General features: G+C 40.4%; 2 protein-coding genes across 2 annotated transcripts; one reads left to right on the top strand and one right to left on the bottom strand.

The window, feature by feature from the left end:
• Positions 1-6938: 6938 nt before the first annotated feature.
• Positions 6939-73224, top strand: PRIMA1 (proline rich membrane anchor 1). Its single transcript, XM_063293717.1, has 4 exons — positions 6939-7071; positions 30253-30400; positions 50308-50434; positions 71908-73224. Exons 1-4 carry the CDS (start codon positions 6976-6978, stop codon positions 72008-72010), a joined length of 474 nt encoding a protein of 157 aa, XP_063149787.1. The 5' UTR covers positions 6939-6975; the 3' UTR covers positions 72011-73224.
• A 34775-nt stretch (positions 73225-107999) lies between these two features.
• Positions 108000-250631, bottom strand: UNC79 (unc-79 homolog, NALCN channel complex subunit). Its single transcript, XM_063290266.1, has 52 exons — positions 250414-250631; positions 245296-245416; positions 236006-236310; positions 234298-234468; positions 228740-228832; positions 227660-227715; positions 225826-225955; positions 224823-224887; positions 222832-222920; positions 220301-220341; positions 212790-212818; positions 210981-211210; positions 210573-210744; positions 207979-208209; positions 207570-207760; positions 205819-205942; positions 204692-204832; positions 202949-203161; positions 199225-199452; positions 197166-197307; positions 186892-186974; positions 186428-186576; positions 184875-185032; positions 182489-182670; positions 182108-182309; positions 181089-181268; positions 177677-177742; positions 176998-177284; positions 171036-171218; positions 170089-170251; positions 167151-167303; positions 164778-166013; positions 162842-162949; positions 161268-161384; positions 155458-155541; positions 152564-152666; positions 150701-150841; positions 148183-148221; positions 146509-146621; positions 146340-146425; positions 143586-143759; positions 142570-142638; positions 140693-140803; positions 133593-133697; positions 124797-124874; positions 122661-122750; positions 120309-120484; positions 118944-119130; positions 116803-117000; positions 114628-114705; positions 109813-109854; positions 108000-108586 (listed from the first exon to the last, which is right to left on the bottom strand). Exons 1-52 carry the CDS (start codon positions 250433-250435, stop codon positions 108386-108388), a joined length of 8136 nt encoding a protein of 2711 aa, XP_063146336.1. The 5' UTR covers positions 250436-250631; the 3' UTR covers positions 108000-108385.
• Between the last annotated feature and the right edge of the window lie 37727 nt (positions 250632-288358).

Below are 288358 nucleotides of genomic sequence, written 5' to 3'. Positions count from 1 at the left end.
TCTGTACCCTCTCATCTTATGCCCACCATCCATTCATTATCACCTAACAGGATAACTCTTTTCTCCAGATCACATTCATTCAAAATACTATACAATCTCACCACTACCACCCAAACAACACAGAAGTCAAATCTGGTTCTTTTTTATCAACATTCCCTAGAGCACAACATGCAAGTATTATCAATACATTTTAGCTCTTTTATTGAAAATTAAATGTATTCCTTCATTTCTATATATCTAAATTGGTCCACAAGATTGGACCAATTTATTTAGATATCTTATATTCTTCCCCTTTCTTTTAGCTTCTCTTCTCTTCACTTCATTTCATTCTCTGAACCATTTACTTACTCCTCTTATTTTCCAACCCAGAATCTTCCATGTGCCTTGTTGTCATCAGACAGGAGGCCATAAATAATGACCTTCATCACCTATCATGGCTTTGGTCAATCAAAGCTTTCATATAATGCTTTTTAGTAACAGAAGGAAAGAATAGACTAGATTACCAGCCAGTCATACCCATATCCTTGGTCTGTTTAGGTAAATTTTAACCATCATGCCACAGGCAAAAATGCCAGGTTTTACCCAAAGCTTGCAAACCAGATGAGATTATACTAGCAAACCAATTCACACCTGTACAGGCTGTACTACAGTTTGAGTGGAAAATCTAAAAGTCAGTGTGTGATGACTGCCTACTCAGCTTACCATTAAATTCGATTCATACATGGTTAAGTCGAAATCTCTTTAAAGGAGATCTCTTTAAAGGCACACTCTATTGTGCCCCTGGAACAAATAAACAATCATTCTTACTTTAATTATTTGACCACAATATTGATGAAACAGAACCATTTCCTTAATTTAGTGAAATATGTGTCTGATGGAATAAATTCCATAATCACATGCTCCATTTTCCCAGCCTGAGCATTACATACTGTATATTACATAAGATAGGCCTTACAACTTTGACCTAAGTCCCAAACATCTTATATTTCATAGTCTTCTGCAATCCAGATATACTGGGATTGTAGCTGTAATTCCAATTCAGGTAGAGGACACCATGTTGAAGTAAGTTGATTTGAATTATCAAGTTTATAAATTCCTACTGGATTAATCCAGCATCTTGTTGCTATATTAGCCAGCCAGATAGATCTGGGAAGCCAAATCAATCTTGTATCAGCTTTAAGTTTGAGATGATTTGACTGAAGCTGCACTCTGACACAGATTGCAGATTATATCCCGTTAATTATTTTCACGTCATATACTTAATATGTACAGAGCAAATGACATGAAACTGTGACTCATTATTCCTTAGTATTATATACCATAAGATAAATGTGACTTATATAGCCTTAGCTCCCATTCTCACAAAGCAATTGTCTTTGCAATTTGCTCATTACTCGGCTCGCTAAAAACTCAGTTTGTTTTCATTTTCTCCAATTGCTTTGCTTCTATGTTCCTAATGAGTATGACTGTGGTAACACTTTAACAACAGAAGACTTCTATTTGCTTTCTTGCAAGCTCTGTTAAAGGCTCCCAGTGTTTTCATTATTACAAAACTGCAGTACAGATGAAGATCACAAAGTATCTTTTCAGAATACAGTCAGAGAAAAGGGAAGGAAGAAGAAAAAAAACTTTGGCAAGTAGCCTACATGTCACATCCAAAGTATCAGATAGTGCCAATCTAGTGTTTATCCACTATCTATATAAGCTGTTCTTGTTTTGTTGCGTTCAGTATTATTATATGGTTTGTACTTCTTTTGATTCAGAAAGGTCCACAAGCTTCATTCTTTTTTTTATCCTGTAATTTATTTAATTATTTAATTCATTAATTTCTCTGCCACCCATCTCGTACACGACGACTCTGGGCAGCTTACAAAGAATAAAAATAAATATAAAAACATATAAATACAAATATAGAATATAAAATATATTCGAATATTATAATATTTTCAAAAAGCCTAGAACAGTTGATAACACTTTCTTCTTATCTTGAGTCTTACAGAATAATGTAGTGCTCTTTGCAGACCTTCCAACAATAGCTTAGCTATGACATGATCCCCGCCATCTGAAATGTCTAACTCTCATTAGGGTACTATTTGCTTCCTGTTTCACTCCTTAGGTGTTGGCAACTGAGTGAACAATTGTCTGGCTGACCAAAACTAACCAAAATATGCTGCCATTTCATAATGCCCACAGTTAGCTGCCTGAGGCTACTGCTTTATTCAGATATCAAAGAAAGCCCTTTTTTCCACCCAAGAAGTGAAGGAGGCGTGATCCCCACCACCACCCACATTGGACAGCTTGGAGTAGGTTGTCCTCTAGATAGCTGAGCCAGGCTTTACTACACTTTAGCCACCCCAGAGAGGCAGGCAATGGGTGGGCATATAATTCACAACTAGGCACAACAGGCCATCTTATCTTTGGATGTCCAAAAGTTCTACTGCCTGTGGTTGGTTTCTGGCCCGCAGAGTGGAAGTTGCAAGTTGGCTGCTAATTATTTCTATCAGCCTTCCCCAGCCTGTTGCCTTACAGTGTTTGACTACAGATCTCATAATCTTTAGCCAGTTGCCATGCTGGCTAGGGAAGATGGAAGCTATGGTCCAAAGTTTCTAGAAGGCAAGTGGTGGGGGAAAACTGAATTACATTATGGGAAAATCACATAATATTATAATTAAGAGCCATTGTGCTTTTGAAATTGTTTCCATGAAGGTAATTCAAGATATACTCCAGGAAATAAAGCCAGACTGCTCACTTGAGGGAATGATATTAAAGGCAAAACTGAAATACTTTGGCCATATAATGAGAAGACAGGACACCCTGGAGAAGATGCTGATGCTAGGGAGAATGGAGGGCAAAAGGAAGAGGGGCCGACCAAGGGCAAGGTGGATGGATGATATTCTAGAGGTGACGGACTCGTCCCTGGGGGAGCTGGGGGTGTTGACGACCGACAGGAAGCTCTGGCGTGGGCTGGTCCATGAAGTCACGAAGAGTCGGAAGCGACTAAATGAATAAACAACAACAACAATTCAAGATAAAGCTCAGAGATGGTCAATCTTTTTAGATGTTGTAATGAAACAATGAAGGAGAAATAAGCTTTGGGGCTGATATGTGATTAATGTGGGGTCTGCAATGGCTTCATTTTACTGTGTTTCCATCAGAAATGAAATATTTTGCAATGGAGGTATAGGTGGTAAAGTCAAGAGATTTGCAATCTTTATATCACTTACTTTGTGCTCCAGAGGAAAAAAATATCTCTGCTTTAGCCATCTTGGACCCAATTCTCTCAGCCTCTCAGCTAAAGGTGTGTGCGAGTCTGCTGTATACTGTCCCTGTACTTAGAATCTAATTCAAGTATGGGCAAGCAGTAGTCCTCCTTCCTCATGACCCTCCAAACCAGTGGTGTGCTGGTAAATGTTTAAGAACTGGCTCTGCTGGCACTATTTTCAATGCACCACTAGCCACAGAATAACTGATTGGTGCACCAGCTGTGATAGCTTAGCTCCACTGTCAGTCAGCTGACAAAAATCCCGAAAATTTAACAATCAGCTCTCACAAGCCAGTACAAGCTGGGTCCAGCACACCACTGCTCTCATCCCCTCATGACTCCATTGCCAACCAGTAGTACAAGTGGGTTGAAGAGATTGTCTAATGCTGGCCTCTAGTCTAAATCTACCAATCCCCATCCATGCTGTATGGGAAACAAGTTTTTATTAACAGTAAATTTCTATAATGTCTTAGGCAAACAGTCACTTCACAATCTTTACAGCAATATTCCTATAAAATAAGTGATTAATAGAAATGAGGACAGCTGCCACAGGTGGTGGGGAGTGGTGGAGAGAATTGGGGCAATCAGAAGATTCCTCTTTAATGTAGGTAAGGAGATAGGGCATAATTTTCTTTAGCATAATTGAGGACAGCAGTCATAGTGATGTTGTTTTTGTTAATTAATTAGTTAGGAAAGGGGCAGCCATTGAACAGAGTGAGACTGATGTTGAAGGGTAAGGAGCATTGGTGAAATGAAGGAAGACAGAGCTATCTATGAGAGCTTGCTGCCCCCACGTGTCATGGAGGATATTATGGCATTGTGTTGTCAGGGCTGGAAGTCAGAGAATTGCCAGTCTGGTCAGATTCTGCTCATGAAAAGTATGAGTGCTATGTTTAATTTTTTTCTAGCAGTAAAAATGTCTTGGGCTATCTGCAGCTGTAGCTGGAAATGAGACATCTTAGCCATTTGACTGCACGTTGCTCAGAGATCCTCCAATAAAGGCAATATCAAGGTGAGCATGACTTCTAGTGGCTTCATGGACATGCTGTTGTTTTGATGAGAGTATGGATGTGGCTTGCCATTAGCTTCTCCCTGGGTTTCTTTTTTTTTTACTTCTTGGGCTAGCCTACAGACCCAGTCTCCTGTCAAACTACTAGCCAGATGAGCTTCCAAGGCCAGACAAGGCCAGACAGGTGCTCCATCTGTTGAAGCAGTTATATGCAGATTATGTATTATTATCCTATTATCTCTACTTTATATTCCAGGGCATTTAAAGTAGTCAACAGTCTAAAATAAAATGTAAGTAATTAAAAAGTGGTAAAAATAGAAATTATTACTGGAATATTTTCTAAAAAGTCTTGGTTGAAAAGAGAGGTTCAGCCTTCTTTCCAGAAAGGGAAAAGGTTGGATGATAAATACAGCTCTGAGGAACTGCATTTCATAGCCTGTCTCTGCCACCTTGCCTGACTCTCCTCCTTTCTTCTCTGTAGAATCACAGCTGGCTTTTCTTTGGTCTCACTGTGCCGAATGCATCCTCTCTCCCTAGCAGAACTGACTACTGCAGTAAGAAATGTGAGGGTGCAGTGGCAAAAAATAAAATATTAGATTACAGAGAACAAATGTCATACAACTCAAATAGCTAAACAGAACCTCCACGAACAAGTGCAGTATACCATCACAGGAAGATGCAATTATGTGAGTTTAGGGATAGGGTAGCACTCTAAGGTTCTTGTTTATCCACTTTTAGAAGCACTAAAAGTGCACTATTGGTGAACCTATTTCAACTTTGGAAGAGCCATAGCTAACGGGTAGTTTTGGCCCCTGTCACGAGGTTGGTTGGTTGGTTGAAGGTAAGAGGGCAGCTGGAGCGAAAAACGATATCCCAGACCTTGAGAGTTGATACCACTCAGCACTGAGCCGGACGCCCGACCATCCACCGTCCAAGCGCAGCTCTCCCTTCCAGAGTGCCTCCTAGCCTCTGTCTCTAGTCGCTGCGATTTGCCTCCAGCAGCGTGCAAGGAAAGGGGTGTGTATGTCGTGTGCGTGTGCCTGGAGAGCTCTCTAAGAAGCAGCCTGAAAGTGCTTTAGTTTTCAGTCTGAGCTCTGGGGTCTCCCTTCGTTCACGGAGGAAAGCAGGATACGCGCACAAATTCAGCAGCCACACGCTCGACCGAGCCGAATGCCAAATCCACAACGGACTTGCTAGATGGGTATGAAAAATCACTGCAGAAACGGCAGCGCACCAGGCACGGGAGAGATTGCATTGGCAGGCAGTGCAGACGGGAAGCCTCGGGCTTCGCTCGCAGCCTCTTTCCACTCCTTCTTCGTCCGCCCTTCTGCATGTGCAGCGCCTCCGCTCCTCTCCAGCCGAGGGGTCCTCCTCCCCAGTCCAGCCCACGAGTTCCCTCTCTCCGGCCGCTGCTTCCAGGCGTTGCAGGATGATGGACAGCTGAGGATCCGACACAGCGAGCTGTGCTACTAGAGTGGAGCAAACAGTCCTACTACTTACGAGAGGAAAGAGATCTGGAGCGCTTCTTCCCTCTTTCTCCCTTTTCGCGGTCGGAGAGGAGTTAATTTTCGCAAGGCGCCTTCCGTGACACTTTTTCCCTCCAGATACCCGCTTCTCAGTTGTCGTTGCAAAGAGAGGAGGAAAAAGAAAAAAACCCAGCGAGCCAAGAGGAGTCGGGATTTGGCTCTCGTGTGTTGCGCTGGAACGGGGGGTGGGGCTCGTTCGCAAGCGGTCGAACCTTCGGGTTCCCCACTCCGCTTTTCTCTTCTGATCCAGCTTTTCTGCCCCCGCACCTGCCCTGTCGTCGAATGCGTACGAGAGGGCTGGTTTTCCATCAGAATCACCGCCACGCGATTCGTGGGAGGGGGACGCTTCTCTCTTCCGAGAAAAGAGTTTTCCTCTCCGCCTTCGCGAGTGGACTCTATCAGCGCTAGGTGGTGGAGCAGCAAAACGGAACTTTGGACGGATCTGCCCGGTTGAAAAGATCAGCTTTCCCTGCAAACTTTGTTAAAGGCTGTCCTTCCTTCCCCTCCAGCCGGCCGCAGTTCTGCTCCACTATGTAAAAGGAAGCGCAGTGACGGCCTCTTCCTCTCGAGACGCGGCCCATTCCGCCCTCCAGGTAAGGGAATTTTTTAAAATGTCATTTATTAATTTAAGAACGCCTAAAAAGCGATCGCCGCGGTAGAAGCAGAAAACTGGGTTTCCTCTTGGCTGAATAGCTGGCGTTCCTCCTTCTGCATCATCAATTCTCTTCTGAGTCCTTGAGGATCTCGTTTGTCGCCAACGATCCTAAACCGGGGCGGGGTGGAAGAAGCTCCTGTTTGCGTTATACAGTTTTACTGGGTGACAGTTTTGCTTAATAATATACAGCTCGTGGGAGATGAAGTGTGCCTGCCTAATGGGAAGTTTCATTTTGAATGAAGGCTTTCCCTTCACAGAGCAAGTGTACCTCCAAGCCATATGTTTTTATCCTGTTTCTTGTTAAGTTAGAGGACTGCTTTGACCATTACTTTCTTTGGAGAAACAGGCTACTTACCCCCCTCTTCCACTGACCATATAAATTTGAGCTTGCCATGTGGGGGGAAGGAGGCAGGCAGAGGCACCATGTATGGTGGGAATGGGGTGCATTAAAGCACCCTTGCTGTCTGATTTCTTTCTCCAGTTACCCAGATTGTGAGAAGGAGCTCCCATTTCCTCCAGAGCCATGATGCTAGTCCGAGAAGTCCTGCTCTTCCTTCAGTGCTTCTGGCCTTCTTTGCTGCTACACTGGACGCTCCATCCCATGTGGGGCTTCATTCAGGTAATAGAAGAACCATTTTTTTTCTTCTCTTGCCAGGGTGCATTTCTCAGGCTTCGTTCGTGACTGAGTTCTCAAAGCAGCATCAACTTCTGCAAAAAAGTACTTTGCAAACTACTCATGAAGACCTGATGAAGTTACTTTGGCAGCAAAGTACACTTGTTTCAGAGGGCAGGTACAAACACCTGTACTGGTAGCTAATAAGCATAAGTACAGTTTATTTGCACTCCATAGACAGGACTAATAAGGGTTGATAGACCTCCAAATCAGCTGTTATGTGACCCTAACAATGTTGTGTTATTGTAGTCTCTGTGGCCATGGGTACTTTGCTTTCAGGTCTCTCAGAAGACACTTTTGGGATTTCATTGCTATTGAACTTCTTAAAATTTCACCATTGGCATATCTTTGCACACCTGATAGAGTGGACTCCAGCTCATGGACACTGAAGTCTTGATCAGTCTGTTAGTTTTAGAGGTGCCACAAGCTTCATGTTTGTCAGTACAGCTGAATGTGGCTATTACTTTAGAAGCCATAGGTTTTGAAGATAGCTGTAAATAAAGGAAAAGAAACACTTCCTCTTGCAAAATCATCACTGATTGGGTTCAGAATATTTGATGCTCATCTAGATTTGAAGTGCTTGATAGTTAAGGTACATTTTTATTAGTTTGATTGTTAGTTCCCAGGTGATTTATTCCACATCTCTTCCATCAGTGTACTTAAAGCTTTGTGTAGAAATCCTACTTAATGTATCAGAGAAAGTAGGATGTTGAATACCAGTTCTTATGCTACAAACAAGTGTCTGAACCTAAGACACTTATCAGTCTTATACTGTCAAAGAAGGGTCTGCTCCATCTGCATGTGTATCAGCAAGTTTGGATGATGTGCCTGAGCAGGTAAGGAGAAGTGTATTGAACCTTCTCGCACATATTCCTATGCAAGCTGTGATGTTGGTAGTGGAAGCACTGGAAATCAGTCTGGTTTGTGTTCTTGGCAGTGAAGACAGCTCTATTTTCTCTCTGCTAACTTGTTCCTTGGCTTTTTAAACTGCCCTTCTATTTGCTGCTTTGCATTTGAATGGGAAAGGCCCATGTTAAGTTTCAGGCCTGCCACAGTCACATGTAATTCAGCTTTGTTGATTATAGTCCAACTCCTTTTGAGATAGAAAGCAGTTAGGAATGCAGATTTACAGTATATCCCACCTTTTGTACAGCAGCTCAAGGGAGCATGTTTTCTCCTCCTATTGGGCCCCGCAACAGCAACACTGTGAGGTAGGTTGGGCTGAGAGAGTGTGTCTGCCCCAAAGAGGTCTAGTGAATTTCTATGGCTGAGGTTGATTACAGCCTGGGTCTTCCCGCTCCTAGTCCAATATCCCAACCACTGCACTACACAGGCTCTCTTTTAGGCTAAGGAAATATTGGCTTTAATTTTAAGGGAAAAAAATAATTAGTAGCATATGTCCTAATTAGGTTTATTCAGTCATAATTGTCATTGAGCCTAGTGACACTTTCCAGTAAATATAATTAGGCTTGCTGCCTATATGGTGCTAAAGTTCGAAGAACTTATCAGCTGCAACTCTATGCACACTTGTCTGTAAATGACAAACCGAACTGAATTAGACTTATTTGCAAATAAATGTTCATAGACTGTATAAAGAAGAAGAGACAAAGTGAAGGAAAGAGGGGTCAGGAAGAAGTGGAAATAAGATAAAGCAAATCCAGTCTAGAACTGCTATCTGAAAAGGTTTTCTAACATTTGCATTGTAATATGAGGTTCTCGGTGGAGTGGTGGAGTTGCTTTCCTTGATAGGGAAGTGTTTCTGAAAACAGTTTAAGTCTGGAAAATCTGTGTCATTGATAGATAAATTAAGTAATGCAGGTTATGTTTGATTTGGCCCAGAAAGTTCTAAATGTTTTAAAGTTTATCATGATCAAAAGGAGAGTACAGTTAGGAGTTTAAGCTCTGGGTAAATCATAGGAATCTCTTATCTAATCATTTTGGCATTTGCTCTGTCTTTTCTAACTGATCTGTATATTTAACGGAAAAATACTTAATAGTTGAACTAAACATATTTATATTCAACTATAATAGTTGAACTAAACACTATGTTCACTTTGTGGTTGGTGTTACTTGGGGAAATTCCGTATCAGGAAAAGTTTAATAAACTAACTGTATCATACATCTTTTATACTCTAATGATGCTCTTTCCAAATACGTATTTATCTATAAAGCCATCTCTGGCATTCAGTCTTTGTTTTTAGGCTGTGGATATATAATTATATAACTCTAGTATCATGTGATGCATGAATCCATACATAGACAGTATGGTATTATCTGTATTTATGAACAGCCGTGCTTGTATATTTGTGCTTAATTATATTCCTACATGTCCTTCATGTTTTTATGGTAACTATTCACTGTTAATCCCCCCTAGTACTATCCTTTTCCTTGCACCATCCCAAATAATATTCTAAACAAAATCCAAGCCTCAAGAACTACAGCAGTAGTTGCCTCACTGAAAAGGATGCAAGTTACAGTATGCAAGGAATCTAAGTCTTTTCCAGCATATTTAAATACTCAGCACTGTTTAGCTTAGTGCCTACAAAATGCAGTTTGTTCATTTGGAGCAGGACTTCATCCTTGATTGTGTTGACAGGAAGAGGGCTTTCCAAGACTCAGGACAATAGTGGCAGTGTGTACAAAACAAGGTTTCTCCAAATAGTCTAATTTTATTAGCAGTTTGGCACAAGATCTGATGTGACTGTGAATTGAATGCAGACTGAATCAGCTTTGTCAGCTCTCTGGTTTGGATTTGCCATGTGGTTTGACCTTGATATTTATATGTGGTGATGACTAGTGATAATTATAAATACATATAGGGGCAATAGGAAAGGCTGCAGTTATGCTGATGGTGTTTAATTCTTAATAACACCAGTAATATTAAAGTAGCTATCTGTTCAGAATGTATCTGTTAGTAAGTAGGATACTAATCATCTATTTCAGACAGCAGCAGTATAGCCCAATTAATTAGAGTTAATTCCTTGCTTATGATACAGCTTGGTCTTGATGGGGTCACTTACAGTATAACCCGAGTACTTAGAGGACATAGAAAATTGAGTTGTCCTTCTCTTGTAAATTTGGCAGCCTGTACATTTTAGTGTTTAAATTATTTGGCTTAACTTTTTCTCTGTTGATCTTTAGATCTATCAGCTGTCCAACTGCTCAATAAGACCCTCACTTTGCTGTCTGTGATGCTTTAGAATCTGGGTGGCTAAATTAGCTTGCATAATTGAAAACTGGGCATGTTTACAAGGCAAATGTAATTATAAGAAAATAGTTGCTTTTTTAAACCAACTACCCTTCAATCAATCGCTATAACTTACATAAGCAACTGTTACATAAGGTTCGTAGGTAATATACATTATACAAAACAATAATACATTGAATTAGGTGGTTGAATCAAAGCATTTTAAAGTACAAAATATGGGACAATGTCTATTTTATTTGCTTTTGTGCTTCTCAAAATGCATGTACAGATGTGCATGTTATCAAGAAAACTATGCTGAGATATCCGTATCAACAGGCATTAAGCTCAGCTCACAGGACCCTTTATTTTTATGCCAAGGTAATATTATAGACCTTAATGGAATGTATAACCTTAATGGAATGTATATGTGGGCTTGCCTTTATGTATACCTGGGAGAAAAGTGTTTGCATTAGATGTGTGGAGTACTGTGATTTTATCAACATAAACATTTTTTTTAATGTTGGACTATCAAAATAAAATTAACCACCAGTACAACATGAGTATATGAACTAGATTTCTGTAGATTTTAAATGATAGATTATCCCACCAGAGGTAGCAAAGCAGTACTATCTTTCAGATCAGTGCAATATAAGATTGTGTAATTTTCTAGATGTTTCACTTGAATAGGGTACGTGTTGATTAAAAAGAGGGTCAAGGCTGTGAATGCCGGCTCTAACCTTTCTATGGTGAATCTGCAAGGGGTTCCTGCTGTCTTCAGCTGAGTAGTAGAAGCCACCATGCTTTATAAAATCTGAAATAATATCTGTACTTCATATAAAATTTGAAGACCTTTGGAGTGTTGAAATGCAAGTCAACTGCTTGACTTCCTTCTTGCTTCTGTTAACACAACCAGCTGAGATAAAACAGTTGCTTGGGATGTGGATACTACTGCCTTTTAAAAATTTTAGTATGTGGTGCTTCTCCTTCCCTTGTTTGCTGCTCTATACAAATACCTTTTGATGAAAATCATATTCTGTCAAGAACATATTTGTTATTCGGCAAATAAAAAACATAAGAAATATTGAACCGTTTGAAATATGATATCCTCACAGTTAGTGACAAATAAATATGGTATTTTCAGTTCATTCATATCAGTTGAAAATTCATTTAAAACTACCAGCAGGGAAAACCTGCAGTATATAATTTCTTATATTGATATAATAATATAAAAACAACAACAGGGGGCAGTGAATGACTTTCTTGCTTCATTTTATGGTAAAATGTAGCACCACTGCCTTGGGCTGGTAATAACTAAGAACTAGTACCAGCACTAAGTTTGATGAGGCCTTGGACAAGGTGCACTGGTAGATTTCCCAGCGCTTCATTGCAAAGCCTAACAGTGCAGATAGAAATCAGTGGTGATAAGCAGTCATGGAAAGGATGAGGATGGAAATCTACATAGAAGACAAGAAGGGCAAGCAGGGAACTAACTCACTTTGCTCTCCCTAGTTCACTCCCAGCAGAACCCAGAGCTTAAGGCACCTGAGAGTAAATAGCTGTGGCTGCAATACTAATACATTATATTATGGCTGTATTCTGTATTCTGCAATTCAGATTTATTTGCCTAAGCACCAATTCTGTGATGCTGTTATTTCAATTTTATAGATGGCTGAACTGGGGTAGGCAACTCAATACTTTCCAGTGTGGGAAGATTCCTTTAAAAAAAAAAATTGTCCTACAACAGCGATCATTTCTGGAGTCTGGGAACAATAATTCAAAAGATACAGAAAGCACCAGTTCACCTTCCCTACCCATCATTAAACTATATCATAAAATTACACAAATAAACCTGGGATCATGCACTGTACCTGTGCTGCTGCAGAGAGACTAAACATAATCACTTCCATTTTCAGAAAACTTCTTGTTACCTTGAGCTTGTCAAGTTTCCCCTTCTTTGTCCTTCTGTCACATAGCCACAAGAGTGAGAGTAGAAACTTTTACTTTCATTTTTAATAACCGTAATAAATCAACTGGCTCCAGACTGTCATTCCTGGCCAAACGTGTCTCCTGTGTTTTTCCCAAGAAGAGGTGCAAGGGTCCCTACCTTTCATGACATGAAGAGATGGGGACCTGGATGTGCTTCTTGGTGGCAGCCTCAGTGTTTTGGAACACCCTTCTCCTGAGGAATACCTTTCCCCTATAAATCTCTAGAGCTATAAATCTCTAGAGGCAGTCTTGATCTGAACTGCTTGGACTGCCTTAATGAGAGTCTTTACAACTGATATTTGTTAATAAACTCCTCTTTGGAGTTTATGTGTTAAGATTTTTTTAATTTGTTGCTCCCATTGTGAACAACCAATAGTTTCTAGAAGGGGATAGCATACAAGCTGGTGTATAAATGACTAAAATTTGTTTAATTATGATTTAGAGCAAGAGAAAGCAGTTTGTTGGCCAAATGCATTCCCAAACATCCAAAAATCATGCTACTCAAGTTTGCCGAAAGGACAGATTTCATTCCCTTTATATCCATCAGTCTGGTCTCTCTCTCTCTCTCTCTCTCTCTCTCTCTCTCTCTCTCTCTCTCTCTGTATACAGCTGATATAACACAAAATTAAGGGTGCAAGCGGAGGCAAGAGGCTCTGTGAGGCAAACTGCTCCCATTCCTGCTCTTATCCCATCTCCTAAAAGAGCCCAAATAGTTGTTTTCAGGCTGGTTTGGGCCTTCTTGAAGGGCTTTTTGGTTTAAGAGTAGGAATTATGGAGGGAACTTTGTTACAGTAATACGGGGAAATATACGAAGCAAGCAGATTATGCAGGTAGTAGGAAGAACTAGATAAGTAAACTGCAGTAATGTTCTAAGTTGGCACAACCACTTTAGTCTAAGCTGGTCAGAAGTGGTCCTTATCTACAGATAATGAGAGAATGTCATCTATAAAGGATGCAGGCGCTGTGAATCCTCTAAAAGAGCAATGTGCTCTTGAGATAAGGTAACCTGGCTTTCATAATTAATTATATGAATATTAGTTAAATGAGTGTGTGTGTGCGCGCACGTGTGTGTGCGCATGTGTGCAATCATTCTGCTTGTATTTCTACCAAAGGGCTTTATCCCTTTCTGGAGATTGTCTTTCTTTTTGATGATCTTCATCTTGTTAACTCTCTTCAGCTTGTTGCTTGTTTTATTTGGAATATTCCCCAACAGAATGGAAGCCTGGAGACAAATTTCTACCTTCAAGGCTCTAAAAATAGCCTGAATCCTTTCTGGGAAAAAAATGGTGATTTAGGCTAGTTGGGAGGAGGTTAACATGTAAATAGGAATTGTTTGCCTCCCCAAACCATCCCACTTCCATTCTACCCTTAAAACACCATTTGGATCATTTCCATCCATAATAATCTCTATTTACAATGCATCTTTACCACTACACTATTTCTGATATTTGCTGTCATTAATATGGGGACTACCACATGTTGCCAATCACCCATTATAAAGGAAAGCATGCCGTTAATCTGAGTAAGTCATTGCTCAGGAATCGACACCCAAAAAATAGGATATTTACCATTGAGGAAATGGGGGGAGGGGGTGTTGTAGCATTAAAAGTAAAGGTCATTTCCTCACTATAATTTATAGCATCTTCTAGTGTCACCAAGCAAACACTGAGAGAATATAAAGGCTGGTCTCATTACAATTATAATAGTGAAGTAATGGTTGTATGATGCTATACGGTATTATAAATCACTAGTGAGGAAAAGGCCAGAGTTTCCTGTGAGTTGGGTTCAACTTCTGCTGACTATTTATGACACGTTCATGCATGATACAGATGTGCAAGTGGAAGTAATCTTTATTGTCCTATAACATTCTTTATTCCGCTTTTCAGGGCTGTATTGGACATGGCCTTTAATGTGTCTTTGCATTTTAAATGCAAATTATAGCTGCAGGCTGAGATAATTGTTAGGACTGTAGCAGACAGAAAGAGTAACAATGAATGAGCTTACCCCTTCCTTCCCTTACAAAAATGGCTTCTGGGACCTGTTACTGCACTGAAAGAAAATCCTCTATTGATGTGAAAGAGCTGCTTTACTTTAGCAATTTTCCTCAGAACTGCAGCAGCTGATACTTACGTTTTGTAAAAAGTACATACAAAACATCTTTAATTTCATAACTAGTTCAGATTGTGTACACAAACAGAAAACAGTGAGCTGGGAGTGAAGAAAAGCATTTTGGAGGCACTTGATTGAATAATGCTATTCTCTTTTCCTTAAGTTCAAGTTAGTTTCATGGCACAACTTAGCCCTGAGGCAAAAGAATCAGAATTTTGAGGAAGATGTGTTTGCGGAGTGAGAAAAGTCAAGATGGTTGCCGCAATTGTTCAGTCATGGATGCCATCTTGATTTTTTTGACCCCACATTGCATTGCTTCTTGTCATTTGCACTCATCAGTTAATAAATAATGACTGCTTTTTAAAGCTTCTTGAGATATTTGTTCTTTCTAGTATCAAAATTTATGTTGCTGAAATCTGGGGCATTTTACATGGTTCAAAACACCACTTTACTTTGGAGTTTCAGTTCAGGTTGGAATTTCCACTTGATTTTCTCTGACTGTCATTCCTTCAGCTAATCTGCACTGGCAACAGTACACTAACCAGATATAATTAACCCTGTTAATAATGATCTGTTACATTAACCCTATTAATAATGATCTGTTATAGGGTTTATCCGAAGAGAGGATTGCAGAATACAGGAGTTTTAAGAACTTGTTGAGAGAAATGCAGACACATTGGGTGTGCAGCCTCAGATACTGGCTGAGTTATTCTAATATGTGATGAAATCGTAGATTACAGATTACCTGCCATGGGTTCACTTTTTAAAAATGTACCCTACAGCCCTGGCCATTGACAGAGCTGTTCCATGACAGAATCCTCCCGAACATTAGGAGCGTCTGGTAACCTCTTTCTGACTCACACATTTTATTAAAAGGCATAAGCACTCTATGCTGCAGCTCACTTGATCAGATGTGTCAGGTGCTTATGCCTTTTAATAAAATGTGTTGGAAAGGGGGCTACTATGCTCGTTCTAATTTTTGGCCCTCATAGACTAACCTTGCTCATCTCCAACAATGTTTCCTGAACATTGCAAATGAAAGAGTTAACTTGTCAGTACCAAAGATGCTAGGACAAAATGGTAACTGGTGGGTGATGCAGAGGGTGAAGGCAGACATCTGCCTCAGAATAGCCTCCTAAGAAGTTGCAGTAATTTTGAAGAAGATGCCCACTTGACTTCTCCCACCAAGGGACATGGCTAAACACCCAGGAAAGTTCCATGCACGTTCTGTTTAGCTTAAGAAAAGGAGGAGGACAGGGAGACCAGATCTGAGGGATAAAGGTTATGCACGATGTGGAAGGGAAGACATTGGTAGGTATACATTCAAAATGGCTGAGTTCATTCAGCAAAGCTGGAGGGTAGGAGACGAAGGACAGATCCTTCACACAGTACCTAGTTAAACAGTGGATTTTACCACCACAACATGTAGTGATGGCTACCAGTTTTAAAAGGAGTTTTGCACATTAACAGAATAAGATTATCCACTGCTATTAATTCTGATAGTAACATATGACAGAAACAAATATAATGCTCAGTTTTTTTTTTTTTAATTTCTCCCTCTTTATTATATTGTTATATGTCTTACTACATTATATTGTTTCAATACAATGATATTTATACAGTATTAATTAAAGTTTTTGAGATTCTAATAGTTGGATAACTTAGAGCGGTGTTTTTTTAAGCATGGTCCTGGGACCTCTGGGAGTCCCCCCAAGACCCTCTCAGGGGTCTGCAAAATCAAAATTATTTGCCAGCCTATGTTGAAAAATAATACAATGTTAAAATCCCATCAAACAATCATGAGAAGCATTGGTGAATGTGTCAATTTTAATTTTTAATACAGTAAATATCAATATACATGACCCATATAAACAAAAGCTCTTTTGGAGTCCTCCATAATATTTAAAAGTGGGAAGGGATCCTGAGAGAAATTTTTTTTTCAAACACTGACTTAGAGTATTAAATATAAAGAAAAAGGAGAAATATTCTGTCAGTGTTAATTACAGTGTTTTGTTGTTGTTTATTCGTTTAGTCGCTTCCGACTCTTCGTGACTTCATGGACCAGCCCACGCTAGAGCTTCCTGTCGGTCATCAACACCCCCAGCTCCCCCAGGGACGAGTCCGTCACCTCTAGAATATCATCCATCCATCTTGCCCTTGGTCAGCCCCCCTTCCTTTTGCCTTCCACTCTCCCTAGCATCAGCATCTTCTCCAGGGTGTCCTGTCTTCTCATTATGTGGCCAAAGTATTTCAGTTTGGCCTTTAATATCATTCCCTCAAGTGAGCAGTCTGACTTTATTTCCTGGAGGATGGACTGGTTGGATCTTCTTGCAGTCCAAGGCACTCTCAGAATTTTCCTCCAATACCACAGTTCAAAAGCATCTATCTTCCTTCTCTCAGCCTTCCTTATGGTCCAGCTCTCGCAGCCATATGTTACTATGGGGAATATCATTGCTTTAACTATGCGGACCTTTGTTGTCAGTGTGATGTCTCTGCTCTTTACTATTTTATCGAGATTGGTCATTGCTCTTCTCCCAAGGATTAAGCGTCTTCTGATTTCCTGACTGCAGTCAGCATCTGCAGTAATCTTTGCACCTAGGAATACAAAGTCTTTCGCTGCTTCTACATTTTCTCCCTCTATTTGCCAGTTATCAATCAAGCTGGTTGCCATAATCTTGGTTTTTTTGAGGTTTAGCTGCAAGCCAGCTTCTGCACTTTCTTCTTTCACCTTCATCATAAAGCTCCTCAGTTCCTCTTCACTTTCAGCCATCAAAGTGGTATCATCTGCATATCTGAGATTGTTAATGTTTCTTCCAGCGATTTTAACTCCAGCCTTGGATTCCTCAAGCCCAGCTTGTCGCATGATGTGTTCTGCATACAAGTTGAATAGGTAGGGTGAGAGTATACAGCCCTGCCGTACTCCTTTCCCAATCTTAAACCAGTCCGTTGTTCCGTGGTCTGTTCTTACTGTTGCTACTTGGTCGTTATACAGATTCTTCAGGAGGCAGACAAGATGACTTGGTATCCCCATACCACTAAGAACTTGCCACAATTTGTTATGGTCCACACAGTCAAAGGCTTTAGAATAGTCAATAAAACATAAATAGATGTTTTTCTGAAACTCCCTGGCTTTTTCCATTATCCAGCGGATATTGGCAATTTGGTCTCTAGTTCCTCTGCCTTTTCTAAACCCAGCTTGTACATCTGGCAATTCTCGCTCCATGAACTGCTGAAGTCTACCTTGCAGGATCTTGAGCATTACCTTACTGGCATGTGAAATGAGTGCCACTGTTCGATAGTTTGAACATTCTTTAGTGTTTCCCTTTTTTGGTATGGGGATATAAGTTGATTTTTTCCAATCTGATGGCCATTCTTGTGTTTTCCAAATTTGCTGGCATATAGCATGCATTACCTTGACAGCATCATCTTGCAAGATTTTGAACAGTTCAGCTGGGATGCCGTCGTCTCCTGCTGCCTTGTTATTAGCAATGCTTCTTAAGGCCCACTCAACCTCACTCTTCAGGATGTCTGGCTCTAGCTCACTGACCACACCATCAAAGCTATCCCCGATATTGTTATCCTTCCTATACAGGTCTTCTGTATATTCTTGCCACCTTTTCTTGATCTCTTCTTCTTCTGTTAGGTCCTTGCCATCTTTGTTTTTGATCATACCCATTTTGGCCTGGAATTTACTTCCAATGTTTCTAATTTTCTGGAAGAGGTCTCTTGTCCTTCCTATTCTATTGTCTTCTTCCACTTCCGCGCATTGCTTGTTTAAAAATAATTCCTTATCTCTTCTGGCTAACCTCTGGATTTTTGCATTTAATTGGGCATATCTCCCCCTATCACTGTTGCCTTTTGCTTTCCTTCTTTCTTGGGCTACTTCTAGTGTCTCAGCAGACAGCCATTTTGCCTTCTTGGTTTTCTCTTTCTTTGGGATGTATTTTGTTGCCGCCTCCTGAACAATGCTGCCAACTTCTGTCCAGAGTTCTTCCGGGACTCTATCTACTAAGTCCAGTCCCTTAAATCGATTCTTCACCTCCACTGCATATTCCTTAGGAATATTAGTGAGCTCATATCTAGCTGATCTGTGGGTCTTCCCTAATCTCTTTAGTCTGATCCTAAATTGTGCAAGAAGAAGTTTGTGATCTGAACTACAGTCAGCTCCAGGCCTTGTTTTTACTGACTGTACAGATGTCCGCCACCTTTGGCTGCAAAGGATGTAATCAATCTGATTTCGGTGTTGTCCATCTGGTGAAGTCCATGTATAAAGCCGTCTCTTAGGTTGTTGGAAGAGAGTGTTTGTTATGCAGAGTGAATTGTCTTGGCAAAATTCTATCAGCCTATGTCCTGCTTCATTTTGTTCTCCCAGGCCATACTTACCTGTAATTCCAGGTGTCATTTGACTGCCCACCTTAGCATTCCAGTCTCCTGTGATGAAAATAACATCTCTTTTAGGCGTGTTGTCCAGTAGGTGCTGCAGATCCTCATAGAACTGCTCTACTTCAGCTTCTTCAGCATTTGTGGTTGGGGCGTATATTTGGATCACTGTGATGTTAGATGGCTTGCCCTGAATTCAAATTGAGATCATTCTGTCGTTTTTTGGGTTGTATCCAAGCACTGCTTTAGCCACTTGACTATTAATTATGAAGGCTACTCCATTTCTTCTGTGGTCCTCTTGTCCACAGTAGTAGATCTGGTGATCATTTGATGTGAAGTGGCCCATTCCAGTCCATTTCAGTTCACTAATTACAGTGTAGGATATCACTATTACAACCATAACATAATTAGACTTTTTCACATAAGAAAAAGTCTAATATAGTATTAAGAAGAAAAAAAGAAACCTTTTAAACAAAGTAATTGTTGTACAATAAAGATTTCAGTCTTGGTTATACAGTTGCTTAATGTACGTTATATATGTTCTCTCTCTCTCTGTCTCTCTCTCTTTCTATATATATATAGAGAGAGATGATTTTATATATATATATATATATATATATATATATATAGTTATATATATATATATAGTTATATATAGTTAATAAAAGGAATAAAAAGAAAAAATAAGAAAAACAAAATAAAACAAATTTATTAAAGGTTAAATACCAAAAATAATTGAAGAAAAAGGAAAAAGAGGAAAAAAAACTATTGGGTTTCTAACACCCCCCTCCCCTTTTTAAATAATCTGCTAATTTACTACCATATTGTAGACAACCCAGACAGTAAGTGATTAGTTTATTTTATACACTTACTTTCAGCTTCATTTTAAACAGAGAATCTTTGACAGAATGTGGCATTGGCCTTGATTGATATTAGATATTACAAAGCACATTCATTTAAAATATTGCAATAAATAAAAGTGTTTACAGAACATCAGAATCTATACTGTCATCAGCTGGTAACATTAATATATTATGGAGGGCCATGAGATTCAGAATAAAGGATTTCTGTCAGGACAGAGCAATAGAACAAGTTCAGTATTGTTTCCTCTGACAAGAAATGTCACAAAAACATCTAGGGAGCAAATTCTAGTCAGCAGCTAAACACACAGTTGTGACTTCACGCAAAAGAATTTTTGTTTTAGCAGTAAGCTAAATGTATGCTAGTCAAATATTGGCTGTTAGACATTAATAGTCAAAATGAACTATATGATTTGGAACAGACCTATATTTAGTAAAATCTTTCATTAGATGGCAATGCTCTGTGGCCTTCTAATCTGCCAAAACTGGAGACATCTTGTGTGGGCATGAGGGAAAGAAACGAGCAGTGATATATCCTATGAGTCATCATGCTTGGTCAGATTTTCTAGTAATATCATATATTCAGTTCTGAATAAAGAAGCCCACACAGTTTTTTTCACTGTTTAAAAATTAGCAGAAACTGATTTTGCATATACATAAGATTATAGAGTTGGAAACGGTCAGTTAGGCCATCAAGTCCAACCACCTGGTCAGTGTAGGAATCCATATTAAAGAATCCCAGACAGATGGCTCTTTAGCCTCTCCTTAAACACAGGTGAAGGGGACTCTACTACCTCTTGGGGTAACTGGCTTCATTGCTGAATGCTTCCCAATGGCAGGTAGTTTATTCTACATTCAGTCAGAATCTGCCTTTTTTTAATGTAACATGATTGTTCACTTTCCTGCATTCTGGAACAAGAGAGACCAAACCTTGACCTTCTGTGTGAGGTAATATATGCCAGTATTTGAGGTAACTTCTATGTTCTTTATTTTGAAATCTTATCATCACTAGTCGTCAGCTAACGATCATTGGTTCAACAACTGTTCGAAGTCACAGCAGCGCTGAATGAATGGTAGTTACACCCGGTCCCCGAAGTTACAGCTGTTGTAGTGCCCCTGCAATCATCTGATCAAAATTTGGGCGCTTGGCAGCACGCCTGCACCTAGGACCGCAGGGGCACTTCAACTGCCCCCACTCACCTATCTCCCTCCCATCTCTGCCCTTTTGGCTACCCTGCGCTTTGCTGACTCTGCCACCCCCAGCTGACCTTCACTGTCTTCTTCCTCCTGCTGCTGCTGAGGTGTACCCAGCCTGGCCCATTGTGAGGCAGCTGCTGGCTGTGCCAGGCCTTCTTCCCAAGGCTATGTGCGCCCTTGTCCAAATCACATGTGGCCTTTTCCAAATTGTGTGCGGCCTTCCCTTTGGAAGGCTTATTCTACCCGCTGCTGGCAAGGTACACCCAGCCTGGCCCTTTGCGAGACTTTGGAAGGCTGCATGCAATATAGACGAGGCTGTGCTCAGTTTGGACAAGGGAGCACATGGCCTCAGGAAGAAGGCCTGGTGTTGGCCAGCAGCTGCCTCACAGAGAGCCAGGCTGGCCACGCCTTGTCAGCACTGGGAGGAAGAAGATGGTGAAGATCAGCTGGGGCAGCAGAGAGGCAGGGCCAGCAGAGCACAGGGCAGCAGGGGTGACAGGACCAGCAGAACACAGGATGGCAGAGGCAGTGGAGTGCAGGGTGGCCAAAAGGACAGAGATGGGGGGTGGGGGAAATAGGCAGGTGTGGGGAGTTGAAGTGGAGGCAGTCCCTTACCTTAACAAGGCTTGGGGCTGGGAGGAACCAGGCTGGGAATGGCTTCAATCAGGTAGATTGTCACCTAACGACCAGGTGGGATTTGGTTGACAATGGCAAACAGGATTGCTGTTGCTAAGTGATGCGTTCATGTGACATCACACTTTACGACCACGTTGCTTAGCGATGGAAATTCTGATCCCAATTACCACATTAACTGAGGATTATCTGTAACTGTTATGCACAGATTGGTTTAGTGGCTTTTATGCAAGCTGTACATTTCATCTCACTATAAACCTTGCATTTTCCATCATTTCTAAGATTTACACTGCAAGATATTTGTCTGTTGTTGATCATGCGTCTTGTATGTTGCTGTTGTTTTTGCTTAGCATGATGAATCGATCCACTTACAATGGCTTAGTGCTGTAAAAAATAGTCCTGTGTGATTAATTTTTAATGGCTCAGCATTATTAGTCAACCAGGCCAGTACTTCATCCCTTCTTCTAATAAGCTACTTATCAAATATCCATAGCCAATGGTAAAGCATATTCATCTATGTGATGCTGTTGGGGAATATCCCATGTGAAAGAAGCAACAAGCTGGAGTTAACAAAGTGCATCTTTATTAAAAAAAAAGGGGGGGGCAGGGAGGTGATGATCATCAGGCATTTCTCCAGAAAGGGAAAAGGCCCTTGGATAGAAACCAAAGCAGAATATACAATATATGTTTCCAGTACTGTATACATATTCATTTAATATTCATATAATTAATTATGAATAACCAGGCAAGGCTGCATTATGTCATGTGCACATTGCTCTTCTGGAAAATTCATAGCACCTAAGTTCTTTATAGACCTTCTCTCATTATCTGTAGGTAAGAACAAGTTCTGACAAGCTTAGATTTGTGGTTGTGCCAGTCAATAATGTTACTGCAGTTTACTTCAGGGGCTTTCTTCATGGCTATCTAGTCCTTACTGTCTGCATAACCTGCTTGCTATATTTGCCTTTATTAAGCAAGCTCTCTCTAGAGAGTTCATTCCCTGGCAACTTTCATCTAAAAACATCTCAGAGAATCTGGTCTGTGTCCAAATGATGGAATATCTCTGCTTGTTATAGAGGATTATAATGGACTATAGTGCTCTGACTTTTAAAAAATTGTTTTTGTTTGTAAAAGGGTAATATGTGGTTTTGTTGTCTTCATTTTTCCTATTTGAATGACATTAAGTATGCTGATTCGGAATGCCTCATTTACTTAAAAGCGTTTTATCAGCTGCTTCACTAAAAATATTTAAAATAGTTATATTTTTAAAGTATTCTATCACTGGGGCTACGTTTTATAGCTTGTGCAGCATGGAATATAGGATCATGTGGATCTTCCCCACCAAGGTAGGAAGAGAAGCTCACTCTTAGGGAGGGAAATTGGACCTTGGATTTCTGCTCCCAGCTTCCTACATCAAAAGTGAAGAACCATTTTGCACCTAGGAATAAACCTTCTGTTGTATTTATTTTTCAGTCTGCAATATTTGTAGGGACATGATAGTGAACTGATGGCATCACCAAAGAGGTAGGACTAAGGTTTTTAATCCATTTATTTTCATATTTATAGGAGTCTGGATAAGGGATAGGGCAAAAAAGACTAGCAGGAGTGTTATTCAGTACACCTATTTCAGCGAAGGATCATTACCTTGTCGTGGTGCTGGAGCTTGAGCACCTCAATGATGCTATGAGCTAAACCGTGAAGGGCCACCCAAGACGGGAAGGTCATGACAGAGAGGTCAGACTAAATGCAATCCCTGGGGAAGGTAATGGCAACCCACCCCAGTATTCTTGCCGTGAAAACTAAATGGATCAGTACAACCAGAGATATGTCGGTATACCATCGGAAGATGAGACCCCCAGGTCGGAAGATGGTCAAAATGCTACTGGGGAGGAACAGAGGATGAGTTCAACTAGCCCCAGACGTGATGCCGCAGCTAGCTCAAAGCCGAAAGGATGGCTAGCGGCCGACGGTGCTGGTGGTGAACGGCGAATCCGATGTTCTAAGGATCAACACACCACTGGAACCTGAAATGTAAGATCTATGAGCCAGGGCAAATTGGATGTGGTTATTGGTGAGCTGTCAAGATTAAAGATAGACATTTTGGGCGTCAGTGAACTGAAATGGACTGGAATGGGCCACTTCACATCAAATGACCACCAGATCTACTGCTGTGGACAAGAGGACCACAGAAGAAATGGAGTAGCCTTCATAATTAATAGTAAAGTGGCTAAAGCAGTGCTTGGATACAATCCAAAAAATGATAGAATGATCTCAATTTGAATTCAGGGCAAGCCATCTAACATCACAGTGATCCAAATATACGCCCCAACCACAGATGCTGAGGAAGCTGAAGTAGAGCAGTTCTATGAGAATCTGCAGCACCTGCAAGACAACACGCCTAAAAGAGATGTTATTATCATCATGGGAGACTGGAACGCTAAGGTGGGCAGTCAAATGACACCTGGAATTACAGGTAAGCATGGCTTGGGAGAACAAAACGAAGCAGGACATAGGCTGATAGAATTCTGCCAAGACAACTCACTCTGCATAACAAACACTCTCTTCCAACAACCTAAGAGACGGCATTATACATGGACTTCACCAGATGGACAACACCGAAATCAGATTGATTACATCCTTTGCAGCCAAAGGTGGCGGACATCTATACAGTCGGTAAAAACAAGACCTGCAGCTGACTGTAGTTCCGATCACGAACTTCTTCTTGCACAATTTAGGATCAGACTAAAGAGATTAGGGAAGACCCACAGATCAGCTAGATGTGAGCTCACGAATATTCCTAAGGAATATACAGTGGAGGTGAAGAATCGATTTAAGGGACTGGACTTAGTAGATAGGGTCCCAGAAGAACTATGGACAGAAGTTCGCAACATTGTTCAGGAGGCGGCAACAAAATACATCCCAAAGAAAGAGAAAACCAAGAAGGCAAAATGGCTGTCTGCTAAGACACTAGAAGTAGCCCAAGAAAGAAGGAAAGCAAAAGGCAACAGTGATAGGGGGAGATATGCCCAATTAAATGCAGAATTCCAGAGGTTAGCCAGAAGAGATAAGGAATTATTTTTAAACAGACAATGCGTGGAAGTGGAAGAAGACAATAGAATAGGAAGGACAAGAGACCTCTTCCAGAAAATTAGAAACATCGGAGGTAAATTCCAGGCCAAAATGGGTATGATCAAAAACAAAGATGGCAAGGACCTAACAGAAGAAGAAGAGATCAAGAAAAGGTGGCAAGAATATACAGAAGACCTGTATAGGAAGGATAACAATATCGGGGATAGCTTTGACGGTGTGGTCAGTGAGCTAGAGCCAGACATCCTGAAGAGTGAGGTTGAATGGGCCTTAAGAAGCATTGCTAATAACAAGGCAGCAGGAGACGACAGCATCCCAGCTGAACTGTTCAAAATCTTGCAAGATGATGCTGTCAAGGTAATGCATGCTATATGCCAGCAAATTTGGAAAACACAAGAATGGCCATCAGACTGGAAAAAATCAACTTATATCCCCATACCAAAAAAGGGAAACACTAAAGAATGTTCAAACTATCGAACAGTGGCACTCATTTCACATGCCAGTAAGGTAATGCTCAAGATCCTGCAAGGTAGACTTCAGCAATTCATGGAGCGAGAATTGCCAGATGTACAAGCTGGGTTTAGAAAAGGCAGAGGAACTAGGGACCAAATTGCCAATATCCACTGCATAATGGAAAAAGCCAGGGAGTTTCAGAAAAACATCTATTTCTGTTTTATTGACTATTCTAAAGCCTTTGACTGTGTGGACCATAACAAATTGTGGCAAGTTCTTAGTGGTATGGGGATACCAAGTCATCTTGTCTGCCTCCTGAAGAATCTGTATAACGACCAAGTAGCAACAGTAAGAACAGACCACGGAACAACGGACTGGTTTAAGATTGGGAAAGTAGTACGGCAGGGTTGTATACTCTCACCCTACCTATTCAACTTGTATGCAGAACACATCATGCGACAAGCTGGGCTTGAGGAATCCAAGGCTGGAGTTAAAATCGCTGGAAGAAACATTAACAATCTCAGATATGCAGATGATACCACTCTGATGGCTGAAAGTGAAGAGGAACTGAGGAGCCTTATGATGAATGTGAAAGAAGAAAGTGCAAAAGCTGGCTTCCAGCTAAACCTCAAAAAGACCAAGATTATGGCAACCAGCCATGATTGATAACTGGCAAATAGAGGGAGAAAATGTAGAAGCAGTGAAAGACTTTGTATTTCTAGGTGCGAAGATTACTGCAGATGGTGACTGCAGTCAGGAAATCAGAAGACACTTAATCCTTGGGAGAAGAACGATGACAAATCTCAATAAAATTGTAAAGAGCAGAGACATCACACTGACAACAAAGGTCCGCATAGTTAAAGCAATGGTGTTCCCAGTAGTAACATATGGCTGTGAGAGCTGGACCATAAGGAAGGCTGAGAGAAGGAATACAGATGCTTTTGAACTGTGGTGTTGGAGGAAAATTCTGAGAGTGCCTTGGACTGCAAGAAGATCAAACCGGTCCATCCTCCAGGAAATAAAGCCAGACTGCTCACTTGAGGGAATGATATTAAAGGCCAAACTGAAATACTTTGGCCACATAATGAGAAGACAGGACACCCTGGAGAAGGTGCTGATGCTAGGGAGAGTGGAAGGCAAAAGGAAGAGGTGCCGACCAAGGGCAAGATGGATGGATGGTATTCTAGAGGTGATGGACTCGTCCCTGGGGGAGCTGGGGGTGTTGATGACTGACAGGAAGCTCTGGTGTGGGCTGGTCCATGTAGTCACGAAGAGTCGGAAGCGACTAAACGAATAAACAAAAAAAAAACCCCTGAATTATCGTTAAAATTAACAATAACATATCTGACATGAATGTGTGGCTTGTTCCTTTTTTTTTTTATTGGTTAAGAGATGAACAGTATTATATAACAGTATTACAGTCCTTCAGAGTTCTTGAGGACTCCCTAATGAAATAGCTTTTTTATTTACCTTAAGAGAAGGGCTGGCACACTCTTTATGAATAAATTTGGTTTCCATGTGGTTATTAATAGGCTTTAACATGCTATTTAAAGCGCTGAAGATTTTTACATGTGGCGTTTCAAGATTCTTTGTAGTTCAGCTAAGCATGGCCATTAGAAAAAAATTGCCTACTTTCCCTCAGGTACTTAAGATATAAAATGCTACCTCCAAGGGATCAAAGAAAGAATGCTTTAAATTCCTGCATCTGGCCATGTGATGATTTGCATTGTACTAGTGTACTGGTGGATTTGTTAGGTGTTCTTTCTTTTTTCTCCTTCTTGAACAGAGGAATGTACTGCTGTATATATAATTTTGTTGCTGTTAGCAGTGAAGTCAAAGAAATCACAATGGTTCCTTTTCAGGAGATTAACATTATATAATAATCATATAACCAGCTAACTAAAATGACCACAGCAGTAATTGCTAATACTATTCTTCGATTTTTCTACTAATTTTGGTCTAAATTGAGTTGATATGTATGCATGTGTCTATCTCCTATTGAGAAAAGCGATTGGTTTCACACTTCAGTTTAGTAACATACAAATGCATGGTATTTGGTATAGCATAAACTTTAGCAGCATGTGCATAAACTACTTTAGCTATTGATTGTAAACTATAGAAAGACAGATGAGCCTTAAGCCCATTATCATGTGATCCTTACATTATGTTCCTAAACATGTTGATTCAAAAATATTTTATTTAGATTGAATGAGTTTTAGTCTCAGGGAAGTAAGTGTAGGTATACAGGTGTGATCAACTCTGCATGCAATTAAGATCCATTGTTTTCAGAAATTTTATGAATGTGCATCATGCTTCTTGCTCTACTTTCAGGAAGCCCTGCTGAAAGTTGTATATCCATTGTGGCTCTCTTTGTGTTGCGATTGTCTCTTTTCCCAGAAGAGTGATGATTGACAACAGCCTTCCCCAGAGTGGTATCCTTCAAATGTATCATTGGCTGGGAGTTTGGAGAAGGCTCTGTATCTGGAATGGCTAAAAAACCTTAACAGCAATGAAAACAGCACTAACCAGTTGTACATCTTCTGAATATGTTATTTATATATGCAAATATACACAGTACATTCAAACAAGCAAAATAATCTTAAGAGTGCATTGGACTAGATTCTGTAGTTCTGCCATAAATTTGCCATCTGACTTACAAAATGTCAGTTGATTCATGGTGTGAATTTTGGTTAATTTATAGGTGAGAACCTATACTCAGACTAGTATGGAGGAAAGCATTTTTCATTTCTTTCTAGGTGATATGTGAATGTGTTACAACAAGCATTATTTAGGTAAAATATTGTTGACTGAGAAGTAACTCTGCTCCATTTAAAATAGGACCTGCTATTAACTTTTTGTATGTATTTTTATTAAAACATACTTTTTACTTACCATATATACTTGTGGATAAACTAAGGATTTTAGGTGCCAAAACACACCCAAAAAATTGGGTTTGGCTTCTCCATGGATGGGCTTATTCACTAGTATATATGGTACTTTTTAAAAGTACCTGTATATCCTGTATAAACTCATGGATAAGCCCATTTGTGGATAAGCAGATCCTCCAATTTTTAACCAAACTGCCATGAGAAATGTGGGTCAGCTTATCCATGGGTGGTGCATTTTTTATGGTATTTTAATTAAAAATCCAAGGGGCAGCTTATCTGCGAATGGGCTTATACGTGAGTACATATAGTACATTTTAATAACAATATACATTTTATTAGTATATTTTAATCCGTTTTCTATATATATTCTATATAAATATATATAGACACACAAACACACTCCAAAGCAGTGCATAAATAAGAAAAAGAAAAAGAAATAAAGTGCAACAAATATAATCATAACAAGTTAAAAATAACTGATATTAAAATAGTTTACATAAAAACATAAATATTAAACAGGCTGGGAAAAAGAAGAATGAATCTGTAATATTTATACAGGAAAGGCATAGGAGAAAGTCTTCAATATATATCTTAAAGATATAATGGTATCAAAAGGGAGTATTTCAGAGAGTGAGCACCACTGCAGAGAAGGCCTGCTTATAAGTAACCACAACATGGTAACATGCAAGTTGCACTGCTGATCATTTTGGGTATTATCTAGGTACAGTATATAACAGGGACGGTCATATGTCAGTTGTCCTGGTCTTGGTTGTTCAGAACTGTATATACCATAAGCAGGACCACTTGTTCAATAGCCAATAGAAATCCACTATCATAGTTCCAACACTCTTGTAATATGTGCATAGCCAAGTACCCCACTTAACAACCTCCATACACATTTCTCATTAGTTGCAACTTCCAGACCAAGAATAAGATACACGTCACTGGATGTGTTCAAGCCATCTGTCTGAGAAGCTTTGATTTGAATTCTTTCATTGATCAGAAGGTTAGATTTGATGGCCTAATGACCCAATCCAGTGCCATGATTCTATGAATCTGCGATTACTCATCAGGGTTCAGCATTCCATATCATACCAAAGGCCATGACAGCTCATTTCCCTGATCTTGCATGCAAGAATTCATTGTACTTCAGACTGCTAATGGATTCCCTTCTTCACAGGAGGGAATGAATGCTGTGAAACAAAAATTTCACCAGATGATGCTCTGACCATGATAATGGGGTAACTTTAAATTCCTCCTCCCCATTACCAGATCTCTACTGCCTTATCCAAGACAAAGCAATTTTTAGTTTGTTTGGTTTTTTTCAATCTTTTTTTTTTGTTTCTATTATTTTTTCATTAAGTTTAAAGATAATAAAATTTCATTTAATTGTGCTTTTTAATGTGTATTTAGGTGTTATTTCAATCTTTTTGTAATTTGTATTCTGAAAAAAAATCTAATGTTTTTTAAAGGCAAAAACCAGATCAAGTAATAGTCAGACTTGTTCTTTGTGTTTGATTCAGTGACATCTTAAGACAAGGGGACTATGAAATCCCTAGTAGGCATTGCTGGGATGATCTCAGCCTTCCATAACATCCAGCTAGAGTCTATATCAGCCAGGTTCTGGAGTTGTTCTTTTAAGCCGTTTACATAAAGCATTGGTTTGCATTGCATTTGAATCTAGTGAGTATTCACAAATGTCTTGGCTGGGCTTCAGGATGAAGGGTATGGAATTAAACAAAAACATAATGGTCTTTAAATGAAAATGCGAAAGATAGTAGAGCACATCAGATACTTAGGGTGGCAAACCTGAGCATAAAAAAACAGAAAATTGGTGGAAACTATTTTAGAGCAAAAGTTAGGGCAACAGAAAATGTACAGGCCAAATTGGATATGAAGCCATGCAGCAAGTAGCTCTCCCCACCCCTCACCCCCCACCCCCAGTGGCAAATGCAAGCAGCTTGGTCCAGACTGGGGCTGCAGGGGAGATGAAGGGTTAGAGTCTATTTCCCACCCCAAACCCCATCCTGATTCAGATCAGAAGACTATGCCTGCCATTTACCTAGTTGCTAATTGCATAAATGACTTCTTCTATGCTAGGAAATAAAAGCAAAGAGAGACAGTCGGGAACATTATGAAGAGCTTAAAAAGAAACGAAAAGGAGGCTGTTCTACTTCCCCACAAATTGTTTGAATTTAGAGGATAGAAGCTTCACATGGTGTGCTTGCAGGCACTGTGCATCCAAAAAACAAGGAATGAATTGCTAAGTTACTAGACATTTTAGAATTGATCGTTTAAGTGTTGAAGAGAGACAATCAGTTGAATAATTGTTGTTCTTCCTTTGCAGATTACTCAGGGCGAGCTCCAGAAGTCATGTTCTAAGCCTGTAGTAGAGAAAGCTACAGATAGTTGCCAACATATCTGCCAATGCAGACCACCTCCATTACCACCACCACCACCACCTCCACCACCACCAAGGTTGCTTGGGATCTCATGTAAGTATAGATTACCACTACTTCTCTAAATGTCCAGAAAAGCATAGGGGCATCTAGAAGAATATGAAATCACTGATTGGATAGGTGGTAATATTTTTCTAATGGGTGGGTGGTAATATTTTTTCTAATGGAGAATGGGAAAATAATATTGACTCATACAAATTCTCATTGTTTACGGTTGTTTCCTTAAAGTAACTGATTAACATGCAAGTCCTTGAATATTACCATATGGTCAGATTGGTATGTAATGAGTGTGTCATGATCTAGCATGTAAATAAATTTATAGTTTCCCCAATTTATATTCTATCAAACTTAATTTTACACATAACTTTGGGTGTGAATGCACCTGCATCCACATGAGACTCCTGAAGGAAATAGATTATCTAAACCCTTTCAAGTCAAATTTCAGCCCTGCATGACTTGTGGCAGTACCCAGATAGGATTAATTCAGCTCTTCTGGTCCTGCTGAATCTCACAGTGGCTTTTGAGATTGTTTTTCTCCTGGACTGCTTCCAAGCATTAGGAAGTAGAAGGCACTATTTTACAGAGGCCCTCTCCTTTCTGAGAGAGAAGTTCCAGCTAGTGGTAGTGGGGTAGATAGATTATAACTTTCAGTCCTCTGTTGTAAGATGCAACAGGGCTCAGCACTCTCACCTCTCCTACTCAACATTGACATGAAGCTGCTAAGGGAGGCCATCTGTTGGCATGGGATAAGGTATCATCAGTATGTAAATGATACCCAGTTATATATCATGACCTTGAGCCAAATAGGAGATGTGATAGAGGTCCTATCCAGGTTTCTAGACTGCTAGGGTCTGGATGAGGCACAATAGGCTCAGGCTTAATTCCAGCAAGACCAGGAGGTTGTGAGTAAGGAAACCATCCTTTTCCAGGGATATTCCTTATTTGGTTCTGGATAGGTTTGCAGTTGGGCAGAACTGGTTTGTAACCTGGCAGTCCTTTTGGACTGACAGCTCCTGCTCAAAGCATGAGTGGCAACTGTGGCCAAGAGGGCTTTTGTACAGTTATATCTGGTGCACCAGTTAAGACGATTGTTGAATTGGGAGGACCTCCTTATAGTCACTCATGTCTTAGTCACCACCCATTTGGATTATTACAATTAGCTTTACATTAGATTGTCCTTGAAGATCACCCAGAAGCTCCAAATGGTCTGCTCAAATAGTGATGGAAGTATCAAAGTTCCTTTATATAACCTCTCTACTTTGAGAGCCCCACTGCATATTAGTTGGCTTCTGGGTGTGATTCAAAATGCTGGTTCTCATGTTTAAAGGACCTGGATATCCACAGGACCACATTCTTCTGGTGGTTTATGCCCATGTGATAAGGTCAGGAAGCAGGGCTGCAACTATGGGGGGCAAGCGGGGCATGTGCCCCAGGTGCCGCGCTGGGGGAGGTGCCAAAATGGGCACAGAATCCATGTTTGACACAAACCCTAGTTGTGGGCCTGTCAGGAAGGGTAGGCTCTCCCTGGTTCTCTTAGGGATTGTTGTCTCCAGGGGCCATGGAGTACAGCCTTCTCAATTCTAACCACCTCTTCTTTGGAACAACATGTCTCCCAAGATCAGACAAACTCCCATTAATACTTGGCTTTTTAAGAGAGCTCTGGAATGGAACTATTACGTGTAGTATTTTTTGTTTGTACTGTATGTTTGCTTGATGCTTAATTGTTCCTCAGTGCTGAAGGTTTTATAATTGCAAGTGCAACTTATTATGTTGTTTATTCTGATTTTTAACTTTCATACTGTAAGAGGGGAATGGAAGCTGCTCAGAGTCCTTCTGGATTAAAGCGGCACATAAACCCAAACAAACAAACAATTTGGGATGTTTATCCAAGTCTTAAAGTATGAGGTGACCCATTACTTTTAGCTTTGTGTAAATAGTATCGTCTACCTAGGCAAATTATAGGTCAATACTGTAGCTGATGTAATATTCAGCTGCTTATTAGCCTCAGGAACACTGAACTGGTCTTTAAAAAAAAACAAGCAAAAAGGCCTGTTCTATTCAGGAAACCTCTGAATGGTTTAGATGATTGTCATTCACGTTTGGGAGAGTTTGGGATTTAAAGTATGTGACTGGTTCAGTCCTTTCTTCAGTACATTTTTGCTGCCTGCCTCTGGGACTCATTCAGTCTGTTCTATACTGCAAGGCCCAAGTGTCTAAGTTTAATGATATCATTACTTACTTTCAACTTGAATCATGATTTGTTCCTTGGTTTTGTGTTATATCCTTTTTGATAATTTAGCCAGTGAAAGTATACAGTGATAATATACCATGATATCCTCTGTATACCAGCTATTACAAGCCATTGAATTGTTTAAGAAGAGCTTGTCTCAACCTCCAATTTTTAAAAATTCTGTGAGATCCTAAGAGAGAATTCTACAGCCAGGATCCTGCAGAATGCCTTTCCTTTCACAGATTTTAAATGACATGCTTATATAGTCATATGGTAGACTGCAATATTTTATTGTGAAATTCCAATAAACCTCTTCTTTAAAATATTGGTTACATATTTTTTACCATCTACAAGATATAGCATTGCTAATTGTCAGAACTGGAAAATCTAAGTATTTAAATTATATGGAGACATAAAAGAAAAAGTGTTTGAAGTCTTTAGAAACCTGAATTTCTGTTTACTAGACTGTTCACTCCAACAGTCAATGTACAGAAGAATACATGTGCGTAAATCTAGTATCAAAATAGCAACATTGAGAAATCAGTGGGAGACAATCTCAGCCTCCCAGGATATTTCTGTGTTCAACTCAAAGTGGCTGTACTTCAATAAAAATTCCAAAGGGAGGCTGCAGTGCAAAACAGCTAAACCAGAATTTATTTGCATATGTAATTGGGTGGAGTTCCAACACAGATGAAGTGGGAATTATCTTTCCTACTATGGAAAACGGTTGTCCTCTTTTTGGTGTCAGATTAGCATAGTAAGAAAGAGAGTATTATTGTCCCTGATTGCTACATTTGCTTCTGCATAGAGCTGTCAGACTTAGAACTGTGTCTTATGTTTCCAAACTACCTTAATGCATATTTGCGTTTATGTGTGAGAACGAGCAACATTAATAAAATTTCAGGCATCTAGAGCATTGACTTTTCTCACAATGCTTTGTTACTGGATTGTTCTTTGTTTTGCTGACTTGAAATGGACTGCCTCCCTCAATTTCTCACAAACCCAATTTAACTGCGAAGCAATCTTTTTTTTTTTTTTTTCCCTTTGCATTGCTTGTTTTCTTCCTGTGTTTCTGGGCAAGTTTTCATCAAGTGATTCCCATTGCCTAAATAATTCCTCTGTGGGCCAGTATATTTTCTGAACACGGAGATCCTTTATTTTCCTCTATATAATTACCCTTGTGCATAGGCCATATTGTATTTCAAAGAAAGCTATCCAAAAGTCCTGGCTTTTGACTTTCTACCTATAGTCCAAATTTGGATTCCATTTACTTGCATTATCTGCACCTTTCTGCTTTTTTTCTGCTGTGAAGTCTATTTTCAAGTAGCTAATTATCCATGCATATGCCATAACCACAGGATGTTCAATTATGAAGAAAATAAGTGTCTTGATAAAGATTTTATGTACTGACAGTTTAAAGAAATAAGCCAATCAACTTCATTTCAAGGGGGGAAAGTGCCAACACCTATAAAGACTTTTCTTTACACAATATGGAAAACAACTGACAACAGCAAGGGTAGATCTGCCCACATCTGTCTCTTTGGCCCCTAAACAGTTTGGCTAGAGAGAAAAGAGAAACTGCTTATGCCCACTTTGGGGTCATATGCAATAGCAACATGCTCACGGAGCTTTTCCTGGCAATAGAATGACTAGAGAAGTCCTTACTCATGCTGTGTATTAAATTATATACCATGTAAAAAAGAGAGAACTTAGCTAATTATACATATTGTATTTTCATTGGTTATATTTTTCCTTGCATAGGTTATATTTGCATACATTTGGATTAGCATAAAATAGTATTTTAAAACATTTTTTATTGTTTTAAGGAAATAGGTACTGTACATACTGCATCAAGTGCTATTTTAATAATACATTGTACCAAGACCTGTGATTCAACTTGGAGAAGTTACCTGTGGCTATTTTTACAGTGAAAATAATCATTAAAAAAAAAAAAAGCATTCTTACATTAAGAATAATATATGCAATAATAAAATTTAATGAGTAGGCAAACATAGCTGAAAAAAATTGCTAATGTGTAAGTGGAGACAAACCAGTGCCTTATTTGTTGGATGCCTTTTCCTTTCTATATACATTTTTAGCTCTTTATAGAACTATGAATTCTGCAAAGGCCTGTTATGTTCTCTTGGTTAATTAATGAAGTCATTACAGTCCAAAAGGAATTAGATCATTGGCTAGGATTCCTCATCTGTAAACTATAATTGAACTATTTTCCCCTGTTTTTGTTTTTTCAGAAGGAATTCATTTTTGTCCTTAGAATTTAGAATTCAAAGTCTTCAGTTTCAGCCAATATAATGGACTTAAATTGTTAGTTATTTGTACTTGTAGAAATGCCAACATTAAAAAAAGGCATTGGCAGCTATTTCAGAACAAAGTGTACTATTTGGTGGGTTTACCTTGAAATATGTGTGCAGATGATCTAAAAGAAAGCTTAAATTGTTGTCCATCCCAAGAGGCCCATTTTAGAAAGGCCTAAGAGTAGTAACTCTGATGGATGAAGGAAGGGTTGGCCTAATTCAATTCAATTCAGTTCAGTACTATTCAGTTTATTTGATTTAGGCACTGCCCACCTCCAAACTGATTTGGGCAGCTCACAACAAAACAAGATTAAAAAATACAATAGAGATAAAAAGAAAATGAGCTGGAAATAATTCTTGCAGCTGGTGTTGCTTTTGAACCAGGGGAAAATACTGCAACCCATCTTGGGTCCTTGGGATTTTTAAGGAATTTTCTTCCTCTTCCCAGCATTCTTACTTCTTGGAATTCCAATTGCAGGCCTCCAAAAGGCCTTTGAAAAAGAGAAAATGTCAGATGATGGTAGCAGAAAGGGATAGCTTCTGTGATAATGAGATAGTGATGAGAATTTTATACACTGAAAAAAATTCCTCATTCTATGCCAATCTTAACTTTGCAGAAAGTCTCTCTTCAATCAATACTCCAGCGTTTATTACCCAACTATTTGTTGCATGGCCATCTGCTCATAGCTTCTGGTGCCACTTGGCTTCCCATCTAAGCATTATTTTCTCTTTTTTCATCAACTTAATTCCTCCAAACATAGTGCTAATCACTGTTTACCTATGTTATCTTCCTCATTTCTTGTGTAGTTCTCCTCTTCCATACCTTTTCCGTTCACTGTCCTGATCTTAGGCTTAGTTATATTTTCCCACATCAACTCCATTGTCCCTTTTCTAGCTAGCTGTCTGAACTCTTAACTTCCTGCTCATTAGTACATTTAGCTTTTATAAATTTTCTAGCCTTCATTCTGATTGTCTTTCCCTTACACTTTCTCTTACACAAAAACCAGAGCTCTTAAGAGTTAGAGATGTCATGAGTAAGGATGGCGAGCAGGGGGCTCCCATCCTTACTCATGACAAGAGATACTCAAATCTCTAGCTCTCCCTGTCTCACGATTTAACTGCTATAATATAACAGAAATCAAAGATTCAGTGATGAACAGAATGTTATATATCAAAAGTAGCTGCAGTAAGAGAGTATAAGAACTTCTTATTACATAAATGAACAAAAGTGTGATTTGATTTATATTATATGAGTACGGTGACCATAATTTCTTGGAAAAAATAAAGGACAAACCTGAAAAAGGGGCAAATCTGAAAGACGTTCATAATACATTCATCTAATAAAAATATCTAAAATCAAGCAGTATATGTAAATTTATTTTAAAAAGACAATTTCCATATTTTTCACACGAATGTGAAAGACTGCATTAAGTGATACCACTTGTACAGTAAAAGGTAAATGACCAAAATAAAGGACAAAAATGAGTTTTTGAAAAATACTGTTAATCTGAAGGACAGAATTCTGAAATAAAGGACTGTCCTTTATAATAAAAGATGTATGGTCGCTGTACAGTAAATATGAGTTATTAATCTCAGGATAAGGATTTGCTTGTTCTTTTTGTTCATGGCACTCCGCTGTACCCTGACTCATAGTATCACTGACCCCATGGGGTATTTGTTGTTTATTCGTTTAGTCGCTTCCAACTCTTCATGACTTCATGGACCAGCCCACGCCAGAGCTTCCTGTCGGTCGTCAACATCCCCAGCTCCCCCAGGGACGAGTCCATCACCTCTAGAATATCATCCATCCACCTTGCCCTTGGTCGGCCCCTCTTCCTTTTGCCCTCCACTCTCCCTAGCATCAGCATCTTCTCCAGGTGTCCTGTCTTCTCATTATGTGGCCAAAGTATTTCAGTTTGGCCTTTAATATCATTCCCTCAAGTGAATATCCTCATGGGATATTACAATATAGCATATCAATGCGTCCTCACCCTCATTATTTCCTCATTTTTTGAAGATGCCCTGGATTTGACAAAGTTTAATAGTTCTCAACATGAGTTCATTGTTGCCTCGCCTTCCAATATCTGTGTATTGTGAATTCCTGATGTATATGCAGCTATTCCAGCACAAAGCACACTGTTTGGGTATCTTGAAATACGTGTGCAGATCGTCTAAAAGGAAGCCACACATGTGGGGGGAGGGGGGGAGGAAGAGATCAAATAAACGGGAGTTCATTATACTTTTCCTTGAGTGGAATGAATTTTTCTCTGTTCTTTCAATCTCTGTTTAAATAGTTACATAGAATTCCTCAATTAGCTTGCTTTGAGTTGTTTTCTTTTTTCTTTTTGCAATACTATTCCATTTTGGTTTAAAATGTTTCAATTAAAAAAAATGGCTAGCCTGTTTGCTTTGCTCAAATTCTTCAGAGAAAAGTATTGATGAGTCAGATGCTGCTGATTTCCATCCAAAGTAATCTTTAGACTCTCCTGGCAGCAGGAACAAAGCACTGCCTGAGTCCAGCTATTCAGTAAATGGATCTTAATTGGCATAAGGCTAACCCCTTCGAAGCAGGATCCAAGCCATTGTCCTGATTGTCCCCTACCTGAACAGACTGTTCTGGCAGAGGTTCATTATTGATTCAAGCATTAAAAAAATGTGGAAAAAAAACATTATGTCATATTTAAATTCAACAAATAGACTTATAATAGGAATCAAGGTATAAGTGGCATTCTAAAAGTTTACCAAAAATGTGAATCAAAGTGAATACGGGCCCTTTTTTGGGGGGAGTTTTGTGGGAATTTAAAGGTTGTACAGATTTGCCCCATTTAATTAGTTTAAAACCATGATGTCCCGTGTTTCTGCCCAGTCAATCCGTTTTGCTTTGGAAGATTGCCTACAGAACTGGACAGTGAGTTGAAACTGTCTGAAGTGGGGAGGAAGGAGTGGCAGGCCCCTCATCACCAGAGCAGGGAGAGTTAAATCCTTGAAGAGCTGAAATTTTGTTTATGTTATTTAGTTTTTTATGTTGTTTTAAAACCTATTTTTGCTGCTTGAGTTATTTTGTGATTAGGCAGCCTTATAACTCAGATCAATCACAAATAAGACAAAATACATTTTTCAGGAAACAGCCAACCGAGTCCTGGCTCTTAAAAGTCTCCCTGTTTGTGACCATTGGGGAAACAAAAACTGCTCTTGCCTGCCATCTTGGCTGAATCAGGATTGTTGGGTAGAAAGCGAAATCACACAAGCCCAATCAAGAGTGGTGTCCTGCTGCCTGGAAAATGTGCAGGGCCCAGCAGTCTGCACATAGAATTGCCCTTGTAGGCTTTTGGGTGCTCTTCTTATATTGAGGCCTTCAAAGGGCTTACTGTAAAAGTGCAGAGACTAGTCCAGGCAGTCACCAGGAGTCAACACTGACTCGAAGGCAATAATAATAGTAATAGTAATAGAAGTAGTAGTAGTAGTAGTAGTAGTAATAATAATAATAATAATAATAGAAACATTATATGATTGATTGCCAAAGGCTTGACAAAATAAAATTGTTCTTCCCCCCCCCCCCCTTGTGTGTAAAAGATAAAAGAGTAGGCAGGCACCTGATGGATATTTCTGGGAAAGGTATTCTATTCTTAGCAGGAGTGAGGGAAAACATACCTCCTATTCCTTGAAATGAACAATCAAACCACATAGTCTGATTTTCTCTAACTCGGGCTGGCAGTGTGTGTCAGAGTCTCCGATCAAAGGTTCACCGAACCCCTTATCGGAGCATCTTCCGTCCTTCTCTCATCAGTGTGAACAGACTTCATGTCGCCAGATGGGAGAGGGGGCCAGACCGGAGTGCGAACTGAATTGTTGTGGCTAGGGGCTTATTCATCGGCTACCCCAAGGCCATGCAAGCAGGAAACATCAGAGGAGCCTCCTGGTATGGGAAGGGGGGTTGCATGCTTTAGTGGGAAGAGGGGTAGAGGGGAATTTAGAGAATGTAGTTTTAAATGCAGGTTTGAGCAGGAATGGGGCATTCGCAGCTTTTTTCTTGTACTGGTCATTTCACTTCTTTAAAACAGTGGAAAGAGCCTGGTCTCCTGACTGTCATTGAATGAATGCTTGAGTGTGCCAGTGCTTACAGTGATTCAGCAAGGAATGCACTGGCGCCTTAAAGTGGTCCTCAGGTATACATGAATTGTATTAGAACTTTTAACCGCCATCTGGATTCTATTTTATACTCATATCTTGTATTTATATTTATACTTTATGTATTATTTATGGTCTTACTGTATTTTAAATTTTTTAGCTTTGTTGTAAACTGCCCAGAGTCCCTCTTTCCGGAGGAGATGGGCGGTCGCAAAATTTGATAAATAAATAAATAAATAAATCTGGTCTAGTCTAAATATGACATTAAATAAAACCTTCTATTTAATATGTGCTGTTAAAAAATGTAAATAGTGGCAGAAAAGAGGATAATGTCTGACAGAACCATAGCATGAGGAAAAACAGGTTAATCTCACCAATTGTCATAGGTGGCAAGATTAACCCCTATTTTCTCATGCCACAGAACTGACAAAAATTGTTCCTTTGAATCTGTTATTGTCACTGTTAAAAAAAAATCTATTGACATTAGAAATTAGCAGTTCCATTAAAACATGTGCACACAAGCTGACACATGTCAGTTTACCCCATGTGAAAAGTTTGTTTCTTATGGGGCCTTTTCCAGTCCTGCTAAGCCTTTGACGATCAATCATATAATGTTTCTGTTACTATTAAATACTTTGGCTAGAGAGTCAATATTTTCATGAAGATGCTGCTTCAAGACGCCATCTTTATATGTAAACTGTTTAGAAGAAAGTTTGCCATGGCTACCTTGATTTTTCTCAAAAATGCTGCTCAAAAAAGAATATTTCATTTATTAGTGAACCTATCAGTCTAGGTCTAAGAAGGCAGACAGGGATGAGTATTTTCAACTTACTCTAATGCATGTACTCAGGGTTATTCCAGGTTTTGCATGTAGAATAGAAAAAAATACTGCATTTTACTTCTCCCATTAGATTTGAGAGCCCAGGAATATAATCTGGGCTTTTCCTACCTTAGAATATGGCCCCATACACAATCTCCTGGGAGCAAAGTCCTATTGAATATGCTTCTGAATAGATAAGAATAAAACGGGTGGAAGACTTAGGTGTCCATGAGAAGCTATGATCCCATCACTCACATCATCACATAATGATGTTAATTATGAAATTTGCATCATAACATGACATGATCAATGCAAATAACATAATTCAAATATTCTGTGCAATGTCATGGTGTGGATGATGTCACTTTCCTCCACCTCGATGTCCATGCTGGGAGAGCCATGTATATGTCACTAAAGTTAGATCATAATATAATTAGTGAATAAAATACTCTTTGAGCTGTTCAGAATAATACATTATTAGCAGAACACTGGCTCATTAGATCAATAAAAGGATGAAGACTAGCATCTTGAAGACTTAGGAAGATTTATTGATAAGCTTTTTTGCTTATTCCTGCATTGGTTTAGCTTTTCCTGTTTCTTTTTTAGACTTGTGTTCTGTCAGTCTTAAATTCTGCATTATGTATCTTCATTATATCTTGAACAATTACTAATTAATAAAAAAGCAAAAAAAAAAAGATTTATTGTTGCAGAAAAATATGTCTTCAAAGTACCAAAAGCCTCTGTTATTTGTTTTGCACCAGACTAACACTGCTGCCTTTCTGAAAACTGTTTGTATTATGCTTGATACAGTTGTGGGGGAGGAAGCATTTCTATTATTGTTGCTTCTGGAGCCCTGGAGTTTTATACAGTACACTTATTTTTTCTCTCTGTATGTTTGTAAATACCATTCCTTTAAAGGAGGAAAACAGTTTATTTGAGGGAATTTAATGTTTACACTTCTTCCCTGTTTGCTCATCTCTGAACTTAAGGAACATTCTATGTATGCTGCATAGTACATAGGAAGCCTTTAATAAGAGGGATTTGTGTAAATATGGCTATAACTGCAGAATAATTTAAGAATTTACCATATTCCAGACCAGACCAAGCCAGTATTATCCAAATAGGAAAGAGAAGGATGGCAGCTTTGTATCTTCCCTGTTTCTTAAACTGAACAACATGGGCTTGTTTCAGCATGTTACCTTTCTTCAGCTTCTCAGCCGCAGTATCATCCAGTGCATTTCGACATAATTAGTGAAAAGATGCCTAGGACTTTAACTACATTGAAAAGGAGAAGAAACTTTTTCATGAATTGTACCATGGAACTAAAGTGTATTTGTTTATTTTAAAATATGTGCGACTCACTTCTCGAGGTTGCTTCCAGCATAATTAGAATCCTACTGGAAAATACTGCAAAAATAAAAATGGAGGCAACAATAAAAGCAACAGTAAAAATAATATTTTAAAAAAAAACCTTCCCCAGCCCTGCTGTTGCTGTAAGCCAAATTTTCCCAAACTGGTAGAGTCAGGATATTTAAAGATAAAACATATCCCTAGACTGGACTGCTCAACAAATAAGAGTATTAAAATCTTTTGCCTAAAAGTATTTAGGAAATGTGCCAGACTGGGCCCCAGCATCACAGAGCAGGCCAAATTAAAATAGGCCCTGAGCCTAGGATTTGGATTTGTTTCTGAATTTGTGTTGTGTTGGATTTAGTTTCAGAACTTCAGTTACTTGCCTTGTAGTTATCTCCCAGTCTGGTTCATGGTTCACCCTCAGCAGATCAGGCTCAGAAGGGTGAAAGAGGCTGCAGGTATTTTGGTGTGTGGCACAAGTTTTCTTTGTATTCCACAAAGAAGTTACAGTAAGGCTTTAAGAAGAACAGATAGCTAGTTATACAGCTGGAACGTCCTTGACAGCTGTTGGAAATCTTTGCATTTCATAAGAGTAGAATACCATCATTTTAAAATATTCTATGAGCTGAGACTTCTTTGAGAAATTAGAATGTTTATAAGCATTCTGTGACATCACTCAGCCAATATCAAAAGAGAGATAATAAATTATTTGTAAATCATCTGAAAGTTGTGGGGTCTCATTTATTAGATAAATCACTAGTCATTGTATCGAATGTTAAGAAATGTAATCAATAGTTTGGGGATAAGTTTGTAATTTATTGTCTGTCTGTTTCCTCCCTCCCTCCCTTCCACCCCTACTATCCAGGCAATGTCTCTTTTCTGAACTTTGAGGTTCTTTCTCTAAGATTGTAAGTCTGGCACCTTTAGATAGCATAACATTTATCCTTTAAAAAAAGAGAGTGAAATTCCATGTATCATTCATTATATTTATTTTTAGATCCTGCCAAAGGGACTTGCGCCGACAAAAATGGAATCAAGGGATGTCAAAAGTATACTTTTAATAAATGACTTCATATTTGTAGGAAGATTGTAGCACTATATTGCTACATGTTTGGAAGTAGAACTGCCAAATTAATGTCATGGTTACTTGACAGAATATGTAGTTTAATTTAGCCTTCCCTATCAGGGTCCATCCAGATGTATTGAGCTGCAATTCCTTAAATTCAACCAACAGAGTCATGCTGGCTAGGATTATTGGGAGAGTAGTCCAATGCACATGGAGGGCACCAGGTTGGGAACTGGTTTATGGCTTTCCTGGTTTGTTCTTCTTGATATTCAGAACGAATGGTATGCATAATTTCCTAATGATCCTGTAGGATAAATAGTGTGTATTGATTCACAGTTATGAGGGAATATCCATAGCCAGTGTGGCTTCCAGTCTATTCTAATATAGTTTTCTGAATGGTTCTCCATCCATTTATATGCAGTGAAATGGCTGGTACTGCTCTAGTTGATGGATCAGCAATCCATAATATTTTACTGAGCAGTTCTAAATATGCTTCCTTGGATAACAGCCCATCTGTGTTTAGTAGGACTAGTTTTAAGAAGCATGCAAACAGTTCTAAATTGGGAAACACCTATCTGCAACATGTTTGCTCATAATTCAAATTATTTGATCATTTGTAAGATCTGAAGAAATATAAATAAATAAGCCTAAGGCTTGCCTTAATTGAAATCCACATTTACTATTATCTAATTGTTGTTTTCAGGTGGTACACCAAAAGACGCAAATAAATAACTTACCTTTAAACTGTAAACATCCGTTTGAAAACTAACTCAATATGATGCTCTTTCAAACTTTTCAGCTGTGCTTACTTGGTAATAGTTATATGCAGTAGTTATACATTCTTAAGGTTCAAGCAAAGATTTATAGGTAAAGGTTGTAATCAGTATAAAAACCCGAGGATACCAATGCTAAACCTCAATCTGTGATTTAAACTATGTTGCCTACCTGTCCTGTGGATCACGGTGATTCAGCAAAGTTTGGGAAACCAATAATTGGAGATTGGAATGATTGTAGTTAATGGAATAAGAAGCTGGCTATTATTGATGGTTGGATTTTAGAAAACTCATTTGTTAATTTTTGTTCTCATATTTGGCACGTGGAAGTAATTTCCCCTTATGGCAGCGCAGTTAATGATGATGGAGAATGTTCACTTCATACTTGCTTAGGAGAATCTGCATAGGGTTGCAGTTCTGAGTCAAAGAATGTATGTCAGGGGTAAGCAGCTTTTTCATTTTCTAATCATGGGTGCCATTAAGCAGTTGTACATGTGCTGCCCGAATTGTGACACATCAAGGCTTTTATGGTGTGATTTGTAAATCACTCAGAGTCTTAGAAAATGGAGTGGGATATAAGCCGAAGTAATCAGTCAATTAATCACTCTTAAGAATAATTGTAAGAAACTGCCTTATGTAATGGGTCAGGACTCAGCTGTCTAGTTGTGTATTGTCTACTGTGATTGAAAGTGGCCCTCCAGGCTTTTAGACAAGATTTTTTTTTTTAGTCAGAGAAGTAGGGGCTAGAACCAAGGCTTCACATAAAACATGTCCTTTCTCCCTGTTTCCTCCCATCTTGGGGTAGAGACAGGGGTAAACATTTTCCTTTTCCTCATTCTTGTTCATACCAAGGGAGACTTTCTGTGTTTTATTATGTCTTAGCTGTGGTGCCCCAATTATGGAATCCCTCTTCCAGGGAGGCCCATGTGTCATTTTTTCTGCCAAATTAAGAGCTGGCTACTGATCCAAACTTTGTGGATTTATTGGTTATAAAAGATCTGTGCTTTGCCTCTTGAAATATCTTTTGCTTTATTGTTACTTTATTTTATTTTTGTTTGATTGATTGATTGATTATATTATGACCTGAATTACACAAAGCAATGTACAAGTACATTTATATCAAATGTTTTCTGTATTTCACTTCTCTGGGGGGAGGGGGGAAATGGGAAGTAGCAAAATTTGAAAAATAAATAAATAAATAAATTTAAACTTTTCATCTGAATAAGGAAAAAAAAAACCAAACCAATAAGTTGAGAAAAAGAACCAAGGCAAAATGGTGACTGAATAAAGGTGAAGGCTGAATCAGAGTATGTTCCTCCATCAGAAGAAATAACATTGCAGGAAAATTGGGCTCACCTTCACCCCTGTAGTTGTCTTGCACTTTTCTCAAATATGTACCAGGAAAGAGGAACCACCAAAGCAAATCTGTAAGCTCACAGGCAGTGTGGAAGAAAGGAAAACAAGGAAACTCACATTACATGAGTTGGTCTGCTTGTGTGGCGTTAGAATCCCCTTTGTATATGGTGCATGTGTACATGGTACACATGTGTACATGGTGTATATGTGAAGGGATGAGTTTGGAATTTTAACTGGTAGTGCTCACAACCATATATCTAAAGTCTTGTTTTCATAGAGTTTATACTTATATTTGGATATGCCTAATCTCCAAAGATGTATGCATAATCTCCAAACGTGTGATCTATTATTGAAAAATGTAAATTGCACATAAACTATTTATATATGGTTGAGTGCATCTATGTAAACCTTGAATGCACTCCTAGGGAGAAATTTAATTTTCAGTTAGCAAGCAAGACTCTAGTCTCTTCTTTAGAAAAGCATGCATCCATTTGTGCACTTACTAAATATCTGTAAGGAGATAGATATTAGGAAAAGATGATCTCAATATTGTTAAAGCCAAAAGTATGTAGCAAAATGTATGAGAAATGGATATGTGAAAACTAAAGAAATAGAGATTTGTTTTAACTGACTACAATCTCCAGATTATAAATAGATTAGAATTAGCTTGTCAGGTCTTTCACGGTATGTTTCTGAATGTTTCCAACTGCAGATAGACTTTTGAAAAATTACTGTACTGCACTTAAGGCTAATAATAATTATTATATAATCTTTCTTTTAAAGTAATTATAGAGATACATTGGGCAGAACCATCACACATCCAAACTTCTCTTTAATAAAGCTCATATTCATAATGCCTAAAGCTGCTTTTTAGCATAGAAGGAGAGCAATGAATTTGGTAAAATTGTTGATTTTATATACTGTAAAATTTTAATCTTTCTGAGGGATTTCCATGGAAATTGAATAATGTAAATTCCTAGTAGCCACCCAAAGTCATTGGGAGTCAAGCAACACACAAAATTATTGTACTGAGCTCAGTACAATAATTTTGTATGTCACCTGACTCCCAATGACTCTGGGTGGCTACTAGGGATTTACATAAATCCCTCAGAAAGATTAAAAGAACAGTAATTTTACAGTATATAAAATCAACAATTTTACAAAATTCATTGCTCTACATCCATGCTGAAAAAGCAGGTTTAGGCATTTTGAAAATGAACTTTATTGAAGAGAAGTTTGGATGTGTGATGGTTCTGCCCAATGTACAGTAGACTCTCAGTTAACCAGAACTCAAGCAACGGGCACTCTCAAGCAACCAGCAAAAAAAAATCAAATCAATAGTACAGTAGACTCTCAGTTAACCAGAACTCACTCTCAAGCAACCGGCAAAAAAATCAAATAAATAATACTTTAAATAAAATTTAATAGTAACTCTCAAGCAACCAGAAACTACATTTATCTGGCGTCTACCAATCCCCATGGGTGCCAGTTAACTGAGAGTCTACTGTATCTCTGTAATTACTTTAAAAGAAAGATTGCAATCCTTGTGAAAGAGGGATTTCTCTAATAAGAGAACACAAAATGATACCACTATAAATATTTTTCCTGTTATGTTTAAATTGTGTATAAAGTATTGTCACAACAGATGGTAAAATAATCTAGTCCTGTTTAGCTTTGGGAAGTCTTTAGGAATATCTAGGAAGAAAGCAGCTGGCATAGCTGTTCCTTTTTTACTGAGAAAACTTCAACTACATGCCCTCATTGTCACTAGGAATAAAGCTCAGCTTGAGGAATGATTTACCTTTACCTTTTTGTAAAATACACAAAATTGACTGCACAGTTTGTCATTCCCTCTACAAATCTGTTTGGTTTGAGAACCTATTATTTTCCAGATAGGCCTCTGGCTAGCAGAGAAGCAAGCTTTTCTGAGTGCCTAACTGTGATCTGTGTTTTCACAAATAATCGTTCCAATCCAGTGTCCTGTGAAGGATTGTTGATTGTGGCCCACGTGTCTAAAATCTGAATGCTGTTATCAGTCTTTCCTCTTGCTATAAAATTTGATTCCATTCTCCATGTCTTTCATGACTGCTCAGGTGTTGCCAGCTGCACTTCTAAGGGTCAGGAACAATGAAGCGAAGCTGATGTGATGACATTCTGGATATGCCAAGGAGTCACTGAAGTGCATTCATGAATACTTCATAAGACACATACAATGAAATGGATCCTCACTAATACCATTAAAAATCCATTCTTTCTTTAATGCTGAATTCTTTTCTTAGACAGTGGATATTCAGATGGGGCTTTGTCTTTTTATTTGGCTTATAGAACATTTAGACAACAACAGCAGTTATAATAACAATAATATGCCAATTATAATCCCCCCCCCCAAAAAATCCTGCTTAAAGTTGTCCAAATATATGAGTTGTGCTGTTTTGAAACAAACTTTTTATTGTGTATGCATCATGTTACAAATAAGATATTATCTTTGCCTTGAACAGGGGCAGACAATAATATCACTGTTTGTCATAGACAGTAATGACTTGGTGCTATGCAACCATGCAACCTTCTTTATGCCACAGCAGCACCCAATAATGTTGTGGAAGCTGCCATGGTCTTTCACTGCCCCCTTTGTCTTAAGGGGCCCTACATAGCTGACTTCCTGAAGAACTTGCCTTTGGTCTGATCAGGTAGTAAAAATAAATGGAAAATTGATTCATTTGTTCAGGAAAAATGCAACTTGTTTTTCATATATGCTGTGGAAAAATAAAACAATATTGCATTTAGCAACAACACATTTGCTCATAACTTCATGGATGAGTTTTTTAAAAAGTACATTTTATTTCCTCAGCATCTACCAAATAATGACAAATACCTGAGTCCATGGCTCCTATACCATCTGTTATTTACAATAGCCCACAGCATACCAGGATAGCTGCAAGTAAAATAATTTGGATTAGGGAAAGGGATAAAGACTGGTCCAAGGATATACAGGATCAAACCCTCACTTTGCACCATGCAGTATCTTTCAAGCCTTTTTCAAGTAATCGTTATGGAAATACTTTGGGGTAATCTGCACGTAAATTGGTCTGAGAGCAATGAATTAAAGGTATTATGATTAGAAAACTGAAGACTTCACCCCCTCAAAAGTGTGAAGGCATGGCTTTAAAAAAGGCAGGAAAAAGAGTGTTTTTTTCCTCCTAAAATCTAATTTTATTTTAGAAAAATTGAAATATGAATATGTTCTAATTAAATGATACAGAAAAGAATTAAGATGTGAAAGAAATTGGTATGCCTTTGAAATATACCAAATCAAGAAATAAACTTACAAGTCAAGGAGTAGAAAGTTTGTTTCAATAAAGGCAAATATTTCATTTCTAAAAGCCGTTGAAATAACAGAAATGATTAAAAGAAAGAAGCTGCTATACTTTAATTTCAGAAAATGAAATTGCTCGGACAGCTGTACATGTGGCAAAATATGTATATCTAAGCCTTATTTAACACCTTTTTCTCCCTGAAAATTAATGCTTTCTATCTAATGTATCTATCAGGCATCTTCCTTCCTTTAAGTACAATGTTGATTGTTTCTTACATCTGCAGTGTCAATTTTTTGTATTAAAGCTACATTCCTTAAATTAAAACATTGCAAAGTAAATTCAAGCCATAAATTACCTACATAAGCTATAATTTTCATATCTATGTACATACTTTGATAAGCAAACCAAGTTTACATAATGCATTTCATAAAATAAGTGATTAAAGGATGCTTAAAAATAAGCAATGCATGTTTAACTTCCCTGGCTTTTTAAAAAAACAAAGCAAAACCTCATAAGATGTTTTTCCCCCACTGCTTCAAAATTTGTGGAAATTTTACATCTCTACAGTACCTTAAATTATAAACCATATTTATATAAGTGTAATCCAGGGTAATGCTAAAAATTTGACCAATAGCTTTTATTCCCTTATACCTGTATAAGAATCTTTCTCTAGCTAGAATAGTGTGTGGGATGTTTTCTTGTATTCCCAGCTATGCTGCTGTAGTCAATATTTTGTATCTCTGTGAAGTAAAAAAGAAATCAGACCATAAAAGAATGTTCTTAGAACTTTGACCACAGGTAAGCTCCACTGACTCCATTGTAACGTTGTGCATCAGAAGCAGTGGATAGGCAACGTGGCAATCTCCTTGCTTTGGATTTCAGACCCTATCAGACCTAGCCAGCATGGCCAGACCTATATTTATATTTATTTATTTATATTTCGAATTTTGTCCCTGCCCATCTCACTCGAAGAGCGACTCTCAGGTGTTGGAGATGTGGGGATTCTATCTAAAATAACTGGTGGGCAGCAGTTTCTTACTGCTGATGTATAGGATTCCTGTTCAAGACTGTAATCCTATAAGATCAGGCCAAAGACCTATCTAACACAGCATCCTGCATCTTAGGCTATCCAACCAGATGACTCTTGGAAGGCCACAGACAGTATTGTAACTAAAATCTTTAATAAAATTTATGAAAAAAAAGGCAGCCCACAGACAGAACACAATGACTATTGCCCTCTCCAGTAACTGAATAAATATCCAGAAGTTAAATACTAATTTAACTTCATTAATCTAATCCACTATTAGTATCCACTTCTAATCCATCAGATTAGTATTTAACATAATGTAAATTATATAGCCTAATCACAATAAATTAAATTCTGTTTGGGCAACAAATTCTATATGCTGTGTAAAGACTTATTATACACGCTTGCCTGAAAATATTCCCCACTGAACTCAGGTTAATTTTGAATATATTTGTATTACATTAGTTCATGAATTGGGTTTGACTTGGGAAGTCTTGGATTCAAATCTCCTATTAGTTATAAAGGCCTATATTGTGCTTTAGGCAACTGGCTGTCTAATTAACTACATTAATTATCATATATTGGTAAGGACTAAATTCAGTAGCCAAGTTTATTCCACTTAGAGCTCTGTGATAGGATGAAATAGAAATAATCTAATTTTTAATTATTATCAGTACCAATGTATTTTTATGGCTAACCCCACTTCATTGTATATATGCTTTTTAAAACCTAAATTACAGTTGCTTTAGAAAGTGACAAAAGGAAAATAATCCTTATGAACTAAAAGGAGTTTTGGGAGTTGGAGTGGGAGGGACTATCCCTAGAACTACTGTAAAGAAGTCTTCATGCAAGGTTATTATAACAGGCCAGTGATTACAGGGTTTGAAATTTATATTTTATATACACTTTCCTTAATTGAGTTTAATATATTGACACAGCAGCATGCATTTTACTTGGTAAAACAAAGACTGGTTGATTGGCAACTGCCAAGAGATAGTGGCTTCCATCCATGTTAAGTCATTTTAATTCCTGATCTTCATCTCAAGTGTCTTAAAAGCTAGAGAGAAGCCTTTAGCTCAGTGGTAGAGCATCTGCTTTGTTTGCAGAAAGCATTGGTGTCTCTAGCTAGATCTTGGAAAGGTCCTTGCCTAAAACCCAGCAAAGCTACTGTAAATGGGTTCACGTATCATGTTAAGCCTGATTTGGTTAACAGTTGTGAGCCATACTTAGCTGGATATACTCAGCATGTTAAGCCAAAAAAACCAAAATTTATAAACCACAGTGGCTGGATCCACACAACACTCAAATTAAATGTTAATAACACTGAATTGCATGGACCAGTGAGAATTTAAGGCAGCTTTATATGAGCCTGTTGGCTACTGCTGAATTATAGTATTTAGTGGGAAAGCACAGCAGAATATATTACTTGAGGTAGTGGAGAATGTCCTATGGTATAAACTGAGTTTCTTGGTAATTTCCTTCTCATTCTGGGTTAAAAGAGCTCCTCAGTTCATAAACTTTGTGTTTGGTAGGACTCAACTGAGTGTGTTATCTTTTACAGCTCCCACCATTCCTATTTGTCCTGCTGGAGCGCCCTGGCCAAGTCCGGCTATAATTATTGCAGCGTGTTGTGCCATACCAGTGTTCCTCTTTCTAGTTTTCATCATTTGCTACAAAGCCATAAAAAGGTAAGTCTTTGTTAGCATATTCAAACCTGATGCTACAAGATGAGCTCTTTCCTGAATATACCAGCATGTAGATACTGGACTGTTGTAAATGGGTTCAGATAGCATGTTAAACCTGCCTTGGTTAACAGCTGTGAGCCACAATTAGCTGGATATAATCAGCATGTTGAGCCAAAAAGCAAAATTTAGATGGCTGGATTCACAACACTCAAACGAAATGCTAACTGAGTTGCATGGATAAGAATCTTTTAGAGATTGTACAGTTCTCTAAAAAGGATACAGTAGTTACAATTTCTGAATCTACTCATTGCACACAGAAGTCCTCCATTGGCTCTGCCACTACTTCTGACCGAAAAACAAACACAGAGCTATTGATTTCAGGGGGACTTTGGCCAGATAGAATGAGAACACCGAGCCCTGGGGGAAGAAGCTGCAGGCTTGGTCACTGGACTGTTTGGGAGAGATGTACAGTTTGGGTTTTTCGTATGCCAGCATCAACCGCTTGAGCAGAGCTGGCTGGGGAATTCTGGGAGTTGAAGTCCACCCACCTTAAAGTTGCTGAGGTTGAGAAACACTGCTCTAAATGGTTGATACTGGCAGGAGGAGAGACACAGCATGGGCTGCTCCCATGCAGCCTGGGCGTTCTTACAGAATAGTGGAGCAGGTGCTATGTTACAAGAGTCGAGTGCCACTTAGGTTGTGTAAGAGCCAGGCTTAGAGGAAGGGCCCTTCAATGAATTATGCAATTCTACCTGTACCCTGTAGCTGGGAAATCATACATTAGAAATGTGTATGCATTTATATTTCCCACTTGCACACAAAATTAGCATGTCCGTGATGTTACAAATGAAGTGTAATTTGAGTTGTTGCTCTCTATTTATATAGCAGCCAGAATTCTTAGAGAAGGTTAGAAACCATACCTTACAGTACATTCTTACCTACCTTTTTTCACCCTAGAATAGACCACATCTTATTCTGCCAGAATAGTATTCTATATTCAGACTGTTTAGTGGTAGTCCATCTCCTGCAGATCCAATTTCTTCTTCCTGTAGCACTGTCTGGGACAAAGCCAGAGACTGGACCCAGTTAAGATTAGGAAAGTGTTCTGTGGGCTTTGAGTTGGAGACATTAGATTATTTGGGGAAGGGAGAGATACCACTGCAGTTCAACTATTTTGCAGCCAATTTTAGTGTCCAGCTCTTTTCTGGAATAATATTACCTCAGAATATTGATTCACTTGGGTTTTTATAAAGCAATTAAGACCTGCTACAGGGACAATATGGAACACGTGAACCATAGTTGCCCAGGTCTGGTTTAAATTAACATTATGAGGAAGTGAATATGTGTAGCTCAGGGTTGGCATGTTGTATTGTTGGAATTCTTGTAATTGATTTTTGGGATGCAGATATTTCATTACCCTACTAGGTAACATCAGTGCAGAAATTTTAGAGAAGTGAGATTCATTGTTTGGTGGGATTATATATTCTTACTTGCCTACTTTGCCTGTGCTTGGATGGAAAAGTCCTACGGGTAGATATTTTTTTTGCAAATGACTGATGCCTTGTTGGTAATAGATCATCTATTTGATTGTTAAGGTGGTAGATCTGTCTTTCATCTGTGTGTTGGTTGCTACCTGTGTGATTGGTAGTATTGATGGCTGTGTCAGGGGATTGCTCATTGGGAGGGTGTTATTCTTTTCCTGTCATTAAATTCTAGTTGTGTTTGAATTATTAGATTGATAAGGAGATAGCTGTAGTTTATCTAGGTGTCAGCTGATTGCTTTGGAATGAACTAGAATGTTGTATGTTGAGCTGATAAGCTAAAGTTGGGTCTTAGACTATACCTTTGGGTAGACCCATAATAGGGTTTAAGCCTATATGTCTGTGGATCACTGCTTGCTGTTGCAATTTGAAAACAGAGTGAATGGGGTTTTTAATATAAAAAAGAGAATGCATGATTTTTTAAAAAAAAAATTGCAATGGAAATTCCTATAGATAATTAAGTTTTGAGCTCATTTTGTGAGGCAGTTTTTTATACAACACATCATAAGATTAGGCTTAAGTGCCTTGCTATGGCATTGAACCACATCAGATATTTTCATCTTATTTTAAAATTTAGGGTTTAGTTAATATACTGTGCTTCAGATGATTTTAAACCTAGCAAGAACCAGTTTTCTCTTGTCTGAGAAATTTATCCATATTTCGATTGTTCTCTTCCACCTTGCCTTTATGTTACTGAAGATGCATCTAAGTAAAATCCTCTAAAAATTGGCTCATGAATACTGTACATACAAAAGTGATTTATAAAATTTGTATTTTAAATAGACAATGCAATCTGATATCTGCAGAACAAATGGGTGTCCTTCTTATACTTTAAGAAGACCGTGACTGATGCAGGAAATGTTTTTTGCCAGGTGGTCACATATAGTGCAAACTTATGTTGAAAATACTGATGACTGTTCTAGCTTTTCATAATTTGGACTCAGATGAAGTGAATCCAACACATGCAACAGCCTTTTTCAAATCTGTTACAATTTAATGTCTTTCTGCAATTGCAGCTGATCTGTTTGTCATATGAAAATAAGTAAAATAAAAAGTTGGCAGTTGATATATCATTTCCCTGTTTAATGAGAGGCAAACCCTATTTGGGAGTCAAGATTACCTTTTGGTCCTTGGTAATTCTGTGATTCTTAGTGGGTTTGTCAGCTTACAGATGGAGAGTCACTCTCCTTTAAAGAGAAAGGCCTAGGAGCAGCATTTTCCCCCCTCATCCTTCCCTTCCCCTCGCCCTTTTACCTATCTTCTGCTGCCAACCTGGGCTGTTCTTGAAAAGCTGAAACATGACTTGGTTGGTATTTGGAATTCCACGGCTGTAGGCTAGAAAGCCATGACAATCCACTTCTGTATTGCTGCCAAGAAGACTACATGGATGTGTCCATACAGTTTTCTTTGCTTCTTACTCCGTTCTGCAAGCAGAATTCCAAGTATACCACACAGCAGAACGCTCAAGAATGGGTAGTAATCATTATGAATGTGGTGCCTTCTACATAATCAATCACTGCAAAGGCCAGAGAGAATCTTTGAGTTGCAACCTGGCAATCTGTTTTCTCATTGCACAACATTAGAATTACTAAAATTCAGAATCAAACCTCTTGTTTTCATCCATTAAATTAATGTCAATCAATGTTAATGCTTAGGAACAGAAACAATTTATGTCTAAAAAACAAGCAGCATACAAATTATATGATCAAAAGAATTACACAAGCCAGGCAGAGAATCTATATACTACTAAAACTCTTGTGTCTGTTTGTCTGTCTGTAATTGGGTGAAACGGTGCATCATAGGGCAACAGTTTTTCAATCAAGGTACCTCAAATGGGCTAACTTACAGAATGTGTTTACAGAATGCATCCAAAATCCCATCCTGAAATTTGGTGAAGTTCTGGCTGCTTCAGCACCACCGCATTGCTGCCACTTCCACGCTGCTGCCCTGCTGCAGTCAGCTGCAGTCAAGTGATTATGATTTCCAACACTCCCTGAGAGTTTCCCACAAGTCAGTGGGGAAGCCAGCAGGAAGTCTAAACTTGATCGTGATTGCCAACAATCCCTGCCAGCTCCCCACAAGCAAAGTCAGTGGGGAAGCCAGCAGGAAGTTGCAAGTCCAAGGCAGGTAAGTGGCTGCTGCCGGGTGGGGGAGGGAGAGACCAGGTGCGCAAGTGGCACGGCAAGGGTTGGGGACAGTGTGCAGGGGTGTGCAAGAGGCACAGTGCAGGTCAGGGAAGGTGTGCAGGGGTGTGCAAGTGACTGGCACAGTGCGAGTGCAGTTGGATTGAGGGAGGGTGCACGGGTGAGGAAGGAAGAGGGAGGGAGGGAGGGAGGGAGGGGGGAGGGAGGAAAGAAGGAAGGAAGGAACCAGAAGGGATGGAGGGAAGGAAGAAACAGGAAGGAAGGAATGAAGGGAAGGAGGGAAGAAAGGGAAGGAGGGAAGGGGAAAAAGGAAGGGGGGAGGGAGGGATGATTTCTGATGCTTCCTGCCAGTTTCCCACAAGGAAACTCAAGGGGGAACAAAGAAACTCAATGGAGAAGCTGGCAGGAAGTTGGAAGTTACTCCCGCTGCTTTTTTGCCCACCCGTGGTCATTCTGTTTCTCTGTTTAGGTAAGGAAATGCCTCTGAAACAATGAGCCAATGGGTCATGGGTTGTCTAATAGCTCTCTAAAATTGTGGAGCTTCTTTCCTTTTTTTTGTGTTAGTCTAGTTGTAATCTTATTAAACATTTTTAAAAGGGGGGGGCTATGTAAAAGGAAAGGCAAGCTTGTAATAGGTTATTTTCATATAAGCGCAGATATCTGAGCAAGATGATATACTTATCAGCCTAATTTTGCAATGTGTTGCCCTCAAAGCTAGCTAAGAATGATGGGTGTTATGTGTCAGATATGTGTAAAAGGGGTGTTACATATCTGGAAGTCACTACTGTATGATAGGGAAGACTGGCCTTGCTCCATAGTGAAGCTCATCATTCTATATTAGGTATCAAGATGCTGTCAAATCTTTATTTGCTGTCTGTACAAATTGTGGTAGCTCAACCTTTTGTGTCTTTTTATTCTCTTGGGAACATATAGACTGGAGAATAAAAACTCTTGTTCATCTTGTTTTCATACACACACACACAAAAAGTCTGTGGGCAGTATATCAGCACATAGAAAGCCTTCCTCTTATGCACTCTGTGAAACAGAGCTCCCTTTCCTTCAGAGGTACACATTTTAAAAAGAGAACCCAGCGCTCCTTTAGCCCAGGGAAAGGCAACTTTTTGGTGGCCAGAACTAGATTTAATATTTGGGGGGAATGGAAGGATCACAGGGGGCAGATCTTATCACTCACATGGGTGGGATCAGAATTTTCCCATGCTCGGGTTTCCCCTTTGTTGTTCAAACTGTGTACATCTATTTTAGGGTCTGCCCTGGCTTTCTGTGTGTTTCTGCTTTCAAACTGATGGGAATCTGTGGCAGTACTGGTGATGGGGCCATAGCAGAGGTTGCAGAAAAGGGGATTGCGAGTTACCAGAAGCCTTGGGGCCTATACCAGGCCATTTGGAAGAGAGTTCCTATGACAGAGAGCTGTGTGTTTCTTTGGAAGGAGTAGACACTTTGGAGTGGCAGAAGGCAGACATTCCTTAAAGACTTCAAAAACAAAGACATTCCACAGCATTGCTACCCCTGGGTAGCCTTCTGCCTGGTTGGACTTTCCACTGTGTGTCTGGAAGCAAAAAAATACAGAGAAAGGCCTGCACTGATTTTGGTTAAGAGGGGCATGTTCTTGTGGCAGAAAGCAGTCCCCAAACCAGTTGGCAGAGGCTGATGGTTAAACACAGAACAACGAACTGTAAGTTCATCATATTCCAAACGGTGTTATTTTAGCCAGCACCAAGACCAATTAGATCAGCAGGCCATTTTATTCTTGCTTAACGTGCCTTCATTTTAGCAGTGTAAGTATGCATGGATGCTGCATGGATTCAATATTTCACTGTGATAAAGAGATATAAGGAAAAAGTTAACAACTGTAATTAAAATATCATGGTGTCAGAGGATGGTAATTCTCATTACATTACATGAAATATAATTCTCCATTTTAAAAAAAAGTGGTTGCTAAGAATTTTATTGTGATAAGATACTTTAAAAAGACTAATTCCTTACCCTTGCTTTGTAACCTTAAAGGATGGCAGCTGTCCAGAGATACAAAAAAGATAGCAAAGATAGCATGGGACACAACCATCTCTTTGTGTTTAATTGATTTCATTTATTTTTAATTTAATTTAAACTTAAATTATGTTAAGGATGAGATAGTTATCCTTCCCAGAACTTATTGTCACTTAATCCTGCAGCCCAGCTCAGGTGGAAGCATGTAGCTAAGCAGGGTCAGACTGGTAAGAACTTGGATAGAAGATTACCAGGGAATTCTAAGGTTGTAGAAGAGACTAGAAAATCAAACAAAAGTAACTACTTTCGCATTATTGCCAAGGAAATTACATGGACATCTCTGTGTATTCTGTGGAGCTGAGCATAACTTGAGTATTTATCTTCTGCAGTCCTGCATGTGTCTAGTAGATCTGACTGGAGAGGAATTTCATTTCAGTAAATGAAAAATATAATAAGAACCCAGATCACATTTATCAAGAATCACTTATCTGCAGCCAATTTTACTTGGGAAAATGTCTTTGTCATCCTTCAGAATTTGTAGTCAAATGAGTAAGTACTCCCTAATGGTTGATTGAAGAATTTGTTGACAAAGCACGTGGTTGTTGAGTCAGAAGAAGAAGACAGGCATTGTTGGCACGACTGAGGAAGTTGGCATATCTTCATTACTCTAATACTTCTACAGAATTCTACAGGCTACAGAATATCTTCAAGTATCTTTTGGCACAGAAATTACCAATAGCAGGTTTTATCTCCAGAAAATAGTTTATATATTATTATATTATATTATATTATATTATGTTGTGTTATGTTATCTTATCTTATCTTATCTTATGTTACGTTATGTTGTTATGTTATGTTTAGAGCAATATAATGCCTGATAAAGAAAACAGTAATATAAAACTATTTTTTTTAAAAAGGGAGATATTAGTATGTTATACAAATAAACAAATAATAGATTTCATACATTAAACTCACTTAAACCAAAAATTCCTGACTTCTGTGGAGGTACCTTATAGAAATCAAATGAACAGTCCATTACTTCCAATGAGTATAGGCAGCTGCCTTACAAGTCATTCTATCACTGGCCCATCTACCTTAGTATTGTTTATCCTGTGATACCAACTATCCAGGATTTAAGACAGAATGCTATACTCGAAGATGCTGTAAATTGAATCGAGGACTTCCAGCATGTGTCTTAACATTTTCCCCAGATGCTAGGACCAATCTAACCACTTGGCAATGTAATATTTTATTGTAAACTGCCCAGAGTTCCCCAATGGGAGGAGATGGGCGGGGACAAATTACATAAATAAATAAATACCATGGGTCCCATTAAAGTTGTTCAGATTTTCATCTTATAAAGAAATATCTTATTGGCAGACAGCAAAACTTCTTGGACTAATTCAGTTCAGAACTGTCAGGACAATAAACCAGAAGTGCTGTTGGTGAGTGGTTCATCTGCCTGGTTGACTGATGCACAGCCCATCCTGCAGAGGGTTGTACTCTCCGTGAATTACTTGTTACTCTATTTGAGGTGTTCGTAGATAAATCATTGGCACTGCAGGCTTCTGTGGCCTCAGAGGTTAGAAGTGCCTTTTACTAACATAGGCTGGCATACTAGCTGCAGCTGTATCTGACCAGGAATTGCCAAGGGTCAGTTATATATGGTCTGGTGGCCTCTTCATTATCTCACTTTAATGTGTTGTATATGGGGTAACCTTGGAAAAGAGTCCATAAACTTTAGTTAACCCAAAGTAGAGCTGCTAAGAAGCTAATTGTGATTAATCAATATGATAGCATGATGCCAGTATATTGTCAGCTGCATTAGCTCTCTGTGTGTGTCCAAAGCCAATCTGAAGTGTTGATAAAGATGTTTGGCAAATGAATGAAAACTAAGAGCAATTCCATAATACTTAGGGGAAAATACTGGAAATCTCTGAAATACGTATTTCTCTGCAAATGTGATTAAAAACAGGAAGAGGAAGTCTTACTGAAAAAAGACTTTAGCCACAGAAATGTATACAGGTAGTCCTTGTTTAGCAACTGCCTTGTTTAGTGACTGTTTGCAGTTAAAGCAATGATGAAAAAGTAACTTTTATGACCAATCCTCTCATTTACAACCTTTGCAGCTCTGTAAAGCAAAGGAAAGCTGAAGTAAGAATATAAGCACAGTTGCAGTTTCACTTAGCGACCACTTTGCTTGACGACTGAGCTGCCAGTCCCAATTGTGGTCACTAAATGAGGACTACCTGTGTTTGTGACCTATGGTGGACTGTTCAGAGTAAATAGGAGATGCAGTGATACTCTTTTAATTAATTCAATTTGTATTATTTGGTAGTCTTTGAACATTTTATTATTGTCTGGAAAGATCAAGAGAGTTTTGCTGACATTTTAAAATTATTTAAAATTCGCTCCTTTCTTCACTCTACTTGGAATACACACTCCTTGAATAACTTATTATCACCTGTAAAACTTCAGAGAGAGATCAGAAGACTTTTGTTATTCATTTATCTTCTTGTAAAGCTAATCTCTCATATACATGGAAAGGGGTGCAGTTCATGAGTTCATGGCTATCAGGACAATCTTGGACTTACTTTAGGAGATCATGGGCCTGACCCACGTAGGCAGCCACATGTTAGATTTGACTTTTGTCTTGGAGCAGCTGAGATATGATCGGAGGGAGGGGCGCATTTCTATCTGTCATTTGGAACAATCACATCGCTCTGGTTACAATAGCTAGCAGAGGTTACTAGCACTACAAACCTCTGCAGGGAGGAAAGGCTACTCCAGGTACCTAATAAATCATCTCCATTTCCACAGACCACATGGGGAGTTTCCTGAAGCCTGGTAGGGAGTTCTGCTTAGTACCTCACTGATTTCTAGAATAAGAGTTTCCTGCAGCACTTCACAGGATTGCTTCTGAGCAGCCTAATTTTCACCATTGATCTAAGTGATTTCCTCAGGATCTCTAGGGGATAAAATGGCTTAAGAAATGTTTGGAGTGAAACTGGCATAAAAAGAAAAGTTTGTATGACCAAACATGGGTAAGAGCTCAAGTTCAAGTGGTGGTAAGAATGGTGAAGGGTGCTATTTCTCTCTTCTTACTGCTTCTGCATATAGTTGCCCCCAGAGCATTATTTAAAGTGATTTGGTCCCTGTTATGGAAAGCCAGGTCAGAAGATGAATTTGCTGGGCCATTGCAATGAATTCAGAGAGCATCTAGAGGATAAAATCACTCACATGTGCTCAGGGTTTGATGCCAACTGGAGCAGGTCCAGCTGAAATGATGGAGGCCTTGTCTTGCAAAATAGTGGGCTAGTTGTGGGCCTCTGGGTACTGAGGAAGTTCTCTGTGCTGTTAGCTTGGCCATTTATCCTACCTGGCTGGTGAAAGTTGTCATGGAAGTAAGGGAAGGCTGGGTTTAGGCAATGGGAAATGCATACTTGAATGAGGTGTTGCTTCCTCCCTCTTCAGGAAGCCATCACTCAGTTGTACAACAAGTAGTCTGCATTTGGTGACTGCCTTGTTTAGCAACTGTTCACAGTTATGGCGGTGATGAAAAAGTAACTTTATGACTAATCCTTGCATTTATGACCTTTGCAGGTCTGTAAAGCAAAGGAAAGCTGAATTAAGATCATAAGCACTGTCACAGTTTAACCTAGTAACTCTTTTGCTTAATTGAGTTGCCAGTCCCAATTGTATTTGCTGAAGGTGGACTTGTGAGATTCCAGCCAGCCTCTGACTCAGAAAACTAAACTCTTTCTGAGTCAGAGGGCGAAATAGAAACTTACCGGGCTGAAACTAGGAAAGCGAAACCCAGAGATGAGTCAGCAGTGTGGGAAGAGTCACAGATGCTGATTGGCCAGTCTTTGGAGGAGGATTTGAATCCTCCAATCAGCACAAGCCAACGATGGACAGAAAAGCATGCGAAGGAGGAGGCAGCCCGATTGGCTGCAGAAGGGAATAGGCGCGCAAAAGATCAGCATAAAAGGCAGACGTGCAAAGAGCAAGCTGCCAGAGACAACCGATCCTTCGAGCTTGCAGTTCCAGAAGAAGAATCCTTACCCGCATCAGAAACAGCGTCTGTAACCAGAGAGGAATCAGTACCAGTGTTTCCTAATGGAGAGAACTTGGATCCTGCATTCGCTGCCACCGAGGATCTTCTCCTCACTGGACCCAGCAATCCTAGTCTCGCGTCCAGCTTCGGACCTCTGCGTCCTTGTGCTCATTCCAGGCACGCTTCCAGCCTTGCTTCAAGTTTCCAGCTGTGTCCAGAGTCTCCAGTCCAGTCTCATCATGTCTCAAGTTCTCAGCTGTGCCTCGAGTCTCCAGTTCAGCCTTGCCATGCTTCTAGCTCCCAGCCTTGTCCAAGGTTTCCAGTAAAGCTTTGTTGTGCCTTTGATTTCCAGGCTTGCCTTGGAACTTCAGCCCAGTTTGCCGCACCCCGGTTGCACGACATTGTTCCGGAGTTTCACATCTAGCCTGTTGTGAACCAGGTTTGCAACCTTGTCTAGAACCTGTGGTCCAGTCCTGTCATGTCCCCAGTCCATTGCCTAGTCCAGAACTTCCAGTCCAGTCTTGTTGTGTGCCTCAGCCTTGCTTTGAGTCTCTAGTCCAAAGTATCTAGCCCAGCCCAGTGCCTCCAGTTGAGTCTAGTCTTGCTTCAAATTCTCAGCCTTGTTCTGAGTCCCAGTTTCGAGCATCCATCCAGCCTGAGGCACCGAGTCCAGTCCAGTCCTGTCGTTGGAACCAAGACTTGTCCAGAAGGCTCCGTCAGCCTCGCCCAGCATTCCGGTGCCAGCCTAGTTCAAGTGGTGTTCCAGATCGTGGTCATTCGATTCCAGTTCCAGTAGTGCCATGCACCCTAGCTTCTCCCAGCCTTCCAGCCTCCGTCAGTGAATCCTGCTCCGCTGTTTTACTACTGTCTCTCCCTGCAAACTTGCTGGTTTCCTTGTTGCTACCCAGTTGGTCCTGATCGAAGCCAGTCTACTTCTTGATTCTAAGGACTTATTTATTGTAAATAGTTATTTAATAAAGAGTATTTTTGGATATTAAATCTGCCTGCTGCCTCATAGTCTGAACAGGACATGACTACCTGTTGATATTATTGAGTAGTATCCACCCTTCCTTTTATAGGGACAGCTGCAGAGAATCATGAATGAAATAGATTATCTTGATCTTTTCTGGTCAGGATTCAAGCCTGCACATGAGACTGAACCTGTGTAATTCAATCTTGTTGATGACCTCTGGTGAGACTGGAGCAGAGGAGTGCAACTCTCCTGGTCCTGTTTGATCTCTGAGGTGGAAGTTAAATTGCTGATTGTCACCTTTAAAACCCTACATGGCTCAGGGCCTGCATAATTCTGAGACTGCCTTCTTTAAGTTGAGTTGGCCTATCTGGTAAGATCTAGTAGAGAGGGCTTGCTGTGGGTTCCAAATCTGAGGTAAGGGACCCATGCTTAAGCTTCTCAGTGATGGACCCCCCCTTCTGAACCATAATTTCCATGCAGGCCCATTTCTGGACATCCAACCCGCTACTATTTTTTCAAAGAGCTATGAAAATAAGGTTCTACCGAGGCATTTGGAGATGCATGAAGATTCTGCTGCTTAATTTTTTATGTTTTAATTTTATGTTATTTGTAGCTGCTTAGAGTCTTTGGAAATGCAACAGCATATAATCCAAACAAATAAATAAATAACCAGAAAGTAGATTTCAGTTAGGCATCAGGGGAAAAAAAATCCTATTGGCAAGAGCTGTTCAACAGGTAAAGGGCTGCCTCAGGAGGTGGTGGATTTTCCTGCTTCAGAAGTGTTTAGGCTGTCAAGGATGCTGTAGTAATGGATTCCTTCATTTGGTACAAGGTCAGGCAAGTCCCTTCCAGATGTTACACTCTGTGATTCTATCAGTTTAGAGCATCAAAAACCAAGGTAAAAGCAAATGAGTCTTTAAGTAATTAGAGGGTTTGGGGAGACTTATATTAGGTCTCAGTAGAAAATACGGGTGATTAATGAAGGGTCTGAAAGGATATGTAATTAGCATGGGGTTGCAGAGGAAGAGAACAGGTGACTATAATCCAATTATAGTCACAACGATTAATGTGACAAAAGTGAGAAAGTATTAAATACATGGGACACAACCATCTCTTTGTGTTTAATTGATTTCATTTATTTTTAATTTAATTTAAACTTAAATCATGTTAAGGTTTTGCTCTTTGGAATGCGTCCCCCATCCCTGGCATACCATTCAAAGGCTAGGCATTGCCCTTGGCCGGAAAAGAGTTGCATAATGTTACTGTGTATTTCCAGGTTTGGACTATTCTTTATAAATGTCTAAAACAGGACCTGAGTGTTTCAGGTTTTCGGCATGAGGAAAACACACATCTCTGCCTTTTCCCATCCAATATTGCCTAGTGCTTCTCTTCTACCATCAGGTTTAAATGACTAAGTTATCCCAGTCATATGGTCCCAGATCCTCAGTGTCAGGCAGTACTAAATAAATTGTTAGATTTATGTAAGACAGTGCATAAAAAACAAGGAATGAAAGAAAATCGGCATTATTCAGAAATAATTAGATTCTGTTAAGTCCTGTTCTACTGTATTGCTTTCCATGGAAGTAGTTCCAATATCTTTCAGTGGTTATACTGCGAGTCTGTCTCTCTAGTAATTGCTTTGCTGCCTGAATGGGACCGATTGATAGGAATAGGATGTATTTAATTGAACATTTTCTTAATGATATTCTCTTGGCTTTAGGATGCAGAAAAATGAATGCATGTGAAAGATGGAGAGGTTGTAGATTTGAAGTCCTATTTCATTCCTTTGCTCAGCACCATAAAATTTCATTTGTGTAGTGTGAAAATGCTCCTTTCATTTTAAAGCAATTTATACAAAGAGTTCAATCAGTGATTTGCTAATTAGCAAAATAGCTGCATGTAGAAAACTTCATAGTAGACATTTTAATGAGCTATTTCTGCTCTGGCATGAATTTGGAGTGGATTTGCATGGAGTGAATATTATGAATTTAAAGAGCACTTAACATACACCAGAACTAATTGCAAAACAAATGCCAACTTAAAAAAAGATGCACTGGAATGGGGAAAATAGAACAGAATTGGCAAGGAAGAAGACCAAGAATTTTTTTTTAAAAGAATAGCAATATAATTAATTTTGTATATATATATTTCAAAATTAACAAGTTATTGGAGATTATAAAAAAAATTGCAATAGGACAGTAATAAGGATTTTTGATTTTTTTTTCTGATCAATGTGTCTACCTTGTTTTGTTTCCCTAAATATATAACATTTGTATAAATTATATTTTAAGCAAGCTCTAAAACAGAATGGTCAAAAATTAGAAACATTGTTTTTAAAACATGCATACTTTTCAAATACACAGATATTTGACTATTTTAAACAGTGCATGATGCTGAAGAAAAAAGAATATGTCTGATTTATACTTTTAATTAAAATTAATTAATGTATAATTAAGTAAGTCTGATTAAGCAGAAATGTACCCTAATCAAGATACTTAATCACTGATAATTCTTATAAGCTATCTTCGTTTTATAATTTACCTCTGCCAGTATTGAAGCCACAATTAACATTAATAGACCATAGTTCTTATTTGCCAGGAAACAAAAATATTTTGTGAAGCTGAATATATTGTAGCTGAATTTGATTATCATCATGCCAGGAGTCATCTTAAACAATGTATCTGGGATATTGATTTTCAAACCAGTTTAAGGCTAGTATCAAACCCTATAGTTTATGGATTCTTTTCAAATGGCTATGTGCCATCATCTCTTCAATTCTAATTCTGAATTTTCATTGGGCTTTCACCTTGGCCAGGTTGGATGCACTATTCTCTGCAGTTCTGTGGGGGCAGTATAAAAACATCCCTTTTCAGCAGTGCTTATGTCCATGTGGAGATGGCTCTGTGGAATCCCTAAGCCATATGATCCTTTGTTGCTCTCTCTATAGGGAATCAAGGAAGATATATATTTATCCCATGTTAAAGAACTACCCTGGTAGAGAGCACAATGTCTATCTGTCACTGCTTCTATCTGACCAGGACCCTGACATAACTTTCCAGGTTGCCTGATTTTATGCTATCATTTGTTGTATCCAACCTACCTACAGTTGAAGTTCAGCACAAATTTTGGTGATTGCCACTGCTATTTGTACTACAGTTACTATAAAAATGCATTTTATGTTATTTTATTGTTTTAAAAAGTTTTATAATAATTGCAGGTCTATGTATTTTATTGTTGTGCTTTCTGGCCCAAAGGCCATAATAAAGGTTTGATTGATTGATTATCATCATCCAATCAGTCACCATAAATCCTTCATTCTGTTCTTACTGAAACATCATATGTACTGTAATGTCTATGGATTCTCCACTCCATTTTCAGTCTTGTACCTACAGTTAAAAATCAAAGTTTGAAGTGGGCTCTGAAACCTATGGCTTATAAAGCAAACTTGAACATAATTAATTGGTTAGTATTGATCTTTGCACAACTCTAAATTTTATGCATCTCATAAGAAATAGAGAGGTTAAGATTGCAAACAAAGTGTATGTGTAAAGTCAAAAAGGTAAAGGTAAAGGTTCCCGTTTAATTGTGTCCGACACTAGGGGGTGGTGCTCATCTCCGTTTCATGGCCGAAGAGCCAGTGTTGTCCGAAGACACTTCCACGGTCATGTGGCCAGCATGACAGTCACGGAACGCTGTTAGCCTTCCTGCTGAAGCAGTACCTATTTATCTACTCGCATTTGCATCCTTTCGAATTGCTAGATTGGCAAGAGCTGGGGTGAGTGCAGGGGCTCACTCTGTCATGTGGCACTTGGGTCTCGAACTGCTGAACTTGCAACCTTCTGGTAGACAAGCATGGCATCTTAACCGCTGAGCCACCATGCCCCTATGTGTAAAGACAAGCCATGTTTAAATTGTGTCATGTTCACTGATTCAATGTGCAATGTACATCGTAACATTTCACATGCCATGGTGCTGACGCGCGTTTCTGTTGGGAGGGAGCTGCTGTGAAACCTTGTGCCAAGCTCTGTATCTACGTTCATTTCAATGGAATGTGTTTGGGTTATGTGCTCTGCTCAAGGACTTTTCCCGTGGACCAGCAGAAGCCATTAGGAGCACCTGGGATTATGAGCCTGGGAAGATTCTACGGGGGGAGGGATCTCGTTTGTACCAAGGGTTTTTTAGTTTGCATTTGACGCGCTTTTCCCATTCTCAGCTTTCTTTGTGATCCTGCATACTATTCTTTAATAAATCAGATATCTTTATGAACCTGTTCATGAGTCTGATGGTGTTTTAGGATAGGCAATCCTTACATAAAGCTGAGAATCACCAAAGTTGTACCGTTAGCTCCTGCCAAGATTAGTTTCTTGTGAGGGAAAACAGTTAACGATGGCCAAATCCAAACCCACGACTGGGAGACTCGAGGAGCCGACTAGCTTGATGCCCGGTCAGGAGCGAAGAACTGAGCCTCACCCCAGAACCTTCAGGTTCACAGCAGCATTCGAGTTCCAGCCCTGAGGGAGAGGAATCCAAAGATGGGAGAGCACCAGAGCAACCGGCACCCAGCGAATCGCCTGCAGAGTTGATCACCTGGGATGAAATGGGAGAACCCCAGCCAGGGACATCCCAGGCGTCCTGGAAGTATCAGTTCCTGCTGGCCCCAAATGTAGAATCTACCACAGTATCAGAAGGGAGACAGCCTAACGCACAAGGGAGGAAGGAATCTCAAACCCCTGAAAGGCTAAGAGTGGTAGAGGCCAAATTAGAATTGATGGAGTGCATGCTAAAAGCCCTGTCTCTGTCGGGGGGGGGGGGGGAGGGCAGCCGAGGCACGAAGGAGATTCCAGCTCCACGCAATCATCCTCCATCCCCTCACCCGGACCACCGGTGGAGCGGGGCCAGAGACAGAGCCGGGATGAATCTCCACCCCGCAGAGCTCGTCCATCAGTGTCCCCACCTCGAGACAGGAGAACTACTGTAACCTGGGGCCTAACCACTCAAGCAGCTGCTAATTCAGCTCCAACAGGAGCAGAGGTGAAAGACTTTTCTGTCAAGTTTGACGGGGATCCAACTAAGTTGTCTTTCTCCCTCACTAATGCTAAAAGTTATATGAAACAGTTTGGACCCTGCTTCCCTTCCGAAGAGGCTAAAATAACTGCCATTGCCACCAAGCTGAAGGGACGAGCGGCTGACTGGTATGTTCAATTAAGTGAGGCTAGCTCCCCTGAGCTTGAGGATTTCGAGGAATTTATGTGGGCGTTAAAGCTGCATTTTGAGGATCCTCTAGCCAAAGCAAGGGCTAAAAAGGCACTGAAGGATCTTATCCAGGGCCAACTGTCTGTAGCTGATTATGCCCTGGAGTTTAAGGCTTTAGCTGGGAAAATTACCGACTGGTCTCAGTCAACCTTAATAGAACGATTTAAAGAGGGACTCAACAGGGACATCCTGCGGTGGGCGTTGTGTAGAGATGACCCAGAGACATTGTACAAATGGATCTGTCTGGCCAGCAAGGCTGAGCATGCCCAGCATACCTACACGCAAACCAAATGACCTGAAAAGCAACCAGCCACCATGAGGGGACCCTGAAGTGCCGCAACTGCTACCCGGCCAGGCTATAGAGCCTGGGAAGAGGAGAGAGATCAGCGCTATGCGAAGAGTCAGTGTCTCTGATGCAAAAAGGAAGGGCACCAAGCAGTTGATTGCCCAAAAGCCAAGGCTGGAGACCAAGCGGGCAAACTGCCGGCCAAATCACCGCCCTCATCACGGCGGATGACGGCAGCCAAGGGGACGGCCAACGCTGAAGAAGTACCCTACTTCTCGGGAGAGGCTGAAGACAACTCTAAGGAACCAGCGGGAAATGCCAGCCACCTGCCATGAAAAGCGCCTGCGGGCAGGTGGAGGATGATGGGCGCGAAGATGCTATGGTGAGTGCTGACTGTCCCACTCTAGCAGTAAAAGTGAAATTGGGCTCCCGAACAAAGACTACAGAGGTCTGGGCTTTAGTTGACTCTGGGTGTTCCAGGTGTCTGATTCACCCTGATCTGGTTGCTGCTTTGGACCTGCCTAGCTTTCCCCTCCAGCAGCCTTTGATCTTCACACAGTTGGATGGTTCAACGGCGGGAGGGGGGGGGCGGCGGCAACCCATTTCACTGGAACTGTCACAATGCAAATGGGCAGCCACCGTGAGACTTTAAAATTTATAGTAGCACCTGTTGGCAACCCCTTAATGATTCTGGGAATTCCCTGGTTGACTTACTGAAGCCCCCATATAAATTGGGAACACAGAACTCTGACTTTTAAGGATGGGTTTTACCAAGCCCCTGCCGCAGAGAGGGCTTCAAGAGTGGGGGTTGGAAGGGCTGCAGTTGCCATGCTGCGCCCTAGTTTGGCACATTTAGAGGGCTTGCCCGATTGATACCAAGATTTTGCAGATGTTTTTGGAGAAATGGAAGCAGATCAGCTACCCCCTCATCGGAAAACTGATTGTGCCATAGAGTTGGTTCCTAACGCTCAATTGCCCAAGCCAAAAATTCATCCAATGACTCAGAAGGAGCTTGGGGCATTACGGGACTTTATCAACAAAAATCTGTCAAGGGGGTTTATTGAACCTGCAAATTCCCCAGTTGGGGCACCCGTGCTCTTCCGGGAAAAGAAAGATGGCACGCTTCGACTCTGTACGGACTATCGGGGGTTAAATTCCATCTTGATCTGCAACAAATATCCTCTACCACTAATGTAAGACACGTTAGCCCATTTGTCAAAGGGCAAGATTTTCTCCAAGCTCGACCTTCGTGAAGCCTATTTTCGCATCCGCATATGAGCTGGAGAAGAATGGAAAACTGCTTTTAATTGTCCATTGGGTTCATTTCAGTACAAAGTCCTCCCTTTTGGGTTAGCAGAGGCATGTGGAGTATTCATGCAACTGATTAACGAAGTATTACATGATCATTTGTTTAAAGGGGTCCTGGTTTATTTGGACGATGTGCTCATTTACACTGAATCCGAGGAGGAACACGAACGCCTTCTCAAACAGGTGTTAAGTAAGCTTAGAAACGCCAAGCTTTATGCCAAGCTTTCCAAATGTGAATTTCACAAAACCCAACTTGACTATCTAGGCTATAGGGTATCTGACAAAGGCATTGAGATGGACCCTGAAAAAATTCAGGTGATTTTAAGTTGGGAACGTCCCCGCACCCAGAGGCAACTACAAAGTTTCCTAGGGTTCAGTAATTATTATCGACAGTTTATCCAGGGATTTGCTGAGATTGCTTTGCCCCTTACTGACTTGCTACGTACCAAGGGTTTGGGAGAGACACGCAAGGTGAAAAACCCTGGGGTGGTGCTGAATTGGACACCTGAATGCCAGGCAGCATTCGAGAAGTTAAAAGCCCTCTTCACTGCTGAGCCTATTTTACAGCACCCCGATCCTGAACGCCCCTTTGTGGTCCAAGTTGATGCTTCTGACTCCTCAATTGGGGCTATATTGTTACAGAGGGATTCTGACAATCACTTAAAACCCTACGCTTATTTGTCTAGAAAATTTTCTGAAACTGAACGCCGGTGGCATGTTTGGAAAAAAGAGGCTTTTGCTGTAAAAGCCGCTTTGGAAGCCTGGTGTCACCTCCTGGAAGGTGCTAAATGCCCTTTCGAGGTTTGGACTGATCACAGGAATTTGGAAGCCCTCCGCACCCCCTGGCGTCTCAGTCCTAAACAAATTTGCTGGGCTCAATTTTTCAGTCACTTTAACTTCCAGTTAAAATTTATTCCGGGAAAGAAAAACTTTCTGGCCGATGCTTTGTCACGTTTACCTCAGGACTCTGACCACATGGCAGATATAGTGGGGACTGTTCTTATTGAACCACAACTGGGCTTGGTTGCCGTCACCCAGAGCCAGACCCATGCACAGGCAACCCCGCCCCCAGCCCCGTCTGGGAGGCGAAAAATGCAAGTTCCTTGTCAGTTACAGAAGGACTTTCTCCAGGCACTGAAATCTGACACTTGGTTGCTGGCTAATAGAGACAATGATTCTTTTGAAGACGGTCTAGCATGGGTGGAACACCCCCTTTATGTGCCTGAAACTTTAAGGGCTGATGTTTTGCAGTGTTCCCATGGTGATAAACTTGCTCAACACTTTGGTTTTGTCAAAACATTGCATTTGGTTCGCCGTCAATTTTGGTGGCCAACCTTAAGGCGTGATGTAAAGGACTATGTTGCTTCCTGTCCTGTTTGTGCCATGTCAAAGCGAAAAGGGGGTAAACCACAGGGGCTTCTGCAGCCAGTGGCCAGCCCATCCCGTCCCTGGGACAAGATTTCTATGGACTTTATTGTGGACTTACCCCCCAGTCAGAAGAAAACTGTCATTTGGGTTGTAAAAGATTTTTTCTCCAAACAAGCCCATTTCATTCCATATGCATCCATCCTGTCGGCCCCACAATTGGCCCACCTATTTCTCATCCACACCTACTGTCTTCACGGTAGCCCCTCCCGCTTGGTCAGCGACCGCGGGACACAGTTTACTTCCCAGTTTTGGAAATCATTTTTAAAATTGATTGGCACCAAACAGGCGTTGTCCACATCATCGCATCCTGAGACTGACGGATCTACAGAGGTTTTGAACTCTGCCCTCGAACAATTCCTTAGACCATACATAAATTACCATCAGGACAATTGGGTGGACTTGTTGCCCTTTGCTGAGGTGGCTTACAACAATGCTGTCCATCCGAGCACCAGGCAGACCCCTTTTCGTGTGGTTTCTGGTCACGACTTTGTTCCCATCCCTGAGCTGCCACAAACCCCTCCCCAGTCCTGTTCTGCCTCTGACTGGGCTGTTAAGCTGGCTGATTCCTGGCCAGTGATTCAACAGGCTTTGCCTGATGCCCAGGCTGCTTACAAGTTCCAAGCCGATAAACGTCGTTCTTTGCAACACGATTTCAAAATTGGGGATCAGGTTTATCTTTCTACCAAATTCATCAAGTCCCCACAACCCTCGAAAAAGCTTGCTCCCAAGTTCATTGGTCCTTTCCCTATTGTTGGTCTTATCAACCCAGTTACTGTTAAGTTGGACCTGCCTCACAATTTGAAATGCTTGCACCCTGTTTTCCATTACAGCCTGCTCAAGCCTGTCCACCACTCTTCCCGTTGGCATCCCCAACCACCTCCTCCTGCTCTGATCATGATTGACGGGCAACAGCACTTTGAAGTCAAGGAGGTCGTTGATTCTTGCAAGCTTCGGGGCACCCTCCAGTACCTGATCCACTGGAAACACTTTCCTCATCCTGAATGGGTGCCTGCTCGCCACGTTAATGCTCCTGATTTAGTTAACTGTTTCCATTTGGCTTACCCATTGAAACCTTCTGCTTAATGCTTTCTTTCTTTTGGGGGGCAGTATGTCATGTTCACTGTTTCAATGTGCAATGTACATCCGTAATGCTTCACATGCCATGGTGCTGACGCGCGTTTCTGTTGGGTGGGAGCTGCTGTGAACCTTGTGCCAAGCTCTGTATCTATGTTCATTTCAATGGAATGTGTTTGGGTTATGTGCTCTGCTCAAGGACTTTTCCCCATGGACCAGCAGAAGCCGTTAGGAGCACCTGGGATTGTGAACTTGGGAAGATTCTACGGGGGAAGGGATCTCATTTGCACTGAGGGTTTTTAGTTTGCGTTTGGTGCACTTTTCCCATTCTCAGCTTTCTTTGTGATCCTGCATACTATTCTTTAATAAATCAGATATCTTTATGAACCTGTTCATGAGTCTGATGGTGTTTTAGGCTAGGCAATCATTACAAATTGGCAATTTAGCAGTGATAATGCAACTATGTCTCTCACCACACCTTATAGCAAGAAGCTATTTTAAGGAGTGCACATACCAACAGCTGGGTCTGCCAGCAGAGAGGAAAATCAAGGGTCTACCAGTATCTTCCCCCCATCTGTCTCTTGATTTATTCTGCCCAAAGGCAGAAACAACACTATTCTTCATTTGTATATACTTAAGCCACTAGAAAAAAGTAATTGTGTATGGTTTAGCCTTCATGTCTAGATACTTCTGAATACAATAGTTAGGGGGAAAGATGGCAGAGAAGATGGCTTGACCCAGAATTTAAGGAATAAAAAAACCTAGATTTAACAGACTAATAGGGAGTAATGGGCATCTGTAAAAGTAGAATATCTGTTAAATGTAAATGGGATTTTGCTCATGCATAAAATGACACTGGATTTTATGCATGTGTATTTCACATATTTTATTCATTTGCATGTGTAAAGTAGCAAATTTTATGTGTACATAGATGTATCCAGTATTCAGACAGGTCTTCATTGCATCCAAAGTACCCAGAACAAGGTCTGTTAAATCAAGGGTTTATTGTCATGCTGTTTTTCCCTCCTATTTTCCTTGTTCAGGAGCTGGCAACCTGCTGCCCTCTAGATAGTTTGCCATTGACTGATCTGCTGGCATTGATGAGAACTGAACATCTGGAAGCCATCTGGATGCCCAGACCTTCTCTTTTCTATCATCAGAAAAATGTTAACGATAGTAATACACAGCTATTCAGTAATTCATGTTGTAGATAAATAGTCCAGATTTGAAGTTTTATAGAATTGCACAAAGAATCAACGGTGGAATGAGATACAGTATTTTCAGTTTCAGAAATTGTTTTATTTAATCATCTGTACAGAATGTTTTTCAGTATTTTACATAGCTAATGAATTTGTTTTTGTCTCCTTTCTTTTTAAAATACCACTTTTATTGGGCTTCAACAAAGGAAACCTATGAGAACAGAAGAGAATGGAACAAGTCAAGCTGAGTATGCAATGACATCCTGTCAAAACAACAAGACAGTTGATGCTAACAATGCATTGGTGTAATTTCCAAAACCACCTCTTGAATAGTAAACATTAAAAGCACACATGGTATATGCAAGGTGGGTGAAATGCAGCATCAAGAGAAGACTTATGGCCGAGGACTTCATTTCAGAAATAGTGCACGCATCAGATATTCTGAGAAGAAAAGCAGGTGACTCCTCTTTGGCTTGCTGAGTGTCACAAAAGGTGGGATTATACTTGGGGCTACTCTGAAACAAGGATTCACAGAGGCCTACTCACTGCATGCTGGATCTATTGAAAGCAACATTGCAGTGTCTCTTCTTCCTTCCTCATTTTTGATTGACTGTTTATTTTTTAAAAATGCATCAGTGATCCTTTGATGATTAAGAAGGTGATCTGTTCAAAACACTAAAATACCTTAATGGGGTTGCAAATTCAATCTTTGCATTTTTCTGTTTCTTTACAGTCATTATATGACCCATCCTTTATCATGATTATGTTGTTGAAGTGGAAAATATCCATTCACTGAAAGGGAACATCCCTCCCTGCCCAGTTGCATGATCTCATAGAATGTATCCCTTCCCATACAATCTGATGACGAGATGTAGATGCCACTACTACAAACAAAAAAGCATCTCAGAATGTCTTGTAGCAATTAGCTTTACTAATCAAAAGAAAAGTATTATCCGTAATAAACTTTTAAAGTGTTTTCAGTACTGTTAATCTACAGTCCAGAAGCATTTTGAGCCTCAGTGTTAAAAAAAAATCTATATTTGGGTTCATCGGTTATTATTTTGCACAGTTTTGCACACGTATCTGTAGACAGGATCTCTAGAATGATCTGAAAATGTTTGAATCTGGAGGACCACAAACTACAATGGAAACAACTCCTTACAGACTTTCCTGTTCCTTGAGTAGCTCCTCCAAGTGACCGCTGAATAAAGAATTTTCTGCTGTAGGGAAAAAGCTGTGATAGTTCAGTCCCCTTTTTAACAAGGGGCTGCCAACGGTGCCAAAATTGCTCTGTGTCATATCACTTTGTGATAAGGAACCACAAACAGTTTAAAAGCATAATCCAACTCTCTATTGTCACAGTGTCTTGTTAGGCGCAGTCACTTTAATTTATAAAAGAACATCTGATGCTGTTATTTGTCCATATCTTGATTAAGAAGTTAAAATATGATTTCTGTCTTTCCTCTCATATGCCTTTATTTGTCACAGCTGCACCAGCAAAACAAAACAAAAAGTTGTGCCACGATCTGGCTTCTTGTCTTGCTTCAGTGATATTCTGTCTTTGTGTAGTCAAGTAGTCTAAAAGAAGCTGTAGCAGTGCTGTTGCCTAGAATCATGGCACTGTGTTAGTCCTGAGTCCTAAGAAGCTGGTATTCTGGCTGACTGTAGCTAGGATTGTCTCAGAGTAGAATTCCAGTGCATTCTGACTTCCGGTCAGTTTTTCAAATAAGAAGTGAAGAACTCTTAAAAGTGAGGGGTGGGGGCACATCTGTGCATTGGATTCTGGTGCTCCCTCACCTAGTCAAAGTCACTGGATAATGGTGTCCCAGTTAAATATAAAAAACAAAGAATGAATGTTCTATTGAACATTGAACATGAGTTGAATGTTATTACAGCCTTTGGCCAGTCAACAAAATAATACTTAAATAAAATTAACTTAGTACAGTCAGTGCTGTTGCAGCAACAATAACTGGCCTCTTGTCTTAATAGCAATAGAAAATACCTTTGCGACTATTTTAGTTATATCTGAGCTCACATCTGCAAGGCAGTAAGTTACATAAAACAAATCATTTATTCCTGGGAATCTCAAAAGTAGTAGTTATACATGTTCCTTATATCCCAAAAGAGGACACAGCACAAAAAAGCATGTTCCCGAGGAACCAGAGTTAGAGTTGCAGGGACGTATCACTAGAGGATTGGTTCCTTATAAATCTCATCTCTAGGATGGATAAGGGAAGTTCATTTAAACAGGTCTGGGTGAAAGAAATCCTAATCATTCCTGTTCAATATGTTGGTGATCCAAATATCTTTTAATACGATTTCCTGGAACAAGAAAATATTAGTATCTTAGTTTTAGAATATTTTAAAGTTAATTTATTATTACTGCAATATTGTGAAAAGACTGTCATGAATCACTGGAGGCCTAGTCACTTCTGGGAAAGCATAACGGAGTCATCAACATACAATAAAAGAGGCACATGTGGCACAGCCAGCATAGGGCAGCAAAGTCTACAGATTCCAGTGAGGTTGCCAAGTCTTTCATATAAAAATTGAACAAGGTTGGAGCCAAAGCACATCCTTGTCTATCTCCACATGTTGAAGGAATTAAATTAGTTAAAGTGCCATTAGGACTACAGTATATATAATCTGCAAGAAGGACTTAGAATATATACCTTCTGGCAGCTGAGGATTTTCTCAGTGTTTCCCATAGCCCTCTCCTAGAAATAGAACTGAAAGCTGCTTTAAGCCAATGAAAACTACACACTGATCCCCAGGAATATTTCTCAGTGGGATGGTGCAAGACCATACAGTGATCCAGTACAGAGTAGCCTTCTCTGAACCCAGTCTGCTCAGTGCTCAAGATTTTAGGATCCGCCAGCCATGTCTCTAACTCTAGCTCGTTTAAGAAATGCATAGCAGAAAGTTTGCCTACCATTGATAGCCAACTCTTGGGGAATAGTTAGAGGAGTCTTTTGAGGATCCTTTTTAAACATGGGTACTACAATGGAGCTTTTCCATACCTTTGGGGTTTCCCTTTTATTGTTGATAGAGATTTAAAAACAAAACAAAACTAGAAGGACTGGAGCCCACCATTCTGAGTTAATTTTCAAAAATTCTGGAGGTATAAGATCTGGGGACTGTCCCATTTTTTAAATGCCTTATCAGAACCTCAGTTTCTTTTATGGGGACAGGAAGCCTCAGTGGGAGGTTTTCTGTAGTAAGAAAAACCAGATCCTATTAAATTTCAGGGAGAGCTGTAGAAGCGCAAAGGGAGAAGGCAAATGCCACAAAGCAACAGTGGACTCAAGAAAACGATTGTCATTATAAACTGCAGAAAAATGGCTCTCTCAAGTTCCAGCAGAGATTTTACATACGGGATTTTCAGAATATCTTTCCATAGCCCTGGAAATAATTCTCCAATAGATTTGTTTGCCTTTACTTCTAGAAACATCAAAAAGCCTTTTCCAAGTGGCATTCATCTCTTTGTCGAGGTTTAAACATTTTTGTGTGTGTTCTTTTTTTGTCTAGCAAAAAATGACAGGAATCTTCTTCTTGACTGCTCTATGGCTTTTGTCAATGTTACAAACTTGTTATTTAGAAAGCTACATCTCACTTTCAACCAGTTGTTGTTGTTGTTGTTGTTGTTGTTGTTTTGTCTGGGTTATATGGAAAATTTACTTTACAGTGAGCCAGCAAAATATTCATAAAAGAATTAGCCAGATTACCATAAAGAAAAATAACCTCAGATGCCTCAGGCACTGACATGACTCCTTTTGTTTAACCACACCTTCAAGGGAATTGAAAATAAAGACCACATATAGACCATCTCCCCTTGTGTTTCACTGTAGTAAGCTTGTTTTCAGCTAAATGAAATATTATTTTCCTTTGAACAAATTCAGACAAAGTAACAGGGCAGGTGATCACTGCCCATTCGTTTCCCAATAGTGAAAGAAGACAGTAACCTTTCTGTTACTGTCCCTACGCTTGCTGTTGCCACTGGAGCCATAGGAGGATTCTCCAGGGGTGTCTAAGGGCAAACTACCTTTCAGAATTCTATGGGTAAGCGTCCCAACTAGCTGTATCAAGTAGGCTCTTGAATGATTTATACCACAATCCTTAGAATGATGCAGAAGAAAAGGATGCATATCCATCCATTTCCACTGGCTGGATGCTACCAGATTAAATCACCAGATCCACAATTTTAAGTTAAAATCACCCAGCAAAATAAGAGGCCCAGGGAAAACTTACAATAGTATCAATTATTTATGAGTCTAATTGTTCCCAAATACAGCTGATTCCATTGGTAATTTGAGCAAAATTTCCCTTTTCCTGATCTGAACATAAGGGGAAAGATCAGGTAATCTCACGGTTCATATATTCAAAGCCACCCTGCTTTGCATCTACCTTTATTGCTGACTGAGTGGACATGCATAGAGTACATTTCATAACCAAAAGTTTGCAACCTTTAGCTGCTTTATACTACAGTTATTATCCTTGCAAGAAACTTTCTTCAGTATCTTCAAGGCTTGGTATCAAACCAGATCCTATTAAATTTCAGGGAGAGCTGTAGAAGCGCAAAGGGAGAAGGCAAATGCCACAAAGCAATAAAAGGCCTATGCTTGAATGAACGTATTTCTTTCAAAGACAATCAGTGTTGGAATGAGACAGTTCTTGCTTATCTTAAAGATAATGTTAGAGGAATAATATACATGCTTGCCAATTTGATGCCCCTTGTTTCCTTTTAATTAATCTGGTGTGTAAGTTGCATAACAATACCACTTTTAGAGACCTCTCTGTAGATTAGCTTTTAGCAACTTCTCCAGGCCTCAATAAAGCAGCCTTACACGGAGACCTCCTTCTATTTCATTAAAATGACTGTGGGGAAAAAAAAAACTATGAACAAGATAGCAGCGCTAAGATTATAATTGCTGTTTTAAAAAAAAATTGCAGAAGACTGTCCCTAAACATAGGTGGAAAAACAAAAAAAAAGCTATACTGTATCTAGCTCATTGAAACAACCTCCCCAATAATGAACTTACAAGGAGTCCCTCAAGTGTTTAATGATTAGCACAGATAGTTACTAGTAGCTGGAGGGCCTGGTCAATCATTACATTTCAGTGGCAATGTTACTAAGTGGTAGAGTATATGTAAATATGTACATTGTCTAAAAGAGAAAACATTCTTAGGGAGAGATCTGTGGAGTTAGCCTAACCCTACGTTAACCTACTTACCTATCTAAGTGTCCTTCCTTCTAAGAAATATAGTTAGAACCTTTTAAAAGTCAAGCCTTGGTGAAATGGAGTAATCAAGTATTCAGTTTGCTAGATACGGAGTTTTCTCTTCCAGTTAGTTTGGTGTATTATAATTGCACCAGTAAAAATAACATAGTTTGGATTCTTGGAAGCAGAGTTGTTCAGAATCAATTGCCACTTCAAACAATGCTCTTAAAACCATACTCCATGGTCACTCATATTACTCTCCCCTCTGGTTTGAATTTTTCATGGGTGGGTTTGCTCCCCCCAGCCAAAAAAAAAGATTAATGTACTTTTTTTCCATCAGGTCTCCTCAATGTTACAATCTTTAGAAAGTATATACTTTTTTTTTCCTAAAAGAGAATAAAGTCTATATGTATGCAGGTGATAATGATTAGGTCTATCAGAAGAATTTTAGTGAACCAGTTGTTTAAACTTAAAGACTGAATTGGAATTGAATTTAATAGTACTTGCAGCAGCAAAAACAAAACAAAAATAATTCAGCCATAATTTCTCCCACAGGATTTTTTCCCCCTTATTTTGGAAAAAAATGCAACCCTCCTGCTCCATAGTCAGATGAGGGAAAGGCTGAGCAAAAGGCAATTCATGGTATGCAGTCCTGTTATATGAACACAAGAAGTGGGTGTGCTTGTTTGGCCATTGGTCCATGTCCTCTTTCTCTAACCCACAGCAGCAGAAATGGGTTCCTTGCCATGTTATCCCCAAGGATTACCCAGGTTAAATATGGATCATGCTGCAGGCAGCATACCTTCTACTACTGAATCTAGTGACCGTCACCAGACTGTTAGTTGTACAGCTGGCTTAACAGAGGTTAACATGTAAATCAACCAGAATTTCATCTCTTTTCATACCGTACAATGTCCAGTATGGGAAGGAAAAACATCCCCTGCTAATTCCCCTCATATCTTATCTCACCGTGTCAGTGAGGAAAGTTAGGAATGGAAAGAGCAGGGTGGAGCAGGGGGCCTTCTCTCCTTTCCATGAGTTAATCTTCTAAATGATTCAAAAGATCTATACAGTGAAGATGGAAGAAAGGGAGATTGCAGTCTGCCCCCACTTGCATTGCAATTGTGTTGCATTGTTGCTTTCATTCATTAAAAGGCACAGAGTCCTTGAAAAACCTCCACTAAAGCTAACAGAAATTTCATAGCAGATAACAGCCTTAATCTGTTGCATGTACTACATCTAGTAGTAGTTACCAAATGCTCTGCAAGTCATTTTAACTCAAAATACCTCTGGGGTGAATGTCTTATTAGTCCTTTACTCTGAAAGCCTTTTGACTTCCATGTAAGAATGTATTTTCAGAGAGATCTTAAGACATGCTCTCTTTATTATGGTCACTGACAAATACAAAGTAAAATCAGAACAGAGAAAACTTTATTTCGAAGACAAATGTAATACTTATTTTAACAAAAATACATAATTCACAAATCCAACTTAAAATAATTTAACTGTAACACTTTATTAGTTAATAGCAAAGGACAATTTAAAATACACAATAAAGTTTAATGTAAATATATTAAAACAAAAAGAAGAGAACTGGTTTTGGACATCAAGCCAATGGACACATCCAATTTAAAAAGAAGAGTGGAAAACTCAAAACATGGCTGCTAATAACTGCTCTTATTTTAATTGCAATAGAGAGATTTTTTACTGCTTGCTCCAGATGTTTTTCACTGGGGGGGGAGGTTGCTTGTTTTTGTTTTTTGACCCTGAGAGCAATATAGGAGGTAGAACTGTGTAGACTTCCCTGAGATTGAAGTGAGCAGTGGGGATAAAGTGTGTTCTGACATTTCTATAGTAATCACATTCAAAAAGGATACAGTGCACTGTTTCAATATGTCCCAATTCACAGAGGTGTAATCTCAATTCCAGGTTATTTATTTATTTATTTATTTATATATATATATATATATATATATATATATATATATATATTCCTCAAAGTAGCCTTTGAGGACTACTAAGGATATGCAGTTAAACTGGGCTGCTCTATGATGTTGTCATTAGCTCTAATTATATCATTCAATATACAAAACTGCATTATTATAGTCATCAGAATGTTTATTATGTATTCTATCCATGTTAATGAACAGCTTTAAATTATTACAAATTATGCTTTCATTTTATTTTTGCTTCTTTCCAAAGAATTTCAGTGAGAGATAATGGTGTTCATAACATAACATACATACATCCCTTGTCTAGAAGGCTGTGTGAAAGAGGAAGGGTGAGATGTATAGAAAGTTTATATATTGCCGGTATTTTGGGCTACTCCTGTCAGTAGCATAGAAAAAATTCTTCTTACCCTACAGTGAAACCTTAATGGAGTTCTTGGGGTAAGGGGTTTTTGTTATTCCAGAATATCCATTACATCACTGTGAATACTGTAAAATTAAGGTCAATTTAACTGCCTCATATGAATCACTTCAGATGCAACAGACTTGTCTATTATTTTAAGGGGATGTCCAGATAGAAATCTGAGCTTTTCATCCAAAGCCTGCTAAATGAAAGTCCATTAAACTGAGGTTTCACTGTTTATGCTACTGCACAGGCACAATAACACAGGCAGGAGAATAATCACATTATTCGTGTGAGTGGTTTGTACAACTGGTGTTGCTGAAGATTAAATGTAGCGGAAATTTGAGGTTTTTTAGAATCCTTACATCCACCTCTTTCGGCTTGGCACCTTTCGGATACATCAGAATGACTGGGGCTCACAACACATGGCAACACCTAACCTACCTTGATCAATCTAAAAATGTTAAGCTGAATCAGACCTGGCTTATATTTAGATTCAAGGAAAGCTCAAAGCTGCATGATAGAGTAAGAAGTTGAAATATAGAGAGAGAGAGATCCCAGAAGTTAATGACAAACCACAAGCAAACTATGTAGGCATAGATATGTCCATGTTGTCACCAGGAATCACTAGGAATTTACAGGGATTAAAAAGTTTATTAAGGTTTACATACCAACGGCCATGTAGCAAGCAAGTTTTTCCGTTTATTAATATATCTTACATTGCTCTGCTTATATCAAGCTGATTGTACATCACACAAAAGCTGAGATTTTTCTCAGCTTGCAACCTTGTTACTAGAAGAGAGTTGTGTTATAAGATATACATGGAGGGCATGTGGTTCCGCCAAAATTATGATTTGTTGAGTCCCATTCATTTCTGTGAGAAAGTAGATCAAAGCATGTGTTTAAAATCTCCTACTGGGGCTTGAGAGTGCTTCACTTTGGCTGGAACATAGCCATATATAATATATGTATGGAGTTTAATTTCCATTGCCTCGCACTTTGCAACTTGGTTTCTATCATGCAAAATGGGTGTAAACCTATCCTGTTCACATGATATCTTTGTACCTATTTTGCACTTGGCTTTGCACAAGTATGTAAAATAATTCATAGTGTAAGGCAATGGAGAATTGTGACTGTTATAAATATATTTTTATATATTCTTTATAGCCTTTCCTGCATCTCTGCAACTAAAATATATGATTTTTAAACTGCAAGGGTAGTGTGTTAAAAGCTAATGCATGAATGTAAATACTCTTCAAGATCTGCCTTTTTGAGTGTACACCACATTACAGAATAAAACAGCTCTTGTTCTTTGGAAATCTGTACCAGTGGTTAAGTAACTGATAAGAATGGCCATGATCCAAAGAGTTCCTTTAGGAACACGCAAAAGCACCTTGCACGTGTGCCAGGCTGGCTGCTGTGGGAAAGGGAAACTCAGAAAACTCATAGTATACATGGAGTTCTTTGGATCATGGCCAAAGCCAGTTTTAGAATTAATGTTATGTTTCTAAGACAAAGCCATTAACATATATTTACTATTTAAGAATATTGCTCAATACATACATTCTGTACCAAAAAAAACCTGTGTTGCATATAGAGATTGTGCAGTACCCTATTAAAGAGACCATAACTACTTTTTATTTTAAATAAAAATATGCTTATTAAAAGTTTCCTATCTGTTTTTGTTATTTGTTAGTTAGGAATCATTTTCTTGATTTCTTGATCATGAAGATGCTCAAATTTATGTATTCCTAAACTGTCTAGAGCAATTACAAGTGAATAACAGCTCAGTCATAGGAGCATAAGAATCTGTCTTACACCAAATCAGGGCTCTAGGCAATGTACTCTGTACTGAGGCACTGCTTATGTTTACACAATGCTCTGTCTTTATCTTCTGTCACACACTGCTCTGGAACGATGCATCATGGTTTACCAAGTGATCCAAATCCAAGATGGCAACCATTCTAGGTTCAGCCAACAAAGGAAACCACAAAGCTTGATTAAAGTGTAGTCTATGATAAAGAGTAAAATGGTGTGGGCATGCTCATTAATCAAGCATGATAATTTGATTTTTCATGTAATTACAGCCACTGACTGGCAACAGCCTGTTCTGGATTTCAGACAGGGGCCTTTCCCAACCCTGCTTGAAAATGAGCTTGAGCCAGAGAATCTACTACATGTGACAAAGTATGTGTTCCATGTTAAAATATGGTCTTTTCTCATTAGAATAGAGCCCTTGATAGTAAAGGCTCTTAGCTGAATTTTAAAAGGATCAATGCAAAACAATGTACATATATTAGATATGGCTCTGGGAATGCATAGGGTGATGCAACAGATATTAAACAGTATACAGATTATATCCATGTCCGCCCCAATGCTTGCTCAGGAAGCTCTTCCAAAAGGAATGTGGTCATCCCAATAGAGGGTTTAAGGTGAGGATGAGCAGATTGGGATTTCAAAAAACTGAATGGGCAGCAATCTATCCACCCACCACCTGCCATTTTTATGGGACATAGCCAACCATTTCCATATCCTGGCCCTCTTTCCATTACCCTACTCCCACCCACCCCCATCCCAGCACAATTGCTGGTAAAAAGAATGCAGGATATTGAGCCAAACTCATTCAGCCTTGAAATAGCTGACCTCCACACACTTTCTGGGTTCACATATTGCACTAGGCCATGATTCTTTAGCCAGGATTATACAAATTACTATCAGTTACATTCTGAGACCAAACAAAATGAACTACATTGTTGAATCATATAATATGATTATATGAATCATATTATATTGGGATTATATTGGGATCCTTGCAAGCAATTCTTATCAAAATCTTTTATTTATATTCCTATTTGCTGTGACTTTTCTTTTACCAAAATTCCCAAACAAGCTCACATATAATGCAACAGTTCCATTAAACTCATTAAGTTTGTTGTAAGCCACTTTGAGTCACTTGTTGAGAAGGGCGACTATAGAAAAAAAAAAAAAATCCACATGAAAAAACAGTGACGATGTGGTGGGGATCCAGAAAACAGAAAGTGGATACAACTTTTGGCTTCCAAGGAGAGAGAGAAAAAATGGCCTTGTATTAGTATTAATTCTGCTGAACTGTAAAATAGAAAATAGACACAATTTTAACGTGGGTTTTTTTCATACTTCAATTGTGACACATCCACAACCAGCTCTCTGGACTTTCTGAATCATTTTTTTCTAGCTTAATAACAGGGCAGAGATGCACAACTTTGTCCGTGCTGCATCTGACCTATGATGACCTACCGGGAAGCTGCACTCTGAAAAGTTGTGGGAGGAGGCAGGAGGAAAACTTATTACATGTAATAAAGATGAAAGATAGTTAATATGATTGTGCTCCATGCAGATATTTTCTAATTTTCCACTTCTGACTTAACGAACATTTACAATATGATAACAATTGGGGGGAAGTCTTCATTTGTCACCCTGGGGTCTCTTGGACTGTACACCTCTGATCTAAGGACACGGGAAATGGTCTTCTGCTGAGACAGACCACTGACCCTGAATCCTGCATTGTTGATGGTAATGGGGGATCTGAAGGAATTTCTCCCAAACCTACCTGGAATGCCTGGAACTGCTCCTGACATATTCTGGAAGTAATGAATCACTCTAAGACTCTTCCCTTTGTTCACCAAAATCTGAAGTGTAATCCCTGAATGGGACCCAAGTCCACTTCAAAATCTAACTAACTTCTCCTGCAAAAGACATACTCTCACTGAATTTCTTTTTCCACTTTCTCTTTTTCACTGAGGAAGGAACAGTGAGAAGATGAAGTGGCACTGCAGCAGACATGTCTAAGTGAATAAGCTTATGTGCTAGAGACAGCCTTTCCCATTTTTATTTGCAATGTGAAGGTAATTCAGTTAGACATATCAAGCAATTTAAACATTTATGTATTGTCCATTGCCAAACATGAACATTCAGCAGCAAACAAGATTTGACAGTCCTGGCAAGCTAAAATCCCTACGTTTAAAATGGGTGTGTGTCTGTGTGTGTCTGTGTGTGTATCTACAGCATACTCATACGGACATCTATTAAAGAATAAGCCCCTATATAGAATTATATAAATATAGAATCAGAGAAATGTGGAGTTAAAAGGACCACAAGGATCATCTAGTCTAACCCTCTTCAATGTGAAGGAAAACCAATTAAACTATCCTCAGGAGGTAGCTATCCGGCCTCTGTTTAAAAAGCTCCAGAGATGGAGAATCCACAGTAGACTGCTCCACTAACGTAAAAATCTTTCCAGCTTTTTCCTTATATTTAAATGAAATTGAGGTAGTTGCAACATACACCTATTATTTCTGGTCCTAGTTTCTGTGAGAATGGAGAGAAGTTCCTGACCATCTTCCATATGTCACCCTTTTATGTTCCTGAGCACTAATACCATGTCTCCCCTCCATCTTTTCTCTCTTCAGGCTGAACATTTTCCTTCAGCCTATCCTCATAGTGCATAGCCTCAAGTCCCTGTACCATCTTTGCTACCATCCCCTGCCCATAAGCCATTCTTCAGCAGCTTGTCAGTGAGAATGGCATGGGGAACCTTGCAGAAACTGAGGTTGTTTGTGTTCACAGCATTCTTCTTATTCAATGAGCCTTTCCTCCCCATGTGTGAGCATGGAGTTGCAGTCTTTGTCTGTGGTTCTTTATATATCCTCTCAGGGTAAAAGGACTAAATTAAACTGGAATTATTTCTTGGTAGGCTGGCATAGAGAAAAGTTCATCGTTCTCTCTTGGCCCTCCAGATGTGTCTCAATTACTCATGCTGGCTGGGAATTCAAGGCTTCTGTGGGAGCCAGGTTGAGGGTAACTATAATGGATCTTGGACGTTTCTTTCTTAATTCTTTTTATTGCATTTTCATCCCACCTTTTCTCTGGGAGTTTAAAGCAGTTTATATTGAGCTTTCCTCTATTTTTAGCTAATTTTAACTATACAACCATTCTCTAATGGCTGGGTTGATAAGTAATGGCTCAGAGTCACCCACTAAGCTCCATGATCCAGGAAAGATTTGAACCTACATTTTCCTGGTCCAATACTTAAATACTAAACTACACTGGTTCTCCTTATAATCCAGTTAGCTAATTCATTTCTCTTTTGGAGACATTCATTTAAGTAGGTTAGTATGTCTTACTCTGGAAAAAAGAAAGTAAAATCAAAACAGACTGATTCTAAACATATTCCTGTCTTAGAGATACATCAAACAATTACACTATAAATGGAGCATTTCCTCTAGATTGAAAGATAAGATGATTAACTTCTGCAATTAACTGACTAAGCTTTCCTTGAACTTTCAAAACCCCTCAGTGTTACAGTAGCAAACAAGGGCTGCTCCAAGGCTGAATTGACATAGCTCCATCAATGTTGTAGAAGGACCCCAATAAGAGCTGGAATCCCACAGCATCCAGATGGCTGAAACAGAATTAATGACCTTGGTACATCTCTCCCTAGTAACATATGGCTGTGAGAGCTGGACTATAAGGAAGGCTGAGAGAAGGAAGATCGATGCTTTTGAACTGTGGTGTTGGAGGGAAATTCTGAGAGTGCCTTGGACTGCAAGAAGATCCAACCAGCCCATCCTCCAGGAAATAAAGCCAGACTGCTCACTTGAGGGAATGATATTCAAGGCAAAACTGGAATACTTTGGCCACATAATGAGAAGACAGGACACCCTGGAGAAGATGCTGATGCTAGGGAGAGTGGAGGGCAAAAGTAAGAGGGGCCGACCAAGGGCAAGATGGATGGATGATATTCTAGAGGTGATGGACTCGTCCCTGGGGGAGCTGGGGGTGTTGTCGACCAACAGGAAGCTCTGGCGTGGGCTGGTCCATGAAGTCACGAAGAGTCGGAAGCGACTAAACGAATAAACAACAAAAACATCTCTCCCATCATTGCTATAGCATCTTCTCCCATTGCTCTTTGGGGAAAACAGAGGAGGTTGCTGCCATCATTCAAAAATCAAAGATGAATCTCTTCCTTCAGATCTCCACAAGCTTCTCTTGACACCCCTTATGTATATGTCAATAGGCATTAGAACAGTGTTTCTCAACCTTGGCAACATGAAGATGCGTGGACTTCAACTCCCAGAATTGAAGGTGAGGAATTCTGGCTGGGAAATGCTGGCTGGGAGTTGAAGTCCACACATCTTCACATCAAGGTTGAGAAACACTAGCTTAGAAAGTACTTCACTTGGTTTGGGTCTTCCCTGCCTTTTATATGTATTGTGGAAGCTGCCTGCAGACCAAATACAAGAATTTCCATTGCCTTTAGTCATTTGTAATCATCATCATTTATAGCTGAATTCCCATACAGATTAATCCTAGGTCCTTTTCTGCAGTATTTCCTGCCTGACCTGCAATGCAACACACTCACTTGATTCTCTGCTAATTAAATGTGATCTTCTCAACAGCAGCTTCTCTCCCCTTCCCCCCGCCCCTCCCCTTAAAACATTGACTTGGCAGACCTGCATAATGGGGCCTGCCATTATCACAGCTAGCGTTCCATCTCTGTCTAACAACAGCATGTGCTCCTTGCCATCAGCCTCAAGGAAAGGCTGAACATCATCAATTCAAGACAGGGAAGAGCTGACTCAGGTATGTGCTATTTACATATTACAGTGACAGCACCCAGTAGACTACTTGAATGACAGGGCCAGGCTGTGCAATGATTCCTCAAACAGCAGATTTTTACTGCTACTTCAGGGGAAGATGTAGGGACCAATAACTTAGGTAAACACTAAACAGCTTCATTTAGGGGTGGAAGGGAACATTATTAGCTGTTCCAGGTATCATAGTGTCTTAACTGGGGGTTAAATGTCCATAGCATCAACATAATTACCAGTTTAAGGTTCTGAAGGGTTTTTAAACATGCATTTATTTATTAAAAATTTGTAAACACCCAATAGCCAAAACTCTTTGAGTGGTTTACATTAAAATACACTAAAAATACAATTTCAATAAAAAACATCTACAATAAAATGCAAACTAAAGGCACCATATAAACTAGGTAGCAGTATGACAGTCATTCAAAAACTACAACAGTATGAATTAAATACAATTAAAGCCAATTAAAATGTCTGGGAAAATAGAAAGGTCTTCACCTGGCACCAAAATGATGCTAAAATGGGTGCCAATCAAGACTGGGGAGGGAATTCCATAGAGGGAGGGCCACCACAGAAAAAGCTCCCCCCCTTACAGAAGCTAACCTCAGTTCCTTTGGTGAGGGGACCTGGCAAAGCGCCTCCTTAGGTAAGGTACATATAAGAAAAGGCACTCCTTCAGGTAATCCTTCAGGTGTGGCCTTAAGCCACTTAGGTCTTTAAAGGTCAAAACCAGTACTCTGAATTGGGATTGGCAGCCAGTGTAAATGGAGAAAAACTGACATAATATGTTTGTATTGGCAGTCCCAGCGGGCAGTCTAGACACTATATTGGATGGACTGAAATTTCCAGACTGTTTTCAAAGGCAGCTCCATGTACAATGCATTGCAATAATCCAACCAGGAAATTACAAGAATCTGCTGTTGCAAGGCTGTCTCTGTCCAGGTAAGGTCGTAACTGGTAAATCAGACAAAGCTGATAAGCACCACCATGCCACCAATGACTCAGCTGGACAGATGCACCACCCACAACCAGTATCTCCATGTTGTCCAGATTGGGTTTCAGTTTACTGGTCCTCACCCAGTACATTACCCTGCCCAATCATTGGTTCAGAATGTTAACTGTCTCACCTGGGTTAAATGAAAAGGAGAGGTAGAGCTCAGTGTCATCTGCATATTGATGGCCCCTCAGCCCACATTACCAGATGACCTCTTCCAGTGGTTTCATGCAGATGTCAAAGAGCATAGGGGATAAAATGGAGCCCTGAGGGACTCATGTGGTAGAAGAGTAATCTCTCAGCACTACCTTCTGGTAACTGCCATCCAAGTAGGAGTGGAACCACTCTAGTACAATGTCCCCACATCCCAACTCTTTCTGGAAGGTTACCATGGGCAATGGTATTAAAAATTGCTGAATGGTCCAGGAGGACCAAGAGAGTCACATTTGCCCTGTATTTTTCCTAGGCAAGGGACAAGCATACAAGTGGTAAACCAAAAACATCCAAGCACTTTACCCTAACCAATATAGGCCCAATAATGGGCTCTAAGATGTATTTGATCACATTCAACATTCCTTCACTTCTATTCTAACCATCACCCCACTTACTTCATAGCCATTAGCTCAGACATATACTAGCTGTTCAACCACTATTAATGAGAGTTGAGCAATCAAGCAACCACACCTGATGCACATAATGCCAGGCCCAGCTTCAAGAGGGCTCTTCACATTGTGCTCTCGTAGGAACCCTTCTAGAGCAGAGGATCCCACTGTTAGATTTACTTGATTAGTAGCTACAGGCCCATAGCCAGCACTGTGACTTGTAAGCTGATGCTCGTCCTTCTGTATGGCAGGGGGGGGGGGGGCTCCTGAACAATTCACTTTGAGATCTCCAAGTATTCCTGTCTCTTGGAAGACAAAGCAGTGCATGCCACATGATCTGCCTGAGCCTAGATTGCTGGAAGATGCCATCCCAACAACAGCCAGTCCAGGTTACCCCTGTACATGAAAATGGGAAAGAGGAACTACTATTGTATGTCTTTGACCTTCAGCTGTCTTGGGTTAATCCTTCCAGAAGCCACAATCTAATTTACTCACAATGCCAATGATTTTATGAGGGATTGAACTGCCAACTCTTAGCCATTCTAGCAATGTTTGATGTGGCAAAAAACTAGGTGTCCAGTTTTATAGATGCTCTGACTATAATTCCCTCTTAGGTCTAATCCCAAGCAAAGTCAACGGAAATAAAGTAGAGTGTCTGAGATAAATAGCTGTTTACTGATAACATGGTCCATTGCCATGTCATTCTTGGGATTTAGTAGCAACTGTACTTTCCAAAGGGTTAATTGTGGAAAGGTGATCACAGATCAGTCTAAAAGTCCAGGTACATGGTTTGGGATGCATGAACTGTGTCCTCCTTAGGAGGCCTCAAGCTCTTCCCTGACAGCTGATTGGGATGTCTATTGCAACCTCACATTCCCAGTGAGGTTTGTAGGATGTGAGATGGCAAGCTTTCTCTGTAATAGTGCCATCTCATGGAATAGTCTCCCCCCAAAAGTACATGCAGCCCCTATCTTACTGCAATTTAATTAGCAGATTATATGTTTTATTTCAGTGTGCTTTCCGGTGCAGCTGGTTGACTGTGGGAACCTATCTTGGGTTTTATTTGGGGTTTTACCTTTGCTTCCTGGGGTGTTTTTCATTTAGTTTATTCATATTTTTGTCTTCATGTTTAATGTCATATGCCACCCAGAGTCCTTTGGAACTAGTTATAAGTAGTTATAACTATTCCCAAAGTTTTGGGGATAGTTATAAGTAGTATAAAATAAATAAATGACCCTGACCTGACCCGACCCTGACCCTGACCCTGACCCTGACCCTGATCCTGATCCTGATCCTGATCCTGATCCTGATCCAGATCCGGATCCGGATCCGGATCAGGCACCAAATCCTCCTTGTCAGGTGACTTGTTAGAGGCAGACATAACACTAGACTTCAGGATGAGCATCACAGGTGAACCCAGCCCTGCCATGACATTAGGAACCTAACAACTGTCCAAAGCCACCTTGGATAGCTCTGTGTGACCTGCCTCCATTGTGAAAGTATGGATGTTCTGCCTGTGACATTACTGTACAGATTATGCCCTCTCTTGCCTTCTGTCTTTCTCCTCTTATCAAGGCAGCATTATTCTGGACAACAACAAGAGTCAGCTTGGATTCTAAATACTAAATACAGTTACATCATTTCTGATATCATCACCACTTTCACCACCTCTGCCCCTTACAGCCTTGCTCCCATAGTAGATATGTAAATAAAACAACAGTAATTTGATCTCAAGAAGAAGAGGAGGAGAGGGAAACACACAATAACCATCACAAAACAAGATCATGGGTTGCTGCCTGGTGTAGACTCCATTATTTACAGGCTTCAGCAAGTGATTGGTTTTAAGGAGAAGCAAGATCCTATGGATAAAGATTGTTATTGTATAAGTGCTGATAAACTGGCACCTGAGAACTCGTCTGGGGAAGGGCTGCTCTGCTATTTGTGTGATAAGCACTGGAGGGCGGAGAGAGTCAGGGTCAGAGTCTTTAAGGTGAAGACAAAAGGCTCTCATTGCACCATTATAAGACTGTGAAAACCTCCATCAATGAAGTATCCTATCTATGTTCCACCTCCACCCCCACTCTGGGGAGACTCAGACTAATCATGTTTGGCTTGCTTGCTTGCTTATTTATTTATTTATTTATTTATTTATTTCTCACATTTCTGCACCACCCATCTCGCAAGCGACCCTGGGCGGTTGTGTGACCAACCACTGATTCCTCAGTGGTTCCTATTAACCACTTTATCTTCCAGCTTAAATCAGTTCTATACATGCAACAAAATGCTGTGGTAGAATGATGAAATGGTGAACTGCCTTGCTGGATTAGGCCAAGAAGTCTCTTTTAGTCCAGCATTTTGTTTCTCACAGTGGCCTACCAGATACTTCTGGGGTGCTCACAAGAAGGAAACAGAGACATAACTCTCCCACTGTAGTTCCTCTGCAATTAGTATTTGAAGACATGCAGACCTAAATCCTTTGCACAAATCTAGTACACCAATTGCACCCATTCCTGGATTGGGAGGATCTGCTTGTGCTCACTCATGCCTTAATCATCTCTCAGCTGGACTCTTGCAATGAAGTCTCCAAGAGTCTACCCTTGAAGACCATCCAGAAGCTGCAACGTGTCCAGAATGCAGCAATGTGGGTAGTTATGAGTACACCTCGGTATTCCTATGTAACACCTCTACTTTGTGAGCTGCAGTGGCTCCCAGTAAGCTTCCAGGTGCAATTCAAGATGCTGGTTATCCCCTATAAAGCCTTTCATGGCACAGGATTGGGTTATTTCCAGGACTACCTGTCTCCAATTGTTTTGGCCCATCACACATGCTCCACCAGAGCAGGCACACTCCAGGTCTCTTCCTTGAAACAGTGCCATCTGACAGGACCTAGAAGGTGTGCTTTTTCACTTGTGGCACCTGCCCCATGGAATGATCTCCCCTTCAAGATTCAACTAGCCTCAACCCTGTTAGCTTTGACGGAAGCTTTAAAAACCTGGATTTCATTCAGCTGTTGGCACCAGGATCCTAAAAGTATTCTAACTCAACCTTTTTCCCAGATGATACTGTCCAGATATGTTGGATCTTTTTACTGTACTCTACCAAGAGACCTTGGTAAGTGACAGCATAGCAAGTTTCATAACAAATAAATGGCAGGTCCCTGAATATGCTGGATATCCTGGTGACACTCTACATTATGCATGCACATTCCTTGCCTATTCCCCTGCCTAACTGTCTTCAAGGATACATTTGTAGGCTTCAGAAGAGAGCGTGCTGGAAGTCAGCTCCTTGTGTATCTCTTAAGGCTCTAAGTATTTGTGACATTAAGGCTGCATTCCTATTATGCAATTAATTAGACCAATGGTGGGGAATAATGTATCACAGGAACATCAAACAGGGGTTAATTAACTCAGTCTACTAAGCCCAGTGGAATAAGACGGTAGCATTAGACATAACCTTCTTGCATAATTCCCTCAATCAGCCATGTTTTGGAAATAGCTGATAGATGGATTAATGACTCTTATATCTCTTATGATCAAGATGAAGCCCCAGAAGGGCCCTATAACAGTTGGTCTTCCTAGGCATTTAATCTCTATGGCTGTTTCAGTTTTACCTCTCCCCCAAGGGTGGCTACAAATGAACAGAAATTGGTGGGAGATGAATAAGACTCCCTCTCAACTGCTCCACAGCGGCAGTGACTCTGATTGCACTGCCACACATTTTTTCTTAATTTTTTCACCTTGTCATGGAAAAAGGAAAAGAGAAGTGGGGCTGGAAGTGAAAGACACCTACTTTGAGGGACTGTAAAAAGGCCACTGTAGCACCAACCCAGCTGTCCCCAGTAATGTGCTATTGGTGTACAATGATGAATCTACCAGTTAGAAGAGGGGATCATGTGTACTATGGGAATTGGACTTAAAAAGTCACTTACAATGCTTTTAAAAAATTAAAACCAATCTTATGGCTGCCTAAGGCTGGAACTACAGCATACAGGAAGATGAGATTTAAATTTCTTTTCTACATCACAACCCTAGAATAAAAATAACACACATGTATACACCCATGCTTCAAATAGTGATGTGAAAACTCCCATTAGCATCAATAGAAACTTTACAATTGCATTTTGCAGCAAAATGGTGATCTCCCTCACTCTCAAAAATGTCATTTGGCAGAGAACTGCTTAACCCCACATTCTCCATTTGCTGTGAAACCAAATTAGGCTTGTTTTCATTTTCCCCCCAAACCCTTGATGCTATTGCAAAAGGCATATTTAACATCAGTTAGTTCTTAAATTGGCAGTAATGTATAATCTAATTTTGTTTAAATCTAAAAGGCTTCTCAGCCAAGCCTCAGCTCTTCCTATTTACTGTTTCAATTTCTCATCCCATTCAGGGTTTTTTTTGGGGGGGGGGGCAGTCCTGGCTAAATCATAAATTAGCCAGTCTGAAAATAAATTGAGTTTCATAGAAATGAATGGTAACTACAGCTGTTGCATCAAACAGTCCCTGAGAATGTTCCCATTGAAGAATGTAGAACTGCAATCTCTTTGCAGCAGCAACGAGCCAAGAGCCACATACACGGGGTATGTAGATGCTGCAATTATAATTGGCATTCTCATTTGAAAGACCTCTAGATCATCGAGTTTTTCCAAAGGGAGTTACTCTAGCATCCCTCATTTACTCCCACCACATCTCCCATCAACAAATTTCATGGCAGCTATGAAGGAGCATAGAAAGCCCTCTTGATTCCAAATAATGGGACCAAACCTCACAGTGCTCTTTATCACTAGTCTGATGGATGTACAGTGTTGATGTAGTTTTAACTGGTAAGCAGCTTCCATATTTTCTCATTAAAGTGGTAGATAAAAGACCTCTTATTCTTCCTTGATCAGAAGTATATAGTAATAATTCTTGTTTAGGGATTCCCAATCCTTTGAGGCCAAAGGAGTATACTGACATTTTCAGATCACATTGTAAGTACCCAAGAAAATGGCTGCTGTGAGGAATGGTGCAGTCAGAAAATGGCTGTCAGGGGTGTGACTACAAATGTTCCAATTTATCAGAAGGCAAAATCCATAAAAATACTCCCAGCCATCTTAGTCTTTTTTCTAAGCACACCCTTATGGGGTAAATGTTGAATTCAAAGACATTCTTTGCCACGTGGCAGCTTCATTTTTTATTTTGTTTCAAATCAAACCTAATTTTAAATGTAAATGAAATACAGTGAAGTGGGGACCTGTCAGATGCCAAAGAAAGTGTCCAAAGGCTCATGGCTACCCCAGGATACTAGGTGGGGATCCCAGTCAAAAGGACTTCCATTTTTCTACATGATTCAGACCTATACATGGGCATGGCCACCTAAAGCCCTGGCCAGAGCTAGACACAGAAGCTGGGGAGAAGGTGGCCAGGGAGGGGGCAGAGATCCGAGGAACTAAATATCCACATGTGAGAACACATGTGACTTCAGTTCCGCCTGACGAGTGATGCACTTCGATAATGTAAAGCCAGGACCTAATGGTTTTATGGTGGAAGGTCTCTAAAGTATAAGGGGCAATATGACATGGGGTGAAGGTATTGGACTAGGACTGGGCAGACCCACACTCAGATCTAAAATCAAGCATGGGAACTTGCTCAGCCCAATCTACTCACAGCCGTTTTTATTTTAAGGAACAGTTAAGGAGGAAGTTATTCATACACTATTCTGAGGATATAAATCTAATTACATTTGAACAGATGATGATGATGATGATGATGATGATGATGATGATGATGACGGTGGTGGTGGTGGTGGTGGTGATGGTGATGATGAAGAAGATACTTTGGCAGTGTTTGGAGAGCTTCTACCTGAGTGGAGCCTTGGATACCTGCCCCGCAGTCTTGCTCCTCTAGTTCCACTACTTCTACACAGACAGAAACTTGAAGTATCAATATTCTACTTTTAGGAAGCCATCATGTTGTTGATCAGGAAATGACAGACACAGTGAAAGCCATTCATAAGCTAGGTCAAACCATCCCCACAATGGTACCTTTCAAATGTGTTGGACTGAAGATTTCATCTTCTTCATTCCCTCTATTTTGAGGTCAATGAGCACACTGATGTTCTGAAACCATGTTGGGAATGCTCAAGGAAAATGGCTGTCATGCAATAGACATACCCATTCACTAAAGAGCTGCTCTACTGAACAGAAGGCAAACCAGTATAATTGCCACCTCAGGAGTCCCCCAAGATTCTAGCTACACATCACTAATTTAGGAGTGATCGGAACTGTAATCAAATACATCCAAAGAGTATTGGGTAGTGAGAGGCTGGACTAGCTGATTGGACTTGGATGTGGTGAAAAGACTTGTTCAGTGTTCCTATATATTTTGCTCAGCCTTAGGGAAAAATTGCTGCTAATCCCCACAGATGCTTTCATACCAATCTGTCCCTCTATTGAAAAACTGAGGGCCAGATTTCCTTCAGATGTGGTCCATGGCAGCGTAGAAGCTAAGTGACTGAACTGTAAATGAGAAAGTCAGTCTTGACTTTATTAAGTGATTTAGGCAAGCTACCCTCTATTGACTTCAGTTACACCCAACAGCAAACGTAGGTAATAATACTGACATTATGGCTTACGTCAAAAGAATAATGACATTAATTAACATTTGCTACATCAGTGTTGTTATTGTAGTTACTCAGAGGTAGAAGGAGCCTTGGATTCTGTCCCCAAATCAGAAAGTTCCCACACATGGGAACTGCTGGGTTTGCTGTAGGAACAGTATAATGGCATTTCCTGAAATATAAAAGGCACCAGTATTGTGGGTTGTTTCCAGTGCCAGGATAAAGCACTGGAGAGGCAGTAACATTGTGCAAGTCTGCTTGGAGTCACTTCTAGGCTTGAAAGGTAGAATGAGTGAAAGAAAAAAAATGATTTCCAGGTATTAGGCTATATCTCTGCCTTTTGGATTTGAATCCAAAAATGGTATTTTGGAGTATGCATTGGCAAGACTACCAGATCCAGGCTGCAAAAATTCAGATGACCACTAGATGGTGACAAAATAATACACTAAACTCTATGCTGCCATCTAGTGGTATCTGTTTTTTGTTTTTTGTTTAGCACAGATCTCCTAACTGGCGTTGCAACAAATATAGCCTGGACTACAAGTCTTTAAAAGAGCCACATCAATTCCAGGGATCCCAGGACAGCTGGAAAAGGTATGGCTCCCATACCAGGAAAAGGTATGGCTACTTTAAGAAATGGCAGATAAAGGCCATATTCATCCTCCTGGGTGCTTCAAAGCACCTATCTGGAACCAGAGCCAGACAGGTGCACAGCCCTATTCATATCATTATGAAACTCGACCTGAATTGCTCAGATTTATTTACTTTTTTAAAATAGCATTAGCAGTTTGTCCAAACACAGTAAAAAAAAAATGGTTCAACTAGACTAAATTGTCAATTGTTTGATTGATGATATGTTTAAGTTTTCAAAATCTCTACTGATCAGAACAAGGGTTCGAGAGAAGAATCCTGCATTTTATTTACATTTTCAGTTTTGCCCAAAATGATCAATAACATTTCATAGAACTAAAATCCTTTCTCTGTGTATAAAAGTTTGCCCAGGGAAGCTTTAATTGGTCCACTGACAATCGTGTTTTAACTTGGAGGGGAAAAAAAGTGCTTTCTGTTTTACCCACTGCTGGTTTTCTCTCTCCTAATCTCTTCCATCAAAATTAGTGCTTTTACAAAGACTCGCTCCCTTCTGCCACAGGACATTTGGCCGCTGTCATTCCCAATGAATCTAATCAACCTTCTGCAGTGAGCAAAATTGTTACGAATGTGAGGCTGATTGAAATTAGTGATCTGGGTCCCAGTGTGAGCAAAAGCAGCTTTGCATTCTTAAATCTCAGGCAATGTTCAGGAAGTCAAAGGGAAATAATAGCCTGAAAGGAGACAAGTGTTGTACTGATGGGGTTGGGTGGATTAATATGGCATTTAGTTAACCAAACTGGTGCTAATTTATTGCTAGGAGGGTTTTTGTTTCTGGGCCTATGAAATAATTATAGCTGTCATATTCACCTCTCTTTCTCGATTAGTGTTTCTCAACCTCGGCAACTTTAAGATGAGTGAAATTCAACTCCCAGAATTCCCCACTCCAGGACTTTGTAGATAATCCCTCTTCCAAGTACTAACCAAGACTAACACTGCTTAGCTTTCTCGGTAGGCCGAGGTCAGACAGGTGCTACCTCCTGTCTCCAACATGGGAGCTTGCTATAAATAAATTGTTCTCAATTTGTCATGAGTAAGGATGGCGAGCAGGGGGCTCCCATCCAGGCTGTAAAGCGCATGCGTAGCACTGAGGAATTGGTCAGCCATTCAAAGAGACACAGATCGGGACCGCCTTAATCTTTGGGGTTTATATGTCTGGGTTTTTCCCACGCTTCTTCAGTTTGTTAGGATTCCTGTTATGTACTAGCAATAAACATTAGAGACCAGTTCCTTGTCTCAGCGTGTTTCCTGGCTGTTAGGACACAATTTGTGTGAAAGTATCTGCAATCTCTAGTAATAAAAGTCAAGGGGCACAGTGAAAAAATGATACTAAAATTATTTTTTTAAAATCCATTCAATCATGTCCGATTCTCAGAGACTGCCTGGACAAGTCCATGCAGTTTTCTTGGCAAGATTTTCAGAAGCAGTTTGCCATTTCCTCCTTCCTAGGGCTGAAGGTGACTGGCCCAAGGTCACCCAGCTGCCTTTGTGCCTAAGGTGGGACTAGAACTCATGGTCTCCTGGTTTCTAGCCTGATGCCTTAACCACTACACCAAATTGGCTCTCAAAATTAAATATAAAGAACACCAAACTAATGACAGCAGGTACAACAACCAGCCTTAGAACTGACAACAAAAATATCAAAGGGGTGGACTTTCTGCTTTTTAGGATCAACCATCTACTACAGTAAAGGAACAAGCAGTCAAGAAATATGCTGCAGATGAGCATTTGGTAGAGCCTTGGAAAAGAGATTCAAATGTGTCTCTACCTACAAAGATCAGAACTGTGCAAGCCATGGTATTCCCTGTGATACTCTATGAAAGTCAAAGTGGAACTTTGAAGAAGCAGAATAGGAAGAATATTGATACTTTTGACATTTGATGTTGGGGAAAATTCTTGGGAATACCATGGACAGCCAAGAAAAAACCCCAATGGATCATTGAACAAATCAACCTCAGTCAAGGCACAAATGGCCAGGCTCAAATTATCCTGCTTTGAATACATTATGCGAAGACCTGGCTCTCTGGGAAAGGCTTAGTGCTGGGAAGGGTGGAAGGAAAAAGAAGAAGAGGACAACCAGCAGCAAGGTGGATAGACTCAGTTATAGTGGTGATGGGTGCGCTGCTGGAAGACCTGAAGAACCAGCTTAGGGACAGATTGTCATGGAGAAAATCTATCTTTGTAGTCACTAAGAGTTGACAACAACTTGAGGGAACATAATCAATCAAAACTATAACTCAGGCCTGAGAATGCCATGATTCATTATAATTGTGCAGAATTAAATCCCAGTTTTGTCAGCCCTCCCAGGTAAAACAGACAGGAAACACAACCAGATGAGCTACTTGTACTTTATTGTTAGGGTACATTAACAGAATCTTGCAAGTCTAAAAGTACAAATTTCTCACTGTCCCTTTACCGCCTAATCAGAGCGGATCCTTTCTAAGTTTCTTTCTCTGGCCGTTACTAAGTTGTGGGCTCCTCCCCCTTTTATCTGATTGTTCCCTAGGCATCTCTTCCCCCCATCTTCCAAGGTCATTCTCACATTTCATTACACGTTTTGACACCTACAGGTTCATAGTGCACAATAAAATGTTCAGTAATAATAAAACAAATGCTACCTTAGAGCATTATTCTGAAGTTCCCTCTGAGAGCTGGCCTCTGGAAATCAATTACATCTGCAACATCTGAATGGCTGCCACATTTTAGGCAAATTGCAATATGCTATAAATCATAGTAGTTCATTGCTTCCTGTGGAAAAAATACGGCCAAGATTACTAACAGGTCCTCCTGCAGTATTGATAACTCTGGTGACATTGAAACTTAGTTCCCTTGATCAATGTGTCTTTAGGTAGGGGCAGTAGTTTAGTTGAGCTGTGTTGTCATACATTTGATTCATAAAGGATTGTCATTAGATTATATCAGAGACCCAACACATAACATTCTAGATTTAATTCTTTCTCAGTAAAGAATGGCATTGATACTAACATTTTTTAAAGTTTAAAGATTGTTTTGTTAATTGTCTATGTATAGATAGATAGATAGATAGATAGATAGATAGATAGATAGATAGATAGATAGATACTAATTTTCAATAGTGTACATAGATCTGGTATTACATATTAGTTAAACAAAATATCAAGTCCATTATTTTCCTCAACTGTAGAGTTAATAATGTTTCATAGGTCAAATATTTCTTTTATGATTATGAATTGTGGATTTTATATATTCATTACTGGAACTAGATTTTCTCCCTTTTTTTAAAATTCAAATCAGGTATGAGGATATATTTTGATATTTCATCTGCTGCTTTTTAAATTTTTGAATATTTTGGAGTGTTGTAATAGGCAGAAAAACAAGTGTTAGTTTGTAAAACAGCCTCACTTCCTCAAAGCAACACTGCACTGTTTTGAAAGGTTCCTAACTTTGGGTTTTTCCATATTAATTTGCTTCCAGCTCAGTTATTCCAGCCTGCCTAATTATCTATTCAGCGTTAACCCAAACAGGGTTAAGGTCTTCTAACCAGCAGCCACCAGTCCTGAGAAGCCATTAGCATTCAATAGGCCTGCATCCTTAGCTATTAGTCATAAGCCACTTTTTGAATTTATGTATCAGTTTACAAAACAAACAATTAATTAATTAATTAAATCAAATTGTCCCCAAACCCCAAGAATTTGTTGTTTTACTATGTATAACAAATTTTTGTTTCCTAAACTTTCCTTCTTTCCAGTCCTTTTCCCCTTGGCTTTCTATCATATCCAGATTCTCCTTGTACTGGAACATTTAAAAAGCAGCAAGAATGCTTTTTATTTACCAGATGTTAACATTATTTTCCGTTACATCATTTTTACTGTGGTCATAATTTTTTTTTCAGTTATAAGAATGCTAGTCTCCCATGAAACAAGTCATTGCTCATTTCTCCCAGGCGACTGTTGACTACAAGCAGACTGAAGGCTATTCCATTCCCAGTATAGAAGACTGACCTTGATGAACTGTCTGTACGATTGTTTTTAAAAAAATCCATCAACTGCAAATCAAGTTTAAATCATGAAATCTAATTAATGAAAGAGAAGATGAGCAAATAAGTTTGGACAGTGGAAAAGATGTTCAGGAAGGTGGACTGAGCTTCCCTGAATAATCTGCAAGGCTACAGTCATGCTTCAAAAATCTAATTCCTTCTAATTTCATTTGAAAGAATGGGAGAGACAGGTGGAGGAGGGAGGGGGAGGGAAGGAGGAAAACAATCTAGGATTTTGCTTAGGTTTTGACAGATACATCCATCTCACATGTGCCAGTACTGGCAGAAGCAACTCTTCTCTCCTCACTGGTGCAAAACAGAATAAAAGAAAAAGCAACACAAGAGAAGGAACTGACTCAGCAACTCATCCAGTGTTTTTGTCTACTAAGAAGCAGATGATTTGGAGGTTCCCTGCTGATGAATTAAGTCTTGATTGTCTTAAGAACACGGTGATTTTTTTAGTGCTTCAGCCTTGATTACATTCTGATTTGTACCTATAACAAGCAATCCAGCAGAAGATGAAATTGCTTTTTGCTCTTCAAAAAGCCAGGGGAAACCTCTTGAAATTGTGGTGAAAAAAGAGGCAATGCAACCTGTAGTAAAAGTGAGCAAGAACGGCTGATTTGTTTTTATGTATTTAATGAAAATAAGGCAGGCAAAGCACTTCTTAAAAGGGGTGATGGTGCTTCAGAGAGGACCCTGCATCCTTCTTATGGGAGCAGCACCCAATGCCCTCCAGACAAGGTTTCTGCCCTCCAAGAATCTAAGGTTGGCCAGTCCTATACATTAATTTTCGAGGATGTTATTCCACACTTCTTAAAATGAATTTCTGCATCTGGCATATTAAAAGCAGTGAGTCTTAAGTTATGTCTAGTTCCCCATTTTATGCAACTCAGTAGTCTGCCCGCTGAATCATAAAGTAACCACATAGGCTGAGTTCATGTAACACAGAAAGCTAAAATGTGGTTGGTTCAGGATCTTGGCAAGCAGAACCATTCAGGGTCATGTGACATGAGAACACAACCAGTATATTTTGCACCACTTTAATTGCTTAGGGAGCAACCAAGTCCAATCCTTACTGCTCTTCTGAAACAACAAAGCTCTCACAGACAGACTATTTAGATGAATCACATGAATAACAGAGAGATACTGGTGCCAACATGATTTCCTTTTCAGGACCAGGATAAACCCAGGTATTTCCCCCTGTATTTGGGACATTCAATAGGATATTCAGTATATTTTATAAACTGGAAATATGTGCCTCCCTAACTGTTGTTTTATATTGTGGTCACTGATGTGTTAGTCTTTTAGTCTTTTATATAGATTTATTTCATGATCTTGTTTGTTGTATGGATTTTTATGAATAGTAACCCATACCCCGATATCCTTAGGACATGAAGGGCTATAAATATGCAAATAAATCTCAGTTAATTAACAAGTGGGCGTCATTACAGAAACTGGGTTTCATTTCACTGAACATTACAAGGCATTATGATGTTACTAATTAAATCAATAATATTGATTGCTGAGATTTGGAATAAAGCCATGATTATATCAACACTCTAGGATTCATAATTAAAAAATTGCAGTCCAGAAAGGACTTTGTTTAATAAGAGAAAGTTGGTTCAGAAGCATTAACAATCATCCAATGAAAAATCTCCCTTCTCCTGCACCCCCATCTTACTAAGGAAAGGGAGGGATATTATTGTGAATCCTTGAGTGCCATTACAAAATTCAGTTGGCATAGCAAGGAAATTGCCTCCCCTTCAAGCTGGCAATAAAAGCCATAAAAAAGTATTTCAAGTGTTGGATTAAGTAATTTGCTGCCTAATGCTATGGCTTGCTGTGCCAGCAGGCAAAAGTTTAGAACAACCCATTCCAGGAATACAGTGATCCAAATGATTCACCACCATTCTTCTGGACAGTTTCGCTTTCTCCTTGACAGATGCCATATAGGTGGAAATTGGCAGGAGCAGTTTCCTATCTTTTTCTTGTGGGGGAATGCTAGGGACCATTGATCCCCTGCCCTCTGATGCTGCTAAAAGGCCCATTGTCTCTTGCAGGGACAAAAGTCAGCAAACCAGCTATTCTAACCATTGAACAGAGGGAGATTCTGCTTGTGCAAATGGACGGATATAACTGTTCAAGGCAGAGGTGGATAACTTGGTGCCTTTGGGATACCAACAGCTACCACTCCTCTTCCTCTTCCCTTCATCTTCTTGAGTTGACTCTGGTATCACCACTAAATGTTAGTGGCAGGATTGTAAAAAAATCGGCATTATGATTCCTCAACCTGCTGAAGTCAGAAATGAATAAAATTGCAAACTATGAACTCTACCACCACCACCACCACCACCCCCAGCAAAAAAAGAAAACAGGGGGTGCAGGGAGAAAAGAAAATCCTATTTCTGTCTTCGGAGTGAGAGATGTTCCTACCACTTATATCACCAAACTCTCCACTGTGGCTCCCATGCCACCCCTACCACCAATTTAAGTATGATTTTCCCACCATGAAAAAGTTCTCCATGTCTAGTTTAGAGCATTATATGATGATGCATTTTTAATATTAGTCTGCTTTCTTTACAAAAAGTGTTAATAATGTGCTAATCTCAAGAACTCTTTAAAGGAAGATCTAAAATTCTCAGAAATGGGAAACAGCAATCAGCAAGGTATATTCTAGAAAGAGTAGACTGAAATTTCCCATTCTAGTCTCTTTCTGAGGCATCCTTCAGGAAGATTCCCATAGTTTTCAGAGAGCTCCCCTTCTGATACAAAATGGGCAACTGAACCATCTCCCAGCTCCAGACAGCCCAGGCCATCAATTCAGTGGATGGTCAGAGGAAGGGATGGCCACCTAAGAAACAGAATCGCTATTCACAGTTGGGTGGCCTTCTAAATCCAATAGACAAAGAAATAAATTTTGGTGTTCAAACTTAGCCTGTGCAGCTAGCTTATGGTTCAGAGTGTTGTAAGGTTCCAGACAATTGGTTAATTCCATAAGCCACAATTCACAGTCAACTAGTATCTATCTTCCTCTTCCTTTAAGCCATTACTCCATAGCTTGGAGTCTGGGATGATAAAGAATTGATCTTGACCTTCTTGTGTGTTACATCCTTCCAGGTATTTGAAAAGAACCCTCCTATGCCCCTCAGTTGTGTTTATTAAGGCCAAATAACTACGGACCTTCATTCTTGCCTCATACAATTTAGTTTCCTATCCTCTAGACATGCTTTCAGTATCCCCTTTGGGGAGAGGGAGGAAATATTACCTAGCTGTCTTATGCTTCTTTTCCTAAGATCATCCTGTCATGGCATTCTACTAATTATTCCTCTGAAAATATGTTTTCTTGAAGGCCAGGGAATGCATTTCATAACCCTCCACTTTAGTTTCTCTTAATAATAACCCTAACATTTACATGGTAATTTTTTACCAAAGTTCTCACTGTCTCCATTTGGCCACTAAATCTCCCTGTTGGCTAGGTTTAGGTCAAACACAGTCATATGTTCTACAACCTTTTGAAGGAGAAAGTTGGCAATACGATAGGTTAGGAACTTCATAGAGAGATACCTGGGAAAGTTTGTCTCCCAAAACTTATTGCAGTAGTTCTTCTAGGAATGTTTAACTATAAATGTGTTGCCTACTGTATTATTCTGCTTAATGGTAGTGTTGCGTTGCACATGTTTATTGTTGTTTTTCATGTTATTTTGGATGCCTTTCAGATAGAAAAGCAATTTCTAATTTTTATTAAAAAAACCCAGGAACAAAGGAATACATTCATATTTAGACACTAAGATCCCTAGAAACCCTTTTGCACCCTCAGTACTAGATAACATTGCAGTCTGGAATTGTATTTAGCTAGATCCTATCAAAGCTGGCAGACAAACCATGATAGCAAATTTGATAGATGTAATGGAACACTAGGTCAACTCTTTCCATATATAATTCAGCAGCTGGACAAACAAATCATTTATGGCTTTTAAATATTTTATTACAAAGCATTCAGTAGGATGTCTGCAACGTTTTTACATATACTCATAAGGTACCCATTTCACTGCATCTTGTGGACTCTTCAGCAGGTGAATGAATTGAAAGGATTGTGAAGACTTTGGTTCTTATGTATTAATTTCCTTGGCTGTGCCTTATGCCATAATGGATGGCTTCATGGTGGATGCAGCTGCTTGGTGTTCGTAACTATCCTTTCTGTTTGTGAGAAGGCTCTTGTGCTGGTCAGGAGAGATAGCATCAGGAACTCTCACACACAACATTGCAATTTATATTCTACAAGTAAGACAAACTTAAAAAATCACCCAGGCACTAAAATGCATGAAAATTGCAAAGTGTGTTTACACAACACACATGGTTGTGTGTATGCTCACCATGAGTCTGGCAGCTGATGACAAATCATTTTGACTGCCATCCCAGTCTCCTTAATGGTATCTGGCTGGGTGACAATTTTTTTAACAGTTTTCCCCCAGTAAACAAACAAATAAAATGGTAGCCTGGTCTAGGGCAAAGCCTCCACCCCATTTCCTTTGTTCCCCTGTTTTAATAACAAGGGGACCTAAAATTAAGTAACTCTTTTATGAAACTTGGTTAAAAATTGTGGTTCTATTTCAGACACACAGTAGGCCTCACCACAAATTGGCTTACCTTATGCAAACCATACTTGGTGTTGTACAAACCATACTTGCAAGTTAAAGCATGCAGCCATATAAGCAATAAACTAGGATTTTATCCTGAACTTAATAAATGTAAATCCTTGATACACTTATCTGAGAATAAGCCTTTATTAATTGGGTTTACTTGTGAGTACATGTGGGGTTTTATGCTAAAAAAAATGTATTAAAATAGTGGGCATTTGGATCCTTTACTTCTTCTGTTTTCAATCATTTCAAACTTCAGACCCAGCAAAAAAATCCAGCCTCCAGTACGGGAATCATGATTAATTTTATACTACATATATTCCTTTGTTTTCTTCTATTTTGCATATCCTCCTTAAAAAAACAAGGCAATAAATGACAGATATAGTTGTGACCCTCTGTGTGTCCAGTGTTAGATTTGGCATTATACTCCTTGGGGTGCAGAGCGATGATCCACCGAAGAAATGAACAGTAGCTAAGTAGTCCAATCTGGGGCTGGCCTACACAGCTCATCAACTCCTCCTGCTCTCACCTGCCCAGCAGCATTGCCAAAATGTCTAATGAATGCCAGGTTGGCAAAGCCTTGAAATCAATGGAGAAGCCATTTGTTTAATCGAACTAAGGTAGCACCAGTCACATAGATGGCATTATTGCTCTGAAGTCTAACAATACAGATATTTCCATATTATCTATAGTTACCCAGCACTGATATTTTAGTTTTGGATCATTTTGAAACCCTGTCTGCTTAATTGTGCATTTTGGCACTAAGAGAGACATATATGTACGTGTCCGTGCATGTGTGTTAATTTTATAATGTCGGAACAAAGAAGAGCCCTTGGATACAATACACTAAAAAGGGGAATGTCCATTTTGCCCTGACAATCCTACTTAAGACCTGACAGGAAGCTGTATTACTGTATGGCAGCAAAAAATTAGGAGGGGTCTGATTTTCTGACTAATACATTTTATTAAATGGCATAAGTTTCCATAAGCTGCAGCTCACTTCATCAGATGTGTAGAGTGGCTTGACTGAGGTAAGTTTTAAATTGGGATGGGGGGAGGAAAGGTGGTGAAAGATTTAGTTATGAATGTGTAGGCTACATGTGAGACAGACTGCAAGTAGTTTATCAATTGACAACTGTAACGTGTTAAAAACCCACTGTATTTGTGGAGACATTTTGAGATAGCCTGAAACCTCTTGCTGTATGTGAGTCTGCAATTCTCTTACTCAGTGGTGCTGTTAGACTTGTTTTTTCCAAAATGGTCACTTTAAGATTTTCGGTAGAGTGTCATGGGAGGTTCAAATGCTCTCATGTAATTTAGAGACTACTTGCAACCTTTGTTAAATGCTTGGTTTTGCTTAAGATTAAATAGTAATGATTTTAAATGGAGTTTTAGTAATAAGAGTTCCTATAGCCATGGCCACTGAATAAACTAAAGGGCTGTAAATATACTAGATCCCTGTACCCAGTTCTTTCTAAAAAATACATTTCTACATACTTAAGTTTTTTTTTTTAATCCATTCATTTGTGTCCGATTCTCAGAGACTGCCTGGACAAGTCCCTGCAGTTTTCTTGGCAAGATATTTCAGAAGCAGTTTGCCATTGCCTCCTTCCTAGGGCTAACAGAAGGTGACTGGCCCAAGGTCACCCAGCTGGCTTTGTGCCTAAGGTGGGATTAGAAGTCATGGTCTCCTGGTTTCTAGCCTGATGCCTTAACTACTACATCAAACTGGCTGTCATACTTATGTGTAAATCACCTATTAATTCAACATTTTATATTGAATTCCAGATCTTTTTATGCATAAATCTTATGAATTTTATGAATTGCTGTATATTAAGCTTTAAGCTTAGTTTAGATGACTGCTGGGAGTAAATGGGTGGTAACTTCAATTTACAAAATATAAATATATAGATTTGGGATCTCACACTATCAGGTTCTGATGAAGAAATCACTAACCCATTTGAATATTTTAACTGTTATGATGCAACTGTTATGATGCAAACAGTTTTTAATAAATATTTTGCTGCTTTATTTATTTGTCATGTTTGTACACTGCCCAACTCCCAATGGCTCTGGGTGCCTCACAACAAATATTTTTTGCTCCTGAAAAATTATTGTTCTGTACTGTGACTAGAGTTGTTTTGTTTAATATTTTTAGACTTTAAGATGTTTAATAAAGTGCTGTGGAAAAACTGTTAAAGGATAGCACTTAAAAATAATAAAGTGAATAGAAGAAATAACCTGGTGCTTTCCTAGAGATGTTCAGTTTTATCTTCTTACTTTCCAGCTAGCATGGCTTTTGAAATAATAGGAGTTTATAGAAGGTCTATCAGATCTGGCGAACATCTGGTTAGGGAAGAATAGGAAAACTCCAGAGCAGAAGGCAATGTTGTATGAGGTTGCTGTTAGATTCTTCTTCCTAGGGTAAGTAGAGAACTCCCCAAACAGCTGGCCTGTTGTTTCAGAATTGAGTGCCCTGTTCCCCTTTCCCACTAGCACGTGAACTAGTTCTCAGGGTGTTCTGGCTATACTTTTCAACTTCTCCTGCATCATATTTGAGAACTAAAAATTGAGTATCTTGCACAGTACCGAAGGACAGGGTTAGATGGTGTGCCGTGCATAATCTTATTATTCCTCCAGATGCCCTGCTGTACTGCATGGGTATATTGTACAATCACTCTGTCTTATTCACTGAATTTCAGTTTGTGTGTCTATCTTTCATTTGTAATCTTCCAGTATTTTCCATGCCTTTTTTGACATTTTTCTCAGGTAAGAGATGGCCCTGATTACTGATTAAGGGCCATCAAGTCAGCTCTAAGCAACCGCATAGACTTACTTGAAGATGAAGGTGAAGCCATGCTCTTGTAACTGGGCCCAGCCGCCTAGCTGCTGGTCATCCTCTTTTTTCCCCACATTAGACAGGAAAACATGAGACAGCTGCACAATGTTTTTGCCTTTTGTGGGGGGTTTTTTGGCTGATGGTGGCAGGATCTGTCTGTCTATGAACACCTTCTGTTTTTCCAGATGAGCAACTAAAATATACCACTCATAAACCAGCTCGTGAAAGCCCTGCAAGTGATTACTAGCAAGACACTCTTTGTTTGTTCACATCACTATTGTATGGAAAAACTGGTGCAGCAAAAGTCTCTCTCAACCCAACCTCCACTCCTGGTGACTGCAGGAGCAATTCACCCCTGTCGTTTTCTTGGATACAATACGCAAAAAGCCTTCTCCCAGGTTTTCTTTGGTTTTGTGTTTCACTTCCCACTAGACGTAAAAACCCTGTGATTTCCAATGGTCTCTCAACCTAGTATCAACCAGCTTCAGGCCTGCTTTGCTTTTTTTTTTTTAAGGTCAGCCAAGGTTCACTGGAGGTTCATAGGAATAATAATGAAAACCAGTGCCGCCTAATATGCTAATGAATTTATTTTTTACAGAATAATAACCAATGTTATTCAGGGTATTAAAGAGTTATGCTTTTAATAGCATTTTCATATAAAGCTTAAATCTTTACTTCAGTAGATTACAGCAATAAATACAATATTTTTCAGTTATGTATACCCACAAAAAAGTTCAGTTTTAATTACAAGAAGTTCTGCTATTCAAAGGTGCTGATCCAAAGCCCACTGCGACCAGTGGCTAGTCTGTACATCTCAGTGGATCAGTCTCTCTCAATGCTATTAAAATTCACTTTTAAAAAATATTTAACATTGCTTTTTATGCAGTGTTTCCATATATATTTTCCATTTACTGTATGTAAATTTATAACCCGAAACCAATTCCCCCAGGAAGCCTGAAGCATTCCATGTTCTCTCTGGCAACCATATGAATGGGACCTATTTCAAATCTTAGTGTGTACAAGTATATAAGAAGGAATAGAATACAGTATATCATACAGGTAGTAATATGCAGAGAATTACCTAAGAATTGCAAGAAAAAATACTGGCAATGAAACCAAGTTAAAGTACTTAAACTTACTCAATAGTTCTTTTTAAAAAAGACAAGTTAACTGGCATAGTTTACCTACCTAATTTCTAAGTGCACTTTGTAAGTAAGCAGGGTTGGCTTTGGATGTCTCTGTTCCCCTGGGCAAAATGCCAGCATTGACCCCAGAACAATACCGCTCCTACCCCAGCTTGCAAGGGGTACCTATCAGCCAAGAGGCGCATATCATGAGTGGAGGGAGAATGAATGTTTAATCTGGAAGCCTGCCTGCCTGCCTGCCTGCCTGCCTGCCTGCCTTCCCTTTTCTTTCTTTTGGCACTGGCCATGCTTGCAAGTTGCTGATAGAAATTGGAGGGGGAAATGGATAGGAAAGCCTGGGAAATTACTCACTGCAAGGTCACTATTTATAATGAGAAGAGTTCTGGCTTCCTCAACCTGGTGGCCTCCAGATGTGTTGGACTGCAGCTCCCATCATCCAAACCCATCACATCCACATTAATTTGTAGTCCAAACCATATGGAGGACATGAGGTTGGACAGGGCTGATTTATTGCATTACCAAGTTTAACTCTGAAGACAGCAAAAATGCAGCTTATAATGTAAAAAACAGCAGCGTACATAGATATCTGAACATACACAACTCTCTCTTTGTGTGTGTACACACACACACACAAACACACCTGTGCATGTGTGTATATAAATCCTAACAGGGAAAACAGTCATTTTCTTTAATAAATGAATATTTTCAAATACATGTATTTAAACAGCTTGCTATATGCATCGGCTCAGGCTTCAATGAGCAAACCTCTCATTTCAGAGAGGAAATTTTATGTCTCTTACGCATCAGCCAGAACATGCTTTTGGTTACTGATGGACACAGCCAGCCCACTATCTTTAGCCATTTGACTTTCTTCTCTCTACAAGACCAAAACAAAAATGTAGCTACAGTACTGTTATATGGTTTCTAAAGATGGCCTTTTGCCTTATAGCTTTAGCCCTATTATTGCTAGACTAACAGGTTCTCAGAACATTCCATCCAACTCATAAAGGATAAAACTGAGATGCTGCTTCCGATGACTGGATTTCCACTTGAGCCATTTTGAACTGGGTACACTGCAGCCACTTGCGGAGGACAGAGGTGTTAGTGTTCATCTGAACGGATCCCTGTAACATTCTAAGGCTATGATGGTTCACATTGTTCTGAATAGCTTGCAGGCGGAGCTGGAGACCAGCAGATAAATGCTGTTAAAATATGCACAAGTTTTACGGTCAGTTCTCTATTTTTTAAAATCAACTCAAAGCAATTTAAACAGCGATTAAGGCTAACAAAAGGCCATAATGAGATAATCCAGTAAGAAGCATTAGCATTTAATGAAAGGCCATTACAAACCTGAAAAAACTACCACTTGTAACTCATCATACTGAGCCACATCCATAAAGGAGGGAAGGAAGTTTCATAAAGAAGGGGCCACTACAGAAAGGTAACTTTCTTCAGTAGCTGCAAGCTCAAATTTAGAAGGCTGACGCCTTTGGAACCAGTGTTAGTTCACACTATAACCACAAGTAGGACTTTCAACATAATGTTGGAATATATCCTCAGCCCCTGATCAGAGTGGCCCTGTATTAGTCATTTCCTCCAGTTCCGTATAAACTTTGAGGAGTTCCCTCAAGCCAATCCATTTTCTCCTCCCTTCTTTTTTTCCTCTTCCAGCTATCACAGCTCCTTCTGTGACACCAGTTCCTGAACATGCTTAATCCTCATTCACTTGGTTCTGTTGTGGCTGTTAAGAGGCTTGCTTCTTTTTGGTATTCGATAAACCTCGGGGTATTCAGTCTTTTCTCTCTCTGGCTCTCTTTTGTCTGCTCTGGCTATTTTTATATATTTATGTAAATATAATCCCCATCTGACCATCTCAGGTGAGTCTATGCTGGTCATACTCTGGCCCTTTAAAAGGGAAACCGCCCATTCTGCACACGTTCCACCCAATGTTATTGAAGACAGAAAGCTGGAGTGGATCCAGAGCAGTGTGGAGAAAAAGGAAGATCCCAGGGGCAAAAGGGATGCAAGCTGCGCTTCCCAATTGCTCCCTCTCCTTGCCCTTGGAAATCTCGAGTAGTGAGGGAGGTGGTGCTGGGGAGACTGCAAGGAAGAAGCGGAATTAATAATGACTTGCTTTCCCATTCCTTCAGCAGAAAACTGCTGCATTCTGGTTTATTTGGCCAATAAAAAAGGCCCCTGCATTCATGAAGGAACAGTTCATGACCCAGTTCAGTGCTCTTCAACGATATCCAAGCATGCCTGTATTTACTAGACATCAGTTAAACTATGTTCATGTGTATGCAAACCAGGTCTCAGAGCATCGTGGTTGATGAATCAAATTTGGAATGGATGCATAGTTTAATGTACAGTACTTTTATTCAGTTAAAACAAATGTTAACATGCCAGGAACACACTAAGGTGAACCTACCTTTAGATTGGATTGAATCATTGGTAGCCACATTGGGATGAGCTGACAGAAAGGAACAACTCAGTGTTACTGTACTCAGCTTGTCCATAATGTATTTATAACAACCACCTTATTGTTATATTATACAATAACCCTAGTAATAACATTCATTCATAATGTACACAAGCAGCTTTGTTAAAGCATTATATTTTCCTAGAAATAACTTCCAGGATTCTAATATATTTTACTGCTCAAGTATAAATTTAGAAGCTTTTATATTTATCAAACTATTCAAAGTACCAACAACTATTTAAAATGTTGTATTCAAGAATTAATCTAAAACAGGGCATGGATCACATTTTCAAATAGTTTTCAACTAAAACAATCTGATATAAACTTCACATAGTGTCTGTTGCTATTTGTATGACACAACAGCAGCCAGCGTGTCATCTAGATTAAGGCCGCTGTCTTCATGGCACCAGCATTGACTGGAAAAAGAAAGATTTTCAGTTGTATCCAAAACGTGGCTCCATGAATGTGGCAAGCAACTACAAGTGGAAGCAGCTTGGATATGGAGGCTTTGTATACACTGTCTTTTAGAAGTGATGTGTAGCAAAGATGTCAAAACCCTAATGAATTTTGCCAGGTTCGGTATCAAAAAATTGACTTCTGCTTGAATCTTTCATTCATCCACATTAGGGATAGGGGAATAGCCTAGTGCAGCCACACCCAGGCTGGTACTGACTAGATAGTTTGGGATTTCAAATCCTAGAATTGCCAAGCCAACTTGTTCAAGCATTTGGGGGGGCACTAGGTTTAGGAAGGGTTGCCTTAAAACATTCAATTCCAGTAATCCTGCATGCCAACAGATGCTGCTTCTATCTATCTTTTTATTTCCACAATGAAAGGCTCTCCCTCAATTTTGATGGAAACTTTGGCCACCTACTAGCTGTCCCTTCCTTCCCAAGTAACAGTTTTCAAGCACAAAACTCACAGAGGAAGAGAGCCAAGAAAGGAATCTGGCACTGAAAGCTAATTCACACCATTACTTCTCTTTCTATCTCTCTGTAATAACTATCCCTCACAAACCCAGATAACTTCAAAACTTCCTTCTCTTACTGCAGAGGTTTTCAATGCATCATATAAAGGGGAGGGGAGGGAACTTGTTGATCTCCAGTGGTTGCCGAATTGCCTATTGGGAGTCCAACAACATTTGAAGGGGCACAGATTTCCCCATCCTTGAAAGCCGTATTCTAAATGGATTAGCTAGACATTCATGAGACTTGTTTTTTGGTCAAGAACACAGTCAACAGCATCATAAAGTTCATATGAAAAAGTGACCTTTGGCTGAAAGTGCCATATTCTATGGCATTTCTGAAGTGATAAAAAGTTAAATCTTTTGCCATTTCTTTTCCTCCTGCAAAATGTTAGTGCTGCAAGAAAGCAAATAAGGAAGATATTCATTACAGACAAGTGGGGAACCAATGGCTCTCCAGAAGTTGTTGGACAATAACTCCTCTCATTCTTGAGCATTGGCCAAAAATGATAGAGAGATGAGATGAGATGAGATGAGATGAGATGAGATGAGATGAGATGAGATGAGATGAGATGAGATGAGATGAGATGAGATGAGATGAGATGAGATGAGATGAGATGAGATGAGATGAGATGAGATGAGATGAGATGAGATGAGATGAGATGAGATGTCTGAACAGCTACAGGTTCCCCATCCCTGCAGTTATGTCAATCTCACACAGGGAACCAGGATTTCAGATACCGTAGTAATGGAAAAACCAGGTAAATTAATAGTACATTTAAGTCACTATTTAAAGATTAAACTGATCTATCAACCCACACATTTCAGTAAATAGTGACATGATCCAGAAATGTCCCATGCAGTTGGAATATATAGTTCTTAACAATACAGCATCCTTTAGAAGTTAACCAGGGAAGTAAGGCACCTATGGCTCACTATGGTATGAGTTTGCAGCACTGAATATTTACATAGGCACTGTGTGAGTTGCTTTGATTCATACAGTACTTAAAGCAAATAACCTGTAATCTTATGTGTTTATCTATTTTCCTACCCCAGGAAGATCTGCCTGAAGATAATCTGTTAGCTGCAGTTGTTTCTGGCATTTACTACTTCAGATTCTCATTTTTGGGATAGTGGAAGAAAGTAAAAAAGCTGGTAGCAATGTGTTTTAACTGTAAGGCAGATTTATTTTAAAAGTGAAGACATTTTTGATATGTTATCTACGATTATTTTAAAGGCTGGACATACTGTTCTAAAATGTTCCTTTAAATGATATCAAGTTTCACTTTCTTCCAATTAAGCTCCTACCAGCAACATGCAAAATTGAATCAGTATTAACAGGATGAGCTAAAGCACTATTCAGAGAACATGATTTCATTGGCTAGAGTAGATGACATAATATTTGGCTGGGTTCCACCGATGGGGTCAGGGCCAGTCCTTATTTCATGCACCTTACGAGCAATGGCATTGTTTAGGGAATCCCAGTGAAGGAATAAGCATTTCAATAATGTGCTCAACCACATTACAATTAGAGTGATTGTCAACTATCCACAAAGGTGAAGCTAGAAGAAACATTTCTTCCTACTGTGCAAGAAGAAACCCAAACAGCTTTGAGAGATACGCAGTTATAACCATATCTGGATTGTTCCTGACATAGCATGAATTTGTTATGGACAATATTGAAACTGTGCCAACTTTCTTATTAGAGAGGACTTAGACATCTAAACTTGTAATCAAGGACACTTTTCATTAGAAGCAGATTGGATTTACCATCAATACTTCCTAACCATGAAGGCTAAATAGAAACTTCAGATCCCAAAGCAATATACCTTGTTATTTCTGATGCCAAATAACAAGGTAAGGCCATCAATATTCTGTCCTCTTTGAGAAAAAGCAGAACTAGACAAAATGCTGGAGTAGATGTATTTTGATCTGATTTAGAAAGGCAGTTCCTATGCTCACAAATTTTCTTTGTGAGCATTATCTTTGCCCTGTTTATGATTAAAAAAATATATTGAAAGCACACACACAGTTTTGAAAAGCATCACATGAGTGCGTTCATGTAGAAATATTGAAAAATAGTAATGCAGCTATTTTTGGAGCCGTGTCTATGAATCCAACAAAGTTCTAGAATCCCATTCATGGATATATGAAATGTACCTATTTAATGTTTCCACATGAATTGTTTGCTTATATAATCACTTAAAATAAGTATTTGTGAGCAAATGCTTCTCATCTTGATCTTAAAAAGCATGCAGTGACAATGTAAGCTTGCATCCTTAGGTAGATGCACATTACCTTTGGTTCTCATCTTCCCAGAAGGTAAGAACTATTTTGTATGTTCTTCCAACCAAAACATCGGGAACCAAATACACTGTTGTACAGACATGCTCTTTTTAATTCTCCTATCACTATTACATATTTCAAGGTACATCCACAGTGCCATTGTTTTTACTCCCCCAAACCCTGGGAAGCCAATCCAGATTTATTCCATGCAGCTAACCTCTAACCCTTAGTGGTTTCTCCAAGTGAGGGATTGTGGTGTGGGATGGGGGGAACATTCAGACTGTTTTTATTCATTGGGTGATTTGTATAAAATTACTGCAGTCGCTATGGAAGAGGCTAAAAGCTGCCACAACACTATATCTTGCCCCCTGCACCCCTACCCCCCATGTATACAATAAGTCTAAAGCCTTTGAAATGGTGAAGAGCAGGGAGAACTTGGAGGCAGGAGTTCTTACCAATGAAAAATTGATCAGTCCTCCAACTTTGTGGATCTCCAGCATCTTAAACCAGCTCTTTGGGGGACACTAGTATAATGGCAGCATGCAAGGGTGACCAGGGATCTGAGGGGGCAAGCCTGCATCAACCTGATGCAGCCAATAAGCCCTGTTCTGATCACCACTACAGAACATCTGCCTTTGACTCCCAAGTAATGGATGGTGAAGTATAACAGATTTTATACACCATGAAATTCCCATCAGACGCTGTTGGCTTAAGGTGGAAAACATTACTTTAACACTAGTACAGCTAAGGATGCCTTAAGCTTGTCTCATGAACTAGAGATGAGATGAAAATGATATCATGGGAACCTGGCAGAAAAAAGATGTCACCAGGATGTCTTGTTTATACTGTGATTAGGTGCAAGTGAGTAAAAGACCACAGGGCTTCCTCTAAAGAGGGAAATGGCTTGAGGCAATCTTACTCTTGCCAAATATAAAGCAGAAGGGAGGTACAAGTGGGAAGCTGTGCCAAACCTATTAGTTCTTCCTGCAGCACTCCTGAGAATTCTTTCTGATATAACAGGGCAAATACAAAACATCCTTCATCCATTGGCAACAGTGCTGTTTTGTGTAATGTAATTCTTTTCTCAGAAATTATTAGAACAAGCCACAAAGGAACCAATGATAATATTTTTGTCTCTATCTTGTTAATAACTACATCTGTTTTGGACAATGTTATAGCCAAGTTATATAAAAGCAGCACTGAAAACTACTTCAACAGCTGCATTTAATTATTATAACTTTTTTTTAATCCCTGGGAGGTCATATGTGAAGAATTTCTTTCAGATTCCCATCCTTGCTCCAGGATAGGAAAAAAATCCAGTCTTATTGACATCTCACTACAACATTTTATACTCCGTCAAAAGCTATTTCAGAAAGCCCACAAATCTCCAAAAGCCTTTTTCTGGGAACAATGCAAAGGGGTGCTTGGAAGACCAGGAAGCACACACACAAAACCCTTTAGATTGCAGTCATTTTTTAAAAAAAATTCTGCCTTCCCCCAGAGGGCTGACATACCTTGACAAAGATAGTGGAATTACATTCTTGCAAAGCCTCCATTAAACTGATCACATGGAGACACACCATTTCTACCATCTGGGAAGAGAGAGATGTACTGCACTAAAATGAATGTCCACTATAATAATACCATGAAAGCAAAAATAAACGTTTCATACAATTAATCTAACTTGATCACTATTCAGAGAGAGAGAGATTTCACATTAAATAATCAACAAAATGCAAATTTAAGTTTACCTTGAACTACAGTACAGGTATGCATATCTGTATGATATTTATTCAGAATTAAATTCTACAGTAAATGTAGCAAAATGATGCTCTACATCTTCCAACATTTGCACAACAGATGCCCTAAAATATTATTAACAAAGTTACTTTCTTTCTGAACGGTGTTCATCATTACTTAGAAGGACCAGTTAATTACATTTCAAAACACTGCAGCCAGATACAGAGAAAGTATTTGAAAGTTAAATCAGTCACAACAGTCACTATAAAAACATGATTTATATGTTAGGCATTCCTCATGCCATGAGTTTGACAAGTGATTGCTTCCAGATTAAATGGAACCGAGCACATCTGTATTAGGAGTTACACCCTTTTCTGCCTATCCTCCATTATAAACTGCTACCCAATCATGGTGGTATTCATTTACAACTCACCATGCTCATGTAGTGATTTTGCGAATGGGATAAATATCATTACTTGCTGTATTTTTATGAACTATTGTGCAAGCATCATTAGTAACACAGCACAAACATGGACCTGCAAAAGAATCTATAATGATAGAGCAGCTACAACAGAAGAAGACTAACCTTCCCTTTTACCCATAGTTCCCCGTACTTAAACAGGCTACCTAAATACTAAACCCATAAAGCTGGCTACCTAAAGGGCTTGCCTTCCTTCTATTTCAATGAATAGCATTGCCCAGGAGAGAGAGAGAGAGAATAATGATTAAAAACAATAAAGAATGGGCACACACAACTTTGGGTCCTTTGAAGACCACATCAAGCTTTGCATGCTGTTCCAAAAGTGGCTAGAACCAGGAAACATTGGGGCAGTTTAAAGTACCCGTTTTTTCTATAAGCTCTCCTCCCCCAAATGCAAAAAAAAAATAGTTCACATTTTCTTTATTTCATTCTTGATTAAGACAACCTGGATGAATTTGCAAAACCTGCCTTATACCAGGTTAGATCTTTGAGCTGAGTTTTTAACAGAAGTATCTTCTAGTCTATCTGAAGATGCCTATGACTGTGGTGTCCTTGGTGCTCTCTGAGCTTGGTTGTTTGCTTGCAGACGTTTCATAACCAACTAGGTAACATCATCAGTGTTAGTGAGTGTGGGGTTTTGCTCCCTGTTTATATACAGTAGCTTGCCCTGCCAGCTTTGGTGGGGTGGGGGTATGGTTTTATCCTTGGTAGTTCCTTGATTAGGATATTGTTTTCTGCTTGACTGTTTGTCTGGTATTAATCCCTGTTTATCTGGATGTAGGCTGTAGGATGGGTTCTGGTCTTTTTGTTTCCTTCTTAGCTTTTTTATTGTCTCTTTTGAATGGTGTGTAAATGTGGTTTATCTCTATATGTCTATTGATGGCTGATTTGTCTGAATGCCAAGCTTCCAGGAATTCCCTAGTGTTTTTGGATTTGGCCTGGTCTAGGATGCTCACAGTTTTCCAGCTGAAACCATGGTTGAGCCTGTCCATGTGTTGTGAGATTAAGGAGTTTTCATTGTGACTTCTGACTGATAGTTGATGTTCGTGGATGTGCTCTGCTAGTCTTCTTCCTGTCTGTCCTACATAGTGGCTGTTACAGTCTTTGCACTGTATGTTGTAGATGATTCCTGTTTTTTCTTCTTGGGCTACTGGGTCTTTTGGTTTGCTTAAGATGTTCTGGAGGGCTTTGGTTGGATTGTGTGCTATGGTGATACTATGTGGTTGTAACATCTGTCGGTTGTTTCTGAGGTGTTTCTGATATATGTCAGTGTTATCCTATGAATAAACAAAACATGTGAACTGCTATTGAAGTATGCACTTCTGCAAGTCTGTTTCTCTGCTGTGAGGTGCATGGTACATGTATTTGAATGTGACTGTGACTGTGAATATATAGCCATAGATTTTTAAATAATTGTTTATTGGTTTAGATTCAGTAAAATGAGTTGGGATCATTATATCTGACTTACCACCTTGTTATGTGCCATCAGCTGGAGGATACTTGGTGTTACTCGGCTCCAAAATTCCAGAGCTGTGAGGACTGCTGTGAAACTAAATTCATTTTGATTTTGGACTGTAGGAGCAACTGCGGCTTGTTCACAATATACTGTCCACAGCTGAGCAAATATAAAGGCATGGAAGAGAGAACACATATGCAAGACAGATGTCTGCAGGAAGAAAAATAAGGAAAACAAAGCTTTTGTTTTGCTTCGAATGTGTATATTGTCTCTCCGAATACAAGAGCGTAACAATTCATTGTTCCAGTACATACACACACATATACATATCAAAGTAATCTGAAATTATAATGAATCTGTCAAGAATTCTCTCAGACTCTTTCCTGTCAGTAGAGTGATATGACATTCACACTTAAATTATTAGTTTATATTCATGTACTGAAATAAGGCAAAGAAATAAACAAGCTTGAAGACTATGGGTTGGAAAATAAAAAATGGAAACATTCTCATTAATGTGGGAACACCACAGCTTTTGTTAGCTTTGACAGTAATTATGCAGACCTTGAAAATAGAGGTTCCAAGGAAAAATGCTGAGCGAGGCCAGTTTGGTCTAGTGATTAAGGCAACGGGCTAGAAGCCAGGATACTGAGAGTTCTAGTCCTGCCTTAGGCATGAAAGCCAGTTGGGTGACTTTGGGCCAGTCACTCTCTCCCAGCCCAACTCACCTCACAGGGTTGTTGTTGTCAGGGCCTCAACTAGGGTCTGTGTCACCCGGGGCAAACATGGATTCCACGCCCATTTTGGCACACCCTCCCAGTGTTCATTTTGGCACCCCCCCCAGCGCGGCGCCCAGGGCACATGCCCCACTCCCCCCCCCCCCAGTTGTGGCCCTGGTTGTTGTGGGGAAAATAGGAGGAGGAAGGAGTATGAGGTATGTTCCCTGCCTTGAGTTATTTATAAAATTAATAAAGGTGGGATAGAAAATAAATAAAATAAAATAAATAAATAAATTTCCTGACTAAGCTTGTGATGCCCTTTTCTGAAGCAATGTTGTTCTTGCTTGTTCACAACTAGGGATTTGATATTTTTCTTACTAGATGCCCCAGGAGGGAGGAGAAAAATTGTCCTTACAGCTCCCACTACTGGTTGAAGATTGGGAAGCAAAGCTTGTTTAAAGTGGATTGCAAAGAAGCTCATGGAAGATCTCAGACTGGAAGCTGGCTTCTCAAACTCATGATGGTTTTTGCATCAGAACAGTTCCACAATTCATACTGGATGTCAGTCTAAACCTGACTGGTGACTGATCTGTTCATGATAAGAGACTCACACAGAACTCATCCGTCTTCAGATTACCAGCTCCATCTGAACCAAATCTAACATGTACTGTGCTGCATGTGTAAAGCCAGATACCACCTGGCACTTGTCCAAGTATAAAAGGCTGCAGTTCCCTTTAAGTGTGTTTGGTGGGGAAGGGTAGCAGGGATGATGGAAGAGACTTCCTGCAAAGTAAGATTTTGGATGATCTTCAATGATTCATGACTGAGCTGATCTGAACTGTTGGACTTTGGCAAGAAAAATGCAGTGAGGCCAGATGTCAGTGAGTTTGTTCTTGGACTCTGGAGCAGAGAATGTGACTGGGATGGCAAGCAAGAGGGGAAAAAAAGATCTGCTCCTGAACTAAAGGCTGCAAAATCCCTTCTTGCCATGTTTCCAAAAACTCAGATACTTTAAGAAACAGCACCTTTGAATGGTGTTGCTTATTATGAATAAAATTAAATTTCTTTTCAAAAATGAAATAAACTACTGGCAAGCAAATAGTTCTTTGAATCCCACCAAGGGACAAGAACTCTAACAATGAGCTTCATTAACCAGGTTAATTCACAAAGGATAATTAGGCTGCAATCTATATGTGCAGTTCAGAGGGGCTGAGGGCTAGATTCAACTTCGTGTGGCTTGCAGAGGTCTAAAAAATAGATTGGGCAGACTTACTATAAATACTTTTCATATAATTAATACTTTGCACCATCTGTCATATTAAACATTACACTTTGATGGCAACTTCTGGAAGAGTTTTGGAACCATGCTCAGGACTGTACATTCCTGTTGTATAGTGGTATGTCATACTCTGATCGTCTCTTGCAAAAGTCTCTTACCTTAGACTGCTCTGGAAACCCAATCAGGATCACAATTAGGTGATCAGCGACATGGGAACCTGCATCCAGTGGAATGGGCATACAAGCTGAAGGGGAATTTGGACAGACAACATTATGTGTCAGAGACCCCAACAGTAGCCAGGAGAGTAGCCGAATATGAGACACACATTCAATGAATTCTTTGGGCCTGTTAGAAAAGAATGTAAGTTTTAGTTTTAATTTTATCAAATATATATTATTTGAAGAGGTACACATTAAGAATACAATTCTAGACAATCAATTAATGACAAACAGTACATATACCATTATTAGTATTCTATTGCAGATGTAGATATCTGCCCTTGGGATATCATTTTTGTTGAAGAGACATGCCAAGGATGTTGAAACTGTGGTCCACCAGGTTTTTCCATTTTTAAAAGTTTATTCAATTTGTATAGCTGTCCCACTCACAGATGCAACTCTGGAAGGCCAAGATTGGATTAAAACTGACCAAAACAAATTCTAAAACAACACAGAGAAAAACAGAACATGTCCAAGGCCAATCTCAGTCCATCCAGTAGCTCATAAAAACAAGAATGTTTAGGTACTTAGCACCTTGGCACAATGTCTGAGGGGAAAAACAAGTTTTAAGCACCTTATAAAATGTCAGCAAGTTCAGAGTCATCCTAATCTTGAGGGGGTATGCTGTTTCACAAGGCATGTCCTTTGGGATGTATATCTCTGGGTTTCCATGAGATGGTGTTATTTAAAAGAAGACATGCCCACCCCATTGGATCTTGTGGGATGGGCAGAAATAATTAGCCAATCCCACAAATAACTTGGACCCTGTGCCATAAAGAGCTTTATAGGTAATAACCAGCATCTTGAATTACACTGGAAGACTACTGGAAGCCAGTACAGCTTCTAATTACGTGGGTGTACCATAGTGTACCCATAGCTACCTGTGCTGCTGCATCCTAGACTAGCTGTAGCTTCTGAGTGATCTTCAAGGGCAGCCCGAGCCCCAGGTACAGTATGCTGTTTAACTAGAATGCCCAGTAGCTCCCATCTTTGACCATGTTGGCTAATGATATGATAGTTTGGCAACATTAGGATTCCCCCACAAACACACACAATCCCCTGAAGGAGATTCAGTTTTCCTAGTAGTCAGACCGCAATACTTTGTCACTATGTAGTTCCTCATCCCTATATCTTCCAATTTGATATATAAATTGTGAAGATGATGGCTGTTGGAACTATGGTTCAATGTTAAGAATACCTGTGTCTATCCTGGTCATAAATGCGCAAAGTTTCCCCTTTGGTCCACCATTTGGTGACCTATTTCAAGTTTGTATTTTTATTCTAATCATGACCACAGCTTTTTACCCTTGTTGCATTGCAGAGGGAGGATGGTACAGCCAAGGCAAGTAACGAACCACAGCCTTGTTATCCCTGTGGTTGCCCCGTGAGATTTCCATTGCAGCAATCTGTGCTAAGCCCACTTTGAGATGTCCACCAAAAGTATCCTCATGCAATGGCTGGGAACAGGTTTTCATGTGACTCTGTAGTGGAAAGATATCAAAAGTATTTTAAAGGTCAAGGAACTTGTGCAATTCAACTGAAAATACACTATTTATTTACCTGGGACCTTCCAGTAATGTTGGGAACTGCAATTCTCAGAATTCCCAGCCAGCATCAGAAAACAGTTTATACCAGAAAGTGAATACTGGATAACTTTAAATATCTTGGGAAAGCCATTTACAAACTACTATCACATAATGAAGTAGACAGATAATTCTGCTTTGCTTTTTGTCCTCATTACATATTTTTTTGTAAGAATGATTCCATCATTTTTTTTCTTTGCTAAACTGCTCAAAAGTAACCTAAGCCAAGAGAAAAATAGCCCTAAGAATCCACATCACACCTGTTCCCTCAATGGATCTGATCACATTCACTTCCCTCCCCATTCATTTATTCCAATTATGAATTGCTCACATTCAGGAAGCATAAAGCTGAATGTTAGGACAGTTAAAATGCCCATCATTGTATGGTGGCCATAATTGAGATAAAGAAAATCTGGGAGTTGGTTCTTCCCATTTTTTTTTAACATTTTAAAGGTATTAGTCTAGCTCAGTGTTTCTCAACCTCAATAACTTTAAGACACATGGACTTCAATTCCCAGAATTCCCCAGCCAGCAGGGAAGTCCACACATCTTAAAGTTGCTGAGGTTGAGGAACATCGAGCTAGCTTAAATGTATTAGTCTAGTAGTGGCTCCAAGTAGATATATCAGTCTTGAAATAATCCTCACTTTATAACATTTATCTTTCACCTTATACTCAGTGGTATCTATAACAATATACTGCATTTATATCAGTTTTTATGTGAGATAAAATATTTTTACATTTATTTATTAAACTGCACCACAATCTAGTGATTTTCAGCAGCTTACATAGTGTACACTATAGCATGAAATGTAAATATCCATGGTATGATAAAAATAGAAATAACAATCATGAACCCCCTAAAAAGAATGTTAATAGAACAAGTAAAAAAAAAAAAACAGAAATAAAAAGGAAAAGGATGGCACAGTACTTAAGCTTAGGAGAATACCCTGCAATATAACACCATTTTTAACATTTTTTCTGAAGGACAACGAGAAGGAGGCCAGCCTGATTTCCATTGTGAGGCTATTCCAAAGCTCAGTTCAGCTCCCTTCACTTCTTGGAAGCATAGGACTATACGTAGTTTCACCCTGGAAGATCTAGTGGGATGGGACAATTCTGGTTGCAGCAAGTGGTCCTGCAGGTACTCAAGTGACAAGCTATAAAGGAGTTTGTGAAAACCTAGAGCTTTGGCTAGAAGTAGAGCCAAGCTGCTGCCATGATATCAAAATATGGATGCATCTCCATTTATGATCTGACCACACTCATTCTGCTCTATGCCCTGCTCACTTTGAATTCTACAAATCCAAAGGAGGCTCTGCACCCAAAAAGGTTTTGCACATTAATGACTTGAATCAGCACAGATGAGGTGTTAAAAATCTTAGACCTATAGACTTCCGGGGAGGAAATGGAGAACTGAGGTCGGCTCCACTAAAAGAATAAAGAGCTGGCAAAAAGACTGCCTCTTCATAATTCCTCTCTGGACAAGAAGAGATCTTGAAATCGCCTACAAACTCACAGCAGTCTCTGGTGGGTTTAGAGTTCTGGGAGAAGAGAGAAAGCCATCTTGCTCAAACTATGGTCAGCACCTTTAAGGAAACTACATTTGCATATTTCCTTTTCTAATCACTATCAGAAATTGCTTGTTAACTGCATTTTTGTTTTCTTTTTTTCTTTTAGTTTGTATTAGTTTGTTGTTGTTGTTGTAATTTTTAATAAAATCACTATTTAAAAAATCTTAGACCTATAGAGGTACTTGTCTAGTGCTGAAAAGAAACTAAGTTTGATAGTAGATTAATTTCCTTGGCAGGTGGCATGTCACAATCAAGATACTCCTATACCCATCAGATAAGGCTGCTAGAAAGGTGGTATAATTTAGAGTGGAATAGTGGAATTCACAGGAAGAAATATCAGCAACCATAACACTAGCACACTTTCCATTTTATGGAAACCTCATTTTAATTTTAGGTTTTCACAAACATGATACCTAAAAATCTTCCTCCTTATATAGATAATAATATAGAACTCCATAATAATGCAGTAAACTAACACTGAGTTGATTTTTCTGAACTCACCTTTAATTTGGTCAAAGTATGCATGTCAGCAATAAAATCCAAAACTTCACCAATGTACTGCCTCATGCATTCCATTGCTGCTGTTCCACACTAAAATATGAAAAATAAATAAATAAATGCTCAACTTTACCCCAAAGTACAATAAAATAAAACATCCAATACCAGTGGAATTCTGCCCACCTTAAACCAGGTGGCCAACCTCCTCCCCTTCCATTCAGATCACATAATGCTTCTGGAAAATGATCACACCACAGTGGAAAGGAGCAGACCCTGACAGCTCAATCTACCAGAATCACAGGCACACTGGAATTATCCTAGTGATACCAATAAGACAACTTTCTCAATTTTGCATCCTCCAATTGTATCAAATTTCCCATTACCAAATACTTGACTGAAGAAGCTATCTGTTCTTCACAGGGCTGACTCAGTGAAGAGCTGACTCAATGAAGAAGGCTCAAAATCTAAAGTTCCCAGGATTTTGGTGCAGGGAAGTCATATAATTAAATTGAAACCAGCATTAAAGCAACATGGACTTTGTAGTGCGAATGCCTCTGAAAAGTAACTTCAGTTCTTATGGAACAGGCAGCCATATGATTCCAACTAGGTTCCTAAAACCTGTTGCTAAATACATTTACATGGAAGGTTAAATTATCTTTAAATCATATTATCCCATGTAAACATGGTGGAGGATTAACAGATTGACTCTAATGCCTTATTCCTCTATGAACTATGCTTTGTTTCTCTATGTATATGTGTGTGAGAGAGAGAGAGAGTGTGCAAGACAGGTTCACATGTCAACACAGATTAGTCTCATCTCCTGCTAGCATGCAAGCCCAGGGTGTCTGAAAGAGAATTACTACACCTGCTTTAAAGTGTAAAATGACAACATCTATTCCTACATTCAGTCATTACATGTTCATAAGTTAACCAGTATCTCCTGTCCACAACTGCCCATATGTAGAATGGAGCTACGGAAAGAATCAATACTTTAAGGGTTATAAAGCATTTATAATATCTGATTAATCTTAAGAGGAATATTGCTCAGTTAGGAATAATTCACAAATCACTGAATAGCTCCACTGACTGTAGTAAGAATAAAATCAAGCTACTGTTACTATATTCTTAGTGATAAGTTTGGGGGTAGAGGGAAAAAAGAAATCAGAAGGCACCTAATAAATTTCGCAATAACCCAAGATAGGCAGTGTATGGTGAGAAGGTATCACACCTATTCGACAAGCATTGGTTTGAATTCACAAACTCACTTGGAGATTAGTTGCTGAAAATTAGAAGCAGAAAATAAGGAAGCAACAACAAGAGTTCCAGTGTCGTATTTAACAACTGACCCAAGTGCTTCTCACTTCTCTGTATTAATATAAAAAGTCTACATGAAGATGAATGACACCTCTTTCTGTCTTCTCCACTGTTCTGCCGATCAGTTTACTTGACAGAACAACAAACAGTAAAAATAAGGTCACTGAGAGCCCTGTCAAAGTATTCTGCATCTTCCAATGAGTTGGATGAAGAATTCCATACACTGCTTCTTCCAGGCTGAGCAATTTGGTGATAAAAGAAATTGGGCACTGCGCCCTCGAATACAAATTATTCCAACCCTGATGTTCTTTCTTGCATTCTGTTTTTCTACATTGCAGCAAATACATCAAACTGAGGTTGGGATTGCAATTGCCAGAATTCCCCAGCCAGCACTCCCATTGCCCCATATTGGCTGGAAATTCTGGAAGTGGTAGTCCCACCAGAACTGAAGGGTATCCGTTGGGGGAGTCTATAGAAACCCATATTCGTCTGCAACACATTCTGTGCCTAAAAGGAGTGCCCTCACATGAAGACAAATAGATTTCCACTTCATCAGGTTAAGACAATCCTTCAGTGCTATCAAAATAACCAGGGATTCTTGGAGCCATAATCTAACATTTTGCGGGAAAGCTGGCCAACAAATCATCAGCCTAACTTTGTAATGCTAATAGCAAGCTACATCTTTGTCAAATTTATTCCATGGATGTAATCCAACATACAAACTGGTAATTTCCAATGACTGCTGCAGAGGAAGAATGTAATGTCTATATCTGGCTCTGTATAAAAATTGGAGTGGAAAAAAGTGGCATTTGTCTTAATACTTACTCCAGGGAGAGAAGCAATCATTTGCTTGTGTAAGATCATTGATTCAGCTAGCTTTGTCCCAGCATCTGCGCAAACAAACTAATGAGAAATAAAAGGCAAAATGCAATTATCAGTGAAGTCTCTTCTTGCTGATATTTGTGGTAAATCTGCAGAACACAAATGGATATACTGTGAATGGGAATCATATTATGTCAGTTACTCAGATTGTTTTTAAAAACGGACTATATAAAAATTAGCACATATTATTTTTCCAGTCCTACATCCACAAGTTTAAAACAAAAGATTTTTCATTCAGCCCCATTACACAGGCATCCAGTCCTGGTACCATTGTGTTAATTGTAGTTGTAACAACATCAGTACAGGTTTTCATTTCAGAACAAAATATCTGTATTTCTTATCCATTTTCATGTATTTTGCTTATTGAGGGCTTCTGATGTTTTTCTATACTTGTTGAAATTAGTAGTAGTATTGTATTATTGGACACAGTGTTAACTAATATTCCACAGTCAGGAGAAAACAGATTGTAGAAGATGCTTTCCACTTTCTCTCTTATTTTGAATCTAAAAAATGCAGCAAATAAGGCACTTATTCAAGGATAGATTTGTTATGCTAATGCAGTACATAAACACTACATACAGTAAAAGCTGACTGCCTACTAAACAGATGGGAGGAGGATTCTTCTGGATTCTTCTACCCAAGCCAACCTAAGACATTTTGTGCCTGAAGCAAAGGGCAAAGTGGTGCCCCCCACATTCTACCTAGATACACCCAGACTAGCAGCTATACAAATGATAAGCCACAGTTTGATTTAAGAGGTTCAGGGCAGCAGAAGAGAATGGTGTCAGAGGCCTGGAGCTGTTTGTCCTCTCCATAAGGTATAGTATTTGGTGTCCATGTTGACTACTTTACCTCATGATCTTTTGGTTCACCTATGTATTCTTTGTCTTCCTCCCTTGACAGAACAAGGGATTTTCAGACTGAATAATACTGAACACATGGAAAGAGGAAGAACTGTGTGAGATTTACCAATTTTCTAACAGAAACCGCAACAGATTCTTAAGGCATAACTGCCCTAAAATACTGTATATGGAGTAATAAATGTTGCTGGAATGTGCTATTAATTAATGCCATGATATTTCAAATGATGCTGGTGGTGATTGCAAACTCTTGCCAGTGAATACAAGTATTTTGTGAATGACAAAGATGAAAGAATCGTAACATTTCTCAATGAGTGCATGTACAATACCACTGAAGCACGTATTTGCTCCTTTTTGTCCTATCATGGGTCAGTAATTAAATTAAACTAAATGTGTTTCAAGATCATTCAAATGTGAACAGGCAACACCTACCATGCTTCTGTAAAAAGCAATTTACTTTGATATTATTATTTTTCATAATGCTATCGCTGTCCTTTCAGGAAGCAGGTAGATTTCTACCTGATAACATAAGGAAAAGACTGGGCAGACAAATGCCTCATACTTATTTCCAATATGCCTCATCGTTGCCCATATCAACTGCTTCCAAAGCACCAAGACATCATAGGCAACAGATTTAATGCCAGTGGTATAAAGGAAATCCACACACAATTGAACAGAAAAGAGATAAACGTCTGCTGTGCTTCTTCTTGAAAATCTGTTGCCTGAGATAAATGTTGACAAAGGCTTCAGTGATAGGTGGATGAGCAGTGGCCAGGAGGCCATTCAGTGCAGGTTTGAGAATGGAGAGAAAAATTCTAGCAGTGAGACTGAGTCCAGAGAGAATAGTTTCTGCCATAGGTAGATTAGGGTGTACATGAAGATTTCAAGTTGCATTAATCCTAACTTGAAATCTCTCTCATGCTACCTTCCCATTGCTAACTGTTGCTAAATGTCTGGAAGGCACCATGCTGGGGAAGACTGCCTTAGAGGGTAAATTACAGGTCCGGTACAAGAACAATGACACACTGGAATGTACTGGGGAAAGACAATTAATATGATGAAGGGTCTGGAGAATATGGCAGCTAAGGAAAGATAGAATGAGATGTGCATAATTAGCACTGAGAAGAGATAACTAAGAAATTATGTGATAGCCATCTTTAAATTGTTGAAGAGTATGCTGTCATATAAGTAATATATCATATTTGTTTTCTACTGCAGCACAGAGTAGAACTCAAATAAATAGGTTTAAATTACAAAAATTACAAAAGAATTTAGCTGAAATATTAGGCAGAAGGAGTTTGGATGGTCTCCAGTCAGGTATGCCGTAGGAATGGATTGCTTTTACCAGCACAAGTTTGAACTAAATGACCTTCTGAAGTATCTTTCAATTGTTTGACATTATCCTTTCTCTTGACCATCCACAGATAATGTTCGTGTTGTCAGAGAATCTCAACTAGCAGAGTGGGAAAAGATATAGCTTTGAAATATTGGAGAGATATCACAATCAGCATTTTTGGTTTAAATCTTCATAGAGTAGTATGATCAGCTTTCTTGTCCTAAATTTAGTCATATTTACTTATAGGATCACCTCCTCTCTTCTTTCAATGTGGGAAGTTCAAGCATAAATAAGAATTTGCCTCCACATCTTTTTATTTACCAAGACACAATATGTAACCTTTAGTATAACGTTGTGAATCAATAAAAGAAAATTGGCAAGAACTACAACCTTGCCAATTTACTTATTTGATTTATAGCCCACCTTTCCTCAGGAGCTCATTTCACAAGAAAGAAGAAGATAAATCGTACTCTTTAATGTTTTTCCATAAATGTATGAATTAAGAACAAAGAACCTATGACAAGCTTTAATAATCCAACATGTTATGTCTCACAATATATTCAGGATGCTCACAAACATAGGTAGTAGGGTGGGTAGTTGCTTCTTAGCAGTTGGTAATTAAGCATGCTGCTCGTGATTAAGAAAGTAGTAAACAACCATAAACATTACTAACAATCAATAGCCTTATCTTTAATGAATTTGAGCCTCCTTGACAGAATACTTGCTCTGGGAGGACTAAGTCCATTGCACAATTAACAGAGGTGGATGTTCTTCCATCTTTGTGGTAAACATCTTTTTGCAATCACAAGAATGCAATTTCCATCTCCTCTTGTCATCCTTTGACCAAAGGCCTATCTAGCCCAGATCCCATTTCTAACAGTAAACAACTGTTGGCTTTGTTGTGGGGGACATTCATACTTCTTAGAGGTAATATTGCAGGACAGTAGACTTGAACTGATTGTAAATCTGGAATTGTGAATGCAGAACATAACCCAAAATTCTGTGCAATTGCACTGCTGTGGCTCTATATAAAATGGTACACGTTTCCTTCAAGAAGTGTGTCAATCTAAAAAATACAAATAGCTCCATCCCAAAAGGTGTACTGAGGGCTGTCCATATTTGGTAAACAAGACTCTACCCATTGCCACCTTCCTTCCTTGGGACCAAAGGATTCATATTACAAGGGCTGGAATGAAAGAACATAACAGATGTCACTTATTCAAGGGAAATTGTTTTACATTTTAAAATACAACCACCTGTCAGTGGCTGACCTCTACTGCAGAATGACTGGTCTGGTACTTAACTATATCAAAACAACAACCTTCTGAAACAGAAGTGACCAAGATGGCCCATGGCGTGATGCACAGCTCGGTAGACTTGCCCCTTGGGTCACGTTCAGCTCGACATAGCCAAAACGAAGCAATTACAGCACAAGAGCACACCACAAAAAGCAGTCTTTTGTTTTTAATAGAATATCTTCAGCAATTAGGTGAATCTTTCAATTTCTTCCTAAAAAGCAAAAACCAATACTCGTGTTAATTTTTATATAAACATGTTAATATTTTTGTTAATATTGACTTATTAGTATCAAAAATTGTTTTCCATTGGTATGGATGTGATGGGCACTCCAGTTCTCTATTCCATGCCTCCTGAATGTGCAAAACTGATCAGTCCAGGAACTGACCTTTTTGAAGAACTCTAGAAACTTCTGTTACCTCTTTGGACCATGCCAAGCCTCCTCCTGGTACAGTTCCAGGATAAGAAAACATACTTGCCAATATCATCTGTTTTTAATGCATCCCTGCTTATGAGAAAGAGTAACTTAGGTAAAAATATGTGTAAGCACAGCCAGGTGCTTCAAATGGAGAAAAGAGGCTGTCCGTCATGAGGAACAGTGGGTGACCCTAGGAGCAAGTCTGCAGAGCTCTGCGTCGTGGTCGCTTCTGTTTCAGCTGATTGCCATCTTGACATGGTTAAGAGCCAGTGATTGCCAGACCAGTCATTCTGCATTAGAGGTCAGCCACTGCTAGGCTGCTGTATATAAAAATGTGAAACTCAATTTGCCTTGAGTAAGTGACATCTGCTGTGTTCTTTCATTTAGCCCTTGTAATCTGAATCCTTTAGCCTCAAAGAAGAACCGTTGAGATGATCAGGGTCTTGTTTACCAAATATGGAGAGCTCTTTGGGATGGAGCTTTTTCTGTTTTTCAGATTGACACACCTATTGAAGGAAACTTGTACCATTTGGTGTGGAACCACAGAATCCTGGGATAGATTCTGTGTTCACAATTCCAGATTTCCAATTAGTTCAAATCCACTGCCCTACACTACCACTTCTTACAGTCTAGAAATAATATTATTGTTATGTCTAGGAGCAATTCTGACACCGTTTTGAAAATATATGGGGAACCTGTGCTTCTTTTTCTTCTTAAAGAAGAACATAGTTAAAAATCCTAGAACCATTTACGTTACTGTAGGTGCACTGACAGTACCTCCTAAACCATGCAAGTTGGGCAAAAGGATATAAATGAAGTTTAATTGTGAAATATTTCATTATTTATTAGATTCATATCTAGACTTGTTATGTGTTTAAGAATAACACACCTCAGGTTTGACTTGGGAATCAAATAATTTTTAATTCTGCTAGTACAGTCAGCTTGGGGAAAAAAGAAGATGAAGGGGAGTTATGGTTCTATACCTGCCAAATTGTGTAGTGCCTCAATCACATAATCCTTGGTCTGATCCAGGAAAAAATGTTCTTATATTTTATTCAATGCTGTTCTATAGTCATGGGAGGTTCTGGGTATATAGCGATCACATTCGGTTTCTTCAAGAGTACTGGAAATTTTCACTCTTCAATGTTAGTTTATTTTTACATAAATAAACTAACTGCATGGGGAACAATAAGTCTTAAAAGCTGTCTTCATTTCTTGTCTACTTTGGAAAAGATATTTTCAAACATAGTTGCTAATAGTTGCACCTCATTATTTTTTTTCCTCTTCTGCTAGACAAATTGGAATAGCTAGATTTATGAATATCAGGTGTGTTTTAATCAAGAAGTGGATAGGAAGGATTTTAAATGGGAAATTCTACTGTATTATCCTTGGAGATCATCACATTTGTAAACTGCTTGATCTTGGTTCTAGCTGAGAATTAAAAACATGAGAGACAACCAACAACAAATATATATATATATATATATAGGATGAGGAAATACACTGGACATTCAGCCATAAATATAACAGTCTTGAACTGACATTAAGATGAAATACTTCACAGCATGAAGTTATTTATTCATTCATTCATTCATTCATTCATTCATTCATTCGGTTTGTGTAGCCCCCCCATCTCAAACCAGTGATTCTGGGCGTTGAACAATCATAAAGGTTTTGCGGAAAGGTGAATTTGGCTGCTTCAAGTGGCAGTTTAGTTGGATGGATGACAGCATGTAACAGTGCTTCAATGGTGCAGCAATTTTTTTTAAAGCATTTATTTATTTATTTAATTTATTTATTTAATTTAATTTAGCTACCACCCATCTCCCCCCAAAGGGGGGACTCTGGGTGGTTTACAACAAAGATAAAAGCATTAAAATACCATAAATAAATATAAATACAAATATAATATTAAACATAAATACAATATAAAATCCAGATGACAATGATAGTTGGAATATCATTCATGTGTATCTAAAAGGGCCATTTTAGGGCACTGACCATCTCCAGGTGTGATTACTTCCCTTCCAGCCCCAAGCAAGGTGGCAGAACCAGGTCTTCAATTGTTTTTGGAAGGCCACAAGAGATGGAATCTGTCTTGTCTATGGGGGAAAGATGTTCCAGAGGGCAGGAGCTACTGCAGAGTAAGCCCACTTCCTGGACCCCGCCAGATGGAATTCTCTTACAGAAGGGGTCCATAACATGCCCTCTCTGCATGATTGGGTGGGATGGGTTGATGCAACAGGGATGAGACAGTCCCTCAGGTACCCTGGACCCATGCCATGAAGGGATTTAAAGGTAATAACCAACACCTTGAATTGCACCCGGAAGCAAACTGGTACCCAATGCAGCTTGCAAAGCAATGGTGTAACATGTGTCGATCTAGGGGCACCAAGAATTGCCTGTGCAGCTGCGTTTTGGACCAGCTGTAGCTTTTAGATACTCTTCAAGGGTAGCTCCATGTAGAGTACATTGCAGTAGTCTATATGGAAGATGACCAGGGCATGAGTGACTGTATGAAGGGCCTCCTGGTCCAGGAAAGGGCATAACTGGCGCACAACATAAAGTTGCGCAAAGGCCCTCCTGGCCATGACTGCCACTTGCTCTTCAAGCAGGAGTCATGAGTCCAGCAATTCGATCTAGTAGGTTGGGTATGCTGTGGATCCCGTCAGCCAGGGAGTGTCGGTTGGCAGGAACTAGAAGGCGTGCCTTCTCTTCCTTAGCGCCTGTCCTCTGGAACATCCTCCCTCCAGAAATTAGGATGTCCCCAACCCTGTTGGCCTTTCGTAAGGCCGTGAAGACCTGGCTTTGTGCCCAGGCCTGGGGCCTTGAGCATGTGGATGGTCCTGTCTCTTGGCTGTATTAACATCCATGCATTGCTCACTTGGCAGCCATGTATATTTATTTTGTATTTATTTTATATTTTAACTGTTTTAATTGTAATTGTTTTATAGTTTTATTGTTGTAAGCCGCCCAGAGTCACTCACTGAGATGGGCGGCTATAGAAATCAAATAAATAAATAAGGCCCCCAGATTCCGCACTGGGTCTGTCTTGGGCAGTGCAACCCCATCCAGACCCAAGATGTTAAATTCCTGGATACCAAGGAGCCCCCCACCCACAGCCACTCTGTCTTACCAGGGTTCAGCTGAATCCTGTTGTTCCCCATCCAGATCCCCACAGTCCCCAGGCACCAGGAGAGGATGGTAACAGCATCACTTACTTCACTCAGGACAGAGATGTATAATTGAGTATCATCGGCATATTGATGATACCTCATCCTGTGATGACGGATGATCTTGCCCAGCGGTTTCATGTAGATGTTGAAAAGGAGTGGAGAGAATACTGAGCCCTGTGGCACCCCTCAAAGGAGGGGCTGCAGGCCAGATTTCTCACTCCCTATCAACACTGATTGGGACCAGCCCTGGAGGAAGAAGGTGAACCAGCGCAGAACCACACCACCCACCCACAGCCCCTGAGCCGCCCCAAAAGGATACCATGGTCGATGGTATTGAAAGCCGTTGAGAGGTCAAGAAGAGCAAGGATGGATGCACTGCCTCCATCCTCTCCTACCAGAGATCATCCATAAGAGCGACCAATGCCGTTTCCATTCCATATCCGGACCTGAAACCCGACTGAAAGGGGTCTAGATAATCTATTTCATTCAGGAGCCTCTGGAGCTGCAGCGCCACCACTTTCTCAACCACCTTCCCCAAAAAGGGGAGGTGGGAAACTGGACAAAAGTTGTCCAAAACAGTAGGGTCCAGCGATGGCTTTTTGAGGAGGTGGTGTGCCAGCGCTTCCTTAAAGGCTGCTGGAAACACCCCCTCTCTCAAAGATGTATTTACCATCGCTTGGACCCAACCACATGTCACCTCCTGCGCTGCTTTCACTAGCCAGGAGAGACATGGATCTAGATGACAGATGGTGGTGTTTACAGTCTGGAGGATCCTGTCCACTTCCTTGGGCCCAACAGGATCAAACTGCTCCCAGATAACAGGGTAAGTCCATTCCCTTGGCATCTCCACAGACCCTGCCTCATGCTTAGAGTCCAGCTTAGAGCAAATCTGAGCAATTTTATCCTGCAGATGCTCAGAAAACTCCTCAGCACAGCCCTGAAGATGGGTCACCAGGCCCCTCTTTCCCAGAAGGGATTGAGTGACCTTAAACAGGGTCGCTGGGCAGCATTCTGCGGATGCAATAAGAGTGGAGAAATATTGACGTTTCTCCTCTCTTACCGCCACAAGGTAGGCCTTAATAGGGCTTTAGCTTGTGTTTGGTCAGGTTCAGTCCTGTTTTCCTCCAGCAGCACCGTGTTGTTTATTCGTGACTTCATGGACCAGCCCACGCCAGAGCTTCCTGTCGGTCGTCAACACCCCCAGCTCCCCCAGGGACGAGTCCATCACCTCTAGAATATCATCTATCCATCTTGCCCTTGGTCGGCCCCTCTTCCTTTTGCCTTCCACTCTCCCTAGCATCAGCATCTTCTCCAGGGTGTCCTGTCTTCTCATACAGTGGCAGCACTGTAGACATGTCTTAATCCTCTTCAGAACCCTCAACTCCTCCATAAACCACGGGAGTGCCAGGTTCAATGAGACAAGAGAGGTCGCAAAGGCGTGATCCTGTCCAAGGCCCCGGCCGCCTCCCTATTCCAGGCAGCAGCCAGGGCCTCCACTGTACCATGCAGCAGATCCTCAGGTATAACCCCCAGCTCCCTCTGAAACCCTGTCAGGTCCATCAGTCATTTAACTATACCTCAAACCTTTTAAACACTGGAGAGGTATAAAAGACAAAAATATTCACTGTGAAACTGTTATTTTATTGTTTGTACCTGGACCAAGAGCAGCAGATTGGTGTCTGGCAAAGGTGACTTTAACTTCAGAGCTTGCAGTAACTCTAAGATGACACTGCGGGATAAATAGAACTTATCCCTTTCCTAAAACAAAGGAAATGAGTGTTAGCCATACTTTTAGTATCATAATATTGTATGTGTGTGTGTGAATATGGACATCTATATCTATCTATATCTCTCTGCATATACAGAGTATATCCAAAGTCAGGCCCCATGGACAATTTATTATAAAAATTACATTAAATATTTGAATTGGTGGCCATTTTCTTCTAAACCCTCCTTACTAGCAGATGATCCTCCTTATTGATTGATGATCTTTGAACATTCCTAAGTACAGTAACATTTTCTTTGATGTTCACAAATTTTAATGTGGTGGTCTCCTTTAGGTCATCTACTGGCCTGTGGGACTTGGCTTTTGCTACACTTTATTTTTGTGCTTGTACATATATATCCCTAGGTAGATGTTTGGATCCTGAACATCAATCTATTTCCCTTTTCCCTATCGCTTCTGTGACAACTGATATTCTGTTCTAGAAGTCCCAGAAGTTCCAGATCAAATATGGGGAAGGAGGACAGAGAGGCTGCAGGTGGAAACAACCATTGGTGGAGACAACCTCTTTCTTCCATCAGTGAAATATCAAAGTAGAGGAGTTTCAATCCTGATAATTTAGGATCTCAGCTATAGAATATAAATGAAAATATTAAGCCAAAATTGAATTGAAAGAAAGAAAAATTGAAATTGAAAGAAAAAAAAAGATGGACCCTGAGAGTAATCCATACACTATAATATATCCAAGTGGGTAGGGTAAGGGAAACAATATTTTGGCTTGCAATGTAGTTCCTATAAAATTCAGCTTTGGTTGCATTTGTGGCACACTGACGAAAGTGTGCCAAAACTGACAGGTATTATCTATACAGCAGGCAATGCTTCAAGTTGCATAGATATGACTAAGTCTAGTAACTTAAACTATACTCTCTCAATTTTATTAAAATTAGTAAAAATTAGTATTATATTAAATCCTCAGTTGATCCAAGCCACTGTGGTGATGGTCTTCTGGTGGCAACTGTGACATATGGAAGAATACACCATAGAATGTAAGAGGAAAAAATGGCAAAAAAAATGAATTAATGAACAGAATTAGAGAAAGAAAAAAATAGTTATGTGGTGTGTCTGTGAAACTAAGAGAAAGGGGAAGGATCATATGAATGAATGAATGAATGAATGAATGAATGAATGAATGAATGAATGAATGAATGAAGAATAAAGTCAATGAATGTATAATGCATAAAGGGAAGTGAAGGTATAGATTTAATTATGAATGGAAAGACTAAAATATATGTCAGAAAATATGAATTGGTGACTTCTAGGTTATTGTAGGTTTGCATGAAAGTAAGAATCCATAGAGTGTTGACAGTTACGTGTTTCACTCCAGTGAATGCTAATTATGGAAGAGCCAGGAATGAATTTGGGGAAAAATCGTGCAACATTCTGAATGGGGGAAAGTATTTTGTTATATGACATAAATGGATGGTTAAGAATGAGACAAGAGAGTACAGAAAAAGTAATGAGGCCCTACTGAGGCACAAAATAAATGGGAATGTGACTGGTGAGCATCAGTTTAGAAAAAGTGTTTTTTTAAAAACCTAAATCTCTTCATACAGACACATTGAAAAGGAATGTATCAAAAAGCACATTGGATTTGATTGTTCATGGTGAAAAACTGATAGAATTAGTGAAGAGCAATGAGAGGCTCTGAATGTGGGACAGACTACATTTGGTAGTTTCAAGAGTGGATCTTGGGAAAAAATGGACATGGAATCAAAAAGAAAAGAAATAAAAGCAACTAGAGTGAAAGCAAAAAAACTGTAGGAAGAGAAAGCACAAGAGCTGTATAAAAAAGATTCTGGGTGGGTTACAAAGTTAAAACTCAATCGTTATAACCCAGCATCAGAAACAAAAGATAATGAAAGATACCCAAATGAAGCCATCAACATTAATAATTAGTCGCTGAAAGCCCACTGAGCAGGTCTGTTTGTCGACTCTGTGGAAAGTCTGTAAGAAAGGCACCTGTGCCCGCTGGGGAAGGGTGTTCTAAAGCAGGGGGGCTGCTATGAAAAACCTTCCCTTTTCATTCATGCCAGTATTAGAAAATAATCTCCCAACGTAAGGAGACAAAAAGAAAGAGGATGTGGAAGCCACTTGGAATAAAGTGAAAAGAAGTTTCAGAGTGCCATTGAAGAACACGAGAAAAGATGTTTGGCAGAATGAGACTGTTAGCTGCTTCGAGCCTTTGAGGATTGGGTGTCATGCAAACTGTTGTGGTGGCTGTTCTTAGCATGTGTCCCACTTGATTGCAGGGTCTACCTGTTTGCACTGCACTTGCCTAGTTCACATGGAAAGCCATCAATGCATGATGGGACAAGGAGCCCAACACCATTGGGGGTTGAGTGGGAGTGACTGGCCAAAGGTCACCCAGCTGGCTCCTGTGCCGAAGAAAAAAATTAAAACTTGGGTCTCCCCACTCCTAGTTAACCATTATGCTATGTTGGCTTTCTTGAATGGCATATAAATAAAATAAGGTAAATAAATAAAATGATAACATGAAAGAGGCTGTGGAAGAAAAAATGTATATAAGAGAATAACTGCTGTCTCATTAATAATATGTCACAATTATTTGCTCCAGCATGAGGTCCCTTGGGAAAGTTGCACTTTCAATTCCTAGCATCTTCATTCAGATGATGCTTCTAACTGAAGATGCTGGGAACTGAAGGAGCAACTTCTATGATCTATGATCAGGAAAGTGTGAGAAGCTGCCTTCTAGCACACCCTTTTCTTAGATTTGTTCAACTAACCCAGTTTTGTCTGCCCCGTGTGATGGGGTATCTCTGATTTTTCATGTCTCTGCACAAAAATGGGGCTATGTCGGCCAGATTGTTTCATATCTAAATTATTTTTCTGTGTGCAATGATGGAGCAATTTCCCATCCTTTTTCAAGAAAAAAAATTAAATGGTATATAATCCTACTAAGATTAAAATACCAAAGTCATCAGAGAAATCCTGCCTTGGCAAATTGATACGCAATATGAGATTATTACCCAGCCTTTTGTGGTCTTTGATTACTAAACAAACAAATAAGTGTGTGTGTCTCAGTGTGTTCTTAAACAGAAGGCTTTCACCAGAGGTTGCTCATTTTTCCTAGATAATAACTGGTCAAGAGCAATCCTGGGTGTGTCAAATTGAACTGGGCCCTAATCTGTTATTTTAACCACTATCCATGCTAGTTTTCAGTGGATTGGATGCATTATAGACCCTTGTGATGTGTTAGGAGAAAGCTAAATATTTCATTATCATCCACTTCCCATTAAAAATCAGTACCAAATGCAAAATAAGTGTAGGACAGCATCTACAAAGCCTCTGGAATGGAAATACAAAGAAGTATATATATTACACTTTTGCAGCATTAACATCAGATCATGATACTTTTATCCCAAATTCATAAACGCAGTCTGTCACATGATATACAGCTCTTGCTGCTATTGTCACATCCTGATATGTATTTAACAGGATGTAAGTCCTTCCCTTCAGCAAAGGATCGTTACCTTGTCGTGGTGCTGGAGCTTGAGCACCTCAATGATGCCATGAGCTAAACCGTGAAGGGCCACCCAAGACGGGAAGGTCATGACAGAGAGGTCAGACTAAATGCGATCCCTGGGGAAGGTAATGGCAACCCACCCCAGTATTCTTGCCGTGAAAACTAAATGGATCAGTACAACCAGAGATACGTCGGTATACCATCGGAAGGTGAGACCCCCAGGTCGGAAGATGGTCAAAATGCTACTGGGGAGGAACAGAGGATGAGCTCAACTAGCCCCAGACGTGATGACGCAGCTAGCTCAAAGCCGAAAGGACGGCTAGCGGCCGACGGTGCTGGTGGTGAACGGCGAATCCGATGTTCTAAGGATCAACACACCATTGGAACCTGGAATGTAAGATCTATGAGCCAGGGCAAATTGGATGTGGTTATTGGTGAGATGTCAAGATTAAAGATAGACATCCTGGGCGTCAGTGAACTGAAATGGACTGGAATGGGCCACTTCACATCAAATGACCACCAGATCTACTACTGTGGACAAGAGGACCACAGAAGAAATGGAGTAGCCTTCATAATTAATAGTAAAGTGGCTAAAGCAGTGCTTGGATACAACCCAAAAAACGACAGAATGATCTCAATTCGAATTCAGGGCAAGCCATCTAACATCACAGTGATCCAAATATACGCCCCAACCACAGATGCTGAAGAAGCTGAAGTAGAGCAGTTCTATGAGGATCTGCAGCACCTACTGGACAACACGCCTAAAAGAGATGTTATTTTCATCACAGGAGACTGGAATGCTAAGGTGGGCAGTCAAATGACACCTCGAATTACAGGTAAGTATGGCCTGGGAGAACAAAATGAAGCAGGACATAGGCTGATAGAATTTTGCCAAGACAACTCACTCTGCATAACAAACACTCTCTTCCAACAACCTAAGAGACGGCTTTATACATGGACTTCACCAGATGGACAACACCGAAATCAGATTGATTACATCCTTTGCAGCCAAAGGTGGCGGACATCCGTACAGTCGGTAAAAACAAGGCCTGGAGCTGACTGTAGTTCAGATCACGAACTTCTTCTTGCACAATTTAGGATCAGACTAAAGAGATTACGGAAGACCCACAGATCAGCTAGATATGAGCTCACTAATATTCCTAAGGAATATGCAGTGGAGGTGAGGAATCGATTTAAGGGACTGGACTTAGTAGATAGGGTCCCGGAAGAATTATGGACAGAAGTTGGCAGCATTGTTCAGGAGGCGGCAACAAAATACATCCCAAAGAAAGAGAAAACCAAGAAGGCAAAATGGCTGTCTGCTGAGACACTAGAAGTAGCCCAAGAAAGAAGGAAAGCAAAAGGCAACAGTGATAGGGGGAGATATGCCCAATTAAATGCAAAATTCCAGAGGTTAGCCAGAAGAGATAAGGAATTATTTTTAAACAAGCAATGCACGGAAGTGGAAGAAGACAATAGAATAGGAAGGACAAGAGACCTCTTCCAGAAAATTAGAAACATTGGAGGTAAATTCCAGGCCAAAATGGGTATGATCAAAAACAAAGATGGCAAGGACCTAACAGAAGAAGAAGAGATCAAGAAAAGGTGGCAAGAATATACAGAAGACCTGTATAGGAAGGATAACAATATCGGAGCTAGCTTTGACGGTGTGGTCAGTGAGCTAGAGCCAGACATCCTAAAGAGTGAGGTTGAGTGGGCCTTAAGAAGCATTGCTAATAACAAGGCAGCAGGAGACGACGGCATCCCAGCTGAACTGTTCAAAATCTTGCAAGATGATGCTGTCAAGGTAATGCATGCTATATGCCAGCAAATTTGGAAAACACAAGAATGGCCATCAGATTGGAAAAAATCAACTTATATCCCCATACCAAAAAAGGGAAACACTAAAGAATGTTCAAACTATCGAACAGTGGCACTCATTTCACATGCCAGTAAGGTAATGCTCAAGATCCTGCAAGGTAGACTTCAGCAGTTCATGGAGCGAGAATTGCCAGATGTACAAGCTGGGTTTAGAAAAGGCAGAGGAACTAGGGACCAAATTGCCAATATCCGCTGGATAATGGAAAAAGCCAGGGAGTTTCAGAAAAACATCTATTTCTGTTTTATTGACTATTCTAAAGCCTTTGACTGTGTGGACCAGAACAAATTGTGGCAAGTTCTTAGCGGTATGGGGATACCAAGTCATCTTGTATGCCTCCTGAAGAATCTGTATAACGACCAAGTAGCAACCGTAAGAACAGACCATGGAACAACGGACTGGTTTAAGATTGGGAAAGGAGTACGGCAGGGCTGTATCCTCTCACCCTACCTATTCAACTTGTATGCAGAACACATCATGCGACAAGCTGGGCTTGAGGAATCCAAGGCTGGAGTTAAAATCTCTGGAAGAAACATTAACAATCTCAGATATGCAGATGATACCACTTTGATGGCTGAAAGTGAAGAGGAACTGAGGAGCCTTATGATGAAGGTGAAAGAAGAAAGTGCAAAAGCTGGCTTGCAGCTAAACCTCAAAAAAACCAAGATTATGGCAACCAGCTTGATTGATAACTGGCAAATAGAGGGAGAAAATGTAGAAGCAGTGAAAGACTTTGTATTCCTAGGTGCAAAGATTACTGCAGATACTGACTGCAGTCAGGAAATCAGAAGACGCTTAATCCTTGGGAGAAGAGCAATGACCAATCTCGATAAAATAGTTAAGAGCAGAGACATCACACTGACAACAAAGGTCCACATAGTTAAAGTAATGGTGTTCCCCATAGTAACATATGGCTGCGAGAGCTGGACCATAAGGAAGGCTGAGAGAAGGAAGATCGATGCTTTTGAACTGTGGTGTTGGAGGAAAATTCTGAGAGTGCCTTGGACTGCAAGAAGATCCAACCAGTCCATTCTCCAGGAAATAAAGCCAGACTGCTCACTCGAGGGAATGATATTAAAGGCCAAACTGAAATACTTTGGCCACATAATGAGAAGACAGGACACCCTGGAGAAGATGCTGATGCTAAGGAGAGTGGAAGGCAAAAGGAAGAGGGGCCGACCAAGGGCAAGGTGGATGGATGATATTCTAGAGGTGACGGACTCGTCCCTGGGGGAGCTGGGGGTGTTGATGACCGACAGGAAGCTCTGGCGTGGGCTGGTCCATGAAGTCACGAAGAGTCGGAAGCGACTAAACGAATAAACAACAACAAGTCCTTCCAGTGGATTCCTTTTATCTCTTAATGAGTTATCTTAAATCTGGAAACAAGGAGGTCAACTTAAATTTGCCCAACTGTTTAAAATAATTGTTCTCAAAGTTTCATCTAATCCTAACTAGAGGATTATAGAATCCTTCATTTTTTAAAAAATACAGATTTGCCTAGTAAATTTCTGTTCTGCTGGAAAGAACAATAATGTGCATGTTTACGTGGAAAGGTACTATTTTCACCTCTCTCCAACGAATTTTTAAAATGTGTACAATTGAATTACCTTTGTGAAAGCTCGGTGACATAAGCCACACAGTTCAATCAAATAAGCCAGGGTAAAGATGGCATTCTGAATGACAAAGCTCAGCAATTTTGAAAATGGCTCCAGCAGACTCTGTAATGATAATAATAACAACAATAATCATAATGATGTCAGAACATTTCCATGCCTCAGCAAAATGCACAATGCATGTATTATGAAATTTTCCATCATAACAAAGCTTTTACTTTTCACTTGGAAGGTGCAAGGCTGTGACTGTCCAAGCTGATTCATTCTAATGGCTGATACTCAGGAATTTCTCTGCCAATACCTTGAATGAACTCCTGGAGGATGTTTCAGGGGAAAATGGAACTTTTTCCCCTGTGATAGTCACTAGATAAATGTAGAAAGTTGGCTCATACTGCTGGCCTCTCTCAATGGAAAAGCAAGCCACAGCACAGAGAGATCATTTATCCCACTCTTTTGGAGAGTGAAGGCTTCAGAAGCTTCTGGATTCTTCACAGCGTCTCAACCACAATGCTTCACAGTGAAGGCAGATCCACAGCAATCATACATCATCAAGTTATAGACATGCATTGAAAACTGCCTGTAGTCCAGATGGACTGAAGCAGTGTATATATTTCATAAATAAATAAACAAACAAATTAGGGGTAAAATAAAATTCTTCAGAAAGAGCCCCTCAAGAGTGGTTTGGCTAAATTTACTAATTGCAGATTCTTGTTCTGATAATACATCTGATGTCAAATTTAAGCATCACCAGGCATGGGGGTCAGGAGGTGGGGTCAATTGATCATGGTATCCTTCTGGAACAGTTAGGGGATTGAAAGTGGGGAACACTGTGTTATGGTGGTTCTTCATCTGGTTCAGTTCCAATTCCAGTTGGGGGGTGGGGGAAGAGATCTAGTCCAAGGCCTCGTCTTTGTGGAGTTCCTCAGGGCTTGACACTCCCTGCTTCTGTTCAACATCTACATGAATAAATTGGGTGAGTCTCAATTTAATCTGCTGGCAGGGGGTGAAGTCTCATCAATATGCTTATTTATATGTTCCCTCCCTGTGCTAACCAAGTGATGCTGTTGAGATGCTTTCTCAATGTCTGGAGACTGCAGGGGCCTTGATGGGAAATAATAGGCTTCAGCTCAACTTTGCCAAGACCAAGTGGCTATGGATTTTAGGCCCACCTGGATCCAATAACTTGCTCTTTAGTTCTGGATGAGATAGCACTATCTCATATAGAACCAGTGCACAGTTTAGGAGTTCTCCTGGACTGCTAGCTCTAGTTTGAGGAACAAGTGACAGCCATGGTCAGAAAAGCTTTTGCATAGCTACTATTAATTTGATCCACAAAGTGGATGTTTATTTATAGACATTGTTGTCATCCTCGACTGCCATTATATTATTATTATTATTATTATTATTATTATTATTATTATTATTATTATTATTAGGCTGTATTGAGTTTTAATTCTATGGTAGCTGCCCAGAGTCACTGCTGAGAGATGGGTGGCCATATAAATTGAAGTAACAAGGAAACAAACAAGTCCCTCCCGCTTAGGAGATCTTTTCCAGATTAATATGACAAATTTCATTCATTATAACTTTTTCTGCTGAAACAATAATAAACAAGAATTAGTGATGGGAAGTAAGAGAGGTTTATCTAACTTGGGAGAGAAAAACTGCAAAACAAGTATGATATAGGACACTTGTACTGATTCTATTTTATGCTTCAGTTAATTCCTTTATCCAGGAGAACTTTAAATGTACTGTAAAATGTTGGCCAAACACATAGGAGAATAAATACAGATACTCAATGCAACACCTTTAAAAAATTTTTTACTGTATTAGTAAAGCTGTTTAGTTCCCTACTTTTTTTCCTAACTTACCCTGGCAGCGCTACTGGTGGGAATCTTCAGCAAACAGATCATTATCCTTACACTGGAATCTAATGAACACTTTAGGTAAAGGAGAAAGATACATAAGAATTACAAGCCATTCTTCACATGTTCATTCAGGATTTGATAAATGTCAGATTTATCAAAGAAAGGCAGAGCTACCCAATGAGGAAGCACAGAACGGGGCATTCAGCATAATTCCTACTTCCAAAAGAACCTATGTGTTAATTTAAAAAGAGAGAGCGAAACCAAGTTCCTAGCTCTCATGTTTGCAAAAAATGAGTGAAAGCATATGAGTAACACTACTGAACCTTCAGCAACCAATGGCGCAAAGTTGTAGGGTTGGAGCAGGCTGGGCAATTGCCCTCGGTCACCTTCTCAGAAAGCAATGGAAGTCTTTCCCAGGTGCCTACATCTTGCTGCTTGCTGGATAGCAGATAAACTATGATACTGGCAAGGCACAGATACTGGCCAACACCAACAAGGTAAAGATATGCACATTGGGGACTGGTATAGCACATTAACCTGGCAGCACTGGCCAGTGCGCATCCTTAGACAAGGAGGAGTGTTCAACTTTGCACCCGGCTTGGTCCACAGTACCTGGTGCCTAAAGGTGGCACTAGGGAGAATCCTTGGTCCCCACATATGCACTGGAACTGCCTTCTTAATGTCATCAGCCAGAGCAAAGGAGCAGATCCACCTTTGCATCATTACTTCCTGCCTTTTCCATCATTTTTTTTTTCAAGAAAAAAAAATCTGGTGGCCCAGTCAGGAATGGCACCACTGCCCCATCCCATTTCTACTTTCATTTCAACCCCCCAAGTTCCCACAAGCATTAAAAAGAAACAGTTTGACCAAAATACATACATATAAGTCAAGCAGAAGAACAGTTGCCTTATATGTCTCGTGTCATTTACAGTGACTGGCAGCAGGGTTTGCTTCTCAAGAATTTCAGGCACAAGTCTTTCCCAGAACATATCACAGTGGAACTAGTTTGAATAAACTACCTTAAGGGGCAAAACACATGGTAGCTTGGTAAAGAAAGTCTGAAACTGATTGCTGATCGTAGTCCAAAGATTGCTTGGGGAATCCATTGGCAGAGCTTCCATGAATGTAGCAATGTTTTCCAAGCAGCGTAACATTCCACCTCCTGCTGGCAAATTCTTTTTGTTGTTTAAGCCCTAAGAAAATAAGCAAGCCATTCAGGCAAAAGATGTGAAATAAAAATAGCAAGGACTTTTCATTTTGTTTAAAATATGTATATATCTAAGCTCTTATTTCAGATTTCTTCCCACAATCAGCTACAATAGGCACTGTCTTTCTGATTCACACGTAATAGAGTGTATGTTAAGTCTCTTAAGAGGAGAAATATTTGAAGGTGCATATGTGGAGAAAGAGATCTTTCATGTGCATCTGTCCTGGTTCTCCTTGATCATTCAGTGGCCATTGATACCACTGATAACTGTATCCTTCTAGATTGGGTTTGGGGATTAGGAGTGGGGGGCACAGTGTTGCAGGGTGCACCTCTTTCCTCCAAGGCCCAGTCCAGTTGGTGTTGATGGCAGGGTGGGATCCAGCCCTAGATCCTTGCTTTGCAGGCTTCCTCAGGCCTCTTAATGGTGTATACATCTCTACACTGGATCAACCAAGTGATGCCATCAATGTTCTATCTCAATGCTGGAGGCTGTGGGGGTTTGGATGAGGAAGAACAAGCTTCAGAACAACCCAAGCAAGACTGAGCAGCTGTGGGTTATAGGACCTCCTGGATCTGGAGACTTTTCATCTTTAGTTCTGGATGTGGTTGCACTTCCCCAGATAGAATTTGTGTGCAGTTTGGGAGTTCTCTTTGACCCAAGGCTTCTTCTTGAAGAGTAGATGGTAGCCATGTCCAGGAAGGCTTTTGTACAGCTCCAACTTGTGCACCAATTGCATCAATTCCTAGATCAGGGGACCTTTCTCATAGTCACTCATGCCTTGGATTATTTGGATTATTGTATTGCACTCTACACAGGAATGCCTGTCTTGGTTTCCTAGAAGTCAGAGAACTCAGATGCGGAGAAGCCTGCTCCAGATGAATGTCAGCCTCAGGAATCAGGGAGTAAGCAAGCACCTGAGGCTGACTTCATCATCAGTCATCAGGACAAAGGTGCCAAAAGCTTTAATTAGGCCATATCCAGGAGCCAGACTATACCAGCTGGCTAACCTTCCATGACACCTGAACTGCTGGAGAGTTTCTGGACTATGCTTCTGTGTGCTGATTCAGCTTTCAATTCCTTCAGGCAAGCTCCTGTTTCTTTGTAAGCAGCACTGGAGTGTGCATGTTCTTGCACACACATTCTGCCTGCCATTGCCTGTAATTGCTTGCAATTCAAAGTAAACATCTTGAAACTCAGTGCTACGTGTGTGGAACAGGATTCTGCCCTTGATGACCATATGGAAGCTATAATTGGTCCATATTGCTGTGGCATTGGAAGTTATGGGTGCACATGGTACACTCATGTAACAGCATGACTTGACAAGCTACACTAGCTTCCTATTGGCTTCTGGGTGCAATTCAGTTCAATATCACTTATATCCCTTCATGGCAGAGGCTAGGTTATCTGTGCCTGCTCATCCCATGAAATCTAACAGAATGGTCATGTTTCAGGTTCCCTTTAGGAAACAATGTCATCTAATGACACCTAGAAGGTATGTCTTCTCTGTCATGGCACCTGCCTTTTGGAACAGTGTACACTACCCAAGATCTCGATGGCCCCAACCCTGCTGGCCTTCCAAAAGGCCTTAAAAGCTTGTTTTCCCCCCAGGCACTGGGCTAGAATGTTGAATGAGCCTGTCTGATATATGGTTTTGGAATATGAATATGCTGTGATTTAGCCTTGGTTGTATGTTGTTTCATGTCACGTTTCCGTGCTTTTTATGTTTAATGGCTATTTTGTTCTGTGTTTTAATGTTAGCTGCCCAGAATCGCAATTTGTAAGTTGGGCAGCTGTATACATGCCATAAATACATGCAATACTGTAAATAAATGCACCAAATAAATAAATAGAGTCTTATCTAATCCATCTAATGGGATCCACTCCAGGAAATTGTTCAACTAAATCCTTGCAAAGAAGCCCTGTTGATTTCAAGAGGCTTTATTCAAGAAATCTGTATAGGATTACAGCTTGATACACACACTACAATGAGCTACTTCCACTTCTTTTCCTTCCCTAGCCCTGGCATTTGCAACCATCTCTCTAAGTGAAAGGGAACAATGCAATGCCTGAGCGATTGCTTTAGTGATAGCATGTTCCTTCAGGGTTTGTGCCATACCAGATAGAAATGAATGACTATTTTCAAGAGTTCTGGGGAGCAACACCATGGGGGAAAAAAAAGGATGTTCACTCCATCACAACAATGGGCAACTTCTTTTTCAGTCAAGTCCTGCATTTCTCAAAGTAATTTATCTGGGGTTGCATGTTCTCTTTCTTCATTTTACTCCCTGCCCATTGCTCTGCTGGAAAAGGAACAGATATCTCTAGCCAGCAATCTGAATTGCTTTCTTGCAGAAGGATTTGGAAATTACACTAAGGGCTAGATGAAGCCATAGGGCAACAGAATGCCCACTCCTGTGTTACACAATTGAATAAATGTCTTGAGCTTGCTTCAGTACAAGCAAACTTTAGAATGAAAAATGTAAGGGTAGAAAATGAAACACTTGTAAGATACATCTGGTGGGAAAATAATACTAATAGTGCACCTTAAAGAAGTGACAGACTGACCTCTAAGAGTTGACTCAATGCAGCTATGGAACTCAGTTCACTGAAATCCATAAGAGAGGTGGCCAAGGTCCGTAAAAAGCTTCCATCTGCAAATGACAATTTTTTTAGTGGGATTTCATGTAAACATAATGCAGAGTCTCAGAAATAAATTATAAGCACAGCATATTACCCTTGATGTTGCTCTGAAACAGCTGTGGAAATATACCATTGGGAGCTAGCTGATGGAAAATACAACGGAGAAACTGCTTGGCCACACCTGCAGCATTCCCTGGAATCATCATACTGTGGGGGGGGGGGGGTGTTAAAGTAAAGGAGGAGAGAAAGGAGAAAAATGTCATGATCTTACTAAAATATTTCATCATGAAGGAACCAATAAGAACATATCTAGGCATTCAGTAAAAATTAGATTATTCATATTTTGCAGCACAAAAAGAATAAGAACTAGGAAAAATAAAACAACACTCCTTTGAAAGATCTGATATAAAGCTATTGCTATTCAGTCTAAATGGCAGCCACTATATCCACCAGTGTGAAGACTCTTCCATCATACAAACTTCTTTTTAATCCATACACAGAAGTGTTAAAAAAAATCACTTCACACTCCATGCCGCAAAAGCTAGGCATCCTGTTGTTTTCCACATGTTTTGACTATAATTCCTATCAGCCTAAACTTGCATGGTCAATTATCATAGATAATGAGAACTGTAATTCAAATGATGATGAAGAGGCCAATTTTATTTTATTTATTTATTTATTTATTTATTTTATTTTATTTTCTATCCCGCCTTTATTATTCTTATAAATAACTCAAGGTGGCAAACATACCTAATACTCCTTCCTCCTCCTATTTTCCCTACAACAACAACCCCGTGAGGTAAGCTGGGCTGAGAGTGACTGGCCCAAGGTCGCCCAGCCAGCTTTCATGCCTAAAGTGGGACTAGAACTCTCAGTCTCCTGGTTTCAGAAGGAAATAAATATTCAGTGCATATGTGCCTTCAGTGCCAGGGTTCTGAATGATGTGGGCTGCCTAAATAAGTAGAAAAGGTTCTCTGGTTCAGATCTGAGGAGTCTGATGGCAGGGGAGAAGCCAGGCGAGCAGATTTGTTCTTCCTCTCCCAACCCTACTTTTCTGTTGGTTAAACACATAAGTAGGGTGTCATATGGGATAGCACAGGTGTGATCTACCGACAATAATTTCCTGTCATATCTTTTATATCACTACAAAATGTAGCACTATATTGAATTTGTACTCTGTGTGGTGGGAGATATCCTCAAATAGTGAATAAAGAAATTATCACAAATCAAGAGATGTTGGTACCCATGTAAATTTTCCCTTTCTCTAAGAGCATCTTCTCCTGTTACAGTCATGATGTGCAATTGCTGTGGGATGGCTTCTTTCTGTGCCACTCAGTTAATACCAGAAACTCCAGACTACCAAGAATAGGTCCATGACAGGTTCCTTCTCAAGGCAGAATTGCCATACGCTAAATACAGGCATGGGTGGAACTGTGTTATTGATTTCTCCTACAAGATCTGAGACTTCAGATGTTATCTGACAAAAGACATCATACCTTATAGGTCCTTAATTAAATGTATGATTATGCCAAAAAGATATTCATGAGTTCCCCATTTCTTTCAACATAGTTCCCTATCTCTGTACTAAGCTATGAAAAGATTGGTTTTATACTGTAGTGCATGCTCAGATCCAAGATATTTAAGCATCTAATATTGCTGCTTTGTTTTGTTTCAAAATCAAACATTCTAGCATATAAGGAATATCTGTTTTGGATTTTTTGTTTTTTCTGTAGGCCTGTGGCAAAAAATGATTTTCATTATACTGTACCTTTCTGCTTGATTAGAAAAATTGGTACTTGAAGCCAGCCTAGTGAGAGGAAAAAGACCGGGGGATGGGGGGGAGAGAATTAAATAAAAATGTTATTTTTTTAATAAAACAGAACAGTTGGAATTGGTTGCACAATCAAATCAAAATCGAGCTAAGATGACTTTATCAGTCTTCTGTCAGAGAAAAACTGCCACTATGGTTTCGTAAAAGGGCTGTATTGGGGCACTCTCTGATAAGTCTACTTGCTTTTCCTTATCATGACAATGGAGAAGAGTCACTGGCAGAGCATATTGTTTGTATGCAGAAGATCCCAGTTAAGTCAACAGTATTTTCAGGTAAAGCTGGGAGATTTCCTAGAATGGTACTCTAGAGATACTAATGCAGGCAACAGTGATCTAAATTGTGAGGGTGCCTGATATAAGGCACCTTCCTATGCTGTTCCTCCTTTCTGAAAGGTATCAGTTTCCTATCTGCCTCTTGGCTAAAAGCACATATACTCCTTCCCTGCACATCCTTTCTATCCTTTACATTTGCAACAAATGTACATTATAAATGAGAGAAAGTGTATTAGTCTTTCTTAATGGTCTATAAACAAGCAAACCACTAATCATTATTACAAACAGTTGTTTGCACCGCTACTGAAGTATTACTAGTGCATCCTCTTATTCATTCCTAGGAAGCAGATATTCCAGAGCATCATTATTTATGATTTTCCAAGGCCTTTATTACTGCCCAATCTATGAGTACCAACGAAGATGGGCAGCATCACTGCAGATTAAGAAAACCTCTCCAAAATTCAATTCACTTGCAACATGAAATTAAAGTGTCAAAATGGGTGACATAAGGACTGAATTTGTGTAAATGCATCCATTCATAGATGTTAGTTATGATTTGCTTGCCACAGCTAACCTGTCAAGGAACAGCTTCAGTCTAAGAGCTTTTTACTCTCAGCAGCCCATCAGTGCTGGTGCACATGTCCATAAATGTGTCCTGTCACAGGACAATAACAGTATATTATCCCAGATATATGGGGTGGCTTCTAAAGTTGGTTTCCCCATGTTTTCTCCTACTTTACCATAATATAGTTTCACATATCCCATTCCACATCATTGCCTGGCAAGGAGGATAGATACCCCGAACTGCACAGGTAATGAAAGGCATACACTTTGTTAAGAGACAAAGGGAAGAACATGACCTGGGAAAGCAATTTTCACTGAATTCTCCTTCTCTTGAACAAAGCACATTTCTGACCCAATATTTCTTACTATCAAGCAGTCCTCTAAAGAATACTCCAGCAGCAAGCTCTTGTCATAGGACCAATTGAGGGCATAAGATACATTCATGACCAGGCACTAAAGGGTTGGAAAGTTGTGAGATCTGAAAGTATGAAGTATGATTGTGCAAGAATATGTCAAGATACAAGGTGTGAAGGGATAGAAAAATCTTGAATATATCATTCTTGTACGCCCTGCTACCATGATACGGTCATGACAAAGAACACCTTGATGACTACCCAGATGACAAAATAAACAATCACTAAAACTGATGAATGATGCTGAGGAAGCCCAGCAATCCAGCTGAGGTGATCCATCATGGCCTATAACAGAAAGCTGGAGGGAAAAGAAGTTTGGAGTCCCATCTTCCATTCCACTGAATAACAACCCAGAGGGCTCTCAAGAGACTTTACATACCTTTCCTGTTGCCTGGAAGGGTCCTTTGCATGCATAATAGTGAGAGTGAATGTTAAATGTTTCCCTTGCTAAAATAACACTTTTAAAATCTACCAGTAGCCTCCTAGTATTGTTTGATGCTGTTCAGTGACTTTGCTCTGGTGCCACATAAAAAGATTCCTAAATCAATAACAGAGTGTTAGCCTTATGTAACACTCTGTTTTTCAGTTGGTGCAGTTTTTCATATAACTCAAGAATGGAGACCTTCAGCTCAGTGGCCTAATTTAAGCCACAAACTAATCACGACAGTTTATCCTTACTCAGAAACATCACTGCTGGATCTGTCTTCCCTTTCTTCCTGTAGGTGAAGAATGAGGCACATTCAAAATAGGAGCCATCTGATATGATCTCCAGTTGGGCTCACATTGAGTAGCTTGTAGCTGAACTGGTTAACCTGGCATAAAGCTTCCCTGTTCAGGAAAGTCTGAGCAGCAATTGGCTAAGTCAGTTAGCTCATTTAGGCAAGGTGCTCATCAAATATCATGATGGTACCCTGTGTCCTCCTTCAAACAGAAATGGAAGATATGGGGGAGAGGCTTAGATGATGTGACAGTGTAAAATCAGTTAAACCTGCTTCCTTGCTGTCATTCAGCTGGCTGGGACAAGTGAAGGAGCTGGACTGGGGATTTCAGCCCAATCTACTTCCCCTGAAATAAACTTTCAGGCACTTTAGGTTGCTCAAATAGCAGATGCATTAGCATGTGTAACAATGCTGAACTCACTCTATTTGTTAACCATTTATCTGCAGAAGGAAGGAAGATGTGAGGGGAAAAAATGAAAGCATATACCTTCCTACAGATTGCATGATATCCAGCAACAAAGGAGCAGCCAGATCTGGGCTGAGATGGATGAATGTGGAGAGAACTACTATGGCCAGACCCAGTGTTTCTTCATCATACTCCTCCAGGATGGCTCCACAGTCATGGCATCTATAAGAAAATTAGAGGGGGAAAAATGAAATATTAGTATTTTAAAAAATCACATTACATTGCTGCAGTGATTATTCCATACGTGAGGGACATATGGGTTGCAAGGAAGGAGACAAGTTAATTTTCCATCATTAAGAAGTTTATTTTTGATTCCGTTTTGGCCACTGAATGGCATGTTGCTCATGTACTGCCAAGAGACTAATTTCAAACCTCTGCCAAGGTTCTATAATGTCTGATCTTAAGGGATATGTCAAATGCAGAAGAGATGAGGCAGAATATTACTGGCTGTATAAAAAGACTTGGAAAACCAGTATATCCTGGCCCACTGGGGATGTTTGGTTAATTTGATCAACCACTCACTAATGTCTCCAACAGATTGTGATGTTTGAACTTAATAGGATTGTACAGACAAATTTCTTTTTCCTTTTCCACAACAGCAGGAGAAAATGCCAACAAGGTCATGAAAATCAATCTCATTTAGCCCAGTTTACTACCTGCTGCCAAACCTTTTAGAAAACAACCAGACCAACTGACTGAAATAAATTAACCTTACAGGATACTTCTCATTTACCAACCATGCTCCCCTTTTGACTGCAGTTCCACCAACAAATTATATAGTCAAGTAACCTTCATTATTAAATATTTTCTTCTTGTATTTGGAGGTGCATAAAATGAGATATCAAAGCATTGTATTTGAATCCATATGAATTTATAATCGATATTTGGTTTCTTTTTTTTTTAGAAATTCTGTCTTATGTTTCTATTAAAAATAATCAAGGAAGCTGATACACATGAAATAATTCAACAGTAAACCAGTGTCTAAAAGCAAAAGATAGTAAACGTTTTATATACAGTATATTTAAATATAAATTCTAAGCTATGTTATTCATTGTTGATTGTACTGTTTTTAACTTTATGGATTTTAGCATTGTATTGGTGTAACTGTGATTATCTCAATACAAACCATTTTGAGATTTGTGTTAAAATGAAAAGCAGTAGAGAACGTGTTATATTAATAACTAAAGGTTTTGGGAGAGATGTTTGTGGGCAGCACTCTATAAATGCATTGATCAAAATAAGGAAAGATAAAGGCAGGTGCCTAAAATCTAGTATGAAACTTAGGTTTATAACTTCCCTATCAATTACTTAACTTTCTCTTTTATTTTGGGCAGAATAGTGTTCTTTTTAACCAAATGGCTGAAAAATTAGCATTATCCTACAATTTTCATTTCCCAACCCTCTCTTCTTTTTTGGCTTTCTCTCTTCAAGCAGAGAAGATGGATTAAACCTCTGCAACAGAGAAACACAATATGCTCACACTAGACAGTATTTTTATAAATGTCTAGCTCCGACTTATTCTATCTTTTAATGCGCCAATATTATATTCCCACTAAAATTAGGAATGTGCTGTTTTGATGTTTTTGCCCACTTCTGGACTAAAAATAATTAGCAATTTTTTAAAACCCAATAGTGTAGATACAAATAATCCCTTATCTATCTTCTATCCCTACATCTTGAAGAATTTCAGTCCTTTCTGCACTGCCATTCTAACTTTTCTTACTTTAAAGCATTGACAAAATATCCAGCCAATTATTCTGGTTTCACTTCAACTACAAAATATTAATTTCCTGCAGCTGTTGTCACTGTCATTAATAAAGCAGCCCTTTGGACCTATCACTGGTCTTAAATGGCAAAACCTCAAAGAAATGTAAAAGTGTTTACTTGTCAGTCATCATGGTAGGCTGGTCATCAATAAAATCTTCTGGTGCGGGTACAAACATACTAACTATACTAGGTGCTGACAGCAAGCTTGATTTTGTGGTTCCTAGGGAAGGAGAGATGGCATACAAGAAAAAAAGAGAAGAACTCTATGAATAAATCAAAATTACCTATTTTTTCTGATTTAATTATATATAAAGAGCTACAATGCTTTTAAAATAAACTTTCAGATATTAAACAATTGCCACAAAGAAGAGCTGTATTCATAATTTAAGACATCTTTTCAAAGAAATATCTTTTGATCTACCTAAGCTTTTGTCCTCCTAAAAATACCAAAACAAAAAATCAAGAGGATATAGCAATTTCCATTTGCAATTTGTTTGAATTCATTCTGTAACTTGAGGAGAGATCTTTCGAACAACAGGTTTTCTACATGTTGTTGACCTGAAACATTTTTCATCTTTAAAGAATCAGGAAGGACCAAAAAGTTTGCTCATCAAGAACTGGCAAAAGATTTTGATTAAATCTCAGGAGTTGAAATAAATCTTAGTATTGCTTGGCAGAGATCTATGAAAGTAAATTCAACATTTGTATGCAGAGTGCTTAGAAGCAGAAGAAAAAATGCAATTACAAACAGGTCATTATTATGCCAGCAGAATGCTTCAAGAAACCAAGGACAGGGTGACCTATATAATCCTAGGGGAAAAGTCAGTTCTTTTTTTCTTTTTTGTTTTTAACTGAGGTTAAGAAAATTTATCCAGAAGTTTGCACATTTAATGTTTGAAGAAGGCAGGAATGCTAACATATATAAAGAACCCATAATCAATGCTACTTGTACTGGCATAATTTTATAAGTCCCCTTACATAAACAAGACTGAAAATTATTCCCTGTAATAAATTGAATAAATAAATAATAAATTGAATGAATAAATAATAAATTGAATGAATAAATAATAAATTGAATAAATAAATAAATAAAATGGTTTACTACCATATTACATTGTCTGGAATCATATATTAACGTATGCTACTAAAATGGGCAAAATAAGAATTTCAAGCAGTTATTTATTTATTTATTTATAAATAATGAATTGAAGAATTCATTCATTCTTCAAATTTCTATCATCGCCCAACTCTCCCAATAAGGGGACTCTGGGCGACAAAAATATTTCTTGTCAATAAAAATATTCTCCATAAGAAGCTGTCAAAGGTCCTTTTGAACTTCCCAGTAAATTCTTGATCTTCAGAGTGCTTTAATAATAGTAGCCATCCATTCTGAAAGTCACGTTGATGTATACCTTGCCTTGCCCAAACTATTTCTTTGCAACACTGCTCTGGCTATTTGACTGTTTTTGGCAAGACATTATGTGACTAGTTGCTACATTCAGGCAGAGAATAGTAAATGCATGAAGACTGTGGCTTACAGAACTGGGGTGGAAAGGCAACCATTTCAAAAGAGTATATATTCTGCACATTTATGCCAATGAACAATGAAATAAAGACTATTCAAGATCCATTACAGAAGTTAGAATAGCTTTGTGTTTGAGAACGAAAACAATTCAAGTCAGTTTCCTATTCTTTCAAAAAGAAACAATAAATTTTGTCAGCAATCATTATAATTTCTCAGAATACTGTGATTTAATTTCCAAGTTCCTCCAGTTCAGATATAAAAACCTTGCAAAATAAATAAATGGTTCAGTTCAAAAAGAATCAATACCCTGATGATATCAATTGTACATCTCCATCCCAGGTGAGGTAAGTGATGCTGTGACCGCCCACTCTCAGTGCCCAGGGGATGTAGAGGCCTGGAGGGGAAACAACAGGCTTCAGCTGAACCCTGAGAAGATGGAGTAGCTGTGAGTTAATGGCCATTCCATATCCGGGACGTTGTCATCTTTGGTTCTGGATGGGGTTGCACTGAACCAGACAGACCCAGTGTGTAATCTGGGGGTCCTCCTGGACTCATGGCTCCTGTTCAAAGAGCAGGTGGCAGCCATGGCCAGTAGGGCCTTTGCGCAGCTCTGTGTTGTGTGCCAGTTATGTCCTTTCCTGGATCGGGAGTCCCTCCGGTCAGTCACTCATGCCCTAGTCATTTCCTGTATAGACTATTGCAATGCGCTCTACATGGGGCTAACTTTGAAGCATATCCAGAAGCTACAGCTGGTCCAGAATGCAGCCACGTGGGCTATCTTTGAAGGGTGCATATTACACCTCTACTATGAGAGCTGCACTGGGTGCTGGTTTGCTTCCGGGTCCAATTCAAGGTGTTGGTTATCACCTTTAAAGCCCTACATGGCATGGGGCCAGGCTAACCGAGGGACCACCTCTTCCCTGTTACATCAACCCGTCCCACCCGATCATGCAGAAAGGGCATGTTGCAAACCCCGTTGGTAAGAGAATTCCATTTGGTGGGGTCCAAAAGGCGGGCCTTCTCTGCAGTAGCTCCCATCCTCTGGAACAACCTACCCTCAGAGGTGAGGTTAGGCCCATCACTCCTGGCCTTCTGGAGGAATTTGAAGACCTGGCTCTGCCACCTGGCCTGGGGCGGGTAGGGGAGTAGTCATGTTTGGGGATGGCTAGTGCCCTAGAGTGCTCGTCGCACACAAGGACTGAGTTAGATCATCTGCCATTTGGATTTTATTTTTATTTATATTTATTGTCTACTTGTAATTGTATTTTTATATATCGTATTTTTATATATTAATTATATTGTATATTGTTTCATTGATTACTTTGTTGTAAACCGCCCAGAGTCCCTCTGGTGGGAGGAGATGGTTGGCGACAAATTTGATAAATAAATAAATAAATAAATACAACAATTTCAGTTCGTGTTAACTAGGAACCTTGATTGTTAAATCTCGACAGCAAAATCAGGGTTGAACAGATACTGAACTAACCTCGTATTCTTAGTGGTGGTCCCTCCAGGTCAGGGTTTAAGCATACTGAGACATTGCACGGCCTCTTCCCATGCTGTATCTGTTCTGTGGATAAACATAGAACTTCAGTCCCTGCTAGGTTTCACTAAGAATTGGCCATGGAGCCATTCCAATAATAAACACACCAGCTACATATAACAGTTAAAAGACACAGCTCCCATAAACCAACCAGAAAATGAACAAAGGTTTAGAAACACAGGAAACTGTCCTACACCAAGTCATACTCATCCATACAGCCCACCTTGTTCAAATGGACTGGCACGGGATCTCCAGCATTTCTGGCACAGAGATTTTCACATTTCTTGTTACCTAATTCTTCTAGTTGAATATGCTGGATGTCTGATCTTGGGTGTTGTTGTTTTTTTGGTTCAATATATATGTGCTCTTCAGTTAAGCTATGGCCCCCCTCCCAAGATGAATCAATTTTCTAACTTGCAAGCTCTTAAATATAAACAAGAAAGAACATTAGAAATATCAACAGTCCCAGTCAAATATAAAGATCTGATTATTATGGATCTAAAATGCCTTTGATCTTTGGGTTTGGGTACTATACTATTCATATCAAATTCCAGTAGTGATGAACTAGGCAGAGGTTTGTTTTTTAATCACAAATTAATTATTGACTTAGGAGTTTAGAGAGCACTTTAGTTCACAAAGCACGGAACACACAAAGAGTAACAAGAAAAAGCCCAACAACAACAACAAAAAAGAATGAAGGGTCTAATCATAAGGGCATAGTACACACATAGGTAATTATTTTGTATTGCAGAAAAAGAGAAAAGTTTGGAATAAAGTATGAAAAAAGAAAAGCCTGAGGCCATTAAGTCATCTCAACAAAACAGAATAATTTTTCTGAACTGAAGTCAGTTGGGGAAAAAATGACAGGCGAAGAAAGATAACCAAAATGGAAAGATGATTCCCTATAATAAATATAAAAATAGCTTCCCCTACAAAAAGCAAGCTAAGTGACTTATATTGAAGTGTTTTCTTCTATATCACTTTTTAAGGGGGAAAGGTGTTTTAATTGCTTAATCAGATTTATCCTCACCATATCTTTATGAGGTAGGGTAAAATGATACTCATTCTGAAGATTACAATGGAGCCTGAAGATGATAGCTTTCCCTCAGCTGTCCAGTAGAGCCCGGCAAAACCAAATGCCCACATTATAGCTAAAGACTCCATCTAGCAATCTAGGCTGATTCTAACAAGAAAATTAAGCAACCCCTTCCCCACCACCACCACCACCAGTAAAAAAAACCCAGTGCTATCTCAGTTTACTGAACAGAGCCAGTTTGGTCTAGTGATTAAGGCACCAGGCTAGAATCCAGGAGACAGTGAGTTCTAGTCCTACCTTAGGCACAAAGCCTGCTGGGTGACTTTGGGCCAGTCACTCTCTTTCAGCCCTAGGAAAAAGGCAATGGCAAACCACTTCCAAAAATCTTGCCCAAAAAACTCAGGGACTACTCAAGGCAGTCACCAGGAGTCAACACTGATTTGAAGGGAGAAAAAAAATGCAGATTATTATAAACCTATCAAATTTCTTGTAGAATCTAAGGCATGACCATTTGGAAATGCTTTGAAATTTCTCTCCAATTTGTTACAGGGCTGGGGAGTTTCTGAATTACGTTTTTCAAATGATGCCTAGGTATCAGCAACCCTTTATTCCTGTGTTCTTTTTTTCCTGGACTTTTAAAATGACTTATTTATTTCTGTAAAAGATTTGTATACTACTGTTCATTTAAAGAGTCTTGAAGAGATTTATAATAAAAAGTGTATCACACAATTAAAAACAGTAAGTTAAAATAATTGAAATATTATTTCAATTTATATATTTATTAAATGTATAAAAGAAGCAATATAATAAACAGTAAAATAACAGCAATATATTATTTAAAGGCTTGGTAGAATAAGGATATCTTTGCCTATTGCAGAAAAGATAAAAATTGGGCAAGTGTATACTGCTAAGGAAAGTATTCCAGAGTCAGGTGAGGGTGGCTATCACTCTCAGGTAGCCACTCAACACATTTAAGTATGGGAAGGCAACTGGAGTAGGCCTCTGAAGGTGATTTTTGGGCTTGCTTTTAGACTTTCTACAAATATCAAAGGTTGCCTGTAACAGAATCCAAATCCCTAGCCACCCTATCATTAGTACTTTATAAACCCTTTCCTAACACGCTGCCTTTGGGATGTGTTGGACTACAGAATTATGGAAAATACACATACTCAAGGACACAAGGTTGAGGAAAGCAGTTTCCTACACCGTTCAGAAACCAATTACTGCCATCATCACATCCCCTCCAAAGCCTCACTGAAGGCCCTGTTCCATCATTACTTAGCTTAGGAAAAAGCGGAGAGCAAGTAATAGTTCATATAATAGAAATGTACAAAATTATACATAGTATGTAGAAAGTGCATGTATGGAATCTGCAATCACAAGATGTAGTACTGTATGACTCTCAATACCATCTGTGAGGAAATGAAATTGCTATTTCATCACATCCTGTTTGTAAGTTCCACATAGGATTACAGCCATCTTGTTTGCTACAGTAGGAACAGGATGATAGACCAGATAGACCTTTAGTTTGATCCAACATAGATCCTCCTATATTCTTAAGAATCCTCAATATTTCAGTTCTAATTAATAGATTGCCTGTTCATTATGTCCAGTAGAAGCCCTCTTGCAAAGCTCCTCATGGCAAGCATGCATAAAGGGGCTTTCTGCTGCCTGCAGAATTGCTGCCACTCATTGATTTATTTTTATGTAATTCATTCCACATCACATTGCAAAAAGGCAATAAAAATATTCATAATAAATACAGTTCTGCATATAACTTTGCTATTCATGTATGAAGATGGTTAACTTATCAAAATGACTGGTAAGTTAAATATCCATTTCTGAGCCTTAGATATCAAGATTTGATATAGGAAACATTTCAACTCTGAAATTATCTTAGTGCTTTCATTTTATTGCTGAAGTCCCAGAATTTTTTGGCAGATAACTGCAGTGAAGCATCTGGTCTCTTAATGTGCCAGAATCAATCAAACTGTAGGATCTTCAGTGAAGTGGGACACACTAGTATTTTTACAGAGTGTCAAAATATGTAATAAAGGAATACTGTAATTAGTAGGTACAGATTTCATATTTTTATAGCCAGTATGTCTTCATTTCATTTTTCTTGAGGATATGGAAAACTTGATATCCAGTTAGCGCATTTTCTCTATACTCTAGCCGAGTCAGAATGATATATTCCTCTATTTCAAGTATGTATTAATAGCATATTGTTAAACAGTGGAATGTGCTACCATAAAAGGTAGCAATGATTTTCAAGGATTAAAATAATTTATAAAGCTATCAATGGCTATCAGTCATAAGGATTGTATATTACATTGAAACAATTGGCCTACCATACTATTCATTTGGGAATAGCAACAGAATGGAAATAATTCCATTTATGTCATGCTTTCAAGCATCTCTAGGCATCTAATTGACAAGTAAAATTATGAACTGATTCACCATGGCCCTCATTATATCTGGAGAGTCCAAGTGCATTCCTGTTTTAAACAAAATATATATAAATTAGCCATTCACAAAGAAAAATAGCTATTCTATCAAAATGACGATAGTTATCTTGCTGACATGGTATTGTGAGGTTTCTTCTCTACACTGGAAGTTTTTATAATACCAATTCCACACAACAAGCAGCCACTGGCTACTCTATGGAACAAGAACAGCAGAAAAATAAATACACATATAAACACACACACATGCGTGTCCATAATAAAAATTAAAGACATCCATGACACAATATGTATAAACAAAAATTAAAACATCCATGACACAATATGTATAAATATGAAAATGTCCAGGATAATAAACTAATGAACACCAATCAGTAACATCCTAACACAAATATATTACAATTCACAACAAGGCGCCTATCTCACAAAAACATAGTAATATCTCAGTATTAAACATCAACATTTATCAGGAAGATGTATTCACAGTTGCCCAAGGCCCTCCAAAACAATCCAGTTTTTAATGATTTCTGGAAGGCTGTCAGAATTAGGGGCAAAGCTGATAGCTAAAGAAAAGCCACTACATAATATCAGAGCCATGACAGAGAAATATCATTACGGAATTATATGGAAATGCATGATCCCCAAGAGCTTCTCCCATGATTGACTGACTGATTGATTGATTCAATTTGTATAGCCACCTATTTCAAACTAGTGACTGAACAAGCTAGTTCTGGGTGAAGAAGGTGGGCCTGAAAATTCTTTGCCATCAATCCACATAGAGCTTTATAGGTCAATACAAGTACTTTGAATTGTACTTAGAAGCTTATTAGGGCCTTGACCACAGGTTTATGTGTTCCTGGTAGTTCAAATGTGCCAGCAAGTGGGCCATTGCATTTTGAACCAATTGCAGCCTATGGGTGGTCTTCAGAGACATCTCCATTTAGAGTCCATTGCCATAATCTAATTGTGCAGTGATGAGAGCATGAGTTGCTGTTTTGAGGTCCACACAAGTGACACACCAACCAAAACTGGGAAAGAACCCACTAACTGCGGCCTCCACCTGCCCATCTAGCAGCACTTGTGAATCCAGGAGGATCCCCAAACCACAGCTAATCCTTCAGGGCTTGTGCTTCCCCCTCAAGTGACAAGATTGAAGTTAGATGAGAACTTCAATTTACATATAGCAGCTCCATGTTGCTTGAGTTCAGCTTCAATTTGTTTTGTCCTGTCCAGGCCTTGACAGCCTCCTGAAACCAAGATAAGACTTCCACAGCATCACCAGCTCAGCCCAGAGTGGTGAAGTAAAGCTGGGTATCTTCAGCAGACTGATATGACCTTTCCCTGTACCATTTTACCTGCACCTGTATCAATGGATGACCTTGATACTTCACATAGATGTTCAATAATAGAGGAAAGAGTACCAAACCTTTCAGCACTCCACATATGAGCAGCCACTGGGCTCACCTCTTTTCCTGTATAGCCCCTAAATGAAATCAGGAAAGAGTAGAACCACTGAAGAACAGTGTTTCCGATCTCCAGTCTCACCGGTGATCAATATAATACTGAAAGCCACTGAGTGGTTGAGAAGGACTAGAAAAGGCACACTACTCCATTTGACAAAGGTATCCATTAATGCAGCCAATGTTGTTTCTGTCCAATGCCCAAGTCTGAATCCTGACTGAAAAGGATCCAGATAATCTTCTTCCGTGGGGCCTTGTAGATGGCATTCCACTTTGTTCTCTGCAACCTTTCCATGAAAGGGAAGGTTGGAGATTGGACAATAGTTGTCAAAATTAGTCTGACCCAGTAAGGGCCTCTTGAGGAAGGAATACACCAGAGCCTCCTTCAAGACTGCAGGTAGTACCCCACACACAGAGTCTGTGAAATGTTGACCCCCCTCCTCAATAAAACTAGTCAGGTGCCCCCCAAAGGAGCCATATAGAGCATGGATCTACCCCACATGTGGCAGAAAACTCACTATATATTCCACTATATAGTCCACTTATTCACAGTCCATAGACTAAAAGGGGTCCAATCTAACATCACAAAATGTTCCAATCACCACTGCAGACTCTGCCCATGAAAAATCAAGATCTGAGTGAGCTACAGGACCAGATGAGGGGACCAGACCAACCAAACTAATGCACTCCCTTCTCCTGTAATGCTTTATCCTGTGGTCCCCATCAAAACTGTCGTGACCCATCACTACAGAAATTTGCTCACATTCACTCTCTACATTGTGGAATACTTACCAGTGTCCCACGTGCTAATATTATGAGGAGCACTAGACTGATGTTCCAGCTGCCTCTTCATTAACTGGTTCATGGTCAGTGCACCCAAAGAACCTCTTTTCATCTGTCGGAACTGAGCTGCAAGTGAGAAATTGATACATCTGCATGATTTTCAGTATTGTCCATTTGCTATTATTTATAATTATCTATACCCAGCTTTTTCCTCAGAATGAACTTTTTCTACTCAAGAAGTTGCTTTGTAGCTATTTTGTAGATGTAGCTGTACATCTCTACACACATTCAGCTAATGGGTTTGTATCCAATGATGTCTTCTCACCAGCAGAAGGGATGCTGATTATGGAATAGATCTGCAATTTCATTTCTGTCCCCCAAATTTGCTCCAGAGTGTGAGTACAACCTTTGGATTCTTATGGCGTCTTATTGATGAATGTCAATAAGTATATTATACAATACATTTCTGTATAAAGGGTTGCCCTTTACTTCAATCTTTAGTACTCCAAATCACTTTTAAAATGTGAGATTGATTCTGTGGCTGAATTGTGGAACAGATCATAATTCCAATTCCAATTGATACAAGATTTTTCATTTTAAAAATGTTCTGCAACATCAAATTAGAGAATAACATAACTTTCATCTCTAATACTATGCTTAAAATCAGTTTATCAAACACAGAATTTCTCAGTAAAGTACAGCAATTAAAACTTTAGAGCAGACAATCTTGCCTGGGGCCTAAATGGTTGCCAAAAACCAGAGGAAATTGGTTGATTTTCTTTCTTAGCTTTTATAATGAAAATCAAACCCTTCCAGGCACCTTCTTCCTCATGGGAGCACTAGTTTTGAGAGTTACTATATTTATCTGAATTGTCAAGGACAAGTTCCATTTTAAATATTGGAGTTGGGAGGGCAGAGTTATTTAAAAATCTCACTAGCATTTGAGAACCAGGTGGATCAATAAGGTACACACAGATTTCTGATTAAATTATTTTCTCCACAAAATATTTTATTCAGATTTTTTTTTCCTATCAGTTACTTTTTAAAATGTCTGTAAATATATCAGATTGAGGGAGATCATATGGAAATCTGAGTATCTGACCCTGACATGGATCAGGAAGGACCTAAAAGGAGCTGCCCCTAGATCCTCCTGCACCTTCAGTGCATCTACATCTGAATCAGGAAGGAATATAGCTGAGGATAATTAGGTATGCCATCAGTGTATCAGGTAATTATTGAAATACAGCTATCCTACCCCACAATACATGAACATTAATACTTAAGAAAAGTGTATTTATCTAAAGACAGTGTTCTGATAAAAGGATAGATGGGGAACAATAATATAAAAATGACTCCTCAGCTCTTAAATGTTACATGAATATAAACCTCATTATTACAGATTGCCAATTCCATTCTGTAATAATACCATTACAGTACCATTCTGGTACTTTTAGAGTTAATTAACACAATACACATAAACATTTATGAGTGGAGAGAAGTAATGCACCAGATGGCAAAACATACTAAGAAGCACAAATGCAGTAAAAATTGGTTTCTTTCCTCAAAGTCAGGGGAGAACTTACTTGACATGGAAGAGTGGCTACTTATCTCTGGTACACCTGCTTCAAGTGTCGGAGCAGAAGACGACTCCCTTGGCATTTCTAAGGTTGAAAGTACTTTAGCTGATACATCTGCAAAAGGAAATATTGGTGAAACTCACAGACTTTTTTTTTTTTTGCTTTTGAAATCAGAGAACAATTATTCATCAACTCTCTTTCTCTTTCAAATTTTCCATTTTTTTCTTCCTGACATGCCATTTTACCATCTTGGCACTGAAAATAGGAATTTGAAGAAATGAGATATTTTGTGAGGAAAAAAACATTTATCTTCCTTTGTATCACACTGAAATTAGATTTACGCATACATCTACTGGAAAATCTTTTTCAATATACCACTTTACTTTCTCTCATATAAATGTTCAACTGCCATTCATCCCCATAAAGACAATTGCGAAATTATGATTTACAAAATGTCCTCTCACTTTTTCACCAACACAGGCCATAAGAGAAGGTAATGGATAGATGCAAACTGCACCTCCATGGGATCTCTGAATTACACAAACCCTGCCTTCCTATGGACTCATATTTAACATGCAATTCACCATCATAATGGGTATGTTGCCACCATGATGCATATATGCAAAAATTTCTTAACACTCTGTTATATTTTCCTTACATCTCTAGAAGGCAGCAGGTTAGAAAATGCTGCTATAAGGGGGGACTTGTGGGAGAGATATGGCAAACTGAAGACGTTTCCATGAAAGTGGACCTGATGACCACTGCAAAGACCAAGGAACCAGTGAGTAGACCAGTTCCTTAAAACCTCTCTGGATAAGGAGAGGATGGGAGATTGCTCACGTGTGCTCCATATAGCTGCTCCTCATGAGGAGACCGCAGGACAGCAGTTTTCTGTGGGTTTGAGTGCCAGGAGACAAAGGGATGTCAACCCATGGCTGACAACCATGGTGGAGCCTTTTAAAGGATAAACATCACTTTCTAATCACTTTCAAAAATTGCCTATTAACAATCTTAAAGCTATTAGAGAACTTTGGGGCAAGTTTGAAAAGTCATCAGGTGAGTTTTATCTTCAACTGTGAACAAAAGAAAAATTAAATATAAGCTTAAGAATTGAAAGAATTGAAATCAACAGCAAAAATCAAGAGAATGATCTGGAAAATGTTTTCTTATTGGAGCTATAAAAGAGGTTTGTTAAACCCTTGAAGAAATCTATGCAATGGGATAAAGAAGAATTGAAGAGAATTCAAATCCTATGACAATATTTGCTTGAATTAAAGATTAAGACTGTTAAAATTAAAAGGAAAGAATATAAAGTAGGTTTATTTGATCAACAATTATCATCTACTTTGGTTAATACTGATCACCAGCATGCTACTCTTCCAGTTCATTATTCCACTGGAAGACTTGCAGAATATATATGAAATAAACAATAACCTTGATTTTTTCAAGGATTTTCAAGTACCAGGAAAGTGGCAAATGGAAAATCTGCACAACCTGCCATGAATCATCTCCTTTCCACACCCTTCACAAACCCTTTACTTTTGAGAAAGGAGAGGGGTTAGCTGATGGCAAGGAGAGCTCACTAGAGACAAATGATGCCTTACTAATCTTCCAGCTTTCCTTTCTCTCTCATAAAGTCTTTAGTTTAGTTTAGTTTAGTTTAGTTTAGTTTAGTTTAGTTTAGTTTAGTTTAGTTTAGTTTAGTTTAGTTTAGTTTAGTTTAGTTTAGTTTAGTTTAGTTTAGTTTAGTTTGGAAAGAGATCTGGCAGAAATGCTGACCTTCAGTGGGGAGGGACCTTATTGTGAATTTTACTCAAATTCAAGGTTTTCTATTTTTCCCTACTATTTTACAGTCAACCAATTTTGCTATGCTCTTATTCCTTTAAAAAGTTGGGTGAAGATCAGATCATATCCAAATGCATAAGCAACTGGTTTTGCTCACCTGTTTCTTTCTGTTCTCCCAGCTTATCTAAGATGTTGAAGGAAATATCCAGGTATTCTCTCTGGATGGCACTCACAGCAATCTTCCTCTGCTTCCTCTGTCTAGGAACTATTTGGATCTTAAATTCCGACTCTTCGGCTTCCTCCTCTTGCTTTTGTTCTGTACTTTGTTCTGTATCAGATTCTGCACTGGCATCAGGCTTTTGACTTTCAGCTTGGCTATCAGAGTCCTCAGGGACCTTAATGAAGACAGTTTTCTCATTTGAACTCGGAAAGGGTCCAATGGGCTTAATTTCTTCTATGCATAATTCAGAGTTATCATCAATGGACATCTCTGTGAGAGCAAATGATTTTTGCAGCATATCCCGTTTTTGCTTTAGTGTCAGGGGGCTGCCAGGAGGTATCCCTTGAACATCTTCTGGCTTAGCTAGCTCATCAACATCCTTTTGACTTTCAGGAGTAGTTGAGGGAGTTTTGTCTTGTGCAAATGATACCAGATGACTTATTTCACAAGGGGTTATGGCTTTGGAGCAATCTTCAATGCTGAACTGCACAAGTGGAGTTATGCTGAGGCTGAGGATGGAAACACTGGTAGGACTTGATGGAGAGGAGGCGACTGTCACCCCAGAGTCACCATCATGCAGCCGACTTGTGATATCAGTCTCTTCCTCATCACTTTCCACTATTCTAAGAGGAGGAAGTGGCTCAAAAACCAAGGAGTCACTATCTGAATTGGAAACAACAGATTGCTTTTCGGGCCCTGACATTGAATCAGAGGACAGATCTATGAGATCCAAGTCCTCCTTTGAAGGAGAAGTTTTAGCTGGGGAATCTACATTCACTTCATAGGGTTCCATGCAGTTTAACCTGACTTCTGGTATGATAGGTCTTCGCCTTGTTTGACTTCTCTCTGGGATGGCTGGGATATTTTCCTTCTCTCCTATATCCTGTTCTTCTATTCTGGTGGAAGAATTTTGCTGTGGTCGTCCATAATCATTCTGCCTCTGTGTGGTGTAAGTGGAAGCGGCAGGTGGCTTCTCTAAGTCACAGCGGTCTATGCATGATTTTCGACGGTGCTCATCTAATGTAAACAACAGGGAGTCTGCATTTCCTATGTCAAGAGATTTTTGTTTTAGAGAGCGCAGTTTCTTTTTCTGAATGCTTTCTTCTCTCATACAGCGCAGAATATTGTCTTGCAATATGCCAGTTTCTCTATATTCAGCAAGTTCTATTTCACCTAGAATAGAAAAAGCTGGTACTATTTCATTCAATGTCATTCTGCATTTCCATATTTAAGCTATATTGGCATTTCAGACAAAATTCCTGTCTATAACTTCAAGACTGTATTGTGTGGATGCAGATAGTTCTAGTCCTAGCTCAAGATTTACTGATAAAAGATTCTCCAGGGTGAATTTCATGAGACATAAAATCGGTTAACAAAGAACAAGAGGGCAACATTAACACACTAATATTACTATTAATAATATCAGTTGATTATATTAATATTAATGACCCTTAGGCTAGCTTATCACCTTTCTTAAATTTAGTAATTCAGGCCTCAGTTCATGGTAAGAGTTCTAATAACATTTCCTTTTATGGGAAGATTGTAAAACAGAAAGTCTAGTGCAGATTTCACTTTGTTTAGCAGACTAGATATTGAAAGGAATAAAAGAAAAATAACGTTTATGATAGTCAAAATTATAACTGATTCAACCCTACAGGGCTGACAGCCACACAATAAGCTGTAGCTTAGTATTTTATAGGTAGCAATTTTATCACATTTCGTTTCCCAATATCCCTGATAAAGACTGTAATTGAAATGCATCGGGCTAAGGGATTATGACTGAATTGGCCTTAAAAGTTCAGACTTCTTCAGGCATACAGCAGAGTTAAGAGTCAGAGTCTTATGTGCAGGCTATGCCTCCTCCAGTGTGGATGGGGAAGGTCTGAAGAACAGTTAAAACAATATTTGGGTGTAATACTCATCGATCCAAAGACAAAATTAATTCTCGTGTGCTTCTGTTACAAAAGGATTGGTTTCCATTGAACACTACAAGAAGCTACTTTATGATAAGAGCAGCGGGAAAGTGGAACCATTGCCCATAAAGGTGGTAGATTGTCCTTCTCTGAGAACTTGATGCTGTTCTTTATTGGGTACTGTCTATCCCTGGAATTTCTGCACTGAATAGGGGGCTGACTGCAGACAACCCACAAAGCCTCACTGGTTCTAGGATGAAGATTTTGATATGCTTGCTCACCATATCCCAGTTCAAGGAAAGTCTATTCACAATTTCCCAACATGCCCAAGAAATAATCATAGTCCTTCCATGCACAAGCTTTGTGTCTAACTTTCCCCCCCCAATGGTATACATACTTCTTTGAGCATTCATCTCAACTGGCTGATATTTCACCATTTTGCTGCCTCCAATTCTTTTCAGCCTTGCAAAGAAGGTTTGTGATTCTTTATTGCCTGTTCCAGTGGGTGTTTCATGAATGTCAGATTCATCAAAGACACTGTCTTCCTCTGCTTGAAAGAGAAAAAGTAGGCAGATGTATCACAAACCTTCCATTCTAATAAAAGGTCAGCTATTTTCAGACAGCTTAAAGCTAGTATATCACAACAGCATTACACAAAACAGACATCTTCCTGCATGGTAAAGAGGATACATACCATACTATGGGTCAGCTGAGATTAAGCATTTGAAAAAAAAAAAAGCTGTGTGATTGTTAAGATAACTGTTGAAATTATTTTAGACAGAGGAAGAAGTGTGGAGAGAATTTTGTTTGCTCCACATATTAAGCAAACTTAATTTGCATTGGTATGCAGATTTGAACAGAACAATGATTTGGATTGCACATTTCTTTGAAATTTGCAATGCAGTTCCCAATTCATAACCTGCATACAAAAATGGAGCCATAAGACAAAGTTGCATGCTACAGTACTGCTGTAAGAGAAAACTGCATACAACAATGCATATAGTTGCAAATATTATGCAGTAATAGGGAATATTGCATATGAATATACATGTTTATTTTTGTTTTGTTCATTTAATTGCAGATTCATGCAAAAATTTGATAAAATTAACTTAGGATTCAATTTATATGAAACTGCCACTAATTGAAAATACAGTGATTTTGACATTTCTAGTTAGAGTTACTAATCCTCTGTTAGATTAAAGTTAAACCTAAAATATTTGAGTTTCTTTCATTAAAAGTTGTTATCTGTTCTTTGTTAGAAGCTAACACTTCTGAAACCCTATTAAAATCTCATAGAAATGCACTCTGACACTTCAGAAACAGTATTTGGTAAATGTCTGCCTTACTTAAGGTAATTCTCTCTTTCCTTAATAGAGATCAGAGGAGAGGAACAATCCCTCCACCCCTATTTTGTCTTTGCAATGTTTCCTTGAGAGATGATGTAATACAAAATTATGTTGAATGATTATGATAGGGCCAAGGTCATCCAGTAGTCTTCATGACCAAATAAGGAATCAGTTATACAGAATTTCCTTATTTTTCCATATCTGAGATTATCTCATGTAACTGTACTAACTTTCCCCAAAACCAGTGTCCTTCATATATCAAAGTACACTTGTCATTCTTAGCAGTGCTGGCTACAAGATTAGAGGAATTACAGTTTGAGCCATCTGGAAGACTCCATGTTGGAAAGGTATACTATATACCCTGCTGGCTTTTCAAAGTAATGACTTAGTAAGTATAGGAAGTCATATAGACCCAGTGCACTTTTAGGTATAAAAAGTGGACTTGGACTGAGAAGCCCTTCAAATAGAGGATACCTTCCAACAGAGAACTTTCTTCAATAAAATAGGACCCATGTTCATCATAATAAGGCAGCATCATGTATTCCCAATTCCACCAAATCAGCCTAACAATCCAGCTGGGAAATATAAAACTGCCTTCCAGATTGCACATGGACTACTGTTGTCTCAACTCAAGTACCACAATAACTCCAGAACTTTTCTTTTCCCCAGATTGCTGAAGACCTAAAGCAATGCATTCAGTGATATTGTTGATCAAGGTATTATTAAATGTAATCCTAATATTGTATATGATTTTGTGTGACTTCAGCTACGAACAAATATCCTGCTCATCCTCTTCCAAACCACAGTCATGAAATAAGCTTACAGCAAAGTAGAAAAGGGACTGATTTAAAAAATGACAGATGAGCTCCCCCACCCCAATTACTTATTTCTGCATTTTTGTCCATGTCCTCCTAGGAAAGTCTCTCATGAAAATCTTTTGAAAATGTTATTGAAAATAACACTTAATTAGTCTCCAGTAGAAGAGAATATACTGTATGTATCTCAGGGCTGAACTGTGGAGTCCTTGGAGCTCTCTGAGCTTGGTTGTAGTGAAATCATATACAGTAATGAAAGCTACTACATATAAACAGGGAGCAAGCCCCACACTCACTAGCACTGATGATGTTACCTAGTTGGGTAATGAAATGTCTGCAAGCAAACAACCAAGCTCAGAGAGCATCAAGGACCTCACTAGATTAGTCTGTAATATCAAGTTTAAAAATAAAACTACTTTTCAAAATTCTCCTGAAAAAAATATGTGATTGTATGAAATTATAGTGTTCCCAGAGACAAGATTGTGCAAAACTTGGGAGTAAAATCACAAAAAATGAATAAGAGTGACAATCTCATGAGATTTTGGCCATTAATATATTTCTAAAAATGAAAAGTGGATTTTTTTTTAATCTGTCCAATCTGTCTATTCTCAGAGACTGCCTGGACAAGTCCCTGCAGTTTTCTGGGCAAAGTTTTTTGGAAGTGGTTTGCCATTGCCTTCTTCCTAGGGCTGAGAGTGAGTGACTGGCCCAAGGTCACCCAGCTGGCTTTGTGCCTAAGGTGGGACTAGAACCCATGGTCTCCCAGTTTCTAGCCCAGTGCCTTAACCACTACACCAAACTACATTAACTAAATCACCAACCACTGTTCTAATGACTGTGCATAAAAAGAGTGCAATTATAGGAGTAGGCTGACTCCAGTTATGCCTTCTCACAACCCTGAGAACTCATGCAATATAACTATATCACAGATTATTTTCATAAGATTAGAAATGCTTGAAAAACAGGGTTATTCATTTACAGGGTTATATGAAGAAAGCCAGTTTCCATTCTGTTCTCTTGCATGTATGAAATAAGCTTTTGAGGCTTTTATTTATTATATTCTATGGAATGCATATGCAGCAAAAAAAAAAAAATCTAAAAACTGCAGGTAAACTAAAGGATGAAAATGAAAAATTCCTTCATAACATTTGGTAAGGATAATATGATGTAATACCTTTTTCTTTCTCACTGTACCGGCTTGCATTGCTGTTGTCACTATACAAAGGACCTGCTGTGGCATGAGGCTTGCAGCTGTGATACTGGGCATTTAATGTGTTGATGGTTATATGGACGAGATTCAACACAATTTTACTGATATCACAATCTCTGTAGGGATACTGTGGAAGGAGGGAGGGAGGGAGGGAAGGAAGGAAGATCTTTTTTAAATATTGTGGTCGGTTTCATCTATAATATTTTAATTTATTTTCAAAGTCTGCTACTTTTATTTATTCTTTTATCACTTCATAATCTGGAGCAGGAACAATTCTGATCAACAGTTGTAAGTATGAAATCATGTTGGTACATTACTGGGATGAGGGAATGGTAAGATAACTTTTAAATTACTTTTGCTTTTAAAAGTAGTGTCTGATCTATCTATCTATCTATCTATCTATCTATCTATCTATCTATCTATCTATCTATCTATCTATCTATCTATCTCAATGATAAGCAATCCAGGGCTCACAGGTGACCCCAGAAGCATCCCATTTACAGTCCCTGGTAGAGCTGGCAGAGCCAAATTCCTCAAAAAAAAATATCTATAAGTTTGAAGCAGTAAAAGAACAGAATCATCTGCAAACCCAATTCTCAACATTTGGGAATGACTTAAAATGCACAGTGGGTACTGTATACCTCTACAAGTTTAAGGAACCCACTTTGTCTCTTAAAATCCTTTCCATTTTTTTAAAAAAGAGCCAAAAACATTAGCCCCACACTTCAGTGTTTTCCTAAATCAAAGGCCATGCCTTCTGAAGCCAAAACCAACATATGGTCAAGGTCAAGAAAAGGTTGGTATAACCCACCCCTGGTATAAAACTATAACTGACCTCACAAAGCAACTATACTGAGGTTCTGTTGATGCCTGGATTTGTTATAACTGAAAGAAATAAGGGAAGCCCTTACCTTATATAGGATGACAAGCAGGGCCTTCAGCCACATCTGTCGAATGTGAGGCTTAAGGGACCAGAGGGAACAGCGGGGGGGCTGCTGGAAGTAATGTCTAAGCTGAGGGCACGTGCAGTACTTCAGCACCTGAGCCACCAAAGGAAGAAGGTGCTTCCCTAGGTTAATGTTGTAATCCATCACCTAAAATTAACATTAGATTAGAATTTAGAGCATGCTTTAAAAAGGAAAAAACCCTATTTGAAGGCTCACATCAATAAATTTTCTATAAAATCTTAGCAGTGATTGAAGAAATAAACCTACAAGGTTAAATACAGTGCCTCAGTCAAGTAAAATTTTAGGCAAACCTATGCTCCCTTAGCTGTATTAAACAGCACATTCAGTACAATAAAGTTGTATGCATCTTGATTGATAGGAGTTAATAGTAATCGGTGCTGCTGAATGTGAATGGAAATTAAAATTTGCATTCTTATGATCAGCTGGAAGTTATAATAAAAGATGGTTAGCCGTTTTTGTTAGCCACTTCCACTGCATCAGAGTGAGGAGTCATCTTCCATAACACTGTCAATTTGAACTTCAGAGTTCCCTGTAAGCAAAAATGTCCCATTCCCATTGCTTGACAAAATATAAACCAATGCTCACTATGATTAGCAAGCACCTTTTCATGAATTAAAACTATATGCCTGCAAAAGAATGTGTCCACATAAGTGACCATTTGTAGATGCATACCATCTATACCATACTATACCACCATACCATACTATTGAAAGAGTCATTTTTAATTGCCAGAGACCACCACCATGCCTGCCACTTTACAAGATACATGTTCTAGCAAAGTTGAATAAGAGTGAAAAAATGTCCTCCACCACCCCCAAATGGTGTGGAAGAATAAAACAAAAGCTGTAAAGCCAAACAGATGAACAACGATAGCTCTGGTTTTCAAGATATTATACTATAACTTTTCACTTAGCTATTCAGTGCTCATAAAATGTGTGAAAAGGATAGTGGAAACAAATAGGGTAGCCTCAAATTCCTGATCATAAACATGTATTCTAGCTCTCCTGACTTACATTCAGTCCTTCATTCTGAAGGAGATTTATGAACGAACATAAACATGTAATTCCCTGCGTAGTCTGCACTTCCATATACATCAGGACACTTTAAATACCAACATAAATAAATATCTTAAGCTGATACCTTATATCTATCTTATATTTATCTTTCTTTTCTGTAAGTATTGCAAATATCTCAAGTTGTGTTCTTACATTGGGAATCTTTCTGGCAAATCCCTGGGTAATTTGCCTTGGCCTGAGCAGAAATGGGGAACACAGGGCACTGCATATATTGCTGAATTATAACTCCTAGCACCCCACACTACTATCCAATGTGACCACGGCTGCTGCAGACTGTAGTTCAGCAACATCTAGTGGGCTACAAGTTCTTTACCTTCAGCCTGATAATTAATTTATTCCCGCTAGAGCTTAACACTGTATCATTTTGCCAAATGCTACCCAGTCACAGTGATAGTCTCTTTCAAGGAAAGATATACAACAACACCATCTGCTGGTTTAGCATCCAAAACAATAATTTGATTATTATATAGTGTATCAGTTCTTACCACTAGAACATTCCTTTCAAGAATATTCTGTTACAATAGTAATAATGAAAAAGAAATATCTGAGAAACCGAATTCCTTGAATGAAACATTTCAGAATTAAAGTAAGCACAGAGCACTGCATCTATCTTGGGAATATCCTTCTGTCTTGGTCTTAACCACACTCTCCTTGGCATGTAGGCATCCTTTGCAAGGATTGTTAGGAGCATTCTACAAACAGCCAACTGTAGTTGCAATTCAGCCATACTCACAGCTTAATGGATTGGCCCCTACAACAGCTTGCATTAAGAGAATGTTTGGAGTATTTATTTATTTATTTAATTTATATGGCTGCCCAACTCATACATGGTGTATTAGTATTACTCATATATTGGTATTACTAATATATCATCTAAAAATTAACAAAATGAAAAATTAATGAAGTAATAACAAATTACAAATGAAAATGCATAAGGCATCAGTCCCTGACCCCACTGTCAAGGGAACATAAATATTTCTTCTCCTAACAAGCCTTCATATTTCACCTTCCCATCTTTGTTCATGTGCTATGAGCAACCTGGATCTTTAGGGGATCAGGAAAAGTTACAAAATAATATAACATTAAAATGTGGCAAAAACAATGACAACACAAAAAAAACTATACCTAAGGAACAGCTCACAGTTTCTAAATCAGGAGGGTCTCTTTTATCACACATCTACTTCCAAGGCTCTTTGGAACCAGATTTAAATGCCTTTCTTAAAAAAAAAAAAAACCTATAGTAGAAACCACTTTGATCTCTGGAGAAATGCTGTTCCAGGAAAGAATGGCCATGACTGAGGATACTCATTCCCATGGTCCCTAAAGATGACATTCCTTAAGGGAAGGGTCCCAGAGATTTCAAAAAGTGTGTAGAATTTAGTAACTGCATCTTGCTGTGAGATGTACTAGTGCTTGTAAATGGTTGAGTAAAGATGACAATTAGTTTACATGTCTATATGTGAACTAGCCTCCATGAAGTGTTATCCCCATTTGGTCATATATATACATGCGTGCGTGCACACACACACACACACACAAAGTGGAAAAATGTATATGGAAACTGAAATCCCAAGGCAAGTAAATGCAAAAGGTATCAGCATAGTGAATATCTACAGTAGCAGAAACTGGTGCTAATCTAGTTATCCAAACACTATTTATTTATTTTTCAAATTTATATACCCACCCATCCCATATATATGACTTTGAGAGGCTTACAAACAGTTACTTATTAAGTTAATTAACACATGTAATAAGACAGGAAACCATTATCCTAAATGATGCCCAACCAATGGAATCACATTTTGTTAGTACAGGTAGTCCTCAGTTAACAACAATAATTGGGACCAGAATTTCTGTCGCTAAGCGATGTGGTGCAATGTCATGTGATCTCATTGCCTAGCTATAGAAATCCCAGCAGTCCCCATTGCCATTGTTAACTGAACCCACTGGTTATTAGGCAAGGACCCACGCTGATCCAAGCCATTTCCATTTTGTCCCTCCCAGCCCCGAGCCTTGGTAGGGTAAGGGACTGCCTCCTCTTCAACTCTCCCCACCTGCCTATCCCACCCACCCCGCATCTCTGCCCTTTTCGCTGCCCTGCATTCCTCAGCAGTAGTGGTAGCACTGGTGATGCTGGGGCTGAAGTAGAGGCCTGGGGCCTTCAGCAGTCTCAGCCAGCTGCTGCTGCCCCTGGGCCTCTACTTTGGTCCAAGTGCTATTGGCACTGCCACCACTGCTGAGGAGTGCTGCTGTGCAGGACAGCCAAAAGTGCAGAGATGGGGAGGGGAGATAGACAGGTGGGAAGAGTTGAAGTGTCCATAAGTGCAGGTAGGCTGCTAAGGGCCCGAATTTCGATCACATGACCGTGAGGGTGTTGCAACAGCCATAACTTTGAGGACCAGGTATAAGTAGCAGTCGCTGAAGAATGGTTAACCAAGGATATCTGTAGTTCCAACTCTATTTCATACTGGAACTTCTTAAAATTCTCCTACAGAAGAAATAGTACAACTATATTATGCATCTTCAGATCGTGTTATTCCTAACCCTGGCTATCTGCTATTAACACTGCTGCAGAAAAGCTGCTGAATAGCATTTTTTTAAGTAGCTGGAATCAAGAGTTGCCCAAGTTCTATCAAAAGAAGAAGGTGATTTTTTCAGATACCATTTGCAGCCCTCAGAACTACATTTCACATTGTTCTAGACATTTTTGTTGTTGTTGTTGTTACACAACTTTAGAAAGGCAACTGATAAAAATACAGATACCACAACTTGCTGGAATTTTCAAGGGAAACAGAAGATTGCAGGAGAAAAGGAAAGTTCTAATTGATTCTAAAAATGTTTAAACATGTTTGAATGTAATAAATTCAAAATAAGAAAAAAAAGGGAACATGGAAGGTGCACCTGGACATCCTTCCAGGCACTACATCTCCTTTGGCAGAAATAATAGCTTCCAAACATTTTCTACAGCCAGCTATGAGTCTCTTTATTCTTGTTTCAGGATTTTCCCCCAAACGTCCTTACAGAACTTTTCTACTTCAGAAATATTTTAGGTCTCCCTGCATGCACTACATGTTTGAGATCTCCCCTCAGGTTTTTAGACACATTCATGCCTGGAGACTGTGAAGGTCATTCCAGGCCATTATCTTTCTTTTCTGTAAGTATTTCAAGCTTAATTTGGAGATATATTACAGACTGTTGTCTTGCTGAAATATCCAACCGCTTTTAAATTTCAATTTCCTAATTGACTCTATGGGCATTTAGCTTCTAGAAGAAGCTAGGTAATTTAAACGATTCTTCTTTCCACCCTCACAGTATTTCCTCTGCCATGTCATGTTCCCAGATCAAACGTTCCCAGAACATCTGACCCGACTCACATGCATGAATGGAATCAACCCGGGTTGAAACTTGCGAGTCAGTAGAAATGGGAGGGGGGACAAGCCAAGAGTGTGAAAGCATCTTGTTTGGACTATCTCTGGCATCCAAGGTCAGCCGGCAGAGACATCTACGCAGAACTGAACAGACTGGCACAAAAAGGGGGCTGCATACTGAAGAAGGGGAAGGGGTGGAAGTCATTGGACTGTTTTAACTTGGGGAAAGCACGGAAAATGTTGGCAACATTTTCTCTGTATTGCACATTTCATTATCATTAAAGAGATTACTACTTAACATGTATGAATTGGATTTAATGGTGGAATTACATGCCACTGGCTGCCACGCAACCCCAAAACATAATAGAGCCACCCCAGTAGCTAACTGTTGGCAAGGTATTCTTGCCAAAATGATTCAGGCTTATCAAGGTTTTCTACTGCATAATTTAGATGATGACTTTTGTGATGGGATCAGAGGAAAGGTTTCCTTCTGACAACTCTTCCATGCAGATCATTGTATGAATAACACTACAGTCGGCTCTTTGGACAATTCCTCCAGTGTCAGCTGAAACTTTTCATCAGGTTGTTGGCAGTGAACTGCCAGTTCTGTTTTGCTTATCTGATGAGTTTTCAGGGAATTCTAGCAGATATTTGTCTTCCAGATCTTGCCTTGACTTTAACAGTTCTGTGTTTAATTAAGTTCCATATCTTAATAATGTTTGCCATAGTTGAAATTGAGAGCTAGAAGCATTTAGAGATTTTTTTTGTATAGCTTCCCCCTGCTTAGTATGAGTAACATATCTATGTTTTCAAATGCTGAGTCAATTGCTGGGAGGAGCCCATGGTTACTGAAAGTAGACTATAATCTGTCCAATCACAACCTGAAAGTTCAGAAGGATCAAAGTATTTGTTCACCTATAGAACTGTCTTCTCCTGGCTTATTGCAAGCCTCATTAGATAATACGCTTTCTGAGCCTTATGAAGAACTTTACGGTAAAGGAAAATAAACCTGCATCCATTGGGTGTTCAAACTTTGTGAATTTACCATATTGACTTTTTTCTTTTTTTTAATCTGTAAACAATTGCTCATACATAAAAAAGTTCCATTCATTCAAATTTGCAAAAAGATGTCTTTTCATGTGTGGAAATTGTATCAATTTCTGTTCACTTAGAGACCCATTAAAATATATAATTTGACCTTATGTGCCTAAATGTTTGCACAGAACTCTAGATGTACATAAGTATGTACGTACATAAATGAGAGATTAGGACTTTTTAGAAAAAGTGCACATAGCAGTGCCTTTTTTCCTTTTCTTAGAAAAAAATGCCCCATGTACTATTGAATTCTTCTGATTATGGCTATAAATTTCATTTTCAGGAGGTGCAATAGAGCTGCCAGCCAGACCATGAGGGATAACTTGACAGGTTGTACCAAATGCAAAAAGCATAAAGTTAACTCACTTGTGCAATTCCTGCAATAAAAGCATTAAAGCAGGTTGAAAGACGCATCTTCTGAGGTGCAATCATGAAGCACCCTTCCTGTTGATCGTAGCCCAGCAAGACATATAAATGGCGCTTGACTGTATTGAAGGCTTTAGCACTGCTGATATCTGATTCTGCACTACTCTCATCCTTTGCCATAAACTTCATCAGCACAGTAATGAGTTGGTGGACTGTTTGATGATCAATGCCAGCATCCTCTGGGAGAAGGTCCTTTATGGTATTATCATTCTCTGGAGAAGGCTGCCCTGTTACCACAGAAAAGTTTTTTAAAAATGTAATATAGAGATTATCACTGATAAGAAAGGCTAAATGTCCCTTTTAAAGGAGGCTTGTAATCTCCCATGGCTGCAAAACAGGAGTAGATACCATTTTTTGTGGCCAGGGGACAAAATAATAATAATAATAACAACAACAGCAGTATCAGTAGCAGCAGCAGCAGCAGCAGCAAATAATAATAATAATAATAATAATAATAATGCTCCAAAAGCAGCAGGTACAACTATATTCCAAGCATTAGTGCTGTGACCCTTTAAACTGAACCTTCTTCTGACTCATATATATGACTATTGGAAGAATATTCAAAACTAAGAAACACTGTTTTCTCATTTATGTAGCTATATATAAATGCAGTAGTCACCTTGTGTTTCTTCTGGTGTACCACCAAGGGCTGGGGCAGACTGTTCCTGTCTGGTCAGCCTGGCTGCTTAAAAAAAAATGAAAAGCTACGGTTAGCTTGTGGCATTATGGCATCTTCAAGAGCCATTACTCAATGGAGGGTCACATATACTGTGTGCAGATAGTCCAGGCGTATTCTAGTGAAGCTGGAGAAACTCCTAACTTTGCCAGTCAGTGCCACCAATGCTAAGTTAGAAAGCCACTGCCAGTCAGCGTGGGCAATACTGAGTTTGATGGACCAGCGTTCCCACTGGATATGAAGAAGTTTCCTTATTTAATAATAAATAATAATTTATTAAATTTATATCACCCAACTCACAGCCACTCTGGGCGGTTTACAAATTGTTAAAAACATTTAAAGGTGTAAATTACCTAAATCATCATAGTGTCAATAATCTCTGGTTAATACTGTACAAATATCACAGTGCCCAAATAATATAATGTATTACTTGCATCTTATAATAATACAATAAAACAATATTTAAAAACAAACGTTTAAGAACAAGGAAACAACAAGACAGCAAATAAAGGGTAAAGATAGCAAAAATGACAAAACTGGATGGGAACAAAGGAAAAACAACTTCCACAATCTAACGGGGGTTTCAATCAACCTCATCAAAGGTTGCAAGCTTATGAAGCAGAGGTGTTACACAGGCATACGAAGGCATGCCCATCATTGCCTGTGCTGCTGCATTATGGGTGGTCTTCAAGGGCAGCCCTGTGTAGAGTGTATTGCAGTAGACAAGCCATGACCAGAGCATGAGTGACTGTCTGAAGGGCCCCCCAATCTAGGAAAGGTGCAACTGGCTTACCAGAGGAAGTTGTGCAAAGGTCTTCCTGGCCACAGCTGCCACCTGCTCAATCAAGCAGGAGCTGTGAGTCTAGGAAGACCCCCAAATTGCACATCACCCGTGAATGGGAAAATGTCACCTCCGGGCAGCCCAAACACTCACAGCCACTCGGTCGTGGTAGGATTGAGTCAGAGATGGTTCCTCCCCATCCAAATCTGCACAGATTCCAGGCACTGGGACAGAACTTTGACAGCCTCATTTGGCTGGCCCAGGGTTGAAAGATATAATTGGCTATCATCAGTGTACTGATTATACCAAACCCCAAACCAGTAGGTAATGTCACCCAGCAGTTTCATGTAGATGTTAAAAAGATGTGTTTCTTTACAACTTGCCCCAGAACTTTGAGGAAAAACACAGCCCAGTAGAACAGCACATACTTTGAATTTAGAAGGTCTCAAGTAAAAATTGTAAACAATGCTGAACTAGTTGTCAGCTGTCTTGTACAAGCTTCCAGGAATTCATATCTCTATACTTAGGAAAAGTGACTGAAGACATCAAACAAAAAGAAAGACTAGATACAGGAATACTTCCTGGAAGGAATTTTAAGACACAGTTCTACTAAAAATCTTCATGTGTGGAGAAATCTAGGATCTGCCTATATTTCTACATTACTTGAGGAAGTTGTTCTATTCTCCACCTTGCGAGAACAAAGTTCTATTAGAGTGAGTATAGTAATGCTGTCTATGCATAAAGCAGTCCAGAAGCCACAATTTGCACAGAATGAAGTAGGCAGATTACTGACTGTGTATAATAGTGAATTAATATTACACTTCAGCTAAAAGATCAGTACTGGTTGCCAGTTTTTTACCAAGTCGGATACAAGACAGGGATATTAGTATGCAAACTCCTAAACAACTCAGGACCAGATTATCTTAAAGAAATCTCCAGTTACAAAATTAGCCCCTCAGTACCTACCTTTTGGGGTGAGGTCCTGTCCTCCATGCTGTGGCCTGCAAAGTTCTGCTTGGTGATGATGGGGAAATGGATCTTCTCCATGGTGATACTGGTACCTTGAAATGACCTCCCCTCTGCAAAATGTCAGGCTCCAACACTGACATATTTTAGGTATCAAGTTTATATTTTTATATTGGCCTCCCCTTGGCATAAATTCCACCTGGCATTTCTACATTAATGGATTGCCTTCACTCTGTTTTAAGCTTGTCTTTGTTTTTACACTAGTTGTACTCTATCTTATAAATAATCCCATAGCCTTTCTAAACCATTTCAAGATTTTCTCTAATGAGAAATTATATGGAAATACTTTAGATAAACAATGAAGAGGAATCTTGTGAACATAATGGCTCTCTAGGTATCCTTATATTCCATTGGGATGGGAAGAAAGTGTTCTGTCCTTAAGCCCTGCATCTACATTGCTCTTAAACTGTGGTCTTAGGCAAGTCACTCGATTCAGCCTTCTTTACAATATTGTATCACAGTAGCAAATATAAAGAGGGTGGAAAGGGTTATGGTGGCATATCTGCCTTGTATTTGGTTGGGTGGGCTTTTGTTTCACTTCCACTTCTTGTTTCTTGCATGGGGCACAAAATATGCTATGTCTTGTCAGCTTTTTGTTTTTAACAGTGGACAATAATATGCATCTGGGAAAAAGATGAACATGAAAGGAACAGTATTTTCCCAGTGTTTAGAAATGAAATGTAGTCAGTGATATATTATAATAACAGAAAACAAGAAACGCTTATATGCGTAGATCTGAACAAAACAGATTGGATGAGTTTGGTGTAGATCGATCTCAATAGTAAGAATGGTTAGCTGGTGTCACTTGCCAAATCCTTGTTCTCTAGAGTTACCAGTCAACTATAGTTATAAAGCCAGATTGTTATTAATTTATTAGTGGAAAACCATGATTATGGCATTGCCTAATAATCATGTGTGTGTATTTGTGTGTAGATGCACATACACACACATATATACATAACACATATACACTAAGAAGTATCACATACTTTGATTTCTCCTTTTGTAGACAAGGAGGCACCACCCACAGTGTACACAGAAACTGTGGTAAACCACCAGAAGTCTAGGAGAATTCAACAGCATGCAAATTTAATAAAACAACCAACAAAAATGGCTTAAGGAAAAAGTTCTATAAACAGCCAATGAGAACTGAGCATACCCCTTGGCCACAGAACAATATTGTAATGATAGTGGGGATACTACAAACCAGCATCAGGTTGGGAACAGTATGGAGCATCCTGGAAGAGGACAGGATTCCAACCAATCAGGCAGAAATAGGAATATGCTATATAGCAATATTTTGTTGTAGAACTAATTTATAAAATAATAGTAGCAAACAGAAATATATGGTGGATTATATATATTTTATTATCCCATAGGTTGCTGCTAGAGATCTTTAGTAATATGCTATAAACTGTGAATAAAACAAGCAGTTAAATTAACTGTTTTATCAGTTTAAAAAAAATCTGGCCAAATCCTATATTTCATCTCCACCTAGTGGCAATTGTGCAACAGAATTAAAATGGAGAAAAAAATAAAATACTCAACGGATTTTGGTTGTTAAGGTTTCTGGAAGAGAAAGTGCCCTCTTGGACTCCACTGGACCTTTCACACTGTCCCTCAAAGAACGCACACTCTTCTGTCGATTCCGAGCAAACCGAGCTCTCTTGATCTTCCACATTGCTGTATCACTTAAGTTGGCAACATTTGTCCGGACAGCTGTGATTGCTTTTCAAACAGGATTAAACCAAATTTCATTTCATAGCATGCTTCAGACTAAGTTGTAAATCCACACCTTCACAGCACACTCTGTAGTTTTCATACTTGGATTCAGAAATGTGCATTTAATTGTAACACAGGGCTTTCAAACAGTGTGCCATATCCTTTCAATGTATAAGCACAGAGAAATAATTCAGTGTACAAAAAATGCTTTGCCCAATATCAGCACATACTGCTTAAAATGATATAGTGGTTTCATTCAAAAGAAATGATCTTAGGCTGGTAAATATTGGTCCAAGAATAAGACATGTGACTGCATGCTTCTTCCACAAACTTTTCATATTCAGTTTTCACAAAGTTGTCTTATTTATTCAAACCACAGGTTCCATGAGAGCCAGTTCTCTGTCTTGGGTATAATAGGAAACCATGATTTAAGTAATAGATAGTATCACTGAATTTGGGCACAAAAAGAAAAGGAGGATCATGAAGGAACTTACAGACACATACCTTGTTCTTAGTTTAATAAACTATAGTTTATCAGGCTAAAATCATTACTTCTGAACTAGGTCAGTTTTTTAATGCATGTAAATTCTTTGAAGCAGTAAATGTATTTCTTTTGTGTTGCTACAGCCAGGCTAATGTGTGGTACCATAATCATCAGTACCACACTAGTAATTGGAGTAACTGACCAAATATTACTAGTTATTTCCACAGAGGGAACATAAGATTTAATAGGGTTATTCATTGCAGATATGGACCTCTTTTTTTCCACAAAGAAGAGACATTTTAGTTTAGGAAACTAAATGTTAACATTATAAAAAATAAGTCATGCTACCAAGCATTCTTACTTGTTGGGAAGGGAAATTCCTTGTTGCAGTCCAAGTGAAGTTGTGCCTCAAGAGAGAGTGTCTCAAACCGATTCACAAAGAATTCCCAGCTCAACGCTGGAATGTCTTGCTTGAGAAAATGGAGCAGCAAAAGCTTGCTAAGAATAGTGGGTCTGTCCTTGACTACAGTATCAAACTGGAAATCAAGACAAAGACATAGTCCCTAAGAAGAATAAAACATATAACAACAATTACTCCAAGTTATCAGAGAAAACCGTATTTCCCAATATCATCAAAAAGTTTGAGAGTACATACTGTAAATGGATTTAACTTTAAATCTACCAAGAAATTCCAAGTCTGCAACTATCTGGGACCGTGTTTGTTTCTTTACCATTAACATACCTGCAAGGCTGGCCTTTTTATGGTGTCTAAGAGAAGACCTGCTCTGGTGGCCACAGCTGGATTGACATCCTCCACAGCAGTCAGAAAACAACAAAAGGCATGTGCCAAAGAATATTTCAGTAGATGGTTTTTGGTCACTGAATGAATATCCAGGAATCTACACAAAACTGCTACTTTCTCTACTGTAAGTAGACAGCAAATAAAGAAAAGAAGCATGTTAACTGAGACATTGGCACCATGTCAACTTTTGTGAGAGAGCAACCACGAAAGACAATCTAAATGTTTGTCTCTGCATTCCATCTCTGCATTCCAGAGCTTGACCAGTTGTATGGAAGAAATGTCTGCCAGATCATTGTGAAAAGTCACCAGGTTCATAGGTTCCTAGGGAAGACCATTCTAAACAGTCCCCACTATTGCATAGGTCAGTAAAGGTGATGAGCTGCATAGTGACTAGGAAGTGACCTGACCATGGCAAAGAACTAACATTTCAGATTGCAAGCCAACTGATCCAAGCTAAAAATGTGCAGCCACATTTTGTTGGGCTGGAGGTCACCAGCACTAAAAGCCAAGGGATCTCCAACACCGGTTCTGCAACAAGGACAAGTAAGAGACACTGTCAGGCAGCAGGATAAATGGTAAACCAGGTTCTCTTTTTCCCACTGATCCCCAAATTTGCTTTAAAGAATCACCTGTAGGTCAAACTTGGGGAGCATGGGAACTGCAAAGTGGAAGGGGAATCTGCCATCAGTGTCCATTCCAGTGGTAAGCAGACATCATGGGTGCATCCCAAACTAGAATTTTAGTGTCACAGCTAGCTTATTCCTTGTGCCAATGAATTCTAGGATTAAACTGATGTAAGGATACCTAAAAGCTTCAGAAATTCATCAGACACAGCAGCAACAAAGAACTGAAAACATATATTCTTGTGTTTCTTGCTCTAACAGTTGAGACTGAGGCAGGAGCCAATGGTTCCCAGGATGAAGATGGCCATTATCTAAATATATATTAACACTATGATTCAAGGACTGCACCAAGTATCAGTTAATTCAGGAGGGCAGAAAGAAGGAGCCTCAGTTTTAAATCCTTGAGTATATATAAAAAATCCTGATATCTTTGCACTATAATGACCAATCATCAGTTGTGGATGTTTAATCAAGCCAAACAGTGTTTTTAAGCCTCCTGCCAAGTACAGCTGAAAAGTCAAGCTAAACTGTGAAGTGTCAGAAGATTTGGATTTATTGCTGAATCCTGGTCCAGAAAACCTGACACTTGCATAACTTTACATTTTTATTGCTTTTTTAATACCATGCATTCAATGGATTTCCTAAATGGACTGAAAAGACTCTTTCTCTCCTACTCCTCTGTGAAGCTGATTAAAACCAAAAACACAGACTAGAATATGTGATCTTTACAGATTTCATATTCCTTGCTTTCTACATACTTGCATATTTTTATAACTCCTTTACTGCATTGTTTATTTTTATGATGCTTTTAACACACTTTTAAATTATGCTGATTATTTTTTTCTCTGTTCCACAAAAATGAGGCCTATAATTTTTAAAAGAAGTAAATGCCTGGACCAGGAGGGCCTTGCTCATGGTCACTCATGCCTTGGTCACTTCCCATTTGGATTATTGCTATGTGCTCTACGTGGGCCTTCCCTTGAAGACCATGCAGAAGGTACAAGTGGTCCAGAATGCAGCTACGCATAGTGTTGGGCATCTCTAGGTTCGTCCACGTTATACTCCTGTTGTGCAAGTGTACTGGCTCCCAGTTACTTTCCAGATGCAATTCAAGGTCCTGGTTATCACCTTTAAAACCTACATGGCACAGGACCAGGTTCCTTGTGGGACCACCTCTCCCCGAGGGTCTCTCCCCATCCCACTAGATCAGATAGGACGGGAACACTCCAGGTCCCTTCCCAGAAACATTGCCATCTAGTGGGACCTAGGAAGCATGCCTTTTCCATGGCTGCCCCTACCTTAAGGAACACACTCCCCACAGCAATCCAGCAGGCCCCCACCCTCTTAGCCTTCCAGAAGGCCACTAGAACATGCCTCTTTACCCAGGCACTGGGGTAGAGTGGTGGCGACTGCAGAGATTTTGGGGGGCACCTGGGGAGGTTGATCAAGGTGCCGGGTTTGTAGTTTTTATATGTTTTTATAGCTTTTATAGTTTTGTTGCTATGAGCCACTCAGAGTTGTTTAAGATGGGCAGCCATACAATCTTTTTAAATGAATAAATGAATGCATGCATGCATGCTTATACTTATATCAGCATAGTCTGTGGGGGAATTCGCTAACATTTCAGAGAAGTCTTCCCTAAAATAAGCCCTTGAAAATGTGTACACTTTTGAAACAAAGATTCTACCTGTTAAAAGACATACCTGCTTCAAATCTAACTTTCCAGTCTTTGCTATTGAAGTTGCTATTGATGATTGTCCAGAAAATATCAGCTCCATGTGGCAGTGAAAGAGCATGGAGAAGGAGTGGCACTGCTAGTGAAGAAAGCTGGGAGAACTCCGATTTTACAACTCTCCATAAGCTGGGGACAGGGGAGAGACGAGAGGCAGCTCAGAACATATGATGATCTTGATTCCATGAATAGATTACTAGATATGTTACTTCTGCTACTACATCAAGCAGATCTGATTTCTCCTTGCAAGGCAATTTAATGATTTTTTTTGCCCACAAAGATGTGGCAAAGTATCTCCCCCTAGCTGTGGTGCAACTCTGTCACCTAAATGGTACTTTTTAATTGGGAACTAGAAAAATGTGTATCTGTTGGTGCTGACTTTTTTCCCTACTTCTGTTTATGGCGGAAGAGAGCTAGCAAGACAGCAAATAGGATCCTATATCTGCATCAATGCCTTTGTAGACAAGGATTCTGGGAAGGCAGACCATCACATTCCCTCCAAAAAAAATCTGTTTTAACTTTTGGCTCCAAAGTAGAATTAATTTCATTTCTCTTAGTTCAGCATCTGTGATGCTGGATGAATCTGCCCTGCCTGGCATCTTCAATTTTGTACTCCAGGTTTGAAGCAATCTTTTGGGGAAATGGACTCTGATGGTCCTTTTTGCATTTTAGTGGCTCTGTTAGGCTTATATAGCATCAACATCATTATGACCAGTTATAGGCATCTTAGGATGACTTTTTTATTAATTTTAATAAAGAATTTTATTAATTTTCAAAGTATAGTTAAAATACAAAATATAGAATATACTATAGATAAGATAGAGTATAGAACTAAAGAAAAAAGAAAAACCATAAAAGTGCAGAATTAGAGAGAAGACAGAAAAAGAAAATGACTTCCGACCTTCTCCAATACAGATATAAATGCATTTACAAATATAATCTCTTACCATTAGTTAAACCTTAGTAACATTATTTCTATCAAATCAGACCATTTAATCCTCAAAACTCAAAATCAAAACTTCATTTTTTTCTGACACAAGCAAATAGTCTAAAAGTGATTGCCAAGTAGAAACAAATTCAGACATGGTATTTTCTCTTATCGATGCTGTTAACTTGGCCATTTGTGCCAGTTCCATCAGTTTAATCATCCGTTCCTCCACTGTAGGAATTTGTGGATCTTTTCATCTTTGCATCTCAGGGTAACTTTTAACTTCCTACAATGCCCTAGAAATCAAGCTGCTTAGAGCATTCTGGGAAATTGAAGTGGCAGTTCCAAGACTCGGCTATCCAGCAGAGAAACCCCAGAGCAGGCTTAAGTGTCAGAATCTATGGTTGTTCAACCATGCTTGGGACTATTGATGGACTATGCACCTACATATTAATTTAATGTCTTCAGCAGCTTCAGTCCAGATCGCACTAACAAGAAAAGCACTGATTTTTGGCCACCAAAACCTGTTTGGATATAACCTATGAACTTGCACTAGCTTTATCAATATTAAGCCTCCTCCTGATAAAAGGATATACCTGGCAATCAGCATATGATCCTGAATGTAGGCTAGGAATTGAGGATAGTCCTTCCTTGCAATGTATAAACATTCCCCATGAAGGCAGAGAATCTTCAAGCAGTTCAGCATGTTAAAGAGAATATCTGGCTCTTCAAAATGTGCCATTTCCTGTGCCAAATTTGGTAAAGAAACAAATAAAATATGGTAAAATTAATCTTGGATTCTATACAAAAGCAATACTATAATTCTGAACTAAACCAAAATTGTAACAATTAAAACATAACTTGATTTAGTAGAAATAGTGAATGAGAATCAAACTTACCTAAGTGCCATTCTTTATCACTTTTTGGTGTATACCTTTTTAGATTTGTATGATCTAAAAGATTCCATACAAGTCCCAAAAGTGGTGTTTTATTGAGTTTGCTATTCTAAATTATTACATTCATAAAAATATTTTAAAATAAAAATAAAAGTAAAACTTACCTGTAATAATGTATATATGAGTTTCAGTGTCACTGGGAGCTGCTGGTAACAAAATTTCCTTTCCGTGTCATTTTTTATGGGCGCTAAAAAAGTAACATAAAAGATTACAATATTTCTCGAAAACAAATTGAAACAATTTACTTATGATTCCCACAATTTTTATATTGCGTATATCCACATCACTATATCACTCTTGTGTTAAATCTAGGGACATGAAGTTTTGTTACTTTAATGGCTTTTGATTATACACAGGAAAGTCCTGTCAGTGAGTGCAGATGTTGCAGCTGATGGAATAATCACCAGCTAGCTCTTAATTCATTGTATGCATTGCTCAGAAACTGCCTATTAATAACATTTTCAGATTTTGTGTTCCCCTGTTTCTAGACATACTTGACCCAGGTGTGGATACACTACCTGATCCAAAAGCCGCTGATCAATTAATCTAGCTGGAAATAGAATGACAAACCATTTGGTTCATATTTTCTTTTTAAAAAATCCTCAAGTAGAAATGGGAAAGGGGGAAATTTCTATATCATAATTTCAAAACGCTCCATCTAGGAGTCCACATAGTATTAGATGTTTTTCTTTCTTTTACTTTTTAAGTATATTACTAGACAACCTATGACCCATTGGGTCATCCTTCTTTCCACATATAATATAGGCTGGCGCTGTTTCCCCTCCCCTCACAACCTTCAGCAGAGCCCCAGTGAAGCCACTGCTGTCTCCTCCTCCTTGGCTGACCCACGGAACTGCCTGCCACTTTGCTGGGGGGAGGGGGAACCAAGGGAACGATGGACCACAAGGAAAACTGCACCCCCACTCTCCATCCTCCAGGGAGGAAGATGGCTCACCCATTGACTGCTGGTGCCCCTCAGCCAGCCCCTACCTCACCAGCTGGCATCTGAGTCACTCCCTCATTCTTTCCTCGCTGCCCACCACTGTTAAGAGATTTCAGTTTTTGGGTGTCAGAGCAGCCTCGCTTCGAATAAGACGCGGACTCACTTAGAGGGTCTAAGGATTTCCGGCTTTATTGAAATGGAATGCATGCAGAGAGAAAGACGGGAATACTTGAGGGGTGGCAGGGCATCCCGTTTATACCCCGGTAGCGGACCTTGTCCCCCTCCACCCCCTATTGTCCCCCAAGCCAGGTCCAGATGGGGGATTAGAGTGGTAATGAGTTTGGTGATGGGTGATTCAGGCGATCTCCGACGATCCTCTTTGTCTTCTTGCCTTCGCCCGGTGCAGGTGCGTCCCCCGGAGTAATGGGTGGGAGTTCCCTCAACCTTGCTGATGGTTTCCAGGTCCGGTCTGAGGTGCCCTTCTATTGTCCTGGTGATTTACTTATGGGTTTGGGTGCTTAAGGGATGATGTGTGTGTTTAAGGGATGATGGTTCTCCCTTCCTCTTTCCTGATGTGCATGTTCCCCGTTGTGATGCACATATGCCTTGCAACAGGGAACATGACATGCTGCCCCCCTAAGAGAATTCTAAGGTGCTGGTTTGTCCGGGTATGCTTCGTGGAAGCTTTTGACCAGCCGTTTTGCTGAAACATTTTGTGCTTGGACCCACTCTGGGTGTGGGAAATGCCTCCACTTGACGAGGTACTGTAGGGTGCCCCTTAGCCTCCTGGAGTCTAGTACCTCCTTTATTTCAAAATGTTGTTGCCCATCTATCATGATGCGTGGGGGCGGGGGGGTCTCATTGTGCCATTTTGAAGGGGTGGCTAGTTTCAGTAGGGCACAGTGGAATACTGGGTGTATGCGCTGCAAATTGTGGGGTAGCTCCAACTTGAAAGTGACCGGGTTGATAATTTCTATGATTTGGAATGGTCCAATGAATTTGGGTGCCAATTTCTTTGAGGGTTGTGGGGATTTGATGAACTTAGTGGAGAGGTAGACCCTATCTCCCACTTTGTAGTTTGGTTGCGCCGCCCTATGGTTGTCTGCAAATTTTTTGTATGTAGCTTACGCGTCTGCAAGAGCCAGCTGGGTGACGGGCCAAACCGTGGCCAGTTGTGCTGCCCAGTCATCTGGGGAGCAGGGCGGGGTGTCTGGTTGGGGCAGTTCCGGGATTGGCACGAAGTCTCTGCCATAGACTACTTTGAATGGGGTGTGACCTGTGCTTTGGTGCACTGCATTGTTGTAGGCTACCTCTGCAAAAGGTAGCAGGTCCACCCAATTGTCCTGTTGATAGTTGATGAATGATCGTAGGAATTGCTCCAGGGTGGAGTTGAGGATCTCCGTAGAGCCATCTGTGTGGGGGTGCCAAGCTGTGGACAGTGCCTGCTTGGTGCCAATGAGTTTTAAGAATTCTTTCCAGAACCTGGAAGTAAATTATGTGCCCCTATCGGTCACCAAATGAGAGGGGGCGCCGTGGAGTTTATAGATGTGGTTAAGGAATAGGTGTGTCAGCTGTTGTGCGGAGGGAATGGACGTGCAGGGTATGAAGTGTGCCTGCTTGGAAAAGTAGTCTTTTACCACCCAGATGACTGTTTTTCTTTGGCTGGGTGGTAGGTCTACAATGAAGTCCATGGAAATTTCCTCCCAGGGGTGGGAGGGGCTTGCTACTTGCTGCAGCAGTCCTTGGGGTTTCCCCACCTTTCATTTTGATGTGGCACATGTGGGGCAGGCAGCGACATATTCTTTAACGTCCTTTCTGAGGGTGGGCCACCAGAATTGTCGCCTGATTAAATGTAATGTTTTAACGAACCCAAATGCCCGGCTGTCTTGTCATCGTGGGAGCGGTTTAAAACTTCCGCTCGCAATGTCTCTGGCACGTATAGGTTCTTTTCTCTCCAGGCTAGACCGTTCGTAAAAGATACATGGTGTTGGTTGGTTTGCAACCATGTATCTGTCTTGAGGGTTTGAATGAGCCTTTGTTGCCAGTTCGGTGAAATTGACCTGCGCCTCCCTCCGTTCACGGGTGTTTGCGCTGGGGTGCATTGGGTTCTTGTCTGGCTGTGTGTGACAGCAGGGCAGCCCAGCTGTGTGTCGGTCCACACAGTCCCCACAATGTCTGATGCCTGGCTGACATCCTGTGGCCGTCGGGAAAGAGCATCTGCAAGGAAGTTCTTTCTCCCCGGTATGAATTTTAATTTAAAGTTAAACCTGCTGAAGAATTGCGCCCAGCGTACTTGCTTTGGGCTGAGGCGTTTCGGAGTGCTGAGAGCCACTAGGTTTTTGTGGTCTGTCCAGACCTTGAAGGGGCAGGAGGCCCCTTCCAGGAGGTGCCTCCATGTTTCTAGGGCTGCCTTGACTGCGAATGCCTCCTTTTCCCACACGTGCCACCTCCGTTCCGTTTCGGAGAACTTGCGGGAAAGGTACGCGCAGGGCTTCAGCTGATTGTCAAAATCCCACTGAAGCAGGAGTGCTCCGATGGAGAAGTCAGATGTGTCGACTTGCACGATGAAGGGTCTGGTGGGGTTGGGGTGTTGCAGTACTGGCTCTGCTGTGAATAGGCTTTTGAGGCGTTCAAAAGCCCTTTGACAATCAGCTGTCCAGTTCAGTAGCGCCCCCAGGTTCCGTGATTTATGTGTGTCCCCCAGGCCCTTTGTCTGGAGTAGGTTGGTTAGGGGCAGCACAATCTCCACTAGCCCCTGGATAAAACCCCTATAGAAATTAGTGAAACTGAGGAAACTTTGGAGTTGTCTCCTCGTGCATGGGCGCTCCCACACCAGTACGGCTTGGACCTTGTTTGGGTCCATCTCGATTCCCCTTGCTGAGATTCTATAGCCTAGGTAGTCAATTTGATCTTTGTGAAACTCACACTTGGAGAGCTTGGCATATAGCTCTGCCTTGCGGAGTTTCCTGAGCACTTGCTTTACTAGGCATTCGTGCTCTTCTTCGGTTTCTGAATATATTAAAACGTCGTCGAGATAGACAAGCACCCCCTTAAAGAAGTGGTCATGCAAGACCTCGTTAATTAACTGCATAAACACTCCCGGTGCCCCCACCAGCCCAAATGGTAAAACTTTATATTGAAACGACCCCAGCGGGCAGTTGAAAGCCGTCTTCCATTCGTCCTCTTCCTTTATTCATATTCGGAAGTAGGCTTCCCTCAGGTCCAGTTTTGAGAATATTTTGCCCTTTGCCAGGTGGGCTAGGATGTCCTTTATTATGGGTAAGGGGTATTTATTTGAAACGGACGCGGTGTTCAAGCCGCGGTAATCAGTGCAGAGCCTCAGTGACCCGTCCTTTTTTTCCTGGAAGAGGACTGGGGCTCCGACTGGTGAGTTCGCGGGCTCAATAAACCCCCGCGCTAAATTCTTATTGTTGAATTTTCTTAATGCTGCCAGCTCCTTCTGGGTCATCACATAGATTTTGGGTTTTGGTAGGGGTGCCCCAGGGACCAATTCTATGGTGCAGTCTGTTTTTCTATGGGGTGGGAGTTTGTCAGCCTCCTTTTTGCCAAACACATCGGCAAACTCTGCATATCTGGCTGGCAGGCCCTCCATGGTCACTGCCTCCTGATGCATCAAGGTAGACGCCACCCTCCCCATTGCAGCACGGGGAACCCGATCCCCTGTGGGTACTTGATAGCGCCCGTCCAAAAACGTGATTTCCCTGGTTGTCCAGTTAATTTGTGGGTTGTGTTGCACCAGCCACGGGATCCCTAGGATGATTAGGGGTTGGCCCACCAGTGCCACGATGAAGGGCAGTCTTTCTTTGTGGCCGCCAAGCCACAGCGCAACTTCGTCCATGTATTGGGTGACCGGGCCCCCTCCCGCTGCTGATCCATCCAACTGTGTAAACACCAAATGGTGCTGAAGTGGATAGCAGTGGAGGTTTAGCGCGGCCGCCAGGTCCAGGTGCATAAGGCACTTCAAGCAGCCAGAGTCAATTAGTGCCCAAACTTTTTCCGTCTTCCCACTGTTCGTTAGGGTGACTTTTACATATAAGGTGGGACAATTTTCACTCACCCTGATGTTGTCGCGCCTCTTGTTTCCTTCCACCTGTCCTCTGGCGCTCCTTAGGGCAGGCGGCTGGCATTTCCCGCCGGTTCGTCATTTTCACTTTCCCCTTCCTCAGTGAAGTAAGGGAAGTCCTTTGCTGCGGTTTCACCCATCGCGACTGGCATTTTCCTGGGTGCTGGGGTTGGCTTGGTTGGTGCCTTCCACGAGCTGTCCCTCGCCTTCGCTTTCGGGCAGGCCGCCACCTTGTGATCCTCCTTCCCGCACCTAAGGCACTGACCCTTTGTGAACCATCAGTCTCTTTCTTCCTTCCACGGCTGGGGTCTCGACACTGCTGGTCCTGCAGCTGTGCGGGGTCCTCTTGCCGCCTCTGCATGCTGTGCTTCCCTCTTTGCTTGGAGGAAAGTGTCCTGGGCATCCTCTGCTTCCACTGCCAGCCGGATCCACTCTACCAGAGTGTTGAGGTTGTTTCTGCAGAGTGCCCACCTGAGTACATTCAAGTTGAGCCCCTCTTTGAACCGCTCAATGAGGGTGGATTGTGACCATACTTCGACCTTACCAGCCAGTGCTTGGAACTCCATGGCATAATCTGCCATGGAGCGCTGTCCTTGTTTGAGGGTTTTCAGGGCTCTTTTCGCCCTCTCCCTTTCCAGGGGGTCCCTGAAGTGCAGTTCCACTGCCCATAGGAACTCATTGCAGTCCTCGAGTTCCGGGGCGCCTGCCTGGCATAACTGGACATACCAGTCGGCGGCCCGTCCTTTTAATTGTATTGCTAAGGCATTTACCTTGCCTTTCTCTGTTCGGAAGTAGGGACCCCATTCCTCCATATAGTTCCTTGCGTTGGTGAGGAAGAAGGAGAGTTTTGTGGGGTCCCCATCGAACTTAATGCCAAAGTCCTTGATCGCCGCTCTTGGTGGCCTCCAAGCCGCATCTGGGTGCCTAGGTGTGCTTCGGGCAGTCGGGGCTCCGTGGTCTTGACGTGGGGATTCCCTCCATCGGGCGTCGGGTGGTGTTGGTGCCCTCTCTTGCCGGTTCCCACTTCGTCCTGGTCAGTGCGCTGTTGGGGTGGGAGGGTGGGGTGCAGCCCATCTGGCAGGTTCCAGGAAATGGACTCTGCCTGGCGCTGCATCGTCCTCTGGACCTCTCCTCCGTCTCTCTGGCTGGTGCGTCTCCGAGGGGGGGGTAAGGGGTGTTGGGCATCTGGTGTCTGGCCCCTCCGCGCCCCAGCTGTGGGACTCGTATGCCGCTGCTAACCTCTGGAGCAGCTGTTGCATCGCCTCCAGCTTCTCGACCGCACTCAGCCTCACCACCGTTCGAGAGCTCCTCTTGGTGCGGTCGTCCCTCCGCTCGCCTTTGGTTCCTGACGCCGTGGATGATGGGATGTCCCGTGGCTCCTCCAGGGTTCCGGGCAATCTGGGTGAGGATCCCCCCGTCTCATCGATGGTGGCCCATGTGCCCTGGGACTCACGGGTGGCGTTCGTCGTGGCTTCCCCCTCCGAACTCGATCCCGAGCTCTCCTGGAACTCGCGCCGTCGGGGCCTCAGGTACCTTCCGTTCGTGGGGATGGGAGTTCTGCTGCCGGTCGCCGAGTAGCCGCCTCGCCGTGGGATGGAGTTTTCCATCACTAGCCTGGTTCCCTCACAGATTGGATCTGGACTGGTGCTAGTGGAAAAATTTTTTTTCAATTCCTGTCTTTATGTCAGGGCAGCCTCGCTTCGAATAAGACGCAGACTCACTTAGAGGGTCTAAGGATTTCCGGCTTTATTGAAACGGAATGCATGCAGAGAGAAAGACGGGAATACTTGAGGGGTGGCAGGGCATCCCGTTTATACCCTGGTGGCAGATCTTGTCCCCCTCCACCCCCTATTGTCCCCCAAGCCAGGTCCAGATGGGGGATTAGAGTGGTAATGCGTTTGGTGATGGGTGATTCGGGCGATCTCCGACGATCCTCTTTGTCTTCTTGCCTTCGCCCGGTGCAGGTGCGTCCCCCGGAGTAATGGGTGGGAGTTCCCTCGACCTTGCTGATGGTTTCCAGGTCCAGTCTGAGGTGCCCTTCTATTGTCCTGGTGATTTACTTATGGGTTTGGGTGCTTAAGGGATGATGTGTGTGTTTAAGGGATGATGGTTCTCCCTTCCTCTTTCCTGATGTGCATGTTCCCCATTGTGATGCACATATGCCTTGCAATGGGGAACATGACATTGGGCTTGGTTCCACCAGCCAACTGGGTGCAATGGCCAGAGGGCAGGGAAACACCCCTCCCATCTTCCCTTGCACCACTCTACCTATGGGTTTCTAGGAAGTATAGTTAGGAATCAGAATCATGACTACGGCTAATTGCAGCGATGCCACAGCAGCCACAACTTTGCAAATAGAACTGGTGTAAAGATCCTTGAAATTTCAATTCCACATTACTCATGGGTCCTGGATTTTGGATTTTGGACACATTCTTTAAGTTAGCCCATCTGAGGTACCTTGCTTCAAAAACTGTTGCCCTATGATGCACTATTTCAGCCAATTGAAGGTTACAAACAGACAAACAGGCAGGAGAGTTTTAGTAGTATATAGATTTTTACATTATTTTTTAAGTTTTAAAACCAAGGATATTGCCATTTATTGAATACTATTATCTCCTCTTTGTTCTTTGGCCTGTGGTCATACTGATCATTTTTTTTTATAAAAGCATTCTTTTTTCTTATTTATCCAGAGAAGGATGCTATCACCTAGCGGGAAGGACAGATCAACATTTTATGTAGTTGTTCCTTCAGCATTGGTTTTGCTGTTATTTTTATTGTACTGATTACTTTTTAAATTTATTATTGAAAAATGTGAGCCATTTAAAGTCCTGCTTCAACTGAAACAGCATATAAATTCTAATAAGTAGGTAAATATCTTTTGACTATTCAGTTTGGTCCTGATGCATTAGCAAGTTCTGACCTCAAATTACTTGTTTTATTGGAAAATGTTTTAGAAGATTCTAAACACTTAAGCTTTTTTTCATAAACAACTGAAAAGTATTACTAAGACAGTTTGTGGAAATTTAGAATAGACTATCCTATTTTAATAAATCGATACTGTATCTTGTGACTCTTCTGAGCATAAAGTGATACTACTTAATCAAAATACACTTAAGTTTACTGGACACATCAGCAGATGTTTAAAAAAGGTTATATAATATAATTTTTATCCTGGAGATTTAATATACTACAATTTGAGCTTGCTCTACAGTAGTCCCATTTTGGGTAATATTTTAACCATTGTTAATGTGAGTTCGTGAAGAGAAAAAGGTTTAAAGTTGTTAATGTAATATTGAATCATATCCTGAAAACATGAAATTTATCAGATAGTTAAGATTTTCCGGGCTTGAAACATATCCAAAAAATATGGAAAGTTTGTTGAAAAGAAACTACTTCTTTGAATTTAAAATCCTGGATTGAAGATATCTGCTCACTTTCAGATTTTGAACTGGCTGAAAGGCAAATCTGTATGGTTCTGTATGTCATAGGTTTAATTTCTTGGTTAAACATTGAATACCTGTATTATATATCTGCATAATATGTATAATTTGTTTAAGTTATATAATGATTATTTCAAACTGGTGTTGACTCTTAGCAACAGTATAGATAGATTTTCTCCAGGATGATCTGTCTCCCACCTGGTCCTTCATATCTTACAAGGGTGCACCCATTGCCACTGTAATTGAGTACATCCACTTTGCTGCTGGTCATCCTCTCCTCTCTTTCCTTCCACCTTTCCCAGCACTAGATCCTTCTCCAGAGACCTAGGCTTTCACATAATGTAAGATAATTTGAGCCTGGTCATTTGTGCCTCAAGTGAGAACTCTGGGTTGATTTGCTTGATGAACCATTTGTTTTCTTTTATCTCCATGATATTTTGAGGAGTCTTCTTCACCCACAGTTCAAAAATGTTAGTATTCTTTCTATTCTGCTTCTTCAAAGTACAACTTTTGCTTCCATAGTGTATGACAGGGAAAACCATTAACTACATAGTTCTGGTATTTGTAGGTATAGACATACAATGGCATCTGAATATCTTTTCCAAGTTCTTCCTTGCCACTCTACCAAGTGCTGGTTTGCAGCATATTTTCTTGACTTATGGTTCTTTTACTGTTGATAGTTGATTATGAAGGCAGAAGCTATATACTAGTTCAGTATCTTCACTGTCAGTTCTAAGACTGGTTACTATACCTGTTGCCATTAGTTTGGTCTTCTTTATATTTAGTTGTAGTTCCATTTTTTCACTATCCTCCTTGACTTTCATTACTAGAGTTGCAGATCATTGGCATTTTCTAATGCCAGTTCAAACATCTGGCACCTTCCTCTCCATGTAGGGCTCTAATTGTGTTGGATGATCCTAAACATTAATTTGCTAGCATGTGAAATTAAGGATACTGTATGATAATTCGCACATACTGTTAATTCTCCTTTCTTTGGTATTGGAATATAGGCTGACATGTTCCATTTGGTTGGCTACTGTGTTGTTGTCTAGATTTGCTGGCATAGTTTGGTTAGAATCTTTATATATGCTTCTTCTGTTGCTTGCTATATTTTGTACTATTCTTTCAATTCCTGTAGTCTTCTGTTTTTCACATTCATTCTTAACAACATATTTGACTTCATACCACAGTTCTTCTGGTTCCCTATCAACGAGGTTCAGGACTTCAAAGTGATTTCTGATGTTCTCCTTGAAAATGGTGGGTAGGTGCTGAATATCATAATGGAGTTTTAAGTGCTAAAATGCTTTCAGCCAGGTTCACTGGAATTATGTCTATCAAGTGTTTAATAAAATTAGCTAGGAAGGATTCTTGGAGACGGATTAATTTAAAATCATGTTTCAATTCATAGAATAAAAGGGAAAACGCGTGGCTAATCCATATCCTCATGGGGCAGAGGGATTGGTTCACATGCTGTGTCCCAGGTGCCTAAAGGATGTTATTGGTGTCTGGAGGGGAGTTTTCCAGCTCTCTGGCAGGCAGTTCAGTTCAGTGCCTGGTAAACCAGTGGTAATGGGAGGTTAGTCTGCCATTACTGTAGACTCAATCACCCCAAGAGTTTCTGGGGACTAATCCCAGTTGATACCATGGTTTTTTGAAGGGAATGAAGGGAAATGAAGTGCCAGAAATGACAACTGGAAAGCCAGTGGAAAAAAATTAAAAGTGAGTAGAAATTAGCAAATTCTCTCTTTAAGTTTTTGTGTGTGTTGTGTGTTGTGTGTGTATGTGTATGTATATGTATATGTGTATTGCCAAGAGTCATGAGATCGTGGCAAGTTATAAATCACATAAATAAATATTGGCTATCTTTCCATTTTAGTCATTATAGTATTTTAACATTCTAAAAAATAATACCTGTATTTTCTGTTGTTTCTGTGTGGTTCCCTGGATTTTCTCCGTGCTTTGGGGCAGATTTGTTTTCTACATCCCCTTCAGTTCCTATAATGAACTCTGGTTTGGGATCAAGAAGACTGTCCTCCAAGTTATCTGTCGGTTCCTTCAGAACATAAGATCAAATACAAATAATGTTCAGGATCCATATGTACATATTTCAGGGCAAACATACTTTACAAAGAGAACTAAGGCTATTCAACAGATAGTAGACATTTCCATTTTATCTTTGTGTTTCTTTTCATAATTTTCAGCATATCCACCAACCAGACAAGTAACCCCTAAAAGAATTATGTCCCACCCTTCACACAGCTGAGATTTATAAAGTGTTGTGGCTGGGGGTGAGAGTAGGAGAAACAACCATGTTTTAAACAATAGGTAATAATTGTGTAAAATTGTTTACCGTATTTCATCATCATTATATGGTATCCCATTTTAACTTAATTTTATTGTTATTGTTTGTATTCCTACTTTGAACATAAATAGGATCATTGCCATTATTAAGGTGAAAAAATGATGGCCCTCTAGATGTTGCTGAACTATATCTCCCAGCAGCCTTACCCACCTGACTAATAGTAATTAAATTTAGGAACAGTAGCGACATCTGAACAGTCATAGCTGCCATTCTACTCCCTTTTCTAGTTACTGCTGAATGGGGCCCTGAGAACTTGAAAGTTTGTATATCCATTAGCACATTTTTCCTTTGTCAATTTCACTTAATAACTTCACAAGCCTTTCATTAACCCATTAGCGTCTTTTCACGCTAGCTAAGTATCCAGGGGGCACCATAATCTACTGCCTGAAATATGGACGACCTTAAGGAAACCTTCTCAGAGCTTCGTTCTGGGCTTCGTAGTGATTTCAGACAGATTTTCCAAGACACTTGCCAAGCCATTATGCAAGATATTTGGGATATTGCAGAAAATATCAGTTCTAAAATGTGTCAACTGGCTGAAGATTTTTTTCCTGACAGTGAGAATGGACTCTTTGAAGAAATGCCAGGCGACAAACATATTTTGATGAAGAAGGAGTTAAAGTTTGACTTGCAAGATACTGACAGGGCTGTTTTTCTTAAGCATTGTTTTGGGAATGAATCTATTTTATGTGGGAGGTTTTCTGCTGAAGAGTTTGATTTTTTTTTTTTAAGGGAGGCAGTTGGGCTGTTAAATTTTTTTATGAAAAATGCCTTATGCGTAATATGGAGACAAGTATACTGTTCAGGTATATTTCAGTGTGGGATAATAAATTAAGAATATGTATTTGGATTGATATTAAGGCTTGTATGATTCCATTTTTCTTTAATGATTTCAAGTTTGTTTGATCTTTTAAGATTTATAAGATATAAGAATAAGTGTTTGGTTTTAGGTTTAAGATTGTTACAGTATTATTAAACATAAAAGTAGACAATTTAAATGTTTTTATAATTTGATTTTTATTATAGTGACCAGAAATATATGGAATTGTAGTAGGAAGGAAATATCAAAATAAATGGGTTCCTTTGGGGGAGGGAAGTTGATTTAGAGGTTTATATATTTGTTTATTTTTCTTTATATATAAGGGGAAGGAGCAACTGTTTTTAGTGGTTTTTATAATGTCTCTATAGAATGATTTATAGAAATAATACGATCTTCGTTAGATTTAGAGTAAGGACTAATTATGGAAATGGCTGTATATTCTTGTTGTTGAAAGTCAGAAGTCATTTTGTAATTTCTTAAAAAATCTTTTTTCATTTTCTGTGTTCTCACCCTTTTTTCCTCTTTTTGTAGTTTTTTGCTTTTTTGTAGTTTTTATCATTGCTTTAAACTCAATAAAATTCTTATTTTAAAAAGAAAGAAAGAAAGTTTGTATGCCCATTCGGTTTCTATATAGTTTTCTTCACAAATCAAATGGCATTATACTGTATATTCAACATATGGAACATAGGAGACAAAATATCACATTTATATACAAATGAAATAGGAATTTTTGTGGATGCTTCTTCCAGAGATCTATGGGCTGAGTTATCCTTTTTTTAAGTGCTTACCACCAGTCTGATTTCTTCTTTTGGGGCTAGTCTTTCCAAGAGCTCACAAGCCAGCTGATAGCACAAGATACTAGACTGGCACAAACTACATTCTACTGCCTTCTCATCTTTTTGACAAATATGAGAGCCACCCCAGGGGGCCTGGAACACATTGTTGATGATAGAAATTATGTCTTTGGATATGCTGTTCTCCAAGCCCAAGGTAATGCCATCATCTTGTAATTCCATCTGAAAAATATATTTTAGGATGAATCACTAACAAAGCAACTGATACACCAAATATTGGCAAAGGATAAAATCAACAGAAGAGTACCTCTTAAAAGTGCTTTTTAATGTATTATTAAGATTATATCCTATCTTTCCTCAAGAAAGCATACATAATGCATTTTCCTCCAACTTTACTCCACATCAACTTTGTATAGTGGATTACATAAAGAGAGACCACATTAGCCCCAAACCACCAAATCATCTTCCATGGCTCTGTGTGTATTTCAATTTAGGTCATCTTAGTTCTAGTCCAACCCACTAACTAATATAGCACACCAGCTCTCATGGCTGAGGGTTCCAAGTATCTGAACAGCTGAAAAACAGACAAAACAAAATCAACAAGTGACCTGTTACTATTCCCTTTGAAGATTCATATCAGTTGAATTTCTTCCTGTCAAACAACTATTGAAAGTACAACAGCTGCTACCAGAGAACAAAAAGTTGATATCCTATATTATGCTCTGCAAAAAAGGTTTGTCTCATGGCCTGCACCTCTCTTATTTTCCATGGGCATGGAACCTTCAATCAGATCTCTGCTGATGGCTGGATCAGCTGGGCAGTATTATATTTGGAAGGGAGTACCTGCTATAATCGAGTGCCACGCGTTATAGGGCTTTATAGGTAAAATATAGTGCTTCAAACTGAGCCCATAAACCTGAGTAGCCAATGCAGTGACTGTAAGATGGGCGTAACAACTGGTTTTCCCAGCTAGAAGTCAGACCTCTGCATTCTCACCAAATGTATCTTCCAAGGCATCTTCTGAGGACACATTGCAATAGTCCAGACGTATGGTGATTATGTTGTGATTATGGTCACCAAAACCTTACCATTACTTTTATATCTTGTCTTTCTTTTGTGAGCTTACAGTATTGCACATGGGAAGTCTGCCTGCTTTTTATCCTCAGAACAACAAACCTGTGAGATACATTGGGCTGAGACATAACAGTTGTTTCAAAATCACCCCAGTGATTTCTACTGTTGAATGAGGATTTGAACATGAGGCTTCCCAGCCCCAATCTGTCTCAGTCCTTATTATTAATTAGATTTATTATAGCCACCAACTATAAAAGACTCTAGCTAAACCATACTGTATCTTGTTCCAGTTCTTCTTGTTTTTATTCTGGCTAGCTGAATAAATTAATCAGACATCCATCTATCTGACTTGAATTCAGATTTTAAAAAAGTTAGTGTAGTAATGCTCACTAGGAAATTCATTTTGGCTTATGAATGCAGCACAGATTCCATAATATTCATCTCTAAAAGCTGGCATATACAGTATGTTCAGAAAAATCATAATACGCAGCATGCAGATGAGAATTATAAAACTGACTACCTCTCCATATTAAAAATAAAGTCTGTATGAAATCAGTGTGAATCAATTCCAGTTTGAGATTTGAAATGCAAAACAGGCATGATTTCATTTGAGTAGCAATTTGAAATTCAAGTTTAAATTTATTAAATTCAGCTACTTGATTCAATATTTTTAAAAAGTTCATTGTAACAGGAGAACATCAAAATAACTGAAGCTGCTTTGATAGACTGGAAAGAAAATGAAAATAATAAGGTTGGTAGAATTTTCAGCAATTGGCAGCACCCAGCTAACCTTGTCTGGATCTGGATGCCAAGTAGAGCCAGGTTTTATTAATATTTAGGTAGGAGAACACCAAGGCTGTAAACTAGACTGGCAAGCTGAAAAAAATATCCCATTTCTATACTGTGCCATAGAAAACTATGTGGTTGTGCCTGCTAAGTCATCAGGAGCTGGACTTTACTTTTCTGCAGAGATGTAACAGGACAGGACAGGACAGTAGCCATTACATAGAAAATGTCTTAGAGGTAGACCTCATTTAGCTATTGTAATTGGGACTGGCAACTTGGTCATTAAGGGAAGCTGTCACTAAGTGAAAAAAGTCATGTGACTGTGACTATGCTTACAATTTTACTTCAGCATTCCTTCACTTTGCAGCATCAAAAGGATATGGCTCCAAACAGCTGGGTGAGCCCAAATGGCATGGAAGGTATCCAGAACTCAACTCATGAGGAAGCCGGGTAAAAGGGGCAAATCTTATAGCCCTTTTTCCCCACTCCCCTGCCCTTTGGAATGCTCACCCTGGTGCTGGGATAATTAGCAAGAAGAGAATGTTTGCATTTACATGCATTGGAGAGGAAGGGATTACAAGAGAGTAAGCAGGCACACAATGGGGAATACACTTCTAAAGGAATGCATTAGCACTGGCAGCTTGCCTTTAGTGTGAAACTGACTAGGGTTTTGTCAGTTTCAGGCAACAGCCCAGAGGCAAAGCCTCTTCTGGATGGAATTCAATTGTATCAGGACTGTGCCTTACTGGCAACAATCTAAGTTAGTTAGCAGAGCAGCAAAACCAGACGAGCACAGTGGAATTTAATGCCAGAGATAGGCAGACCACAGAGAAAGAGGTTAGGATAGAGATGATTGGCTACCAGATTTGATTTGTTGCAAAAAGCAGAGCTCTGCTTCAATCTGCAAATCTGCTTTGACTGGGTAATTCAACTGAAGCTTCATTGACTAGAAGCATTTCTGAGGGTTTGCATAGTCCTTCTAAAAGGTGCATGAAGAAAGCTGTACATTGGAAAGTAGGCTAGTTTAAGTTTGAATGTGTATGGGGGTTTGATAGGAGAATATTCAACTGAGAAATTGCCTATTTACACCCTGAAATGCTGCATCTCCAAAGGATTAACTGTTTTCACTGAATTTTGAGTTGAATTTAGGACACAGACCTCTGACCCATATTCAAATTCATGACAGAATGTTATGTGAAGTCAATAATTTGCAATCAACATTTATCAATTACTCTACATATCCTCCCCCATTAGGTCAGAGGTTGTTCACAGTCCCTCTCTGGCCCTCAAGAAGCACTCCACCCAACCCCCAAATTAAACAGTCACAAAATCTCATGAGATCTGTGATATTTTGATTTTTTTAAAATATCTGGGTTATTGTACAGTGGATCAATATGCCAAGAGTACACACCCAAGCCTAGTGAAGAGAGAGCCAGTTTGGTCTAGTGGTTAAGGCAATGGGCTAGAAACCAGGAGGCTGTGAGTTCTAGTCCTGCCTTAGGCATGAAAGCCGGCTGGGTGACCTTGGGCCAGTCACTCTCTCCCAGCCCAACTCACTGCACAGGGTTGTTGTTGTGGGGAAAAATAGGAGGAGGAAGAAGGAGTATTAGGTATGTTCACCGCCTTGAGTTATTTATAAAAGTAATAAAGGTGGGATAGAAAATAAATAACATAACTCTTGACCCCAAAAAGACTGTATACCACTGAATCTTTCTAGATGCATATAAATGATCTCTGGCTTGCAAATTGGCACCTATATCAAACACTAAGAAACTCTTTAAAATGCTCCAAATAAAGATGTGTTATATTTGAATTCTATTACCATCCTTATTCAAAATACTGGGATGTATACTATTACCTGCTTCAAGATGAGATCAAACATCAGGATGAAGCAACTCAAATTCATTTCATCATCATTGCAGTCAAAGTCAATGGTTCTTCCTCCTCCAGGATGTCCAAAATTTTTGAAAGGGCTGGGCATTGGGCTGCGAAATGGACTCTGAAATGGACTTGGGAATGGACTCAGTGTATTATGCTGGACTCTGCGTCCTGGATCAGAGGCAATGCTCACCTAGAGAAAACCGAATAATTAAAATAAAACTCCCAGACAGAATTGCAGGTAAGCTCCTGAATGCTTACTATAGGAAAATACATTGATTTCATGATAAAAATGTGCAGAGAAAGCCTTTTCCCAGCATGAAGATACAGAGTGTTACCTGCTGTTGATAAAGCAGTCATAAAAGCAGAAAAGTATGATTTAATAACAATGGTGACTGTGCTATTCCAAGTATACTTTTCAGAGATCCCATTTAGCTATTTTATGTGCCACTGAACTGTTCCATTCATGACTGATGGAACCATTTAGTGGCACAAATTAGGTGCACCTTAAGTCTTACTAAAATGGTATGACTGACAGCCAAACTACAAACTACTATTTCTACCTGAGGCCTAAGAGAGGCCAGGTACCCTTCCATGAGGAGGTTCAGTGATGAAGCATCTCCTCCAGGGAGATTGTCCTTTTGGTGCAAGCCAAAGACAGTTCTCTTAGGCCTTGTACTGTTAAATCTTAGTTTGTTCTAACGGTACTTTTTAAATGGAGCTACTACATTTGCACTGCAAAAATCCTGACAATCACAAGATGGCAACAGAGAGGTACATAAAACTTTCTTTCCTACCATCTAGCAGTCTTACAGATTTTTGCAGTTCTGAAATAATAAACCCATTTGAATTTATCTGATTTCTGCTATCCAGCTGCTGTTTTAATTGTTTTAATTGCTTGTTTAGTTTACTGTGTTATATAGTTTATCTTGTTACTTTAAACTTTTTATATAGGTTTAAAACATCTGTGGGCTCCATTGGGATTCCTCTGCTGGGAAGGTCAGCATGTATATGTTTAAACAAGCAAGAAGTGTTTTTTAAAAAGCTTGTCTAGATACTGCCAGGGAGGTATATATTTTATATTTATATTTTACACCCCTCCAACTGTAGTTACACTATAACTCTCAGAATCCTTTATTATTGGCCATGATGACTAAGACTGCTGGAGGGGCAATCCCGTTTTATACCAGGACTTTTTAGCACCTAGTGGTGTCCCCATCAACTTCACGCTCTCACCTTGCTACCTGCACTAGGTGCAGAATTCATATACTGTACCCTCCATTGGAAACTTTTCTACCTATACAAATAATACAAATGAGGAATGGGATGATCTAGATTGGGACTGCAGCAGACAGCAAATTACTAAGACTGCCTCTCCTAGTATTAATGTCCTGATCCAGGTCAAAGACCAATACCTGCTATTTAGTGGGGGGGGGTTTAAAAAAAATTGTACATAACTGCCAATTCTATGAAAAAGCACCCTGTCTACTTTGCACCTGATCCTAAATGCATCTATTTACAATGAATAAATTTATAATCTTCAACAAAGCTTCCTTTTAAGTAAGCAGGTTCAGTCTTATGCTTAACTGCATACTCCGCCTCGCTATTTTCAAAGGAGTTTAGTTTAATCACACTTCATTTTCACTGACTGCACTTGCTTACTTAGTCAAAAAATAAATGCAAAATGTGTCTCTTGTTATAAAGGAAACTGATAATGAATTACCCTTCGAGCTGCAAGATTCCCAGTTAGCTCACTGACTCTTGATTTTCTTTGATTTGCCAGTTCTTTCACAGAATTAACACCATCAGAAAACATACTGATTACCAACTGAAGTGGAACTACAATGTCTAATTCAGATAACACCTGAAAAAGAGGAAGAAGGCAGTGTTCTCAGGTTCAACTAAAAACTGAAGTGCTCGTGTATATTTTAGAAACTAGGTCAAAATGAAAAATGATATTGAAACATGCATTTAATTTAGTCCCTATACAGATTAAGATCTACAGCATGGAGGTTGAATCTGCAGCTGTAGAATTTACGGACTGCTGTTCACATGATGATCAACTGAACTGGGTACTGTAGCCTATGGCTGGGTATATACAGTACATGACACTAAGCTATAATGTGATTTTATTTTTGTCTAGGCTTAGTGTGATATGTAAACTGTACCACTGAAACCATGATTTATGGTTTAACAGAATAAACAAACCCAAATTTATTATTTGTTGAACAAATCAAGGTCAAATAACCATAGTTTAATATATGTGAACCCAGCTTCTGCTTTTAGGTTAATTTCCTCAGAGTCCTAATGCCACTAACCTAAAATTGCTACTGAAGCCTTGATTTAATTTCTTAAATTTACATCTTTCATTCTATCATGATGAAACTTATGCATAGAATGGCCACATTGCTTTCTAACCAAGCACAACCAAACACTGATCTGCTTAGCATCAGCTGTCTCTGTGTGATTTCTTGAGACTGTATTAAATTTGTAATATAGGTGGCAAGGAAAGGAAATAAGGGTACAGGCTTGGTAAGATTACTTATGAGTTGATCGCTAAAAGATTTTCCTGTCTCATAGATCACAAAGTTTGATCATAGGTAGCTCCAAGACAATAGCAATAGAAGCCACCTAATTTTTGCTTGGGATAGTGAGCCAAAATACCAATTAATGCTAATAAGTAAAAAAAACATGATAGCTGCATTAAATATTAAATTAGCAGGATTAGTATATATTAAAATATTGTTGATAGACTGATGCATACAGTCAATACTATCTGAGAACTATGTCCTATCAACACTGGAATGTGCTGCCATATGATGACTTGATCAAAGATACGTCAGCACTCACATGAAGCCAGAGCAGAGCTTGTTCTTGTACAGAGGATGGATATCCTGTGAACCGACAGCTTATGAAGCCAAACATCTCCTCCATAGAAAAAGGGAGTGGGCACATCTCTATATCAAACATTTTACTACAATGCACAAAGACAAAAGACTGATTAGCAAGTTCTTTTCAGAAGGATCCCAAAAGAGCAAGGGTTGCCCACAAAATGTCAAAACAACACTCAGACCTTTCTAATTACTAATTGGCATATTATTTGGAACCAGCAGTTTGCAAAACATTTCAAATTTGAAATGTTTCAGATTCAGAATGCTCCATTTGGAATCTGAAACACACTGTTTTGATTCAGGACGGCTATTCTGAAAATTCCAGAAGTCTGAGATCAAAGCAGCCCCATTTCAAGCTCAAAACTTTGGTTTCGAATAACACACTACAGACAAATTTTATTTATTTTTAAACATTTTGCACATTTGGAAACTATTTGGAACTTAAAATAAATTCTGTACTAAATGCTGAAATTCTGTATACCTTATGCAAAGTAAACAGATGGATTTTGTTTTATTCACATCATGTCATACATAGCTATACTGCTTATATTAGGTAGGTTTTTGGCCTAAATAAGATCTTGCTCCATCAGACACATGAACAGTAAAACAGTAAGTTTCTATATCTATATCAAAAAGAAGTTTCTATATCATATGGCAGTACTTTTTGCTGGAATAAATTCCAAATGAGACTATGCCAATTTGATGTCATGAAAAGAGCCAACAGTTCTAAGGAATTTTGAAAAGAAGCAAGATTATGTAAGGAAATTCTATGAGAAACATGAAGTAGACAATGAAAGGATGGAGAAAGTCTTAGAATGTCAATTTAGAAGGACAGAATGTCAATTTAGGAGGAATCTTGAGGACCCTCTAGTCCAAGCTTTGCTCAATGCAAGTAATATAGAACTACAGCATTTCTTTTTATGGATTTCCACCCTTTGCTTAAATATCTCCAGTGAAAAGAGACCATCAACACTATAAGCTACTAAACTACAGTAGTGAACATTCCTGACCATTAGGAAATTTAACAGTTTTTTGGTTCTGTCTTTATAAAGTGATGAAATTATATAGTTTATGGATGCTTATATTGTCTTAATTTTTTATTTATATTTGTAAGCTATTCTGAACTCCTGATAATAAAATGGGAAGGAAATCAAATTCAATTGAAGTAAATATATGTCTGCATCTCTCTCTACAGTGAAACTGATTAAGGCATGGTACATGGATTACTGCACCTCTTTGGCTACCCACTTTTTTTTAAAGGATTCAAATGAAGATTAAACAATACCACAGAGAATTATGCTTTTAGGTACTTGGCTCTTCTACGATTTGGAATATCTCAGTATCAAGAACTAATATTCAAACTGTAACTTCCTGAATAACATTCACAGGCCTCCAAGACCTGATTCATTGTAATCAAACCGTTGGCTAAGGAGCAATCTCAATAGGTTTAGAAAGCTTTAGCTTCCTTGCAATTCAGATTTTGGGCCCAACTCGGTTCTGATGTTTATGGAAAAAGCAACTGCATTTTCTCCAAGGGCTTTAGATTTCATATATAGGCAGATATGTTACCGAACATATTTCATTCTGACATTCCATTTATAAGAGTTGCAGTTCAGATATGTAAGGGTTGGATTTCTGTCTGAAATGTGACTAATATATATGCTGAAACCTCCAACAGAAATGAAAAAGACTGCATGTTATTCTACATACCTTAATACTTCCCTGAATTCCTTCAGTTGATTGTCTGGCACCTCAGTCCTGATGGCTTCCAGCCATTCTGGCATAATACAGTCCCACACAGGTTGATTGATTACATTATATGGAATTAAGCAAAGGATCCGATTCAGACCTTCCTTTAATTGGGTCACAGTGCTACAGGACTTATCCCAATATCCACCCACCTGAGGACATTGCCGGGGAAAAAAGGCTGTATTAAATACTTAAATAACATAAGCAAGTCATACAATTCCAAAGGCAGTCAGCACTACATTTTCTTATTGTGTACAAGTGTTAAAAATATTAAAAGCTGTAATTTAAGACTGCTAGGAATGCCCACTAATTATGGGTCTAAATATGTTTATCTGTAACTCGGCTAGACATCAAGAAATGTAATTCTTACCCTTGCAAACTCCATTGGTTTAGGAAGAAGGCACATCACCATGACATCAAACCTAACATCACACACAGTTTTCAGCCATTTGGTGACAAATTGGGGTTTGAGTTTCTCCACTAGGCTGCCAACTTCATCATCCATCATGTATGCTGTGGAGTGGAACCACTGGAAAACCATGCTGACCAGCCGAGCCAAACTCTCTGTGGGAGTATTCTCACTAGGGGTGCAGAGGCTAACCTGCAAACAAAATTTTCTCTGTTTTTCTCCTTAGCTTTTTCAAGTTGCCTTGTTGTAAAAGAAGTAAGTGTGCTTTAAGATAGATTGACTGACAGAGAGACAAAGGCACAAAAAGATGGAAAAACTATTTCTACTATTATCAAGCTCAGCCAAAATCATTGGGAAAGCAACAGATAAACATTTAAACATAAATAATGGAATCATATGCAACCACTACCACATATTTGCGCTAACTGGGAGGACCAGTGGCTTACCTATTAAAAATAAAAGCTAAGATTCCAAATGAGCCCCAGATTCAACTTCAAACAGATCCTTGTGCAATATTCCAATGCGGTCAAATCTAGACAAAATTATCTTATTTCTATCTACATTCAGCATAGGTTATAGTCCTTCTGACCATCTCTCATGTTGTTGTTCGGATTAATAGTATCCCCTTCTTAATAGTGTAACCCGGACTGTTAAGAAACATGTCTGATAAAAAGGCATGCTTCTCACCCTCGGATTTCATCTCAGCATCAAGCATATGAATCCATCTCAACAGACTTAGAGCACTTGCCATTGATAACAGAAAGAACTCTACCGTCCAGAAGGGCTTTTGATTAACTATGAACATTTTCTTGGAGCATATAGTTCCCTTCCCATTCATGTCTTTCTGTTCCTCACAGGTCAATTACACTTCTTTCTCTTGCTCCATGCAAGTGGATTGATGATAAACAGCATTTACTTGTATATAGTCCCTCTTTTGGGGGAGATGGGCAGTAACAAAATTTGAATAATCAAATATATGAAGTGGGAAAAGAGACTGTTGAAAAAATTTGTCATCAAGAAACCCAATCTTTTTCAGGCAATAAACCAAAGAAGATGACCAGGACTATGGCAAAGCTAAATTAAACTTTAGTTTTATTAAACCATATTTAATGTATATTATCTTATTTCATGGTAAACATTACAATTGTCTGGCAATTTTTGAAGTGCATAATGTGGGGAATACATTTGATCTGGAAGCCTGAAACCATGTTATTCCAAAGACCAGGAGATGGGGGCATGTATCAAAGAATGGCTTTGTGTATACAAAAAAATTGGGTATACAAAACTTAAACCAAGACACAGTGAATAATCAAAAGAGAATTAGGCAGATATTTTTAACTTCTTTATGACAACACCATTATCATTTTGACTAAACTTTAAGCTGCCCAGCGTCATTCTGGAGTCAGATGCTTCTAAATCTTCATCATCATCATCAACAACATCATCATCCATTATGGTGTCCTCCAGATGTGGTAAACCGAAGCCCCCAAAATGCTGCCTGGGAACTTAGGAGTTGTAGTCCAGCAAAGAGTATTAGAAGCATGCAAACTCCATTTGTGGGTGATACATTTTTTAGGACCAGCTAAATTACAGAAAAGCTTTTGAGTTCCTCAGAAGTGTTCCTTAGTCAGGGTATTACAAAAAGACAGTTCAAAGACAGGAAGACTAAACTAAGCTTTCAAGAATAAGAGACTATATTAACCAATACTTCCCTGAACAGATAAACCAAAATAAAAAGCACTGCGCAGACAAATAGTCTTAATCCCATAGCAACAGAATTAGTCAATAACTAGGGGTGGAGCAACACATTCACAGAACACTACAAAGCTAGTCATGTTTGCATTAAGTCAGTTTAGCATATATGAAAGAACGGACAGAATTCTCCACATGTCAGTGCTTGGTGGGTTGCTCATTTGTAGTCCCCCAGAGTCATCACTGTTCAAAGTATACACACATTTGTTTGTTTTACTGTGGTTGTGCATATTTTTTGAGGTTTTATAATTCTATAATCTGCCAAAGCTGTTTAAGAAGAGACCTTCTCCAGATATTATGCCCTCAAACAATGAATAAGAAAATAGGAAGGAGAACAATATTCTGTCATCCCCACATGCTATGTGTTAGGAAAACAAACCTCAGAAGCCATGAGCTTTCTCTGTTAATGGAGATTGAGAGCCTGGTCTACCTTCCCACAGAAGATGGCAAAGAGAGGGCATGCGACAGGAGGAGTATGACTCATCCTCACCCCCTCTATTGCATTCCCCATTTTCATCAACCATTTTGATGGGGGGAAGGAATAATGGTTGTATGGAATTTCTGACCAAGACTGCTCCAGCCTTCTCAACTCTACAGATGTGTTGGCCTTCAGCTCACAATAATCTGCACCCAGTATAGCTATTGGGAAGGCTTGCTATGGATGATGGGAGTTGAAGTCCAGTGTGTCTGGAAGGCACCACATTGGGAAAGATTGTTTTAATCTCTGAGATTCTTCTAACAATTGCAATGTAGTGACCAACTCTAGAGTCTGAATCTAAAGGAAGAAAGGAAATCAGACCTACCAGGAACCAGATTCCAAACTGGCTCAGAAGCCGCTGATCATGCTTGTCATCATCTTTGTTATCAAAATCTGTGTTGTCCAAAGAATGATGTGAGGAGGACAGGCCCAGCTGCCTCCTGCGGTTGAGCTCATACTCCCTTTGCTCAGCATGGAATTCAGCCTCTTTCAGCAGGCTAGAAGATGAAGAACAACCAAGATGAGCTCCAAAACCTCTATGCGGGTTCACTGCACTAACCCTCCCTTGTCAGGTAGCATATGGCTTCTGGATTGGAACCATGGATGATCCTGACTGGGCACTGGGGTTCAATCCATCTCTATGATACCAGTTGGGAAAGGCTGCAATAATGGGACAGGGGACAGAGGGCAGAAAGACAAAGTTGGCTGTGTTAGTTAGGCTGGTGAAGGTTACCTGATGACAGCTTCCACTGTACAGACTAATTCCTCAGCCCCACATTCACGGGTATTGATAGGAGGTGGTGATGTCTGATATAGGTGGGTCTCTGCTGTTGCCCCAACTTCACTGCTGTGATGATTTGAGTGGCATCTTTTGCAGTAACGCACTGGCCTGTTACCATGGCGACCACAGCAGCCAGCAGAGAAACACGTCACAACAGCCCTCCTAACGTGTGAACTGCAATTCTGCAAAGAAACAAAATAAATGCAATACAGAAGCAAAAATCAACTAGCTGACAGTCATAGAAATATACATTTAAGCCACTAACTTGGAATGGGTTGAAAAGCTAAGAGAGTAGGGGAATGCAGAGTTCAGATCTTGTTGTCACCCTTATATTCAAAAATGGAAAGCCAAGTTCCCATTACCAGTATGTATTCCTCCATGCTTGTCCTCATTAAACCTGTGAGAGATGGCTTGGTTTCACCTCAAGAAGGTGTTTTGTGTCACCTTGAAACTTGTCTGGCAATTCTTGTAGCTGGAAGTGGTTTCTGTGCAAGCTTTGCACAGCTGACTGGACAAAGCTGACCAAAAGCACCAAATGAAGTTTCTGGGCACATACAGATGTTTCTTCCAGCTTCTGGTACTGTTGGAGAAGGCTTAAAACAAAGGATTACAGCCACTTTACTGTTAGACATTTGGTGGGTGTACTGCTTTGTGAAGAAATTTTGAAAAGGTACTTTGCATGTGTCTTTGTTCAAGACACCTTGGGAAGGTTTGCATGATCCCATTCTTATACAGTATTTAGCCTCCCTATAATACAGTAGTATAGGCAAAAGATAGATCAGTATTTACTGATACAGTGCTGTATGCTTTGCAGTAAATCATCAATCACAACTATTTAAGAATTTTTTTAAAAAAATAGACAGGCCTTGCTATTTGAATATTTGGATATTTTTATATAAATTTACCACCCAGTTTTGGAGCTTTGTGTTACAATACCTGATCTATACAAATTCTGCAACAGATTTGTACTTCCATAAGCAAGTTATCCCAGTATGTAACTGAGTCACCATCTGAGCCACCATTAAGCATTTGACTCCATAATTGGCAGCAATTATTTTATACCTGATCTTGCTGGCAGATTATGGAGCTCTACTAAAAAAAATCTAGATCCCCAAAATCTTCCCACCTTTGCATGGCATGATAAAAGACAAAAGGAAAGGAAAGGAAAGGAAAGGAAAGGAAAGGAAAGGAAAGGAAAGGAAAGGAAAGGAAAGGAAAGAATAATGAAACAAGATGGGTCTTCTTTTATCTTGACGTGCTCCAGGATTCTGCCCTTTGTTTACATCTGTCAAATTCGGTTGCTATTCCTACCTTGCTTATACTTTAGCAAGAGGACAACAACTATAATAGTAACAATGCCAAGGTACAAAGAATGATATAAGGAATTCCAGACTGATCAAATAATCTTCTTTGGGGAAAATTGCTATCTAGAAGAAAAATAACAACATAAATATTCTTCATTTCAGAGCACATCTTTGTTTTGCTGGCCTCTTAAACTATGTTTACAGTCTCTATTCACTTGCAGGCTTCTTGGTTTAGCAGTCTTATATGAAGCATGCTCATAATTAACCAGGCATTGTAAAATTAATAGCAATAAAACAGTTCTTAGAATGTCAACACACAATAATCAGACCAATGTCAAGTTGTTTTAGCAAGATTGGACGATTTACACAGAAAGATACAGCATGTGATGATGAGGTCAAGACAGAAACCAAAAAAAAAGCAGAATGATATCTCATTAGACATGCATTGCTATCTTACCTTTTTTTGACATATAGCAGAAATTTCAGCTATAAGGGGAAGGGAAATGTAAAATCAAAACAGTTATGATCACTCTTCCATCAGGTACAATATATTGGACAGGCTGATCAGGGGACTTAAAAATTATCCAGAAAACCATAATTCTAGGATGGTCTCTGGCTTCTGGACCTTCTCTGGTTATTCAATACCTTATTTAGAAACATGTTAGAAACACATTTACATTGAGTTATTATAGGGTAAGGATATATTGTAGTTCTGTCTATAATGGAAAATGAATTTAGATTTAGCAAGCATCTGGACAAGACATTAATTTTCTATCATGGCTCCAATCTTCCACCTCTTACAGGTCAAAACAAGGCAAATCTTGCCCATTTCTCACTTGCATGGAAGTTGTTCAGGCTAGTCCATGACATCCATTTTGTCAGAGGCAAAGGACAAGATAATTATTCTCCTCATTCCATGCCCAAAAGCCAACTAAACTGGCAGTTGAATATTACTTACTTAATGCTGCTAAGTCAGAGCTTACAGAACTGGCTGAATGACACCTACAGCTTTGTCTGCCAGCATTCTGATATTAGTGTGGAGTCCTTGATGCTCTCTGAGCCCGGTTGTTTTCTTGCAGACATTTCATTGCCAGGCTGGCACTGCGACGGGCAGGGCGGCAGTGCAGCAGCGGACCAGGCCGACAGCGCAGTAGTGGACCAGGCAGGGCGGCAGCGGACCAGGCCGGCGGCGTGGCAGCAGACCGGGCAGGGTGGCAGTGGACCGGGCCGGCGGTACAGCAGCAGACCAGGCAGGGCGGCAGTGGACCGGGCCGGCGGCGCAGCAGCGGACCGGGCCGGTGGCATGGCAGAAGACCACGTCAGCCACGTGACAGCAGACTGGGCCAGCGGCATGGCAGGAGACGGGGCTGGCACTGCAACACTGCAGCAGCAGACCAGGCCGGCGGCACAGTGGCAGACTGGGTCAGCGACGCGGTGGCGGACCAGGCTGGCAGCGAACTGGGCCAACACTGCAGTAGTGGACTCTGGGCTGCGCCAGAGAAGTGGTGACCGGTTGTTGGCCTTGGGGTAGCAGACTGTGTGGGTAAGGAATGGGGAGTTTAATAAAACAAAAAAGATACCCATCCCCCCAACCACCCCTGAGGCAGCTGGAAGCTGTGAGGCCCTCCAGAGTGAATGAGAGACTCTCCCCCCGGGTGAGAGATGAGAAGGGGAGTCTGGGAGTGTTTGTGTGAAAGGGCACTCACCCCGAGTGAAAGACAGGGGGTGGGTGAAGAATGAATGAGTGCCCCCTGTTGAGCAGTGAGAGAGTTTGAGGGGGGGCATAGTGAATGGAGGGGTGAGGGTTGGGCACTGATGGCGCCGAGAGCGGAAGCTGGTGTGCCAGAGGGCCTACCATCACCCTGTGGGAGATTGATTGTAAATAAGGATGTATGAATGGATGGAGGGAGCCCTACTTAGAGCCAGAGACTTCCGAGGTCCAGGAGTGGGGGCTAATGGATCAGGAGTCACTGGAGGCTACATGGCGGGGCTCATTATTGAGGTGGTGATGGGTAGGGGACGTTATAGTGGAAGCTGGAGGGCGGGCCATCTTCGGGAAAGACGCCTCCGGTGTTTGTTACTGGTGGCGTGTTCCGGCCCTCTGTGCTCAGACCCAGGCCCTGGTCAGCAGATCCATAGGGGCCCTGGTTTCTGGCTGCTGCTTCTTAATGCCAGGTCAGTTAATAACAAGGCCCCCGTCATATGTGACTTGATCACTGAGGAGGGGGCAGACCTGGCATATATTACCGAGACCTGGCTGGGCGCGGAAGGGGGAGTGCCCCTTTTGGAAATGTGCCCAGCTGGGTTTATGGTATGGCACCAGCTGAGATCCCAGGGCAGGGGAGGAGGGGTGGCTGTTGTCATCCGAGAGTCTCTTGTGGCCTTCAGGGGCCCTGCTCCACAAGTGGCTGGTTGTGAGACCCTGTTCTTCAAGTTGGGTTCCTGAGAACAGTTGGGAGTGTTGCTGCTGTACCAACCTCCCTGCTGCGTGGCAACCTCCCTGCCTGAGCTGCTTGAGGCCATCTTGGGGCTGGCGGTGGAGTTCCTCAGACTTATGGTTCTGGGGGACTTCAACCTGCCATCCCTGGGGCGTGCCTCAGAGGCAGCCCGGGAGTTCATGGCTACCATGGCAGCCATGGGCCTGTCCCAGATAATTTGGGACCCGACTCGAGACAGTGGTCACACCCCAGACTTGGTTTTCTTGTCAGAGCAGTGGCAATGTGATCTGAGGGGAGAGATAGATCTGTCCCCATTGTCATGGTCAGACCATACCCTGGTGGCCCTGAGATTCTCTTATGCCACCGCCCTCCACAGGGAGGTAGGGCCCATTCGATTGGTCCGCCCCTGGCGACTGATGGACCCAGAAGGGTTTCAGAGGGAGCTGGGGGTTATACCTGGTGATCTGCTGCATGGTCCAGCAGAGGCCCTAGCTGCAGCCTGGAATAAGGAGGCGGCCAGGGCCTTGGACAGGATTGCGCCTGTGCGGCCTCTCTTGTCTCATCGAACCCAGCACTCCCCATGTTTTACGGAGGAGCTGAGGGTGCTGAAGAGGGTTAAGAGACGCCTAGAGCGCCGCTGGAGGAAGACAAAGACTGAATTTGACCGAATACAGGTAAAAGCCGCCATTAAGGCCTACCTTGTGGCGATAAAAGCGGCGAAACGGCAATATTTCTCCGCTCTTATTGCATCTGCAGAATGCCGCCCAACGGCCCTGTTTAAGATCACTCGATCACTTTTGGGGAAGGTGGGTTCAGCGACCCACCTACAGGGCCATGCAGAGGAATTTTCTGAGCATCTGCAGGACAAAATCACTCTGATCCACTCCAAGTTGGACTCCAGGCGTGAGGCATGGTCTGGAGAGATACCAGGGGAACAGGCTTACCCAGTTATCTGGGAGCAGTTTGATCCTGTTGGACCTGAGGAAGTGGACAGGATCCTACAGACAGTAAATGCCACCACATGCCATCTAGACCCGTGTCCCTCCTGGCTAGTAAAAGCAGGCTGGGAGGTCACATGTGGTTGGGTCCATGCGATGGTTAATACATTCTTGGGATAGGGGGTGTTTCCGGCGGCCTTTAAAGAGGTGTTGGTACACCCCCTCCTCAAGAAGCCATTGCTGGACCCTACTGTCCTGGACAATTTTCATCCAGTCTCCCACCTCCCCTTTCTGGGGAAGGTGGTTGAGAAAGTGGTGGCTTTGCAGCTCCAGAGGGTCCTGGAGGAAACAATTACCTAGACCCCTTTCAGTCAGGTTTCAGGCCTGGTTATGGGATGGAAATGGCATTGGTCGCATTTATGGATGATCTCTGGCGGGAGCGGGATGGAGGCAGTGCATCCATCCTCGCTCTCCTTGATCTCTCAGCGGCCTTCAATACCATCAACCATGGTATCCTTTTGGGGCAGCTCAGGGAGTTGGGGGTGAGCGGTGTAGTCTTACACTGGTTCACCTCCTTCCTCCAGGGCCGATCCCAGTCGGTGTTGATAGGGGAGGAGAGATCAGCCCCGTGGCCCCTTCTTTGTGGGGTGCCACAGGGATCAGTACTCTCCCCTCTCCTTTTTAACATCTACATGAAACCGCTGGGTGAGATCATCCATCACCATGGGATGAGGTATCATCAATATGCTGATGATACTGAATTGTATATCTCCAACCCGGGTGAAGTAAGTGATGCTGCGACCACCCTCTCTGAGTGTCTGGGGGCTGTGGGGGCCTGGATGGGGAACAAAAGGCTTCAACTGAACCCTGGCAAGACCAAGTGGCTGTGGGTTAATGGTTCTTCTGTATCCGGGACATTAACATCTCTGGTTCTGGATGGGGTTGCACTGCCCCAGACAGACCCGGTGTGTAACTTGGGGGTCCTCTTGGACTCATGGCTCCTGCTTGAAGAGCAGGTGGCAGCCGTGGCCAGGAGAGCCTTTGTGCAGCTATGTGCTGTGCACCAGTTACACCCCTTCCTGGACCAGGAGGCCCTTCGAACAGTCACTCATGCCCTTGTTATCTCTCACATAGACTATTGCAATGCACTGTACATGGGGCTACCCTTGAAAAGTATCCGGAAGCTTCAGCTGGTCCAGAATGCAGCTGCGCGAGCTGTTTTTGGTGCCCCCAGAAGGGCACATGTAACACCACTGCTGCGCGAGCTGCATTGGGTACCAGTTTGCTTTCGGGTCCAATTCAAGGTGTTAGTTATCACCTTTAAAGCCCTACATGGTATGGGGCCAGGTTACCTGAGGGACCGCCTCTTCCCCATTACATCAACCTGTCCCACCCAATTGTGCAGAGAGGGCATGCTACGGACCCCGTCTGCAAAAGAATTTCATCTGGCGGGGTCCAGGAAGCGGGCCTTCTCTGCAGTAGCTCCCGCCCTGTGGAACGTGCTGCCCCCGGAGGTGAGATTGGCCCCATCGCTCCTGGCCTTTCAGCGGAGTCTGAAGGCCTGGTTCTGCCACCTCGCTTGGGGTGGAGAGGGGAATAGAGCTACATGGGGATGGTTGTTATAGACCACTCCTCCCACACTTGGACTGTTTTAGATGCTTCACCACTTGGATTTTTTATTCTTTATTTTTTATTTCTATTTATAGTATTTTTTTACTGTATTTTACTTTTTGTATTATTGTGATGGTTTTAATCGATTGTTGTAAACCGCCCAGAGGCCTCCGACGGGAGGAGATGGGCGGGGATAAATTAGATAAATAAATAAAATAAATCTTCAGTGCAAAGAGGGAGTGTTGCCTAGCCTGGCAATGAAACGTCTGCAAGAAAACAACCAGGCTCAGAGAGCACCAAGGACTCCACAGTTCACCCCTGAGCTACAATATTCGGTTCTTCTGATATTATTTCCTAGCATCTGCTGCCTGAGATAACTATCACATTCTAATAGGCCAGCCCTAAACATGGCATTGGATTCTGACCTGCACAACACAAATTGATGCATAAACCTGTTCAATTCCTAAGCTCAGAGGCTAAAACCAGAACATTCATACAAGGAAGACATGGATTACAAGGAAGAGTTTTAGGAATAGAGAATTGCATTGGATTTGGTGGGGGGAGGATAATTTACAATTTAGCACTAAACAGGCAAATGTATCTGTGATAAAAATGCATTCTACTCAGGAAATTTCAGAAACTGTCTAGTTGGTAGTAAGAACACTAACTGTCATGAGTAAGGACACTAACCAAACTTTTAAAAATGTACCACAAAAAGCTTCTCTGTTAGATTTATATATAATCTTAGACGTGGCTATATTAACATATGCATTCTAAAATTAAAATTGAAAATAAAGATGTTATCTTTTTATGTATTTATAAACTCAGTGAATATATTTTTACTCTTATCATTCTTTTTTTTAAATATTGCATCAAATTAATCCAATTTCTTAAAAAGGAAAATTACAAAGGCTAGATATGCTGGAACAATTTCAGTAAATGTTATTCCCTTCACAATCTCCATTAACAAAGGCAGACAGTTCATTTTCAGTGAAAGTTCAGAACTGAAAAATAGCTTCCTATTTCCCCCTGGATTTAACAGCAAACCACTGAATTCCCCACCAATGTATATTGATAAATAGGACAGATATCTTAAGCTTCCAACTGTCTCAAACTGCAAAAACGAATAATCAGTCTCCAGCTCCCTTCACTAAATTATAATGTCACCGATATACCCCTGTCAGGTTCTGCAGCTACAGAAAATTATTTTTTTAAGTGCTGCCCTTGCCTATAAAATATTACTCACCCTTGTCTTCAATAGTTAGTATTGCTCCCTGTGTATGCTTTATTACTGGCTATGTTTTTCCCTATACAGGCTAATCTCAACCAGTATCAGACTGTCAGGGAATGTTTGGATTTGCAATCCAACATATTTGAGGAACAGCTGGGTCAGATAGATTGCCTTAGAGTATGCTACCTACAGACATCCAACTGGCATAGAGTCAACAGGTGTAGAAGAAGAGTTGAAGTCCAGTAGTACCCTTTATTCTGGCCTACATCACCTTTGTTAATTCTCTGATAAGAGTTTAGCTGTGAATCCTTGTAAACATTCATGGACTGCAACATAGACTTTCAGTCATAGGCTAGGGAGCAATACCTGCCATTACACTGATTCTCCCTCTTCACAAATTTGCAGCAGCAGCATTAAACATCTGTAAAAGGTTATTATTCCTCATGAATTAATCTTTTCTAAATCAAAATGTAAGATATGCCTCACTATAGAATGTTAAAAAATTACTTTCAGCTCTTTCCATCACTAACTGTAGGCACATGTAAAGGGGTGTTAAGTCTATCAAAGATGTTCTTGTACCATCCTGGACATTCATTTATCAGCCAGAAGGTCTGAAGTAGGCATCCCCTCTCCTTTTAACCTTTCAGTAAAAGCAGGATGGGCAACCCGTCAGTCTTCAAATGTTGCTTCACTTCTCAACAGCCAGGATAATGGTGAGGGATTATGTGAGTTACAGTACAGCAATATCTAGAGGGCCACAGGTTGTCCAATCCAGGATTAGCATGTGAAAGTCAGATACAGTGTGATGGTTCACAGTGACATTAGCCCTAAAGCCAATGGGCATCATCTCTTCTAAGATATCATGCATAAGGTTAGGTTACATCCAAACCTAATCATGGTTAAAACAGCTACTCAAGATCTATGGATTATAATGAGCCTGTCAGAGTCCACAATCAAATGATTGCTGAATTGTCTGATTGTTTTCATCTGCCATGATGAGTCAACACGTGTCAAGAACCGGATGGGAGGGGGAATTGCAAGGAGTGTGAATCTTCTCTGTTTGGGCCAGAAAGAGGGAGGGGGGAGTCAAGGTCATACTGCCAGAACACACCTGTGCCTGGTATGGCTGACCATTGGAATTAGACGAGAAGAGATAGAAGGGGGGAGTGGGTGACTGGAAAGTTTTAATTTAGCTAGTTTAGGTGGGAAGCTTTCAATCTCAGCTTTTCTCTTGATCTGTACACTAATCTCAATAAATCTGAATTCTGCGTATTCCAACTGTGCATGAGTCTGGTCTTTATTGGGACCAGCGGTGTCATTTCTTACAGAGCCTACTTCAAATCTGACTAAGTCTAGATCCCATCTAATGAAGGAAAGAATCTTAAATTGTGCAAGAATAAGAATTAACCACTTTGAACATACCATGCATACCAGCACTTCTCTTAAAGAACGGTCCTGAAATAGGAATCTTATTTCAGATGGATATCCATCTCGCCCAGGCTTGCTTACACTGAAAGATGATAAGCTCTTTACATTCTAAGGAAGAGGAATCTGCTATCACAGCCTGTATGATGTTTTAGCTGAAGAAGGAAGAGATTGAACCTGATATTTTGTAGATGCAAAGACCTTCCACTAACCTATGAATGTCCTTTGAGCATCCTTGTAACATATCACAATTCTGTGATTCTACAAATACTATTATGACCATAATAGAATATTACTTCTTCTCTAGTGTTAAATTCAGTCTTACCTTGTGGTAAAAGAACATCAACCAACCATTCACTGTGATCCCTTAAAAGAAAAAAAAAAGAAAAAGAAGAATTAGAGTAGTTTGTGATGTGACCGATCTCTTCAATGAAACACTCATATTCTGAATATAATAAAAGATTATATATAGGCTAGGTTCCTAAGAATTCCCTGAGCAGGGAATTAATGGAACCTCCCTCAGACATACATGAAGGGAGGAGCTCCATCTGTTCACAGACACCTAATTAGGATCCAAAGCTTTATTTTTACATCCAGACTGGACAACTTTAGCCTCTTTCTCATTCATTTATTCCAAGTCTGCCTGTCATGTTCTATTCTTTTTTTTCTTTTTTAGGTTACAAAGAACATTCTAATTTAGAAGATAACAAAATATACAGAAAAAAAAACCCTCTTAGACAAAAGATAAAATACTAAAAAAGAGACCAAATAGCTCCAAGTGTCAAATACACCATGCCTATATAAAAACCAGACCTCCTTTCCAATTTAATTATTTTTGCTTTAGATGTAAAGGTGACTTCTATAGAATTAAAATACCTTTTAGTAATCCTTTGCAAATGGTATCATTATAACACCAAGACAATCACAAGGCAGCAGCCCAAAATCACACCCCCTGATCTATGTGTCCAGGAGTTGATGGCCACATACCCCCAAATTTGATAATAACTGAATTTTAAAAGTAAGGCAAAAAGACAATGTTTTTTCTCCACTTAATGAACAAACTGGGGTTAGATTTCATTCTTAGTAATGCTATTTTAATAAAATAATAAAAGTGTTCCACTCTAAATATCTCATTAAAGCAAATAATGGTGAGAAGAAGTCCTATCATACACTTAAGAAACAATGAATGAAGGGGGAATACATTACAATTTACAACCTAATGCTATACAATAGGAGTAGGATTTATTTTTTCCTGCCCAGGCTGAATTCCTTCAGGGACTGCACAACAGTGCTAGATAAGGGCTACACTGAAGGCAACAGTTGGAGGAGCCAAAACTTAAAGAGGGAAGGTTTCTTCTCTCTCCCCCTTTTGGACTTGTGACTTCTAGTGCCACTCAGCCACCCATAAAGCCCATCCACATGTACTGTTACAACCAGCTGAATGATGGTTGGATTTATTCTCGGTGATGCTATAAAACAGTAGGGGCTAACTGATGCTTGAATTTAGGTTAAAGGCAACATATGACTTTGGGGGTGTGGGTGTCCCATCCCTGCTACAGAACCAGGATGGTGGAGCAGCTAAGGTGTCTGGCTGGATGTGGGAAATAGCAGTTCATAATATCTCAACTATGTAACATGCCAGTGGCCTTGGGAAATCTCTATTTTCTGAGCCTTGCCTGGGATAATGTAGGAAGAGACTAGAGTAATGGCATCCATGCTACGACACATCCCTTATGAGAGATGTGGAACACAGCTGTGACAAATAAACTGAAGAGACAGGGACTGAGATTACAGCTTAAGTAGCATGTCACCTGTATACTGTATGTATTTGTATATATAGGAATGGGTGTATATCATCTTACCATGGTGAAAAAGGAGAAGATGCACATGCCAGATTCACCTGTGTAGTAAAACGTGTGGCAAAATGTGTGACATCTCATAGCACGGATTCATAGCATGATGTTCCCCTTGAACTCCTGACTTCCTGCGCATCCAAAGTGTGAGCCAAACATCAAAGGAACTCATGGCGCATTTAGCTTCACAAAAACTGAGCAACGTTGGTTTGGATGAGAGGTAGGGATTGTCCCTTGGGCTTCACTGCATGGGAGAGAGTTGAACCTCAACCTTGCTGGTTCTCTTCTAATACTTCCACTACCACATCTCAGTGGCTGTCAAAGATACTGCCAATCTTAGGAATACATATTTACTTTACCAGAAATATTGCCAATAGCTACACCCTTTCACTACATTAAAAAATGTCTTTTTTATTCTGTATGAACTGTAGGATAATAAAAAGAAACAGGTAGTCTTGCCTGTATGGGTAGGACTTTAATTCATGTTTTGAGACCTCACAGCTATAGGGTTGAGGTTTTAAAGGCCATTTTACCAACGACTGAGACCAGAAGTAGTTAGCCAAATTTTACCACATACTGGCATCCAGTAGGAAATTTTCCTTTACATATTTGGAAAATCCTGAGTCCTTCTATCCATACATCTGTACTTCCTCATATCTGTTAATATTCTTTGAGTTTCAATTCTTCTCGCTCAGTTGCAGTCAGGTCACACACTACTCCCAGCACTGTCTTATTATAAAATACTTCCTGCAGTATCAAATGAACTGTGTGACTTAAGCAAATTTAAATATTTATTTAACTTGGAAAATCAGACTGTTGTATTTGCACGGACCTGTAAACTGAGTAGTTGTTGGTTTTTGTTTTTGTTTTTTTGCTCCCTTTCCATTTCAGTGTCACTTTAACTTAATTAGGCTCCAAAGTTTAACACAACTTTTTAAAAGAGATGCCTCTTATCTCCAGTTGTTTTCTGTGTGGGTGCATGTGCATCTCTTGGTTTACCCACCCTGCAATCCTTTGGCTGCATTCTTCACAAAGATAGAGAGGGGGTGGTTTATCACCCAAAGCCACAGATAAAGAAGGATCTACGCACATCTGAAACACAGGAAGCATGGAATTAGTTTCTCCCTCCCAAAAAGCACTCTACCCATATGAAACCTAATTAGAGGGCAACTGCATTTTGAATAAAAGGAACTAACATTTATAGGCCCTGGCCTTCCTTTGATTGTTCTTTTTTTCTAGTGCTTGAATATGGAGAAAGGATGTGTCCTAACAACCAGGAAACACACTGAGACAAGGAACTGGTCTCTAATATTTATTGCTAGTACTTAACAGGAATCCTAACAAACTGAAGAAGCGTGGGAAAACCCAGACATATAACCCCCAAGGGTTAAGGTGGTCCCGATCTGTGTCTCTTTGAATGGCTGAACAATTCCTCAGTGCTACGCATGCGCTTGACAGTCTGGATGGGAGCCCCCTGCTCGCCATCCTTACTCATGACAGGATGACCAGTGATGACTGATGATGGCACAGATGGGTTATACTATTATTTATTTGAATGCTTGTTTGATATATTTTGCTGCACTGATCCAGAAAAAGAAAATATTAAGAAACAATGTGATTATTTGTAATGACCTAGTTTTGGCACATACTGAGATTCACCAAGCAGACTAATATGCAAATAAGACTGGACTGGGAAAAAACAGAACATGCTGTTAGTTCAAATATCAAAAGAGAATATGAATTTACCTGCCTGAGTTGCACAGCACACTACGCCATAATGTAGTTTATTTGGTTTTGGATTAGTGTGTTCAATTAACACATTCATTGTGCCTTTGTAAAGTATGGTTTACAGCTCCATGTAATGTCTGTATTCCCAGCCAATTCAACAAAACATAATTTAAAAAATCATAGTTAAATGTGATGTGTGAAACCTATCATTCTTTACTCCTTATAGTGGTGTGTTACACAAAGTGGAATCCCTGGGTTGAGTTCTTCCCCTATTCAGAAAATATCTAGCATTTACATACTAGGATTGCAGATGGGAATAAGATTCACCATAAGGATTCACTCGATAAAACTTTTGTATTGCATAATTCCACTCTGGTTACCACGAAATCATATTTTTAGTTTTGCATTCCAACTTGGCTCAAAAGTTAAAATATCCATTCATAAGCATCAGACATATAACTCTGGTATCTGAATGTTTATGGTGCTGAAGACAAAGACCACAAATCACAGCTAGAGAGAATATGGCTTTACTTTTCACAGGCAGCCTCTCTTTGAATAAATCATACTTATTACTCTATCCAAAATGCCATGTTGGATTTATATTTACTATTGTCCAAAATCCCATTTCTATAGCAGAAGGATTTTTAGTTTGGGGCTTTCTTTCTTTGGTCATACTTTTCTGCAACCATAAGACTTCTGGTTGTAATCTGCACTCATCTGGATGAGTGAAAAGGATATGGGAGGGGAGAAATAGGTGTCTCTGTGAGGAAAAACAAAACTTCTTAGAAGTATAATACAGATAGTCCTCATTTAGCAACTGCCTCATTTAGCAACTATTCACAGTTATGATGGTGAGGAAAGAGTAACTTTATGATCAATCCTTGCATTTATGACCTTCGCAGATCTGAAGTAAGATCATAAGCACAGTTGTGGCTTCATTTAGCAACCGTTTTGCTTAATGACTGAGCTGCCAGTTCCAATTGTGGTCACTAAATGAGGACTACCTGTAGAACTTTCTGGATCAGAAAGTGGACCTGGACAAAAAAACCCATCTTCATGATCTATTTATAGAAAAGAGTTGAAGGGTTTCAACAGGAATATTACTGTGGGGTTACCATAGTTATATGTGGCAGTGCCATGGTTTGAGTGGTGGGCAATGGCCTTCCATTCTGTTTCTAATGGCCTTATTATGCTATGAACTGCTGGGATAAAGCTGAAATGGCTCCTCACAGGACACATTTTAAAGAGTACAAAAGTGTCCATTACCTTCACAGCTGGCTTGTTAATTGCATTATGGCATTCAATGTGCTGACAATGAATGGGATTCCATGCTGAAAAACAAAACCACCATGGATAAAGTTGCACAGGTTTACAAAAAGCTAAATACAAGTGAAATTCAGCATTGTGTGAAACCAGCAATATAGTCTGCAAGAATTTCAATTGATAATATCCTATTCTATCCTATCTCAGTTTCATATCTCAAATATTTATCCAAATGATGTTAGCCCAGCTCTGACAAATACATAGCTGAAGCATAATGAAATAAATTATTGTCATGAATTATCAATTAAGATTCAACATCCAGTAACACCATTTAAAGGATGTCAGGTGATTCATAAAAAAGAACTCTGAGAATCCAGAGGTTAAAATATAGGGGTTAGAATTTAGATAGGGCATAGCTACAAAACATTTTCTTACATGTTAAAGATGTGAAGTATTGTTTATTATTCTGCATGTCTTTATAAAATGACAGTATAAAGTATTTTTAAGGGCTGGTTCACACATCCATGCTAATTGCTTTTGCAGTCTATTGGGTACATATTCAGTTAAATGGGTCATCACAGAACTAAAACAGTCAGAGTATAAAATGGGAACTCATTGTAAGTCTATCATCACAGCATCAAACCTTCTTCCTACATTTAAAATGCAGACCTATGTGCTAGCACCCTGAGTTCAGTGGCCAGTTCAACTTTTTGCTCATGCTTCAGGCAGGTTAAACATCATATGCTCATAGAGGACCTTCTATCCTATCTCTTGGCAGCATTTTCCAACACTGAACTGCTTTTCTAGTTTGGAAATTAGAAAACTGTCACAATTTCTTCTGTGTTTCACTTTCAAAAGTTCTAATCCAGAGCTCATTACAGGGTTATGAACATTTTATACAGAGGAGTCAACACTAAAAAAAAAACAAACTTCAGAAGCATTATTGATAACTTCTGCCTGGAAATCGTATTAGCATTAGTGCAGAGCTTGATGATGTTTCACTTACCCGTGTACTGTAGTCCTCGATATTCACTTATTGCCCCAGGAGGTTTTAAGTTGGGCCAGTAGTGGAAAAGCATTTGTACTGCAGGTGGTTTTACTTGTGATGGGCCATATGCTATTACATATAGCAAGTCCTAGAGAAAGTCAGAGGGTACAACAAATTTAAATTCAGGCAATGGCAGCCTTTACAGGTGCAGTGAGACACAAGTAACAGAAAAGTGAAATCAATTAGCGATTCAGTGCTCCTTCCCAAGACTTGGAGGCACTTAGTCCTTAGTCTATTCTATTCTATTTCTATTTTTATTGTATTATTGTATTTGCAATTGTTCTGAATTTTAATTGTGTTTTATTGTAAACTGCCCAGAGTCCCCCCATGTTGGGGAGATGGGCAGTGATGAAGTTTGATAAATAAATAAATAAAAATAAGCCTCACTGAACTCAGTGGCACATATGGATTGAGCAGACATGAATAGTACTGAAATCCTGTGTCCTGACTCCCAGGAAACACTCTGAGACAGGGAACTGTTCTCTAATGTTTATTTGCTAATACATAACAGTAATCCTAACAAACTGAACAAGCGTGGGAAAAACCCAGCCATATAAACCCCGCAGGTTAAGGCGGTCCCAATCTGTGCCTCTTGGAATGGCTCACCAATTCCTCAGTGCTACGCATGCGCTTAACAGTCTGGAAGGGAGCCCCCTGCTCGCCATCCTTACTCATGACATCCTGTACAGTAGTCTACATACTGGTCTGTATATAGGCCTTATTTCCAAGTAGTCATGTACACAACCACAGTGTTGTCTCTTTCCTGAGAATACTCCTTTCCCAGAGATTTAAATAAAATTAATTACTGATATTACCAAAACTCTGCTCTGTTCTATCTCACTGGCTACTTCTGCTTTTGCTTATATTCCACAGGAGCAGAGGAACAGAAATTTCGATTTAAGGAGCAAGGGTGCTTCCAATGATCAGTCCAGGATTTTTTTTTTCCAGTTTCAGAACGTTGCTCACAAACTTTGCATGTAAAAATCCGTATCTGGTTTTCACCCAAAGTTTTCCACTACCATGGTGGTGCTTGTTGTTATTCTAATTCAGAGGAGAACAACTCTTTCTGGGCTACAAGCAACATTCGAAAAAGTAGGAGAAAGTAGGAGAAAAATACTAAGCCTGAAAAACTGAACAAACAAGAAAGAGACAATCCATCAAAAAGCCAGGCTAAAGGATTCAACATCTCTACTAGGTTCCAGAAATATGGGTTGGTTGGAAAAAGATGCTACCCAGTTAATGCCAAGGCAAGGGAGAAGGAAGGCAGGGTGAAGCAGGAGTTCCCATTAATGAGGGAATGGATTGCTAAGAAACCCTACAGTACTTCAAGGGCTTGGTTTGCTGCAGTTTCACAAATACCACAACATAGCTGGTAATAAATTGATGGAGTTTCTGAAATCCACCAATACTGTGAGAACAAGCAAGTCCAAAGGGTCAGAAAGAACCATGGGAAAAAGCCCAGAGACAGAGAGTCAATGAGGGTAGGCAGAGGGAGAGGAGATGGAAGAGAAGCTTGCCCACATCATATATGGTTCTTCTAAAAGACTGAATCAGTGTTTCTCCTTCAGATTTCTATTCACCTGTGCTACTTTACCTAAAATCAGTGGAGAGCCTAAAACAGGAAAAAAATACATGCATAAATTTATGTCATTCTACAATGGATGTGTGCTCTGTAAACTTCAGGAAAGGAATCAGAAGTATAGTTTCCAAATGATTTAGTAATTCAAAGTTACCAAGCTATTAACCACTGTACAGTACTGTTTCCACAAAATATATTTGGTCCCAAACTTACTTTCCATACTTCTTGTTTGTGTTTCATAAGACATTCCAGTAACTGACAGTGATACACTGGGAAAGAAGAGACAAACAGAAGCAAATCCCTTGAAATGATAAATACTGTAATTATTGTTTAATTACTATCTTTCTGGCAATTCAAATAGATTGTGACATTCCGAAGGCCAATTTGGATAACCCCTATCCCGTACAACAAAAGCCCACAACCTGAATCTCCCAAAAGATCCCCAAAGACAACAAATGGAGCAGAGTACTTTTCAAGCAGGAGAACAAATCGAGCAGAACATTTCCAGTACATCCAAGCATTATTTTATCATAGCAGACCTCGCTGCTGTCTGAATCCTTTGCTGCTAACCATTGTAATGGCACTGCCTTCTTTTTATCAGTGGGCATATCTGTAATCAGCTACTTAATAGATAGAGATCAACTGGTGATTTTTTCCCTTTTCAATAGCATAGCCACATAATGGTGGGAGATTTTCATTTATTAAATTTTAGGTTCAGTTAAAGCAATAAAAGTCATATTTTTAATTTAAAAAGACACCATACACAGTAACTGAATAGACACCCTTATGAACCATTTACCATAACTAATGAGATCATTCTTCTGTCTCTTTTTACCTGTAATCAATTTATTAAACTGAAGGAGGCATAATTTATCTTTTTCTAGGGAGGCATTATCATTAAGAACTTCATCAAATGCAAAATATGAAGCAATCAACACCTTTTAATCTAAATTTAATATGAACTTCAGAGTTGTTATCAATTATCACTACAGCAATTGTGATTTTTTAAAAAACTGTCCCATTTCCTGGTGTTAACACAGAATTTATGGTTCTGTTTCCAGCTCTTTAACACTGGGATCCAAATGTACCTTTGCATCATCGTGAAATTAATTAGCACCAGAATAGCTACTTCAGACACCAGGCTCAGACATGTTAAAAGAGTTATTTTCAATTCCTTTTCAAAATAAGAACACGGTGAGAAGGATTAAAAGCACCACAAGCAGCAATTCATGTAGTCCGAGCTTTCAAGTAGTTCTCTTAGTACAAGAAATAGCCATTAAAGCTAGTACATACCAGGATTGGATGTATACTGCATCGCAATCATTAGCATTGAAGATGCAGAAAGATTAACATGAGCAGGTACCCCTTCTCTTCTTGAAGAGCCCACTTCAACGAAAACAGAGAAAATATTAGCAGCTAGCAATATAAATTGTCTCATTACTATTACAAGTGGTTCATTCAAATATGGAATTAACAGCTCATCCTGTAAGATCTTTCTCTGTTCTTCCTCTATTATTCAAATAGTCTTTGTTTATTTATGCATCTGATTTCTCCCATTTTATTGTAGCATACTGAGAGCCAGTTTGATGTAGTGATTAAAGCACCAGGCTAGAAAGCAGGAGACTGTGAATTCTACAGTAGTCCCGCCTTAGGCACAAAGCCAGCTGGATGACCTTGGGCCAGTCACTCTCTGTCAGCCCTATGAAGGAGGCCATAGCAAACCACTTCTGAAAAACCTTGCCAAGAAAACTGCAGGGACTTGTCCGGCCAGTCTCTGAGAATTAGACACAACTGAACAGATTAAAACAAAAGATGTACCATACAGAAGGCCTTCCTACACTGCTGAATTAGTGCTAGCCACTCATCCTTGAGTTGGCAGAAAACTATGCTAGCATGAAATGTATTGTCCCCAGTTGCAATCCTTACCCTGCCTGTTTCAGGTTGCTGCCATCACCTGACTTCTCTCCAGGCTGACAAACCTAATAGATTTTATACAACTGCCCTTAAAGAGCATCTGAGTAAAAGGACAATCAGTACAACTAAGGACAACTTAAGTCTGTCTCTCATGGGATGAAGGTAAAATGAAGGCAAAATCATGAGGACACAACAGAAAAAATCCTGCCAGGACATGTCTGTGCTATGATTAGGCACAGGTGAGAAAAGGCCAACACTGAACCAAGAGAGTCTTCTTCAGGCCTGCATGGCAGCCTAAGATTATTCTCAAACTGCTACTAAAATAATAGTTCAACTCAAGAAGTTTTCATTCTCACAGCTGGCTGGGTACAGCAACGTCACCTTGCCATTGATACACCTTTTCCATGTTTCTGATCCTCATTCTCAGCAATATTCAGACTTTGCTTGCTTAGTTAAGTTAAATCACAGATAGACAAGAACCACTCTACAATAAGCCACAATTGACTATGTGGTTCAGGTATATCAGAATGGGTAGCAGATCAACTTACTCATCCTGTTTGTTCTATATGAACTGGCCTTAGATTCTCAGTTAAACAGAATTAACCATAGTTACAGTAACTACTGCATATACCTGCATTGACATGGCTTACAGTCTTTGCCTGCTTTTCCTAATTCTCCACTTAATCCATGCTTTTAATTAATCTTTTCTTCTCTTTGTATCCATTGCATGGACTTCCTTGAAATCAAGCCTGGGAGTGTGCCAATTTGCTTCCAAAGTTGGAATTGGGGGTGAAAGCTGTTGATCTATGGTCAGTTCTGCTGGAATATACTTGGTTTCATGAATGAGATTTGCTCTATAACTTAATAGAGCTAGAAATGGATTTTCTTGGGCTAAACATCACTTCGCAGTTTCTGTTTCCCCACTGTCTTGTTCACATTGATTGCAATATGTCTTTTGTTTTTTCTGAACACAGTGCAATGCTTTTTTCTTGTAAACGATGGTGCATTATCTGCTGTGAGTTCATACGGCATCTCCATCTAGCTATTAAGTTTTTAAAGAAGTTAATGGCCATAGAACTTCTAAGTCACACTGAGTGCAAGTAATAGCCATTTTGAAAAAAGTTTAATATGACTAGAAATGTGGGTATACACTGAAGAAGCTGATCAGAAAAAGTTTTTGAGGCACACATTACGGTTTCATAAATCCTCACTTCTAAATATTTAATTAAGCCTGGATCCTTAACTAAGGAACCAATGGTCTGTCTATAGTGGGTAGGGTTCAAATATGTATAGGTACTTGAGAACTGTTCATGTATCCATCCTTTTGCAAGAGAGTCTTTCTGAAATTAGGCACACCACTTTTTGAATCCATTAATATTTTGGAAAAATAGGCTGCTTTATCTTCATGATCATGAACCCCGCAGAGTCCCTCCTGTTGGGGGGGGGAGATGGGCAGTGATAAAAGTCTAATAAATAAATAAAAATCTTAAAGTAATACTCTACCAATTCCATAGTTGCTAGTATCACAATATCCCAGTTGCCATTACAGAATGACAGCAATGGAATTAGAGGTCTTTACAAAAAATATTTTTACTTTCTTTGAATCTGGACTCACTTTGTCTTAATCAAGCAATGAAAATATTTGAGTCATTTTTCTTGGTTAGTGAGTATGGGTACCAGCTGGATAGTTCAATAATCATGTCAATAAAAATAATAAAGGTGGGATATGGTGGGATATGGATGGATGGATGGATGGATGGATGGATGGATGGATGGATGGATGGATGGATAGATAGATAGATAGATAGATAGATAGATAGATAGATAGATAGATAGATAGATAGATATCCCCAATTGAAGCACCCCTTCTAATTCTGCCTTTACTCTGGGGAATAGTGGAACTGTTACCATTCTGACTGTATGGACTGCACAGGGAATAGCTCTTCCCTTAAACTTTATGTTTGCTAGAGGAATCTTCAAGGTTCTCATTTCTTTTCATGTCTCTGTGGAGGGTTCTTCCACATAGTGCACTACATTTACTGTGGCAAATTCCTCCTGCTGCAGAAGCAGATAGACTTTAAACTCATTTTTCCTGCCTCTACTATATACAAATTAAACTTGATTTCTGATGGCTTGGATGTCCATGTACTTTTCTTAAAAACAGTACAGAAATATTTTGCAATTGCTTTCTTCCAGCCTGATTTCCTCATCTATCCAATAGATCTGGTATTTCCTAGTCTCCCATCTAAGTGCTAGCCAGATTCCATTTTGCTTAGCTTTCTAAGATCAGACACGATTGGGTCTGGCTATAAAATATCTCACGCAGTTTAAATCTTGTTGCCAGGACCTGCAAGAAGTTCTGGTCTTGTTTTGAATACTTTGCTGTTCTGGTCAAAAATAAATGGCTTCCCCTCTTTAAATGTCCATTACTTTAATGATGAATTTAACAATATACCTGTATAAGGCCATGGTGCTAAATTTGCTTCTTCCATACAGGAACACAGCTCTAACTCTCTTTCAGGAATTTAACTCAAAATTAGATTCTAAAATGCTTTTAATACTTTAAAAACTGGAGATTTTTCTTTGCTTAGCTAGGAAAAAGATGCACATGTCTTTTTGATTATGACAATGAGGGATCCATACCATGATAATGAAAAACAACAAATAGGAGAAAAATACTCACAAATGTTCCAGTCATTCCTTTAAAAGGTCAAAGGCACATTTCAGCTTTTAGATATCGCAATGTACACATATCTAATATCATGGGAAAGCTGATTTCTGAAACATTGATATTTTCAGCATTTTAAAATGTGATACTGTACATTCTAACAATGGTGTGCTACTACTCCATCTGAACTGTACAGTGTTGTGCCAACAAATAGATGGATGTAACCAAAAATAAATGGCAGCAATAAACAGATAATCATTTTTAAATAGATTCTGTACTTTTTAGAAGTACAGATACAATTAAAGATACATGTTTTGGCCATAGTGGCTGAGGAGAACGTGAAGTTGGAAAAGGCTGCAACAGGGTGTAGTAATCTTGCTTTTGTTTTTTTCTATTTTGTTGTGTCTTTTTAAGGAACCACAAGCAGGGGACTGGATATTGTGTTTATTCATTAGAAGCTATCAAAGCGAATGCATTAATACATATTGCTCCAGTGAGGTCTGAAAGCTCCAGAGGAAACATTATCTATTTACAGCTTCCTATATCTGTCCAGTCAAACATGGGTCTAAGTTTATTCAACTATTCCCATAGCTTATGGCAGTGTTTCTCAACTTTGGCAACTGCTGGCTGGGGAATTCTGGGAGTTGAAGCCCACACATCTTCAAGGTGCCAAGGCTGAGAAATACTGATTTATTGGATGCAGCTTTAAGTGCCTTTATTTAGCACAACCATTAATTATCATTGTTGTTCTAGCACAGCCTTCCCCAACTTGGTTCCCAGCTGGTATGCTGGGACTAGAAGATATATGGAGGACACCAGTTCAGGGAAGGCTGTTCCAGTAGCTAAGACAGCCACTTACATGTCACCAACAGGTTTGCTAATGTACATTTAGAAATAAACATTATTGGCCTAAAAAGATGACACCATTTCTCATACTGAGGAACATCCGTATGCCTCCTAAGTCTGCCATGCTGATGCAAAATGTTGATGGGCAACTTCAAAGCCTGAGCTTTCTCTTCTTCCATTGTTTTCTCTTTAAACCAGACTGGAATTAGATAGCCTTTCAGTAAAGAGTTCCAACCTCTGACAACCCTTTAGATAGAAGATCCTTCTCAGGAAAAATAGGATACCCGTCCACCATACTAGCAATACAAATGTTATAGCTTTCTCTTTATCAGCTTCATTCTTGATATTCCAACACAGTTTTAAAGTCTGTTTATTTCCACAGCAACCTGTATATGGACCTTCACATAACAAAAGAATTACAATTTTCATCCAAATGACGATAAGCAGAAAGAACAAAGGGGAAGTGGATAGTTTAGGTCAAGAGTAGACAAATTTTGAGGCACACCATCTTCCCAGCCTTTCAGAGCGCCACAGGCCAATTATTTCAGATGTTTTTCCTTGAGGGAGGGGTTGCTAAAGGTTTTGATGGGGGTGGGAGGTTCTGGAAGATCCCCCACTCCCCTTAGAACCCACAGAAACCTAAAAGCTACATGATTTGGGGGATGCAAATGTGGCTCAGAGATTGCAGATTGCTTATTCTGGTGAATAAGAAACAAGCAATAGAAAATCTAAGGTTTAAGGAGGGGATATTTAAAAAGAGAAATAGATTGCCCTTCAGTGGTGTTCTGATATGAGCTCTGGATGAAATATACATTAAAAAAGAAGGTGCAATTAATACATTATTGCCATATTAGGGCATACTTCCAAACAAACACTGGGTTGCAGTCATGCTGTATCTTCCAATATTAACGAGGACTCTGGGAATACAACAACTTTGATTTACTGCATGCCACCTTATTTTTTTTAATTAAAAGTCTTTTTAGAAAGTTAAATGGAAAAGTATCCATTGGGCGTCAAAGAAGCTGTCTGCTGCAATCACACTGGGGACCCCATTCCTAAAGTATTAACATGAAACTTGTCTTACAGAAACCTGGCCTGAAAACTGTTAACCTCAAGAACAAATCTCTCAGAGATCTGTACAGTAAGATTTATTAAGAAGAAGGTTGAAGTGACAACACCAAAATTTTGCCTAAACAGGATTGTGGAAAACTTATTTTTCTGTTTGCCTAGAGTCATCCATCTATGGACCTTAATTCTTAAAAGCAAAAGCTGGAAGCTAAGAAGCACAAGAAATATTTTTGTATCCTTAGGCTGATTCATCACATGCATTCATGGCTCACTAGAAATTCCAAAAATCAGACCTCCGAAGCAGAAGAATTTGCCATTCTCCTTCACAAGTGAAGCATTAGCCAGATTTACTTACATATTGCCATGGGCAAGAATGATGTGCTGAGATACTCTATGATATCTTTGTGCAGAAACGGTGGGAATGTAGCTAAAGTAGAGATCATTGTATACGGTAAAGTACTCAAGATGTCATCATTGAGAAAAGGTAGCAAACATGTGGTTGTATAAAAAATGGACTGTCCGAGATCTGTCAGAGGCACAAAGAACAAACAATATGAATACACAATTGCAATCATAGTGTGAAAGGGCATTCCATATTTTATGTCCTTATGAGGTAATCATGCTCAGCAGTGGAAGAGGTAAATGGCTGAAATGGGAAGGGAGATGGTGAAAAGAAACCTAGAGCTGAAACATTACATTCAATATAATGTCCACTCTGCCTGGTCTGTCATTACTTACCAGGAAGAAGAAATTTGAGGCCCTTCAACCTTTCTGACCACCCATGGAGCACCCTCTAACCACAACTGTAGAAGGTAGGTGGCAAGTATAGTTTATGCCCTAAAATAACCTCAAGTGTTTTAAAACCAAAAATAACCCCCTTCCCAAAGACCAGGAAAAGTCCTTAAAACTCTGTGTCTGTCCACTTTGCATCATCACCCCATCACTATTGTCCTTGCCCTTTCAAAAGCTGATAAGAACAACTCCATCCAGAAGACCCTGGGCTGTCTTTAAAAGCTGATGATGGGATCTGGCTATGCTATGAGGAACAGCTGGTGCTGGTACTTAGGGATATTTCCTACTAGCTCTTTTGATAACACTTTATGCCAGATTGCAGGTCACAATATTAACCTGGAAAGGGACAAGTACAAATTAAGAAAATAAAACATGGCTGCAGCAGCCTTGCCCAAAACAGAAAAAAGAAAACCAGCTTTCTATCCTCTTGAGCAACAATCCAAGTGCCCATTGCTAGGCCCAAATCTTCTGAAACTAGTAGCAATTCTACACACCAGGAGTATCTATGATTGACTTTAATCACTGAATCAATCCAATTGAAATCAGTAGAGCATGAAACTATCTAGTGTTGACTATCACACAGCCATATTTTACAGTAATACACACACTTTTCACATAAAAGAAATAATGGCAAAAATACATGGAAAAGAGCACTGGATGCTTCGAAGTTTGCAAATATCGCTATATATACATGGATTAATATTTTGCGTCCATGTGTGTGTTTGTTCATTTCAGTCTGCTTATTTTTTATTCCAGATGCAGCCTCCAGCTAACTTTTTTTCTTTCTTTGGCAATCTACTGAGCGTCCTCAAACTATTATTACCAAAAATCAGTTACATAATTTCTTACCATATTAAGAAATTCATGTAAAACCCAAAACAAGCTTAACATAGCTTATAAAAAAGAAACCCCCAGAAACCAACTCTGCATTTCATATATACAGTAGTGTGTGTGTGTGTGTGTGTACATATACACACACACAGACATACACACAGACACAGACACACATTCATATCAGTGCCAATTAAAATGATGTCTTAAGTTTTTCATATTAATATAAGTCAGCCTTCCCTTTCCTTGGTGCCCCCCAGACTTGCTAGTTACAAAAGTTCCATAACAATAGATATTATGGTTAATAAGCTGTTAGCTGAGAAGATGGGCATTGTAGTCCAAATACATCTGAAGACATCTGAATTGGGGTTATTCTGATATATGTCTATTGCAGAAATAATCCTTATGTATCATGCTGACTATAAGAAGAATTCACTCACCATGTTGACCATGTTGTAGCAAAGGAACTAGATCCAGCAGAGTCACCAATGTCACGTATAGTCCTTGATAGTCCAATGATGGGTAGTCAGATAACTGAGCATCCCGACTTTGCTGGCCGCGTTCAGTGGGAGCATCTCGCAGGACGCTGTAAAGGAGGGAGCGAGTAACAGTAGGGTTGATGGAACTGACCTGTGGTCTTAGAGATGGGGTGAGTGGGAATGGCACAGGAAAAAGACACATGGTCATGGGCACTGTCAAATTGGAGGCATCTTGATTCTCCTTCTTCCCTGTGCGGGACAAAATGCTGTTGGGGGGACAAAGAAAAAAAAGAGACAACAAAGACACAAAGAACAGCACATTACATTGAAATGACACTATAAAACAAATAATAAAACTCCAGATACATCCCACATGAGATGCAGTCTCTACCAATACTAATGCATCTTGAAAAATCTAGCAACCATTTACTTCCACACTTAGGAGAAATACAGTTGAAAAATTGCTACATGTGGGGAAATTTCCATTGCATCTCATGTGTTATCTGGTTCATAAGGAGCAAAAATATAAAAATGCATGTTTCAGTGGCACACCCATGTTTTACAGTTCTGCAAAATTGGATGCAATTTGTTATGGAAAACAAAAAGTACAGTAACACCATATCAGTCATTTGAATTGTTGACCTTTTATCAAATAAATATTGAGATAACATTTTGAACATCTTGATTGGAAAACCAAAGATAAAATACTTGCAAAAGATAGGTGTGACACTTGCAGAAACATGTTTTAGCAAAAAATAAACATGTGTGTTTGTTAAGAGAACCTTAAAAATCACATGTTTATTGCATTAAAATAATGTCTGTATGTAATACATGATACTGTTTCATGACAGTCTTTCAGTATCATCTGAGATAATGAGATTTCAACAGGCACATGGATTTAGAAATAATATATATTTCTAAAATGTTAGCTAAACTACATTTGGAAAGCTTTAAAATAATATATAGTTGATGGGCTGCAGCATATGTTTGTGAGCTAATGAGAATGGTAATTTGGGTCTGCTTTTAACTGGGGGAGGGGGAGGAAACATAATGCTCTTCTATTGTGTGGTTACTTTTGAACCCTAAGGACTAAGCAAGCATTAGCTATTATATAACTGCATAGCAGAAAAAGTGTAATCATATGTTGCTTTGCTACTTACATTATTTACTGAACTTACTTACAGACTAAAGGAGAAATAATTTAGAATAAAGGAAAAGCTTAATGGGAATCAAACTGAAGGCAACAAATCAGACTGTTATGCCTTCTGAATATCCCTGTAAACAAATTATGCTAATTTTTTGAAATAACTGTTTAAAAATTGCTGCTAAGTGAACAAACTTAAAGGACATAATCTAGCTAAGTATAGCATTTTATAATCTGTGGCTTGCAGTCAGAGTAACAATCAGAAGCTAGTCGAACTGCACTCACTGGAACCTGTTCCCAATAAGTGAGTTGAGGGCTACAGTCTTAAGCATACCGTGGTGCCTACTGAAATCAGAAAAGCTAAAGACACTCAACTTTCTTAGGTTGATAAATGCTTTTCTACTTTATTACAGAATGAGTTTGTATTAGAGAATTAAGTTATAAAAAGTATGTTTACATTATACCAAACTATATATCCATTAGTCTGTGTGTGATGAAAGAGAAACTGTTTGAAAAATCACTTATCATTGTGACTATGGTTAATATCCTACATACTACAGAAATTAACTTTCCACTGATCCTTATTAAGAAGAATGTTGAATAAGATCTTAGTATTTTTAAAGGTCCTTCTTTTATTAGACCCCCTGATCTGATTACTAAGAAGCCAAAGATCCCAATGATATCTCCTAAGATAGCACTGGGAAAGTTACAGCTCTAGTTACAGACAGCATATTATGGTGCTGCAGTTTATAAATGTACAAGTATTTCTCAAATGTGCCTTTTTTTTTTTCCACCCAGTGTATAACGCATCTTCCCCCAGTCTGGTGCCCTCAAGCTTAGGTAGCATCACAATACCCAGAATTCTCAGCTTGTCCTGCTGAGAATTCTGGGCCCATGGTCCCAACACCATTGGAGGGCACCAAGCTGAGGGGAGCTGCTCTGGAGAATGGACCAACCCCCAAAGTCATAACGTGCATAGCTGGAGAATATGGCAGACCACACTAACATATTCAAATTCTAAAATATTTATTGTGCCTTGTATAGTGTTCACATTAATTGGTTTCTAGTTAACAGTTATCCAGTTTTCATGAAAGTATTAATAAAATCAAATCAATAAATTACCTAAATAAATGCAATAAATCAATAAATTTCCATAATAGCAACGCTGACTGTAATAAACAGAAATGTAGAAACAAAAGACGCTGCCTTCTGTTACCATCAGACCAGTAGCCTGTCTACCTCAATTGACACAGAAGCTCGGGGGAGGGAGGGGTATTTATTTATTTAATTGGTCACTTGTGCTGTACTTTTCCACTTGCTTTCTCACTAGTTTTCATTCTGTCCCTCAGCAATGCCTTTGGTTTATTTTGCAGCAATGACATATTCTGCTTTAGTTTTCAGACGTATTGTGCACTCAGTGCCAATTTTTGACTCAAGGTTGTCTTCTTCAGTATGGATCTGATGTGCCAAGGGACTACATATCCCATCATGCAGTAATCCACCCTCAGCCAGTCTGCTTTCCTACAAGTGTAATGAATTTGTTATTGAAATGTCTCAGTAGTAAAAGACCAAGGAACTATGTTTTGGCTTGTTTCACAATTCTTCTTCTCAGGCATCTAAGAACAGGAGAACATAAAGCTCAGGTCAAAAGCTTCTCTTGGCCCACACTCTGTTTCCACAACAACTAATCTGGTGCCCAAGAAAAGTTCCATTAGCAAAATATGAGGGCAATATCATCCTTTCATTCATGTTCCCTAACAAAAAGATATTCAGAGGCATATGAAGTCTGTGCTAATATAAAGCCATCCTGACCAATAAGCACTGATATCCTTCACAAAACTATCTTGTTTCCCTTTACATCTGTGTTTACGAACACAGTAATTTGTATGATAAAGGGAGCAAACTGAGCTTGGTTGTTTGCTTGCAGATGTTTCATTACCTGACTGGGTAACATCATCAGTGCTCATCTGAGAGCACCAAGGACTCCACAGTTCAACCCTGAGCTACATACATTTTCTTCTATTGAAAGGGAGCAAACTATGGAGTCAAGAAAGCAGGAAATGGCCCCTAATAGCAGAGAACAATCTCGCCCTTGAAGAAAAAAGGGGAGGGAAAAACCAAAGCTTCTTTCCTTATTATTTGCCCTTCCACTAATGTTGACAGCAACAGTTCTAGTGGATTTGCAAGACACTCTCTGGCCTTTGCTTGTTGCAAATAAATGTGATCATTTATTTATTTATTTATCTATTTATCTATCTATCTGTCATATTTATTTACTGCCCAGTCATACATGAGATGGGGGGTAAATAAATATGACTAATTAATTAATTAATTAATTAAGAACAAATGCCCTCTATAGACGGAAGGAGCCTTTCTGTTTGTGGACAGCCAAAACCACAAGAAACCCTGCTTCTTCACCGTCCTCTGTTCTTTTTCAGAACCATATTTTCCTTTATATGAATATTTATGCAGGGTTAACCATAATCCATGAAATTGCAAAGGATAAATTGATTACAGGGTATTCACAGTGCAGACTAGTTTCCATTCTGTTGAAACCTAAGCTACCTTTGCACAATTAAAAAGGTTCCCTCCATTCACAGAAGGACAGGGATCCAATGGAGCCTTTGCTGGTATAAGTGGAAGAGGCACATTTCAGTGGCCTTTCCTCCTTCTGCTATTCCTCACAGACCAACTTCCACAAGTAAAACAGCTTTTTAATGGGAATTGGGGAGGGGCATCCTTAGATACTGGTACATGATTAAGAAAGTTTAAGGGAAAAATTCAGTTTCATGTTTCCCAAAAAATAACCAATTAATTGTGAATAAGGGTTTTTTTTTAATATGGACATCTTGAGCCTACAATCACCAAATGTGTTGGGACTGCTACTCCCATGCCAGGTGAGAACTCTCAAAACATCTGGAGGATGTCAACTTGGGGACTGCTGCTTTAACAGTTGCATGTAAGACAATTCTACATAAATGATAGCTGCATAAATGAGGCAACAATTGTTGTTCCCCATCAAGGCATCCCAGACCTAGGGAAAGTTTCAATCATTGATTGCCACCTGTCATTAGGATTTCCAAAACAATGGTTAGCCTTGTTCTTCCACTATTCTAACTCCTGATGGTACAGATTTATATCTCCTTATCCAAAAGAGTGTTGCACTGCATGTTGGGATTTGTCACATACTTGGTTTCACATTTCCATGAATGACTGTTACATAAGTATTGCTTCACAATGCATGGGAATGTGTATAAGGTACTTCTTTTCAAATGATCAAATTAGCGGTGTTGTTTGCAAACTCATGTAGTTGTTTTAGAAGATGGCCCTGGCTGTTTCTGCATGCTGCAGATACAAATATACTATTTCTCTGGGACTGCCAGGAAAGCAAAGGTGCTGTGTGTGTACATGCATGCAGAGACAGCCAGGAGCAGATTCCGAGGCAGCCATCTGAACCTTGCAAGTCACAGCTGCTACAACAACTCAAAAAGAGGTGCTTTGTATCCGCTCTTGTACATTGCAAAGCATCTTTTTAAAGACTTTGCACAGCCCTAATGCAACCACTCTAATCTAAAAGAGAGACTCAAAATTTCAGCCATAAGAGACATGTCAGTGTAGAATCTGTACACAATTCTGCCCTTCCAGAGATGATCCTACTGGAAGTAGTTCCAAAGTGTTCAGTAGGATCATAATATGGAGAGGGCAGAAAAAGAGGATAGGGCCTTTGCATATTTAATGGCACCTGTGTAAGAGAATTTTCAGTGAGAACAGTTTCTTTCACTTCTGCGTAACAATAATTCTTCTAGCCTATTTTATAGGCTGCCCTTCTGTATATGAGCATCCTAAAGACTGTGAAAGTAAAAAGCTCTAAGTCACTGCCACCATTTCAAAATCCATTCCTGAAGTTGAAGTTACATTCACCAACTCTTTCCTACACACTGCTATTTTTAAAAACTTGTGTTTGCAGAAGCTTTTAGAAGGTTATTTGGATCCTGGCTTATTTGTGAGTAACAGAAAAGAAATCTACTAGCAAGGAGTTGCTTATCTATATGAGGTGATTTATTATATATTTATAATCATTGTTGAAGTTTGGGGTAAAACATGTTGGAAATGAGCAATGCATGAAAATTAAATTCATGCTTAATGCAAAGAAATGCTTTTGGCCCAAAACTTAAGGAGGAGCTCAATGAATCAATGTATTATGCACTATGCATGGTGGTTGTTTTATGTGATGTTTTGTTTGTCAAAAAATTCAATGCAATTTCTTTCCATTTTCCCATCCTTCCAACTAAAACCAGCATAGCACAATTCCCCTCCCCAAATTTGACACTCCCTCAAGAGGTCTGTAAATCAAAGAATCATGTTTTATCGCTAGGGTGACTAAAAAGAAAGCCAATTGAGGTACAAATTGTAATGCAACCCAAATCATCCTTAATGAAAGCCAAAAAAATGTATTGGTTCCATTCAACCTTCATTTATAAATTAATTGATTAGACTCTGGCAAAACAGTTTGATTTTTCAGTGTGCCACTTTATGTGTGAAATAATTGTTATAGTGATGTCTTCACTGCAAAGAGAATCTAGACCAGGAATGCGGATCCAATTGCAATTCAGATATAGCTGGGCTCCAGCTTTTGGACTCCATTGGTCTGGGATGATGGAACTTAAAGATCAAGAACATCTGGAGGACCACAGCTTTCTCACTTCTAAACTAGATCTTCTGAATTAACTAAAATTATTCTAAACATGTTGTAGAGAATACTGAAGATGACCTCGATGGAGATACTGTACGCAGAAGCCTTTGCCTAGGCAACAGCTCCTGCATATCTCTGTCAAGGCAATCTTCCATAATCTCTACACATGTCCACAACACATAGGATTCTGCTGCATACTTGCAGAGGCTAGCAGCCAAATAAGGGCACAGTGAAACAAATTGTGTGTGTGTGTGTGTGTGTAAAAATTATCTTCTCACCCTTATGGATGGTATGTGTCTTCCTCAATCTCAGGTCCTCTACCAGAGGCCTGGGAGTTTGAGGGTTCTGCGCAGTATCTTAGCTATTCCTAGCACTGCACTCTTCTGGACAGAGAACGCTGATGTTATTCCTGGGATCTGTTGAAGCCACTCTCCCAGCTTAGAAGTCACAGAACTTATTTTGCTGGATAGAGAGTTCTCTAAAGTCACCTACTCTATTATGATGTTGGAACAGGTAAATACTAGGAGTTCAAATGCCCCCCAAATTCAATCAGAAGATTTACAATATTCAGAGGCCGGTCATCCCCACTTCACTAGGAAAAGGGAAGAGGGAATAATGCCCTATTTCCACTGAAGGAACAGTACAGGAGAGATCTGGAGCTGCTTTCATACACTTCGAAACATAAAATGTAACTTTACATTTGCATCAGCTCCTTGTTTCTTCAGACCTAGGATTTTTATTAGCCTGTTTCTGAGACTTCAAGGTGGCTCTAAGCCAACCACATCTGAAAATTACTAAATTGACAATGACTGTTCTAAAGTCATACTGAGCAACAGGATTTTGGTTTAAACTCATTTGAGAACATGGGAAGCTAAGACACATTAGGATAATTGAGCAGAATCTACTTCAACAAATATTCTCTTTTCATATTATGCTGGTGGCATTGAATTCTTTAAAGGAAAATGTCTTCCTACATGTCTACAAGTTCTGAAGGAGACAGGTTGGCATTGCTAAGAGGTGAAATGTTTGTTCTTCTAACCTGTCCTATTACTTTTCACATTAACATTGGCCACATAAGATAGAACCATGTATATCATATAAGACAGTGGCTATGTTGGTGCAGTGTTCACTACTTGTTCCTTAACAAAACTAATCTTATTTATTACACTGTATTTCACTCCTTCTCTAGAAGTTCTAGGTAGCATAATGGTTCTTCCCACCCCATCTTTAGCTTCAAAACTTGTGCATCCCCTTTTCCCAGGACTATGCTGTGCAGCCATGCAACCCTAGGAAAGGATATACTTGCTTTTAGAACTTTTAAATGCTAAGTTTGCATGCACATTTTGGGAGTCAACTCCAAAACACTGCACTGCCCTAACTATCCTGTGAAGCTGATAGGGCTGAGAGATGCTGATAACCCATATCACCCAAAAGGCTTCAACATCTAGTGGGAACTTGCATCTAGAGCCCTCTCATCTTAGTCTACCACACCACACTAGCTCTACTTCTAGTTGATACTATATCTGTTCCTGAAGGAAAATTGTGAATTAAAGAAAAAAATATCTCTGAGATCAGAAAAAGAATTGCAGTAAGTTTAGTTAGCGCTTCTGATCAAACATTAAGGGACACTGTGAGTGTTTGGTAATATGATCATTCAGAGGACTGTGGATCTTCCTTCCATGGATTTTTTAACAAAATCTTGGCAACAGATTTGGGACAAGCTATCCTTTCCCAGAGGTTCAGTGAACTCACTGAATAATCAGCCATGCAGTTCTATTATTCCAAATTATTTTTAATTTCCCAAGTTATTTTTTACCTAAGACAATATCAGGAAATTGGAAGCGGTCAGTGGCAAACCTCTTCCAAAAAACCCTATCTGGATATGGTCAAAAATCTCCAAGAGTCAAGTTTGACTCAAAGAACAGTTTGGGGTTATATCAGAAATTTCTATGCCTAAACTTCATAGATCCCATCTTTGAGTAAAACATGCTTGTGAAAATAATTAATCAAACTCTGGAAAAATAATTGATTACTATATGATACATGCATGTTAATATTATCTTCTATATTACACTATTTAGAATAGCCTTGATTGTACCATAAATTCATAATGAGTAGTGAGGAAATGGAGAGGGGTGGGTCATTGGGTCACTAGTTTATTTGAAAACAATCTAACATATTCCTCTACTTTTAACAGCAGTGTGATCTGCAGTAATCAGCAGGCAAACCTGTTTATTTGTGAAAACGTGATTGCCTATAATTTCAATCAATCAAGTTGCTGTTAAAAGCTCTGGAGTGAAAATATGCAGAAAAAAATCTGACACTTCCAAAAATAACATCATTACTGGGGAGAAGAGAAGACAATTTGATCACCAGGATTATCTATGCTAGAAAACCTCTATATGGAAATTCCTGTCTTATGGCTATGCAGCAAACAAGCTTCTTACTAATTTTATTGACTGCAGATGGGATTAAACCAAATCCTGAATGCAGGACGAACTTGAGACAGGATCCAAAGTTTAATTTCATTACTAAAAGTATCTAGAATCATTGAGGCTGCTCCAAAATCAATCTTATTAAAATTATTGCTTTTCATGGCCTTTTCAGAGTGAAGACTAATCAAATATTGAGGACATTCCTAATTATAACTTACTTGCTCAGCTTTACAGGGCAGTAATGCAATTACTGTAAATTCTCTAGTTTACAGACGTCTGGGCAATTAGGTTGCTTCAGCTAAACCTGTGAATTTTTCTAAAGCTGAGTATGAGCAGAACCAACCCAGGGTTTTATTTGTGGGTTTAGAATTGGCTGTTGAGTAGCATGCAGTTCAGCTGGGCAAACCATGGCCCAGTCTACAGAATGCAGCAGAATAATCTAATAAAAAAAGAAGGCATGTGGAAGAGAACAAACTACTTCCATCTGCATGAATGTTGTCCTTTCTAACCTGCTGCCTTCCAGATCAATTGCACTATATTTCCCAGAATTTCCAAACAGCATAAAGCCACACTGACTGTGTTTTTCTGACTTTTGTAGCCCAGCACAACCAGAGGGGACCAGTTTGGGGAAGGGTGATGTAGGTGATCACAGTTTAAATGCTCCAGTACATTAATGACTTCCTGAAAATAGTACAGCAGGGAAAGGCCTGGGCTGGGCTATATGGTTTCTCATTGCTTATTTTCATTTTAGGGCTCCTTTGTAGTAGTGGGGAAAGTAAAAAGAATCCAGCTACCTCTTTCCACATCATTCTGCTGTATTTAAAGGCCCAGTCTAGCCAGCTTCTGCCATAGTTACTTAATTCCAGCTATGTTTCATTGAGCTCTGACCCTTCTGTAGAACACCATACCATTTGTCAATAGGCTATTTGTATACATACAGTACTTATATTTTTCTTTGAGATCATAATTTGAAACTTACCTTAGTAATGTCTGAGAAAAGTATTTCAGAGTATTTGCAATGTCAGTTCCAGAGGGGACAGGATAAATGTTGTGAAGGACACGATTATGGTACTCTTGCAAGTATCGGATCTTGGAAGCAACTGGATTTTGTTGTATTGCATAAAAGAAGAAAATGGGGAAAAATTGCTTAGCTCAGTTCTTCTTAGAAAATAATATACTTTTCTATATTCTGCCCACAACCCAGTGCCCATCAATTTAGGTTTCTAGCTGCGTATGTCCAGTGAAAATAGTCATAGAGCTATTGAAGGAGAACTTGCCTAGTTACAAGTTGACTCAAAAGGAAGGGGCCAACTGAAGAGGAGATGCACTAGATATAATCCAACTGATTGTCAAGAAAGAGCAGGTCTGGCTTGGTGAACACAGTCTTAAATCTCTGCTTAAAACTCTTCTTGTATAGTAACTCAGACTGGTTTTCCATTAGGGTTATTACTATTGGAGTACTCAAAATCTGGATTTACACCACACACTAAGCTGCAAACAAGCAAACCATGTTATTGCTTAGCATGGCATACAAACCCAGTCAATAACAAGCATAATGCCTAATTCTGCATCTTGCAACCTAACTTCTAGTGGCTTCAGTGTTTAGGAGATTCTATTTAATACATTAGCCGCTTCAATTCTGGTTACTAGGGCTCAGAGCTGTAGTATCCTTCCAGAGCACTCAGTGCTGCCATTGCTAGACACTGGACAGTGAATCATGGAAAAAATGATGTCCTTAATACCCCCCTAACACTGTGATCTTTTGATCAGTTTCTTCCTTTCCCATTTATTGGACTGTTCCTAACCACTGGAAATACGGAGAACAAATTAAAAGAACCATTGTTAGCAATTGTGTACTATTAATATAACATTCTCTGATTCTTGGGCCTTGTCCATCATAATTGCAATCATCTAATCAGCATGCAGACAAGCAGCAATACTATGAATCACAGCCATACAATTCAAGTCTGAATTGTTTTATTATATTGTTTAGATAATCTAGTATGAAATGGTACAGAAAATATTCAAGCTAAAGTAAGAAAAAACAATGTATTCTCAGTACTCATTGTGCAGATCAACTAAGAGGAGATAAAATGCATGTGAAAGTGAGAGATGAGGCATATGGGAACCAAAGAAGGTATTTGTTCTTCTCTTCTACACTCCCATTTTAGGTGTTACCACATTTAGGCATCACCTAAGAATGCATTATTGTCCAGCTGGTTGACTAGACACACAGAAGTGATCTAACACCCCCAGAGTCAAGGATAAATTTATCAAAATTTCCATGACTTTGCTCACAAAGGACAAATATGGTAGATAAACTCTGCAGTGCATTCAAATATGTGATAAATGTTGGGTGGCCTTAATCCAGTACAAGAATTCTCTATTGCAGTCATACCATATTCTAAACCATAACATGGTTTCTTTAATTTTGATTGTGAACGGTCATTGGTATTCAATCCACCTTCTATGGCAGGAATGAGAACTCAGTAGTCTGCAGCTCACATATGGTCTCCCAGTCCCATTTTTGTAGCCTGTAGAACCTTCCAGAATTGAGTTGTCAAAGTTAAAGACAAAATTGCAATTTTCAATGGCACAGTACTCTTTTATGTTCTAAGATTTAATGCACATATTTTTGTGTGTTTTTAAGCATTTAGAAGACCCAAACATTTAACCATGTTCATTCTAACAATATCATCACATCACTAGTAATATCCCTGAAGCCCCTGGAGGAAGTTCAAACCTTCTTTTAAAAAAATAGACATGCATGCCTGGAGGAAAAGAAATAGGTGCTTATTCCCAATGTATAGGTAAGAAGAGTGTTCACCTACACAGAACAAAAAGAGAATGGTAAATTGAGAAAGTAAAATATGCTGGGAGACTAGAAGGAAGTTGGGGAGCAACCTTGCCAATATCTCTTCTGTAAATGGGTATTTTAAGATTAGATGCATCCATCATAGCAGACCTTTTGTAAAAGTGCCCATAATATGCTTTTAAAGTTTCAAATGTGCCCATCATACAAAGAATATTGGGATTCATGGGCTAAGTTTTTATAAGAAAAAAAATGTAATTCTGATTACAAACAGGAATTTAGGTCATAGTCATCTTCTGTTTTTGCTTGTTCCACAGCAGAAACCTAGAGCCTCAAGATCAGTGATTATTTATTTATTTTGCAAATTTTATATGGCTCTCTATCTTGCAATCACCCTTGGGCAGATTAGTGATGAACTTGTTTCCAGGTAAAAGCCATCCAAACCAATAGCCATGAATACAACTTATGGCAGTGAATGCCATGAATTATTATAAACGGAGTAAAAAAGTATGACAAGAGATCTTAAAGTATGCATTGGCACACACTGAAGTATAGCCTCTTATACCTCCCCAGCAGGGGAAATTTTCATTTAGAACTTGGAGGGGAGAATAGACCATAAATACGCTTATTTTTCCAGTTCTATCCTTTTGTGGGTACTGTGTGGGTAGACAAAAAAGTGAAAGAGAATGGATGATGTGGATGTGAATGATAGAAGTGTAGCTGTGAGCACAGGAATTAATTAATGGGGGTGTGGTGTGTATATGTGAATTTGGATAAAGTTTGCCATATTTAAGGCCACAATCCTATAAACATTTATTAGAATCAGGTATACTGAATTAAAAAGACTACTTCCATACATTGAGTCGCATTATAAATTTCTTATTGAACCTAGTGTGAGTTAAATTAATCATACACTATTGATTTCAGTGAAATAAACATGCACTTTTCCTCCTTTATCAGCATCTAACAGTGCAAATTTATTCAAGGTTTGAAAGGTTTGATTAAAAATGAAAATGCTAGTATGCATTATTACATGTCTGTATTACATACACTCAGAATGAAGAAACTTAAAGGAAAAATACATGGTTTGCTATGCCATCTTATATATGGCTGTTCAGAACTAAGCCCAGTATAGTGAGACATACTCACATAAGTAGATATGTATAAATTGAAGCATTAGAACAATTCTAGTGTGATAGGTATGAAGAGCTCTTGATTATCTTTTAATGAGTCTTTAACACCATGATTCATGGAACATATTCTCTGCTTAACTATCATGTTTTTCTCCAAATACTCCTGGGAATTATAGTTTGGGTTACTGGAGATCTCAATACTTCACTTATAGAACTATAGTTCCCAGACACACCACAACTATGTATCTGTTAATGATCAACACATGATTTGAACTTAGAAAAGAGATGCTTTGTCTTAAGACTTAATGACTTAAACTGTACATGAACTAATATCTCCCCTAAAAATATTGCAGAGGTAAAATCTTCTAAACATTTCTCATTGTTAAAGTATTAGTTAAGCATAAAATCAAAATAAGTATGAGCTAAGAGTTTGTGGGGGAACTGTTTTTAATAAATAATGAATCCAAGGATCTAATCTCCATTATCTTTATTTCCAAGAATGCCCACACAGACCTTGTAAGCAAAATTAGAAAATGAATTTGGAGCATGGCTGCAGTTCAGTGTTTTCACTGGAAGTGTGCTCATTGCTAAGAAAAATGATAAGCAGAGGAAGAGCTAGAGGGGGTAGGAGGGAGAAACTATACTGGTTTGCCTTCTGGAAAATTAGTATTTGTGATTGTACAAAATAAAAATGCCATGTTGCCAAAGTGCCATAAGGGGTTTCTTTTTCTTTTGTAAACAGAAACCCCTTATGGCAGCCATTTTGAGGGAGCATCCAAAACATGTTGTCAGAAGTCCAATGCAGAAGGCTCCCTATTCCTCATACAGAAGGACAAAACAACTTCCCTGATATTTGCTAGACAACCTGTAAAAATAATTCTCTGATCAATGGACTGATACAATGTTTCTCTTCCCAGATGGTTTCTAAGAAAACTCCAGAAAGATACCTGTTGAGGAATATCCTCCATTTGATTTAAAATAGCAGCTGTATACTCCTTCACATATTTATGTTTCTATAGCTCTATGATCAGTACGTTGGCCATCTACTAGCAGCAGCTGCAATGTTTTGTGTATGAGGGAAGAAAATAGTATGTGCCCTATCAAACCACAACTTGTAAGAGAGTTTGGTTTACAATATCGGTAAGATGTTTAAGATCAACCAAAATGAAATAATTTTCCTTGAGGGGCTTTGCAGGAAATTTCAGCAGGAACTTCTTCTTGACACTATTTAAGATCTTAGAGCATAGTGTAGCTAGCCACAGGTCTGATACAATTTGATGTTTCTGTGATCCTATTACACTATTTCAATATTAGTTAATCAAGCCACAGAAACAGTTAACCATATATCATGGTGACTTGATAAGATGCCTTAGAAACAATTGGCTTGTACATATGGATCTGGCCAGTCTCTCACTTCTTTTTCTAGTCATATATCAATTTATCTGAGTGTGTAAACATTACCTCACTGGTAACTCATAAAGCCACAGAGAAAGACAATGTTATTTGGGTAAAACAGCAAGAAAAGCAGGAATAGATGTGGGAGGAAGTAACAGTAGAACTGTGACTGAAAGCTCCTACATTTTATCTTGACAAGGTTGGGTAAGCTAATACAGCATGAAAACTTATTCGTATACTGACAATTTAATTGAAGTAAACAGATTAAGCTAGCCCTTTTCTAAGGGAAATGACTAATAAAATCACATCTAAGGCCTGCATTTGGCTGGGTTTCTCTCGCCATTTTATACAGTACATGATTTTCTCTTCTTAAAATGCTGTCTTTAAAGATATTATGACAGAAACGAGCAACACACACACACACGTCCACAAATGGGGTCGCAGAATATTGTCTGAGAGGAAAAGTCCCCCAAATCAAGCTCTCGAAAACTGCAGTGCTCTCGGATCCCTCGGAGTTCGCTCCGCCCCTCTTCCATCCCGCCGCTTGCAAGCAGAGCCGGCCATCGACAACAAGCCGTATCCAGCACCACAGACAGCGCCCGCACCTCGCTGGGTTCCCGGCCTCCCTCCCTGCACCAGAAGCCCCCGCAGATTCTCTCCCGCCCTCCCACAGCTCGAGCACCGGCCGCGGCGGCGTTCTGCGTCTTCTGTCTCCCGCGGAGAAGACAGAACCCGTCTCGCTCCTGTTGCTACTTACATTGCTCTGCTTTGGTCGACATGGCGGTGCTGTTCTGCGGGAAACGCTGCTTGGTCCCGGCACGGGCGGCGGCGAGGCCGTCTGCTCAGCTAGCGAGAAACGGCGACCATCCGCTGGAGCCGAGGCGAAGAAAGCCCTCTCTGGCCCGAGCTGCATCCCTCCCCCTCCTCTAGCTCTGCCATTGCTGCAAACTGCACAGCGGCCCCCGTTCTCTCTTCGCTCCCGCCCGCCCCAGAAAAGGAGGAGAAGCGCCGCGAAGAGATGTTGCTTCGATGGCGCTTGAAGCGGAGCCCAAGGCAAGCCAGCCGTGGCCCCTGTGCGCAGCCCTTACGCGGCCCGTGGAGTTCAAGGGAAAACAACACTGCGCCTTCGAGAAGAAACCATTTTGCCATCAATGAGGAAGGGACCCCCAGTGGTGAGCAGAATGATCTCGCCCACTCAGGGAGGAGGGGACGTTCCATTCATGAAGACGGGCGTCTAAGCGCGGCCGGCCTTTTAAAGGGAAAACCGACGTTCTCCGCCACTGAAGCTGGCAGGAGAAAAGTGGTTTGTTTCTGAATGGGGCGCACAGCGTTCCGTTGTAGGTTTACTCTGGGCTTCATACAAGTAAACCACAATTTATTTCAGCATGAATAAACTAACGGCCGGGTTCACACATAATGCTAAGCCATAAACCATGCTTCACAAACCAGAATAGCTGGGTCTACATAAGCCAAAATCAAGCAAAGCACATCTGGCTTACAACTACACAATAAGTCCTATGAAAAGTGTTTAGTGTGGGCACCTTGATGGTCAGCTGCACTTCCAGGTATCTATCACTTGGAATGCTCTTTGTAGGCCACCCAGAGTCACTTGTTTGCGAGATGGGCAGCTATATAAATTTGAAAAATAAATAAATAATCAATTAATCAATTTGGCCCCACTGCATTAAATGGGATTTAAGAATAGACACAAATAAGATTATATAATTGTTGTACTTTTAATTGCTGTCCCAGGATCCAGAGAAAATAGATGAATTTTTAATGGGTGCAAGAGTTCAAAATGGGAAGTGCATGTGAAACCCCTTAAATCCTTATTGGAGCAATCCTGTGTTCAGACAACCCAAGATAACAAAAGTATGCAAGCCTTTGTGATTCCCCCAAACTCTTGATCAGACAGACACCCTTTTGTAAACTGGTGAAAACAGTTCTCTTGCAATTTACATTCAGCCTGGAAGTTTTTAATTAGACAACAGCAGTTTTATTTGTTATCTCATTTTTTAATGAAGTATTCTTACAAGATTGTTTTTAAACCATATATTGTAAACTGTCTACAGTCACTTGAGTGTCACTCAAGTGCTAGTAATAAGTAAGATAATTTTATCCATTTATAAAATGAGGGGAAATGAGGGATCCCTTCCTACTGAACTTGTGAAGGGTTGTTCTGTAACCTTCATTAAAGTGAAATAATACCCATTGGGTATTGGCAGTGTGCATGTATCAGCAGCAGCAGCAGCAGCATTTAATATACATTCTCACACTTCGGAGTTTGAAATGATTCAATCCATAGAAGGCTGCTGTGCATATCACTGGGTTATTTTAAATAACTCGTATGACAACTTTGCTCTAAAAATGATCAATTATAAATCCTGTACTGACACCAAGGATCGTTACCTTGTCATGGCACTGGAGCTTGAGCACCTCAATGATGCCATGAGCTAAACCGTGAAGGGCCACCCAAGACGGGAAGGTCATGACAGAGAGGTCAGACTAAATGTGATCCCTGGGGAAGGTAATGGCAAACCACCCCAGTATTCTTGCCGTGAAAACTAAATGGATCGGTACAACCAGAGATATGCCGGTATACCATCGGAAGATGAGACCCCCAGGTCGGAAGATGGTCAAAATGCTACTGGGGAGGAACAGAGGATGAGTTCAACTAGCCTCAGACATGATGATGCAGCTAGCTCAAAGCCGAAAGGACGGCTAGCAGCCGATGGTGCTGGTGGTGAATGGCGAATCCAATGTTCTAAGGATCAACACACCACTGGAACCTGGAATGTAAGATCTATGAGCCAGGGCAAATTGGATGTGGTTATTGGCGAGATGTCAAGATTAAAGATAGACATTTTGGGCATCAGTGAACTGAAATGGACTGGAATGGGCCACTTCACATCAAATGACCACCAGATCTACTACTGTGGACAAGAGGACCACAGAAGAAATGGAGTAGCCTTCATAATTAATAGTCAAGTGGCTAAAACAGTGCTTGGATACAATCCAAAAAACAATAGAATGATCTCAATTTGAATTCAGGGCAAGACATCTAACATCACAGTGATCCAATTATACGCCCCAACCACAGATGCTGAAGAAGCTGAAGTAGAGCAGTTCTATGAGGATCTGCAGCACCTACTGGACGCCTAAAAGAGATGTTATTTTCATCACGGGAGACTGGAATGCTAAGGTGGGCAGTCAAATGACACCTGGAATTACAGGTAAGCATGGCCTGGGAGAACAAAACGAAGCAGGACATAGGCTAATAGAATTTTGCCAAGACAACTCACTCTGCATAACAAACACTCTCTTCCAACAACCTAAGAGACAGCTTTATACATGGACTTCCCCAGATGGACAACACCGAAATCAGATTGACTACATCCTTTGCAGCCAAAGGTGGTGGACATCTATACAGTCGGTAAAAACAAGACCTGGAGCTGACTGTAGTTCAGATCACAAACTTCTTCTTGCACAATTTAGGATCAGACTAAAGAGATTAGGGAAGACCCACAGATCAGCTAGATATGAGCTCACTAATATTCCTAAGGAATATGCAGTGGAGGTGAAGAATCGATTTAAGGGACTGGACTTAGTAGATAGGGTCCCGGAAGAACTATGGACAGAAGTTGGCAGCATTGTTCAGGAGGCAGCAACAAAATACATCCCAAAGAAAGAGAAAACCAAGAAGGCAAAATGGCTGTCTGCTGAGACACTAGAAGTAGCCCAAGAAAGAAGGAAAGCAAAAGGCAACAGTGATAGGGGAAGATATGCCCAATGAAATGCAAAATTCCAGAGGTTAGCCTGAAGGGATAAGGAATTATTTTTAAACAAGCAATGCGCGGAAGTGGAAGAAGACAATAGAATAGGAAGGACAAGAGACCTCTTCCAGAAAATTAGAAACATCGGAGGTAAATTCCAGGCAAAAATGGGTATGATCAAAAACAAAGATGGCAAGGACCTAACGGAAGAACAAGAGATCAAGAAAAGGTGGCAAGAATATACAGAAGATCTGTATAGGAAGGATAACAATATCGGGGATAGCTTTGACGGTGTGGTCAGGGAGCTAGAGCCAGACATCCTGAAGAGTGAGGTTGAATGGGCCTTAAGAAGCATTGCTAATAACAAGGCAGCAGGAGACGACGGCATCCCAGCTGAACTGTTCAAAATCTTGCAAGATGATGCTGTCAAGGTAATGCATGCTATATGCCAGCAAATTTGGAAAACACAAGAATGGCACTCAGACTGGAAAAAATCAACTTATATCCCCATACCAAAAAAGGGAAACACTAAAGAATGTTCAAACTATTGAACAGTGGCACTCATTTCACATGCCAGTTGTCAAGGCAGCCACGCTCAGAATAAGACTCAGACTCACTTAGAAGGTCTAAGGATTTCTGGTTTTATTTGAACGGTGTGCGTGCAAAGAGAAAGACGGGAATCCTTATGTGGTGACAGGGTGCCCTGTTTATACTTTGCTGGCAGACATCATGCTTCTCCACCCTCGGGCCAGGACCGGATGGGTGCTTGAGACCTCGTTGCATCAGCTGATGGGCGATCCCGGCGATCTCCTTTGTCTCCCTGTCTTCGTCCGGACTGGCTGTGTCCTCTGAAGGTGTTTTCCCAATCTTCTGATAGGCGTTAATTACTGCCTGATGGGTGCTCCCATTATGTTGGGCAATACTCTGTGGATATGCGTGCCTGAGGGAGGTGTGAATGCATCCCCGGGGGACATGGGAAGGCATTCCCCTTTCCTTTTGATGGGTGCTAAGTTTGGTCTGAAGGGCTTATCTATTGTGTTGGGGGTTCCCTTCTGGATTATGGGTGCTTGAGTGATTTAGGGATTATGCTTATCCCTTCCTCTTACCTAATGTGCATGTTCCCCGTTGTGATGCACATATGCCTTGCAACGGGGAACATGACACCAGTAAGGCAATGCTCAAGATCCTGCAAGGTAGACTTCAGCAATTCATGGAGCGAGAATTGCCAGATGTACAAGCTGGGTTTAAAAAAGGCAGAGGAACTAGGGACCAAATTGCCAATATCTGCTGGATAATGGAAAAAGCCAGGGAGTTTCAGAAAAACATGTATTTCTGTTTTATTGGCTATTCTAAAGCCTTTGACTGTGTGGACCATAACAAATTGTGGCAAGTTCTTAGTGGTATGGGGATACCAAGTCATCTTGTCTGCCTCCTGAAGAATCTGTATAACAACCAAGTAGCAACAGTAAGAACAGACCACGGAACAACAGACTGGTTTAAGATTGGGAAAGGAGTACGGCAGGGCTGTATACTCTCACCCTACCTATTCAACTTGTACGCAGAACACATCATGCGACATGCTGGGCTTGAGGAATCCAAGGCTGGAGTTAAAATCGCTGGAAGAAACATTAATAATCTCAGATATGCAGATGATACCACTTTGATGGCTGAAAGCGAAGAGGAACTGAGGAGCCTTATGATGAAAGTGAAAGAAGAAAGTGCAAAAGCTGGCTTGCAGCTTAACCTGAAAAAAACCAAGATTATGGCAACCAGCTTGATTGATAACTGGCAAATAGAGGGAGAAAATGTAGAAGCAGTGAAAGACTTTGTATTTCTAGGTGCGAAGATTACTGCAGATGCTGACTGCAGTCAGGAAATCAGAGGATGCTTAATCCTTGGGAGAAGAGCAATGACAAATCTTGATAAAATAATTAAGAGCAGAGACATCACACTGACAACAAAGGTCTGCATAGTTAAAGCAATGGTGTTCCCAGTAGTAACATATGGCTGCGAGAGCTGGACCATGAGGAAGGCTGAGAGAAGGAAGATCGATGCTTTTGAACTGTGGTGCTGGAGGAAAATTCTGAGAGTGCCTTGGACTGCAAGAAGATCAAACCAGTCCATACTCCAGGAAATAAAGCCAGACTGCTCACTTGTGGGGATGATATTAAAGGCAAAACTGAAATACTTTGGCCACATAATGAGAAGACAGGACACCCTGGAGAAGATGCTGATGCTGAGGAGAGTGGAGGGCAAAAGGAAGAGGGGCCGACCAAGGGCAGGATGGAGAGATGATATTCTAGAGGTGATGGATTCATCCCTGGGGGAGCTGGGGGTGTTGACGACCGACAGGAAGCTCTGGCATGGGCTGGTTCATGAAGTCACAAAGAGTCGGAAGCGACTAAACGAATAAACAACAAACTGAACATTAGAATCATCGCAAAGAAGTATTTTGGGGTTCATAATATTCACTGCTATTATTTCTTTAAGCTGAATAAGCCTGTGATCTAATGAAGAGAAATTACAAAGATGTGAGATACTGTTTTAGCAAAGCAGAATGAAGAATTTTTCCTTGGACCTTCTCAAAAAATAGTAGGGTGGATTTCCTGAGGTCCCTTGAACATAATCCAGCTAAGGCCCAGCTAGGGCTCCAAATGCATCTCTAATCACACCCAGAATAGGTAACCTGACCTCACCTCTGAGATAAAGGGTGACTAGGTGTTGCACATTTTATACACTTCGAAAAAAAATGGTGGGGCAATTTCCCCAGTGTAAGTGGGAAATAATACTTTTATAACAGGACACTTAAGTGATGACGTAAGGCAGTTTCATTCATGGCAAGGGATGGGATGAAGACATTACTGTGTGATCAAGAAGGAAGTGGGAATAGGTTCTTTACAATTCCTTTTCTCAAGGATGACCACCTTGAAGTCAGTGATAGAATGTCCTGAAGAAACAGACTTTTTTGTTGGCTACTTTTACAATAACCTGTGCTTACCTACTCAGAAGTAAGTCTCACTGAGTTCAGGTAGGACTATGTGTAAAATTGCAAGTAGAATTGTTTTTATGTTGCTTCCAACCATGCAGGACAAATGTGTGACTGTGAATTAAATTTCCTTCTCACCTTTTCATGGTGCTAAAAAAAATCACAGGCCATTACTAATCATCCAACTTTATTTAGGTGCACTAAATTTTGCTATTTGGAAACCATGAGCAGCAACACAAAACAGAAATGAATAGGCAGAAAATAAACTCTTTATTCTGAGTAAGAAATATATTTACTTTCCAGCATATACATTGCTTTGGAGCAATTGCATAAGCTATTTCCAGGACAACTAATTAAAAATGGAGAATAAATCTTTCACACTTGTGCTAAATGATGATGAAATGTTTCTGGATATTTATTTGGCAAAATATACATGTTTATCAGGTGTGCAAAAGTCTGCTTCTGGGAAGAAACATTGCTACCAGCATTGATTTTCCTCTCCTTTTCTCTTGATTTTCTTTCTGATTTTTTGAAGATTAGAATGCTGGATTTTTCATGTTTTCTTCTGGGTTTTGATGGAGACATTTAAGAATTTTTTAGCTATGCTATGACAATGATTTCAATACCTGAATATTGAAATCATTGTATTGAAATCAATACAATGATTTTAATACTTTTTGAGCCTCATAATGCCATCAGCATATATAGGTTGTGTTTGTATATCACACTAAGCTATGTTTTCTTTAGGCTTAATTCAATATATCACAATTAGGGAAATCTATACACTGTGGTAAGATATACATCATGGTTTACAAAGCATAATGACTTTGGCCAAGCATGTTGTATGAAAAAAAATCTAGCAATTCACTTGATTTAGGCCAGTGTGTGAATTCTATCCCTGCATCTGCAAAAACTGAAATATTTCTCTGCAAGTTCTAAGGATTAGGACTGAGAAAAAGCAGTGGAGTTGTTTTGTGACTGACAGTTCTAACTTCTAATCACAATGGTGTTTTCTTGACGATGATGATGACGATGATGACGAATACTTAGTATGCTGCTGACTCCAACTGGACTCAAGGGGGCTTACAATTTACTTACTTACTTACTTTACTTTACTTATTTTGTATGGCCACCCATCTCACCAAGTGACTCTGGGTGGTGAACAAAATTTAAAAAATAAAAACAATTAAAATAATACAAAAATTAAAAATACGTGACAGCTGAGAAATCACCCATTATAATGACTAAATTAACCATGAAACGAGTCCCTGCACACACTTGGGGCCCCAGGCCGACACACAGAGCCAGGTCTTTAAGGACTTGCGAAAAGAGAATGTTCCATAAAGCAGGCACTATGGCAGAAAAGGCACACCTCCTGGTCCCTGCCAACAGACATTCCTTAGCCAACGGGGCCCAAAGCATGCCCATCCTGCCTGACCAGATTGGACAGGTAGAAACAACTGGGGAGAGACAGTCCCTCAAGTAACCTGGTCCCAAGCCATGAAAAGCTTTAAAGGTGACAACCAGTACTTTGAATTGTACCCAGAAGCACATTGGCAACCAATGCAACTCACGGAGCACAAGTGTTACATGCTGAATAACCAGCACCATTTACCACCTGTGCTGCTGCATTGTGCACCAATTGAAGCTTCCAAATGCTCTTCAAGGGCAGCCCCATGTACAGTGCATTGCAGTGGTCCAGACGGTAACAAGGGCATGAGTGAAAGTGAGCGGGGCCTCCCAGTCCAGGAATGGGCACAACTGGTGCATAACCCAAAAATGTGCAAAAGCCCTCATAGCCATGGCTAGCACCTGCTCTTTGAGCAGGAGCTATGAGTCCAGGAGGGCCCCCAGATTGTGCACTGGGTCTGTCTGAGGCAGTTCCACCTCATCCAAGTCCAATGATGGAAAGTCCCCAGCACCAGAAGGTCCAAACACTCAAAGCTACTCACTCAGATTCACTCTGCGTTGGACACCAGCCTTGAAGCAGGGTCAGTGGAGGCTATGGGGACTAAATCTTGCGAGGCTATCTGGGAAGAGTTTGATCCTGTTGAGCCTGAGGAAGTAGACAGGGTTCTTGTTGCTGTTAGTTTGGCTACCTCTGTATTAGATCCATGCCCCGCCTGGCAGGTCAGGGCTGCCCAGGAGGGGATGTGTGATTGCGTCCAGGCAGTTGTTAATTATCCTTGAAGGAGGGGTTGATTCTGCCAGTTCTTAAGGAGACCCTTCTCAAGGGACCATCACTTGACCCAACCAGCCTGGACAGTTTTTGTCCAGTTTCCAACTTTCTCTTTCTACGGAATGTTGTGGAGAAGGTGGTTGCGCTGCAGCTTCAAAGGACTCTGGATGAAACAGATTATCTGGACCCCTTTCAGTCAGCATTCAGGCCAGGATATGGGATGGAAACAGAATTGATTGCACTCTTGGATGACCTCTGGTGGGAGCGGGATGGGGATAATGCATCCATCCTAGCTCTTCTTGACCTCTCATCATGTAGTTTGGCAGCAAGGTACCTACAATTCTATGATGAATTGAGCTACCTGTGGAGATCTTCCTGGGAGAATCTGATGGTGACGCTCCAGTTCTGTGAGGTGAGGGGGCTTGTGGCCAGGAAGCACTGTTTCTCCATCATAGCTCAATTCATCATAGAATTGTAGGTACCTTGTCACCAAGCTACATGATGTACCAAGCCAGGATAGTTAGCAAGAATGCACATACCACCATCTTATCCTTATTGGCTTACAGCTCTTTAACTATTATCAGAAATTTCCTTATGTTTACTCATATCATCCAAACCTGGAGTAAGCTCCATTTTCACTCACCATATGCTGGAATTTGAAACCAAAGCCTAACTTCCTGCATACAGTATATTGAAGCTACAATCAGGAAAACCAAGTAGGTTAGCATGGTGCATGAAGAATTCACTGTTTCTCCAGAAAGGAAAACTCATAAGAGTTTAAGTTGCTATAACAGTTATTTCTATTGTCCAACAATAGGGGCTAGTCTTTTAATTACAAGTGCATGCTTGGGAGGGAACTTTGGATTTCAGAGGTCCCTGGGGAAGGTGTCTCCTGCTTAAAGACTTCCAGGAAAGAAAGGACAACTCACCATCTCTAGGATAATTGGTTTTGCTGTTAAGATTCCCCTGATGTTCAACCAAAATTTGCCCTGAAGCTTTGTCCAACTAAAGATGAACTCCAGTGGAGCAAAATGAAAATGTGCCCTTTCTATATGACAATCCTTCAAGTATTTGAAAAAAGCTAGAATCTCATCAATCTAATCAGTTTTCTCCATTTTTAAATATATATAGTCCTATACACATTTTTTTTATTTTCTTTCAATTGAACATTAAATCACTACTCACCTTATATGTATTCTTACAGGGTGGAAAACAGTATAGAAACCTTTTTAATTCAATACATTATTTCCCTATCCACATGAAATGCTGCTGCAGCATATCTATAGCTTCTGGATCAGCTTTTCCCAACCTGATGCTAGGTAGGAGTACAGTAATGGAAAACTGCAGTTCAACATATCTGAACCAAGATAGAAAAAACTATTCAGCATAGATCCTGCTGATTTTTTTTTCTTTAGACCCGTGTTTTTCAACAAACTAAGCTTGCGTTCATTAGATTTGTTCTAACCATCAGTGTTGGATATCAAATCATACTGCCTATTCCTATGGCAACAAATTCAGTGGTTTGCTCCAGTAATATCTGATAAGATTACTTCAGGCTAAATTTGGAGGAAATGGTGTTTTCAAAGACAGTGAATGAAAATAATATCCCTCTTCAGAACAGCAAGTGTCCTCACTAAATTATGTATGTAATAATATACCTTTTAATTATACTTAAATGTTACTAATATAAGTTAGGAATATTAACATGCTGATTATGTTATATTTACAGGGGTTTTTTTCAGATATAAAACAATTTTAAAAAGCAAGACATAGATTTAGCTTTCTGTAAGGTTAGCTTTCAATTCTCTATTCCTAAGGGATGGAGAACCTGTGACTCCTCTGATGTGGCTGAGTACAGCTTCCAGCAAGCCCAGATACGTTGGCCATTGGTGAATAATGTTGGTAGCTAAACTCTGAAAGATCACAGGTCCCCACCCCTGCTATTAGGAATTTGAAAACAGGAAAACTGAATTAAATATTCCAGGACCTCATAGTCAGTTTCAACTTCTTAGTGTCTAAAAGCCCATTCACATGTTATGGCATTCAGGCAGCACTGCTGTGACTGTGCATAGGATTCCTGCCTTATAGCTCTAAAAGTCTTTCTCTCTCCACAATAAAGGCAACTCATTTGTCACCAAGGATTCAGATGCATTCCTGCAAAAATTGATGAGAAATGTCACCTTTTCCCAACGCTCAACCCACCAGGTTTTGTACCTGAGAAAATACAGTATCTCACCCAGCTTGCTACTAGTTTTCTGAAGTGTATAAACACTCTTAAAAAATTGCTGTGGGTGGAATTTCTGTGAATTACTTGGGTTAGCCTTTTAAAGTGGAGATCTTAAAGGCTAAACCAGGAAAAGCTTGGGATAAAAATATGACTGTATAATACTTCTACTGGGATGCTGTATAATAATAATGGCTTTTTTTTCCAAGTAATTTCTTGAATTAATAAATATGCATGGCTAAATTGTAAGATTAGGAATCCATTTCTGTACTCTTGATTTTTTTTCTGTTAAAAATGAAAGAAAACAACAGAAGAGACTATCTGTAGCTCAGGGTTGAACTGTGGAGTTCTTGGTCTCTCTGAGCTGGGTTGTTTGTTCACAGACATTTCAGTACCCGACTAGATAACATCGTCAGTGTGAGTGAGTGTGGGGTTTGTTGCCTGTTTATATACAGTGGCTTGCCCTGCCAGTTTTGGTGGAGGTGTGGAAGGAGGACTCACTCACACTGATGATGTTAAAATGTGTTTATTTGGATGGTTTTAAGGATTTGATTCAAGGTTACTGTTTTGACTTGTCTTTGTTTTTTGGGTTTATTGAGATTATTAAAACTGTTGTATTATCAAGTATAATAGCAGACAATCTATCTGCTTTTTAATTTCTTATTTTAGTAGACAGAAATGTACAGAATAGTGGTAGGAAGGGAATAATTAAATATGTGTTATCTTTTGGAGGGGAGAAAGATGTTTAGGAGGTTTATATGATTTTTTAAATTATTATTTTAATATAAGGGGGAGGAGTAACTGTACTTAGTGAGTTTTGTTATGCGCCAAAGTGGAATGATTTATAGAAATAATGTGGTTTTGGTTTAATATAGAGATTGATTATGGAAATTTTTATATATCCTTGCTGTTAAAAGTCAGAAGCCATATATTTTTGTAAATTTTAAAAAAAATCTCTTGTGTTTTTGCACCTTTTGTAGTTCTTTTTTCCTTTTTTGTAGTTTTTTGTTTTCTGTTTTTTGTAGTTTTTATTCTTCTCTTGAAATTTAATAAAATTTATTAAGAAGAAATAAAGTAGAATTAGCTCATCTGGTCATGTTTCCTGTCCGATCTACCTGGGAAGGCTGACATCAAGACAGAGCAACACATTTCACACCTTCTTGCCTTTCCAACCAGCTTCTACAACTTGTCTTCTTTGATATATGACTGTGAATAATCACATCCCTGAGTTAAGCTAGTTAGTTTAGTTTATGACCGTTTTAGATCAGAGCAACTTAAAAATAAAATAGGTATATCAAAACCAAAACATAACAAAAAGAATATACCAAAACACATATAAAATTATATTAACATTAAACACTACTCAGACTTATCCCACTTGAAGTAATCATTTATATTCAATCATAGCCAGTATACAGAACCTGAATACACTACCTGAGATCTCCACGTCCTGATCAGCTGAGACTGTCATCCACAGTCTTGCCTCAACATCAGTTGTATCTGGGGAAATGTCTTACAGAAATATGAGCTATATGAGCTTATTTATCAGTAGGATATGACCCACAGTTTCAATTTCCCTCTCCTGCAACACTCACCTAATCTTTCTGAATGACTGAGAAGCCCACAAGCAAGCAGGACAATTTCAGAGAATTCCATGATCTTAGTATAAATGAGGAAAAAAACTTCCCCATAGTCTTTATTTCAAAAGTGTATAAGCTGCCATATTATACTTCCAAAGCAAAATAAATAAAAAAAGTTATAATGATATAATTAAAAAAAAAGATAGCTGCTGAGCAGTAGAGATAAAAACAGGAGAGTTAACTTTGATTAACAGAGCATATCACAAGACATTAAGTTTAAAATTTAAAGTTAGAAGGCCTTTCCAGGGTATATAAACTAAAAACCACCTCATATCTCAATTATAGTCCCTCCTTGCGAGGGAGATGGGCTGTCATGCGCTGCCTACCTCTGAATAATTCTCAGACACTGGTTCTGTGGAACAGGCTCTGATTTATTCACAGCGTAGACACAGATTGGGAAAAAAGCTGAGAGTGACAGGAGCGCGCCGGTGCGGGGTTTAAATACCCTGCGCCGGTCAGCGCCCCCTCACTCGCGGTTACGTCACCCCCCTTTGTCCAACACGTTGTCCTGCCGGTAGGTGAGGGGTTGTGAGGCCCCGCTGGCGTTCCGGGATCGCCCATCATCGGTTTCTCTATTCCTCCGGTGATTGCTGTCAGCTGGGCGATCTCCGTTGCGTTAGCGCTAACAGCTTGGGTGTGCCTCGCGATCCGTTTAGCCATTGTTTCTTGACCTTCAGTCTTTGTGAGTTGATGGCTACTTATCTTGAGCCCCTTCCCCTGTTTCCTTTCTATTGTCATGTGTGCCATTGCGCTGATGTCTTCAGCTCAACGGCACTCATGACATACTGCCCCCTATCCGAATAGTGCCCCCCCCCGGTTTTCTGGTTTTTTTTTTTTTTTTTTCTTTCAGGAGAGCTGTCAAAAGGAACTTTTGAAATTCCCGCCGGAGTATTTTTCGCCCCTCCCTTTGTTCCGCCCTCTACCACGTGCCTTCCTAGGGTGTGTCCTTAGTGCGCATGCCCAGGTCACCCCCTGGCGTGCGCATGCTCCGGCCACACCCTGCTAGTTTGGCTCGGCGAGGCGAGAGGCGTGGCTGGTCGGATGCTTATCGGCTCCAGGTAGGGCCCTTCTTTTTTATTCAAAGTGCGTCGCCTTTGTTATGTGTGCTCCTGAGCGTTGCCCCAGGATGCCCCGTTGACTTGCTTGCCACTCCCCCGTGGGCCCGGGGCGGGGGGAGGGTGCTGGCGACCGCTTGTTACTGCCTCGTGGGCCCGGGGCGGGGGGAGTGAGTCCCGGGGGGGGAGGTCCACCCAAGTCGCGGGCTTGGGGGGGCCCTTTCCCTTGGGGCACGGGAGGCGGGGGGGCCCGCGGGGGAGGGGTTTTGCAGGTGACGGCTTGCTGGCCTTGGTTTTGGCTTGTCGGGGTATGCCCGGTGAAAAGCCCGGGTCAGGTCAGGCGCGTTAACGTTGTGCGCCGCCACCCATTCTGGGTGGGGGAAGTGTTTCCACCTGACCAAATAGTGTAAAGTTCCCCGTTGCCTGCGAGAGTCGAGTATGTCCCTTACGTCAAAGTGATGTTGCCCGTCGATCATCACCGGTGAGGGCTGTGGCGTGCTTGGGTGCCATCGAGAGGTGGTTGCCGGTTTCAGGAGGCTGGTGTGGAACACCGGGTGGAGTCTCCGTAGGTTGTGTGGCAGATCCAAGCGTATTGCCACCGGGTTCACTATTTGCGTGACTCGGAACGGCCCGATGTACTTAGGCCCCAGTTTTTTCGAGGGTTGGGGTGACTTTAGAAATTTGGTGGATAGGTAGACCATATCCCCCGCCTGGAACGTCGGTTGTTGGCGCCGGTGCTTGTCGGCCTGCTCTTTGTAGGCCGCCTGTGCATCCTTGAGCGCTGCCGTGATTATTGGCCACGATTCCGCAATCTTCCGTCCCCAGTCGCTAGCGTCCACCTGGGGTTCCGGGGGTTGTGGTAGCTCCGGTATGGGGACGAAGTCGCGCCCCGAGACTACCTCGAACGGAGTTTTCCCCGTGCTCGTGTGGACGGCGTTGTTGTATGCGACTTCGGCAAACGGGAGCAGTTCGGCCCAGTCGTCTTGATGATAGTTGGTGTATGAGCGTATGAATTGCTCTAGGGTGGCATTAAGGACCTCTGTGGCTCCGTCCGTCTGGGGGTGCCAAGCAGTGGATAGGGCCTGTTGGGTCCCCGTCAGCTTTAGGAAGGCCCGCCAGAATTTAGAGGTGAACTGTGTACCCCTGTCGGTCACTACACGTGCGGGACATCCGTGTAACCTGTACACGTGGATGAGGAAGAGTTTGGCTAGTTGTTGTGCGGACGGGACCGACGTGCAGGGGATGAAGTGGGCCTGTTTCGAGAAGTAATCCTTCACCACCCAAATGGCCGTTTTCTTCTGGCTGGGTGGGAGGTCCACTATAAAATCCATAGAGATTTCCTCCCATGGGCGGGAGGGTTCTGCCACCTGTTGTAATAGCCCCGCGGGTTTGCCTGGTGCCCGTTTGGCCCTAGCACACGTTGGGCAGGACGCTACGTATGCTTTCACGTCTCGTCTGAGCGCGGGCCACCAGAATTGACGCCTTGTTAGGTGTAGGGTCTTGAGGAACCCAAAGTGTCCCGCTTGCTTGGCGTCGTGTGCCCTATGCAAGATCGCTTGGCGTTGCGAGTCCGGGACATAGATTCTGCCTTCCCCCCATGCCAGGTCCTGTGCCATCGTTACCTTGTCGGGGTTTGCCAGGAACCAGGGGTCGGTTTTGAGGGCAGCGGCGAGGTCCGTGCGTATTCCCCCTGGTAGTTGCGGTTGGCTTCGTCTGGTCGCAGGTTGTCCCGCCGTCGGCTGCGCCGTAGAGTCGAGCTGCCTCTGAGCGCCGCTTCGGGTGGTCACGGCCATCCCCAGTTGCGAGGCGGATAGGACCGTCCCAATGGTGTCTGGGGCGGGTTCTTCGTCCTGGGGCAGTCGGGAGAGGGCGTCGGCCAGGAAGTTCTTTTTGCCCGGCATGAACTTCAGCTGGAAATTAAAGCGGCTGAAGAATTGGGCCCATCGGACCTGTTTTGGGCTAAGGCGTCTGGGCGTTCGGAGGGCCTCGAGGTTCCGGTGGTCGGTCCAGACCTCGAATGGTTGGGTGGCTCCCTCGAGTAGGTGTCGCCATGTTTCCAGCGCCGATTTTACCGCGAAGGCTTCTTTCTCCCAGACGTGCCATCGCCTTTCTGTCTCGGAAAATTTCCTCGACAGGTAGGCGCATGGTTTCAGGAGTCCCGTGGGGTCCTTTTGGAGTAGGATGGCCCCCAGGGAGAAGTCTGAGGCGTCGGCTTGGACCACGAACGGCCGTTCTGGGTCCGGGTGCGCGAGGATTGGCTCCATGGTGAACAGCGCTTTCAGCTTGTTGAATGCGGTCTGGCACGCGGGAGTCCAATTCAATACTGTGCCCGGGTTCTTGGCGCGTTGGGTGTCCCCCACCCCTTTGGTTTTGAGGAGGTCCGTTAGGGGGAGGGCTATCTCTGCGAACCCCCGGGCGAATGACCTGTAAAAATTCGCGAAGCCGAGGAAGCTCTGGAGTTGGCGTCTGTTGCGGGGGCGTTCCCAGTTCAGCACCGCCTCGACTTTTGCGGGGTCCATTTCTATGCCGTCTCCGGAGATTCGGTACCCCAGGTAGTCTAGGCGCGCTTTATGAAATTCGCACTTTGTAGATTTGGCGTAGAGCTGTGCCCTTCTGAGCTTGTCGAGGACTTGCCTGACTAGGGTCACATGTTCTTTGTGCGTTTTCATGTAGATGAGGACGTCGTCTATGTAGACAAGGACCCCTTTGAACAGATGTTCATGCAGTACCTCATTGATGAGCTGCATAAACACCCCGGGGGCCCCCGCGAGTCCGAACGGCAGCACTTTATACTGGAAGGCGCCTAGGGGGCAGTTGAACGCAGTCTTCCATTCGTCCCCCTCCCTGATTCGGATGCGATAGTACGCCTCGCGAAGGTCCAATTTGGAAAAGACTTTGCCCGTGGACAGGTGGGCGAGCATGTCCTTCACCAGGGGTAAGGGGTATTTGTTGGACAGGGAAGCCGCGTTTAGGCCCCGGTAGTCAGTGCAGAGCCGTAGGGTGCCGTCTTTCTTCTCCCGGAATAAGACGGGGGCTCCGACCGGTGAGCATGCTGGCTCTATGAATCCCCTGTCTAGGTTTTTATCGATGAACTCCCGGAGGGTTGCCATCTCCTTCGGGGTCATCGAGTAGATCTTTGGTCTAGGTAAGGGGACGTCGGGCAGCAGGTCGATCCGGCAATCCGTCTTGCGGTGGGGGGGTAGTTGGTCAGCTTCCGCCTCTCCGAAGACCTCGGAGAAGTCGGCGTATTGTTCCGGTAGGTCTGCTATGGTAGCGGCGTTGTCCTGTGTAGTCGCCTCCGCTCGTCCCACAGTGGGGTTGGTTCTGCCCGCTGGAACTGGTGCCCGATACTCGCCGTCGCCGAATGTGAAGGTGCGGGTCGCCCAGTTGATGCGCGGGTTGTTTGTCGCGAGCCATGGCATCCCCAGGACTGCAATGGGCCGTCCGATGTGAGTGACGACGAACGATGTGCGTTCGGTGTGAGTGCCCATTTGCAGGGTGACCGGCTCGGTTTGCAGCGTAGCTGGTTTCCCTCCCGCTGTAGAGCCGTCCAGCTGGTGGAATGCCAACGGCGTGGGGAGGGGGAAGCAGCGGAGGTCGAGTTTGGCGACTAAGTCTGGGTGGATGAGGTTTTTTGAGCACCCCGAGTCCACTAGTGCCGCGGCCGTGGTGGCTCCGTTTCCGGCAGAGAGTTTTATTGCCGCCATTATTACGGCGCTTTCGCCGTTCCGTCGAGGTGGTTCGCGCTGCTGTCCCACCGCCTGCCTCGCAACGCATTTCAGGGCAGGCGGGGAGCTTTTCCCGCCGGCTGGTCTGGGTCTACGTTGTCCTCTTCCCCCCAGTAGGCGTCCCAGCCTTCCTCTGGTGTCGCTGTGGCCACGGTCATTCGGCGGTGAGGGGGCGGCCCCGGGTTAAGTGGTTTGGGGCTAATTTTCGGGGTGGGTTTAGGCGCACTGGTCGGCGGTCGGTTGGCGAAGCAATCCGCCGTCTTGTGCCCTAGTTTGCCACACTTCCCGCAGGGCTCCCGATTGAATTTCTTCTTTGGGTATGTGGGGCCGGCCGTCCCCACGTGTGGTGCGGGTACCTTTTTGCAGGTATAGTTTGTGTCTTCCGTGGTTGTCATGAGGAAGGTGCGGTGCGCGTGTTCGGCTTTCCCCGCGAGGTGGATCCACCCGTGTAGAGTTTCTGGGTCGTCGCGGTAGAGGGCCCATTGCAGTACGTCGCGGTTAAGCCCCCTTTTGAACATTTCCAGCAGGGTGGTCTCGGACCAGTCGCTGACCTTCCCCGCGAGGGCTTTGAACTCCAGGGCGTAGTCTGGAACAGTGCGTGTGCCCTGTTTAAGTCTTTGGAGTGCGCTTTTCGCCCTCACTTTGGCTAGGGGGTCTTCGAAGTAGTTTTTCATCTCATTGATGAAGGCGGGGAAGTTGGCGAGGGCGGGGGAGCTGGACTCGTACAGTTGGACGTACCAGTCCGCCGCCCTGTCTTGTAATTTGATCGCCACAGCGGCGATCTTGTCCGCTTCGGAGTCGTAGGAGTGTCCGTGCCTCCCCATGAACTCCCTGGCGTTCATTATAAAGAACGACAGTTTCGTGGGGTTCCCATCAAAGAAGATGGGGAAGTCCTTTGGGGCCCGGGCGTTTTGCGCGGCCCTTCCTCTCGCTTCCTGGCCTGTGGTGTCGTCCGCCTGGGCCGTCTGCTGACCTTCATCTGGCCCGTGGGGGTTCGATGCTTCGCTCGGGGCGTGGGCCTGTGCGGGGACGTCGTTGGGCGGCGCGGGGGGCATGAGCGACTGCAGCATGGTCCGGAGTTCCTTCAGTTGGGTCCACATGGCCGCGAGTTCAGCTCGTGCTTCCTCGTCCACGGTCCGCGCCACCGCTGGGGCCGGTTCCGTCGGTGTGTCGGCGGGGGTGGGTTGCCGGCGGGGTTCATCCTCCCTCTGCCGTTGGTCCGCTTCCTCCGCCGTCTGCTGGGTGTCTCCATCGTCCTCCTCCATGCTGACCGCCGTTGGGCTGTCGCTCCACGCCCGTTGCTGGGGTGCGATGTGGGGCGCGGGGTCCTCCGCTGGTTTCGGAAGGTATGTCGCTCCCTCCCGCGGTCAGGTCGCCTCCGTCGCCATCTCCCCTTGGGGTTGGAGCTGAGGCTCGGGTCGGGTCAGGTGGGCGTCCATGGCTCCGGGAGTCCGCGGTGCCTCTGGCCTCGGTCGGTCCTCCTCTGCTTCTTGCCGTGCGGCTCGCCCTCCTTGTCCGCGTCGCTCCGGCTTCATCTTTCTGGTCTTCTCGCCGTCTATTCCTCCCGCGGCTCGTTGTCGTCCGGTGGGGCTCGGCGAGGCTGAGTTTATGACTCTCAGCTTTATGTCATGCGCTGCCTACCTCTGAATAATTCTCAGACACTGGTTCTGTGGAACAGGCTCTGATTTATTCACAGCGTAGGTACAGATTGGGAAAAAAGCTGAGAGTGACAGGAGCGCGCCGGTGCAGGGTTTAAATACCCCGCGCCGGTCAGCGCCCCCTCACTCGCGGTTACGTCACCCCCCTTTGTCCAACACGTTGTCCTGCCGGTAGGTGAGGGGTTGCGAGGCCCCGCTGGCGTTCCGGGATCGCCCATCATCGGTTTCTCTATTCCTCCGGTGATTGCTGTCAGCTGGGCGATCTCCGTTGCGTTAGCGCTAACAGCTTGGGTGTGCCTCGCGATCCGTTTAGCCATTGTTTCTTGACCTTCAGTCTTTGTGAGTTGATGGCTACTTATCTTGAGCCCCTTCCCCTGTTTCCTTTCTATTGTCATGTGTGCCATTGCGCTGATGTCTTCAGCTCAACGGCACTCATGACATGGGCAGTGATAAAGTTTGATAGATAGATAAATAAGTCAGTCAGTCAGTCAGTCAGTCAGTCTTCTGGATTTGTTGGGGACATTGTTGGTCATCTGCTGGCTGTGATTTGAACTGTTGTTCTGGTTCATCCAGGCTGAACTGGATGATGACAATAAGACTGAATGAAAAAGGTAACAACTGTTCCCTTTGTGTTTAACTGGCTTCTTATGGAGAAGATGACCAGCCCAAGATAGCTTGAAGCCTTGACATGCAATAAAAGCCTTTGTCCAGATAAGTAGGAAAAAGGGTTTAGCCAGCAAACCATAGTAGAAAGTCTTTTGCAGAATGTTAGCAGGCACCCAACAGCTAACTTTTCTTTACAGCAAAATGCATTAGTCCACCTCCACCACTACTAGTTAGTGTCATGAGTACTGATGATGAGCAGGAGGGGGCCCCTATCCAGGGAAGAAAACGCATGCATAGTTTAGAGACTTTGAGCTGTCATTCAAAGAAACCCAGAACAGACCTGCCTTGACTTTTGGGGTTTATCTGTCTGGGTTTTCCCATGCTTCTTCAGTTTGGTAGGATTTTCTGTCTACAATAGCAGTAATAAAACACTAGAGACTTCTTCCTCATCTCGGCATGGTCCTTGCTTAGTCAGGATAGTTAGGGAGGTTTCTGTTTTAATTGTGTCTGGCCTCTCTAAGGAAGAAAGCTCCCTGGGTAAGTGGTTTCCCACAAGTATAATAACTACAATGTCCAAGAAAGATGATGAGCCATTCTAAGCTGCTGTTGAGGGATACTAGTGACCAGGAAGGCAGAACAAACCCACAGATGGAAACAGCCAGATCACAGAGAAGGGAGCAACGTGAAATAGCCGAAAGAATGAGATTTGTTCCTGGAATTGAGAGTTCCAGCAGTGATACCACACTGAGCTGTGCCCCCAAGAAGGGATTTAAATTCCCCATCAGCTGCAATGTGGGAAATGTGATTGGCTCCTTCAAAGACTGGTCTTAGTACTGAAGTTGCTGTTGGCAGCGGGTGAGGCTGCCAGGCAAGATAGCAAATCTAGAGTTGGCCTTGGATGTTAATTTCTTCTTTGTTACTTCTCAGCAAACAAAACTCATAATCTTTTTGTGAGATCACCTTTTCTTCTATTTCTGTGCAACAGTTCTCCCTTCTCCTACCTCAGAGGTATTTTTACATACCAAGGTTCATATTTGGCCTTTGAATAGCAAGTCAGGAATTCTGTACCAAAAAATAATAATAATAATAATAGGAGATAAAAATGACAACTTCTTTAAATTAATTAAATGTACTTATCACTATTACCTCCAAATATTTAATCATATCTGACTCCTGTCTCATTAAAATTGATGGCAACTTTTAGCAGGGCTCTATAGAGCTGCATCAAGGCTGTAAGTCCTGGGGCTTCAGGCTGTGCATGCCAGCCCTATCTTTAACTGAATTAGAAGAGTCAATGTGCAAAAAGTGCAACAGGTGTGACCAGTGGGTCTGGAGGCACCCGTTTTACAGCCTCTGAAGTCCTTGAGAGTGAGCAGAGGCAAACACTTATCCCCTTTTTATGGAGCTTCTTTTAGCTGAGGTCTGTTTGTAATAATTTTACCCTTAGCAGGATTTGTTCATGGACAAGAGAGCAGACCTTGTGTCCATCACTGAAATGTGGCTAGATGAAGAGGAAGGATTGTACTCTTTGGAATTTGTCTGCCTGGTTTGGCATCAATCTTGATCCTGAGGCAGAAAAACAGTGGCATTTACTTATTTATTTATTTATTTATTTAATATCACTGCCCATCTCCCCCGCACGGGGAACCCTGGGTGATTATATAGCATGATTCAAATAATTTTCTGGTAGTTTTAGAATTATAGTATCTGAATTTTGCAAAACATAGAAATGGTTACAGACTAGAACACACAACTTACATAAACATTTATATAGAACATATGTATTCAAAAGTCACTCTACACGCTACATTTTCATAAAAATATAATTCATACTTTAACTAGACTAGATATTTAAGATGTCCCCTCCCACATATTCCTCATAAAAAGACTCCCATCAAAAAAGAAACTAAAAAGAAACTGTATCACTACTGTAAATTGACTACTGCCAATTGCTACAATTCATCACAATAACCTGTTATTTCTTTTCTGTAACCTACAAGAAATGGACTGCAATAATCTTTCCTAATATGCATCCTCCATTCAAATTCATTTAATTATACATAACTTGTGCTGTGCAAAAAATAAACATTTTATTTTTAAATAAGTGACTGTAAATTAGAATATGACCAGAATAATCAGATGCATGTTATAGGCTAATATTTATGCAAAAACATCACAAAAGGAAATATTTAAAGATATCTTCTTTTATCTAGCTCCACTGAAAATTAATATTTTTCTCATTGAAAGCATTTGTATAACATTTTTCTAGATGCCCAAAATAGTGTGCAGAGAACAAAGCAAACACCTCAAACTCTTCCATTTTATAATACTTTCAGGGCATATTTAATATTATGAAAAGGCACAAAGATGAAACATTTCAGTTGCAACATTGAACACTACTCTCCATGCACTGTGCAAAAACAGCTTAAAGGGAAGTCTTAAATGCTGAGACCCTGAAGCTTGCAAGTAACACTGATCTGCAGATAATCAGCTGCAAGGCTCTATTTGGGCAGAACTAAAGCTGCTGCTGTTGTATATCCTCCCAGCTGCACGGCTGCCTCCTTCCCTGAATTGCTTGATTCCTTGCAAGGGCTGTTCTTGGCAATTTCAATCTCTCTTCTTTGGGATGGGAATCAGTGCAGGATTTCACGGCCACCATGACAACCATTACCTTATTCCAGGTCATCGGTGGCCCGACTCATGTTTCAGGCCACACTTCAGGTCTGGTCCTTATCTTAGTGGTGGGGGGATACGTTCATCATTCTCTTGTTGTGAACAATCGCTATGAAAAATGGAAAGATAATCAAATCAGGTTTGACTTTGTTTATTTAATAGAAACACAACCCACTAACATTACTGAGGGTTTTAGCCTCCCCCAGCACTCTTTTGGATAATTCGCTTAGCACACGCAGAAGGAAAGGGCAGCTGATGAAAACCTGGCCGGTTTAGCAATATCCCACAGGAGTATTCTACACACCATTTATTCCAGTTTTGTCACAAGGAATCTGGCAACAGCAATCTCTCAGCCTAGCCTAGGTTTGATAAATACATTTTCAAAACTCTTTAATGGGCTGTTGCTGTGAAACATCAAATATTTTGATGCTTTGATAAACAGAAGTACTGCTGTATTTATATGGAAGGTGCATATGTTTTTTCCCCCCAAATTATTCATCTTAAAATTGGGAGGGAAGCTCATCTAGGATTCATTGAAGACCAAGAAGAATTTTTCTAATTTTTATTTGAGAGTTGTCTTAAATTCAGGCTTCTTTTGGATAACTACAATATCAGTTCTCCACCCCTTTCTCAACATATTAGTGAGAATAATAACAATTAGAGCTGCCACCTGGTGATCTCTAATTGTTTTAGTTTTGCTTTAGGCAATCATGATTCTTACCTTTATGAAAACTGGTAAGAAACACTACATGAATGAGAAAGCTGTAAGCAGAAGTAAGAGATCATTCCATTTTTATGATTAGATCTTTCCATGTTGACATTTTATTTGAGACTTCAGCTTTTGGAATATTATTATAGTTACCATTGCGTACAGGAACTGCTCTTCTAAGAGGTGAAGGGGGGGTGCTATTTATCTGCACTTCAGTTTTACTTATTTAATTTATTATTTATTTATTAAATAGATTTATAAGGCCGCCCAACTCAAACAGGGTAACTCCAGCCGGCTTACAGAATTAAAAACCATAAAAACACAATAGACACCCCCGCCCCCAGTAGCAGCAAACACATTCATACCAGCCACTTGATTGGCACAGAAGCAGCCTGGGGTCCCCAGGCCCCTTGACAGAACCATGTTTTAGGGCCTTCCAGAACAGGAGCAAGGAAGGGGCTAATCTTACATCTGGGGGAATGATGTTCCAAAGGGAGGGGGCCACTATGAAGAAGGCCCTTTTCCTTGGCGCCACTAGATGTACCTCCCTAGATGTACTGAAGTACACTAGATGTACTGAAGGGACCCACAATGTGCCCTGCCTCCCTGCTCTGGTGGGCCTGGAGGATGTGACTGCAGAAAGGCAGTCCTGCAAATAACCTGGCCCCAAGCCATGTAGGGCTTTAAAGTAATAACCAGCACCTTGAATTGGACCCAGAAGTAAATTGGCAAACAATGCAGCTCCCGCAAGAGGTGGCACACACATAGGTGGCACACACATAGGCAAATCTAGGCTTGTGCAAAACTATGCGGGCCACTGTATTTTGAACCAATCGAAGCTTCCAGATACTTTTCAAGGGCAGCCCCATGTACAGCACATTACAATAGTCCAAACGGGAGGTGACTAGGGCATGGATGACAGTGAGAAGGGCCTGATGGTCCAGGAATGGGCATAGCTGCCACACAACACGTATTTGCACAAAGGCTCTCCTGGCCATGACTGTCACCTGCCCGAGCAGGAGTTGTGAGTCCAGGAGAGCCCCCAGGTTACGCACAGTGTCGGTCTGTGGCAGTGCAACCCCATCCAAGACCAAAGATGGTAATTCTCTGGAAACCAAACAGCCCTGAACCCATAGCCATTCCATCTTGTCAGGGTTCAGCTTCAACCTGTTGCTCCCCATCCAGACCTCAACAGCTTCCAGGTAGCGGGAGAGGGCAGTCGCGGTATCGCTCAACTCACCATGAGCAGAGATGTACAACTGAATATCATCAGCATACTGATGATTTCTTACCCCATGGCGATGGATGATCTCACCCAGCAGCTTCATGTAGATGTTAAACAGGAGCGGAGAGAGCACCAACCCCTGTGGCACCCCACAAATCAGGGGCCAAGGGTGGGACCTCTCACCCTCAATCAACACCGACTGGAAATGGCCCTGGAGGAAGGAGGTAAACCAGGACTACATACTGCTCCCAACCCCCGAAGCTGCTCCAGAAGGATGCCATGGTCAATGGTATCGAAAGCTGCTGAGAGGTCAAGTAGAGCCAGGATGGTTGCACACACTCCATCCCACCCCCGCCAGAGATCATCGAAAAGCGCAACCAATGCCATTTCCGTTCCATAGCCAGGCCTGAAGCCTGACTGAAAGAGGTCAGATAATCTGTTTCATCCAGGATCCTCTGGAGCTGCAGCGCGACCACCTTCTCAACAACCTTCCCCCAAAAGGGGAGGTTGGAGACAGGACGAAACTGTCATGAGTAAGGATGGCGAGCAGGGGGCTCTCACCCAGACTGTCAAGCGCATGCGTAGCACTGAGGAACTGTTCAGCCATTCTAAGAGACACAGATCGGGACCGCCTTAACCTTTGGGGTTTATATGGCTGGGTTTTCCCACGCTTTCTCAGTTTGTTAGGATTCTTGTTAAGTACTACTAATAAATATTAGAGACCAAGTCCTCGCCTCAGTGTGTTTCCTGGTAATCAGGACAGAAACTGTCCATCAGGGTGGGATCCAGTGATGGCTTCTTAAGGAGGGGGTGAACTAGAGCCTCTTTAAAAGGCTGGGGCACAACCCCCTCCTCCAGAGGTGCATTAGTCATCGCTAGTACCCACCCACATGTCACCTCCTGGGAAGCTTTTACTAGCCAGAAGGGACATGGATCCAACACACAGGTGGCCAAGTTCACAGTCCCTAGGATCCCGCCCACTTCCTCAGGGGCAACAGGGTCAAAGTGTTCCCAGATAACTAGGCAAGAACCTACCACAGACATCTCCACTGGACCATTATCTATGCTGGCATCCAACTGGGAATGAATCTGAGTGACTTTATCTGTCAGAAAATCCACAAATTCCTCAGCCCACCCCTACAGGTATACCCCCAAATCCTCCTTACCCAGAAGGAGACCAGTGACCTTAAAAGGAGCTGCCAGGTGATTATCTGCAGATGCAGATAATGCAGATGTGGAGAAGTATTGCTTCTTTGCCACACAAATCACCATGAGGTAGGCTTTAATAGCAGCTTGTACCTGTGTTTGGTCGGATTTGTTTTTCACCTTCTGACAGCAATGCTCTAGACGTCTCTTGATCTGTTTCATTCCTCTCAGATCCTCCATATTCCATGTGGCCTGATGACATCCACAAGTTGGGAGAGGTCACATGGATGCAATCCTGCCTAGAGCCTCAGTCACCCTCCTATTCCAGGTAGCAACCAAAGTCTCAGCAGGACTACGCAGCAGATCCTCAGTTATAACCCCTAGCTCCCTCTGGGACCCATCTGGGTCCAGCAGTCACCAAGGGTGGACCGATCTAATAGGTCCTGCCTCCCTGCGGAGGGGTATGGCCCTATAGAAGCTCATAGCCACCAGGGGGTAATCTGACCATGACAGGGGGACCAAACATAGGTCCACCAGTTCCCAATCACATAAACAACTCTCCGACAAGAACACCGGACCAGGAGTGTGACCACTATTCCTAGTTGGGCCCTGGATGACTTGGGACAGGCCCATGGAAGTCATGGTTTCCATGAACTCCGGAGCTACCTCCAATCCCACTCCCAGGGAAGGCAGATTGAAGTCTCCCAGAACCATTAAGCCTGGGAAACTCCACTGCCAACCCTGCGGTGAGGTCAAGGAGCTTGGACAGGGAGGCTGTTACTCAGCAGGGAGGCTGGTACAGCAGCAGCAATCCCAATTGATCCCTAGAGCCCAACCTAAGAAAAAGGGTCTCACAACTGGGCACTTGTGGAACGATGCTCCTGGTAGCCACCAGAGATTCTCAGATGACAACAGCAACACTTCCTCCCCTGCCCTGCAGTCTAGGCTGGTGCTACACTGGAAAACCGGCCAGGCACATTTCAGAGAGAGGAACCCACCCCCAGCCCCAGCCATGTTTCGGTGACACTTGCCAGATCAGCCTTCTCCGTGATGATAAGATCAGCAATAAGAGGAGCCTTATTGCAGATTGATCTGGCATTCAGGAGCAGCAGCCTAAAACCCAGGCAATTGTAGATCTGCTGACCAGGCCATTGGGTTGAGCTCAGGGGAGAGGAACACAAGATCGGTACGAGGCATTGAGGTCACATTCCCTGAAAACGACCCCCCCCGTCTTCACCATATTTCCCCATACCTGACACCACTGAGACCTGCCTCCCCATCCTATCCACCCTACAAGTCTCCCCATTCCCCATCCTCGAACCTCCCTTCTTGATCTAAAGACACCCCCCCCTCCAAACAGCATACATACAGAATACACACAACCAAGGGGCAAAGTAAAAAAACCCAACAGGTGCTATAGTATTAGCTCTCAGCACCTGTAGGTAGGCTGACCATACGTCCCATTTTGAATGGGACAGTCCCGTTTTTTTAGCATTTCCCGTCGACCGTCCCATCGTTTTAATATAAATGTCCATTTTGTCCTGTTTTCTTAGAAACCTTATTTTAAAATTTGAAAGTTCTCATGAACCTGTCAGAATGCAGTCTAACTTTGAGTGGAAGGAGGGGGAGCTCAGCAGAAATGGCAGGAAAAAAGCCACAGAGCAAAACCTGGTGGGAAACCTAAAAAGAAAAAACCAGGATCAGCTGATAGGCGGTGATCAAAGGGCAAGCTGATTGGCTCCTGCCTTGAAATGGTGGGAAGAAAAGAACGTAAAAGCACAGCCAAAGGAGGAATGGCTTGTCAGGGACAACCGTTCACTCGACTCTCCAGCCCAGCCTTGCCTCTTGCAAATGAAGGAATCCGAAGACTCCCAGCCCGAGAAAACCAGAGAAGTTTCTGCCTGCCAATCCAGCCCTTCGCTCAGGCCTACCCTGTTTTGCCATCCCAATGTCCCGTTTTTGTCTCAAGGAAATATGGTCAGCCTACCTGTAGGTCATCACCCACCCCCACTCATATCCCCAACAACCACAAGCGCCCCCCTGCCTGGTCGCTCTCATCCACCCAGCAGGGAGCCACTTCACCAACCCCGCCCAGCTCTCACCCAGGGGAAGGGATCAACCACACACACACTACAATCCCCATCCATCACCCCACAGCCCCTGGATCATCCCTAGGTAGCTTCACAGGGCAAGATCGCAAGCTCTGCATACCCCACAGAGCAGTCCAGGATTAGCTTCCTAAAACACAGAGTGCAGCGCTTCTCATTAACAGTGTGTGGTGGCCATGCAGCCTCTTCAGCAGCTTGGGAACAGATTGCACTTCACGAGATGCTTGTGCCGCCAGCGCCGGCCAACCACCATGTAGCGCTGATTTGCAAAGCCACCGTCTTCATTGCCTCCAAGACTCCGAGGCTTCTAATGTCAGGAGCAGAAAGTCCAGCCAGCAGCCCACTTTCCTCCACAATGCCTCCACCATCCATGCAAGAAGCTCCAGCTGCCACCCTCGGCAGAGACCAGGAGAGATTGTCTTCCTCGCCATCTCCGCTGCCATCACGTGGCCCTTGCCGTCTTGCTGGAGCCACAGCTTCAGATATCCAGCTCCCAGACACTGGCTGCTCTCAACTACACCAGAAGGAAGCCCATCCAAGAGTAGATCCCAGTGCAGCCCATGGGGGATCCAGGGGTCAGGCAGAAACCAGTCTTCCAACACCAGTACACTCCTCCAAACAGTCCCACACGGCCTCTGCTCACTGCACTGTCTCCCTCCCAGTGCATGTGAGGTGTGCAAGCTCGCCGTCCGACGCCGCTCTAACTTCCCCTCCAACATGTTCCAACTCTCTCCAAAGCTCAAGTCACAGCCCTCCACACTTCCCAAGACCTTCAAAAGCCTCACCATCAATCACACTTCAAAAGTTACTATGGAGCACCTCAAACAACCACCCTCACTGCTGCCATCTAAAAAAAAAAAAGTTTTCTTGGAAGACTACTGACATTTTGTGTGATATAGAGTTTATTACCCCTACCCACCCACCAAGGGAGTAGTTCATGACTTGGGGGGTCCGCCTGGACTCACCACTCCTGCTTAAACAGCAGGTGAAAGTTGTGACAAGAGGGGCCTTTGTGCAGCTCCAGTGATGCACCAGTTGTGACCTTACCTGGACCAGGATGCCCTGACCTCAGTAACTGATGCCTTCATCGCCATTTGATCAGACTACTGTGAAATACTCTATGGGGTGCTGCCTTTGGAAACTGTAGTTGATACAAAATGTGTCAGCAATATTACTTGGACCCTGCCAATACCAATTATACCTCTACTAACATTGGTTGGCAGTAGACTCCTCAGTCCAATTCAGAGTGCTGGTCATTACTGTGAAAGCCCCCAATGGCACAGCACCAGGATACCTCAGGCAGTGCCTTGCCAGAACTGAATTATCTTATACAGTCTAGCCTAGTCTGGTCTGGTCACGAAGGGAGCTTTTCCTGAAAGTCCCCTTCCCTTGTAAGGCACACAGGGTGTGGTGAAGTGGCAGGCCTTCTCTGTCATAGCCTGCAACTTGCTGCATTTGCAGAAACGGGCTGAAGCTGTTTTATTTCAATGCGCATTCAGCCCCACCTGGCTGACTGTCAGTACTATCTTCCGTTTGGTTTGGGATTCTAACTTTGTTTTCTATGGTTATTTTTTTATTTTTGAACTACTCCTTTTATTATTATTATGCTCCTCTATTTTTGTTTAATTTTGCATGCTGCCCAGAGTCCTTTGGATACTGTATGTGGCTGGTTATAAGGACTGTAAATCAGTAAATAAATACATTTGCATATATATACAAGCCAGTCTTATGACTCCCAGTTTATAGCATTATCTTCCAACTCCTAGAGATCAGCTCTCTAGAGGCCCTGGTGCAGTGGTCAGCCTCTAAAAGCTTTGAATGTGGCTCCCGAGACCTGTGAAAGTGATTCTCAAATTGTAATTTTAAATGAGATAGAGGGCTTTTTTTTATTAAATGTATGAGTGGAGAATAAACAGTTTGACTATAATTATTTTTAATTAGGTTTTAATTTAAATGAAATTGAATTTAGTGGTTGTACTAACCCCCTCTGTACTTTGAGGAGTGTACTTTGGGATGCTGCTCAACTATCTACTGTAGCCTTCTGCCCAGATAAACTTGTTCCAGGAGAATCCACAGAATACAGTAAGAACTTCTTGCAGAAATCTCTGCTTGTCTGTTCAGTTACCAGATCAGATCAATTCCTGCCTCCCTCTCCTAGATACAGGTTTTACTCACCTAATTCTTCCCCTTAGCACAGTTCATAAACCTATATAATCCAATTTTTTGAATATGAAAAACGGTAAAAACATCTCACCCTTTCCCCACCATCCATTTCAACATTCCTTGGAAAACCAGGCCAAACAAGATGTCAAAGGGTTTGCATCTCCAAAAATAGTTTCCAAAACAGCACCACTTCAGTGATGAGAGATTCTCTTACTAAGGAGCATTCTTGATTTTAAAAATCAAGGATGAACTACGTATTGGACAGGCATGTTCCTCAACTAATATAAACTGCAGTTAGTCTCTGCTTGCAGAGACTGGGAGGCTGCATTTATACATGGGAAGATGTGCTATCAAGTCAGTGTTAACTCTTAGTCGTCACACAGACAGAACTTCTCTGGGATGATCTGTCCCTAACATGGCCCTCCAGCTCTCCCAACAGTGCAATCAGTGCCACTGTAATCAAGCCCATCCACCTGGTTGTCTCCTTTTTCTCTTTCCTTCCACCTTTCCCAACATTATGGACTTCTTAATGGAGCTGGGTCTACCCATAATGTGTCTGAAATATGATCATTTGAATCTGTTCATTTGTGCTTCAAGTGAAAACTCTGGATTGATTTGTTCTCTAATCCATTTGTTTGCTTCTTGGCTATGATATTCACAAGCATTTTCTCCAACACCAAACTTCAAAAGTATCAGTAACCTTTTCTTGTAGAAAGTGCTCAGTTCCTAAACCTGCTAATCCCTCTGCCACTACTGACACCTTTTCAGGCTGGATTATGCCATGGCCTCCCAGCTCAGATATCCTCTGCTGTCAATGCTTTTCATGGCCACATTTCACTGTTAGTTTGAGAGAAAATTGTTTAACTGAATTCCCTTACAGTGTTATTTAATAGTTCCCTCCTTGCACTTCTGGCTCCTTTTATTGTTTCTTTTATAATGCACCTAGGGGATTAGCAATGAATTGTTCTTTTATTAAATATTCGTTGTGCTATAAAATAATACTGCTTCCCTAAAGCAGACAGAGGAATTAAATGTTCAAACCAGTAATTAAATCAGTCCTCCAGTGGAGAACAGAAACTGACTAATTAGAAGGCAATTTATCATTAATCCCACTTGCTATACTGACCCAAAATAAATAAAAGAGACAGTCATTTACTTTATGTGGCCTTATCTGTTGCAATCCTTGATAGCATGTATATATTTAAAAGTATGTATCCTGGTTAACAAAAGGTTGCCAGCTTCAAGAGCATTTAAAGTTAGTTCTTGATGAACTCTTTATGTAGCTGCTGGTTATTTCAAATTGAATTTTAAAAAATACACACAGAATTATAGATACATGATTACAAATAAAACAGTTTGAATCCTCCACATTGATTTTCTGTGAACAGGTCCTATTCCAGTGGTTCACTGTAGGAAGACACGAAAGTGGAGGAAAATGCACTGATAAAAAAAATCATAGTTCAGATGTTTTAAGTATAGGAATACAGTCCAAAGAAAGGAGAGGTTCACATGTAATTGGTGGAACATTGGAATTGATTGTGGAAAACAGTGAGCCTTCAGTAGTTAAACCTATTTTTTGCCTACCCATCTGAGATGTTTGTAACCAGCTAAAAAAAACAAAAGGCAGATTGATTCCCCCAGCTCTGTTAAATAGGGGAAGTGAGGCTATTAATAATGTAACACACTAAACATTAGTTAGTTATATATTTATTTTACTTTCAACCTACCCAAGTACATTTCTCTGGGTGGATTGCAAAGTTACGAAACATACTTTTTGGAAGGGAGGGAGGGAGGGAACAATAAAAAGACAAATAAAATGCAGGTAACAAACAGCACAGCAAAAGTTATGAAATAGATAAAATCTCTAACTTTTATTTGGTAGCTTAAGTTCTAGACAGGAAGTACTAACATTTGAAAATATTAGTCCAGAGCTGCACAACCTTTTTTATCAAATTTTATCAAAAATTGTAAGGCATCAGACAATTTATAGTTATTAATTGATAAATTGGATATTGCCAGGGATAGAATAGACTCCATTGTACTAGTATCTTTAGATGCAGAAAAGGCCTTTGATTTGATTCAGATTAAATTTTTAAAGCAAGTGATGACTAGATATGGCTTTCTACACGATTTCATTCTGTGTATTGAGATTTATTATTTGCAATCCTGTGTTAGGGTTGTAACAGATAAAATGATTTCAGACTCTGTTGAGTTACAGTGTGGCACATGACAGGTCCACCCACTCTCACCTTTGCTATTCAATTTAATTTTTGAACCTTTGACCACCATTGTAAGGCAACCTTTAGAGTTAGGATTGGCTCTTTGGTGAGGTGTGAGTATAAATTATCTTTATATACTGATGTTTATGTTTTATCAGCCACCATTATATGGAATGAAAATACTGTGGAATACTATCCTTTCTAGGCTATATTTAGAAAGCTATTTTCCATTTCCCTTGCAGTCATGGCAAGTTCTTAAACAACATATAATAGAAAAGGGAATTTATTTTAAGGAATGTGGACAGTAAGAAAACTTTGGCCATATTGGGGTGTAGTTTGAGTTTTGATAATGAGACTCAGGAATATTTAATTCTTTGGAAAAACTACTCTGAAAACATTCTATTGGAAAGTTTGGGTGGAAGCTAGGAATATGACTTTAAACCTATTCTTATGTAATGACTGTGTTAAGAATTTCTCCCAACTTCAAATTGAATTTGGTTTTCTCAGTTCATAACAGAGACAATATTTTCAACTTTAGGATGTTTTAATAGCTCAGTATGGGTGAGACACTTTGGCTGCTTCAAAGGTACCTGAAATTGTCTCTTATTTGATATAATCCATGACTAGAAGTAAAACCCATGACATCTCTCTATCAAAAGCTTAAGAATATTTTTAAAGTGGGCATTTCTGGGATATTCCAAACATAGACTAAAGAAATGGAATCTTCAATAATGCTCCATCAATGGCTTCATGTCCTTAAAAGTGTTAAAATGGTATTAACACATTTGAGATCAAAGTTGATTCATTTAAAAAAATGTACATAGTGTGTATTGGACACCCCAAAGAATGTACTTGAAAAGATCAGATTTTCTTTGTTGGAAGTGTAAAAAATTTGAGGGTTAATTAACTCATATGATATGGTCCTATGATCATTTGGTACTTTTTTGGAATATATTTTATTGTAGATAAGTAGATTTATGGGAAAATCTTTAAATGTTAAAGATGTTAATTTGATGTTGAATTACATACCAAAGCTTTGGAATATGATTATCAGAAACTCTGATTGTATCATGCATGGTGTGTGTGTGTGTGTGCATGTACAATAATTATGAAAAATTGGAAAAGTGATGTTATTCCAGATGTCAAGGAATGGCTTTTAGAAATGTGTAATTTATCCATCTTGGAAAACGCAATATTTTCTCCTAATCAAAGGATGAAGCAATATGTACCACTTTGGTAGAGATATCATGATATTTTACAATAATATTTTGAATTTGATTATTTATTACATGACATTTATTAGTAAACCACTGACTATTGATAAGTTAGATTGCAAAGATTAACACCAGGATTAACACCAGATGAACAATCAAACAGTACAGTATACCCTAATCAAGGAACTATTAATTTAGTCAATCAAACAAGCAGTAAACAACAGCCCAATCAAGGAACTCCCAAGGAGAGAACAACACCCCTACCAACACAAGCAGGGCAAGCCACAATATATAAACTGAGAGCAAAGCCCACTCCCTCTTCTCACTGAAGATGTTGCCTGGTCTGGCAATGAAACATCTGCAAGAAAACAACAAGGCTCAGAGAACACCAGGGACTCCACAGTTCAACCCTGAGCTACAAATATTCGCTTCGATTTGAAGATGTGTGGACTTCAACTCCCAGAATACCCCAGCCAGCATGGCTACCTCCCAGCATGGCTACCATGGCTGGCTGGGGTATTCTGGGAGTTGAAGTCCACACATCTTAAAATGGCTAAGGTTGAGAAACACTGATTTAGAAGCTAAATTCCATTTAATCTGGTTGCTTGCAGATGTTTCATTAGCCGACTAGGTAATACCATCAATGCGAGTGAGTGTGGGGTAGCTGCCTGTTTATATGGGGTAGCTTGCCCTGCCAGTTTTGTTGGGGGTGTGGTTTCCTCCTTGGTGGCTTCTTGATTAGGGTATTGTTTTCTGCTTGATTGTCTGTCTCCTTGGCAGTTCCTTGATTAAGGAATTGTCTTCTGATGGTTTGTCTGGTGCTGATCCCTGCTTATCTGAATGTGGGTTGCTGGAGGGGATGTGTTCTAGTCTTTTTGTTCCCTTTGTTTTTTATCTCTTTTGGTTTGTAAATGATTGGTGTGTTTATCTCTATGTGTCTATTGATGGCTAATTTCTCTGAATGCCAAGCTTCTAGGAATTATCTAGCATTTTTGGATCTGTCTTGGTTTAAGATGCTAACAGTTTCCCAGTTGAACCTGTGTTGTGAAGTTAAGTACTGGGTGTTTGTGGATGTACCCTGCTAGTCTACACAGACATGCATCACTTTTGGATGATCTCTGGCATGGGAAGGATGGGGATTGTTCATCCATCCTTGCCCTACTTGACCTCTTGGCAGCTTTTGATACCCTCAACCATGGTATTCTTCTGGATCGACTCAGAGGATTGGGGGTGGGCAGCACTGTGCTGTGCTGGTTCACCTCCTTTCTCCAGGGTTGATTCCAGTCAATGGTGATTGGAGAGGAGAGGTCCCGCCCTTGGACCCTACTGTGTGGGGTGCCACCAGGATTGGTTCTTTCTCTGCTTCTATTCAACATCTACATCAGGCTGCTGGGTAACCTCATCCATCACCATGGGGTGAGGGAGTATGCTGATGATACCCAACTATACATCTCTGCCCCTGGCAAATTAAGCAATGCTGTGGATCTCTTAACCTGGTGCCTGGAGGCTGTGAGAGTCTGGATGCTTCAACTGAACCCTGGCAAGATTGAGTGGCTTTGAGTTTTGGGCCCTACTGGTTCTAGGACTATGTCATCTTTGGTGCTGGATGGGGTTGCACTGCCCCAGACAGACCCAGTGCCCAATCTGGGGGTCCTCCTAGACTCATGACTCCTGCTTGAAGAGCAGGTGGCAGTTATGGCTAGGAGGGCCTTTGTACAGCTTCACGTTGTGCACCAATTTCACCCATTCATAGATTGAGAGGCTCTGCTCACAGTACTCTGCGGGTACCATCTGCTGGGGACTTACATTCGATGGGTCCCAGGAGGCGGCCTTCTCTGCCATTGCACCTGCCTTATGGAACATTCTCCCCTCCTGAGGTCAGGTTAGCTCCATCCCTGTTAATGTTCCGGAAGTCCCTCAAGACCTGGTTATGTCACCAGGCCTGGGGGTCCAAGGGAACTGGCAACATTTTAAGGTGGCTCCTCTATTGTGGTTGATACACGTACTCTCTGTGGTTTGTATACTCTACTTTTTAAATAATTATTTTAATTTTTAATAATGATTGTCTATATTTTTACAATAATTGTTTTTATAATGATCGTTTTTATTGTTTTCATCAGGCAGCTATGTAAATTTGTTTTGGAGAGCTTTAGCTGGTTTGTGTGCTACAGTGTTGCCATGTGGTTTTAGCAGTTGGTTGTTTCTGAGATGTTTTTGATGTATGGGAGTGTTATTGTTTTCATAGGTTGTATTAGGTGTGCCCTAGTGGTTTGTGTGGTCAGGCATTTTTTTTGGATAAAGCGTGGGTATCCATTTTATCAGATGTCGTACAGGTCTGTTTCTTCTTTCTGGTATTCCATGTTGCTGCAGTGTGGTTGTTCTTGTCTGAATAAGGTTCTTACACAGCTCCTCTTGCAGAAGGTTGGGTTGTTACTTTGGTAGTGGAACACTTGGTTAGCTTGGGTTGCTTTCTATAGACTTGGGTTTCTAGTTTGTCATTGTTTCTTCTGCTGATGAAGATATCCAAGAAGGGTAGTGTGTTGCCATTTTCTTCTTCCCTTATGAATTTTATTCCTTTGAAGGTGTCGTCGATTGTTTCACTTGTCTTCTCCAGTTGTTCTTTTTTTATTATGATGAAAGTATTGTCTATACTTTCTGGATCCATACTTTTAGTTGTACCTGTGGGCAAGATTTGTTACTGAATAACCATATGAAGGCTTTAGTAAGGTTGATTTTAATAGTCAGTTACCCTTCTTGATGATTTCTGGAAAATGTTATTCTATAACAAAGCTTTAATAAACAGCCAGAATAGTTTGGAAAAAAGCAAGACAATTGCAGTAAAATTTCAGAAAGCTCCAGTATTGGGTATGCCGTGGAATTTGAAGCTTGGGAATGTGAAAGAGATGCCTCCCCCACCCTGCGTCATCTTCTTTTCGACGGAAGGAGATTCTTTTATGTCAGCTCCAGAATGAAATACTGTCTTCTCCATAACTTAGGGGTGCTGGTTTATAGACTAAGAAAGCAGACTGGAACTCAGACTTTGGAAAGAATGAAACTTGAACTTTCCAAAAGTGGCGAGGCAGGGCTTCAGCATTAGGTTCCCTTTCTGAGGCCACAGCTCTCTAGCCTTGAAGGAGGAAAAGATCCATGGTCACAGAATGGCTGATAAATAAATGACTCTGAAGTATGGAGGCTATAGCATACTTTGGAACTAACTGAAGTCATAGTTAGGATTCATTTTATTTCACGTTTACACAAGTCTCTGACTGGTGTCAAGTGCGTGTCTGTGTGTGTGAGGGGAAAATATTGTGTGCTCTGTGTTAAACAACTAATGGCTAGGTTCACAACTAATGGTAAAGCATAAGATAGTTTGTATGTTTTTGACTTAGTACAATGTGTAAATGCACCCATTATAACTTAGTATTATATGCAAATCAGGCCAGTGGCTTGTCTGACAAATTTAAACCACAGTTTTAAGGTTCCATTTTAGCATGTTTGTTCTAGGGGTGGGAGAACTACAACTGCCAGAATTCCCAGTCAGCATGGCCATTTGTTCATACAGATTAGGAATTCAGCAGATAGTTGAAGGCCCAACACTTCTAGAAGACACTAAAATAGGAAAATGCTCTGTAATTTCTTCTGGTCTCTGGTTAGATATGTACAATATGCTGAATAAAAAATACCAGCTATGTTTTAGCATACTATATTTTGTACACTTGGTCCCCATTTTTAGATTATGGGACAGAGTATGGTGTGAACTCAGAGATCCGCATTAACCATGGGTGTGCTATCCAAACAGTCTTAGTCATTTCTATGTATTAAAGACTCAGTTACCATGCTTGAAAAGATAATCTCTACTTACCTCTGCTTCTTTGGCTCAAGCATCCAAGCATCTTCCAGTCCAATTATGAAAACATTAAACTACATTGTCTTTGACTGGGGTGTGGTTTCATAGGCAGTGCAAAATTCATTTTCCACACAAAGGGTTTTCTTTGCTACGGTTAGCATTATACAAGACTGATTTATGGGAATTGCAGTCACACCCAGTTGGAAGATGCCGATTCACTCCCAAGTCACAAGTGCCTGAACCCCACCCTTGCTTGCTCTGTCTTGTTTGATGTTCTGCTTTCACACAGCATTCTGCTTTCCTCAAACAATAGATAGTGGAAATGTAAAACCTGACATATGGCTTTGGCAATACATTTTTAGGGTGTTACTAATAGAAAACTGAATTAGATAGGCACCTGGGTGACGTCTGCATCTTTTGGATTCCAAATCCCATCAACCACAGCTATTATAGCAAATGGATTCTGAAAGTTACAACTATTTGGAGGGCAACAGGTTGGGGAATGCTGTTGTAAGAATCTGTATTCTTGACAGCGGCTGTAATCCAGAGAGGCTGACCATGACTGCTAAATTTGATAGCCTGTGCCAAAAGAAAGCAACGTAATGCTGACTCACTTTGGTAATTCAACCAGAGTAGTCCAGCAAGACTTCTAAGGGCCACTTGACTGTGTTGAAAGCTTTAGCATTGCTGATGTCTGACTCAGCACTATTCTCAACTTTTGCCAAAAGCTCAATCACCTCAGGAAGGAGTTGGTGGACAGTCTGTTGGTCAATGGCAGCAACCTTCCTTTTGCAGTTTCCTGCTTTTCTGAATGAACAATTCAAGAGGCCTAAAACTTGATGTGATGCAAAAGTCCTATTTTTTGAACCCACTGTTCTATTTTTAAAAATGGAAGGGTAATAGTGTACAACGTAGGTCAAGGTTGGGTCTATACATATCACACCCCACATAACTGGCACACCTAAGAAGTGAGAGCCACATGGATTTCAGTAAGGTATCTTTAATATTAGTCAGGAGTGAGAATATAATCTTGAAAACTGTTAAAGCATATTCCCTGGCAGACTTATAGCAAGCTTATCAAAGTCAAGTCTCTCTTTGCAACTATTTCTTCCCATGTCCCCCAACTCTGGGCTGTGCTGCTGCTTTTCAAACCAGCCAAACTCCTCCACCTGCTTCTCACAGTCTTTTACAATACATCATGCTAAAGCTGGGATCCAAAGTACCTGGGGATCTTCTCTTGGCACCCACCAGGTTCCCTGCTTTTTCTAAACCTTTTACATTAAAAAAAAGGTTTTTTTAAAAAAAATGGGAGGCTGATGTGCCTTAAAACAAAACACCAACCTCCAGCATCATCTTTATTTCCAAGCATGCCTCAGGGTTTCAAATGGACTCCATAAGCTCTCTTAAATAATAACAATTATGGGCAGTAGCATGTATTCACTTGTCAAGAAAAAGACAAATCAGGTATGAGTAGCTGGCAGGTCTTCTGTGTTCGTGGAGAAGTGTGGATATATCAGTGCCTTGTAAGTGACTATGTTCCCCTTGGAAG

This window comes from Candoia aspera, chromosome 1 (genome assembly GCF_035149785.1).
Source record: "Candoia aspera isolate rCanAsp1 chromosome 1, rCanAsp1.hap2, whole genome shotgun sequence".
NCBI classification, from domain to species: domain Eukaryota; kingdom Metazoa; phylum Chordata; class Lepidosauria; order Squamata; family Boidae; genus Candoia; species Candoia aspera.
This window is presented reverse-complemented; position numbering and strand designations above follow the sequence as displayed.

Excerpts from the sequence above, each read along its gene's own strand:
- PRIMA1 (XM_063293717.1), top strand. The coding sequence starts at position 6,976 with ATGATGCTAGTCCGAGAAGTCCTGCTCTTCCTTCAGTGCTTCTGGCCT. Across the intron at positions 7,072-30,252 it reads CCATGTGGGGCTTCATTCAG|ATTACTCAGGGCGAGCTCCA; the intron begins GTAATAGAAGAA and ends CTTCCTTTGCAG. Across the intron at positions 50,435-71,907 it reads TGCTACAAAGCCATAAAAAG|GAAACCTATGAGAACAGAAG; the intron begins GTAAGTCTTTGT and ends GCTTCAACAAAG.
- UNC79 (XM_063290266.1), bottom strand. The coding sequence starts at position 250,435 with ATGTCGACCAAAGCAGAGCAAT. Across the intron at positions 211,211-212,789 it reads CTGCTATATGTCAAAAAAAG|AATTGCAGTTCACACGTTAG; the intron begins GTAAGATAGCAA and ends GTTTCTTTGCAG. Across the intron at positions 171,219-176,997 it reads TTATTGCAGGAATTGCACAA|GTGATGGATTACAACATTAA; the intron begins GTGAGTTAACTT and ends TGTTAATTTTAG.